This window comes from Sorex fumeus, unplaced genomic scaffold, assembly GCF_029834395.1.
Source record: "Sorex fumeus unplaced genomic scaffold, SorFum_2.1 ptg000038l, whole genome shotgun sequence".
Classification (NCBI taxonomy): domain Eukaryota; kingdom Metazoa; phylum Chordata; class Mammalia; order Eulipotyphla; family Soricidae; genus Sorex; species Sorex fumeus.
The window spans coordinates 10,412,732-10,683,978 of NW_026606095.1; the positions used below are offsets into that span (position 1 = coordinate 10,412,732).

General features: G+C 42.1%; 1 protein-coding gene, 1 non-coding gene and 1 pseudogene across 2 annotated transcripts; 1 reads left to right on the plus strand and 2 right to left on the minus strand.

Moving 5' to 3' along the window:
• Positions 1–34,769: 34,769 nt before the first annotated feature.
• Positions 34,770–34,960, minus strand: LOC130028072 (U2 spliceosomal RNA). The gene has a single exon (XR_008793162.1). It is a non-coding gene; the product is annotated as a U2 spliceosomal RNA (small nuclear RNA).
• A 23,202-nt stretch (positions 34,961–58,162) lies between these two features.
• Positions 58,163–174,526, minus strand: GDA (guanine deaminase). Its single transcript, XM_056118787.1, has 14 exons — positions 174,360–174,526; positions 112,501–112,589; positions 106,879–107,050; positions 100,084–100,171; positions 96,097–96,202; positions 93,875–93,902; positions 91,791–91,898; positions 83,258–83,365; positions 81,163–81,260; positions 78,337–78,404; positions 67,100–67,246; positions 62,755–62,885; positions 60,186–60,213; positions 58,163–59,133 (listed from the first exon to the last, which is right to left on the minus strand). Exons 1-14 carry the CDS (start codon positions 174,480–174,482, stop codon positions 59,063–59,065), a joined length of 1,365 nt encoding a protein of 454 aa, XP_055974762.1. The 5' UTR covers positions 174,483–174,526; the 3' UTR covers positions 58,163–59,062.
• Positions 174,527–201,019: 26,493 nt separating this feature from the next.
• LOC130028020 (spermine synthase-like) lies at positions 201,020–206,164 on the plus strand (annotated as a pseudogene).
• Positions 206,165–271,247: the final 65,083 nt, after the last annotated feature.

Sequence of the window (271,247 nt, forward strand, 5' to 3'; positions counted from 1 at the left end):
TAGAGGTCTGAGCGCCCTTTTTCGCATGCAGCTGTCCAGTTTTGCCAGCACCATTTGTCAAAGAGGATTTCCTTGCTCCACTTTTTATTTCTTGCTCACTTATCAAGGATTAAGATGATTGTATATTAAGGGTGTATGTGTGAGGATATTCAACCCTATTCCATTGGTCTGTGGATCCATCTGTGTTCCAATACTAGGCTGTTTTAATTATTACCCTTTTGCAGTACAGTGTGAGTTTGGGGAGGGTGATGCCTCCCATCTTTCTCCCATCACCAAGAACTGCTTTAGCTATTCATGGGGACTTGTTGTTCCATATGAATTTCAGGAGTGTTCGATCAATTTTTTGAAGAATGTCATGGGTATCCTTATAAGATCGCATTGAATCTGTATAATGCTTTGGGAAGTATTGCCATTTAGACAGTGTTAATTCCCCCAATCTATGAGCAGGGGATATTTTTCCATTTCCTTGTGTCCTCTTTTATTTCTTGAAGTAGTGTTTTGTAGTTTTCTTTGTATAGGTCCTTTACCTCCTTAGTTAAGCTGTTTCTGAGGTACTTGATTTTCTGAGGCAAGATTGTGAACTGAATAGTTTTTTTCATATCACTTTCTTCTCTCTCTCATTATTTGTGTATAGGAAAGTCATGGGCTTTTGGGTATTGATTTTATAGCCTGAGACTTTAATATATAAGTCTATTGTTTCTAGGAGCTTCTTATAGAGGCCTTAGGGTTCTCTAAGTATAGTATCATGTCATCTGCAAATAGTGAGTGCTTGATTTCTTCCTTTCCTATCTGGATGCCCTAAATATCTTTGTCTTGCCTAACTGCTATGGCAAGTACTTCCAGGACAATATTTAATATACAGCAGGACTTCTTTATACACAAACTTTACTTTTTTTCAAAATGTTTCTTCAGCAATTTACTGGAAGGGGACAATGTCACTAATTTTTTTTTCTTTTTGGGTCCCACCCAGTGATGCTCAGAGGTTACTCCTGGTACTGCACTTGGGAATTACTTCTGGTAGAGCACGGGCATATGGAATGCTGGGGATTGAACCCACATATGCCACATATAAAGCAAATGCCCTACCCACTGTACTATCACTCCGGCTTCAATGTCACTAAATTATGATACTGTCTGTACTCTTGGCGTCCAGTGATGTTTAAAGTAAGCTCTCCAATCAGATTAACTAATTTATGGGCAGATAATTAGTACAGGGATTAAGACTCTTACCCATGTTGATACCAGTTTGATCCCAAGCACCACATGTGAATCCCTGAGCACTACCAGGAGTGACCCCTGAGACCTAGGAGTAAAAAGCACTTAACACCATGGATGTGGCCCCCTGAAAATCAAATTAGTGAACTTCAATCTCATTCTCTAACCTTGGACTGGATACAAAGCTTTCTTGAGACTTGGCTTACCTATGTATAAAGTAGGAAGCATTGTATAGAAAATAACTTTACAGTTATGGATAATCATAGCTTATGCATCATAGAATTCTAATAAGCTGTCGCTGTTATACTGTCACTGTTGCTGTCCTCCCGTTGTTCATCGATTTGCTCGAGCGGGCCCAGTAACATCTCGATTTTGAGACTTGTTGTTACTGTGTTTGGCATATCTAATAAGCAGTAATCAAATATACATGTAAAAGATTTATTTTCACACTGTCATTATTACTAGCATTGTCATTTAACATTCTCTCATGTTAAGATTTCTAGGTATTCCTTTGAGAAATTAAATTTATGAAATTTAAACTAAATTAAATATCCCTTGAGGTAGGCGCCACTCTGATAAGAACTTTATAGACAAGGAAATGGTGACATCAGTACCCAAAAGGGCACAGTTTTTCAGCTACACTGCAGAATTTAGATCAGAGCAGTCCAACCTTGCCCAGAACAAGTTCTAAGGCAGTCACGATCAGTTTGTCAACATATTTTATAGATGCTAAATGCATTTCAGTAGGTGGGGTGAGAAATGCAATGCTTTGTAAGAAGTAGTGTTTATTTCAAGTCGTTATAATCTCATTTGGGAAGATAATGAAATAACAAGCCACAGTGCTCAAATGAACAGTGGGATAGAATATGGGTTTGAGAGAAAGAGGCGAGCCTATAGCTGACCAGTGTAGTCAAGGGTCACTTCATAATGCAGAAGGTGCTTAGACTATAGTAGTTGTTAAGTCTTTGTGACCAGATGTTAGGCAGGCAGTGAAAGGTAAGTATTGTGAGAGAAGGAGGAAGAGAATCCACTGCAGACTAAGGGAACCATTTGAAAGAAAGCACCAATGTTGTTTAGCGTTGTAATTCAGAATGATTCTACTGTATTTATTCTCAGCCACATTGAAAGCAAAACCTTTTGTGGAGCACCCTGACCTGTTTAACCCTCAAGGCATCTGGTGATGGTACATTAGGGATAAAGAGAAAGTAGAAGTCAGTAGCCACAGAGTTCCAGCGTACCCAAGTCTGATCAACTCTCCAAGGGCTGAAGGGAACAAGTATCTTGGTTCTAAGCCCTGTTCTCAACAGTTTTAAAAAGTATCATGCTAATCGAAATGAGTCAGAAAGAGAGGGACAGACATAGAAAGATTGCATTCATCTGGGGAACATAAAGTAACAAAACAGGAGACTAACACCCAAGAATAGCAGATAAGTACCAGGAGGTTCGCTCCATGGCTTGAAAGCCAGCCGCACATTCTAGGGGAAAAGGTTTTTCAGATAGAGAAAGGAGCACCAAACAAAGGTGTTGGGAGGATCCTCCCAGGATGGGAGATGCATGCTGAAAGTAGACTATAGACCGAACATGATTGCTACTCAATTCCTCTTTTGCAAACCACAACGCCCAAAATGATAGAGAAAACAAAAGGAAATGCCCTGCCACAGAGGCAGAGTGGGATGTGGGGAGTGGGGGGTGGGAGGGATACTGGGATCAGTGGTGGTGGGAAATGGGCACTGGTGGAGGGATGGGTACTCGATCATTGTATAACTGAAACCCAAGCGCAAAAATTTGTAAGTCTACAACTGTACCTCATGGTGTCTCACTAATAAAAATTTTAAAAAAGTACTTGTACCAGGAGGATTACTCCATGGCTTTGAGCACAGCCACACACGCTAGGGGGAAAGGCAGCTCAGATAGAGAAGGGAGCACCAAATAAAGGGTGTTGGGAGGTTCCTCTCAGGATGGGAACATGCATGATGAGAGTAGACTATAGATCGAACAAGATTGCCACTCAATGTCTCTTTTGCAAACCACAGCACTCAAAAGGAGAAAGATAACAAAAGGGAATGTCCTGACACAGATGTAGGGTGGGATGGGGGGTGGGGGGTGGGAGGAATACTGGGACTGGTGGTTTTGGAGAATGGGCACTGATGGAGGGATGGGTATCCGATCATTGTATAACTGAAACCCAAGCACAAAAATTTGTAAGTCTACAACTGTACCTCATGGTGTTTCACTAATAAAAATTTAAGAAAAAAAAAGTACTTGGGGAAAATAAAAGCTAACCAATGTTTTTCAGTATTTTTAACATAATTGCAACCTGAAAGTATCTAAAATCAATCAGCCGCATGGTACCAACACAAAAAAGAGTAGCTATGTAACTCATTTTATGTTAATCCAATGGTCAAACTAGTACAATAGTTAAAAAAATAGATAGGAGAAAGAAACTCAGCTATGATTCAACGAACATGAAAAATATTTAGTGGTTCATATAAAAACTTGACCTGAAAAAGCCAAACAATAATGACGATAATAAAAAGCCCAGTTTTATTAGTTGACACTGGTGATAGGATTGGTATTAGAAGACTCTATGTCTGAAACTCAATTATGAATCTAAGAATAGACTTGTAAATTACAGTGCCTCAATAAAAAAAGTTAAAGCCTAGATTAGTTTTAGGTAATGCCGGGTGCACAGAACTATGGGAAGCATGTTTTATTTATGTCATAGTATATGCACAAATAGTGGGCTAGCACATGCATGAGTGCACACTGCTGGTTCCTGTCACCAAGACTATTTGAAATAAATTTTCCATGCATTTTACATCATTATAAAATTGGAGAGGACACCAGGATAAAGCAGTGTTAGATTCAAATGCAGGAAAAGGGGATACTGTCTTAGGACACATAATAAGACCATTTTTTTTTAACACCTACAGACTGGTAAAAAATAGAACTATTTCAGGACCACTAACTCAGATGTAAAAAACACTATTTATAATACTTTTTGTATCTTTACTTTGAAATCTAACACTAAATTAATATAGATAGGCATGAATATAAATCTATCATAAAAATAAAAATTCCATATTTACTTCCATTTAAAATAATCAGGAACTGAGAAGTAACCAAAATGCTAATAGAACATCCTTAACTTCTTTCTTTCTCCTTTTTAAACTTCCTTTTTTTTATTGTTGTATTTTAGGGTCACACTCGATGTGCTCAGGGGTTATTCCTGGCTGTTGCTCAGGAATGACCCATGACAGTGCTCAGAGGGTCATGTGTGGTGATGGGAATTGAATTATAAGTTGGCCACTTGTAAGTAGTACCTTCTGTACTGTTTCTCTGGCTCAGTTTCCTCAGTTTTCTTTTTTGTTTGTTTAAGTCACCATGATTTACAATGCTGTCACTGATTGAGTTTTATGCATACAATGTTCCAACACCACACCCTAAACCAGAGTGTTCCCTTGACTCCATTATTCTCTGTGTTCCACCCTTCACCTCACAACCCTGTCAAACATTTTCTTCCACCTCCTTATTCCTACCATGGTAAGTATAATTCTGTAGACCAGTTCACAGATTTTGTTGCTGTGGGCCATTATTCTATTCAACTAGCATGAGACCAAAATCTGGGCCGTAGCATACATTTGGTATTTGATAACTAAGACTGCCACATGACTTCAGAGAAAAATGCTGCATTGACTTTAATTCATTTTCTATGTTTCCTTTTTATCATTGACAAGGCTGCAAAAGTCTTTTCACACAAGTGAGTAGCCAAAAATAGGACCAGTAATTTAATACCCCTGTAACTGAGAGATGGATATTCTTTTTCTGGTGATATACAAATTGAGACAATGATCCCAGTTTATGTTTGGATAAAGACAGAAGGCGACTCAATCAGGTTTGCTTTTTTTACAAGGATTAAGTGTACATGAGCTGACATCTTTCATGAAGGAATTATTAATTACTCAGGAAGATATCTAAAAAAAAAGAAGATATCTTCGTGAGTATCCTCATTTCTCAGGATAATAATGATAAAGTTCAAAGCTAACAACCTTAACTGTTGACTTATCCTGACTCTGAATTTATGTTTGGGTTAATGGTAATTAAGAATCCCTGCAAATGTGGAAGCATTTCTCTATTTTCTTATATGCAGCTATCCCAGGAACCATCTGTTTTTACATGTATCTATCTTGATTTGTCAGTGTAGAAATATTTGTACAACTCCTTGAAGAGATTTTCAAGTTTTTAGGGAAGGCTAAATATATCCACCCTACAAGCTTATGCATCCATTTATCATCCAACAAAGAATCTATCAGTGTCCTTTCACTCAAATTGATCTCATCCCTCAGTTCAGCCAGGCATGAAAGAGCCTTCCTCTTGATGGCACCTCCTTCAAGTGTAGAGAAAGATGACAGTACTGGAGTCCATGCTCTTATTGGTTCTGGAAAGACTCAAATTCTTGACTCAATTATAAGATTTCATTTATGAATGTCAGAGCCAAGGATTTGTCATCATTAGTGCATATTCCCTTGTTTTATTTCTCTATAGACCACAGACAAATGAGATTAGCTCCTGTTTGTTCTTCTCCCATTTGACTTATTTCACCTTACATTATACCTTCCACTACCTCTCAATGATATCCAGTTAGTTTATAGAATTATCTGTTCACACCAACACATTTTCTCCAGTTTAAGTCCTGTGCTTGAAAATACTCAAGAGCACCAAATGCTTGCCTTGCATGTGGGAAACCCTGACTGTTTTCTGGCACTGCCAGTAGTGACCCCTGAACATCAAGTTACAGCAGTAAACCCTGAACACTGCCAGGTGTTATACGAAAACAATATATATATATATATATATATATATATATATATGTAGAAAAGCTGGTTACTCTTGTCAGTTGATTCATCAAGATGAATCACAAGACATCTCAATTTCCTCCTGCCCTCTACAACTTGCTCTTCAGTTGTTCACGTCAACAATTCTCTGAACGATGGTGTCTGAAAGAGATATAGCTTCTATTTCTCGAGTGGCTTGAGGACCCACAGTATTTCAAGTAACAACTAAGATGCAAGACTTCCATAGCTCATCAGTGATAGGAAAAGGTGGCTTTCTTTTTTGGGAGGGGAGTTGCTTTTTGTGGGCTTTTGGAGGGGTATTAAAAAAGTAGCTAAATAAGATGCTTGAAGTAGCAACTTATTAGTCATCATTTCCATTTGGCTTTTTTGACTTTTCCTCTGGCTGTGTCATCATTCAAATAGCCTCCCTGTGGCTTACATTGATTCAAAAGTCTTGCTTTAAAGGCAAACAAAGCAGGCCAGAGAGATAATATAGTGGGTGAAGTGCTTGCCTTGTATGCAGTCAATCTGCCATATATTCCTAAATATCAACATAAAATTTGTTTTCACATTTCCCAGCAGCAGTGTCCCTAGGTTCCCTCCCATCAACACCCACCCCCCACCCCCTGCCTGCCTCTTAGGCAGGCACTTTTCTTCTCTTTTTCTTTCTCTCTCTTCCTCCCTTCCTCCCTCCCCACCCCCCTTTGGGCACCATTGTTTGCAATATTGATACTGAAAGGTTATCAAGAATATCCCTTACCTACTTTTAACCCTCATATCTTGTCCATCATTCCTGCTATATTATTGTTATACTGATCTCTTCTCTATCTTACCTACCCTCAGCCCCACACACACTTGTGATTACTTCCAACCATTGACCCCCTGTTTACCCTGGCCATGGATATTATTCTTCTATATAATATATATGTAATATATTATACTATATATAGCATGGTAGCATGGTCCTCCCGTTGATCATCAATTTGCTCAAGCGGGCCCAGTAACGTCTCCATCATGAGACTTGTTGTTACTGTGTTTGGCACATTGAATACGTCACAGGTAGCTTGCCAGGCTTTGCCCTGTGGGCGAGATACTCTCAGCAGCTTGCCGGGCTCCCCGAGAGGGGCAGAGGAATTGAACCCGGTCGGCTGGGCTGGCTGCATGCAAGGCAAATGCCCTACCACCGTGCTATTACTCTGGTCCATAATATAGATAGATAGATAGATAGATAGATAGATAGATAGATAGATATAGATATCATCGTCACGGTCCTCCCATTGTTCATTGATTTGCTCGAGCGGGCCCAGTAACGTCTCCATCGTGAGACTTGTTGTTACCGTGTTTGGCATATTGAATACGTCACGGGTAGCTTGCCAGGCTTTGCTGTGTGGGCAAGATACTCTCGGTAGCTTGCTGGGCTCTCTGAGGAATCAAACTCGGGTTGGCCATGTTGGCTGCATGCAAGGCAAACACCCTACCCACTGTGCTATTGCTGCAGCCTATATATATATATATATATATATATATATATATATATATATATATACACACATATATATCACAAATAAATGTCATTATATATCTGTCCCTTTCCTTCTGACTCATTTCACTCAGCATGATACTCTCCATGTCCATCCATTTATAGGCAAATTTCATGACTTCACATTTACTGATATCTGCATAGTATTCCATTGTGTAGATGTGTTATAGTTTCTTTATCCATTTGTCTGTTCTTGGGCACTCTTTCAGGTTGTTTCCAGATTCTGGCTACTGTGAATGGTGCTGCAATGAACATAAGAGTGCAGATGGTTTTTCTGCTGTGTGTTTTTGGCCCCCCAGGGTATGTTCTCAGAAGTGGTATTGCTGCATAAAATGGGAGCTCAATTTCTAGTTTTTTGAGAAATGTCCATATTGTTTTCCAAAAAGGCTGGACCAGTCGGCATTCCTACCAACAGTGAAGGAGAGAGTCCTGTTCTCCCCACATCCACGCCAACACTTGTTGCTTTTGTTCTTTTGGATGTGTGCCATAACTAGTGTGTTCAGGGCTTACTCCTGGCTCTGTACTTAGGGATCACTCATGGTAGTTTTGGAGTCTGGGTGGGCATATGAGGTGTTAGGGATCAAACCTGGGTTGGCTGCATGAAAGGCAAATGCCCAATCTATTGTATTCATGTTTCATCTCTTCTTGCTTCTTCCAATCTTGAGGAACACACACTTATTGCAGAGTCATTGCAACTTTTCTTCTAAATATGGTTCTTGTTTGTTTGGTTGGGTTTTGCTTTGCTTTGGAGACACACCTGGGGTTACTTGTAGCTCTGTAATCAGGAATCACTCCTGGTGATGCTCAGAGGACCATGTGGGATGCTGAGGATCAAACCTTATCAGCTGTACTATCTCTGTAGGTAGGGTTTGATCCTCAGCATCCCATATGGTACTGCCTCTTGCAGCTTGTGGGCTAGGCAGTTACTTTGCATACAACCTAATGGGGTTCAATCTCCAGCACCCATATGTCCCCCAAATTTCTGCCAGGAGTGGTCCTGAGCAAGAGCCTGAAGTAACTCCTTGAGCACAGCCATGTGTGAACCCAAGATGAAACTTTTCGGTTTGATTTTTTTACCTCCATTTTGTGGGATTTCAAATTGTACAACATAATGCCATAAGAAATAGCTTAGTTTCAAACCTATCATCCCACAGTACTAACAAAATACACAGGCACAGCAATTTTAAAATGGGCAAGGCACATGCCAAGGTACACAGGGACATGACTCAGGTTTGTTATTAACAAACAAGCTGATGTAATACCTGCCAGCAAAACAATGTATGTGTGCACTCCGTGACTTAGCCTCGTCACCGTGGGCAGTGCTGTCCCATGTCACTCTTTAGCAGGAGCTAGGAGCAATATGCTAAGCTGTTCTATTTGTTTTCATATCAGGAAATTTCTGCAAATCTGCGTTTAGATTAACCACCGAAAACTACTCATGGTTTGCTGTCGCTTTTCACAAGGAACAGTCCCACTCATGGGATGAGGAATCTATGGGTCCAGAGGGGACCCATAGTCCATCTGGAGTCCAGCTTTGCCCTCTCCACCTCAGCATTGAAGCCACACACAGGATTTCTGCAGATCTTGCCCCCAAGTCAGTCTGATGAAGAATAGGATGAATCACTGGTGTGAAACTCCATAGCCATTGGGCAATCTGTGTGGTGTTGTGGAGTTCAGATGGTTGGTTTGGGTGGATCTCTGCCGTCTGCAGAACCGATGCAGTTCAGAGCTTGGATGGAAGGAGATGAGAGAGCTGGAAGGTGGACAGGCAGATATCAGAGCCTGGGGTCCCGTGGCACCATGTCCCAATGGCGACCTCTGGAGTGTGTGTTAAGCCTGGTCCTCTTGGACATTTTATTATCAATGGACATTGGTTATGTATATATCATTTGTTGAGTGATCAGCTTGATTCATCACTTTAAAAAATTTAGTATTGTGCTGGATCTCACACCTATTCAGGCTACACCTAAAGTTTGACAGAAATCCAAAGAAAGAAACCCAAGTATCTGGAGATACCGAGTACCATCTCCCCTTCCCCCAGGACTAGGAATCAATCGTGTAGATGGGGACGCGTGAATGCTGAGTGCATCACAAACCCTGATTCTTCCCATTCTTTCTCTCCTTACTGTTCTTATACTTTCTTGCTTTTGGTGTGCGTTCACCCTCCCACTGACTGGAGGAGTAGAAAATGGTCACCTTCAGGCATCGTGTTAGAAGTCACTAACAGGTACACAAAGAGAAGCCACAGCTCTTCGGTGGGTGGAAGCTGGTGCTAAGGTCTGCTGGGCAAACCTTATAGACACAGTCCTGAGTTTGATTCCTACAATAGATCAAAGTCAGAAGTAGCTCCAAGCACTGCTGGGTGGGGCCCCCAAATTAAAACAAACAAAACAATTACAACCAAAACAAGATTATAGTCACTCAGAATTACAGAAATATGAATCACTTAACCTCACAAATCTCTTGACTGGTGAATGTTCAGCTTTGCCTGACCTGAGAAGCCTGGTTAAGATTTAGAGCTGACTCTCCTCTCCTACAAAGAGCAATTGCTCGCTCCAGTCTGGGTTCCAATCTCTCCCTGTGAAATGGGACAGCAAAGATCACAAGTGGAGGACCTTGTCATGCAACGGTGAGAATCTGATTCTACAGGCGGAGCCCATGTCTGGTTTGACGACCACTTTGTGGGTTGGGCGAGACATAAGGTCTGTATTGTGCCAGGGATCACTGCAGATTCGAAACAGTCCTAGATTTTCCAGAAACTTCCCCGGGTGACCAACGTGGTAAAGAGGCAAGAGATCGACCCCCTTCTAAAGGCTGTGGACTTTCTCCTTCCCACAAAACATAAGTCATCTAGTGAACCCAACTCCTGTTGGGCACTACCCCTCCCACTGGAGCTGCATTTTTGTAAGCTAGAAATAAAAGAATTCAGTTAATAGAATTTAGGTATCGTTTGTACTGGTGATGCTACTTATTGATTTCATTAACCTTTAGACTTTATAAAATTTTTTCCTTAGGAATTTTATTTTTTTAGGAATATTTTGATTTTGTTTTGCTTTTTTTTGGTACCATACCTAATTGTGCTTAGGGATCCCTCCTAGCAGATTTGGGGGACCATATGGGTTTCCAGGGATTGAATCCTGGTTTGACACAGGCAAGGCAAGTGTCTTACCCACTGTGTTATTTCTTTGGCCCCAAGGATTTAGAAATTTACACAAACTTAAAAGAGAAAGAACTGTATCACTGTCCTCATGTTGTTCATTGATTTGCTCAAGCAGGCACCATTCTCACAACAAATTATGAGACTTCGTTGTTACTGTTTTTGGCATATCAAATACGTTACAGGGATTTTTCCAGGCTTTGCCATGCAGGCGAGATACTCTCCGTAACTAGCTGGGCTCTCCGAGAGGGGAGGAGGAATCGAACCTGGGTCAGTGGCATGCAAGGCAAACACCTTACCCACTGTGCTATTGCTCCAGCCCAAAGGAGAAAAAATTTATATTTTTCTAACATCTTAATAACCATAATACATTTCTTGATATGCTGACTCTAGGAATGTTTAAGAAGCAAAGGGGGTATGGTGCCGCCAGCAGGTCAGTGTGTACCTGTAAGGCAAGTGCATCAGCAGCCTGATGGCGCCTTCAGACTTCCAGATAGCCCAAAATTGCTGCTGTGCCTTCAGCCAGACCCCAAAAACTTGGGGCAAAGTTTACCAAGAAAGTAAACGGCCAAAAGTTAGGTATATGGGAGACACACCCACAAACCACCTTCGGGTCAGCTATATAATTGGAGGCAAGGCCTCTCTGGTTCCTGATCGAACTGCTTAATGCCATGATCCAAGATACTCAGAGACAAATCTCGGAACCCAGCGACTTTTGACAGAGATGTGTTCGGTCCCCGCAATGGGTTACTGGCGCTACAGAACCATCAGGGGGGAAAGGATGTTGTCCCTCCACCTACTCCTTCTTGATGACTCGGTGGCCACCATCTTCCAGAGGCCATTACACAGTCAGGTTTGAGCTAGCAGTGACGAGACACATGGGCCTCACAAGATGGGGGTGGAACCGGCTCTTTCCTCCCCACCCCAATGAGACCCAAAGTCACCGACCATGAATGGCCTCTCTGGCTCCTGATCAAGCTGCTTAATGGCCTTGATCCCAGAGACTCAGAAACAAATCTTGAAGCCCAGTGGCTTTTGACAGAATGCATCCGGTCCCCGCAGTAGGTTACCAGCACCGGGCCACCCCAGGGGGGAAAGGGTGCTGTCCCTCAACCTGCTCCCCCTTGGCGACTTGGTGGCCGCCATCCTCCAGAGGTCACTGGATATTCAGGATTGGGCCTGCAGTGATGAGACACATGGGGCCTTGCGGGATGGGGATGGAGCCGGCCCTTTCCTCCCCACCCCAATGAGATCCCAAGTTGCCCACGAACGACCTCTGTCTTTTGAACAAGCTGCTTAATAGCCATGATCCAAGAGACTCAGGAACAAATCTTGGAACCCAGCAGGTTTTGGCAGAAATCCCTCCAGATTTAATTGTTAAAATTTCAGAATTCCAAAATCTCACGGCCACTACTATGGCCACATGACATCATATGTTATTCATAATCAGCAAAGGAAAACAAATTGTCTACTGTTGCCTTTTCGGCAGATCTGAATGTTGGGGTAAAATCCCAAATAATAATGGTGGGTCTGGTATCAAAATATTGAATGTAATCAAACTAGAGAGTAATGTGGAAATCAGCTGCCCCACAGGTAGGGGGACGGTGTGGGATGGGGGGGGGGGTATACTGGGGTTTTGGGTGGTGGAAAATGGGCACTGGTGAAGGGACGGGTGTTTCACTGTATAACCAAGACTTAAAACCGAAAGCTTTGTAACTGCCCTCATGGTGATTCAATAAACAAAATTGTAAAAAAGGGAAAAAAGAAGTGAGGTGGAGTTTATGCCCAATTCAACCAGCCTAATCAATGGCTGGAAAATTTCAATATTCCTACAAAAAAAAAAAAAGAAACAAAGCATCAAACTCAGCTGTTATTCTTATTTTCTAGAGGAAATAAAAAACGTGTCCTTAAAGATGGTGTTGCAATTTGAATACAGGAAATGTGAGTTTGAGTCTCCTTGACTGTGTAACTTTTGAATAAGGTATAACTTTTGAATGAAGTCTGTCTCTGAATCTTAGTTTCTTCATCATAAAATGAAAATAGCAACCGTTGATGGGATTATTGATTGTTTCAATGAGATTCCTGCAAAAATATTATTTATTATTACAAGCTCATTACAAAGCCATTTGTTCTCAAATCTCTAAGAAGAAGATAAGAAGAACTTTCAGGAAAATAGAGAAAATTAAGTAGGAAAATTGATGATGATAAAGACCTTAGAAGAAATCACTCTCAGTATTTAATATCTACCTGTAGAGGATGTTGAATAAATAGACTTATCATGATAGAACTGAATTCTAATAATAATAAATTGGAATATTTTATTTATGAACTTAGAAATATTTTCATATTTATTTCTTGATAAATATGTAAATTCTCTAAGAGTGTTTCTAAGTACAATAAACAAACAAACAAAAATTCGTTTTAACTGTTATCTGTTCTCCACCAAAACAGTAACATCAACACAGCAGATATTTTTATCTGTTTTATTCATAGAAGCATTTTCTGTATCTAAATGCAGTCTCTGACCAAGAGTCAGTGCTCTATAAATATATTTTTTTTTCTTTTTGGGTCACACCTGGCGATGCACAGGGTTTACTCCTGGCTCTGCGCTCAGGAATTACCCCTGGCGGTGCTCAGGGGACCATATGGGATGCTGGGAATTGAACCCGGGTTGGCTGCGTGCAAGGCAAACGCCCTACCTGCTGTGCTATTGCTCCAGCCCCAGCTCTATAAATATTTTTTTTCTTTTTGGGTCACACCCAGCAATGCTCAGGGGTTATTCCTGGCTTTACACTCAGGAATTACTCCTGGCAATGCTTGAGGGACCATATGGGGTGCTGGGGATTGAACCCCGGTCGGCCGCATACAAGGCAAACGCCCTACCCGCTGTGCTATCGCTCTGGCCCCTCCATAAATATTTTTAAATAAATGAGTTAATATGTATAACTAAACTATTGGTAGAGTTTAGAGGTTTGTTTACACTGATAATTTTCTCTAAAGAGAATCATAAAGAAAACTTTCCAATGAAATGTCTTTGTAAGCCCAACTCTTTGATGAAATGATTAAGATTCTCACATGAAAGTTTTGAGTTGACCTTCCACCAGGCTGCAAGCTCAGGTGTTACTTGTTTTAAAAAAAATCTCATACACATGAATGTGAAATTTAAGATGTAATTTTTTAAAAATATTTTTTACCTTCTCACCTGATTAGCTGTACAACAACACAGTGAGTTAAGCCAAAATTTCTCTGTTTAGGACTTGAGAAAATGAGACCTTGAGAAGGGAAGTGATTAATGCCATCATCATTAATACATAGCTCATGAGTTGTTTATCAATGAAAAGGCTTCTGTGTAAAACAAAAACCAAACAATTATTTGGACTAAGTCACAGGATCTCCAACTGAAACGATTTGCTGCTGGCTCAAGAAGCTGAAGTGCTTCTTTTATTCTGCAGAGAAATGTGTTCCCTAAATTTTTGTTGTCTATGGTCTAAGGATCAACCTCATTTCAAATATTTCCTACTTTCAGCATTATGAGCAAATGATCATGGCAATAAAGGCACAAAAATTAAAGTCCATGAACCAAAAGTGAAACACGTTAGTCAGTCGTACCTTGCTTGTGAAGGAACTGTATGTTAAAAGTATGCCCTCTGCTGACAGAGTGTTGACTTGGCTTCTGAAATAGCAAAAATGGAGCAATTACTGCACAATTCTTTCTTGCACACTTCTTTATAAAAAAAGGAGACTTTATTAGCACACTTTACCATTAATATTTTTATACACTAAGATTAACTTTAGTGACACACAATAGAAACTGAGAGAAAAAAATAATGAGAGGTTGGGAATAAGATAACACAAAACTGAGTTAGTAACACTCATAGAGCTTTCCATATAAAAATTCCATCTTCGATCGGGAATTTTTTCACAAATTGTTTGTAAGGACACTCTCAAAACAATTTTTTATTTTCCTCTTGAGGAGTTAGAGAGATATGCACAGGAGGCAGGTAGGGCTCTTGCCTTGCATGTGGCTGACCCTGGTTTGACCACAGTTTGGTCTCCCAAGCGTTCCCAGGGTCACTTTTTTTCTTCTCTCTCTTTTTTTTTTATTGGATCATCGTGAGATACACAGTTACAAAGTTGTTCATGCTTGGGTTTCAATCATACAGTGTTTAAGCACCCTTCCCTTCACCAGCATACACTTCCCATCACTAGTGTCCTCAGTTTCCCTCCCACCACCCCACCCAGAGCTTGCCCCTATGGCAGACACCATTCTTCTCTCTCTCTCTTTCTCTCTCTCTGTCTTTCAGTATTAATCTCATATTTATGTTTTTTATATCCCAGAGTCACTTTTGATCAAAAGCCAGGGTTAGTTCCTGAGAACCACTAGGTACGACCCCCAAAACAATGAATGAATTAAATCTTATTTTCCTCTTGAAATTTTAAAACTAAAGACAGGAACCAAAAGAAATAGCTGAAACATGGAAAAATATCCTAACCCCACTCTTTCTTCTGTGCAGGAATACTCCTACTCACCTTTGAAGACCCAGCTCAAACATCATCTTCTTTTTATGAAACTTATTCATACTTTTAAATAAGGATTAGTCATTTTATTTGCTGCACAATTGTGCAAGAAAAAGGAATAAAATGTACCCAGGTGAGGAAGAAGAAAAACAAGATTGACAGGTGATATGATCTCGTATATAAAAATTCTTAAGGATTACACACACTATTAGAAAAAATTAACTAATTCAACAAGGTTACACAATACAGATTTGATAATCAAAATGCTTCTCTAAATATTAGCAAAGAACACTCTGGAAAACAAATTAAGAAATTCATCCCATTTACAAAACACCAACAAGAGATTTAAATACAAAGAAATAAAAATTAAATATTCATACATTAGAATATATTATTACCAAGGTGGTAATATTTTCCAAATCAATGTACAGAGTAAACATAATCCACATCAAATACTGGGCAGATTTTTTTTTCAAAATATTTTGCATAGATCAACAAATTGATCCTAAAATTCACATAAAAATTGAAGGGACCAAGAATTGACAACATCATTTTGTAAATAAATAACAAGCAGGACTGAAGCTTCCTGATTCAAAACCTACTACAAAGCTACTGTAATGGAGATGGTACTGTCCTAGTCCTAAATGTCACTAGAACAGGATTATGAATCTAGACATATGCCCTCACGTGATAGTCAAATAATTTGATTCAGAACAGTCTCTTGGGGCTGGAGTGATAGTACAGCAGGTAAGGCATTTGCCTTGCATACAGCTGATCCAGGTTCGATCCCTGGCATCTCATAGGGTCTTTCCGTGCACAGTGAAGAGAAATTCCTAAGTACAGAGCCAGGAGTAAACCCCGAACACCACCAAGTGTGATCCAAAAAGACCCTCCCCCCCAAAAAAAATTTAAAAAAACCAAAAACTGTCTCAACACATGGCAGCAGAACAATTGGATTCCCACACGGGAGGAATGAAATTGGACCCTCCCTACCTAACCCCATATACAAATGCAAACTAAAATGGGTCATATGTGAACATGGAAGAGCCAAAACTTTAAGAATAAAACAGAGGGAAACATTTGTGACCTTGAAGTGTTTCTTACTACAAAACCAAGTTCACCAGTCTCGATAGCACAGCGGGTAGGGCGTCTGCCTTGCACGCAGCCAACATGGCCGACCCGAGTTCGATTCCTCCGCCCCTCTCGGAGAGCCCGGCAAGCTACCGAGAGTATTTGATATGCCAGACACAGTAACAACAAAGTCTCCTATGGAGACGTTACTGGGCCCGTTCGAGTAAATCGATGATCAATGGGAGGGCCTTTACTTTACACCAGTCTTAAAAATATAAAATAAATTTGACTTAATCAAAATGTAAGCTTGTATGTTTTAGGACACCATCAAAAGTGGAAAAACAACCTACAGAATGGAAGAAAATATTTGTAGATATTAAAGGACATGTATTTGGACTGTCTCCTAAAGGATTTCTATCTACAATATATCAAGAACACTTATGATCCAACAATAATGAGAAAAATGACCAATTTTAATGAGGAGCAAAGGATTTGACTAGTAGCTCCTTCATATAAAGATCCAGTCAAGATGCATCTGAACTAAGGTCAGTATCATTCGTCATTAAGACCACATGTTAAAACCACAGTGAAATATTGCCTCTTTTTTATCCCTAGGTATGAAGGATGATATTTAACTAACATTAACAAAACAAAATCCTAAGTCTGTAGGAGAATGTGGAGAGGCTGAAACACCCAGACATTGCTGGTGGAATGTAAATGGGACAGTCACCTTAGAAAATCCTCTGACTGGGGCTAAAAATGTTTTGTTCATGGATTCATTAATCACGATCACGATCATCCTGTTGTTCGTCATTTTCCTCAAGCAGGCACCAGTAACGTCTCGTTCTTCCTAGCCCTGAGATTTTAAAAGAGCCATTTCAGTGCTTTTTCAGGATTAGGAGAATGAGACCCATCATTGTTACTGGTATTTGGCATATTGAGTACGACGCGGGAAGTTTGCCAGACTCTGCCGTGTGGGCAGGATACTTTTGGTAGCCTGCCAGGTTCTCCAAAAAATAAGATAATAAGATGTAAGATGTAAGCTTCCGGGAGCTGGGTTTTATAGTCTCTGCGTCTTGGCCGTTGATGGGACCAATCTGGCGCTGGCGGCACCTGGTGGGTGTGACGCCTACCTACTGGAAGATGGGGGGTCTGGGTGGAGAAGGCCCAGTCCCAATCCGAGTAGGCTTGGAGACCTCAGCCCCGGGACCCGCATGCCTGGGTTCCTCTGCCAGTTCTTTCATGCATGAGGCCCGTCTGGACGTGTGGAGAGTGGTCCCAGCATGGCCGTGGCTGGCTCCGGAGGTCCTCAATTCAATTCCTGATTCATCGATATATAATTTAAAACCAACCTTGCCTGAAGGCAGGGAAAATATGTGGTGAGAAATTTGGTAATTTCTCAAGTCACACATTTATACTTGACTAAGAAAAAAAACATTGCCTTAATGATCAAGATAACACAACAGAGTTTTTTGTTGTTAAAAAAATGAAAAAAATTTAGACACTGTGTTTTTATTACATAGTTTTTCCAATAAGTTTTGGTTTTTTTTTTTTTTTTTTTTTTCTTTTTGGGTCACACCCAGCGATGCTCAGGGGTTACTCCTGGCTCATGCACACAGGAATTGCTCCTGGCGGTGCTCGGGGGACCATATGGGATGCTGGGAATCGAACCTGGGTTGGCCATGTTGGCTGTGTGCAAGGCAAATGCACTACCCGCTGTGTTATCGCTCCAGCCCCCCAATAAGTTTTTAAACTTACAATATTCCCACCTCCAGTTCCATCTCCCCGTGTCCCAGTTCCTACATCATGGACCTAAGGGGCTCTCCCATACCCATCTTGACTTCTCAACAAATATGGGTTTGGTTTTTTTTGTGTGTGTGTGTGTATTTTTGGGGGGCGAAGTCACACCCAGCGATCCTCAAGGATTACTTTTGGCTCCGCATTCAGGGATTACTCCTGGTGGTGCCCCAGGAAAATTTATGGGATGCAGGATACAGCCCTACTGGCTGTGCTATCGCTTCAGCCCAACGATACGTTTTTTAAACGTAATTGTAGTTTGGGTCCTATGCTTGCAACAGTATTGGGGCATGTGATTTAGACATACAGAGATCCTTTACCTCTCTACCACGTAAGAGTCCAAGGTTTCTGCCTTGTGTCCCTGTGTTCTCTTCCAGATTGCCACTTCTTGCTTCCCTTTCATTTCTCTCTCGTTTTTGTTTCTGTAATCAAGAGCCAGTGAAACAACAGTTTGGAGTGTTTGGTTAACATCCCCCTTGTTAGCAGTGCCCCCACCCTACCCCCTGTCCCCTTCTCTATCAAGTAGGGCTGACATATTAGTCATAAGCTACCATAGGTGGAGAGTGTGACTGCTGAAACTCAGCCAGAGCGACACCATGGCTGCCTCTTGGCTCCTGGCTTCAAGGAAACCAGTGCTATATTGGAAGACTTAATCAGATGCTGGGGATCGGGAGAGGGGAGGGGGCAGAGACTGAGGTGCTAAGTAAACATCTGGGTGCTTCGATAGCTAGAAAGTCGATGTTCTTACTTCAAACAAGATGAAAACAGCCCCAGAGAATGGTAGGAAGAGATAATATACCCAAATCTCGAAGCTAAGAAGGTCTTTTGCAGATGAAGTCATGAAATTTACATACAAGTAGTACTACATGAAAAGTATCATGCTAAGCGAAATGAGTCAGAAAGAGAGGGATAGACAGAGAAAGACTGCATTCATCTGGGGAACATAAAGTAACAAAATAGGAGACTAACACCCAAGAGTGGACGAGATTAGTACCAAGAGGTATGCTCCATGGTTTGGAGGCCAGCCTCACATGCTAGGGGGAAAGGCAGCTCAGATAGAGAAGGGAGCACCAAATTAAGGGTTCTGGGAAGGTCTGCCCAGGATGGTAGATTAATGCTGAAAGTAGTCTATGGACCGAACATGGATAGCCACCCAATGTCTCTTCTGCAGACCACAGCATCCAAAAGGAGAGAGAGAACAAAAGGGAATGCCCTGCCACAGAGGCAGGGTGGGATGGGGGAATGGGGAGTGGGAGGGATACTGGGATTTGTGGTGGTGGGAAATGGGCACTGGTGGAGGGATGGGTATTTGATCATTGTATAATTGAAACCCAAGCACAAAAATCTGTAAGTCTACAACTGTACCTCATGGTGTCTCACTAATTAAAAAAAAAGGCTGTTTTTTTTTTCAATTTTATTGAATCATCATGAGATATAGTTACAAACTTTCATGTTTGAGTCACAATCACACAATGATCAAACACCCATCCCTCCACCAGTGCACATTCCCCACCACGAATACCCCCAATATGCCCCCACCTTTCCCACCCTCCCATTGCCTCCATGGCAGACAATATTCCCCATATTCTCTCTCTACTTTTGGGCCTTATGGTTTGCAATGCAGATACTGAGAGGTTATCATGCTTGCTCCTTTATCTACTCTCAGCACACATCTCTCACCCCGACCAATTCCTCCCACCATAATTTTCAGTGATCCCTTCTCTATTCCAGCTGCCTTCTCCCCCCCGCCCCCCCCCCCCCCCCCCCCCCCCGCCAGATCATGAGGCAGGCTTCCAGCTATGGAGCAATCTTTTTGGCCCTTGTATCTACTGTCCTTGGGTGTCAGTCTCGTGCTATTTTATACTCCACAAATGAATGCAGTCCTTCTACATCTGTCCCTCTCTTTCTGACCCATTTCACTTAGAAGCTAAGAAGGTCTTAGGTTCCTGAGTCACTGAAGGAATGTGAAAGACGCACAAATGAATCTCGGACCCAAGCATCTTTCTGCAGAGACTTTGCAATAGGCCTTCTCCACTGGGCTGCTCCAGAAGAGGGCAGATCGGGGGGGGGGACAACACCTGCTCTTTAAGAGCTCCGGTGGCCACCATTTTCTAGAAGCCAGTAAGAAGCTCCAGGTAGTGGTGATGGCAAATCCCAAGTGGTGGTGATGGCAAATCCCAAGTCTCGAGGGACAGGGGCGGAGTGGGCTCTTCTCCTTCTCCTCGCCCAGATAGGATTCCGAGATGACGCTACATCCGCCCACCATCTGCATAACCTCCCACGTGACCATGATCCAGAGACACACAAACGAATCTTGGACCCAAGCAACTTGCTGCAGAGATTTCTTCAGACTCTAATTATTAAAATCTTTGAATTCCTAGAGCACACAGCCACACAACATCTTATTGTATTCATAACAAGCAATACAACACACATTGTCTATCATGGCATTTTTGGCAGGTATGAGGGGTGGTAGGACTGGTCTCGAAATATCGAAGGTAACTAGAGAAAGAGCATTTTGCAAATTGTCTGCCACACAGGCAATGGGAGGTGTGGAATGTGAGGGAGGGTTACTGGGGATTTTGGTGGTAGAAAACATGCACTCGTGAAGGGATGGGTGTTTGATGACCGTATGATCGAAGCTCAAACATGAAATTTTACTGTACTTCACAATGAATTAATTAAAAAAAATAAATTTCTTAAAAAAGAATGTGAGAGCAAATGTTTATGACTTTCAGGCAACTAAATGTTGAGCTAGTTGGTAATGCAAACACAGTTACCAAATACAGGCCAAGTCTGAGCCCTGGAAATGCCAGAGAGACAGGGAGCAGGTCCTGACACTGTCCCACAGCTGCTGAGCCCAGTCCACTCCAGATACACTGCTGAAGTCACCTTCCTTCACGGCGTCCATAGGAAGCAACAATGTGGAATGCAGAGCAGAGCTTGGTGCATCCAAAACAGAACAGGAGAGTAAATCACATCATTTTCCTGGTCTGTCTGTGGAGTCTTTTGAAAAAACAACCAACCAACCAACAACAACAGAAAAAACCCAACTCCCCCAAATACCCCAATCTTCTAGGCAAAAAGGCATTTTACTGGATGTTAAAACAAATACCCAGGTAGCACAAAGCAGATACAGTTCTGAACAAAAAGCAGGAAAAAAAGCAACAAGTAATCAGTAGAGTTCTCTGGTCATTCCTCAAAGCACAAGAGCATGAAGAGGATGTCGGGCACCTCTAGTCATCAGAGAGTTTCCTTTTGCCAAGGATGTTGGTTTATTTGTACATGATTGCTTGCTGGACGGGACAAAGTAGGATACTTTAAAATATCACCTGTGTTGATTGAAGCAGCTTTGTTTATCTTCAGAAAGTAGTAAGAGCTGGGGCTGGAGCAATAGCACAGCGGGTAGGGCGTTTGCCTTGTACGCGGCCAACCCAGGTTCGATTCCCAGCATCCCATATGGTCCCCTGAGCACCGCCAGGGATGATTCCTGAGTGCAGAGCCAGGAGTAAGCCCTGTGCATCGCCAGGTGTGACCCAAAAAGAAAAAAAAAAAAGAACAAAAAAGAAAGTAGTAAGAGCTATGCACAGAACTGTCCTCAATAGATAGAAATAAAGCCAAAGAAATCGGCAGAATGCTTTTCCGATTCCAAGCAGAGCAGAAAGAAACAGCCCTCAGTGAGGAACACTGGGGTTCTGTAGATGCTCCGGTGCTTCTCACAGTGACTGTCACTTAGCAGGACCGGCCAGCAGAGGAGGCAGGACCATGAGGCTCTTGGTCTGACCCACATGCAAGGCTAGGAAGGAGGATATAACCACTGCCATAGCTAATCTGAAAGCACTCTCATGCTTTCACGTAACTTGGTGCTCGTCAGAAACTTCCACTTCACATCTGGTTAATCTATTCAGACAGAGAGTGGTCTCCCGCCCTCCCTCAGTAATGAGGCTGGTAATGATGGTAAATCTGCTGTGAAGACGATCTGTCACTGAGCATAAACAAGAGAAAGACTGAGACTCATAATCGCAGTAACGACTAATATTGAACCACCATTTATAGAGCAGACAGTGTTATGCTTTTGCATGCATGGTCTCTTCTAAGCTACTCAACAGCCCTATGAGCTAGATTGTCGTTTCTCTTTTGACCACAGCCTTAAGTACCTCTCACGCTGTGATGTTTGCTCCCAGCAGTGCTTAGGGGAACCATATGGTTCCAGGGATGAAACCCAAGCATGTGAAGCACTGGCTTCAGAACTTTGAGCTGTCTCCTTGTCTTCCTGCTCCCCGTTAGATACTTTTTCTGACTTTTCCCCATTGATAAGAAAATAGACTTTTTTTTTCTTTTTGGGTGGACTGGAGTGATAGCACAGCGGGTTCGATTCCTCCATCCCTCTCAGAGAGCCCAGAAAGCTACCAAGAGTATCCTGCCTGTGTGGCAGAGCCTGGCAAGCTGCCCGTGGTGTATTTGATATGCCAAAAACAGTAAAAACAAGTCTCACAAATGGAGACGTTACTGGTGCCCGCTCGAGCAAATCGATGAACAAAGGGGAGGACAGTGCTACAGTAACAGTGCTTCTTGGGTCACATCCGGCAATGCCCAGAGTTTACTCCTGGCTGTAGACTTAGGAATTACTCCTGGCAGTGCTCGGGGGACCATATGGGATGCTGGGAATCGAACCCAGTTAGGCCCTACCCGCTGTGCTATCGCTCCAGCCTCCCAAAATAGGTTTTGCTTTTTTTTTTTAAATACTCATCTTCTGTGATGACCTTCAAGATATGACTCAGTGGATAAGGCACCCTAGCTGCAAGCACAAAATCAAGTGTAAGTCCTAGTGCCACTCTAAGTGCTGGATCTGACCCTAGAGTCCTGCTGCCTGTGGTTCTGCACAACAAGCAGAACAACAACCAGTGTGTTCACACAACAACCAGTGTGTTCTAACTTCACTACTGGAAGTGCAGCCCCTGGTGAGCACCACACCCCAGCCGCAGTGTGTGTATGCATGTTCAGGCCATCGTGACAACAACCACAGAGGAGGGGGATGGGTGGGTGGGTGGGTGGGGGAACAAAAGCCCGAGTATAGTACAGTGGGTAAATCACCTGCCTTGCATGTGGTTCCTGGCATCCCATATGGTCCCCTGAGCACCTCTAGAGTGAACCTTGAGGGCAGGGCCAGGAGTACCCCCTGAGCACCAGTCGGTGTGGCGCCCAAATCAATTAAAAAAATTTTAAAAAACAGCTACAAATCAAGAAGCCTCCTTGATGTTCTTTTCCTGGAATTTGTACTCGCATGTATTAATTCCCTCATCTCCAATCAGCTGGCCTGGGGGACCAATAGTTTCTGCGGGGAGAGAATCCACTCATGGCTTTCAATGTGGCATCGTAAACCGACACATCCTTTGCTCTGGTCTCTGGAATAACTTGTTTTGAGAAACCTCTCTGCCATGCCGTGAGGACTCTCAAGCAGCCCCGTGGCAAGTGACGACATTTCATGCCAAGAGGCAGCACTCAACTCACCAGCCACAAGGGTGAGTCCTTTGGAAAGAGGATCCTCAGGTCGTGACAAGCTTTTGATTGAGGACATCCTCCAGTGACACCAGGCAATGCTCTTGTGAGAAGCCCACAGCCAGAATTGTCTACCCCACATTTTTTTTTCTTTTTGGGTCACACCCGGCAATGCACAGGGGTTGCTTCTGGCTCATGCACTCAGGAATTACTCCTGGCGGTGCTTGGAGGACCATATGGGATGCTGGGAATTGAATTCGGGTCAGCCACGTGCAAGGCAAATGCCCTACTCGTTGTATTATCGCTCCAGGCCTGCCCCCATACTTTTTCTAAACGCAAACCCTTTGCTTTCAGAATTGACATCAGGACCACCGTGATTGCTTCTGACAATAACCCTGAGAGCATGCCTTATGTTGGCTTTTCCCGTTCCCCTTTTCCCAGCTCCTTCTCTCCTGCTTCCCAGGATTTGCCTTGCAATCAAACACCCACTCCCAAGGCCTTTTCTTAGCTCTTTTCTGTTTTTAGCGAGAATCCATTCATCGCAATGAGCTTGGCTTCTTCACAGATTCAGATGTTCTGTGAAAGTATATTTAGCAAGAAGTTGAAATTCAAGGAACAAGTCCACTCCATCCTATCGAGGTATTTTTTCCTTTCTTTTTTTTTCATTTTGGTCATCAAGAAAATAGATTGAGGAATTCCTGAAAGGCTACAGCACCACCAAAGTTAATGCCCATAGCTCAAAGTGTTCTGCATTCGTCTCCACTGCTGTTAGCGTTCTCAACTCACACTTTGTGGGTTGAGGTAAATAAACTTAAGCCACAGATTGACTTAAAATCTTGAGAGTGACAAAATTTTCCACAATACTTCCAGGGCAACGGCCCTGTCAGCTACTCTAGGCCAGCATGGTCTCCCCAGTGTGCCTAAAGGGAATTTTTATCAGAAATCACAAATCATTAAAGCTTTAATGAAAATGTTCTGACAAGGGACTCTAGCTATTTCTTAGCTCTTTTCTTGGACCCCAATAAAATATTCATTTCACTCTCAGCCAAGTCATGAATATTCTTTTAATATACTCAGTATCCTAGGTTTGATCTTCAAAATATTTCTGAATATTAAGACTTCCAGGAGAAGCTGTGAGAAAATCATATTAAATTATCCATATCTGTCCTGCTTGAAAGCCAGATGGGACTGAACAAAAGGAATGCAAATACTTTCCAACAGACTTTCTCCAAAGACTAGACTCTCAGTCAGTGTGAATCCAGTTATTTGCAATGTTTTCCCATAGAAACAATTATCCCTATGGTGACCAACTCGTTGTAGTTGGCTGAGGACTTTTCCAATTTCAGCACTAAAGCTCCATCACCCAGGAACAGTCCTAGTGAATGGAGACAATTATTTACTCCACTTATGGCTGCTAATGATGTTTTCCCTTTAGTTCAATGTAAGTCTATGAAAATCACAGCACAGCTGCAATTTATTTGGTCCTGATCATTGGCATGTTCTGAATCATGAATGAGCTGAAGTGAGCTGAGATGAGCAGAGGTAAGCAGAGGTGAGCAGAGGTGAGCAGAGGTGAGTTGAGGTGAGCTGAGGTGAGCAGAGGTGAGTTGAGGTGAGTAGAGGTGAGCTGAGGTGAGCAGAGGTGAGCCGAGGTGAGCAGAGGTGAGTTGTAGTGAGCAGAGGTGAGCTGAGGTGAGCAGAGGTGAGTTGAGGTGAGCTGAGGTGAGCAGAGGTGAGTTGAGGTGAGCTGAGGTGAGCAGAGGTGAGTTGAGGTGAGCTGAGGTGAGCTGAGGTGAGCAGAGGTGAGTCGAGGTGAGCAGAGGTGAGCTGAGGTGAGTTGAGGTGAGTTGAGGTGAGCTGAGGTGAGCAGAAGTGAGTTGAGGTGAGCAGAGGTGAGTTGAGGTGAGCTGAGGTGAGCTGAGGTGAGCAGAGGTGAGTCGAGGTGAGCAGAGGTGAGCTGAGGTGAGCAGAGGTGAGTTGAGGTGAGCTGAGGTGAGCAGAGTTGAGTCAAGTTGAGCTGAGGTGAGCTGAGGTGAATTGAGGTGAGCTGAGGTGAGCAGAGTTGAGTCGAGGTGAGCTGAGGTGAGCTGAGGTGAATTGAGGTGAGCTGAGGTGAGCAGAGTTGAGTCGAGGTGAGCTGAGGTGAGCTGAGGTGAGTTGAGGTGAGCTGAGGTGAGCTGAGGTGAGCTGAGGTGAGTTGAGGTGAGCTGAGGTGAGCAGAGGTGAGTTGAGGTGAGCTGAGTTGTTTGTGATTTAGAGACTGAGCAAATGAGAGGCAGGACCAGAAGATGGCAGTGTTGCACCATATGCTTATGGGACAGAGCTAGGTGGGATTGATGAGACAAAGTCTGTCCTGGCAGTAGCCCTGCAGGTAAATGGTGGCACAGGCCACCACTCTGAAGGAAAGAAGGGCATTGGCTAAAGAGATAATGTCACTCAGTGGTCAGGTAAGTGAGGTGTGTCTGATTCAGAGAACTCCAAAGAACAGCTCCAATGTGGGGTTATCTTACATTTGAGTAGCAACTGCGTAGGGGTTGGGTGGAGTGAGGATGAGACAGTTTTATGAAGTATGCAAAGCAGGCCGAGATGAGGTTGCAAAAGATACGTTAATTTGGGAGCTACACAAAGTAAATTAGCGCATAAAAATCTGATGGAGGTATTGAGATAGTATAGTAGGTAAGGTGCTCGCCTTGCATGCAGGTGACTTGAGTTCAATCCCCTACACCCCGTATGGGTCCCAAGGGAGGAAGTGATCCCAAAGCCCAGAGCCAGAAGTAAGCCTTGAGAACCTCCCGCTGTGGCCCAAATATCCAAAAACAAACGAAGAATTGAAAGTTGGTATTGGCAGACTTTGGGCTATCATCAGCTGTCATCTGCCCTAATCACTGTGGAAAGATAAGCTTGCAGGCCAATAAGTACAGCTTGTCTTTGGCCTGTTTGTCGGGCATGTACATACACGTTTCTAGGTGTGCGTGTGGAAACTCCTACTTGTCCTACTGCTGCCTTGCCAGCAACAGCTCCTCTCCCACAGGACCCTCTTTCTTCCCCTCCTCATCCCACTTGTGTTCTGTGTCCTCCCATTTTGTCCCAAGACATGGGTAATGATGTGACATAACACAGGGAGAAAAACTCAGCAGTAAGAGGAAGGAGATGTTTGGAGTTGGGAGGGTAGAAATACTGGTGGATCAGGACTACCGAGCTGTCACAGGAGACGTGGGCAGGAAGAAGGAAATGTGGCAGGTACATCTGATGTGGGGAAAAATATGATACGGTCCTGGGCCAGAAGTGTAATTGTAAAGGAACCCATGAGTCAGAACACGCCTAGACCACAGGGATGAATAGTTTTGGTGTGTGTTTTGTTTTGTTTTGTTTTGTTTGTCTGTTTTGGGGGCCACACCTGGCTTTACTTAGATTAGGGCTTATTCCTGACTCTGTACTCAAAGATCACTCGTGGCAAGCACAGGGGGACATTTGAGTGTCAGGATCAAACATGGGTTGGCCAGAATGGGAGACTTACACCCAAGAGTAGTAGAGATGAGTACCAGGAGGATTGCTCCACAGCTTGGAAGCCGGCCTCACATGCTGGGGGAAAAGACAGCTCAGATAGAGAAGGGACCACCAAGTAAAGGGTGTTTGGGGGGCCCTCTTGGGATGGGAGATGCATGCTGAAAGTAGACTATAGACAGAATAATGGCCACTTAATACCTCTATTGCAAACCACAACACCCAAAACGAATGAGAGAGAGCAAAAGGAAATGCCCTGCCACAGAGGCTGGGTGGGGTGGGATGGGGATAGGGTGGGGTGTAGTGGGAGGGATACTGGTATCATTGGTGGTGGAGAATGAGCACTGGTGGAGAAATGGGTACTTGAACATGGTATGACTAAAATGTAAGCAGGAAAGTTTGCAAATCTGAAACTGTGCCTCATGGTGATTCATCAAAAATTAATTAATTAATTAATTAATTAAAGTGCCCCATCAGCTGTACAATTGCTCTGGCCCCCAAAAGACATGAATATTAGAAGTTTTTCATCTTTATTGACACTATCTCTAAGCAAAATCTCCCTTTTAAAAAATTTGCAGGTGTTCCCCAGCTTTCTTTAAGGGACATCAGCACAATTCCTTCATGCTCTTCCCTCAGGGAGGAGCGCCTGGTGCGGCCCAGCAGCTGCCCCAGATCTCTCTCATGGTGGATTCAGAGTGCTGAGGGCTCCCTTGAAAGTGGCAGGACTCAATGCTGCAGTGTCTGCCCAAGCAGAGGCAGCAAGGCCTGGGCAGATGGTTTCTGTTTCTGACAGTGATTCCATGCCTCAGTTTCACTTTGGATTCTGATAGATCTCTAAAGCTGATTCTCCAGCCTCCCAGAGGTGTTTCATCCCATCTTTACTGAGGTATTATGATGTACAATACCGGTTTTCTGTTTGTATGTTTTAGGGACCACACCTGGCTGTACTCAGGGTTTACTCCTGACTCTGTGCTCAGGAATCAGTCCTGACAACATGATCAAACCTAGATTGACTGCATGCAAGGCAAGCACTCTATATGTCCTACTATTGCTCTAACTCCCATAGGTATGAGTGTTAGAAGTTTTTAATCTTTATTCACACTATCCCCAAGCAAAACAATTAATAATCAATTCATGCTAACTCCGGCATGAAGGTACCAGCAGAGGAACAAAGGCATGCGGGTCCCAGGGCTGAGATCTCCAAGCCTGCTCGGATCGGGGCTGAGCATCCTCCACCCAGATCCTCCATCCTCTAGTAGGCAGGGGTCACACCCACCAACTGACCCCCAGCACCTGCGTAATCCCATCAACGGCCAAGACCCAGAGACTATAAAACCCAGCTCCCGGAAGCAACATCTTATTATCTCATTCTTACTTTGGACAAGCTGGCAGGCTATCGAATGTAACCTGCCCACATGGCAGAGTCTGGCAAACTCCCCGTGGCGTATCCAATATGCCAAATACCAGTAACAATGATGGGTCTCATTCTTCTAACCCTGAAAGAGCCTTGAATATGGTACTTATTAAAATCTCAGGGCTAGGACAAAGGAGACGTTATTGGTGCCTGCTTGAGGCAATCAACGAACAACAGGATGATCGTGATCGTGATCGTGATCATGCTAACTCAGTCTCATCACCACATCTGCCACCAGAGTGCCCACTTCTCTCCATCAATGTCTCTAACACCGTACCCCCCTCCCCAATCAGACTCAATTCTGTGGACGATGAGATATATCATCGCATACCTATGAAAACAGCATATATTTAAAAGTCTGAAAATAACCAGTTTCGAGAGGATGTGGTGAGAAAGGAACTCTAACTCACTGTAGGTGGGACTGTCATCTAGTACAATCTCTCTGGAAAGCAATATGCAGGTTTCATCAAAAAAATAAGATCAGAACTCCCATCTGACTCCCAAGAACATTAATTTGAAAGGACATATGCGCACCCAAGTTCATTGCAGCCCTTAGTACCTTTTTTGTTTTCTTGATAGCTGCCCTTAAGTTACCAAACATCACTTCTTACTGCTTGAAACAATTCTAATCAGTACAAATGCCATGCCTTGCTTTGATGCAGACATTGTATATTCCTGTTTCCAAGTAAACTCAGATCTGTCTATAAGTCTTTAGAACAGGAGTTGTGTTGCTTTTTTTCTCTTAAACATCACTATTTTTCTTAAGGCATATTAATCCTCAAAATGTAGTGAATAACTTTCATCAAAATAAATACTAGGGGCTGGAGCACTAGTATAGCAAGGAGTGTGTTTGCCTTGCATGCAGTTGATCTGGGTTTTATACCGCAGCAACCCATATGGTCCCCCGAGCACCGCCGTGAGTAATTTCTTTCTTTTTTTTAAATTATTTTATTTTATAAAGTAGTTCACAATATTTGATTACATTTAATATTCAAACATCAATTCCACCACCATTGCACCTTCCCAACACCATATTTCAAATGTTTCCATCCCAAACCCCAATCCCTGCCCCAAAGCAGAACTGAAAAAATATATTTTGTATTGTTTGTTATGAAAATCTGCTGAGAATGCTAGAAAAAAGTATCCTTAGAAGAAAGAGTGTGAGGATTGTTGTATTTCACCCAGGGGCCATTAAGTCCTTCTATAAGAGATCAAGAACATGTTGTTAAAGGTTGAGCCTTGGGTGTTTTTGATATGTGTGTGTATATATATATGTATATATATATGTATATGAAAAATAAATGTATATTTCCCTCCAAGATTTGTTGCCTCCTATTTTTTTTTTTGCTTTTTGGGTCACACCTGGTGATACACAGGGGTTACTCCTGGCTCTGCACTCAGGAGTTACTCCTGGCGGTGTTCAGGGGATCATATGGGATGCTGGGAATCAAACCCTGGGTCGGCCGCGTGCAAGGCAAACACCCTCTCTGCTGTGCTATCTCTCCAGCCCCGTGTTGCCTCCTATTTTAAACGCTGTCAAATGTGGTGCAGTAATCCTGGAATATGGGTAGAGTATTTGGTTAGAAGTATCCAGGAATAGATGCACTTGTGGGTGGGGCTTGACCCCAGCCTATGGAGAGCGGCTGTGAGTTTGGCAGCAGCGGAGTTGTGGACGTTTGTAGCTGCCGGAGCTGGGTCCCTTGGGACTGGGAGGGTTCTCACCCACCCCCCTCCCAGACACCCCTGAGTGAAACAGCCTGGTGTGGTATCTGGTGGCATGGTTATGGTGAGCGTCAAGTTGCTCCCTTTCGGGAGAGAAGGATGAGCGAGCTGAGGAGTAATTTCTGAGTGCACAACCAGGAGTAACCCTAAACATCTCCAGGTGTGACCCCAAAATTCCCATCCCTTCCAAGAAATCACTGTCACTGTCACTGTCCTCCCATTGTTCATCGATTTGCTCGAGTGGGCCATGTAACATTGTGAGACTTGTTACTGTGTTTGGCATATCAAATACATCACGGGTAACTTGCCAGGCTCTGCCATGCGGGTGAGATACTCTTGGTAGCTTGCCCGGCTCTCCAAGAGGGGCAGAAGAATCGAACTCGGGTTGGCCATGTCAGTGGCGTGCAAGGCAAACGCTCTACCCGCTGTGCTATCGCTCCAGCTCCAAAAAATAAAATTAAAAAATACTATATTTATAAACTCTTCTCTTGGTTGGAAGAGAAAACGTCCCAAATTAGTAAATGTGCAAGCATTTTTTTGGACCCGAAGAGAGTAATTTTAGAAAAACAAAATAGAGAATTAGTAACACTGAAAACATGAAAACAAACTTCAACAACAAAACTAAAAAGTGTGGGGCTGGAGCAGTAGCACAGCAGGTAGGGAGTTTGCCTTGCACGCAGCCAACCCAGGTTCAATTCGCAGCATCCCGTATGGTCCCCTGAGCACCGCCACGAGTAATTCCTGAGTGCAGAGCCAGGAGTAATCCCTGTACATCGTTGGGTGTGACCCAAAGAGCAAAACGAAAAACCAAAAAAAAACAAACCAAACCAAACCAAACAAAAAACAGACTTAAAAGGGTACCTGTCAAGGTGGCAGCTGGGGGTGGGGGTTGGAGGAATCCCTAGGAACTCTGGAAGAGGGAAGTGGACACTGGTGGTGAAATGAGTAGTGGAACACTGCCTGTCTAAAACTCAGCTAGGAAAAACTTCATAAATCATGGCGCTTGAATAATATTGTCACTGTCACTGTCACTGTCACTGTCCTCTGGTTGTTCATTGATTTGCTTGAGAGGGCCCAGTAACGTCTCCATTGTAAGACTTGTTGTTACTGTGTTTGGCATATGAATATGTCACAGGTAGCTTGCCAGGCTTTGCCGTGAGGGCTGAATACTCTAGGTAGCTTGCTGGGCTCTCCGAGAGGGGCGGAGGAATCGAACCCGGCTCGGCTGGGCCAGCCACGTGCAAGGAAAATGCCCTAGCACTATCTATCACTCCAGCCCTTGAATAATGTTTTAAAAATATTATTTTTAAAAAGAAAAGCAACAGAATTCACACTGTTTCCAATTAGGACCACAGCAAGAAGCCTGAAAAAGTCATTGAACTGGGATGAGTGACATTGTTAATGATTCTGTCGTTAGTCAGGCACTTTGAAATTTTCAGAGACAAATCAAATTTTTTCTTTATTTTTTTGACCCAGAGACAAATCCACTTAATGATCTTCATTCATTTTAGCAATGGATCGGGTCCTGATTGATAGTGAAACATTCGTGTGTTCTGATTTGCATATTTGCTACCACACACTTTTGATAGTGGGTCCCTCAGTCGTACAATGACATTATAGTGTTATGATTGTCAGCCTTGTCTTAGAAAGGGGACACAAGCCACTTTCATGACCAATCGAATTATTTAATAGAAGGGCACCAAGAAATAACAGTTAACCGAGATCATTGAATTTCATTTCCCTGTCCTTTCTCTCTTTCTTTCTTTCTTTCTTTCTTTCTTTCTTTCTTTCTTTCTTTCTTTCTTTCTTTCTTTCCTTCTTTCTTTCTCTCTCTCTCTTTCTCTCTCTTTCTTTCTTTCTTTCTTTCTTTCTTTCTTTCTTTCTTTCTTTCTTTCTTTCTTTCTTTCTTTTCCCTGTAGCTTATTTAGGTTGGGGTTAAGGCTCTTGGTCTTGCCCACCTGTCTGTCCCTCCTTTCTAAGAGAACAGTGTCCAAATCATTGAGTGTACTTCTACATTTCTCTCTTCTGTTAAATTAGTGTGCATATATACATATGACTTCGTAAGTAATAGATGATTTGTGTCATCTCTAATGAAAGGTTTACATGTGGTGAAAAATAATCTACAGAAATTTGTGTCAGTGACAACCCAAAGAAAGACCTTGAAATTTTGGATTTGAGGTTCAAATCCTTGGACATTCACAGCAGTCAATTCCAACACTAAAGAAGCATATAAAGTAGCCCTAGAGATAGCACAGCAGGTAGGAGCTTACCATGCATGAGGCCAACTAAGATTCCTGGCACCCTATAGGGTCTCCAGAGCACCGCCAGGAGTAATTCCTGGGCATAGAATCTCAGGAGTAAGCCCTGAGGATTGTCGGAGCAGCGGCAGCAGCAGTAGCAGGGACAAAATTCAGTAACCTCCTGTCTTCCATGTAATCCTCCCATGTTGCAGAAGCAAGTGTTAACGGTCCATCGGCCAAGGATTGACGGGAGCACAGAGAGAGCATTAACGCATTATATAGAATGCTCGAAGCCACACACTACTGCCTAAAGACTGGAGAAATATGTTGTGTCCAACTACAAGGAACACTGTGTCCAGTCATTTATTTATTTAATTATTATATTTGATTTTATTTTTATTGGACCACTGTGAGAAAGTTACAATACTTTCATGATTAGGTTTCAGTCATACAATGATCGAACACCATCCCTCCACCAGTGTACATTTCCCACCACCAATGTCCCCAGTATCCCTCCCACCCACCCCCACCCCACACTCTACCTTTAAGGTTGGCTCTTTCCTTTTTTTTTTTTTTTTTCAAAAAAAAGCAATAGCACAGCGGGTAGGGCGTTCGCCTTACAAGCGGCCAACATGGCCGACCCGAGTTCGATTCCTCCGCCCCTCTCGGAGAGCCCGGCAAGCTACCGAGAGTGTTCGATATGCCATACACAGTAACAACAAAGTCTCCAATGGAGACGTTACTGGGCCCGCTCGAGCTCGAACAAATTTTTATTAGTGAGACACCATGAGGTACAGTTGTAGACTTACAAATTTTTGTGCTTGGGTTTCAGTTGCACAATGATTGAGTACCCATCCCTCCACCAGTGCCCATTCTCCACCACCACTGGTCCCAGCATCCCTCCCACCTCCATCCCCGCATCTCACCCTGCCTCTATGGCAGGGCATTCCCTTTTGTTCTCTCTCTCCTTTTGGGTGTTGTGGTTTGCAAAAGAGGCAATGGGTGGCAATCATGTTTGGTCTATAGTCTACTTTCAGCACGCTTCTTCCATCCTGGAAGAATCCTCCCAACACCCTTTATTTGGTGCTCTCTTCTCTATCTGACTCCCTTTTCCCTTGGCATGTGTGGTTGGTCTCCAAGCCATGGAGTAAACCTCCTGGTACTTATATCGGCTATTCTTGGGTTTTAGTATTCTATTTTGTTACTTTATGTTCCCCAGATGAATGCAATATTTCTATGTCTGTCCCTCTCTTTCTGACCCATTTTGCTTAGCATGATACTTTCCATGTGTTACCACTTGTCTGTAAATTTCATGACTTCATCTTTTCTAACAGCTGCATAGTACTCCAATGTGTAGATGTACCAAAGTTTCTTTAACCAGTCATCTGTTCTCGGGCACTCAGGTTTTTTCCAGATTGTAGCTATTGTAAAGAGTGCTGCAATGAACAAACAAGAGCAGATGTCACTTCGACTATACTTTTTTGCCGCACTGGGATATATTCCCAGTAGTCATATTGCTCTTTCTTTTTTACTCTCTCTACTTTTGGACATTATGGTTTGCAATACAGATAATGCAGTTGGGAAGAAGAAGGGGCGACTAAGTCAATGATGGTTGGAGGGATGGCTCAGGAGGGAGATGTGTGCTGAAAGTGGACAAAGGTCCACATTCATTTAGCAGTGGGAAGAAAGAAGTTGAGGGGAGACGCCTCCCAACGCCTTTCAATGAGACTGTCCACAGCGCCCTCTGTTGGGAATTTAATATATAACTGTCAAAGGAAGCCCGTAAAGGACAGATGTTTAGCTCAGGCAACAAAATCAGAATTTGAAATTGAAAGACAATACATTGATCGCTGACACAACACCATGCATGTTGCTCTGCCTATGAGTCATCAATTGGAGTGGGAGAAAAAAAATCCAAAATGAAATAAGACACTACCATTTAATTTTTCTCTCAAGAGTCAGCCAGGCAGTTATCTTCATCCCTATACCACTGTTTGGGAGTGTGGTCCTCTGAGATCTGTCGGGCTAGAATATACTCGGTGGTTTGTTTAGATGTGAAGCATCTTAGAGAGGAAATTAATGGAAGCCTGGGTGCAGTGGAAATCTGAGTGTGTCTGTGATCTTAGGTCTTTCATCTCACATATGCTTCCTATGTGGGGATTAGTCTCTCATTGAGAGACTTCTTTAGTCAGACTTTGTTTATTTATTTTTTACTTTTAGTATACGTTTATTATTTGAACTTGTATTATTTCCCAGAGAGGGGGAGACTGTTCCTGGAGGTGCTGTAATACCAGGTCAATGTGTGGAATAAACAGAGCAAGCTCTTATTCCATTTCCTTGTTCTAAAATTTCATTTAGTATACTGTCCTTGGATAGAGGATGTATCACATATTTAACTAAAAAGAACAGATACAATACTTGTTCTTAACCAAAAGGCCAAGAAATTACCTTTGGTCAGACTTTAAAAGATGTGATTTGGGGCTGGAGCGATAGTACAGCGTGTAGGGCATTTGCATTGCACGCAGGTGACCCAGGTTCGATTCCCAGCATCCCATATGGTCCCCTGAGCACCGCCAGGGGTAATTCCCGAGCGCTGAGCCAGGAGTGACCCCCGTGCATTGCCAGTTGTGATCAAATAAATAAATAAAAAAATTCTAAGAGATGTGATTTAGCCAACCTCCCACCTACCCCCAAAACAATAGCTTTTCTCCAAAGATTACAAACGTTAAAAATATATCAATTAAAAATTACTCTGAAATGTTGAGCCTCTAGGAGAGTGTTTGGTAATTAGTTGAGACAAAGATGATCTCAACCTCACAAAAACGATATTTTATTCAACTTTTGAGGGACTTCACTTTTTAAAGCTTATTTTAGGCCTATCATATGATGAAACTGCAGGCAAAATACTCATTAATGCTAATCATATGATTGAGTTTCTTGTTGAAGTCTCAGAAGGAATTCTCTAACTATGTTTGTAATCTTTAATTGCTTTCTTGAAAAGGAAATCATTAGAAATAATATACACTGTTGTTAGTGGTAAAATATTCTAAATATAACTTGCAGCAACTTTTTAATGTTCGAATTAAACACTTAGAAACTATACTTAGTATAGTTTTTGCAAAATGAATGTTGTATAGCTGTGAATGCTGCCTTAAGCTCTTTTGTCAATAAGTTCACTTTATGGCATATCAATAAATTCCATTTACACGGGGGCGGGGGGGGAGTTGTGATTCAGGAATTCCAGAAATCATGTAAGCAGATGAATCTAAACTTCCTCATGATTTAGTCTCCCAAACAGCACAACATGGTTTCTGCTCTATTCTTTTAGTCAAATGAATTATAGTTGCACCACAATTAGATGAGTGTTTGAACGAGGAAGGCTCATGGTTCACTGAGACCCATTCAGAAGACAAGCTTAGATGTCTGTTTTTTTTCTTCCTTTTTCCTCCCTTTGTATGTGGAATTGCAATCTTAATCTTATCACCACCACTTCAAAGGTGCCACTTAATAAATTTAATAACCACATAATAGCAATGCTGTAAAAAGGTTAAATATGCCTGGAATAATCTCTGATAACCGGCAAGGGTCTGCTATGGTTTGGGTGATGTGAGCTTTGGTATATATATATCTGAAAATATGTATATATTCCTATATAGATATTTCAAGTTTGATGATAAGCTCATCAAACTTGAAGATGGCACAAAGTTAGTGGGCATAGAAAATTCTAGATTCAAAGACCAGGCCATGTTAAAATGATGGAGTGACTCCAGCACCACACAATTCATTACGGGGTATAAGAAACATCTAGTTGTTGAATTTAAAACTTTTAAAATAAACATGATGAGATGTATGACTCTATAGAGAATATACCTATATGTATATGTGAGAAAGAATAAAAAGCTTAGGTTTCATTTTCATTTCATTTCATCATCCTGTTATTCGTCGATTGCCTCGAGCAGGCCCCAGTAACGTCTCTTTCATCCTAGCCCTGAGATTATATTCAAGGCTCTTTAGGAGAATGAGACCCATCATTGTTACTGGTATTTGGCATATTGGGTACGCCACGGGGAGTTTGCCAGACTCTGCCGTGTGGGCAGGCTACATTCGGTAGCCTGCAAGTTTGTCCAAAATAGGAATGAGACAATAAGATGTCATAAAAAAAAGTTGTGATAAGATGTCGCACGGCCTTCATGTGTGCGGAGAGTGGTCTCAGCATGGTGGTGGCTAGTCCTGAAGATCTTCGACTGCCGGAGCCCTGGTCGGGGCGGGGAGGAAAGCTCAACCCGCTCCCCTACAAGGGACTCCGGGAAGGAACACCCAGGCGCGGGGGCAGAGACTGCACTGTTCTCGTCCGGGAGCTGGATTTTATAGTCTCTGAGTCTTGGCCATTGATGGGATTACACGGCGCCAGGGGGCCAGGTGGTGGGTGTGACCCCCGCCTACTGGAATTTGGAGGATCTGGGTGGAAGATGCTCGACTCCAATTCGAGTAGGCTTGGAGGTCTCGGCCCCGGAACCCACGTGGCGTTGTCCCTCTGCCGGTACCTTCATGTGTGCGGAGAGTGGTCTCAGCATGGTGGTGGCTGGTCCTGGAGATCTTCGGCTGCTGGAGCCCTGGTCGGGGCGGGGAGGAAAGCTCAACCCGCTCCCCTCCAAGGGGCTCCAGGAAGGAACACCCAGGCGCGGGGGCAGAAGACTGCTTAGGTAGATATTAAAAATCAATATGAAATTTTCCTGTGTTTGGTAGGAAAATGTCTCAGGGGACCTAGTAACTGTGTTGTTTTCAAGTGTGTGAAGACTTTCACATGCAGGTAGGCACCCTTATTTTTGTTACTGATGGGTGTGTGTGGACCAGGTTGAGGGAGTAGAGAAGGTGGTTGCAAGAAATGTGGTTTTATCTGCTTTAGAGATGGTTTCGAACTCAGTAGCTCAAGAATGCATGAGTTTCGGGATCTAGCCTAGAAACTTCAACGCTCTCAGGGCTCACCTAAGGCCGACTATTCACTGTTATCACTGAAGAGATGCAAGCATCAGTACAGGATAATCTTTAAATGTCCTTTAAATCTGAGATCCTGGATTGGATCGATAGCATAGCGGTAGAGCGTTTGCCTTGCGCACAGCCAGCCCGGCCGAGCCGGGTTCGGTTCCTCCGCCCCTCTCGGAGAGGCTGGTAAGCTACCAAGAGTATCTCGCCCGCACGGCAGAGCCTGGCAAGCTACCCATGACGTATTCAATATGCCAAACATAGTAACAACAAGTCTCAAAATGAAGACGTTACTGGGCCCGCTCGAGCAAATCGATGAACAACAGGAGGACAGTGGACAGTGTTTTATTTTTATAAGTTAATTCACAAGATTTGATGACATTTAATATTCAAACACCAATCCCACCACCAATTACACCTTCCCACCCCCCAAAATTTGGCATGTTTCCATCCCAAGCCCCAATCCCTGTCACAAAACACAACCAAAATAGTATATTTTGAATTGTCTGTTATGAAGAACTGCTGAACATGCTTCCAAAAAAGTGTTCATATAGGGAACAGTGTGAAGATTGTTCTGTTTTCGCAGGAGCCATTAAGATGTTCTATAGAATATCACTAACACATTGTTAAAGTTTGGGTGATGTGAGTTTTGGTATAGATATCTGAAAATATGTATATATTCCTATATAGATATTTCCCTCTGTGATTTGTTGCTTCCTATCTGAACCCCATCAAATGTGGTGTGGTAATTATGGAGAATGGGTAGAGAGTATTTTATGATGTGTCGCAGCCACACGGTCCAGGAATATGTTCACTCATATATAAGGCTTGACCCGAGACTGTGGGGAGTGGCCTTGAGCGTGGCAACGGTTGGGTTGTGGAGGTTTTCGGCTGCCAGGGCTGGGTCCCTTGGGGTGGGGAGGGCTCTCACCAGCTCCCCTTTGGGACGCCTCGAGTGAAACAGCCTGGCGCAGAGACTGGTGGCATGGCTATGGGGGCCTCATGTTATGTTCTTTTCTGGGAGAAGTAACCGTGTGATAGGTCAAAGATTTTTTTTGGGGGGGTCATACCCAGCGATGCACAGGGGTTACTTCTGGCAATGTTCAGGGGACCATATGGGATGCTGGGAATCGAACCCGGGTCGGCCACATGCAAGGCAAACGCCCTACCCGCTGTGCTATCGCTCCAGCCCTGGTCCCAGATTTTAAAAATTTAACTCTTATCTTCCTTTTGGGGACCATTATGGAACTATCTTCCCAATTTTCTTGCTAAGAACATCATTTAACTAGCTAATCCTGACAAAGTGCCTGATGCCTGATAATTGGTCGTTAGTTAGCATAATCGAGAGCACGCATTATAGTTTGAATTAGGCTTGTATCCACTGGAATCTTAAGTAAGTACCAAGCTTTCAGCTGTGTGGCCAAATTTCCTACTTGGTCAATATCTAAAGGAGTTTGGGCTAGAGAGAAAATTCAATGGTCTGAGCCATGTGTTGTGTTCTAGGCCCTGTTAGCTTCCTAGTACTGTATGTTCCCACAAGTACCACCAGGCATAGGCCATTCAAAATAAAATAGAAGTAGTTTTTATCACATTATTATTTATTAGACAAAATTTTTCAGTGTTTATGTAAGCAAGTAAAGGCCCTCCCGTTGATCGTCGATTTGCCCGATGCGGGCCCAGTAAAGTCTCCATTGGAGACTTTGTTGTTACTGTGTCTGGCATATCGAATACTCTCGGTAGCTTGCCGGGCTCTCCGAGAGGGGCAGAGGAATCGAACTCAGGTCGGCCATGTTGGCTGCGTGCAAGGCAGACGTCCTACCCGCTGTGCTATCGCTGTGCTATCGTCCAGCGGGTAGGACGTCTGCCTTGCACGCAGCCAACATGGCCGACCTGAGTTCGATTCCTCCGCCCCTCTCGGAGAGCCCGGCAAGCTACCGAGAGTATTCGATATGCCAGACACAGTAACAACAAAGTCTCCAATGGAGACGTTACTGGGCCCGCATCGGGCAAATCGACGATCAATGGGAGGGCCTTTACCTTTACCTTTTACCTATGTAAGCAAGAGCCTGGCAAGCTACCCGTGGTGTACTCGATAAGCCAAAAACAGTAACAATTGATGGTCCTCATTTCCCTGACCCTGAAAGAGCCCCCAATATACCATCGGGCTACACTGCACGTGACAGGGATGAATGGAGACGTTACTGGCACCCGCTCGAGCAAATCGATGAACAACGGGATGATAGTGATAGTGATTGTGATGTCAGCAAGAAAGATTCCTCACTGATGGACAAATCTTTTGCCTTTCATCTTCTAAGAACTAGTGACTCAAGCAAATAATTTTGGATCTTATTATTGTTATTATTATTATTATTGCTTTTTGGGTCACACTGGCGATGCTTGGGGATCTCTCCTGGCTCATGCACTCAGGAATTACTCCTGGCAGTGCTTGGGGGACCATATGAGATGCTGGGAATTGAACCCTGGTCGGCTGTACCTGCTGTACTATCGCTCCAGTCACAAGATTTCATTATTTTTAAAAATGTTTTTCTTGGGGCTAGAGCAATAGCACAATGGGTAGGGCGTTTGCCTTGCACGCGGCCGACCCGGGTTAGATTCCCAGCATCCCATATGGTCCCCTGAGCACCTCCAGGAGTAACTCCTGAGTGCAGAGCCAGGAGTAACCACGGTGCATCGCCAGGTGTGACCCAAAAAGCAAAAAAATAAATAAATAAAATTAAAAAAATTTTTTTGTGAAATTGTATTTATTGAGAACAGAAAATTGAAAAATGCTTGCTTCTGCTAAATATATAAATTTCTTTATTCTTGGCTTATTAGAGAGTCTAGGTTCCATTTAAGAAATTATCACTGGGATCTAGAGAGATAGTACTGTAGGTGAAGTGCTTGCCTTATAGGATTCAATCCCCAGAACTCCATAAGGTCTCCTGAGCACCGGAAGGAGTGATCCCTGACCACAGAGCCATGAGCAAGCACTGAGCACAGTTGGGTGTGGACCAACCCCCCAACCCCAAATAAATTATTATAAATATCCTTGCATTAGGAAAACGTGTCCAATTTTCTGCTAGAGAAAGCTTTTCCAAGTTTTTCTATGGTTTCAGATTGTTTCTATAATCGTATATTCTATTCCTCCGGACGTCAGTGTGAAAATAATTTGTCCTCTTTTCGAGGGCAAGTGTGGTGAGCCCCAAGGGATTCTAGCTAGGCCTGGGGATGTAGTGTGCTCTGCCCTGCTTTGGGGACCAAACAGGGACACCCAACAGCTCTGGGGGAGCCACTAGGGCCATGCCCAGGATGATAGGGGGCCTCCAGGAGGGCCTCCAGGACTGCACCCGGAGATGCTCAGGTGCAAAAGCTGGTCTATCTCTCCAGCCCTTATCTTTTTTCTTTTTGAATATTTTTAAAAAAAATTGAATCACTGTATATTAAAAGCTACAAGGATTCGTGATTCTTAGGCGTGCACTTAGCCAACACCAATGCCTTCACCAGTGTCCACTACCTTCCACCTCTGTCGCCAGTTTCCTCTCACCCCGCCCCTCCCGTGTGTCATTTTGGCACGGAAATTGGCCCTTTTGAAAGGAGAGAGACCTGTCTGTTCAAGCTTTGACCACGAGGTGGCGCACTGGTTAAACATGCTTTCTACTGCATTGCTCCTGTAATCTCACCAAATACTGCCAAAATGTCCATTTTATAGCTTGCACAAAAAAAAAAAAAAGAAAGAAAAAGAAAAAAAAACAGCAAAAAAAGGTTCTAATTCTTTAATGCTATTATGTTTATCCTGGCATGAGGCTCCATGGAATTATGTTTTATTTCAATTGGAGAAAAAGTTTTCTAATTGATGAGAATGAAATCAGATCTGCTTAAAATAAAGATCTCATCAGTAGTCAGTAGAGGTAGGAAAGCCAAACTCCCAGAGATACCCTGGAAGAAGGATGAGACCTTATGTACGCACACCTTCAGGTGTGTTTTCTGAGACCAAGGGCATTTCCGAATATAATCAGACTGTCACTGTCACTGTCCTCCCGTTGTTCATTGATTGGCACCAGTAACGTCTCACAACAAATTGTGAGACTTGTTGTTAATGTTTTTGGCATATTGAATATGTCACAGGTAGCTTGCAGGCTTTGCCATGGGAGCAAGATACTCTCGGTAACTTACTGGGCTCTCCGAGAGGGGCGGAGGAATCCAACCGGGGTCAGCCGCATGCAAGGCAGATGCCCTACCCGCTGTCTATCGCTCCAGCCCATAACCAGACTATAATAACCTATAGTTATCTCACCAAAGTGTTGGCAAGCCACAGGCTGAGAGTCAAATCACATGTTCAAGCTCTTTTGTAAAGCCTTCAAGCTTGGAGTGTTTCCAAAATTTAGAGAATTAATTTAAGTGGGAAAGTTACATGATGTTCAAATATCTGTGTCCATCAAGGAGTTTTTGTAGAGCAATGGATGGTCAGAGTTGGTACATGGTATGTGGCTACTTCTGTGTTGCAAAAACAGAGTTGAATAGTTGTGTTAAATAGTTTTGGGATGCTCTAAGGACTCCACCCATTAGCTTAAAACGCTGATTTATTTGTTTATGTATTTAGTCTTTCCAGAAAAAAAAAGTTTACAGGCACCTGATTTAGTCTATAATCCTTTATTTAAATCTTGCCAGTTGTTCCACAATTGTGGAACACTTATGAAATTTCTTATGCAATTAAGATGATGATGGTCCCATCTCATTAGGCTTTTGTTAAGATGAAATAAACTGATTCAGTGAACCTCTTGGGACCATGTCTGGGACAGAAGCACATACCAGGCGCTAGTATTTTAAACCTCAATCTTTGTTTTAAGTTTCACAGTTTTAAAGGAAAATTTGGAGTGGAAATGGAGAAATTCTGCTTCTCTTCAAAGCAGTGGTAGCCATGGTTGGGATAAAGATATCTGGAGAGCGGAGCCTGGGAAAGCCGGTAACACCCTGCTTCAGAAACATTCATCCTCTCCAGCTTACTGGCACACAGAGGGAAATCTTATAAAGAACACTGATCAATAGTCAGGCCAACTGATTGTCTGATCTAACAAAGGATTGCTTCATTTCATCAATGTTAGATTTTACCTCTGTGCTGCCAAACCGTCAGAATATACCCCTAACTCCCACACCCCCTAACTCCCTGCTGGCAGCTGCCATAATAAACCAGTTGTCTGGTATTATTACAATAGCCAGAATACAGAAACAAACTAAGTGTCTTTGAACTAATGCTTATATATATATATTTTTAAGTTGGGGCACATATACATGCATACACATATATTCACTGAAATACTCAACTACGGAGGAAGATGGAAATTCTGTCCTTTGCAACTACACAGATGAAAACTGAGGTGATTAAACAGAGCAAAGTAAGTCAGAAAGTGAGAGACTCCAGCTGGTTTCACTTATAGGTAGAATAAAAATAACCAGAGTAAACAAACTGGAAAAACACAACAAAAAAGAACTTAGGCTCAGTGATAAACAGAAGTGTTATGGGAAGGGAGGAGGAAGTTGGGTGGAATGGAGTAGATGGGGCTATTTGTATAGAGATGGAACTAGAACCTTGATAAAAAAAAAGACACAAATATTATAAAATTTTGTAATAGTGTAGACCAATGATAAGTCAACTAAATCGGATTTGAATTTTATTTTATTTTATTTATTTTTTTGAGTTTTTAATTTTTATTTTTTTTTGCTTCTTGGGTCACACCCAGCGATGCACAGGGGTTACTCCTCACTCTGCACTCAGGAACTATCCCTGGTGGTGCTCAGGGGACCATATAGGGTGCTGGGAATAGAAGCTGGGTTGGCCGTGTGCAAGGCAAATACCCTACCCTCTGTGCTATCACTCCAGCCCCGAATTTGAATTTTAAAGATCATCTGCTGGGTTGGAGGGTAATATAGCAGATAAGGTACTTGCTATATGGTCCCATATGGACCCCCCAAAACTGCCAGGATTAATTCCTAGTGCAGAGCCAGGAGTAAACCCTGAACACCACTGGGTGTGACACCCCTCCCCGCCCCCCAGAAAAAAAAAGGTAAGATTTGCCTGTTTTGCAGAGTTGTAACTGACTGAGAAAGGAGTGATCGTACAGCAGATGGGATGCTGGCTTTGCATGTAGCCGATCTGGATTCAGTCCCAGATACATCATATGGTCCCCCAAGTCCACCAGGAGTGATCCCTGAGCACAGAGCCAGGGGTAAGCCCTAAACACTGCCAGGTATGTCCAAGAAAGAAAGAAAATGACATTTATTCAATGATTGGGACTTTATTCAACTGTTAGAGTTATACAGCTACCAAAAAAAAAAAAGAAAGGTGTCTTTAAAGAAGATTCAAAGTGATAGATTTCTGGAACTCGTGACAATGGCAAGAAAGTACACACAGGCTCTGGGAGCCTTAACTTACCTCGGGATTACCCAATTTCTCTTCTTCCCTAGGACTCTGTGATCACGTCCTTTACTTCTCCACACAGGTGTACCTTATTCCATTTCTCTCTGCAGGTTGAATCTGCTCACTCACCTGACCCATTGCTGGCTCTGACCAACCAAATGGGAATACATACTCATATATGCCAACCTCTGAATAGGAGAATCACCATGGATTCTGTGCCCTCAGAAGCATCCCTAGGTTTATCTGAGTCCTGTGTCTGAATTCAGGAAGTAATCATTGAATTGGTCCGTCTTGGATGAAGTCCAAATTCTTACCCAGTCTTCCTGCAATGGGAGGGTGGGGGTGGGGAATGAATGTCATCACCACATACTGTGTGGAGAAAATAACTTTCCTTTTGAAGTTTCTGTTCAACTGTGCCTTGGTGCTTCCTGGAGCGAGAACACAATTTACAATATTTTTTTTAACAATTGAAAACTTGGAATTGATTTTAGAAATGTTTGAATCACCAAAAACATCTTAAACATCTTACACAGAATAACTAAAGCCAAAAATTAGGAAAGAGAGAAGTGGTTACAAAGAGTCAGCTTCTATAAAATAACCAATGAGTTTAGAATTAAATAAATTGGACATTTGATTATATTTTGTTCAGGGTCATGGTTATTGGGTTTGTTTGGCGGGGCTGTTTTTTTCTCTCTTATTTTGTATTGTTTTTAAAACTGACAAACATTTATTGAAGCAATAGTAAGGTAACATAATGATAATCTTTTTAGCTTTTTCCTTGTCTTTCTGTATTTTGATTCTGTCATCTAAGAGCTATCAGAAAAACATATACTAGAGAGCCCCAAAAAGACTTGTTTGTGGCTCAAGCATTCACAACTGAACGTCTGCAAGTGTCCCAGGGTCAAAGGGGAAGAGTCTCATCTGGCCTCATGTCTCCAATGGAATCACTGCTTCATACCTCAAGTCATCATTATCTGGTGGGCAACAACTGACCACAAGGGGCCCTGTGGAGTATCACCTTCTAAGCCAATTGCCTGGCATACAACACAGGTAGGTCATCAGTGAGTGAGGGGGTCAGCTTCTATAGTGTCTTTAATTTCTTTGTTTCTTTTTTTTCTTTTTATTAGTGAGGCTGTCACTGTCCTCCCATTGTTCATTGATTTGCTTGAGCGGGCCCAGTAATGTCTCCATTGTGCGACTTCTTGTTACTGTGTTTGGCATATATTTCGATTCCTCCGGCCCTCTCGGAGAGCCCGGCAAGCTACCGAGGGTATCTCGCCTTCACGGCAATGCCTGGCAAGCTACCCGTGACATATTCAATATACCAAACACAGTAACAACAAGTCTCACAATGGAGATGTTACTGGGTCCGCTGGAGCAATCGATGAACAATGGAAGGCACAGTACTACAAAACATTAGTGAGACACCATGAAGTACAGTTGTAGACTTACAAACTTTTGTGTTTGGGTATCAGTTATGCAATGATCAAGTACCCGTCCCTCTACCAGTGCCCATTCTGCACCTCCAATGAACCCAGTTGCCCTCCCAACCCCCCCTACTCCCCCCCCCCCCCGCCCCATCTCTATGGCAGGGCATTCCCTTTTGCTCTCTCTTTCCTTTAGGGTGTTGTGGTTTGCAATAGAGGTATTGAGAGGCCATTGTGTTCAGTCTATAGTCTACTTTCAGCACATGCCTCGCATCCCAAGCAAGTCCTCCAAACACCCTTTACTTGGTGTTCCCTTCTCTATCTGAGCTGCATTTTCCCCCAGCATGTGTTGCCAGCTTCCAAGCCGTGGAGCAAACCTCCGGGTACTTATCTCAACTATTCTTGGGTGTTCATCTCCCATTCTGTTACTTTATATTCCCCAGATGAGTGCAGTCTTTCTATATCTGTCCCTCTCTTTCAGATTCATTTCTATAGCGTCTTTACTTTCTAAAAAAAAAAAAAAGAAAATGAAATAAACCTTGTATATGACCCAGAAACCTCATTCCAAGTATCTATTCCAAGAACATAAAACCATTAATTTAAAAACTTCTGTGTACATCTAAAACTCTTGAGCTTATTCACCAATGTGGTTTGGCGCATGCCTCAGGCAACTGCAAGCAAACGTCCAAGCTCACAAAGCAGTGCAGAGATGCGATCAAGGAAGACCTCAAAGAGAGAAGAGCAGAAGTACTGGTAGATGCGGCAGAAGCCGGGAAAAGTATCCGTAACGCCCGCCTGTCCTTCGCCAACTACAAGACCAAGATGACTGCCCTCCGACGTCCTGATGGATCCATCACATCCTCCAGAATGGCAATGGAGAAGATTATTCATGACTTCTACTCAAATCTCTTCGATAGCCATGTCCACTTGCCGACATACCAAATTCCACAGGATGGATATGTCGTTCCCAACGTTCTCCCTTCCGAAATCCGACACGCCATTTCGTCGGTAAAGAAACAAACAGCACCCGGCCCAGACAAGGTCAGACCTGAACACCTGAAGAACCTGCCGTCAGTACTCATCAATACACTGGCTCGGCTCTTCACTCGCTACCTGTCTGAATGCAAGGTTCCGTCCCAATGGAAAACCAGCAGGACCGTACTACTGTTCAAGAAGGGAGACATCCATGACATTGGCAACTATCGCCCGATCTGCCTATTGTCTGTCATCTACAAGTTGTTGACTCGAGTCATCCTGAATAGGATTGGCAGAACACTAGATGAAGGACAACCATGCGAGCAAGCCGGGTTCCGCAAAGAATTCAGCACCATTGACCATATCCACACGATAACCAAGCTCATTGAGGTTTCTCGGGAGTTCAAGATGCCGCTCTGCTTAACGTTCATTGATTTAAAGAAGGCCTTTGATTCTGTTGAGACGGAAGCGGTCATTGAAGCCCTAGCCAATCAGGGCATTCAAGCCCAATACATCAAGATCCTCCGTGAGCTGTATTGCAGATTCACTACCAGGATCTCACCATTCTACAAAGAAGTGATAGTTGATGCCAAGAGAGGGGTTCGGCAGGGTGATACCATTTCCTCGAAACTCTTCAGTGCCACCCTCAAGAATATCATGCGAGGACTGGAATGGGAAGGAATGGGAGTGAAGATAGATGGTCGGCAACTACACCACCTCCGCTTTGCTGATGACATTGTTTTAATAACACCAAACATCAGCCAAGTGGCACAAATGCTGGCTGACTTTGACCGTGAGTGCGGAAAGGTCGGACTATAGCTGAATCTTACGAAGACAATGTTTATGAGAAACAGCCTCATTCCTGACGCCCCATTCACTCTCAACGGAACGACCATCTCCGAATGCAACAGCTATGTGTACCTAGGTCGAGAGGTCAACATGACAAATGACCTGGCACCTGAGCTGCGCAGGAGGAAGAGAGCAGCTTGGAACGCCTTCAAGAACGTCGAAGAAATAGCTAAGAGGACGAAGAACCTTCGGGTCCGGACACATCTCTTTGATTCCACTGTTCTTCCTGCATTAACATATGCCTCAGAGACCTGGGCCCTACGCAAACAGGATGAGAACGCTATTAGGGTCTCCCAAAGAGGAATTGAAAGAGCTATGCTTGGAATATCACATTTCACTCAAATGAGAGAAAGAATACGGAGTTCCGACCTCCGTCGACGATCAAGAAACAGGGACGCTGTCTCGTTTGCCAAGGTGTCAAAAATCAGATGGGCTGGTCACGTAATGAGATTTAAAGACGACCGCTGGACTAGAGCTGTTACTGACTGGATTCCATGGGATGTCAAAAGACCTCGTGGCCGCCCACCTACTAGATGGTCAGAGTTCTTCATCAAGATCATGAAGGATTGGTTTGAGGCTCTTCATGTTCCTCAAGCAAACAGACTCCATTGGGCTACACTAGCACGCGACAGGGACAAATGGAGATGTTACTGGCGCCCGCTGAAGCAAATTGACAATTAATGGGAAGTCAAGTGATCAAGTGATCTGTGTACATCTATGTTCACTGCTATCACTTGATCACTGAGCCCATCGGTGGTGCTAAGGGAGGTTACAGGACACACTAAAGCCAGATCTGGCCACCAACGATAATGAGGGGAAGGAACATCTTACTGGAGGTGACATAGGGATTGAACACTAGGTGGTGAGATGCAGGAAGTAATTTTTGTATGTTAATACCAAAATCTTCAACGCTATTATAACCTTATTGCCTAAACAATGATAATACAGCAATAAACATTAAAAATAAAATTGTGAAATATGTACGGCTGAATATATTTCTCTGTCACTCATAAAAACAATAGAAATCAAACAAGTACCACAAACAACCTAAACTCCATGGTTTCCCTAGATGCCCGCCCTCTCAAATCACTTCCATGAGATTTCACAGGCTGCATCACATGCCACTGCAATGTGCCAGAACATGTTTATGATGCTGAAGGATTTGTTGTGGTTCTGCAAATTAATCCAGGATACAAAATTTGCCAAGCCTGATTCATCTTTCCTAGTCTTGCCAGGGGAAAGAGACGTGTCCGGGAATTGAAAGAAGTGTTTGCACTTGCTTTTCTCTGAGCTTCCTAATTGATTCTTGGAAATAGCAGAAGCCTCTCTAGCCTCTATCCCTTCATGCACTGCGGTAAAGGTTTCAAACTGCTTTACAAGTACACAGCTACCTTATACTTTTCACCTATATTAGCTCTGAGCGGAATAAACTTCTCCAAGAAAATAAAAAACAAATGCAAAACAGCAAAGCTGTTTAAAGTCTCTCAAGTATTCCAAAAACAGATAAGGGGAGAGGAGAGAGAGAGAGAGAGAGAGAGAGAGAGAGAGAGAGAGAGAGAGAGAGAGAGAGAGAGAGAGAGAGAGGAAAGAGAGACAGGACACAGAGAGGGACAGAGAAACACTTCCACATTTCCTTTGGTTATTCATTTATAAGTTGCAGCTTAATTTAATGACAGTAAAGCAAAAGTCCTATACGGAGAAAACCCAAGAAGAAAAGGACAGAAATTAACTTTGTAGTGAAGCTACAAGTTTCCATTTTCAAGCAAGTATATAATAACTGCACCATCTGGCTATTTAACATCATTTATACTCTTTCGGGACCTTTATTTCTCTTACGTTATTTACTGCTATGTCTTTCAGATATTTTTCTACAAATAGGAGAATCTATTTGTGTTTAATTCCCTAGATTCTGTAGGTACATAATCTAGACAATTCAAGAAATTAAGAGAAACTGCAAAATTCAACGACATTTAATTCAATCAGCTAATCAGTGGCTGAATAAACAGCAGTACTCCTACATAAAAAAAATTCAACGACATTTGTTATTTCCTTTATCACTTTTTTATTTATTTATATTTTGGGGGGGTACACCCAGAACTGCTCCGCTTGTACTCTTGGCTCTGAGCTTAGGGATCACTCCTGGTGAGCTCAGGGGACCATATAGGGTGATGGGGATGGAATCTGGGTTGGCTGCATTGTAAGGCAAATACTATATATATATATGAATATGTATTATATATATGAATATACCACTATACTATCACTCCAGTCCCTATTCCTTTATCACTTTCACCTTGGGAAAATGAGGTTGTTTTATTTTCTGAGTCATCATTATTTCTCAACAACATTTTGACCACAGAGAATGCATTTTTAGTAACTTATATCTATTCCCACCCTAAAATACTCAGCTATTTTAGAAACATGAAAAACATAACTATAAAAAATATTCAGTATAGTTTTATAATGATTCTGTAGGAAGATTTTGTAGCAAACAGGATGAGTCTGAATCAGTAATAAAAAAAGTACACTTTAATGTTGGGTCACTTTAAAGAACAGGCAATGTTTTTCTTTTTTTTAAAAATTTTTTCCCTTTATTTTATTTTATTTTTTTTACAGTTGTAGATTTACAATTCTTTGTGCTTGGGTTTTGATTATACAATGATCAGATACCCATCCCTCCACCAGTGCCCATTTTCCACCACCATGGATAATATCCCCCCACCCCCATTCCCCCATCCCCCCTGTCTCTGTGGCAGGGCAATCCCCTGTGAAGAACAGGCAATGTTTTTCTTATTCACTCCATCCACCCTGCCTTTTCTTTTCAGTTTTTGGGTCACAACCTGTTGCGCTCAGGGCTTTGTGCTCAGAGATCACTCCTGATGGCAATTGGGGGACTATATGTAGGGGTATCAGGGGTCACATCAGAATAGCTGCATGCAACGTGTCTATCTTAACCCCTAGACTCTCTCTGACTTGCTTAATTCATTTAAAAAGATAACTTAAAAAGTCCTATTTTTGTCATCACAGCAATTTATAGAACATCTTTCACTGACGTGAGTTTTTTTTTTTTTTTTTTTTGTGAAACACCATGAGGCACAGTTGTAGGCTTACAAATTTTTGTGCTTGGGTTTCAATTATACAATGATTGAGTACCCATCCCTCCACCAGTGCCCATTTTCCACCACCACTGATCCCAGTATCCCTCCTACCCCATCCCCCAAATCCCACACTGCTTCTGTGGCAGGGCATTCCCTTTTGTTCTCTTTGGGGTGCTGTGGTTTGCAAAAGAGGCATTGAGTGGCAATCCTGTTCAGTCTATAGTCTACTTTCAGCATGCATCTCCCATCCTGGACAGATCCTCCCAACACCCTTTATTTGGTGCTCCCTTCTCTATCTGAGCTGCCCTTTCCTCTAGAATGCTCGACTGGCCACTAAGCTATGGAGTAATCCTCCTGGTGCTGATCTCAGCTATTCTTGGGTATTAATCTCATACTTTGTTACTTTATATCCCCCAGATGAATGCAATCTTTCTATGTCTATCCCTCTCTTTCTGACTCATTTCGATTAGCATGATACTTTCCATGTTGTACCACTTGTATGTAAATTTCATGACTTCATCTTTTCTAACAGCTGCATAGTACTCCATTGTGTAGATGTACCAAAGTTTCTTTAACCAGTCATCTGTTCTCGGGCACTCAGGTTTTTTCCAGACTCTGGCTATTGTAAACAGTGCTGCTCATTGACTTATTTTTTAGAACATAGTTTTATTTTGAGAAATAGGAGAGAATATAAATATGTATTTGCACGCATGCAGATATGCCCACATGCACACACCCACACACACTACACATACACACACACAGAGGATACATATCTCAGGTTCAGATGTGGGTAAATCCCTAAGATGGAGAATCTGCTCCTTATGAAGTTTCAAAACACCGTACTATATCCCTTGCTTTGGCAAGAAACTATTTTATGTCTAACCCTTATTTTACTTAAATCTTGAATGTAGTGCAATAATTAATACGGCAATTAATTAGCTTTTGCAAACCATATGCCACAATGCACAAATTAGGCATACATCAAAGCTGAGTTGTAGGGGGTATGGTGCCGCCAGCAGGTCTATCTGTACCTGTGAGGCAAGTGCATCAGCAGCCTGATGGCTCCATCAGACTTTCAGATACCCCAAAATTGCTGCTATGCCTTTGGCCAGACCCCAAAAACTTGGGGCAAAGTTTACCAAGAAAGTAAATGGCCAAAAGTTAGGTATGTGGGAAACACACCCACAAACCACCTCCGGCTTAGCTATATAATTAGAGGCATGGCCTCTCTGGTTCTTGATTGAACTGCTTAGTGGCCATGATCCCAGAGACTCAGAAGCAAATCTCGAAACCCAGTGGCTCTTGGCAGAAATGCGTCTGGTCCCTGCAGCAGATTACCGGTTCTGGGCCAACCCAGGTGGGAATAGGTTTCGTGCCTTGGCCTGTTCCCCACAGCGGCCCAGTGGCTGCCATCCTTCAGAGGCCACTGGACAGTCAGGTATGGGCCCCCAGTGACGAGACACGCAGGGCCTCATGGGATGGGAATGGAGCCAGTTCTGTCCTCCCCACCCCAACGAGACCCCAAGTCATCGTCCACAAACGGCCTCTCTGGCTCCTGATCAAGCTGCTTAATGGCCTTGATCCCAGAGACTCAGAAACAAATCTTGAAACCCAGCAGCTTTTGGCAGAGATGCGTCCGGACCCTGTAGTAGGTTACTGTCACCGGACCACCCCAGGGGGGAAAGGGTGCTGTTCCTCTGCCTGCTCCCCCTTGGCGGTTCGGTGGCTGTCATCCTCCAGAGGCCATTGGACAGTCAGGTCTGAGCCCTCAGTGACGAAAATTGTTGGGCCTCACAGGATTGGGGTGGAGCTGGTCCTGGTCTCCCCGTCACAATGAGACCCAAGTCATCGCTCACGAATGGCCTCTCTGGCTCTTGATCAAGCTGCTCAATGACCATGATCCCAGAGACTCAGGAGCAAATCTCGAAACCCAGTAGCTTTTGGCAGAAATCCCTCCAGATTTAAGTGTTAAAATTTTGGAATTTCAAAATCATAACATGGCTCTACTGCAGCCATGCGACATCACATGTTATTCATAACCAGCAATAGAACATAAATTGTCTACTGTTGCCTTTTCAGCAGATCTGAGTGTTGGGGTAAAATCTCAAATAATAATGGTGGGTCTGGTGTTGAAATATTGAATGTGATCAAAGTAGAGAGAGAGAGAGAGTTGTGTAAATCAACTGCCCCACAGGTAGGGGGAGGGTGTGGGATAGGGGTATACTGTGGTTTTTGGTGGTGGAGAATGGGCACTGGTGAAGGTACAGGTGTTTCACTGTACGACCAAGACTTAGACCCGAAAGCTTTGTAACTGCTCTCACGGTGATTCAATAAATAAATTTATAAAAAATGAAAAAAATATTTAAGGTGGAGTTCATGCACAATTCAATCAGCTAATCAGTGGCTGAATAAATAGCAGTACTTCTACAAAAAAAAAGCTGAGTTGTACATGTGAAAATTCTCTTCTGTGTGTTTAATCAAGTTGCTCTTTGGGAGGAAGGAAGGTGCTTATTTACTAAGTTGCTTACAATAACATTTCTCAGTTGGCTGCCAACAGTTCTCCAGGATATTCCAAGGGGTCACAGGTGGGCCATTACATGAGACTAGGGGACACACTGGTAGGACCCATAGGAGGAAATCAAGGTAGAGAGCTATGATTGGAAAAAGGTTGAGAAACACTGGTTTCGTCTAGTGATAGTAAGGACCAGAGCAATAATAGAGAAGGAAGGGTGTTTATCTTGCACATGGCTAACCTGGGTTTGACTCTGGCACCCCATATGGTTCCCTGAGCCCATGTCAGGAGGTATCGCTGAGCACAGAGCTACGAATAAACCGTTAGCGCTACCAGATGTGGCCCCCAAACTAACAAAAATTAAAATAATTATAGTGAATTTATAAACCATATCTACTTCTCCCATAGTGTTGTGTCATAAATTAAAAAGTAATGAGCTTAATGGTATTGAAACATCCTTACAGTGCATTTTTCTTTTTTTTTTTTTCAGTGCCAGGGAATGAATCCAGGACCTCATATGTGCAAGGCAAGAATTATAGTCTTTATAGAACATTTTTGTATAGTCAATTGATATAAATTCAATCACTTGCTATAGATTTTGTTACTTTTTGGGTTTTGGTATTTTTTGTTGTTGTTTTGATTTGGGACCACACCCAGCAAAGCTTAGGGGTTACTTCTGCCTATGCACTCATTTCTGGCAATGCTTATGGAGTCATCTGGGTTGCCAAGGGTTGAACTGTTTGGTGGCATGCAAAACAAAGTGCTTAACTAGTTGTACTATCTCTCCAGCCCTTACTAGATATTATTACTATATATTCTTTTAAAAAATAGAAAAATATTCATGTATTTCTGTTCAATCTATATTTACTTTTACAGTGGATTATCACTGTGTCTCCAATATACTCTTAGGTGCCATAGATGTGTTATTTATTTATTTATTGGTTTGGGACCACACCTGGCAGTATTCTGGGCTTACTCCTGCTCTGCACTCAGGAATCATTTCTGGAAGGGCTTGATAAACCATACAGAGTGCCAGAAAATTGAACCTGGGTTGACTGTATGCAAAGCAAATGCTCTACTGGTTGTACTGTCACTCTGGTCCCAGGTTATTTTATTTAGTCCCTGGGATTCTAAGAAAGGTACTCATACCACTTATACTCAAATTCATACCACAGAATGGATCTATGGAGCCTACATATAGGATGTAGAAGATAATGGGAATTATTCCACATTGCTGTTTCCACAAGAGCCATTAGAGGTTTAAGAAACCAATTTGGGAAATTATTAGCAAAGGAAAAAAAATCTAATAGAATAGGACAAAAGAGAACAGAAACTAGCCCAGAACATCACAGCCAGGAAAAATGTCACTTGATGACATTTTTGTTTTAGCTACACATATGGAGGTGCAATCTAATTCTTGGTGTAAAGTACATTTATCATTTGGGGTTGTGGTTTAAAAATATGAAATATTAACCATGCCAAAATTAAAACAAATACCAATTGGATTCTAAAGAAATGCTAAGAAATAACTTCCCTCCCCCCTCTTTTTCCCATTTAATTTTTTTCTATTCATTTACAATAGTATAGAATTTAAGGGGCAGATGAAAAGCTACTTGTAGTGACGATCATAGGATAGGTTGTGGAGCATGGTGACAGACACTGGTGCAGACAAGACCCAACCTTGCAAAGTGGCCCAGAAGCAAAGCCTCACAAGAGGCAAAGTTGGCAAGAACAGGGTGTCAGCCAGCACCAGGTGTTCTGCCTTGAGCCTCACTCAACTTCCTAGTCAAATGAGCCCTAGACACAGAAACTGTCACGTCTGCTTAGCAAGTCATCCTACCACAGCATTTAGCCTTGATTGGGACTGGACCAGGGCAAAGCAGAGTTGGAGAGGTGAAAGGCCAATAATACTAAACTTTCTGTGATTGGACCATCTTCTGAAGTCGAGACCCCTTATAAAATATGTGTGTATTTGGCAATAAGGTGAACAGCCATCCGCTGCTCCCAGAGGGTGTTTCTCTGTTATCCTTTGCCCCACATCTGCCCGGAGTGCACAATGTGTCTGGGCACCATTGGGGGGAAAACTGTTCCCCAACAATGGGTGATATATATTGGTTCATAGCTGTTTTATTGTAGGTTTTTGTGTGTGTGTGTGGTGGGGGGGAGTCATGTTAAAAGAAAGAACTCACAACAAAATAACACGTCTCATTTATTTTTGTCTAAAGCACAAACAAGCTCACTTAGCACAAGAACAATAAGCAAATTACACAAATATTGAGAAAAATGTCCCCGTGGATACATACACATATATTGTTAAGAACACAAGCAGGAATTTAGCAACAGTGTAAAGAGGTTTTTCATAAATAATGTTTTCTTGGGCTGGAGCGATAGCACAGTGGGCAGAGCGTTTGCCTTGCATGCGGCCGGCCAGGCCGAGCCGGGTTCGATTCCTCCACCCCTCTAGGAGAGCCTAGCAAGCTACCGAGAATATCTCGCCCACACGGCAAAGCCTGGCAAGCTTCCCATGGTGTATTCGATATGCCAAACACAGTAACAAGAGGTCTCACAATGGAGATGTTACTGGTGCCTTTTCGATGAACAATGGGAGGACAGTGCTAGAGAGCTACAATGTTTTCTGACTAGTTTTTGAGCTAGGAACTGAACTAGTGAATCAATGACACTGAACAGGTCATTCTAATCACTTGAACACTGTTGGAATGTGAAAGTACTGTAAGGATTTGTGTTTCATTTCATCATTGATCTCTTTGACTTGCAATTCACTGCATTTGGACTAGACCCACAAACTAACCTTCCACTCTATTGCTCACAAAGAGGTGAAACATGCCTGTAGACCGAAACATGCCTGATAGTTTGTAACGGTGTCTGTTCATTTGTGTACTTCTCGCCATGATTTTCCTTTAGAGACTGATGATGTCCAAAATGGTAATTAGAACATCTGAAACTGCAAACGTTTCCTTTAATCAGAAAACAAGGCATAAAACTCTTTTCGATTATTAGAACATTATTTCAAGACATTGCCCCAAACACAATTCTGAATCTATCTTTCATTAATTGGAACACTCATTACACATGTGAATATTTCTGACACCATCAACGTCAAAAATAGACAACGAAAATGTTCAGTAGGCTGCAAAATCATCCAATTCTGGTATCAGCCATATATAATTACAAGGCAGAATTGATCCAGTATGCCTTCCAATTTTCTTTAAAGCCTTCGTGGCATGTGATTCTGAATTGCTAAGATTAAAAAATAGGAAGACACTGGAAGGGACTGAAGATCCAGAATATGTTATACTCTTAGGTTCACTGTTTTCTCTCTGACTCAGCCAGTGATGCCCATGAGAGTACTTAAGGACTCACTGCAAAGAGAGTGAAGTTGGGCTGGGAATATATCTCAGCAATATGTTTGTGTTGTTGCATGTGTGAGATACTGAGCTTATCCTGCTACCACACACACACACACACACACACACACACACAATCAATCAATCAATCAATCAATCAAACCTAACAAGAGTTTTCTACATATTTCCTTTTTCTACCTCTTATAGTTGTCATGGAGGAAAACAAGAGATTCAGAAAGATTTAATGTTCAACACTATCCTAGGAAGATCTCCTTCTGGCATGAATGAAGATCTTTTCAAGATATTCTCTTGGGTCTAAAACTTTTGAGAACTTAGAGGGGGAAGATGTAAAGTTGAGAATCACCAAGGGAGCAGGCTCCTCCACTTCTGTTTGCAATTACTAGGACAGTTTTGTAGATCCTGATATTGTACTTGGTTCCTTTTTGAATGGATTAGCCTACTTTTGTCTTAAAAGGGTTTAAGTGACTGATAGTCAACACTAGTGGATTACACCTTTACCTGTAAAGTGTACCATGAAATACGAGGGAAACATTGTAGAATAGAGCGAGGAATCTGATAGTCATAACTATTTGTCTCTAGGCAGAGAGCAAAATTTTCAAACCTAAAGTGACAAGATTAGCTTGAATACTGCTCTTCACAATTTAAAGTCAAATCACACTAGTCAAAAGCAACATTTTAAAGTGCAGGACATCTAGTCACACGTATAGTTAATACTTGGAATACTTCAAAGAGCATAGGCAACATTCAGTAATATTGCACTTGAAAAGTAAAACAAGTCAGAAGTGTTGCAAGTGGGATCAAAAATACATGTAAACATTTTAACACATCCTATTTTTACTAGAATGATACACAAGTCTTTACATAGTACTAGGGCTTAATGTTTGTCAGATTGGTTATCTATGGTCATTCTTCTGCTTCTGATGCTACACTTACGTTTACATGAAAACATGTTCAACATCAAAATGTATACGCTTAGGGAGGTAAAAGTGTAGGGTCTTTCACTTCTCATCCAAATTCATCATTTAGTGGGGTAGACATTTATTTGGGTTAAGTACCAAATAACCAAGTTCATTTGGCAGAGACTGCGTTCGAGGGCAGAAAAGACTTGCTGACACTACAGAGATATAGGGAGAAATTTGGCAAGGCATCTTTGACAGGGCTCAGAAACTAGAAATCTTGGCAAGACAGACTGGAATCAGCTAAGATTCAACTAAGTTACTTACTCTATCACAATACAAAGACTTAGATGTTGTGTGACCAAATGACCAAAATTTTGCTTAATTTCTAGATGTAGTTTATACTAAGCTAAAAGTTTTTCCAACAAGGGAAAAAGCCTGAAATGAATATGCGAACGATTACTCAATATCCTATGTGGGAATAAAATTTAACAATAAAGGATGGGAATTTGTCTTCTCATTTCTGTAAATATGAAGTCAATGATATTATATGAAATTCTTCACTATCAGGTAATATTAACAAGTCACACCTAAGCCTTAGATCCAAATAATGCCCTACAGTAAAAAATCTGTTTATTTTGTTGCTGGTTTGTAGTATTTGGACTCAAGTGAGGAAAAGAGTAAAGGGTTTAAACAGCATTTACATCACTACTATTTCAGGATGTGTCACAAATTCATAACTTTGTTTTAATTCTTGGTTGTGAGAAGCATACTTATTAGCTGGGAACGTAAAAATATTCTCTGCTTTGTGAATGTTCCTAGATGCCCAGCATAATGATGTTACACTCATATGAACATTAAATATGACCTGTCTATAGTTTCCATCATCCAAAAATTCTAAAATCCTGAAAATTAATAGGCGTTGGAAAGATAATAGGATAAAATCAGAAAATAGAATTATTTCAATATGCAGGGTTTATTTTAAATATTTTTAAAATAAGATTCATCCTTCATTTTAAAATTCTAATAGATCTGAGTATGAAATTTCCAGCAACTTGGGCAAAGTTCTTAGGGAGAAGAGGCCATTACAGTAACACTTTTCCTTCCATACTGGTAGTCCCTGGATGCCCAGTGTTTGCCTCAGTTTCTGAAGATTCCAGTCTACACAACAGTGGGGTAGCATTCATCTGGGTTCTAACAAAACTGAAGCACTACTAATATAGCACAGTTAGGAAGTGAGTTTTTTTTAAGTACACAAAAATACAACTATTTATGCTATGTAGTTATATGAATAATATTCCTAAGAGACTTTAAGTCTTTAATACCCAACTTCTGTCAAACACTTTGAAGCACAGAACTATATTAAGGAAGTATGTGGCATTCAATTTCTGACATTTCATCCCCAAAGAAGGCAAAGTACAACAATAACACAGCTCTAATATGCAAATTCCATTAAGTGCAAACTTTCAGAACACAAGGTTCATCTTGGAACATTTTAAAATTCAGCAAGTTCTCTCCTTTTTTCCTTAATTCTTTTGCTCAGTAGGTAATTTACCAACATAATCTGAAGTGATTTTCCACATTAGTTGACAGTCTGAACTTTTCTTCCCTCATAAAAATATACTCGTTTATTCGTTTTCTGATTTTTTACTATTATTAGATCAAAATATCTAACCTTATAGCAATATCTTTTCTCTCCACATTTTTAAATATGAAATCAATCTTACCTCAATCTATGAGAAACCACCAGAAATGTCCCTTATGTTTGAGCTTAAAGTAAATCTGAATAGCTCAAAAGGGAGAGATTTTGAATCCTCCCAACCAGAGAGTCGATTGTTAGAGCAACTTCCCTCAAATGATTTGTCAAGTGAATACTGTAACTAGACACAGAAAGAGATTGTCACCCCAAGAACAAGGTACTGTTTTTTTGACTTTCGAACTCTGCCTGGGCACAAGAGAAATGCAGAACCACATTATCCCAGGAGAACTTGAAGATGTCCAGGGTTTTACACCGAGCTTGAGAACGGGACCACCTGCTTTCCGCCCACATAAACTTCCTCAATATTACGATCATCTCCTGAAAGAAAAAACGATAAATCATTTATAAAGTGCACTTGTGAGAGTAAGTATTTCAATTACCACTAGCAGGAAAAAAAATTAAAACAAGAAAAACAAAAAGAATGCCCTTTTCTCCTCAGTGTGCTTATAATCTGGACAGAGCGACATAAGCAAGAGAAGTCACTGCATCTAACTTGAAGACTGGGTTCTGAATACTGTATCTAGGCAGAAATTACATAAAATTGGTACTTAATACTGTTCTTTCAGCCCAAGTAAGTGGATTCCCTTTCCAGTATTAATCAAGAAGGAAAAAGTTTTTCTAACACTCCAGAATCATAATCAGAATGGAGAGATGAGAAGAATACAAAAATAAATAAAGAAAGAAAGAAAATGGCCTCTCTCAAGTTACCCAAGACCCTAAACTCTCATACGTCTCCTATAGCTATGGTCTCCTATAGCATTACTGAATAGTAATGCACTAAAGAGTATGTGTAGTGATATGTCACACATATTTGTCACAAACATCACATACCAGGGCAGAGTGGAGGTGAAAGTGTAAGAGTAAGGTACAAAGAACTTCCACCTCACCTTTTCATTATTTTTATTTTAGGATCTATGGCAATAAGTTCTAGAACCTGGACATTTTAAACAATGCCTTTAAGTGTTGTATCATAAACAAGTTTGATCATGGGGAATATTAAAAACAAATCTATGGGCCAGAGAGATAGTACAGTGTCTACAGATAGTACAGCACTGGCTTTGCACACAACAGACCTGGGTTGTTGGATCCCTGACAATGCATGTTGTCCTGTGTTGCACCAAGAGTGATCCCAGAGCACAGCCAGGAATGAACCCACACAGCCAGGGCTTTATAAACAAAATAAGCTATATATACATATATGTGTGTATGTGTGTATGTGTATATATGTATACATATGTATGTATATATATACACAAATGAACAAATGATCACATTTGGGGTTCAACAAATGAATAAATCACTACAAAAATTAAACCAAAGTAAGAGACATAGAAAATCTTTAACTAACATAGAGCAACATATATACTTACCTAGATAGAGGAACTTCTGGATAACAGCCTAAAAAAAAATAAGTGAAAATGAGAATAGTTTGCATTTTTATAAAAGGAAATCCAGAGTCAACAGTGATTAGCAAGCTCAAAAATATATTTCTCAATGGCAAAATCTACTCTTACTCATTAAAAGAAATGGTTTGGGGCTGTAGAGAGAGTTTAAACAGTGGTTAAAGTCCTTGCCACGCACATGGCCCCACCCTGGTTCAGTCCTTGGGTTCAGTCCTTGTCACCAGATACAGTTCCTGGAACACCACCAGAAATGATCCCTGAGCAGAGACTCAGGAGTAGTCTCTTATGGAGTGTAGACTTAAAAAGCAAAACAACAACAACAAAGAGTTTTTGCTTTATAAAAAATACTGATTATTTACAAATTTTTTTTATTGGAAAATTCTCAGTATATAACTATTTATATAAGGTAAAGGCCCTCCCGTTGATCGTCGATTTGCTCGAGCGGGCCCAGTAACGTCTCCATTGGAGACTTTGTTGTTACTGTTTATATAGTTATATAAATAAATTGCTGTCATTTTTGGCCACCCCAAAAGCCTCCGTCCCTCTTGGAGAGCCTGGCAAGCTATCGAGAGTATCCCACCCGCGGGGAAGAGCTTGGCAAGCTACTCGTGGCATATTCAATATGCCAAATACAATAACAACAACGACCTCATTCCCCTGACACTGAAAGAGCCTCCAATACAGCAGCGTTGGGAAGGATGAGTAAGGAGAGGATGCTAAAATCTCAGGGCTGGGATGAATGGAGACGTTACTGGCACCCGCTCGAGCAAATTGATGAACAATGGGAAGACAAGTGATCAAGTGATCATTTAAAATAAATTAATTTATTTAATAAAATAATTCAAACATTCCTAGAGGTATAGAGGGAAAAATAACTATAAGGAGTTCTGAGTTGAGTCCTATTCCCCAGAAATTCAGTCTAATTAAGGTGCAAAAGATGTGTTTAAGTAATATGAAAATAGCAAATGGTACCAATGAAATAATTATACATATTTTTTCGAACTACTTATTATAGTATATTTAGTATTACAACTCTCTCCTGATTTGTTAAATAAATCGAGCAAATATTTTAAAGGAAAAATAAAATGTTATAAAGAACTTTTATTAAAACAACAAAAATCAGTATATTTACTTATTTTTGGTTTTGTTTCGGGACCACACCTGTCAGTGTTCAAGGTTTACTTCTGGTGTCTCCATGCTCAGAGATCGCTGGTTGTTCTCAGGAGATTATATGTGGTACAAGGATTTAAACTCAATCAAGTAGGCCACATGTAAAGAGTACAGCAAGGAGGCCTGCTGTACTATCTCTCCAGTTCCTGAACCAGGATGATCAAAAATGCGAAGTCTAGAAGTCAGAAAGTCCTGTGATTGATTCATAGTTATGAGCATGAGCTCTTAGGTAAATCATTTAGTCTCCTCATTCCATGGCTTGGAGGCCAGCTGCACACTCTAGGGGTAAAGGCAGCTCAGATAGAGAAGGGCGCACCAAATAAAGGGTGCTGGGAAGATCCACCCAGGATGGGAGATGCATGCTGAAAGTAGACTGTAGACCAAACATGATTGCCACTCAATTCCTTTTTTGCAAACCACAGCACCCAAAAGGAGAGAGAGAACAAAAGGGAACGCCCTGTCACAGAGGCAGGGTGGGATTTGGGGATGGGGAGTGGGAGGGATACTGGGATCCGTGGTGGTGGGAAATGGGCACTGGTGGAGAGATGGGTACTCAATCATTGTATAACTGAAACCCAAGCACAAAAATTTGTAAGTCTACAACTGAACCTCATGGCATTTCACTAGTAAAAATTAAAAAAAAAGAAAAAATCATTTAGTCTCCTCTTGTGTCTTACTGCCATTAATTAATAGGGTAATATCAATAGCATCTCCCTCTCATAGTTGTTCTGATTGTTAAACAAACAGGATGTGTATGAATGTGTTTAAGCCCATACTACAAAGCAGAAAGATATTCAGTTGGTTTTATTATGATTTTTCATAGTCAGAATATTCAAATACACAAATGTGCTCAAAATGTAAATATTTACTTAATACCATTATGCTAACATTGCTATCATGGAAATTATGGTTCATAAGTATCTAGTTTGTTTTTTTTTTTTTTTAAGATTCTTCTGCATTCTGTGAAAACATTCAACCTTTTTTTCCTTTAAATTTTATTTAGGCTGGAGACACAGTCCAGTCCAGAGAGCATTTGCCTTGCAGGTGGTCAGCCAAGGTTTGATCCCCTGTGTCCCATTTGATCTGAGGTAACCCCTGAGCATTACCGGGAATGGCTCATAAAAAATAAACAAACAAAATTATATATTTGGGTGGGGGAGTGAATCAAACCAGCAGAGGAAATAACTCCAGTGTTGAACCCAGGGCTGGCTGTATGCAAGGCAAGTTCCTTAGTCCCTGTACTTTCTCCAGTCCCTTTCCTCCCTGTAGTAAATACTATACTATACTATACTATACTATACTATACTATACTATACTATGACTCCTTCAAGAAATAAATACTCTTTGGCTATCTTCTTTTACATACCTCAGAAATATCACCAACAAAATCTCCATAGAACAGGTCAATGGGAGAGTCAGAAGCTTTGGGGTTGATCAGGAGAGCATCAAATTCCTTGCCCACTTCGAAATTTCCAATCTCTTTGTCTAGCCCTAAAGCTATAGAGTGTAATACATGAATAAACAAGTCAGTGTTGTGAACCATCATATCATGCCAATGTCCCAGTTTGCAAGGATATAATCTGCCAACATGTCACTAGAAAAAAATTAGTATCGTTAAGAGTGAAGCAGAAAGCTCTCATTGCAATAGGTCATAGGCTTCTACTTATAGGAAGCACAGCACAGGGAAAGAAAACTCTGAGAATGAAAGAGTTCCCTTTATCACCATGATCATAATTCTAATGGTGAATTTCTATTTCAACTCTGTCAGTGTTCTGCACAGTCCAGCTGGTCTATGATATTTTATTCATTCTTCTAAGAAATATGATGATTGACATCACACTTTTCTTCTTTTTCCATGCAATTTTCCCAACTCCTTTCTGTTGTACAGGGTATAGCACACAAGATCTATTTTTGTGGCAATAAAATGGCCTTCAAATCAAAAATTCATCCATGTGCATATTTGCCAAAGCAGTCATGTCCATCATAAATCCTTTAGCTTAATTACTCAGAATAGAAAGTTTTCAGTTCTGAAAGTAAACAAAGTTGTAACTGCAAAATCCCAATGCTTTCTCAAGAAAACCAATTTCTTTGTAATACTGGAGATTTTTTGGATGCTAGAGAATTGTTTTCTAAAGTTGAGCCTGGGTCAACAATGCCTAGGACTTGATCCACCTTTTAACTAGAATTCATATTGAATAATATTGGGCTTCAAGAAAGAATATTGCTCTTCTTTATGCTTTAGTTTCAAATTATGGGATAGTTTTTCCGACAATGAAAATATTGAACTGAAATTCCTTAAAACCTATAATCTGAGTAAAGTTTACACTGAAATACCAAATGGAAGAATGCATAAAATGAAAGTGAACTATATTATAGCATTATTTATTTGAATCTTTGCATGTGTTTGTTGCATCCTGTTACTATCAAATACAGTCCAATATGAAAACATTTGATCACATAGCTCCGTTAGCATCTGCTACATTTATCCTTCTATATATGGATGGATTTCCAGTGCTCTGGCAAGCTCTTACTTGGAAATACCACTTGTTATTAAAGGTTATTTAAAGGGCAACCCTTTTATTCTCAGAAAAGAAAAAGATATTTTTTTAGCTAAAAATTTCTTATAGAAAAAAAGAGCTGCAAAAATAATTAGAAATGTTAAAAGCAATTAGATGACTTTACTAATCAGGTTGGAAAAGACTGAATGCAAGAGAAAAATGACTGGAAATTTCCTTCTTAACCAAGTCTACTGCTATTTTTGTCTTTGACAAAGAAACATGACAAATACGAGTTTTTAATGACTGTGTCAAAATAAAATTGTGTATGATAGATCAGGATTGATGATACATGCACCTATTTGGGACTCTGAGGACTTGAGGAGTTCAATCACAAACTAATCAAAAAAGACACAATTGCTTTCTGTGAATTTATTTATTTATTTACTTGGTTTGGGGACCACACCTGGCCATGCTCAGAGCTTACTCCGGGCTCTGCACACAGGGACTATTCTTGGTGAACTCAGGGGCCATATAAGCGGTGCCCAGGATTGAACCCAGGTTGGTTGTGTGCACGGCAAATGACCTACCCACTGTACTATTGCTCTGGTCCCCCGTCAGTGAATTTATAAATTCATCTGAATTCAGATTATTGCCAGGTTGCTAAACAATTCAAGTGAACTTCAGGATATTAATTTTTGTTGCCTTCAAAGCAAATATGAGCTCTGTGAAGGTGACTTATGCATATCATGATTTCATTGAGAGTGCATTTAAAGGCTGTGGCAAGCTGGGAAGCTATACTCAGGATCTATTCATCTCATTTCTCTCAGACTCTTGTACAGACACAAGATAAGGAGCAGAAATTCCATACAAGAAAGTTCAGTAGCTCTGAAAACAAATTAAAGCAGAACAAGGTAGAAATGATTCAGTAAGCACCCCAGGCTGTCTTGATCAGACACAGGATCCCGGATGAAGCAACTCACAGAGGGCCTAGAATTAAAAAAAGCACTATTTAAATCCAACTGCTTTGCACCATGAAAATGAGATTGGTATGACAACTTCCTGAGCTCAGACGTCTAAATCACAATGAAGATTGGGATGGGGGAATGTTACGCTCATTAAAGGAATAGCTGATTTGGGCCAGAATAATAGTACAATGAGTAAGGCATTTGCCTTGCATGAGAAGGACCTAGGTTTGATCCCTGGCATCCCTTATGGTCCCCTGAACACCATGAGGAGTGATTCCTTAGTGCAGAGTCAGAACTAATCCCTAAACACAGACAGGTGTGCCCCCCACCATACCAATTAAAAAAAGCTTATTTAAACTTCAGAAAATGAAATAATACTTGGAGAACTCCAAACAAGTGACCTGTAGTTGTTTTTCTTAAAGCATTCTATTTATTTTGGGAGTAGGTGTTTTGGTTTTTTTGGGCTATTCTGTTTAGTACTCAGGGTCTACTTCTGGCTCTGTGCTCAGGGGTCACTCCTGGGGACGTTGGAACCATATGAAAATGTGGATTGAATAAGGGTCAGTCACAGTAGTACTGTTTCTCCAGCACAGTTTTGAAAGATTCTTTAGAAAATTCATCCTGCTTCAGAACATTAAAAAAAATAGCTAACGAAAAATAAAGCTCCTGGAAGAAAGCAACATAGAACTTCCAGAGAGATATGATAGGGTTTAAAGCACTTGTCTTGCATGTGGCTGACCCCAGTTCAGTCCCCAGCACTCATGGCCCCCTGAATACTGTTGGATGTGGTTCCCAAGCAACACTAGAGCTAGAGAAGCACCAGGTTCTCGGGCTGCTTTGCCTCCAAATCACTAAGAGAGATCTCCAAGCTTCCTGGGCACCAGTTGAGAGACCCCCAAATAAATAAATATCTAAAGAATAAACTACACGTGAAAGTAGGAAAAGTTGATGAACAGTATTTGCACATCAATACACTTTGTTTTGTTGTTGTTGTTTGGTTTTCTGTTTTTTTTGTTTTTGGGTTACACCTGGAGATGCTCAGGGGTTACTCCTGGCTTTGCACTCAGGAATCACTACTGGTGGTGCTCAGGAGGCCACATGGGATGCTGGGGCTTTAACCCAGGTCGGCCTCATGCTAGACAGGTAAGTTACCCACTATATTATAGCTCTGGCCCCAACAAAGTATAGCTTTATATATTATTCCCTCTAAGAGGATTTAGGTAATATGGTGTCCTAATGAAAATACATAGTCCAAACTGGGATTTGTGTAGGAAGCTATGAAAGTGAAAGACAACGGGTAAGGATCTTCATTCTCACCTCAGGTTTTCTGTATTCAAGTCATGGCACACTATAGCTTGACAGTTATGTAAGTCTCACCTGGCATATTACTGGTGAAATGAATTAATCCTAATGATTTTGAGAATTTAATAACAACATACATAGAATTCAAAGTGCTTATCACATCATTAGAGCTCGGTGAATCGAATTTTACTACTACTACTGCTATTTGTTTAGGGCTTGGGGGCCATACGTGGTTTAAAGAACTACTTCTGGCTCAGTGTTTAGGGGTCACTCCTGGAGGTCCTTGAGGGACCATCTGCAGTGCTGGACTCTACGCATGTGCCTCAGGCATATTGAGTCATTTCTCTGATCCCTCACTACTACAATTATATTATTATTATTATTATCGTTATTGTTATTATTATCATCATCATACTTGGGGCAAAGGAGATCGTGTTACTCAACTTGATGGAAAACAAACAGATGATTTTAAAGAACTTATATTGGGGGGGTCAGAGTGATAGTACAGCAAGTGAGGTGCTTCCCTTGAACCCCACAGATCTGGATTTGATCCCTGGTACACCATATCATTCCCTGAGATCGACCAGGAGTGATCCCCTGAACACAGAGAAAGGAGTAAGCCCTGAGAACTTCTGGGTGCGACCCCAAAACCAAAAACACAAAACTTGTATTTATATGATCAGTGCAAATATTCATTAAAGCCATTGATATAGTAGGGGTGTTGAACAGTTTTTCTGTCAATAACAATGAACTGCCTGAAACAATTATGCCCTTCCCCTGCCCGAATAGTTACCTTGCTTGCTAAGTTTGGGAAATATTACATCAGATGCAAAAATTATAAATATTGGATGTCTATGTTATTGTGATGCCATTATCACATGCTTTCAGTAACTGTATCCAAGAACACATACATTGCCTAAGAGATAAAAAAAATAATAATCATTACCTTGGCTGCCTCCCAGAGTAGCTAATCTGAAGACTTCTTTGAGGGTGAGACTTTTCTCATTTACCTTATTGATCAAAAGGATATTAGAAACCATCACCGCTCTTCTGATTGCATCAAGCATGGAGTATGAGTAGCCGCCAGCCACATCTATATGAGATAAAAACAAAGTCAAAAGAGTATGTTCAGGAAAAAAAGGATTTGGTATGTAAGTTTCATTTCTATGCTTTGTTTTTTAGTATCAAATATTCCACTTTACAACTACTTAAAAGAACATAGAAAAAAACCAGACTAACATTTAAAGGAATTCAACACCTATGATTAGTACCAAACATATACTTGTATTTATTTATTTTGGGGGGTGGGTCCCACCCAGCGATGCACAGGGGTTACTCCTGGCTTTGCACTCAGGGATTACTCCTGGTGGTGCTCGGGGGACCATATGGGTTGCTGGGAATCAAACTGGGTCAGCTGCGTGCAAGGCAAATGCCATACCTGCTGTGCTATGACTCCAGCCTCTTTTTTTTTCTCAAAATAAGATTTTTCTCTTCCATAAAATCATTTTCCTTTCCCTTTTCTGCCTTTCCTTTTTCTTTTCTCCTTCCTTCCTTCCTTCCTTCCTTCCTTCCTTCCTTCCTTCCTTCCTTCCTTCTTTCTTTCTTTCTTTCTTTTCCTATATTTATTCCTAGTATTGTTGAATGAGTCATCAAAAATTTGGTGACTGAAAAAAGCATAAATTTATTCTCTCAGCACAGTGGCTGCCACTTCAGAGCCTATTGGACAGCCATGTATGTGCCGGCAGTGACGAGGTAACTGCGGCCTAATGAGATGGGAGGTGAAACTGGCCCATCCTTCCTGCCCTGCTGAAAACACGAGTTGCCCCCCATGAGCGGCCATGGGCCCAGAGGCACACAGACCCAATTTGGAACCCAGCAGCTTTTGGCAGAAATCCCTCCAGATTTAATTAAATATCAGAAATCCAAAGTGGTGCAGCCGTGACGTGATATGCTCTTCATAACCAACAACAGAAAACAGATTATTTAACGATGCCCTTTCAGCAAGTCTGACTGTTGGGGGAAAATTCCAAATAAGAATGGTGCATCTTTTGTCGAAATAATGAATGCAATCAAGGTAGAGAGAGAGAGTTAAGTGGAAATCATTTGCCTCACATGAAGGGGAAGGAGAGGGATGGGGGGTATATTGGGGTTCTTAGTGGTAGAAAATGTGTACTGGTGAAGGGATGGGTGTTTGATCGTTGTATGACTGAGACTTAAACCTGAAAGCTTTGTAACTGTTCTCAAGGTGATTCAATAAATAAATAATAATAATAATAATAAATTATTCTCTCACAGTTTGGGAGACCAGAAGTCTGTTATCCAAGTAATGTGAGCGAGAGCCATGGGCACTATAAACACTCTCAAAAATCTTCTCTTCTTTCTTTGCCTGTCGACTTTCTTGCTCTGGCTAATCACTGCCTTCATCTTCAACGGACCTTCCCACTCCCACTTCTGCTCTCCTAGAAGGGCATTCATCACTGGATTTAGGGTCAAGACCCGCATTCCAAATTCACAGGAATAATTTCTGAGTGAGTTCTTTTGGTGGAAAGAGGCACTATTCAATCTGGCACATCTTTCGGATGATTAGTAAAACAAAAGAAAGAAACTTTAATACTTTTGATTTTAGAAACTTTAATACATTTGATTTTGTGGCCACACCAGATGTGCTCAGGCGCTACTCCTGGCTCTGTGTTCAGGGGTCACTCTTGAGAACCAATGACTGAGCTTTCTCTCAATCCCCAGATAGAAGAGTGGAAGAAAATATTTTTTAATTTTTTTTTAAGTTTATTGTGGAAATAAAGAGAGGAAGGAAAGAAACAGATTCAGACATTTTGCTCAAGAGAGAACACTGGCTTCTCCAGAGAGAAAACTCTTTTAGAAACTCTTATGTATAAAAATTGCCTGAATTCTCAGGTACATTGTTAAAAATCTGTCTGCATTGTTGTAACGATCATTTAGATAACATAAAATGAGATTTAAAAGAAGCTTCTAGTTCTGTGCTTGGACTGACTATTCTCTATTCTAATTCATATGAGAATTTGGGGAGATCAAAAAGCCACTCCTTTATATTTTTTCTGGAAAAGCTTTAAAATGAACTCGGTTATTCCAGAAAGTTAGTGAAATAAAAGAACAATGCTAATGTAGACAGTTTTATATTTTGCCAGACATCATGGAATATGAAATAAGATTTTTAATGATTTATAGTACCTAACTATAATTCAATTGAAATATTACTTTTGACAAGAACAAATGTAAAAGTTAATAAAATAGCTTACATAAATAAATTTTAAGTATGTTATCATGCTTTATCAGAGGATGAATATAGTTATTGATAACCAAATTTGGACTGGAAAGATGGAAGAGCAGGTATAGTGTTTGGCTTGCAAACAGCCAACCTGGATTCAATACCTGGCACCAAGTGGTTCCCCCTGAACCCACCAGGAATGATTCCTGAGCACAGAGCCAGAAGTAAGCCCTGAACACCACTTAATATTATCCCAAAACCAAAAAATTAAAATTAAAAAACATACCATACACCAGGGCTCTTTTTCTTGGACATTTTGGGATATATATATATATATATATTTTAGTGCATATGTATGTACATTTAAAAATAATTGCCTATTCAGTGATAATCCTAGATTGATTTTTAGTTTTATGTTCAGTTAGCTCAAGTTTCCTTCGATAAAATTGTATTTTTTAAAAGAAAATGCTTTTCTTTCTTTAACCATAACAGTATTGTAAGAGAATAATTCAGTTCTTTAACAAGTTTAATTCAGTAACCATTCATCAAACATTTATTTTACTATGTCATCAAACTAAGAAAACATATGATTTAAGAAAAATATATATTAAGTTTTGAAATATATTTTTTACTTCTTTATATATTGATAAATCAAATAAAGTGTTAAATGTAAAGAAAGGATAAACACACGATTACTTGAATCTGGGGAGTATCATGCTAGAAAAAATGAGTCAGAGGGATAGATACAAAATGATCTCACTCGATTCCTACGCCCCTCTCGGAGAGCCCGGCAAGCTACCGAGAGTATCTCGCCCGCACGGCAGAGCCTGGCAAGCTCCCCGAGACGTATTCGATATGCCAGACACAGTAACAACAAAGTCTCCAATGGAGACGTTACTGGGCCCGCTCGAGCAAATCGATGATCAACGGGAGGGCCTTACTTACTTACATATGAAGACTATAAAGAAACATAGTAGAGGAACAAAGGGAACAGAAACTGACAACTGGACTTCAGTAGCGGGTTTACCACAGGGAGGGACGAGAGGAGTTGGACAGAATTGTGGAAGACACTGGGACAGTGATGGAGGGAAGGAGGCACTCTAGTGGAGGGCATGGTGAAGGAATATTTTATATATGAGACCCCACCATTTATACTTTTATAGACCATGGTACTAATATATATATAGAGAGAGCAATAGCACAGTGGGTAGGGCGTTCGCCTTACAAGCGGCCAACATGGCTGACCCGAGTTCGATTCCTCCGCCCCTCTCGGAGAGCCCGGCAAGCTACCGAGAGTATTGGATATGCCAGACACAGTAACAACAAAGTCTCCAATGGAGACGTTACTGGGCCTGCTCGAGCAAATCGATGATCAATGGGAGGGCTTTTACTTTACTTTACTTACTATATATATATATATATATATATATATATATATAACAATCACTATAAGATATGGAAATATATAAAAATTGAATTTATATTATAAAATAGTTGTATAAAAATGGGAAAAGAAACAAAACAAAAGCAATGCAGTTAGTATACTCTGAATATGGAATATTAAAATGCTCATAGTCGTACAAATAAGTTGGTGAACTGAAAGAGAAATAATGAACTTCTATAATATACAGACCAGTTTTAAATTGTGGATCAAAGACTTTTTTGCTTTTGTTGACTTTGATGAATTATTCTGCAAGCATGAACAATAATTTACTCAGAAAATAAAAATAACTTAAGCTATCTTAACAATTGCTAAAAAAAATCCAGTTAAATGACATGAATGCTATGTTAACATAAATGAAAACCAAAAGGTAAAAATGATGAAACAGTGGGGAATGGGGAAGAGAGAAGAATGGTGTTTTCTGCCTCAAATTAGAGTTCAGAGCACTGAACTGAGTGAAGATTGTATCAGGATCTTGTTTTTTATTAGTTGACAACACCTCTCGGCTCTGAGAATCAAACTCACTGTGTCTGCTTGTGCTTATGTGAGATGGCAACCTGAAGTCCAAGCTCACAGCACACTCCTCCTGCATGCACTCTAAGCCATTAACTGTGACCCAAAGAGGTTGGGAAACTACAGGATGCATAACCATCCTAGAGGAGAGGGAGGCTCAGATCTTGTCCCATGGAGCTAAGAAACTTGCCATCTCTAGTGGGTAAGGTGGTGTCAGTGTATAGAATCAGACACCTCCAACGCAAAACACTGTCACTGTCACTGTCATCCTGCTGTTCATCAATTTGCTCGAGCGGGCATCAGTAACATCTCACAACAAATTCTGAGATTTGTTGTTACTGTTTTTGGCATATCAAATCCAATTATAAGAAAAGAAGAACAATTAAGTTTTGCTACAACTTGGACTATAGACCGAACATGATGGCCACTTAATACCTCTATTGCAAACCACAACACCCAAAATGAGAGAGAGCGCAAAAGGGAATGCCTTGCCACAGAGGCGGGGTGGGGTGGGGGGGACGGGGTGGGAGTAGTAGGAAGGATTCTGGGACCATTGGTGGCAGAAAATGGGCACTGACGAAGGGATGAGTGCTCGATCATTGTATGACTGAAGCAGAAGCACAAAAGTTTGTAAGCCTATAACTGTACCTCACAATGATTCATTAATAAAAAAATTTTTTTTAAAAATTTTCCTACAACTTGGTTTGAATCAGAGACATCATGTGAAGCCAATAAATCAGAGGAAGAACAAATGTCAGATTATCTCACTCACATGTAGTATATAAAGAAATTAATCCAGGGGATGGAGAGTATTCAATGACAACAAACCTGTGGACATTGGAACAGAACGTAGGCTACCCACTTAGGGGGTGGGAGAGTTTGAAGGTGAGAAAGAACAAGGTGGACTAGAAGTGACAGAGGGACATTGGTGAAGAATCTGATCCTTTGGTGTTGGTGTAGGTGCAGTAATTTTGAACACAACACTGTCCACACTGTCCTCCAGTTGTTCATCGATTTGTTCGAGCGGACCCAGTAATGTCTCCATTGTGAGACTTCTTGTTACTGTGTTTGGCATATTGAATACTCTCGGTAGCTTGCTAGGCTCTCCAAGAGGGGCGGAGGAATCGAACCTGGCTTGGCCGGGCTAGCTGCGCGCAAGGCAACACCCTACCACTGTGCTATCACTCGCTGTGAGTTTGAACACCAAACTCATTAATATAAACACTACTGTAACCATGTTACCTCCAGACCAAAAAAAAAAAAAAATTAAATATTAAGCAGAAAAAAGAAATAGGGAAGGAAGAGCACATACTCCTAGAAATATCCTCAGATGATATCTTTCAAGGTACAAATTGGGCCGAAGATCTAGCCAGCAGGCCAACACAGGGCAACTGCTGCAGCAACACAAAGTACTTCATTTACAATACTCAATGAAACAAAGAAATAAAAATTTATTACGAATAATAGATCCGGTGTAAAATCCAGAGGAAATTTTAATAGTGGAATAATGAAATCAAGCAGCCTTCCTGGAGGAGAGTTTAAAATGACAGCTATAACCAAACTCTCTCTTATTGGGTGTTGTGGTTTGCGAAAGAGGCAATGCCATCCCATTTTTTAAAAAATTAATAACTATAGTATATAGCAAAAGTTCTTGGTCAACTTTTCCTTATCCATTTTTTTTTAAAGAAATAAAAAAGAAAAACCAGTATGCTGCTGCCTTAATATCTGTGACCACATCAGCTATTACTACAAGCTCACTGACTCAAGACTGAAATTGTAACTAAAAAAATCATAATTCCTGCAATTCAAATAAAATGGGAAACAATAACCTACTCTAAAATGTCTCCTCAAAAATACTGACATATCATGTTGTGCTGTTGTATGTCATAAAAAAATTAATTGCTTGGTATAAAATGAACTGAAACTTGAATTATCAAAAAAAATGAAGAAAACCATCCATTTAATAATGTACATTTCCAAAGCTCTTAAATATCAGGAAGATAAAGGCATCAAAGAATGAAAATTAAACTGGTAGGCCCTGTGTGAAAAAAGATTTTATTTTGTTCATTTACACATAGGAATAAAAGAAGTTTCATGGCAGATGCCTAGACATTTGGCCTCATTCACACTGTCAAAGTGAGCAACATTGCATAGGAGAAAAAAACAATTACAATGTACAATGATCAAAAAGAGACCTCTAATTCAACAGCTGCTTGGAATACCCTTCAGCAGACTTAAGACTGCTTGTGGGATTTGTAATCTCATATTGTTAAACACTGCTTAAAAACATAAACAAATTCTTAATCTGACTCAGAGTTCTCATTGCTGGCGTTCGAGCCAACTTGAGCTCACTAAGGCATGGGCAAAAAATTTCTTTTGAGAGACTATTTGTGATCTGTGCTAGTCCTGTGATTTGTTTCCAAGTTTTTGAAAGTGAAAGCATATAAACCCTAACACGAAAAGCTACTCATAAGAATAAAATGGAAATGAAAGATAAGTAAAAGGTAAATAAGGTAAAGGCCCTCCCGTTGATCGTCGATTTGCTCGAGCGGGCCCAGTAACGTCTCCATTGGAGACTTTGTTGTTACTGTGTCTGGCATATCGAATACTCTCGGTAGCTTGCCGGGCTCTCCGAGAGGGGCGGAGGAATCGAACTCGGGTCGGCCATGTTGGCCGCGTGTAAGGCAAACGCCCTACCCGCTGTGCTATCGCTCCAGATAAGTAAGGACTAAAAAACAATTACAATGACATATATTTTATAGCTCAGTTATTTTTTTTCTATTGAATCACTGTCAGATAGTTACAAAGCTTCCATGCTTGTAAGCCATATAAATGATGGAACACCCCCACCCCTCCACCAGTGCACATTTTCTACCAGTCCCAATATCCCCTCCCCTCTATCCCAACACTTCCCCTGCCTCTATGGCAGACAACTTCCGCCATACTCTCTTTGCAATATAGATACTGAGGGCATTATGGTTTGCAATAGAGATACTGAGAGCTATCACATTTGGTCCTGTATCTACTTTCAGCACTGATCTCCCATCTAAACGATCCCTCCAACCATTATTGACTTAGTGATCCCTTCTCTATTCCATCTTCCTTCTCCCCCAGCTCATGAGGCAGCTTTCAACTATGAAGCAATGTTCCTGGCCCTTGTTTCTACTATCCTTGGGTGTCTATCTCATATTATATTTTATATTCCGCAAATGAATGAAGTCATTCTATGTCTGTCCCTCTCTTTCTGACTCATTTCACTTAGCATAATACTCTCCATGACCATCCACTTATAAGCAAGTTTCATGACTTCACCTCTCCTAACAACTGCATAGTATTCCATTGTGCAGATGCATACCAAAGTTTACTTAACCAATTGTCTGTTCTCGGGCACTCAGGTTGTTTCCAGATTCTGGCTATTGTGAACAGTGCTGCAATGTACATGCAGAAATGACTTCTGCACTGCACTGTGCACTGTCCTCCTGTTGTTCATCAATTTGCTCAAGCGGGCCCAGTAATGTCTCCATTTTGAGACTTGTTGTTACTGTGTTTGGCATATTGAATACATCACGTGTAGCTTGCCAGACTTTGCCGTGCAGGCGAAATACTCTCGGTAGCTAGCCGGGCTCTTGGAGAGGGGCAGACGAATCGAACCTGGCTCGGCAGGGCTGGCTGTGCGCAAGGCAAACGCCCTACCGATGTGCTATCGCTCCAGCCTATTGTGTCATTTCCACTGTGCATTTTCTGCATCCTCGATATATGTTCCCAGAAGTGGTGTTGCGAGGTCATATGGAAGCTCAGTTTCCATATGCGGGGTCATATGGAAGCCCAGATTGTTTTCCAAAAAGGCTGGACCAGTCAGTCTTCCCACCACAACGAGAGTCTCTTTCTCCCCACATCCATGCCAGCACTGGTTGCGTATCTTAGTTCTTATACTAGAAACATGGATCATGGATTTCAGGCTAACCTCATTGGAACTCCTTCCATGGCATTATTTTTTTATTTCTTTTTTAATTTAGTCTTTGTGAAATTACAATGCTATTCATGATTGGGTTTCAGACATACAGTGTTTCAACACCAACCCCTTCACCAGTGTCCACTTCCCGTCAACAATGTCCCCACTCTCTTCCCAGCCCCAAATGCTTCCCACTCACCACTCTGCCCCTATGAGAAGAGAGTCTTTTTGAAACATAAGTTTTTGCACTGTGATTTACAGTACTCTTACTGAGGATTTCATGAAAAACACTTTACCGCCTTTCAAATCACCTCTTCCTCCTAGTCAAACATGGCCCTCGACCATCAATGTTGCCCCCTCCCTCTCCTGTCCCCCAGTTTCTCTCAATGGTATGTTTCCTACTGAAGACCAGTTTTCATGTTCTTTGGGCATTTATTATTTCACCATTATGTTTATTTATATCCTGCTGAGACGGCTCATTCTGTTTCCGTTTCTCTCCTGCTAACTTCAGGCAGAATGATACTCTCAAGATCCATCGATGTGGCAGCACACTGCATGATTTTTATCTTTTCTTATAGTTGAGTAGTGGGCTGGAGCGATAGCACAGCGGTAGGGCATTTGCCTTGCACATAGCCAATGTGGCCGACCAAAGTTCAATTCCTCCGCCCCTCTCAGAGAGCCCGGCAAGCTACCGAGAGTATCTCGCTCGCATGGCAGAGCCTGGCAAGCTACCTGTGACGTATTCAATATGCCAAACACAGTAACAACAAAGTCTCCAATGGAGACGTTATTGGGCCCACTCGAGCAAATCGATGAACAACGGGAGGACAGTGACAGTGACATAATTGAGTAGTATTCCATTGTGTATATTCACCATAGTTTCTTTATCCAGTGATTTGTTCTTGGACACTTCCAAGTAGCTAACAGATTTTGGCTACCAATTGTGTATAGGGGCACTGTTTTCTTTTTTCTTTCTGGTATTTGGTTGTTTTATTGGGGCGTGGGAGCACAACCTATGGTGCTCAGAGATTACTCAGAATCTGTATTCAGAAACCATACCTGGCAGTGTTTGGGGATGCTGAGGATCAAAAGCTCGATCAGCAACATGCAAGGCAAACACCCTACCCACTGTACTATTGCTCCAGCCTCTATTTCTGGTTTTGGGGCCACACCCCACGAACGATGCTCAGGGGTAACTCCTGGCTTTACACTAAAGAACTACTCCTGCTGTTTGGGGACCACATCTGATGTCAGGGTGTTGGAAACCAGAATCCAGAATGCTAAAGCCCACAGATGGAATGCTGCCCTCAAGGCAAATCTTCCTAGAAGAATTTCCCCTGAAGCAAGTCCTTTATTTATTTATTTATTTGTTTATTTTTGCTTTTTGGGTTACACCTGGCGAGGCACAGGGGTTACTCCTGGCTTTGCACTCAGGAGTTACTCCTGGCGGTGCTCAGGGAACCATATGGGATGCTGGGAATTGAACCTGGGTCTGCCGTGTGCAAGGCAAACGCCCTACCCACTGTGCTATCTCTCCAGCCCCAGCAAGTCCTTTAGATCAATGTGTTTATATTTATGTTGAACCAACACCCACAGATAAGCAAAAGCCTAATCCAACTAAAAATGTTTGTTTTTCTCCTGATGTTTACTGGTTCTAAGCAATAAATACAGTGAGCTGAGGATAGTCAGGGCTCTCAGTCTGATAGGCTGCTAGCCAGCCCCCACAGACACACCAGCCCTGCCGCCCCCCCCCCCCCATCCCATGTTTCTTTCCTCTTATTTCAGTCTCCTCTTAGTTCTGGTACTGCCTTTGCTTCAGACCTGTTCACTTGAGTCTGGTACTCAGCACCAGGGATTAAACCCAGGTCAGCAGTGTGCAAGGCAAACACCCTACCCACAGCACTATTGTTCTGGCTCCGTGTGGAACTATTTTATTACTGCTTCCAACCTCACTATTTTATTATCTTAAGGTATTGCACTGTAGCACTGTCCTGTCCTCCCATTGCTCATCAATTTGCTCGAGTGGGCACCAGTAACGTCTTCAGTGTGAGACTTGTTGTTACTGTTTTTGGCATAGCAAATACACCATGGGGAGCTTGCCAGGCTTTGCTGTGTGGGTGGGATATTCTCAGTAGCTTGCCAGGAGGAGGAATCGAACCTGGGTCAGCCACGTGCAAGGCAAATGCCCTACCCACTGTGCTATCAGCACTACTTAAGGTATTACTACCAGATAACATATCATTTTTTTTTTTAGCATTGAACTATTACTCCAAACTTAGTTACATTAGAAAGTTATGTGTTTCCCCAGATGGAGCAGTGGAGGGTACAGGTGCAGTCTCCTCTCCTACTCCAGATGAAATCCCAGCAACCAAGAGCTTACACAGGCAAGACACAGATATTCGGATTCCAGAACTAAGTCTCCAAGCCGCATGGCGGAGCAGAGTTGGGCAGTCTCTCCCCGGCTCCCCACCCACTCTTGATACCAGAAGTCAAGTCCATAACCCGCCTCCAGGTGCCATCCTGGCAAATCCACAGCCGGGGTCCAGAAACTCCCAACTGAATCCCAAAATGGATTAGCTCCCTACAGAGATGTCTCTGGAACCCAACCATTGACAATCTTAGAATTCCAGAAGTGTGCGGCTGCTTTTGCGGCTGTACAACCTCTCATAATATTCAAAATAAGCCATGGAAAATAAATGATCTAGCGTCTGCCCCTGGCAGGCAGGCTTGAATGGTGGTGGGAAAATTTGAGCAAAATATAATAACCAAAATTAGAGAGAGAGTATCGTGGAAATTGTCTGCCATAGAGGTAAGGTGAGGACTGGGATTGGGGGCGGGGGGCAGACAATGGGGACATTGGTGGTGGAAAATTTGCACTGGTGGAGGGATAGATGTTCAATCACTGTATGGATGAATCTCAAACATGAAAGCTTTGTAACAGTATCTCATGGTGATTCAATTAAAAAAAAATGAAAAGAAGATTATGTACTTAAGTAGCCATTTTGCCAGAGCTTCAGATGGTTTGCTACTAACCTGTACCCAGCCCGATCTTCACATTATGCTTCAGGACTTCTAGCACATTGAGAAAGCCACTGCTTAGCCTGGAGAGAGAGAGAGAGAGAGAGAGAGAGAGAGAGAGAGAGAGAGAGAGAGAGAGAGAGAGAGAGAGAGAGAGAATCAAAACAAGGAATCCAGGGGGTTCCAACAAAAAAAAATCTCCACTAACAACCCAAATGGTCATGCCACTGAAATGTATTTCCCATCTTATCTGCTCTAATGTTGGTGCAAATATATTAGTCAAGTTAGACCATCTAAGTCCTAGAGTTCAGAAGAGTTCAGAAGGACCATAAAGTAGCTTGAATCTGTGGGTCAAAGTTATTCTAAGGAAGGTACAAAAAAAGCAGGGGTCAAAAAGAAAAGGCAGGGAAAATTAGCAAGGAAAAATTAAGGAATAAAACCTTCAATTAGTTCCAAAGTCTTACCAATCTTAAAATAATTTCTTTAGAGTGTAGAGAAGCAATACAATGGATATAGCTCTTGTCTTGCACATGACCGGCCTGGTTTTCAATCCCCAGCACCCCTCATGGTCTTCCAAGCTCAGTCAGTAGTAATTTCTAAGTGCTGAGCCAGGAGTAACCCTTGAACATCACTGGGTCTGGCCCCCAAATGATAACAACAACAACAATAGCAACAACAACAATAACTTAATCAGTTCATTCTTGTGTGTCAGAAAGTAGAAATAAGACGTTTTCTTTCTTCTGTCTGGAATGTATTACCCTGAATGAGTAGGGACTAACAAAATCAAAGAAAAGGAAATATAACTGCAAAACGGAGTGCAAGATGCCAAGCTCAGAACTGACAGTTCAGATGCTGCCACTGGGCTCCACAACAGTTGCCACAGTTAATTCCTGGGTAGAATTCCTCACCTTGTGACTCTGTGCTTAGCATCAGATATGCTGTGCTGTCTTTCTAAGAGACAAAGGAAAACCAATGCGACTCTGAAGGAAGGCAGAGGTCTTGTCTGATGGAAAATGCATGTAACAATACTTTCCCCGGCCCATTTGTCTGCATGCCTAAACTTCTTTGTTTTTTGGGAAGGAAAATAATCATTTAAACAAAAATATACATAAAGTATAGAGCTTAAGCCTCCCTTTGAAAAGCTGGATCATGCTTAATTTAGATGTGTAACTCACCCAAGAGGTGCTATCTTTCTCCCCTATCTGGTCATTAGACTATAATGAAGGCCACTAAACTCTACATGAATAAGATTGTCAAGTGCGACTACTTTATGCCTGAAAACATGAAGCTTCTAGAACCTCCCAATACCTCAAAAAATATAATACTGTAAATAGTTCCCACATTGTCACTAACATTACAAGTTTTTTTTATTGGCAAAACCCCTAAGACTTCTAACTTTCAGGACTTCCACATTTTTCTCAGGATGGGGTTGGGGGTTCGCTTCAGAGCTGCTATTGCCTACTTTATTCTAATTTGGTTGGTCAGAAGATCCAGAAAATTACGGTTCCTTCAGCCCCACAGTGGTCCTTCACAATATATATGTGTATTAGGGTGTAATCATCCAGCTGCTCTATTAACACACCTCAAAGGGGTTTGCTCACTGAAAGATTAAATTCCAAAAGTCCACAGTGGTAACTTGCTTAATGATGCCCTCTTTACTGTGTATCTTCCCTTCTCTTTCTTTTTTCCCTAAAGGATATTCCAGAGATCACAAACTAAAAAAAATGGCTAGTACAGAAATTCTTATCTCACAAATCTGCTTTGGCAAGAATCCAAAACAAAAGGGAAAAAGATAGTCACAAGATACTACAAATTATAGCACTGTATAGCACTGTCCTCCTGTTGTTCATTGATTTGCTCGAGCAGGCTCCAGTAACGTCTCCATTGTGAGACTTGTTACTGTTTTTGGCATATCGAATACATTATGGGGAGCCTGTCAAGCTCTGCTGTGCAGGCGGGATACTCTCAGTTGCTTGCCAGGCTCTCTGAGAGGGGCGGAGGAATAGAACCCAGGTCGGCCGGGTGCAAGGCAAACGCCCCACTGGCTGTGTTATCGCAGAAGCTAAATAATGTGTGGAATGGTGTGATCGCTACATAACTGATCAACCCCAAGTTGCATGTGTGGGGAAGAAGTTGTGTTCTGAGTCAACTAAAACTGAAAACTTAGAGATTCTTTGCCTAAGTAAGGATTAATAACCGGCATCCAAGTAGCTTCATCCTGGGATCTATGCATTGCCTAAAATTAGATGCAACATTTTTATACCTATGACTTTATTTCTGAAGATACTTCTCATTCACTTACACATTTATGATCTTTCAAAAAGTTATGAACCAGTTATAAATAATGCTTTTGCAATCTGGGTATTCAAAATAGGACAGGTATCTCCTATGTCTCCAGTAGAAAAATGTGGATTGTTGATTTTTGAGTAGCATTGCATCAATTCTTGTTGTTTGTACATTTCCAATAGTTTTCACAAGAAAAAGCAATGGAAAGTCAGTCTCTAAAACACATATTCCAGTGCTTATTTGTATATTCTTAATATCACTCGTTTTGAATCCTTTCTGTTGTGCTGCCCAGTGTGCTATTTTACACAAAAGTTTTAAAAAATTATTGAGATGCCATGGTCTTGAAATGCAAATGAACTTTACAAAATGTACCTTTCTGTATGTGCTTTTTCTTCCCACTACCCCACAGATAAGCATCTGTTTCTCTAGTTCTCATCCCTGCCGAACACAATTACAGGAGAGAGAAACTGGAAGAATGACGTAAAACAAAGGCATACAGTTGTTCACTCATAATGTGAACATTCATAATATGTCACATAAATATTATCTGCTTACGATAAGTTAGAGTTGGGACAATGGGAGATTGATGCTCCTCGTTCTCTGAAGATGTTCAGTTCTTCAGAAGAAAGGTAGCAGCCATGTGCCATCACTGTCTGGAAAGAAGAATGTCTTGCATGGAGTTTACTGATTACATCAGCTTAAATTAAAGCTCATACCCAACACAGTATCATAGATGCAGACAGACAGAAGTTTGACTTGGCTGGTACTATCTTACAGAGTGCATTTATGGATTTTCTCTATCAACCCCCTGTGTATAAGTTACATCTCAAAAAAGACTTATAGGCAGGGGTCAGAGTAAAGGGGGTAAGGCCTTGCATGCCGCTGATCTGGGTTCAATCCCCAACACCCCAAATGATCTCCTGAGCACAGCCAGGAGTGATTCCTGAGTGCAGAGTCAGGAGTGACGACTGAGACTCACTGGATGGGTGACCCAAAAGCCAAAATCCAAAACAAACAAACAAAATACTTGTAGACATATTTTATTAAAAAGTCTCAGCTTATCTGTAAAATTACTATTTTACTCTTTTCGCTTTTAATTTATAAAATAATAAGATTGGTCCAGGGGGTCATCATAAGCTATACAAGCAATTCAAAGACATTCTGATTCCTTCATGTCCACTTTTGAAAATAGTCAAGTTACTTTTCATGGTGAGCAACTGGTTGAATACCAATTGTTCCAATTCTAATCCTTCGTTGGGCAGTAGAAGTTATTGGAGTGATCTTGCATAGAGCTATTTTATTTCTCTCCTTAGTTAAATATAGGTACCAATAAATCATGTAATTAGCATTAACTCATCTATAAAAATTAAATATAACATCAAATTGTATTAAGCTAATATTAACTCACCTATATTTACACTTTAATTATATATTAGAAAATGTAGTAACTAATTAGAAGAATAATATTGATCCATAAATGCAGGCATTGCATACATGATAAAGTTCTTTTAAAATTATTTGCTAGGTGGGGGGGGGGGATGCTGGGACCCATGGGGATGGATGACGGGCACTGGTGGAGGGATGGGCACTTGATCATTGTATAACTGAAACCCAAGCACAAGATTTGTAAGCCTATAACTGTACCTCATGGTTTTTCACTAATAAAAAAAGAAAAAATAAATAAAATAAAATAAAATTATTTGCTCATTAGTACAAAATTTCATCCACATAGCTTTCTCTTTTGGGAGGCATGATTCAATGAACACAGAATTATATTTGAAATAAACTTTTCTCAACTTCTGTCCAGTTAAAACAGACATAAAAATTGAAGATAAAATTTTAATTATATGGAAATGCTTGTAAAGGAGGAGGAAAATTATAGTGTGGCATTCTTGATATTTATGCAGAATATTAGCTTTTAAACTAGTCATATTCATATCTCTATTACATAGTCCCCAAGAATTTGTGTCTCTATAGTTAAATCCAGCACACAGTTTGTATAGTTCACTAAAGGTATACCGCAATGAAGTTTCTCCAAAGATTATAATTCAAATTATTCAATTATAAAAGTAATGCCCTTTAAACGCTTTTGCCTTGATTAAAGATGAAAAGCAAGAAGTCTTTCTACTTTCTCCCATAGAAAAGTCACCTTTAATATTTAGTGTGGGTCTTCTACTAATTTTCATGAAATGCGCACACACTCCACACATATAAAATACCAACAATATTATGTAAACATTTTCCTTTATGAATCTGTATACCTCATTTTTTGTGAATCTTAGATAAAATTCTAATAATGTATGCTCTATAAACTAGTTTTTCACTGACACCAATTTTAAAGTTTTATGTGTAATTAACATTCTTATCTTTTTTTTAAAAAAAGCAAAATTCTTGGAAGTACAGTTACCAATTCAAGTAGATGTATGAAACTTATTGTTTCAATAGATACTGACAAAATGTTCTTGGACAAAATAATATCACTATCCTCATTGAAGCACCTTCAAGACCATTTTAAACTATATACAAATGCAGCACGCAAGTCTGAGTATTCCTCTGGTTTGGAATACATATGTCTCATTGTGACTAAGGTGGAAAAACTTACATTTAGAAACATCAATTTACACAAATTACATCATGTTGCACAATTTACCTTATTTGTCAGAAGATTGTTTTTATCATACACATCTGTGTAGTTTTTATAACTGGGATATAAGTTTTTCACAGCTTCAACTTCATCACGATTTTCACTTATGTGGCTCTAGGAGAAAAATAGTATTAAAATTTTAATTAAAAATACTATTATACATTATACTTCCTCCCCCATCTGTGTGGATGGTTTCTACTTGGCTGTATAAAGACAACAAAGACTGCATATGTTTTATTTAAAAATAATTTTATGTGTATAGAGAAATAGATACACAAGCTATATAAGATACACATGAAAAAGAAATGGCTGTCATGAACAGGTACCGCTCTTACAATGTTTTTAAAATTCTAAGCTATAGCAAGAATTTTTACTTTTATTATTGTAGTCATATACATACAAGACACAAACATTTGGAGGCACACCTGGCAGTACTCGCCTATGCCCAGGAATCACTCCTCCTCACTGGGTCCCAGGGACTATATGGGGGTCCAGGGATTGGGCATGTGTCAGCTATAAGCAAGGCAAGACTTGAGTTCAATTCCTGGCATCCCATATGGTTGTCTGAGCACTGCCAGGATGAATTCTTCAGTGCAGATCCAGGAATAATCAGGAATAATCTGAACATAGCTCGGTATGGCTCCCCAAAGGGAATATATACATTCCCATGTTCATAACATCATTATTTACAATAGCCATGCACATAGAATGGGTATGTCCATCAATGGATGAGTGGATAAATAAGTAATGTGTATACAAGCTAATATTCAGTCACTAAGAAAAAGAAACCTTGACATTTGCAACCACATGGCTAGACCTTGAAGCCATTTGCTAAGTCAAACAAGTCACGGTCACGGTTCTCCCACTGTTCATCGATTTGCTCGAGCGGGCCCAGTAACGTCTCCATTGGAGACTTTGTTGTTACTGTGTCTGGCATATCGAATACTCTCGGTAGCTTGCCAGGCTCCCCGAGAGGGGCGGAGGAATCGAACTCGGGTCGGCCATGTTGGCCCCGTGCAAGGCAAATGCCCTGCCACTGTGCTATTGTTCTCCCAAGGGTCAAACAAGTCAAACAAGTCAGAGAGGAGAGACAAAAATGACTGACCTCGACTATGGGCCTGACTATGGCTGTGCATAAATATTCAACTACAGAGTTGATGATTATTTTTTTTTTAAGTTACCATTTTGGGAAACCAGGAAAACATAGCTGCCCGAGATTTTATCTACTGTACCCTATAGCTGCAAGTTTGATAGGGATACTAAGAAGTGAAATTTCTGGGGAAGGAAGAAACTTTAAAGGGTAATTACCTAGATTTCTGGTAATAGCAATACATCCTACAATTCTTAGGGAAAAAAACTGGATTTTTTTCATCTGTCCTCTGAAATTGAATTTGAAATGTCAATACTCCAGAGAAAACTACTGACCTAAGACTGAAAAGCTTCAAAAGCTGAACCTGTGACTTGTGCTGTCTGCAGGCCTGAAAATGTTGAAAATCACTACCCCAAGAGACGGGAGTCTGGGGTCCGGTGAGAGAATAAAAACAGATATTTTAAGCATTTAAAACAGAGACTCACTTGATTTTGGGGGGGGGGGGATATATGGTGATGCTCAGGGGTTACTCCTGGCTCTGTGCTCAGGAATGACTCCTGGCAGTGCTTGGGGGCCCATATGGGATGCCAGGGATCGAACTTGGGTTGGCCATCTGCAAGTCCTACCAGCTGTACTATCACTCCAGCTCCTCTCCACTTTCTTATGTTCACTGGGAATTAAGGATTTAAAGGAATGAAAAACAAAATCTATGTATGTGAAAACCCAGTCAATGATCCTCCCTCTCACACCAAATGTACTTTCCTTACGCAAAGAAACAGAAAACACTACCACTAATTCCTAACTGCCCCTGAGGTTACTACCATACCCCAGTATGGTAATTCCAGCCAGGCAGGGGTGGAGCAGCAATACCACCCACTTTGGGAAACACTGAATTAAACACGAGGGAAACTGAGATACTTTTCCTACAGATAGAACAAAGAACAAAGTAGAAACTCCATGTAAGTGGCCTCTACATATCACCGGCTTGTGAGTAAACTTGAAATGTTTGCAGTTTTTTTTGTTGTTGTTGTTTTTGTTTTTGCTTTTTGGGTCACACCCGGCGATGCACAGGAGTTACTCCTGGTTCATGCACTCAGGAATTACTCCTGGTGGTGCTCAGGGGACCATATGGGATGCTGGGAATCGAACCTAGGTCAGCTGCATGCAAGGCAAATGCCCTGCCCGCTGTGCTATTGCTCCAGCCCCATGTTTGCAGTTTTTGATACCATAAGAGTGCAAACACTTTTGGGGTGGAGCAATAGCACATAGGGTAGGGTGTTTGCCTTGCACTGAGTCCAACCCGGGTTCCATCCCCAGCATCCCACATTGTCCCCTGAGAACCCTGAGATCACCAGGAGTGATCGCTGAATACAGAGCCAAGACTAAGCCCTGAAAACCCCAAACTGACAAAAAAATAATAATAATAAAAAAATGCAAACATTTAAAACCTCGGGACATTTTAAGAACATCAAGGAAAATATTAAGTATTATATTTCATAACACTGAGTACAGGGCTGGAGGGATAGCACAGCGGTAGGGCGTTTGCCTTGCACTCAGCCAGCCCAGTCGAGCAGGGTTCGATTCCTCCACCCCTCTCGGAGAGCCTGGCAAGCTACCGAGAGTATTCAATATGCCAAACACAGTAACAAGAAGTCTCACAATGGAGACGTTGCTGGGCCCGCTGGAGCAAATCGATGAACAACGGGAGGACTGTGACAATGACAACACTAAGTATTATTTTTAGTAAGAATTAAGTTTACTTTCTGAAGGCAAACTATTCACTGTATAAATTCAAGAAGAGATTTTTTTTCTCTCTCTCTTTGTAATAGATAATTTGAAAACTGGTTGTATCACCAAAGCTTTGACTGTACTATCAGAGAGCATGTAAGTTTGTGTAAGATCATAAATGCTTCAAAAAATTGAGATAAATCTCAGGCCCATAAGGAGAAAACATTCAAATATCTTTTTTTACATAGTCAAGTCTACTATGAAGGCCACAAAGTAGTCCCCTGGCAGGATGAGAAACCACCACAGTTTAAGAACATTGAGGAAAGAGAAATTAACTTGAAAAACACAGATGTTATGGGACTGGAGAGAAGTACAGTGGTTAGAACACTTACTTGCACTCAACTGACCCAGGTTGAACCCTGGCAACCCATATGGTTCCCCTGAGCTCACCAGAAGTAATCCCTGAGGGCGGAGCCAGGAGAAAGCTCTGGGCATCACCAGGCATGGCACAAAAATAACAAATAAATAACACTATCGTTCCAGCTCTGACATATCTGACTCCTGATAGTTCATTGAAAGTCCAATCTAAAATTCCCTAACAATCAATTCTAGTGAAGCTCATTAATGGTCATCTCTGTTATTATGAGATAATAAGATGTCCTGCAGCAGGGCACTTCCGGGAGCTGGGATTTAAAGTCTCTGGGTCTTGGCCGTTGATGGGATTATACAGCGCTGGGGGGCAGTTGGTGGGTGTGACCACCGCCTACTGGAAGATAGAGGATCTGGGTGGAGGATGCTCAGCCCCAATCTGAGCAGGCTTGGAAATCTCAGCCCCGGGACCGGCATGCCTTTGTTCCTCTGCCGACACTTTCATGCGTGTGGAGAGTGGTCTCAGCATGGTTGTGGCTGGTTTCTGAGGTCTTCGGGTCTCTGCCCAGGCTCTGCTCAGGGCGGGGAAGAAAACTCAACCCGCGACATCTTATTATCTCATTCTTGCTTTGACAACCTGGCAGGCTACCAAGTGTAGCCTGCCCACGCGGCAGAGTCTGGCAAACTCCCCGTGGCGTACCCAATATGCCAAATACCAGTAACAATGATGGGTCTCATTCTCCTAACCCTGAAAGAGCCTTGAATGTGGGACTTTTTAGAATCTCAGGGCTAGGACGAAGGAGACATTACTGGTGCCTGCTCGAGGCAATTGATGAACAACAGGATGATCGTGATCGTGATAGTTATCTGTTCTTATTGAAGTTATAAAAAATAACGGGTCAAGTTATTTGTACTAAATTTAATTCTTAAAGATTAATTTTACTGTAACTGGTGACTGGATAAATGGTGAAGAGGAAACTGTGTTTCAGTATTTTTCAGACATTAGATACCATATTCTTAGTTATTTTTGAAGTCTTTTGCTTTTCACTCATGAATTAGAGAATGGATCCTACGTTTTTATAATATCTGGCTATGACTTTCCAAGTACTTATTTCCATTGTTTCTTGTTGACTTGCATTGACTAAGAAATGAGACTGTGGGAACATTTTTTGCAGGTGGGAAGACTGGGTCTAATCTCCAGGACCACTGTGTTCTTGGTGTAACACTGGAAATAACTTCCAAACAAGCAGCCAGGAGTAGCCTCTAAGCACTCTTGGATGTAGTCCTAAAACCAATTTTGGGGGAGGATGTTTATGGGCCACATCCAGTGATGTCAAGAACAGCAGAGATAAGTGCCAGAAAGATTACTCCACAGCTTAGAAGCCAGACTCACATGCTGGAGGAAAAGTCAACTCAGATAGAGAAGGGATCACCAAGTAAAGGATGTTATGAGGGCCCACTTGGGATGGAAGATGCAGACTGAAAGTAGACTATAGATTGAACATGATGGCCACTTGATACTTCTACTGCAAACCACAACACCCAAAAGGAGAGAGAGAACCAAAGGGAATGCCCTGCCACAGAGGTGGGGTGGGTTGGAGGGGACGGGGCGGGGACGGTGAGAGGAACCATTGGTGGTGGAAAATGGACACTGGTGGAGGGATGGGTACTTGACCACTGTATGACTGAAACGCAAGCATGAAAGTTTGTAAGTCTGTAACCACATCCCATGGGGATTCACTAATAATTTTTTATTATAGAATTATTTTAGAATTATATACAATTATAGGTTCGTTATTGTTACTGTTTTTGGAATATCAAATATGCCACGGGCAGCTTGCCAGGCTCTGCCGTGTGGGCAGGATACTCTCAGTAGCTTGCCAATCTCTGAGAGGAACGGAGGGTTTTGGGGCAACCTCTGATCGCTTTTACAGGTTTTTGGTCAGCTGGCTTGTTGTAACGATCAGCACTCTGACAAACACGCACCTGCCTGCATGTCTAGGCAGCACCGGGGACATCTGCAGCCTCAGGTTGATCTCCCTAAGGTTAATGGAGTGCACCCAGAGGTTGTTGAGCAGCTGGTAGAGCAGGAACCCATCACAGAGGGTCTGTGCCAGGAAAATATGTATATATCGAATACATCACGAGTAGCTTGCCAGGCTCTGCCGTGAGGGCGAGATACTCTTGATAGCTGGCCGGGTGCCCCGATGTGTGTGTGTGTGTGTGTGTGTGTGTGTATATATATATATATATATATTTTATATATATTTTCCTCTATGATTTGTTGCCTACTATCTAAACCCCATGCTAATCTTCTCTGTATCGTTCCAATTTTAATATATGTGCTGCCAAAGCGAGCGATAGCACAGCGGTAGGGCGTTTGCCTTGCACGCAGCCAACATGGCCGACCCGAGTTCAATTCCTTCGCCCTTCTTGGAGAGCCCGGCAAGCTACCGAGAGTATCTCGCCTGCACGGCAGAGCCTGGCAAGCTACCCGTGATGTATTCGATATGCCAAACACGGTAACCACAAAGTCTCCATTGGAGACGTTACTGGGTCCTCTGGAGCAAATTGACGAACAACATGAGGACAGTGACAGTGACATCTAAACCCCATCAAATATTATGTAGTCACTTAATCACTTAATCACTTAACTTCCCGTTAGTCGTCGATTTGCTCGAGCGGGTGCCAGTAACGTCTCCATTTGTCCCTGTCGCGTGCTAGTGTAGCCCAATGGCATCTCTTCGCTCCGGGAACATGAATGGCCTCAAACTGATCGTTCATGATCTTGACGAAGAAGTCTGACCATCTAGTCTGACGGTTTTGCCTGACTGATGTTGCTGTTGTCCCAAAATTTCGAACGGGATCGGACCACCGTCTCCTTCGTGCAAAATTCTACTTCACAGAGTAGGGATAAAGGGCTGCAAAGTTCAAAAAGAGAACTCCCAGAATGACCACCAACTGGGAACTCTTTGGTACTATTGCGGCAACATGGGAAGATGCCATTGTTGACAAGATTGATGAGGAATACGATCGACTGGTTCAGCACCTCCATGAATGTGCGAGGAACGCCAAGAGAGAGATAGCCACAAAAAATCGCCAATCTTCGAAATCTCTTGAGCTAATTCGCCAGCGTGGTTTGGCGCATGCCTCAGGCAACTGCAAGCTAACGTCCGAGCTCGCAAAGCAGTGCAGAGATGCGATCAAGGAAGACTTCAAAGAGAGAAGAGCAGAAGTACTGGTAGATGCGGCAGAAGCCGGGAAAAGTATTCGTAACGCCCGCCTGTCCTTCGCCAACTATAAGACCAAGATGACTGCCCTCCGACGTCCTGATGGATCCATCACATCCTCCAGAACGGCAATGGAGAAGATTATCCATGACTTCTACTCAAATCTCTTCGATAGCCATGTCCACTTGCAGACATACCAAATTCCACAGGATGGATATGTCGTTCCCAACGTTCTCCGAAATCCGACATGCCATTTCGTCGGTAAAGAAACAAACAGCACCCGGCCCAGACAAGGTCAGACTTGAACACCTGAAGAACCTGCCGTCAGTACTCATCAATACACTGGCTCGGCTCTTCACACGCTACCTGTCTGAATGCAAGGTTCCGTCCCAATGGAAAACCAGCAGGACCGTACTACTGTTCAAGAAGGGAGACATCCATGACATTGGCAACTATCGCCCGATCTGCCTATTGTCTGTCATCTACAAGTTGTTCACTCGAGTCATCCTAAATAGGATTGGCAGAACACTAGATGAAGGACAACCATGCGAGCAAGCCGGGTTCCGCAAAGGATTCAGCACCATTGACCATATGCACACGATAACCAAGCACATTGAGGTTTCTCGGGAGTTCAAGATGCTGCTCTGTTTAATGTTCATTGATTATGTAGTAATTATGGAAAATGGGTAGGGAGTGTCTTATATGATGTGTCTAGGAATATGTTCACTCATATGTAAAGCTCGGCCTGAGCATGTGGAGAGCGGCCTGGAGCATGGTGGCAGTTGAGTTGTGGAGGTCAGCTGCCAGGGTTGGGTCCCTTGGGGCGCCCAAGTGAAAACAGCCTGGCGTGGATTCTGGTGGCATGGTTATAAGGGCCTCATCTTATGCTCCTTTCTGGGAGAAACAGTCGCAGGTCTCACTCTTAATAATGGATCTCATTCCCCTAACCCTGACCCTGAAAGAACCTCCAATACAGCAGCGTTGGGAAGGATGAGTAAGGAGAGACTGCTAAAATCTCAGGGCTGGGACGAATGGAGACGTTACTGGCACCTGCACCTTCTCGAACAAATCAATGAACAATGGGACGACAGTGATACAGTGATAAAATTATAGAATTATTTTAACTATCACATAAAAATTAGAGCTAAAGAAGCATTGGTTTGCCTTTCTCCTGACTTTCCCTTTCATATATGATAGCCAACTCCCCAAAGCAAAAGTTCTAGTTCACCATGTGATGAAGTTTGAATGGGGAAATGGGTGCTCCCAATTCCCAACTGGAACCCAGCTGGGAGCTCTTTGAAAGTGTTTTACTCCTAAATTGCAACCGCTTGATGACAAAGTAAAATACACTTTTTGTTTTGTTTTGTTTCGGATCTTAAATTAAGAAACTCGGAACGAAAGAGCTTTTTAATGTGTCTTGTAAAGTGGAAATTACGTTCCTCTTGCTTTTCAAATAATAGGTGGCTCTTTCAAAAATGAAGGACTGGGACACTGAGAAAATATCAAACAAAAGAAAAAAAATAGGGGAAAATGCATTAAATGCATCCTGGAGCGCACCATTAACCGGTTGGTTGCTGCTCTTGCTCAGACACTTACAACATCCTTATTTCTCCAAGTCTGACCAAGAAGCACTGTAGCACTGTCCTCCCATTGTTCATTGATTTGCTCGAGCGGGCACCAGTAATGTCTCCATTGTCAGACTTGTTACTGTTTTTGGCATATTGAATACATCATGGGGAGCTTGCCAGGCTCTGCCAAGCAGGCAGGATACTCTTGGTAACTTACCGGGCTCTCCAAGAGGGACGGAGAAATCAAACCTGGGTCAGCCGCGTGTAAGGCAAACACCCTACCCACTGTACTATCATTAATATTAATCACTGTACTATCATATATATTAATCACTCCAGTTGACCAAGAAGATGGAGAAAAATTTGAAACTTAGGTTTATTTCCTGAAAAATTAAAGAACTGGATCTGGGTGGCATCTGTAAGGGGCCTTCATATCCTAATATCCAATACCTGGAGGGGAGCTGTAAAAGAATTGTAGATTACTGCTGAAATTCACTGTACGGAGACATCTGTCAGGTCTGGACAGAATGCAAAACCAGGAGAAAAACACCTACCTGAACATGCAAATCACGGGTCTTTGCTATGTTTCCAAGTTCACTCATCAATGTTTCGGAGCAGGAAAGGGAAAAGCGTGGAGTGACTATAGGCTTCACTCTAGAATACTGAAAATCACAAGACAGGGGATAAGAAACTATGATAGCAAGTATTTCAATTTCCCATCATGTTGTTTTCATTCCAACCATACACATTTCAACCATCCTTCCTGTGCAACTATTCTACAAAACGGTTCTCTTCACAAAGACTGTTACTCATCCTTAAATGGACTGTGATTTTTCTCAAATTCAGCCTTTGTAATTTATAGCTGTATAAGAGAGTGTGAGAATTGCTCCATAAATATAGGAGCTGTTTTACAATGCAATGCCTTGTACCTGAATTACCTGCTGGTAGACTAAATGAGAGAAGACAGTTGTGAAAGAAAAGAATTAAAAAAAGAATCTGCAGCAGAACTTAGGCTGCATGTCCTCTCACAAGATGGCATGTTTTCCTTTGTTGGACAACCCTTCATGATAAGAGTGGGTGAAAATTATGACTTACATGAAAATGGCTCAAGTCAGGGGAAGGAAAGTATATTCTGTAGCAGAAAGTTTGATGGAAGATGATCTTATCCCAAATGATCCTTTCCTCCCTCTTGCCCCCCATCCCAATAACCACATGAGATTTGGGTAAGGCCCAAACTGTATTTTGTTTGTTTGTTTGTTTATGGGTCATACCCCAAGGTGCTCAGGAGCATATTTCTGGCTCTGCTCTCAGGAATCACTCCTGGCACTCTGGGGGTACCACATGGGATGCTGGGGATTGAACCTTGATTGACAAATTTTAAGGCCAGCACCCTACATGCTGCACTATCTCTCCAGCCCCCAAAGGAGTTTTATTTTTTTTTTTTTTTGCTTTTTTGGGTCACAACCGGACATTGCACAGGGGTTACTCCTGGCTCTGCAATCAGGAGTTACTCCTGGCAGTGGTCGGGGAACCATATGGGATGCTGGGAATTGAACCCGGGTCGGCCGCATGCAAGGCAAACGCCTTACCCGCTGTGCTATCACTCCAGCCCCCAAAGGAGAAGTTTTGAAGGAGAAAGTTGGGAAGACTACATGAAAGCCCCTCATCCGTTTTCCATGTAGGAGAGTTGGTACCACAGCCTTCCTGAGAACTGTCTTCCTGCAATCTCCTACGGCAAGGGGCCAAGCAGGAGAGAATTCATCGGAAGGATGGTGAGGAAATGGATCCGTCCATCAAGCTTCATCTGTCTAGCCCAAGATTATACTGATGAAAATGTTCGGATTTCTGGTGGTGTCTCATCATGCCACAAAGATGACCAGGGAAAGGGTCTGACTTGCCAGTGTAAGAGTTTGCACAATCGGGGGCTGGAGAGATAACACAGCAGGTAGGGCGTTTGCCTTGCACGCGGCCGACCCGGGTTCGATTCCCAGCATCCCAAATGGTCCCCTGAGTGCCAGGAGTAACTGCTGAGTGCAGAGCCAGGAGTAACCCCTGTGCATCACCAGGTGTTACCCAAAAAGCAAAAAATAAATAAATAAATAAAGAGTTTGCACAATTGAAGCATAAGGCAGCCTTGGGCTGTAAGTAGAATAGCATTCCTTCCAATTTTCCCAAGACCAGAATGCCACATTCTGGGGATACTCAGTTGAGTGCCTCAGATCACCTGATATGCCACATCTATTTATCGAGGTTGAAGTGCCAAGGCTGGGTGTGATCTATGTTTCAGACAGATCAGGGCCTGTAAGAGGTAAGAGTTGGTGCTAAGGTGGCCTACACACCACCATACACCCTCAAAACCTGTCTGTATCTGTAAATTCATCCCCTCCCTCCCTTGAGACTAGTTCTGCAAAATTAATATCTCTCAGAAGAGAGGGAGGTAAAACCAAGGAGAAAATGAAAAATGCCTGACACTACAGAGCTAATGGGTCCTCTGTGAAAAGAGTTTTAGGTTCTTAGAAAAAAATCCACACAGAGAATAATTCAAACATACACAAACTCATTTTTATCAAACAACTTAACTAATCCTTCAGTTACTGCATAGACAATCTAAACTCAAGGTTTGCACAAGTTTACTTACATTCCTTTGAAGCATTTCTGACACAAATCTGAAATAAAGCAAAAATTGGGAAGTTAAAAGGTTTAGTTTTTTAAATGGTGAAATAAGTTTTTTCAGCTAAGCTTTTGAAAGGGTAAAGCATGATCCTTCCATGTCCCAATTTCCAAGCAAACACTTCCAAAACAGCACACGTTTCACCACCTCTAATTAAAGAATAACAAGTAGCAATTACTCTGCTTTTTCATTTGCAGCCCAAGAGATGGAGTACAAAATCACAGGGAAAGAATTTTATCATCTAACATCAGCTCGGTTAGTCCAGAGTACTCAAGTCAATCCACTAGTTTAAGATCTGTTTAGGATAATTTGAAACTGTTATGCTCTGTAGGTATTAGAGTTGTGGGTTTCTGTGCACCTAGAAGTGTTTTAAAGCCACGTTTTTCTCTTCTCCTAATTTCCATGTATGGAAGTTATTCAGTCACACAAGATCATCATTATATGCATCGGGAGAGTCCTACTGGGCATGAATGTTAGAATAAAGCCGAAGGAATGACCTGGAGGTGGTTGTGAAATGAATTCTGAGGAGAGTGGAGAGCTTAAGAATTATATCTATATGATGGTAGAGCTATAGAGACTATAAAGTCATTCTGAGTGATCTAGCTGCAACTATGAGCTAGCCATAACTCCCTGTCTTCTGGCATTCCTTTGTTCCAGAATAGAATGAGAATCAAAGTTGATCATGAGCATAGACACAGACTCATAAAAAAGTTGTGCAGAAGCACATACATGCTTAGGGAATAGTACGTGCAACCCTCACTCCAGGGCCACGTGGTAATAAGTCTGCCCCCATTTCTGGAAGAATACACAAGGGAGGGAGGCCTGGAATAAATCTAAAAAATTTTCTTCTCTGTCTCTTGGTTATTGTGTGACCATGTAAATGATGGGTCTTCTAGTTATCTCTAGCTGTCCCATTACATTTTTCAGCAATACTCAAGGTATCATGGAAATACCATTAAAGAAACAAACAAACAGAAAAAGCAGTTAGAGGATCAGTAGGATATCTGAATATTATATAAAAAGAATAAAAATGAAGCTCATCCAAGGCAATAGTGTGACCTGCAATCAAAAGAGTAGTTGAAGGTTAAGCCAACATCACTTGAAGCAAATCAAGTATAGAAGTACAGAAGATCTGAGTCTATACTCCAGGACAGCAAGAGGGAAGATAATTTACTTCTTAAAAAGAATCTTTTGGAGTTAGAGAGAGACAGTACAAAAGGAAGGTGTATGTCATGCATCTGGTTGACCACAGTTCAATTCCCAGCCTGAACACAGAGCCAGGAATATTCTATGGGCACTGCTGGATATGAGAGAAGAAGAAGAAGAAAGAAGAAAGAAGAAAGAAGAAAGAAGAAAGAAGAAGAAGAAGAAGAAGAAGAAGAAGAAGAAGAAGAAGAAGAAGAAGAAGAAGAAGAAGAAGAAGAAGAAGAAGAAGAAGAAGACAAAGGAGGACTGGAGTCGTAGTACAGCGGATAGGGTGTTTGCTTGCACACATCACCTCCAGGAGTAATTCCTGAGTGCAAAGTCAGGAGAAACCCAATCCCTGTGCATCACTGGGTGTGACCCAAAAAAGCCAAAAAAAAAAAAAAAGGACAAAGGAACCCTTCATTTAGCAGATGGTTTTACCTAGGATTCCTACCATAAATTCCCAGAGGCTTTAAAATCTAATGTGATAAATACAATGCTTTTTTCCTTTCTCTTTCTTTCTCTTTCCTTCCTTTCTCTCTTTCTCTCTTTCTCCTTTTCTCCCTTTCTCCTTTTCTCCCTTTCTCTTTCTTTCTTTCTTTCTTTCTTTCTTTCTTTCTTTCTTTCTTTCTTTCTTTCTTTCTTTCTTTTTTCTCCCTCCTTCCTTCCTTCCTTCCTTCCTTCCTTCCTTTCTTTCTTTCTTTCTTTCTCTCTTTCTTTCTTTCTTTCTTTCTTTCTTTTCTTGACCACTTGACCATATGGGATGCCGTGGATCAAACCCAGATTGGCTACATGCAAGGTGAATCCCTTCCCCACTGTCCTATTGCTCCAGTCCCAATAATGATTTCTTTTTTAAGAATCAGATCTTTTTCCTCAAATCATGCAAAACCCATGCAGGGACACAGACTTGCACTCCAGGTAAGGCTGAGTGTTACCTGCCCTACATTTCCACACCCTTCAGCTCAGCAGAGGACGTGTCCACAGACAAAACAAAGCAATCCTACCTTTCTGTTTCCTTGACTGATTCCTCGGTGGTCTCCTTGTATTCTGGAATACTGTTGTTCAGATCCATGCAGACTTTGCCCACAAATGCACGCTGCCCAAACTTATCTGTGAGGCACCACAAAAGACATTTAAATCAGGTATCTTTCCCAAACAGTACCTTTCCCGAACCTTTCCCGAAAGACCTTTCAAATAAAAACCAGGATGAAGATGTAAGGATGTAAAAGTCATCAAACTATTTAAGAACAGCAGCAACAATAATGCTCTCCTAAGTTCTGTCAGTAGTGAAGGGTTTTCCATGGATTCTTCATTCTCTGACTTACTCCCAGAATGCTAAATACTAAGTTTTTAAGGTCTAAGACCACTTATAGCAGTATTCTACCTAAAAGAGGGTATTAAAAATATGTCCAATAATGTATATTAAGTGTCTAACACAGAATTTTGAAAAGATACTATTATTCCTTAGGTAAAGGTAAAGGTAAAGGCCCTCCCGTTGATCGTCGATTTGCTCGAGCGGGCCCAGTAACGTCTCCATTGGAGACTTTGTTGTTACTGTGTCTGGCATATCGAATACTCTCGGTAGCTTGCCGGGCTCTCCGAGAGGGGCGGAGGAATCGAACTCGGGTCGGCCATGTTGGCCGCTTGTAAGGCGAACGCCCTACCCGCTGTGCTATCGCTCCAGCCCCTCGCCCGTCACGCAACTATTATTCCTTAATTTTTTTAAATTTTAGGCTCCATGGTTGACAAAATTATTTACTTATAGGGTTTATACAAAAAATATTGAGCACCACATACTCCATCAGAGGGTCCACTTCCCGTCACCATTTTCCCAGTGTCCCCTGTGCCCCGTTGATATCCCCTGTGCTAAGTTTCCCACTGAAGTCCAGTTCTCAGTTTTTGTTCCCTTTCAGCGTTTATTATTCCCCAACTACGATAGCACAGCGGGTAGGGCGTTTGTCTTGCACACAGTCAACCTGGGTTCGATTCCTCTGCCCCTCTCGCAGAGCCCGTAAGCTACCGAGAGTATCCCGCCCACACAGCAAAGCCTGGCAAGCACCCCGTGGCATATTCGATATGCCAAAAACAGTAACAACAAGTCTCACATTGGAGACGTTACTGGTGCCTTCTCAAGCAAATTGATAAACAATGGGAGGACAGGACAGTGCTACAGTGCTACAATCTTTTATAGCCTACATATGAGAGAGATCATTCTGTGTCTGCCCCTTTTCTTCTAAATAACTTCACTCAGCATGATACACTCCAGGTCCGTCCACATAACTGTTACTGCTGTTTTGTTTTGGTTTTCTTTTATTTATTTTAGTTCTTTTTTCCTTTTCTGTCTTTATTTCTGTTTGTTTGTTTGTTCTGGGGCCACATCTGACTGTGCATAAGAGCTTACTGCTGGCTCCGTGTTCAGGTACTCCTGGCAGGGCTCAGCAGACCCAAGCAGGTGCCGAAGGGTTATTATTATTATTATTGTTGTTGTTGTTGTTATTATTTTGCTTTTTTGGTTCACACCCAGCGATGCACAGGGCTGACTCCTGGCTCTGCACTCAGGAATTACTCCTGGCAGTGCTCAGGGGACCATATGGGTTGCTGGAAATCGAACCCGGGTTGGCCGCGTGCAAGGCAAACGCCCTACCCACTGTGCTATCTATCACTCCAGCCCAGGTGTCGAAGATTTAATCCCAGGTTGGCCATGTGGAAGGCAAACTCCTTACTTGATGTACTATCTCTCTGCTCTTAACTGTTACTATTCTTTTTTGGGGGGGTGGGGAGGCAGTTAAGATTGGGCAATACCTAATACTTCTCAGGGATTACTTCTGGCTCTGCAGTCAGGAATTACACCTGGAGGTTCTTGAGAGACCATAATGGAAAGCTGGGGACTGAACCTGGGTCGGTGGCGTGCAAGGCAAACACCCTACTTTCACTCTGACCCCCTACTATTCTTAACTATAGAAATGTCAGTATTGTTTTGGGGGAGCATTCTAGCAGCCCTCGGCTTTAAGCAAAGTCACTGTCACTGTCACTGTCCTCCCATCGTTCATTGGTTTGATGGAGCGGGCCCAGTAATGTCTCCACTGTTACAATTGTTAACTGTGTTTGGCATATCGAATACGTCACGGGTAGCTTGCCAGGATTTGCCGTGCGGGTGAGATGCTCTCGGTAGCTTGCCAGGCTCTCAGAGAGGGGCAGAGGAATCGAACTCGGGTCGACCACATTGGCTGCATGCAAGGCAAATTCCCTACCCACTGTGCTATCGCTCCTGCCCCTTAAGCAAAGTAATCCTCATTAAGACATCAGGGGAATCCTGTTTCAGCTAGAAAGCTGAAGCTACGTGGAACACTGATTGGTTTTTTTAGTGTTTGTTCATTTTGATAATATTTCCACATCTGTCATAAGAGTCTTTCAGAGGTCTCTTTTCCTCTCTCTTTCCCCTATTAAATTCACTTTAATATCTCGTCATTAAATTATTCTTCCTTAAAAAAACTGAAACACATAACTTACTGATTCAAAACCATCTTTGAATCTTTGCTGCACATCCAAATCACTCCAAGATCTAAGGCAACATTTCTCAACTGGAAGTCAGATGGCTCCCAGGGAGCCCCCAGAATAGCTCAGGGACTTCAAGTGAAAATCTGCATTGGTGGGCGGGAGAGGGGTGGGGCGTAGGTGTACATGGCACAAGACTTGAGGTCAACCAGTGGACAGTTGGCACAGGAAGACCACAGGTAGAGAAACACTGGCCTTTTTTGCTTTTGTTTGTTTGTTTGTTTTTGTCATCACTCCCAGCAATGCTCAGGGCTTACTCCTGAAGATGCAGAATAAACTCGGGGTCAGCCACATGCCAGGCAAATGCCTTTTCCCCTGTACTAACTCTTCAGCCCCAAAGCAGCTGATCTGAACTATCCCATCTGTCCAACCTCTTCTTCCATCACATCCACTTCTCCTCCCCTCGACTATTCTGCCTCTGGCTTCCCCAAGTCTCCTCCTGTCCCTAATACCTGTGCCAAGTCCTTTCCGCTAGCTGAAAGGTATTTTCGTCTTTGCCCATTTTATCTTCCCTTTAATGCCTCGTTGAAAGTCCTCTTTCATGAATTTTCTTGATGACCCATTTCTGACTTCTCTCTGTGTCCTCTTGAATAGCAATACTTATTTTCAGAGTCACTCCTCAGGACTTTGGTATAAACTGCTTTGGTCAGGAAGTAGTAATGTCAATTATTTTTACTGAGCACCTATTATGCTCTAGGCACTGTTCTGGAAATCAATGCTGGATTCATTGATCTAAACTCTGTCTAGCTGTGCTTACCTGCTATGTGACTTAAGCACATTACACAACATCTCTGACCTTCAACTTATACACCAGAACATGAAAACATTACTAATCCCAAGGGTGCTTTCAGTTGAACTAAAATAATTCACGTAAAGTGCTTTGAACAGAGCCAAGTACCTAGTAATATCTGCTCAGAAGCAACTAATCAATATCATTGGTTATTGACCAGTCATTCTGTCTGCCTCAAGGACAGAGGCTATTTTCTCTTTCACATGTTACCAACATCTAATACATTTCCCTGAGTTTGGATTACACCCAAGACATGTCTGTTGATTATGAAACAGTTGCCTCAGAATTTACAAACCATCTCCCAAAGTCCTAAATTAATACACAAATCCATATCCGTACACGTCTTTCTGGGAAATCATAAATAAATAATCAGATCACTTCAAATTACAATGGCAAGAAATAGCACGGGTTCGATCCCTGGCACTCCATATGGTCCCCCAGTACCACCAGGAGTGACCTTTGAGTGCAGAGTCAGGAGTAAGCTCTGAGCACCACCGTGTGTAGTGCAAAAGCAGGAGCCAAAAGAGAGAAATCCAACATTCAAATCCTAGCAATTAAAGGGCAGACTGCTCCCAAGAGCTGTTCCCAGGCACGGTCTGCCCATCTTTACTCGATGTTCCTATAAATCCTGCTTTCATCTCCTTACCTGTAATTTCCGCAAGAAGCAGGGATGAGTCAGTGTGAATTGTTCCAAAGTAACAAGCTGTGGTCGTTCCATTCTTTAGTGTTCTCCTCTAAAAATAAATCACAAAAACTCATGAATCGTGTGTGCCCAAAAGAGTCACATGGCAAATACAGATGAAAATAGAATTCTAGTTCTTAATTTTAAAATGCTTTTATTTCAAGTTATGCCATCTTGATAAGAAATACAGCGAGGGTAAATGGCAAATCTATTTATATTCTAAAAGTGTTGGTTGGAGGAGAAGTTGATACTTAAAATTTCCTAAATTCACACAGTTCTGTGTTACATGATTCTTAAAATGTGTTGTTAATTCTTTCATTATTTTTTATGGATTATTTAAGGATAGCCAAACTTAACGGCATCTGGAAGTGAATAAACGGGATTTTTCTATCTATTCCAAAACATTCTCCAAGCGGATTTCTAGTGCAACCTAGCAGATCTATCATATAGAGCTCTCTCCCTTTCTTAGAAAATTCTCACTAAAATAAAAGAGTACAAGGGCCAGTGAAATGGCTCAAAGGGCTGAAGTACATGTACTGCATGTAGGAGGTTCAGTTTTGGTTCCTGGTACTACATCGTCCCCCAAGCATCAAGCTAGGAAACACTATAGCAATACCAGGTATGAGCTGCTCCTCCCAAAAAATTTTTTAAGGGACAAAGAGTGCTGATGCTTGTCTTGCACATAATCAGTCCCTGTTGCCACATATAGTCCCAGAGCACTGCCCAGAGTGATTCCTAAACACAGAACCAGGAGTACATCCTGAGCATCACTGGGCATGGTCCAAAATCCTACCCTCCCCCACTAAATACTATTTTGTTTGTGTGTGTGTGTGTGTGTGTGTGTGTCTGTGTGTTTTAATTTTTATTAGTGAGACGTCATGAGGTACAGTTGTAGACTTACAAATTTTTGTGCTTGGGTTTCAATTATACAATGATCAAATACCCATCCCTCCACCAGTGCCCATTTCCCACCACCACGAATCCCAGTATCCCTCCCAACTCCCATCCCCCCCTTCCAACCCTGTCTCTGTGGCAGGGCATTCCCTTTTGTTCTCTCTCTCCTTATGGGTGCTGTGGTTTGCAAAAGAGGCAATGGGTGGCAATCATGTTTGGTCTATAGTCTACTTTCAGCATGCTTCTCCCATCCTGGGAGGATCCTCCCAACACCATTTATTTGGTGTTCCCTTCTCTATCTGAGCTCCCTTTTCCCCTAGCATGTGTGGTTGGTCTCCAAGTCATGGAATAAAATTCCTGGTACTAATCTCGGCCATTCTTGGGTGTTAGTCTCCTATTTTGTTATTTTATGTTCCCCAGATGAATGCAATCTTTCTATGTCTATCTCTTTCTTTCTGAGTCATTTCGCTTAACCTGATACTTTCCATCTAAATACTATTTTGTCCACAAGAAAAATATAAAAGGGAAGCCTGAGCAGAGAGAAAATTTTACTGTCTTCCTAGAAGACAAAAAATAAAAAAAATAAAATAAAAAAACCCAGGGATTTGGACCTGAAAGCAATTGAGGGGTAAAAAAAAAAAAAAAAAAAAAAAAAGAGAGAGAGAAACAAGCAGTTGTCAACAAGGGAACTGGCTGCAATTCTGTACACAGATCACTAAACCCAGGTGGGATCCTTCTCCTTCTTGTTGTCACCAACTGTGAGGCCCAAAAGTAAGCTCCTCAGCAGCCACAACAAGCTGTAGCTAACATTTAGTCTCAACGAGGCCTCAGTTTCTGTTTCCCTGGATCAAGACTTGCAGTTTCCGGTAGACTCCCAGTTGAGTAACATGCCGAGATAAGGAATTGGGCAATTGGGTCTGGGAGGTCGTGAAGGGTCACTGCATGCTCCTTAGAAACTATTGCTGGGCTGGAGCAATAGCACAGTGGGTAGGGCGTTTGCCTTGCACACAGCCAACGTGGCCAACACAGGTTCGATTCCCAGCATCCCATATGGTCCCCCGAGCACCGCCAGGAGTGATTCCTGAGTGCAGAGCCAGGAGTAACCCCTGAGCATTGCCGGGTGTGACCCCAAAAGCAAAAAAAAAAAAAACTATTGCTAACCATTGCCTAATTGCAGACCACCAATATAATAGGGCCGATGCTAAAAATAGACCAGTACATAAATTGCCTCTTAGCTCTGACCCTTATATAAACTGCTTGTGATTTGGAGTCGGGGTCCTTGTCAAGACTCCACTGCATTGAATGAGATGTGGACCCTAGCTCGAGCTAGCGCTGGCTTGGGCCAGTAATAAAGTTCCTTGGCTTCTGCATTATCCTGTGTGGACTTGGTCTCTCTGCAATTGGGAAACTCGGGGACAACACAATAAACCCTAACCTGTTCCTTGCAGAAGAGATCAAATTTTTGTCAAAACCAGGTGACACTGAGAGGGTACAAGTCCTGAAAGACAAGGCAAGGCATAGGTGGAAGAGGGTTAAAGGTTAAATGAAAACTTGCCTGAAGGGGTCCCAGAGTGATAGCACAGTGGGTAGGGCGTTTGCCTTGTATGCAGCTGTCCTGGGTTCAATCCCTGGCATCCCGTAAGGTCCACCCCTGCATCACCAGGAGTAATTCCCGAGTGCAGAGCCAGGAGTGAGCTGATGCTCAGATGTGGCCCAAGAAGTAAAAAAACAAAAAATAAAAAAACAGGGGCTGGAGCAATAGCACAGTGTGTAGGGTGTTTGCCTTACACGCGGCCAACCCGGGTTCAATTCCCGGCATCCCATACGGTCCCCTGAGCATCACCAGGAGTAATTTCTGAGTGCAGAGCCAGGAGGAACCCCTGTGCATTGCCTGGTGTGACCCAAAAAGCAAAAATAAATAAATAAATAAATAAATAAATAAAAACTGGCTAATCACTGTCCACACAATGACATTATAGATCCAAAAGGCTATTAATTACCTTCCCAGTTCATCCCATAATGAAATTCACTATCCCCACCCACCCAGATTTTCCAGTCATGGACCATCACACTTAAATATGAATATAAGCTATTCCAGGTTTAGCAGATGTTGGAAGAAAACTATTATCAAAAGAAGAAAAGGAAGGAAAAACCCCAAAACAAAGGGGGAGGGGAAGAAAGAATATGGAGAAAAATCTTGAACGATAGAGGTTAACTTTATGGTCCGAATGAAATTTAATAAAAGCAAACAAACAAAACCCAGGATTGGTATTCTCAGATAAATAAGATAAATAAGATTACATCCACAAAACAAGAACAGAATGCCATGGAAATCAGAAAACAAGAGCTCTGTAAAAGTAAAAATCTATCACTACACTTGGGAAAAAGAGTCATAGAAGAGATGAGAAGAGAATTTCCCAGGGCGGAAGAATTATCCAGGCTTAAAATAATAGGGCAGAACCTGCTTTGTGTGAGAGAGCAGTGTCCTACTTAGTTTCAGACAATTTGCTTTTTTGAAGAAGCAAATGAGATGCTGGTGATGCCACTTAGTGCCAAAGGTTGAGAGAGTTTGGAAATATGAATTTTATGCCAATATTTTCAAATGCTAAAGCACTTTTGCACATGAAATAACATATGCCTTGCTGCCAGCCAGTTGTTTCAAATTCTCTGAGCCACACTCAAGGAAAAATTCTATCAGAATCACAATCCAGAAAAAAAAAAAAGCTAGAATTATTACAGAGGCACAAATTGAATTCAACCTCCAACAAGTAGGATCTGCTTGGATCTCAGTAGGCTCTAAGCAAACACTTATTAAAAGAGCACTGGTGGAAGGATTAGCCACAAGAGACAGAAAATGAACTGAAATGAGTCCCTTCAGATCAACAGAATTGCTATTTGAACAGTAAGGTGAATTAATGGCTTGCAAAATTGAGCATTGCCATTCTCTGAGGATGGAGCACAAAAGTGAGTACAAAAGAGAAAGAGAGAGAGAGACAGACAGACAGAGAAAGAGAATTTCCTATAATGGAAGAAAAAATGATCTCTTGAGAAAGCACTATACATTAAAGAAAATGATTTTTGGGGGGCTGGAGAGATAGCACAGTGGGTAGGGCGTTTGCCTTGCATGCAGCAGACCCAGGTTCGATTCCCAGCATCCCATATGGTCCCCTGAGCACCGCCAGGAGTGATTTCTGAGTGCAGAGTCAGGAGTAACCCCTGTGCATTGCCGGGTGTGACCCAAAAAGAAAAAAAAAGATTTTTTTAATGTATAAGTGAAATTTTATAAACCCCTAAAGGCCAGTAAATGAGATAAGAGGGAGAATCAGATTGATAATGTCAAGTCAGCGAGCAAAGCACTTCAAGAGTCTGACTCTAGACTATAATCTGCATCGGCAACTCTCAACTGGGGAGTCATACCTGATCTTCGCTGCAAGGCGGCCACTGCACAGGTAGAATCACATAAATGGGGGTTCAGGATAAGATTTGAGGGCCAATTGGTAGGATAGGGGTCACAGGAAGGAAACAAGGTCGGAAGGGGGCTTGGTTGGGAAAAGGTTAAGAGACTCTGGACTGTATAACATATTCATTTCTGAGATTCCCTAGTTTCTTTATTTCAGCTCAGTCTGATTTTTCATTTCATTTTCATTTCATCATCCTGTTATTCGTCGATTGCCTCGAGCAGGCCCCAGTAACGTCTCTTTCATCCTAGCCCTGAGATTATATTCAAGGCTCTTTAGGAGAATGAGACCCACCATTGTTACTGGTATTTGGCATATTTGGTATGCCACAGGGAGTTTGCCAGACTCTGCCCTGTGGGCAGGCTACATTCGATAGCCTGCAAGTTTGTCCAAAGTAGGAATGAGATAATAAGATGTCATAAAAGATGTCCTGATAAGATGTCGCAAGGCCATGACATCTTATCTGATTTACAACTGCAATATCCTGCCAAATTTGTGATATTTAAAGGAGGATAATCTAAATTTGACTTACCAGGATTTTTAGCAAGCAAGAGCTATTTACTAACATATATTTCAATTTGTTAATTTACCTTTGCTTGAAGCTACAGATTGTATCCTGCCCCCACGGCAGAGCCTGGCAAGCTACCGTGGCATATTCGATCTGCCATAAACAGTAACAAGTCTCACCATGGAGACATTACTGGCGCCCGCTGGAGCAAATCGAGGAACAACGGGAAGACAGTGCAGTGCATCTTTGTTTGGGGGAAAGTCACAGACGGGGGATGGGGAGAGTGGGAGGGAAACTGGGGGCATTGGTGGTGGGAAATGTCCACCGGTGAAGGGATGGGTGTTGGACATTATATAACTGAAACCAATCATGAACAACTCTATAACTATATTTCACTGTGATTCAATTAAAAAGATTTAAAAAAGAAAAAAAGAGACTGAGTTTCTTGAAAGAGATGATATATATTCAGAGGCTTCAGTGCTCACAGGACAGACACGGTTCAATGATTAACTAGCTCCATAGCTCCCTCCAGTGGTGGTCATGCTCTTCCAATTCCCACGGAATTGCTATACGGATCCCTCTTTTCTCCCTCCAGGCAAAACTCCTAATACAATGTGATATTATCCCAACTTAATTTGAAATTTTATTTATTTATTTTTGGTTGATGTATTTATTGCATTTATTAGAACAGAACCATAACATCATGTTTCCATTATAAACATGTGCTTTCTATGCAGAAGAGTGAAACCTTTATAAAAATTATTAATTATCCCAGTATCACATCCTTTTTAGCCTTGGACAAATAGATATAACCTCTCTGAACTTGTTTTTTCACCCAAAGAAACTCTCAAACTTTGGTGTGTACAACAAATACATGGAGAGAAAATGAAGCATCTGGACTTCCACGCACACTGCAACAGACTGGAGCTGGGGGGACTAGGAATCCTATTTCAAATTTTCCTCGTGTATTAATTTGAAATTTTAATTTCCACGGGTGGTTTTACAAGCAAGCACGAGAGCCCACGCCATGTGTCCATGTGTCGGGCACTATTCTAAGAACCTCACAAATATTAGCTTGTTAAATTATCATAACAATCCTATGAAGTGAGTACTATCATTATCTTTCTTTTCTCTTTTTACAGATGGGGAAAATGAGTCACAAAATTTTCCAAAGCTATTCCATATGGTCCCCAGAGCAGCATTTAGATTGGTAGTGGTAAGAGAATACACATGCTAATTAAACTCACATTTAGGGGGCTGGAGAAAAAATTTGACAGTCTGTGCACATACGTTTAATCTCTGGCACCACAGAAGTTTCCCCAAGTGCTATTAGGGCCTGGCCCTGAGGAAATAGCCCGAAATAGCCCCTGGGCACCACCAGGTATGGCCACAAAGCCAAAAAATCAAGAAGCTCTCCTTATACACTTGCACACAATAAAATAAAACAGAATTAGAAGAAAGAATAATTGGGGCTGGAGCGATAGCACAGCGGGTAGGGTGTTCGCCTTGCATGCAGCCGACCTGGGTTCGATTCCCAGCATCCCATATGGTCCCCTGAGCACCGCCAGGAGTAATTCCTGAGTGCATGAGCCAGGAATAACCTCTGTGCATCGCCGGGTGTGACCCAAAAAGCAAAAAATAAAAAAAGAAGAAGAAAGAATAATGAAAATCCATTAGAGTGACGATTTAAGACTTTGCATTCAAGTTTTGTCTTTGCTCTTAACGAGCTGTGTAGGTAAAGTCACAAACACACTGAACTGTAAAGAAGTGGGAAAAAGTTCTCCACAATTCATTCTAGTCTTAACTTTCTCTGCTTATAAATTTCAATTTGCCCCAAGAAGCAAACATTTCTAAGACAATGGATCATAGTGCACCAATATTCATCAGCAGGATACTTACAACGACTCTTGTGTATACTTCTTCTGCGAAGTCAATGCTCTGAAATCTTTGTTCTGTAGGAAATGTGTACTTGGTTAACCACTCCAAAAGCGGCAGGTCAACATTACAGCCAGCAAAGGAATACTGTGGGGCATGGATGTGTGTATCAACCAGCCCAGGCATGAAGAACTCACTGGAAATTAAGATGAGAGGGAAAAACATTTAATAACATCTTTAGTCATTTTCCATATCTTTAAATCACGTTTTCTCTCAACAATGATTTAATTGTTCACCCCACACAAAGTTAGAGCTGGTGCAATCATACAACTGTAAATCCTCTTATTATTTAGAGACCAGGGAATAAACACGAATGAAGCACTACAGGAGAGTTACATCCTTAAAGTGGGAAGGCTGTCATGACCTTAACCAAGGCTGAAGAAGGACAGCACTGAGGGTCGAAGAGAGGGTTCAAAGGGCTGAACACATGCTCTGTGAGCAGAAAACTTCTGCGTTGGGAATTCTCTCTGTGTCATTTTATTTGTGGGAGGCAGATTTCTAGAACCACAGAGTGCCCGGACTAGAACCCGGAGAAATTCCTGAATACAAAGCAGGGTGAAGCCCCAGGTGTGGCACTAAAACAAACGAACAAAGAAACCAACAGTAGTGCAGAGAAGCAAAGTGATCGTTACACAATAAGTGAGTATAGATCACAACAAGTGAAGCTTTGATTTCATCCTATGAATTTGTTCTCACAAGTGGGGGTTGTAGGACAGAGAAAAAGATGATAAAAGCTTCAAAAAGTCTCAAGCAATGTTGGGGAACTACATAGATCACCAAGAATGACTGAAGATGAGAAACAGAATGGGCTGGAGCGATAGCACAGCGGGTAGGGCGTTTGCCTTGCACCCAGTGGAGCTGGGTTCGATTCCTCCGCCCCGCTCGGAGAGCCTGGCAAGCTACCGAGAATATCTCGCCCGCATGGCAAAGCCTGGCAAGCTACCCATGATGTATTCAATACACCAAACACAGTGACAAGTCTCACAATGTTACTGGCCCGCTAGAGCAAATAAATAGATGAACAACGGAAGGACAGTGATAGAGTGATAGAGAGAAACAGAATGGACACAATTGTAGACTCAATGGCCATCATAAGTGGACTGATTGTTCACTGATGTCTATTAAATGTCAGACCTCACGTCGAGTGTGGTTAAAGAACAGTATCCATCACCACAGCCACCGTCTTGAGTAATTATTAATCTATTTCTATTTTACTTGTGACGTAAGGAGCTTCCACTCAAACTTGACATTAAAAGAATACCTTAGACCACCAGTTCAAGTTACATACTTGAGTGGAAGAAAGCAGCATTGTGGGGAGCTGTGACTATTTTACTTTGGAAAGCTGAGAACTAGAATGGAGAGAACGAGGATGGTGACATCGGGTGATGTGACGGACGGCACATCTCTGTGCTTGCATGGGCGCTGGGTCAAGCATTCTGTCTATGTCATTTCATTTGTGGGAGACAGTTTATTATAGAGGTTAAGGACATATATTTTTATGCTGGAGTGATAGCACAGAGGGTAGGGCGTCTGCCTTGCACGCAGCCAACATGGTCGACCCGAGTTCGATTCCTCCGCCCCTCTCCGAGAGCCTGGCAAGCTACCGAGAGTATCTCGCCCGCATGGCAGTGCCTGGCAAGCTCCCCGTGACGTATTCGATATGCCAGACACAGTAACAACAAAGTCTCCAATGGAGACGTTACTGGGCCCGCTCGTGCAAATCGATGATCAATGGGAGGGCCTTTACTTTACTTTATTTATTTAAATCAGTGATATATACAGTTACAAAATTGAGTTTCAGTCATACAATGTTCCAATACCTCTCTCTCTCTCTCTCTCTCTCTCTCTGTCTCTCTCTCTCTCTTCACCAGTGTACATTTCCCACCACCAATGTCCCCAGTTTCCAGTTTCCCTTCTGTCCCTTTCCCCCTGCCTACCTCTATGCTACCTCTATGGCAGACACTTTACTTCTCTCTCTCTCTCTCTCTCTCTTTTTATTTTTGGGTCACACCCAGCAATGCACAGGGGTTACTCCTGGCTCTACACTCAGGAATTACTCCTGGAGGTGTTCAGGGGAACATATGGGATGCTGGGAATTGAACCCGGGTCGGCTGCATGCAAGGCAAATGCCCTACGCGCTGTGCTATTGCTCCAGCTCCTCCCACTTCTCTCTCTCATTTCTTTTTCTCTTTCCTCTCTTCTTTTTTTTTTAATTTTTATTAGTGAAACACCATGAGGTACAGTTGTAAACTTACAAGTTTTTGTGCTTGGGTTTCAGTTATACAATGATCAAATGCCCATCCCTTCACCAGTGCCCATTATCCACCACCACGTGTCCCAGCATCCCTCCCACCCTGCCTCTGTGGTAGGGCATTCCCCCTTGTTCTCTCTCTCTCTCTCTCTCCTATTGGGTGTTGTGGTCTGCAAAAGAGGCATTGAGTGGCAATCATGTTCGGTCTATAGTCTACTTTCAGCATGCTTCTCCCGTCCTGGGAGGATCCTCCCAACACCTTTTATTTGGTGTTCCCTTCTCTATCTGAGCTCCCTTTTCCCCCAGCACGTGTGGCTGGCCTCCAAGTCATGGAGCAAAATTCCTGGTACTAATCTCGGCCACAACCTTTCCTCTCTTCTTTCCTTTCATTCTTGACTCAGACTTCCTGGCTTTGAATTGAAGATTGAGGTTCCATTGTGAAAGAGAGAGGGTTCTTCAAAATGGTAACCAACCCCCATGACTCACTTTCCCTCTATATAAAATAGAGATAGCAGCAGTACCAGAGATCTGTTGTGAGGACTGACTAAATGTGTGTCAGCTCAGTACCTGGATTGGAAAGGATAATAAAAAGTGAGCAGTAAGGTGTAACGCTCACATTAAACTGATATGCAGTGTAATGATCCTCTTTGCAAAAGAGAAATTGGCAGTTCAGAAATGGAACATTGCTTTTTTATGTAGTTAACAATGGCGCCAAGACTCAGACCCAGGCAATTTACCTTTAGTACTCTAGGTCACTACTCTCTTTGTGTCAGAACAGTTCATTCACTCTGGAAATCAGAAATAGAGTAATCTGTGCAACAAACAAGTGGTGTTAAAATGGGTCTACAATGTGGGAACCGTGTAGAAAAGGAACATAAAATGTGAATTCCTCTCAACTGTAGCCACTGACCTTTGCAGGAGACTTTGGTCTTTGGGACCAAAGGTTTTCTGTCATAAGTGGAATAGTGCTATATCTTCTTCGTGTAGTTAAATTTGTAGTTTGAATTGTTCAGCTAAATATTTCCCAATTACCCATTAAGTTTGAGTAAAGTATGCTAAGCCTGCAGGGAGTTCAGAGAGAAATAAAATGTATTGTTTTTATAAGAGAAATTATAATTATTGAAAACTTAGGGATGAGGAAAGGTGTGTGTGTGTGTGTGTGTGTGTGTGTGTGTGTGTGTGTGTGCATGTGTGTGTGTGTGTGTGTGAGAGAGAGAGAGAGAGAGAGAAAGAGAGAGAGAGAGAGAGTAGGTTTCAAGAGAGATGGAGAATACGAAAGGTTTGGGCCAGAGAGATAGTAGGGTGTTTGCCTTGCTTGCCTTGATGCTGCATGTTCAATTCCCAGAATCCCTCATGGTCCCCTGAGCCTGACAAGTAATCACTGAGCACAGAGCCAGGAGGTAAATCCTGCACACAGCTTGATAGGATTTTTATCAATCAAAACGTAAAATAAATAAAAAGGCTTTTAAGAGAGATCTTGAATACAGTCATGTGTCACTTAATGAAGTCTATAACAAAGCACAGACCATGATGGTCTAAGAGATAATACCATATAGAAAAGGTATGCAGTAGATTATAGCTCAAGTTCCTATAATTACTCTATGACGTTTGATGAAATCTCCCAATGACACAGTACTCAGAACATTACATTGTTGTTAAGTGAAACGTGACCATATTCAATTTAGCAGATTAAGTGCGTTTATTACTCTGTTTCCCAGAAGGATGGGACTTGAGAATATTTTTCCATTGTTTTGGCTTTCTTTGGCATAAAACTATGACATATTGAACCTTAAGTTTAGGAAGATGTCTCTGATGGTGGTACACGTATATTGGGAGACACTTTCAATCTTGCAAGTTTCTGAATAAAAATGTTAGTGAAAAAAAGATGAATACAAGAGAAAAGACTTGAGCTTTTACTTGGAGTTTGAAGAATCAAAGAATAGGAATAAATCAGAAGGTAAATTTTTTGAGTGTGTGAGGCTGAACTTATGACATAAACTACAGAGAACTTAGAGGGAACGTGATTTTTGAAGGAGTGGTGACATCATACTGAGCCTCAAGTCAAAAGTATGACCTTTAAGAGTTGGTGCAAAGAAATAGATTTGAGGGAAATGGAGAGCTGGGAGGGGCCACTGGGATTTTAGTGGAGGATGTGGGCCCTCTGGTGTGTGTCTAGTGGTGTTAGAACAATGTATGCATGAAACTGTCATTAGCAATACTTTAAATTACAGCAGTCAACAAAAAATACTTTTCTATAAAAGTATGGCAGGGCCTGGAGTGATAATACTGCAGGTAGGTTGCTTGCTTTGCATGTGACTGACCTGGGTTCAATCCCCAGCATCCCATATAGTCCTCTAAGATCTATCAGGAGTAATTCTTGAGCCAGGAGTAATCCCTAACCATCACAAGGTGTGGCCCCAAAACAAACAAAAAATATATTTCCATGGGAATGGGGGGTACAGAAGGTTTTTTGGAACACTGGTGGAGGGAGGAAAGCAGGTCCTCTGGGGTGTGAGAATGACGTAGCCATGAAAAGTAGAATTAATTGTATTGCACATCCCAGTACCGTAATGAAAAAATTGTGAAAAGCATTTCTATATTATAGAAGAAATCAGACTATGAAGAGAGTGGACCAATCACAGGAAACAAACACATTTTTGTACACTTAAGAATGTGTTGACAGTAGCTTGGCAGAAGATAAAATCATAGCTCAGACACACTTTTGGAGACAATTCTAAAACCAAGATGTCAGTTAGTGCTATCAAATTCCCCTGCACTCTCCTCCGCCAGACTGCTTACAGACAGTCCAATTATCAATACCCTGCTTAATTATCTCTGTACTTGTTCACATTATGTATTTCTTTAGGCTATAAACCCATTAAAGCAAGGACTTGATAGATCCTTTTCTTCTCCATATTCAAGTCCTTATACATAGAAAACAAATAACAAATGTTTATTTGCTCAAGAAATTAGAGAGAAGTCTCTTGTTATCAAACATTCCTTCAGTTTTCTTTTCTATGTACCTTGTATTTCCTTTAAAAGCCCCCCAAAAAGTTAAATAAAAGTCTCTGTTTCTTGGAATTGAAGCAATAGTATAGCGATTAGGGCATTTGTCTTGCATGTGGCCAACTTGGGTTGATTCCCAGCATCCCATATGATACCCTCAAGCATTGCCTGGAGTAATTCCTGTGTGTAAAGCCAGGAGTAAACCCTGTGCATTGCCGGGTGTGACCAAAAAGGAAAAGAAAAAAAAAAGGCTCCATTTCTCACGTTAGTTTCTTACCATTGGACCTAGTTCATGATGCCCAGAAATATCAAAGAAAGCTGTTACTTACTGGTGGCTCAGTTCTCTTATCTCACATGGCTTGAAGGACCATTCTTTGGCCAGTCTTTCTTGTTGCGACGCTTCTTCTAAAAACACTATCTTTAAAAGAAAGAGCAAAGAATAAAACATTAACAAGTTACTGTAATTTTTTTCATGTTTTCTTTTTATTTATTTATTTTAATTTTATTGAATCACCGTGACATAGTTACAAGCTTTCATGTTTGGGTTACAATCGCACAATGATCAAACACTCATCCCTCCACCAGGGCACATTCCCCACCACCAATATCCCTGGTATAACCCCCCTTTCCCACCCTCCTCTGCCTCCATGGCAGATATGATTCCCCATAATCTCTCTCCACTTTTGGGCATTATGGTTTGCAACACAGACCCTGAGAGGTTATCATGTTTGGTCCTTTATCTACTTTCTGCACACATCTCCCATCCTGACTGATTCCTCCAGCCACCATTTTCTTAGTGATCCCTTCTGTATTCCAGCTGCCTTCTCCCCTTTGCTCATGAGGCAGACTTCCAGCTATGGAGCAGTCTACCTGTCCCATGTATCTACTATCCTTAGGTGTCAGCCTCATGTTATGTTGTTTTATACTCCACAAATGAGTGCAGTCCTTCTATGTCTGTCTCTCTCAAGTTACTGTAATTTGCTCTTACTAAATATCTAAATCTTTTAAAGAAACTGTGCCATAAATTTAATCAATTTTAAAAGGTATCTGGTACTAAATGGGATCAAGTTTAAAGGGAGAAATATAAACTTTGCCTTTAGTAATCCAAAGAAGAAAAGTAAAAATGCATAAATATTCTTTGTTTCTGAAACTCTGTAGTAACCCTCTTTCGCTATTAGTGGGAATTTCACTTGGTTCAGTATTTAAGCAATATGGAGACTTGGAGACTTTTTATTAAAAATAACAACAATAACAACTAATTATAGAGGTTCTACATGACACAGTGATTCAACTTTTTGGCATCTCTCCCAAAAGCACAAAAACATTAATTTAAAAAAGAATTAAAAAGTACATAACAGAACAAACAGAAGAAAATAAGAGATTTTTGAACAGTGTTTTAGAAAGAAGTACAAATTAGTAAGTAAACGTGTTTGTTTTTTTTTTTTAAGGAACATTTTCAAATCAATCATCTCTTTTCATCTCAAGAATTTAGAAAATGAAGAGCATAAGGAGCCTTATTTAAGCAGAAAAAAATAAATAGAAAACTTAAGATTAATTTTTAGATTACAAGAAACTATTCCTTGAAAGCTACAAACTACCAAAACTCACCAAAATAAAATAGATTCCCTTAAGAATCATGGAAAAAAAATTAATGGAGCATTAAGATCACTTTTTAAATAGCCAAATGCAAATTTTAGAACTGAGAATATAGTGTCTGAATTTAAAATTCTCTAAATTTAACAGAATGGAGTTAACCATGAGAGAATCTGTAAACTTGAAAATAGGGTGCTCATTTTCCTCCTCACCGACATTTTATGTTGTTAATATTTCCTAAAAACAATTGTTTATAGGAAGTACACTTTACTGCAGGTAGATAAGCGACTCTGTTTGGCTGTTATGGAAATTCAAGTCTAGAATACGTAGAGTAGAATAGAGATTAAGTTAGCTCATATTACGGGATAATTTAACACTGAATATAATTGCATGTAATAATTGCCCAATGTGTGAATCTTAGCATGGTCCATACTTATGCTATGCTACAAAGACTAGTTTCCAAGGACCTGTATAATTTTTCTTATGACACATTAATAGTGTGATTTTATGGGCTTGTGAATTCTGGAGGTCCATGGAAACAGCTAGGAAACCCTGGATGGGTCTCAATGTCTATGACTGATCTCCCCAGCATGAAGCTAAGAGTAACCACATACTCCACAGGACTATGGAGAAGAGAAAATATGGTCATTTGGGGGGTGAAGCTAGCACAATCTTGGAACTCGCTAAACGTTTGATACTTTGTAGCACAGTAGTGCTGTCCTCTGGTTATTCATCAATTTGCTCAAGGGGGCCCAGAAACGTCTCCATTGTGAGACTTGTTACTGTGTTTGGCATTGTTTTTATCTATTTATTTTTTCCTAAGTACAGAACAGCATGATACCTTCTTTATAAAAACAGATTTTACCTAAGGAAAAGACAAGAAAGAGCAAAGTGTACATTCAGGAAAGAATCCATTTTCATGCGACATTAAAGGTTTCATGGACCTAGAACATCAGGAAAGGAAACTTGGTAGATGTACAGGAACCTTCTCCAGCCCTTTTGTTTTCCAAATGAGGATCTCAGAACCTATTACAGAAACAACTCTAAGTGTTCCTTTACTTGAAACGGCAACAGTTTAGGATGAGCAATAATGAGAATGTCAGGAATATTAAAACCAAAAGCAGATGAGTAATGACTGTCAGCTAAAAAAAAAAAAATCCCCACAAGATAGAGGCTTCAAACACCAGATGGCAAATTTAGGCAAGAGGCTTGTTGCTATGGAGCAGAGTAATTTGCTACCGGGGCCTTTGTAAAATCACTCGGCCATCCAGCAAAACATGTGTGTGTGTGTATAGCACAGTACACTACAGAAAAGCCACTCAGGTACTGAATGGATGATTAAATCTCATTTTGTAAATTATACTTCGGATAAAATAGTGCATGATTTCTGAAGCTTTTGGACAGAGATGGAAACTGACGTTTAGTTCTAGTCATAGGATACAGATAAACGGAAAAGAAAGATGAAGTACAATTGCTTTTAAAAAACAACCATGAGTCCGTGAAGGCAGAATTCAACAAATTTATGTTACACAGGCACCAAAAGGTAGCTGGATGGGCTTCACTGTTCACATCTGATATTATAGTTTCATAGATGAAAAAGCAGACCAGATGCACTCATTTTCCAGCAACCCAGGACAAGCCAGGAGAATCTAATGCATTTGACCCATCTTTCCAGATTCTTCTAAACCATTCTTACTGCTGCTAATAGTATAAGCCCACAATCGGGTAACTTCACACACACACGGCCCTGTAATAGATATGTTAGATTTTCTGGAGTGATAGCATAGTGGGTAGGGCGTTTGCCTTGCACACGGCTGATCCGGGTTCAATTCCTCCACTCCTCTTGGAGAGCCCAGCAAGCTACCGAGAGTATCCTGGCCACAAAGCCTGGCAAGCTCCTTGTGGCATATTGCTCAAGCGGGCCCAGTAACATCTCCATTGGAGACTTTGTTGTTACTGTGTCTGGCATATCGAATACTCTCGGTAGCTTGCCGGGCTCTCCGAGAGGGGCGGAGGAATCGAACTCGGGTGGGCCATGTTGGCCGCTTGTAAGGCGAACGCCCTACCCGCTGTGCTATCGCTCCAGCCCGTGGCATATTAGATATGCCAAAAACAGTAACAAGTCTCACAATGGAGACATTACTGGTGCCCTCTCAAGCAAATCGATGAACAACGGGAAGACAGTGCGACAGTGCTACAGGTTTCCTTTATCATAATCATCTCTGTTGTATTCCTGAATTCTGTTATTATAGAGGAAAAGAAATTATAGACAATACACAAAGAATTGGTGTGGCTGTGTTCCAATTAAATTTTATAAAAAAACCAAGTTTGTAGTTAATATAATTTTAGTTTATCATAAAATATTATTTTGTGCCCAATATTTAAAACCATACAAACTCTACTGACTTTCTAGCCATAGAAAATCAGGTAGTCAGCTGGATCTTACCTGTATGCCATCATTTTCTAGCAAGAGATGCTCCTTACAAATGCACGCAGATTCTAATTGTATGATTTAAAAACTATCTTAGTGATTACACTATGATTTCCTATAAGCTATTTTTAATTTAAGATTGGTTTTCAACTGGTAGTAACTTTTAAGTTTTCTTAACTTTAGGATCTGATATAACGCTTTTTAAAAAGTCTATATCCCAGTTGCCCATTTGTTGACAATAGAAAGACCAGTCCATGGTAGAAAGCTTAGCCACAAGTGTGAGTGAGTGAGTGAGTGAGTGAGTGTGTCTGTGTCTGTGTGTGTGTGTGTGTGTGTGTGTGTGTGTGTGTGTGTGTGTGTTGGAGGCTGGTGGTATGTGGTGACAAAGTGCAGCTAGGACAGAGAAGAGACTACTATGACAATGATAGTTAGAATGATTATTCTGTAAAATAACTGAATGCTAAAAGGGAATAAAGTGATCTACATGATACCATTTCAATAACAGAATTGCAAACCATAGTGCCTAGAAGGAAAATAAGAAAAAGGAGAGAGAGAAGAAAAGTGTCTGCCAAAGAGGCAGGTTGAGAGAATGGACAGGAGGGAAACTGAAGACATTGGTGGTGGAAAATGTATGCTGGTGAAAGAATGGGTGTTGGAATAGCCTATGACAGAAACCCAATCATGAACAACTTTGTAACTGTCTATCTCACAGTGATTCAATTTTTTAAAAAATGGAAAAAACCTCTATTTTTCTGTAGAAAAAAAATTTTTTGACAGAATAAAAAGTAACCAGTAATCCTTTTGATTTTTTCAAAAGGCATCATTAAGATTCACTGGCATTTAATAACTCTTTTACTCAAAAGATTAAGCAGTATATTCTAAAATGATAAGGTATCTAATAACAACATTTAAACATACTTACTGTATTTCAGATAAAAAGGTAAAGACCCTCCCGTTGATCGTCGATTTGCTCGAGCGGGCCCAGTAACGTCTCCATTGGAGACTTTGTTGTTACTGTGTCTGGCATCTCGAATACTCTCGGTAGCTTGCCGGGCTCTCCGAGAGGGGCGGAGGAATCGAACTCGGGTCGGCCATGTTGGCCGCTTGTAAGGCGAACGCCCTACCCGCTGTGCTATCGCTCCAGCCCGTATTTCAGATATACTGCTTAAAAATTTTAGATGAATTAACTCATTTAAATAAAGCTCAGAATAACCCTAGGAGACAGGCACAATCACTAGCCCATTTTCAGAGATGAGAAAAGAGAGGCACAAGTGTTGAAGGTACCTGCATAAGATTACACAACTGGGAGGTAGTGAATCTAGACTTCAACCAGGGCCACTCTCGAGACTGAAGCCTATTCAAGGCTATCTTGTATATTTTTAGTAGTCTTCCATACCAAAATAAATAAAATAGATCTCCCTTTTCTTTTTCCATTATAAACTATTTTGGTGACTTTAAAAACTTCTCTTGAATTCTAGACCATTAGGCCTGTTGGGGCCGGGAATTTGGAGACCACTGGGTTTGATACAGGCAGGTAGGCAGGAAAAGGCCCTTAGCAATCAAATTTAGGTCAACAAATCTTCTGGGAAGGAAAATTTTGAGACTGATACACCTTGTGGATATGGAAAACAAAGACCTGATAAGACCATGGCAGACCCTGAGGAGGTTGGATCCCTCCCCATGAAGTTCCTCAAACTCTCAGACCTCTCCCTTAATCTGATTAAAATGTAATCCAGCTCTGAGAAGACTCCAGAACTTCCGGATCAAGACAACCTGAGAAGAGCCTATAAAAGACACCTTGAATAAAGGAAGGGTACACATATGCTCCCAAGCCCATGTGTTGCTTGCACACACCCGAGCACAGGTGTCACCTGCATCTCCCCTCTTGAGGTGAGTACTTCATGCTTTCGCGTCCAATGCTGGGATGTGTCTAGGGGCTCTTTCTCTGCCCTTGGAAAAGCCTGTGTTCTCTCTTGAGTGCATTACTCTCTCTACTCTCTCTCTACTCTCTCTCTCTCTCAGACACACACACACACATACACACACACACACACACACACACACACACACACACACACTCTTTCACTCTCTCCCCCTCCACACCTTCAAAAACCCTCCAAATAAAATCTATTTTACTTTGCTATTTGTCTACTCCTGAAATTCCTTCCTGCAAGCGAGACAAGAACCCAGTAACCTTGGGTCCTGGGTGGGAGAGCTTCTCCCAGAGTCACTGGGAGAAAGTGACTGTCTCCTTCCCACTCCACATGAGCCACCCGTGGGGCCCACTGACATCACTTACACAGCACAAAGCACTCACTTCAGTCTCTTCAGTTATCTTTCCAGCTCCAACAATAACTTCAAACGGAACTATATTTGATGTGGGCTGGAGCAATAGCACAGCGTTAAGGTGTTTGCCTTGCACGCAGCCGACTCGGCCGAGCAGGGTTCGATTCCTCTGCCCCTCTAGGAGAGCCCGGCAAGCTACCGACTGAGAGTATCTCGCCCTCACGGCAAAGCCTGGCAAGCTTGTGACATATTCAATATGCTAAAAGCAGTACAAGTTTCACAATTTGTTGTGAGACATTACTGGTGCCCGCTCGAGCAAATGGATGAACAACGGAAGGACAGTGCTACAGTGCTACATTTGCGTATGTAAGTAAACTTTAAGGAATAGCAAATATAAAACAAATATAAATATAAAAAGTATATAAAAATGTTAACAGAACAATGGCTCCCTAGAGCAGAAAGGGGAGAAAATGGGATGGGGAGACCACCCAGGGTTCAAAGATAAGGAACTGGGGTTCATCATGTCTTTATTCCTTATAGCTTAGACACATGAATACTTTTCACCCTTAAAATAAGCAAAAACAAATTCTCTGCTCCAAATAATAACTGGGTTTTTTTCAATATCAGATTTCATGTCCTATAAAATGTCCTACAAATGTTACATGGCAGAGTCTGGCAAACTCCCCGTGGCATATTCAATATGCCAAAAACCAGTAACAATGATGGGTCTCATTCTCCTGACCCTGAAAGAGCCTCAAATGTGGCACTTTCTAAAATCTCAGGGCTAGGACGAAGGAAACGTTACTGGTGCCTGCTCGGGGAAATCGATGAACAAGAAGATGACAGTGATACAGTGACAGTGACAAAATGTTCACTTCGACAACCTAAGAGGTGTCCAAATGATCAAGAAGAAAACCCACAATAGGAATGGGGGCAAGGAGAAAACGGAAGGACCCAGGTCTAATGCTTATAACGCCTCTGAATCAGTAATTCAGATTTAAAATGAGACCCAAAGAAGAAGCCTATTTCCCCCTGGCCAGCTTCTGTGAGCAATCCCAGTTTTGACTACTCCCATCCCACATTTTTTTACTTCCTGCAAATTCCTGGCTCTTTTTAAGAAACAGGGAGTCAACAGTTGTAGTTCAGAAAGTTCTGCCGCAGAGTTTAGGTTCACATGAAGGCTATGATAATGGACAACACCTAAGGCAATGGCCAGACAAGGATCTGTTGGATTCTTGCATTCTCTCTAACACTCTAGTCAATTGGTAAGAAATGCAAAGAGCTCAGTTGTCATCAAAAGGGTCTGCACAACAAAACCTATCTTCACTCACCTGCATTCTTTGTAACACAAAGATGGTGTTCTAGAAAAGAAACCCACAAAAAGAGCCATAGTTAACTTAGTCCTATACTAAGTTCCTCCCCCACGAGGGGAGTATTCTTTTTTCTTTCTCTTCTATTTTCCAATAAACTTTCTGCTTTCCAACTCTAAGTCTGGAAATTAAACTCTAAGTTGAAGTCATTCTTGAAAATATTGAGTAATAAAGATCACCACTGCCATCACCACTCCTGCATCAAGATCATACATGTTCCTTGTTTTTATAAGAAATGAGAGCCAGAAAGAGTACAGTGGGTTGGGTGATTTCCTTTCACATGGTTGACTCAGGCTTGATCTCAGCATCTCATATGGTCTCCTAAGCACCGCCAGGAATGACTCCCAAGTGCAGAGCCAAGAGTAACCTCTAAACACTGCCAGGTGTATCCCAACCCATCCACCTTCCCAAAAAAAGATGTCAGTAATGTGCTAAGTAACTTTTACGTATTCCTGATAGTTCCTGAAGGCTGTTGTTATACAAATCATCTTTAAAAATAAGAATACTTTGATGCCTTACCAATTTATAGAATAAGGAAATTACTTAGATGTGTCAAATTCACCAGTGAATCAAATTTAAAAAATTGTTTAATGAAATGATTTTTTAAAAAATTACCACAAATATCAAGACAAAGCTAAGTATCACATTTGAATCCATTCAAGAGGCAACTAATTTCTGTCCCGACCTCATGAAAGACATCTTCAGAAATGAAAATTCTGCAAATGGTCAACTGAGAATGATTTTAGGAAAAGGGGTCAGACTTTCTTCTGCAAAGTGAAAGGTGATATAAACTATCTCAAAGTTTATCTCAGTATATTGAATCAGTACATAGTTATGGATAGAAAAATGCAATCAAGCATGAGGGTGCTGACTGGCAAGACTTACTGTTTGGCTGTATATATATGGGCGGTGGTACAGGGATTTGACTCACACCTAATGGTGCTCAAGATTCACTCTTGGTGATGCTGCTCAGGGAACCATTTGCAGTGCAAGGGATCAAACCAAGGTTGGCTTCATGCAAATCAAGTGCTTTAAGTTCTGGTGCTTTTTATTTTTTTATTATTATTTTATTTAAACACTGATTTACAAAGCTGTTCATAATACAATAATCCAATACCAGTTCCACCATCAATGTGCCCTTCCCTCCACCAATTCCCTTAGCTGTACACTCACCCCTCGAGCCTACTCCTTGGTAGGCACTAATTAATTTACTTTATATTGCTTATTAAAACATATATCTGGGGGCCAGAGTGATAGCACAGCGGATAGGGTGTTTGCCTTGCACGCGGCCGACCTGGGTTCAATCCCCGGCATCCCATATGGTCCCCCAAGCACTGCCAGGAGTAATTCCTGAGTGCAGAGCCAGGAATAACCCTTGAGCATCGCTGGGTGTGACCCAAAAAGCAAAAAAAAAAAAACACCATATATCTAGTTAATGATGCTGCTAAAGTCATGGTCTGAGTACTGAGTTGTTAGGTGTGAGTTGACCTTCTATGTTATTGTTTTCACTCATTGATCTTAGTGGGCTTCTGCTCAATTTTCCCATCTAATTTTCTTGTTTCCTCTGGGCCGGGAGTTCTGTGAAGTTTGCAGTGTTCTGTAGTTGCATATGTGACTGTTAGCTTCAGGGGCTTTGCAACTGAGTTATTCAACTACAGGTATCTCTGACTTTTCTGAGATCATTCTTGAAGCTGGGCCATTTCTGAAGCAGCAGGAAAAGCTGGCTTGGGTGGATGGAGGGTGGATGGAGTACTGGTGCAGAGATCTTGGCCTAGTGACTGCAGGGCCTTCCTGGGACAATTCAGCTGCTACCATCTCTCTCTCATTTTTGATTGTTTAGGGAACACATTTGGATGTGCTCAGGGCTTACTCTTGGTTCTGTACCAAGGGAATGCCTCCTGGCAGTGCTCAGGTTTGGGGATTGGAAAACAAACCCAGCTTGGCCTTGTGCAAGGCAAATATCTTACCTGTTAATACTATCCAATGATCCCTGTTTGGGTCATTCTTTAAAATACATATAATATACCTCGGGAAAGCTATGATAAGTTGAACTGAGTTTCCTCCAAAGTCAGTTGTTAAATTACTAAGCTTTCAGGTTATTACTTTATTCACAGATAGGATATTCAGAGCGATAGCACAGCGGGTAGGGTGTTTGCCTTACAAGCGGCCAACATGGCCGACCCGAGTTCGATTCCTCCGCCCCTCTCGGAGAGCCCGGCAAGCTACCGAGAGTATTCGATATGCCAGACACAGTAACAACAAAGTCTCCAATGGAGACGTTACTGGGCCCGCTCGAGCAAATCGACGATCAAAGGGAGGGCCTTTATTTATTTATTTTATTTAATCAAATGAAACCAGTAAGTGTGACTCTAATACAATATGATCGATGTACTTATGAATAAAAGAAATTTGGGTTCAGACACATATATGGGGAGTTTATATATGCAGAAACATCATTAGTGAGGCCTCCAGAACATTCTTCCTTTGGGACCTTATTAAAGAACTAGCTCTCTCTGCACCTGATTTCTAACTCCAGTTTCTCCAGAACTGGGAAATAAATTTTATTGTTGAGGATAATACCTAGTGTGGTTGCTTAGTTATTAGTACAAGCAAATCCATGCACCACCATACAGGAAGTAGGATATGAAGGTGGGCAAAACAGGGCTGGAGTGATAGCACAGCGGGTAGGGCATTTGACTTGCACGCAGCCAACCCGGGTTGGATTCCCAGCATCCAATATGGTCCACCGAGCACTGCCAGGAGTAATACCTGAGTGCATGAACCAGGAGTAACCCCTATGCATCGCTAGGTGTGACCCAAAAAGAAAAAAAGAGAGGGCAAAAAATCTACAAGGGAAAACATAGAAAGTATTTTAAAGGAGATGTAAAACCCTCCATGAACTATAAACATCTTCCATAAATAAGGAATTATTGGTGGTGTTAATTTCTGACACAGTAATCATAGTGCAATTTCAAGAGGCAACCCTTGACATGGTGAGCTTAGATTTCAGAAAGGTATCTATCTGATGCCTCCTCTAAGCTAACTTTAGTGGACAGACTTGAAAAATGCAGGCTGGATCCCAGCACAGCTGGAAACATGCATATCTGACTGAATTGAATGTTCCCACTCAGAGGACTGATTAATAAGATGAGAGACGCTGAGTGGAGAGAGCTCCAGGCATTACTGATCTTTGTCCCAGCTGAGTTCTTAATGGGCTAGATGTGAAAAGGATAATGATCAGAAAGGGACAGACTGTTCCCTAAATGGTTCAATCAAGTACCTTTTTTTTTTTTTTAGAAAGAGCCACAGGCTAAGACTAACAAGATGAAACTTAACAGGAATAGAAGCAAAATTTGACATTTTAGAAAAAATTATTCGCCAATATAAACAATTATACTGGTACTATTATATAAAATAATAGATAAATAAAAGAAAGAAAACAACAAATGTGCAAGACAACGGTATTTAAAACTTCCCACATCTCTAGATTTTTTTTAATTTAAATCTCATTGGAATTTATTTTTGATGGTGCATGGTAAAGAGATCTTTTTGTTTTCCCAATAAAAAATCAATAATTCATAGCTAGTTCTTGACTAATCTGTCATTCCCTATGACTGAATCATTATTCTTACTCCATTATCATATCATGCCAGTAACTTTATAATAATGGTTAAGGTATTCCAAGTTACTACTCATTGTCACTGTCACTGTCCTCCTGTTGTTCATCAATTTACTTGAGCGGGCCCAGTAATGTTTCCATTGTGACACTTGTTACTGTGTTTGGCATATTGAATACGTCACGGGTAGCTTGCCAGGCTTTGCCGTGCAGGTAAGATACTCTCGGTAGCTTGCCAGGCTCTCTGAGGGGGCGGAGGAATCGAACTCGGGTTGGCCATGTCGGCCGCATGCAAAGCAAACACCCTGCCCACTGTGCTATCGCTCCAGTCCACTACTCACTATACCACTAAAAAAATAGTTTCTCAATTATCTCTTTTAAATTAGAATTTAACGATTTCATACCAGGGCCATAGGAATAGTACAGCTTACAATTATAGTAATATTATTATTATACATTATAGTAGGGTGCCTACCTTACACTCAGCTGCCAGGGTTCAATCCCTGGCATATGGTGCCCCAAGCCCACCAGGAATGATTCTTGAGTGCAGTGCCAAAAGTGAGACCTGAGCACCACAGTATACGGCCGCAAACAAAGCAAACCAAAGCTGTCATACCTAGATTACCTATCCCTGTACTTGCACCAGAGAACAAATCATAAAATATGTAATTGTGATAGAAATTACCGTAAATTCAGAAAGAATTAGCATCCTTAAATACTTGTTCTTCTTTACAAATATCCTTCCTCACCATTTACTCAAGTGTTTTTAACATTATTTAGTAAAGCCTTATCTGTTTTCTTCATATGGTTTTTTAAATTTAATAAATTGTTTTATAATTCTTTCAAAAAAGATATATGAGATTTGATAAAAGCAAGGATCTTGAGCTAAAGATATGCAGTGTGGAATAGTTGTCCATAATTAAGGTCAAGTTTATCAAAATAATAGTCTTTGCATATTTTTGAGACACCATGAATTTTTAAAAATTCTCCACCATCTGGTTCAAATATCATTGCCCCTAATGCATTAATTATAAATCACTTTAATTTGAATGGAGGAGGGGGCCAAACCCAGCAGTGCTCAGGGTTTACTCCAGGCTCTGTGTTCAGGGATCACTCCTGGTGGTGCTCCTGGGACCATATATGGTGCCACGGATCAAATTCAGGTTGATCTTGTGCAAGGCTAGTACTTTATCCTCTATTCTCTTTCGCTGGCTCAAAATTCCTTTTTTTTTAAAAAAAAAAGACTATTTATTCTATTAGTTTTGTGGTCACTCCTCGTGCTGTACTCCCAGATGTGCTTGAGAGTGAGTCAGTTCAAGGATTTGAAGCAAAGGCGGCCATGTGAGAGGCAAGCACCCTAAACCCAATGTGACTATTTAAATAAATATTGGGGAACTGAAAAGAGAACGCAGTGCGTAAGGCACTTTCCTTGCATACAACCAATCCTGGCACCACATATGGTCCCCTGGAGATGTCAAGATTGACCCCTGAGCACAGAGCCGGGAATAATCCCTAAATATCACTTAGTGTGGGCCCCCCCCCAAAATAAATTCAAAGTTGGTTTCTTTTAAAAATTGTTTTCAATTTTTTGTTTCCGAATCACTGTGAATTGTAAGTTGCAAACTTATTTATAATTTAGTTTCAGGCATACAATGTTCCAACACTAATCCTTTTGATGTAGGCCGGTAGACCAGGAAAGGTCCTTGGCAATGAAACTTAGGACAACAAAGCTTCTGGGAAGGAAAATTTTTTTTAAATTTTTTTTTTGCATTATACACTTCTATTTTATTTATTTTTAATGTAGGAGTACTGCTATTTATTCAGCCATTGATTAAGCTGATACACCTCTATTTTAGATGGTTTTCATTGAAGCTGTTCTGGCTCAGGAAGGGGGGGGAGGGGTGATGGTGGGTGTGGTAGCTCACTGCCAAAGGGAGGTAGAAAACCCGGATTTACTGGGATTTACCGCCTGACTTCCTGAGGGAGAAGCTCCTAATTCCTGTTGAAAGTTCTCATGCCCTATGTTCTCACATGGTTTCTTACTGCCAGATGCAGACAGAAGTTCATGATCCACACACTTACTGGGAAGGAAAAGTTTAAGGCTGATCCACCTTGTGGATCACTGTCACTGTCCTTCCATTGTTCATCAATTTGCAAGAGCGGGCCCAGTAACATTGTGAGACTTGTTGTTACTCTGTTTGGCATATCAAATATGCCATGGGGAGCTTGCCAGGCTCTGCTGTGCGGGTGAGATACTCTCAGTAGCTTGCCAGGTTCTCCGAGAGGGGCGGAGGAATCGAACTCAGGTCAGCCAGGTTGGCCGCATGCAAAGCAAACGCCCTACCTGCTGTGCTATCCTAAGGATACAGAAAACAACCCCATAAGACCATCAACTATCTGTAGACCCTGAGGAGGTTGGACCCCTCCCCATGAAGTTCCTCTCCTCGAAAATCCTCGAACCTCTCCTTCAATCCAATAAACTTCAGCGATTCAGCCCGGAGAAGATTCCAGATCAAGACAACCCAAGAAGAGCCTACTAAAGCCATTTTGAACAAAGGAAGGGCACTCATATGTTGCCTGAGCCATTGTGCTGCTTGCGCCCGTATGACTGAGTACATGTGGTGCCTGAGCACATGTGTCACTCCTCTTGAGATGTGTGTTTTCATGCTTTCCTATCTAATGCTGGGGTCTGTGTAGGGACTCTCTTTGCCCTTGGAGAAGCCCGTGTTCTCTTGAGCATGTCTCTCTTACTCTCTACTCTCTCCCACTTTTCTCTTCCTCTTTCCCTTCAAAATTCCTCCAAATAAAATCTGTTTTACTGGGACAGGAGAGATAGCACAGCGGGTAGGGCGTTTGCCTTGCACGCGGCCGACCCAGGTTCAATTCCCAGCATCCCATATGATCCCCTGAGCACTGCCAGGAGTAACTCTTGAGTGCAGAGCCAGGAGTAGTAACCCCTGTGCATCGCTGGGCGTGACCCAAAAAACAAAACAAAACAAAAAAGAAATCTGTTTTACTTCCCTGCTTGTCTACTCCTGAAATTCTTTTCTGTGAGTGAGTCAAGAACCCTTAAAACCCTGGGTAAGGCCTGGGATTGGTTTCTCCTTTCCTACAAAGAGCAAATCCTCTCTCCGACCTGAGTCCGTGGCTCCCTGAGAAGTCAGGTAGCAGGGATCTACTTCCGTGCCGAGAAGACCAAGAGGATTTCAGGTGTGGCCTAACGGCCACCTTGTGGGGCTGGCAGGACTCAGGCCCATGCCAAGCAGGGGCTCATCGCAGACTTTACACGCTAGTCTTTCCAGTATGTCCCGGGTGGCAGAGGAGGAGTAGGAGAAGGTAACTGTTCTCTCCTCCTGACTCACGTGAACCACCGGTGGGGTCCACCGACATCAATAGTACAGTAAGGCCCTTAACTCACATGCAGCTGACTCTAATTCAATTCCCAGCACCCCTTTATAGACCCCTGAGCACCATTCTTTTTTTGTTTTTGTTTTTTGGTCCTGGATAACTAGTCTGAGGGAAACCTCCAGCCATGCTCTGAGAATGCTTAAGAAACCCTGGAGGAGGGCTCACCTCGGTGGGAAGAACAAGGAACTCTAAGTCGCACTGACAGTCAATGTACATGGAAACCAAACTAGACTGTGGATCCTTCGACCCCAGTCGAGTCTTCAGATGGATGACAGTCCTGACAACAGTTAGTTCTACAAAAGTCCTGGAGGTCCTTGGCCTAAGCCACTCTGCTAAACTCTTCCTGCATCTCTGGCCCACAGAGATGGGAACAGATCATAAGTTCTCATGTTTGGGGTTCCGTTGTTATGTTGCTTGCAATGGTGATAAATATGATCCCTTATTAGCTGAACACTGAGATACACTGCAGTCTTTAAGAAGATAGCTCTGGCACTGGAGAGAGTGATATAGGCAGATAGGAAAGGGGCCCCCTACATCATGGCGATAAATTTTTGGGAAGTAATCAAGCCACCAGTCCTGGGTCTGACCCACCTTGTGGATACAGAAAGCAAGACCTGATAAGATCTTATCTAGCAGCAGACCCTGAGGAGATTGTATCCCTCCCCACAGAAAGGGCCTTGAAGGAAATTACTTGAGAACCTTCAATTCCTTCCTTTAATCCAATTAACTCTCAGCTACTGCGGACAAGAGAAGACTGGACCTATCCTCCAAGAGAGATCATCAGGAGCTAAGGTCAAGAAAAGGAGTTTCGAGAATAGGCACTGGTGGAAGGATGGGTACTGGATCATTGTATAACTGAAACCCAAGCACAAAAATTTGTAAGTCTACAACTGTACCTCATGGTGTTTCACTAATAAAAATTTAAAAAAAAAGAAAAGGAGTTTTGGGCGGGAGCAGTAGTACAATGGGTAGGGCATCTGCCTTGCATACAGCTGACCTAGGTTCAATCCCCAGCATCCTATATGGTCCTTTGAGCACTAACAGGAGTAATTCCTGAGCACAGAGCCAGGAGTAACCCTTGAGCATCTTCGGGTGTGATCCCCAAATCAAAATAAATAAATAAATAAATAAATAAATAAATAAGAAAAGGAGTTTCCAAGAAAGCCACTCCCAATTCTACCCACTTAGCAACAACCCTAACAATGACTCTTCACGATCTCAATCATGCCGTTGTTCGTCTAGTCGTCGATTGCCTTGAGCAGGCACCAGTAACGTCTCCTTTGTCTCCTTCATCCTAGCCCTGAGATTTTAGAAAGTGCCACCTTCGAGGCTTTTTCAGGGTTAGGAGAATGAGACCCATCATTGTTACTGGTATTTGGCATATTGAGTACTCCACGGGGAGTTTGCCAGACTCTGCTGTGTGGGCAGGTTACATTTGGTAGCCTGCCAGGTTGTCCAGTCCTGAGTCTTATCTAGCTAGAAAGCCCCACTCTGGGGGTGGGACATGCTTGGAAAAATTCTATAAAATCAACCCTGACAAAGAGAGGGCGTGCACACACTGCCTGAGCCATGCATGTACTGCTTGTGTCCATGTGGCACCAAAGTACATCTCCCCTCTTGAGATGTGTATCTTCTATCTAATGCTGAGGTGTGTATAGGAGCTCTCTCCATCCTTGGAGAAGCCCGCATTCTCTCTTGAGGGTTACTTTCTCTCTCTCTCTCTCTCTCTCTTGCTTTCCCTCCTTCCTCACCTTTAAAACCCTCCAAATCTGTTGTCTACTACTAAAGTTCTTTTCTGCAGGGAAAGACGAGATCCTGGTAACCCTGGGTAAGATCTAGGACTGACATTTCCTTTTCTGCAAAGAGCAATTCTCATCCCAACTTGAGTCCCTGGCTCCCCGAGAAATCAAGTGGTGGTGATCAAGAAGACCAAGCTGACCTCAGGTGTGACCTGACAGCTGGTGAGGCTCTGGCCCGGGCTGAGCAGGGGCTCATCGCAGACTTGATCAGTCCTAGTCTTCCCAGCTGGGTCTCAGGGTGGCAGAGTGGATTGGGAGAAAGTGGTAGTCTCTCTCCTCCCTGCATCACATAAACCACCCATGGGGACCCACAGACATCAGTAGGACAGCAGGAGAGATAGGACAGAAGGTGCCAATCTTGCACTCGGCTGACCAGGCATTTCTTATGGTCCATTGAGCAGTGAGCACAGAGACAGGAGTAAGTCCTGAGCACAGTTGGGCGTGATGTGAACCAAAAAAAAAAAAAGAAAAAGAAACTGCTCAGACTACTTTAATTCTTCCTAGTTCCTTTTTCGTGTGTGTGTGTGTTTGTGTGTGTGTGTGTGTTTTGTTTTTTGTGCCATACCAGACAGTGTTCAGGGTTACTCCTGGCTCCACAGTCAAGGGTCACTCCTGGTGGGGCACAGGGAACCATATGGGATGCTGGAGATCAAACCCATGTGTCTGCATGCAAGGCAAGCACCTATCAACTGCACCTTCATCCCTAGTTTTCTTTTTAATAGGTTCAAAACATAAGTTTTGAAGGTTATTTCCTATCACCGAAGAATAAAGTTATTCAACAGTATACTATTGTAAAAATAGAAAGACGTTAATGTAAATATAATTTCTACCATTCTGGCTTATTATCAAATCACCCCACATTCAAATGTGCAAAATATAAAAATAACGTGGGCTGGGACCTTCCACACATCCTACACAAAGAAGCCACTTCTTTCACTGGTGACACCATCTGCTAATTCAAACTAGGAAGTCCAGCCTAGACTTTGAAAAAAAAAAACCCTCCAAATCCATGTAGCTAACATTTTTCTTGATATCTCATTTCCTTGCTATCTTTCATTTCACAAGGTACTAGAAAGTCAACATGTCCAAAATAGTGTGTCCAGCAGTTCCTTTCTAAGTCTTGATTGATTCTTATAATTCTTCTCTATCACTCTCTCTTTGTCTGTCTGTATCTCTCTCTCTGTCCTCTCAAATTTCCAATGGACTTCCCACTACTGTAGCACTGTCCTCCCGTTGTTCATCAATTTACTCGAGCGGGTGCCAGTAACGTCTCCATTGTGAGACTTGTTACTGTTTTTGGCATATCGAATATGCCACAGGGAGCTTGCCAGGCTCTGCCATGTGGGCGGGATACTCTCGGTAGCTTGCTGGGCTCTCTGAGAGGGACAGAGGAATTGAACCCAGGTCGGCCGCATGCAAGGCCAACGCCCTACCCACTGTGCTATCGGGACTTCCCACTACATTTAGTGAAATGGTAAAATTAGAGCCAGAACCTCTGAATGGCTCATTCTAGAAGCTGGCCTGGCCAAAGATGAATGTGTCATAAGCCACAAAGGGAGCAAGTCTGATCAGGTTGGTTGAACAGGAACAAGGTCACAGAAACATGTCTGTTTGGAACTTAAAACAAAGTAAATTATGTTCATCATGTACCAATTATTATATACACTAGCAATCCTTGTGTACGTTTAATGGAAAATGTTTCCCCTAGAGGCAGCCTAGCCTAAAACAAGAGTATAAAAGCTCTTTGTAAACTGTATTTGAGGCTAGATCCTTCTTGGCAATCACCAGTTCAAGTTCTTATGTGTAAATAAACTGGGACCCACCTGCTAAAATCTCTCCAAGTGCCAATATGTTTCTTGGCCAGATTTCTGTAAAAAAACTTCCTTCTGTGGGTCATTCCTGTGGTCAGAAGATCTTGGGGGCTGTGGTCCCAACTTACCCTTTAGTTTTCCCATTTCAAACCAAACCATGTCTTGACAGGCCCTTCTTGCTCTCTCTGTTCCTCCAAACTGATCCCATTCCAGACTCAACAGACACACTATTATGCCCGCAACTGGGCCTTTACTCTTCATGAAACAACTCTACTTTTCCACTCGCCCAGTTGATCCAACTCATCTTTTCCTATTTCGATTTAGCTGTCCTTCCTTAGGAATTCTTTCTTGAATAGCTCAACTGCCTCACCCCTGTTCTAGTTCATGCCTTCTATCCCATATTAATGACTCTCAAAGCATCAGGTACCTTTTCCTACTAAAAAAATGCAACATTTGGGGCTGGAGCATCAGTACATCAGAAAGGGTGTAACCTCACATGCACCATAGTCCACCAGAGTTCTCTCCCTGGCATTCCAGATGGACCCCTGAGCATTGCCAAGGGTGATTTCTGAGTGTAGAGCCAGGACTAATTCCTGAGTATTACCAGATGTGGCCCCCAAACCAAGCCTTTCCCTGCGAAAACAAACAAATAAACAAACAAACAAACCAACCAAACATTTTCTTAAATGTACAAAATCTGAAACCAGGCTGTCTGACTTCAGTTATTTCTGGTTATATGAATTTGGACTTACTTAAATACTCCTATGCCTATTTTCTCATATATGAAGGGCAGATAATAATTATGAATATGTAATATAGATTAAATAAGTCATTCAAGATGTACTAGGATGATGTTAATTAGTGGCATCACAGGCACTATATAAATTTGAGCAACTGCTTAATTACATTTGTAATTTCAAATATACTCATAATTATTATTTTATTTATGTATATCTTTATCATTAATATGGCAAATCCACAAGGATATAAAGGTCTATTTTTACTAACTCTCATACTATAAAGCCATGATTGCAAGATAATTTGGGAGGAAAGCTTAGGAGTAACAAATATGCCTTAGAACACTGTGGCTAACTCTTAAACTACACGAAAGGGTTGTCCAAGTGAAGACAAGTGTCAATGCAGAAGAAAGCAGAGAGAAAAGAAAAATGGAAGTTAAGGAAGGATTCACATAATATGTTGTAGTTGACTGGATTTGCAAGGAACAATTGATAAAGAGATAGATTTATAACAGCTATATATAATATACAGATATGTTTATAAGATATAATATTTATAAAATTATACATAACCTGAGTGATAGCACAGTGGTAGAGTGTTCACATTGTGCGTGCCCGGCCCAGCCGATCCGGGTTCGATTTCTCCACCCCTCTTGGAGAGCCCAGCAAGCTACTGATGGTATCTCGCCTGCATGGCAGAGCCTGGAAAGCTCCCCATGGTGTATTCGATATGCCAAACACAGTAACAACAAGTCTCACAATGGAGACGTGACTGGGCCCACTCAACAAATTGATGAACAATGGGAGGACAGCGCTACAGTGCTACATAGCAGATATATATTAACACTAAGCCTTTGAATTAAAATCAAGATAAAAGAAAAGAACTACAAAAACTAAATGAGGTATTTTGGAGTCATGGAAGAGAAATGTGAGGGTCAGTACTTGCAGATAGAGATAGAGAGAGAGAGAGAGGAGAAAGTGAGAGAAGAGAAAGAGAAAGAGTGAGCGAGCCAGAGAGAATGAGTGAGGAGCCAGAGAGAGAAAGAAAGAGAGCAAGAGAGAGGAGAAAGAAAGAGAGAAGAAAGAGAGTATGAGCGAGCCAGAGAAAGAGAGCAAGAGAGAGAGGAGAAAGAGAAAAAGAGAGTGAGTCAGAGAGAGAGAGAGAGAGAAAGTGAGAGAGAGGAGAGAGAGGATAGGAGAGAGAGAGAGAGAGAGAAAGAGAGAGCAAGCAAGAGAGAGACAGACACACAGTCAGGCAGACAGACAACACTATTCAGTAGCAGGTGTGCACTGAAGCTGAGGAGTGGCCGGGTCTGGAAGCAGAAATTACAGTCTCCTTGTAGAGGTAAAAGTGCACCCAGTGTGAGAGGCCAACATGTCTGGGGAAGAGAAGATGACTGAGAAGGGCCTGTGCAGAAAGTTTGGGGTTCATGATTGATTTATGGATCTAACAAAGTGAGTAAAGACAACAAAGAGGTAGCAAAGAGGCAGATAAAAAGAGAGAGGACTAAAAAAGTTATACAAAGTTGGAATTCACTGCACCCACTTGGAGGATGGTGTTGGAGATTTGAACTTGAGCACCTAATGTCTGGTTTTATCTCTTCAGTTCTAGCAACCTGTTTGATCTTGCTTCTTCTAAATCAGGTGTCCTTTAGGCTGCACTGTTACCATCCACTGCCAAAAGCAATGAGGTGGTCTGAATAATAGTCAATTGTAGCACAGTCCAAATCCCAGATTCAGGAGATACTGCATGAAATGGCAAAAGAAAGTTTGCAGATATGTCTACATTTTGATATGTATATGGGCAGATTATTCCAGATTGCCAGGGCAGGCTCCCAATATAAACACAGTGTCTTTACTAGGAGGGAGAGGACAATTTACTACGAGTAAGAAGGCAAAGTGAACACTGAAGGAAAAGGTTAGCTATTTCTGGGAGTAACTAAGAACCAGGATACAAGGGAGAGGACCCTAGAAAGTGTGGGGGGGGGGGCAGGGGGAAAGGACAGACGAATTCTCCTGGCACTTGCAGAAAGAGTGGGACCCTGTCAGCGCCCTGATTTTAGCCAGGTAAAATTGACTGGGGTGTGGGGGAAGTGGAGGGTGATGGGGAGGAACCTGGGGACATTGGTTCTGGGAAATGTACACTGGTGGAGGGATGGGTGGAACACCATATGACTTAAATCTAATCATCTGCAGCTTTGTAAAGGACTATCTTACAGAGATTCACTGTCACTGTCACTGTCCTCCCATTTGTTGTTCATCAGATTGCTCGAGCGGGCACCAGTAATGTCTCCATTGTGAGACTCATTGTTACTGTGTTTGGCATATTGAATAGCTTGCCAGGCTTTGCCGTACGGGCAAGCTACTGAGAGTATCTTGCTCTCCGAGAGGGGCAGAGGAATCGAACCTGGGTCGGCCGGGTTGGCCACATGCAAGGCAAATGCCCTACTGCTGTGCTATCGCTCTAGCCCACAGAGATTCAATTAAAAAAAAAAAAGAATGCCTGGGGAAACTATAATCTTAATAAGATGCCGCTCTGTTTAACGTTCATTGATTTAAAGAAGGCCTTTGATTCTGTTGAGACGGAAGCGGTCATGGAAGCCCTAGCCAATCAGGGCGTACAAACTCAATACATCAGGATCCTTCGTGAGCTCGATTGCGGATTCACTACCAAGATCTCACCATTCTACAAAGAAGTAATCATTCATATCAAGAGAGGGGTTCGGCAGGGTGATACCATTTCACCAAAACTCTTCAGTGCCACCCTCGAGAACATCATGCGACGACTGGAATGGGAAAACATGGGAGTGAAGATAGATGGTCGGCAACTACACCACCTCCGCTTTGCTGATGACATCGTTCTAATAACACCAAACATCAACCAAGCGGCACAAATGCTGAACGACTTTGACCGTGAATGTGGAAAGGTCGGACTACAGCTGAATCTCACGAAGACAATGTTTATGAGAAACAGCCTTGTTCCTGACGCTCCATTCGCTCTCAATGGAACCACCATCTCCGAATGCAACAGTTATATATACCTAGTTCAAGAAATCAACATGATGAATGACCTGGCACCTGAGTTGCGCAGGAGGAAGAGAGCGGCTTGGAATGCCTTCAAGAGCATTGAAGAAATAACTAAAAGGACAAAGAACCTCCAGCTACGAGCACATCTCTTTGATTCCACTGTTCTTCCTGCGTTAACATATGCCTCAGAGACCTGGACCCTATGAAAACGGGATGAGAACGCTATTCGGGTCTCTCAAAGAGGAATCGAAAGAACTATGCTTGGAATATCACGATTCACTCAAATGAGAGATAGAATCCGGAGTTCTGATCTTCGTCAACGCTCAAGAATCAGGGACGCTGTCTCATTTGCCAAGACATCAAAAATCAGATGGGCTGGACACGTAATGAGGTTTACAGACAACCGCTGGACTAGAGCCATTACTGATTGGATTCCACGGGACATCAAAAGATCACGTGGACGCCCACCTATAAGATGGTCAGACTTCTTCGTCAAGACCCTAAATGATCGGTTTGAGGCTCTACATGTTCCTAAAACGAACAGATACCATTGGGCTACGCTAGCACGCAACCGGGATGAATGGAGACGTTACTGGCACCCGCTCGAATAAATCGATGAATAACGGGGATTAAGTGATTAAGTGATTCTCTTCACCCCATTTGGTCATGGGCACAGCTACATGAAACAACAGATTATTGTCTTCCTGGGGGTTTAGAGCTAGGGACGTAGCTCTCAGAGCTAGAGAGTATATTCTGTAATTCACTGTTTTTCCAATCATAATCTGGTCTTTATTGTTTGTTTTTGTTTTGGGACCACACCCAGTAGAATTCAGGGCTTACTCTTGGCTCTGTGCTCATGGATCACTCCAGGAAGACTCGTGGGACCATCTGCGGTCCCAGGGATCAAAACCAGGTTGGCCACGTGCAGGGCAAATGCCCTAGTTACTATGCTGTCTCTCCTACCCCAATCATACATGGTGAAATGGAAAACTTCTTTGTTTACATTTATTTTTGTTACCCAAATTACAAAGCTTTCTCAATTTCCTCTGAAGAAACAAATATTTACAATTCCTAATTTTAGTGGATTGCACTAGTCTTTATTTTTCAATTAATTCAGTGTCATATAAGGCATTTAATGAGAATGGAAAGGCAATGTTTTTAGTCCTGATTATTTCTACATACAGAAATCCAAGACTTTATGCCCATAATCTGGAAGGTTGTTTCATTAAGTCACATCACGGCCTTTATTCCAAGATTTGGCTTACGAAGCCTAGTCACAAAGCCAATGTGAACAAGAAATTATGGTAGCTATCTAGAAAGAATGGAATCAGAGAAGCCAAATTATGCTTCTAACACTGAGATTGAGATTCTGTTTGTTTTTTTAAGTACAAAATTAAGATTAGCTTCTATGGAGATTGAGATTCTATTTTTTAAAAAGTACATTTTAAAAGGACTGGAGCGATAGCACAGTAGGTTAGGCATTTACCTTGCACGCGCTGACCCAGGTTCGATTCCTCCATCCCTCTCGGAGAGCCCAGCAAGCTAATAGTATTCCACTTGCACGGCAGAGCCTGGCAAGCTCCCCGTGGTGTATTCGATATGCCAAAAACAGTAACAACAAGTCTCACAATGGAGACATTACTGGTGCCCGCTTGAGCAAATAGATAAACAATGGGACAACAGTGCTACAGGTCTACACTTAAAAAATAAAATCAAAATCATTACCATAAACTGCTAAATGGGCAGAATACATGCTTTGCTTGTGGAACACCCAGGTTCGATCCCTGCCACCATGTGAACACTGGGAGCAACCTCCAATATCATGGGATATGATCTCAAACCAAAAAATTAAAACAAACCAAGAATCTTGGAGACAGGAGGGAGAACAAAGGAGGGGAGCCTATGCCTTGCATGACTAGGACCCCGAGATTGATCCCCGAGCATCACACAGGCCCACTGCCAACACTGTCAGGGGTGATTCTGGTGGCACCCAGCACCAGCAAGCAGGTCCCAAGAAGTGCCATCACCATGTCGTGTCACCAGTACTTCAAAATGGCACCCGAGCCAAAGATCACCTGGAACTGCTCCTAGACTTTGAGCACCACTGGGGAGGTCCTTATAAAGATAAAGATGGAAAAAAAACTCTAAGTCCAACCAGAAATATCCTCCGTGACTTGACACTCTCTTTCCTTGTTTATGTTCTCTTCCCAGTGGCTCTAAATAGACTTGACATTAGGTTTCACACGACCAACATATTGTGAGCTTCACTGAACTGACTGCTGAGTACAACAAACTCAACCCCTAAAGCTAAGAAAAGGAACTCAAAACAAGCACAGCTACTGGCCTCACAAATTTTTCTGCCACGTGAAGATGCCAGCCTCATTTCGTTTTTCCCATTCCCAAACCAATCTTTACCTGCCTGGCTCAAAAGCTCTGACATGTAACAACTTATTAGTGTTGCTGCTGAAAGACTGATTAAGAATAAGTTAATTGGTGATCTTGGAAAGGACATGGCGTGCTTTGAACTGCTTTTAAAGGTTCACTGACAAATTGACAACATGCCTTAGGATGTTTTAGGTTTTGTTTTGTTAGCAAGTCAAAAACAAAAATGTCAAAAGAAAACACACTGTTTTGCAGCAGAGACTGGTGTCTATACCCGAAGGCTTTCCATGTACCCCAGAACATTTTATACCAGGAAAACATTTTATTTCTTGCATAGCAGTGCTACTAAACATGTAGCCAGTAAACCACATCATCTGAATTTAAATTCTAACTCTACCATGTCACCATTATGTGAACTTGAAACTCTCTCAGACACATTATTTCCTTATCTGCAAAAGGGAGACATAATGGTTTTTAATTTACTGAGTTGTAATGATTAAGTTGATATCTGTAAAAGACCCAATCAGTACTTAGCATGTAAAAAGTATTATCTGTGGCCTGAGATCATGCCCAGTGGACTGAGCACATGTTTTACTTTTCTTCTCAGGGGGAGGGGGTGATGGGTGGAGGGGGGATTGGTTTGAAGGTCACACCTGGAGGTACTCTGGGCTCACTACTGGCTCTGAGCTCATAGACCACAACTGGCCTTGATGGACCAAATAGGATGCTAGGGATCTAACCCAGGTTGACCACATACAAGGCAAATGCCCTGTCTACTGTACTCTTGTTTGGACCCCTGAGCACATGCAGTTCATGGAAGAAACTGAGGTTCAATTTCCAGAATGGACATGATTGCCCCGAGTACTGCCAGCAGTGACTCTCAGCACTGGATCAGAAATAACCCCTGAGCACTGCCAGGTGTGGCCCAAGAATGAGCAAACAGAAAAGTACTATATTTGTTCTTGCCTTCATTAGAATAATCATTTTCTCTCTGATCCATTTCTCAAATATTTACTGAGCATATTCTATCAACAGGAGATGTGCACTGCCCTGAGGACAGAATGTGGGCAAGACATCTCCCAGCCTTCAAGGAGCTTTGACAGTGGCAATGCCAGAAAAGGAAATTGCTTTGTTCATAGAAAATATTTATTCGTGTTGAAAACTCCTCAAGAACACTATGAGATTTTATTAAAAACCTAATGGTGGGCTGGAATTCAGGGAGAGCCACTATTCCAGGTTCTATTCCCAGCACCACATCTTGTTCCTAGGGCACTGCCAGGACTGATCCCTGAACACAGACCCAAGAAATAAGCCCTGAGCACCACTGGTGTGACTCCCCAAACAAACAAAAATATACCAAACAGTTTGTGAGAGTGACTGCAAATCCAACAAAGACTAGAAATTGTGCATGGGTGCTAATGCTAACAGAGCAGCTAATTGAGATGGACCAGTGTGCATACCAACGGTGACTTTGGCATACCTCTATAAAACACACACCTCAATAAAATTATAAATATCCTCCAGATATATCCGTGAAGTCCTGCCAAGAGCCTGTGCAAGCCAAGGACCTGTAACAGTTTGCATGCCGATCAAAGCATTGCATGCAAGACAGAGAGAAGGAACGCCATGAATTAGCAGAAAGTTACTTCCAATAGTACCATCCAGCCTTACTTTTTTGTCGAATTTAGCATTGCACCATTTCAATGGAAAACAATAGAAGGCAAAACACATATACCCAGTGAACTGCTAAAGATTCAGATCAGTATAGGAACAATAATTCTTGCCCTCAAGAGTTTGTTCTCTGGACAAGAAGATAAATTTGCATGCATACGACTAAGATACTTGGTGTCACGTTTCTAAATGTCAAAGTGACAGTGCAGAGTGAATTAGGAAACTCAAGAGAAGGGAGAAAAGAGTGAGAACGAAAATAATCAAGATGTTTTCAGAAGAGGTAATAGATAAAGCATCTAGAGGAAAAGAGAGAAGCAAAGGCATTCAGATTGTAGATAAAAGACAGGACCTCGAAGACATTTACAAATGTAATTTCATTTTCTTTCCATGTGTTTTGTTCAGTTTTCTTACTTGTTCTAATTGTTCAGTAACTCAGCATTTATGAAGCATTTATTCCTTTATTGATTACATGCATCATTTTCCTTTTCCCCATTTTAACTGGCATAAATCTAGCATAAGTCTTCTTGGAAGATGGAAAGAAAAAAAATAATGATTTGATAGGTTTCCATTCATACACAATAAAGGTTATCATTTTCTTTCTTTCTTTTTTTTTAAGGGCAAATGCACTTATTTATTAGAGTTGATGACAGATCCTGAAAGTTTTTACAATGTTCTTTATGGTCTTGTAAATATCCGGAAATCTCAGGCTTTCAATAAAGAATTATATGCCATGCTAGAAAGGAAAAGATGTAACATCTCAATGTATTTTTTTCAAAGGATAAAAATTAAGTGTTTTTATTGTATGGGTTTCTCAAAATTAATAATTTAGATACTTTTTTTGAACACATAACATTTTGAAAGTTCCAATAGAAACAGTTTAGCACAAAAGTAACAGCAAAAAAATTTCTATAATCAAGGATGCAACCAAAATTTAACTCTGAAATGTTTTCTGCTTTAATACATAATTTTCTTTTCCACCTTGAACTCTAGCAAGTGTGCAAAACGTTCAAAGGAATCACGACCATCCTGTTGTTCTTCAATTGCCTCGAGCAGACACCAGTAACGTCTCCTTCATCCTAACCCTGAGATTTTAAAAAGTGCCATATTCAAGGCTCTTTCAGGGTTAGGAGAATGAGACCCATCATTGTTACTGGTATTTGGCATATTGGGTACACCACGGGGAGTTTGCCAGACTCTGCCGTGTGGGCAGGCTACATTTGGTAGCCTGCCAGGTTGTCCAAAGTAAGAACGAGAAAATGAGACGTCGCACAGCCGAAAATGCGGCTGTGCGCTTCCGGGAGTTAGGTTTTATAATCTTGCATGAAGGTACCAGCAGAGGAACAAAGGCATGTGCGTCCCGGGGCTGAGATCTCCAAGCCTGCTCGGATCGGCGCTGAGCATCCTCCACCCAGATCCTCCATCTTCCAGTAGGCAGGGGTCACACCCACCAACTGCCCCCCAGCGCCATGTAATCAAAGGAATCAAAGAACAAATTATGTCTTCCTCTCAAAAGCAAATTGAGAGGTGTGTAAATTATTGCTGGTGTGCAACCAAGAACATCAACCTTCTGTGAATAAAACAGGCTTCAGACACTGCATGCACCAAAGACCAAAAGACCAAAGACCCAGGGCAAAACAGGTAGAACAAAGGGGTTACCAGGGAGGAATTCTGCCAGCCGAAAGCTTTCCTTTCTGTCCTTCACAAGAGTCTGTTTGCCCACAATAAGATACCATCTCCCACCTCAGAGACTGGCCCACATCCAAAAGAACAAAAGCAACCGATGCTGGTGTGGATGTGGTGAGAAAGGGACTCTCCTTCACTCTTGGTGGGAATGCCGACTGGTTCAGCCCTTTTGGAAAACAGTATGGACAACGCTCAAAAAATTAGAAATTGAGATCCCATTTGACCCAGCAATACCACTCCTGGGAAAATATCCCAGAGAGGCAAAAATGTATAGTCGAAGTGACATCTGCACTTGTTTCTTCATTGCAGCACTCTTTACAATAGCCAGAAACTGGAAAAAACCTGAGTGCCCGAGAACAGATGACTGGTTAAAGAAACTTTGGTACATCTACACAATGGAGTACTATGTAGCTCTTAGAAAAGATGAAGTCATGAAATTTACATACAAGTGGCACCACATGGAAAGTATCATGCTAAGTGAAATGAGTTAGAAAAGAGAGGGATAGACATAAAAAGATGGCATTCATCTGGGGGACATAAAGTAACAAAATAGGAGATTAATACCCAAGAATAGCCAAGATCAGTGCCAGGAGGATTACTCCATGGCTTAGAGGCCAGCTGGGCATTCTAGGGGAAAGGGCAGCTCAGATAGAGAAGGGAGCACCAAATAAAGGGTGTTTGGAGTATCCTCCCAGGAGGGGAGATGCATGTTGAAAGTAGACTATGGACCGAACATGATTGCCATTCAATGCCTCTTTTGCAGACCACAACACCCAAAAGGAGAGAGAGAACAAAAGGGAATGCCCTGCCACAGAGGCAGGGTAGGATGGGGAAGATGGGGGTGGGAGGGATACTGGGACTTATGGTGGTGGAAAATGGGCACTGGTGGAGGGATGGGTACTCGATCATTGTATAATCGAAACCCAAGCACAAAAATTTGTAAGTCTACAACTGTACCTCATGGTGTTTCACTAATAAAAATTATAAAAAAAAAAAAGTCTGTTTGCAACGAGACAGGACTCTTGATTCCACTCAGCACTCCAAAATTTAAAGATTTTCCATCCATTATGCTGGCATGACATTCAATTTTACCCAAGAGATTTAGATTAGATCCCTTTCCTGCATTTGTAAAAGGAGAATCCTCAAGCTCCACCACAGCTGCAGTCACAGCATCTGTAGATGAGAGAGCACCAGCCTGTCGCTTTTCAATTGCCTTCTGACAAGCTCGTTTGCACACGTTTATACTCCTTGGCTTTGGATTCAGAATGATAACCTGCACCTGCATGCAGCAACACAAAGCCCCCTGACTTCTCTTTACGTGACTGGTTTGCTTCCAAGTCCTTGGCTGTTATTTTCACAGTGGAAACCTGAGATGATCTGGATGGCAGCCCTTCTCCAGAACTCATCCCCTTCTCCCTGGTCATTCTCCAAGATTACCATCTTCTATTGGGAAAAGAGCACACTTCCATCCAAAAGTAACTACAAGAGGAATTACCCCGCGTCAGCCCGGAGCCCCATCATTTTCTTTCTTAATGTCAGTCATTTACATGTTGTTTCCTCAGCTGGCTGGAGCGATAGAACAGCAATACAACAGGGTAGGGCATTTGTCTTTCAGGAAGCTGATCTGGGTCCGATTCTTCCATCCCGCTCTGAGAGCCCCGCAAGCTACCGAGAGTAACCCGCCCACACAACAGAGTCTGGCCAGCTTCCGTGGCGTATTCAATATGCCAAAAACAAAAACAACAAGTCTCACAATGGAGACATTCCTGGTGCCCACTGGAGCAAATCGATGAATAGTGGGAGGACAGTCATACAACATGCAAAGAGAATATGGGGGGGGGGGAATGGAATGCTCTCAATTCCCTTAGAAAAGACAAAAGTCCAATAAGGCTTCCTTAGAACCCAGCTGCATTTTTGAACTCAGAAAACATTTGCTCCTAGTCTCTTACCTGGTTTGGTTTGGTTTAATTTAAAAATAATCTCAACCTTGCATAGAAATAATGCCTTACCAGTTTTTGATTTTGACATTAAAATAAAACATTTTTAGTGGTGTGTATTATTATATATATACAGGTGTATTCTGGGTATATACATTATAAGTCAGCAACTTCATATACTATACTACGTACTCCACTACAAGTCTACTTATTTCATCTCAACCGAAAGAAAAACTTTACTGTCAGTCTACAACTTAAAATGAAAACAACGGAATGCCAAGGTTTCCAGATATTAAATTATGTTTCTGAAATAAGGAAGTAAGATGATTAACAAGACAGCTGCAGCTAATGCTAAGTTCTGACATATATGTTTGTCAATGCTTTGGCATCCACTCAAAATAAATATTTGCAATTGGGCAATGACAAAAAGCTTACACAATTTTTTTTCCACCGGAGCAAACACTCATATAAAAGATCTCAAATAACATAAGAGCTACAGGAATAAAATATACGTCAGTTATTTGTATTTTGTTACTATTAAAGGTGTTTTTTTCTCATATGACATATTAAAACATTGCACATTTAATCAATAGTGTGTCTGCGATGTAATCAATAGGTTCATTTCTTATCCACTCCAAAATCCAAACCGAGCTGATTCCCACCAAAATAAGTCTTCTAAGGTAAACAATCAAATCAGGTTATGAAGTAAACCAAACTATTTCTACGAATCCCCTATTTCTACTTTTCAGTAACATCCATTCTAGTCTCTTCATCTTGAAGTCCCCCTGACCCTTGGCATCTCTGGCATTATCCTACCATTTTCCTCTGACCTTTGGATTGCCCTTTTCATCATACTCATCTTTTCAACTCCAAATTCAATCACTGAGGTTCATCTACTTCCTGTTTTCTTCTCAGTGTTTTTATACCTCCTATCTAAACGTTTCCTCTGTGTTCCAGGCCTACACCTACCTGACATATTTCCTCGTGGACGTCACAAGGGCACCCTCACTTTACTCAACGTGACCAAAACAGACCTTTAAAATTTCTCCTCTTTAGTATTACTCTATAGCTTAGAGGCCAGCCGGGCATTCTAGGGGAAAGGGCAGCTCAGATAGAGAAGGGAGCACCAAATAAAGGGTGTTTGGAAGATCCTTCCAGGATGGGAGATGCATGTTGAAAGTAGATTATGGACTGAACATGATTGCCACTCAATGCCTCTTTTGCAGACCACAACACTCAATAAGAAAGGGAGAGAACAAAAGGGAATGTCCTGACACAGAGGCAGGGTGGGATGGGGGGATGGGGGGTGGGAGGGGTACTGGGATCCATGGTGGTGGGAAATGGGCACTGGTGGAGGGATGGGTACTTGATCATTGTATAATCGAAACCCAAGCACAAAAATTTGTAAGTCTACAACTGTACCTCATGGTGTTTCACTAATAAAAATTTAACAAAAAAACAAATAAATAAATAAAATAAAATAAAACACAAAATGTAAAAAAAAAATAAAAATAAAATAAAATCTCTCCTCTTTGCCTGAGGCTCTTTCTCTATTTTCTAACAGTAAAGATGGCCACCCTACTCAGCCAGTTACAGAAGCCCTGAACCCAGGGGAAGCTAATCCCCCCTCCCTGCATAGTCAACCACCTATCAAATATAGATTTTTGCCTCTTGTCTCACAGATCTATGCCCTTATATCCAGTTCTACCACCACCTACCAGTCTCTTGTTGGGTTTACCACAATTGCTTTCCAAGTCATCTCTTCTAGCAATTTCCTTTGTCTTCTCAAGACTGTTTTCAATTTACTGTTTCTGTTTATATATCTGACAATGTAAATTTGATTTCTCTTTCTCTCACTGGTCCACCTTACTGGCATTCCATTGTTCTTGGGTAAAGGGCAAAGCCTGTAAGGACCATGAGGCCACTGTTTATTTGTGCCCTTATATATTTCCACCATCCCTTCCTCCACCCCCACTATATTTAGTTCCTAGTTCCTCCTTCTCCTGGGCCTGTCATCGAGCCTTTCCTTCTCCTTACTTCTGCCTAGTATTCTTCGATTGAACATTCGATACTCAGTTCAAATGCCAATTTCTTATAATTCCTGAAGCAGTTCCTCAAAATAAGCCAAGTCATTTCATTTTGAATGTCCATGGCACTCTATATTTTCATTTTTAAAATGTATTTATTTACCCACTGATTATTGAGTGAGTACAAATATAGCAGAAATTTTTATATTTTTTGCTATGCTGTCTTGTAGTCCTCTATTTGTTCTTCATCTGCCATTACCAGCTCATGAGCTTACAGACCCACAAAGAGCTATTGAGTCCTCATGATCCTACGGCTTGAAAAGTTCATGTATCTCCACTGAGATAAGGACCTGGGACTAGGTATCTTCGTGTTTTACACATCAAATAAAAGGTGAGCACTTTACATGAGACCACTACACACAGAGAAGGAAAAATGAACACTGAGGTAAAAACTACAAAGGGAAAAAAATACTACCCCATTATATGGGAGGTATTAAAAATGTACCATTTGTACTGCATCATCAAACATATTATCTACAATCAGTAGAGAATATTAACTCTTTCTTCGGTATTCTACTAGGAGTATCAGTGAATCAAAGAGTCATGTGTAAGGAATATATCAGACCATTCTATTCATTCCTTCCTTCAGAAATGACTATTTATAGAATAACAATTGATTTGTCTTTTTTCCCTTGCCACAAGGAGCTTAGGTGTATCAGGTTACACCCATCACAGTGCTCCTGAGTCACTTCCTTTGTTTATCTGTAACCATTTCTCTATGCTCTCTTCCCCAACCACTTAATCAACTTTTCCCCTAATCAGACTCTGTTAATTTGTAAGATCCTTCTAGGACACTGAAATTGTATTGTAAGTTAATATTGCCTTTCTCCTCTCCTTATGTCTTATGAATAGTTTACTTTAAAACAATGTCCTTTTTTGTATAGATACAGAAAGACAGTTAATATTATGCTTTTGTAACTTGGGATTTAATTGGCTTTGAATATTATTCACTCCTGGGCATCTGCTTTCTCGACTTAAGCCTCAGTCGCCCTTAGTTCCTAGTACCCCAAAAGCAGGGTCCCGTCAAGGGACTGAATGGACCCAGGGCAAGCTGTGAGCTACCCTGGCATCGAAATGGGCCAAGCCAAAGTGCCACGAGTCTTAACTATAAGTTAAGAGCTTGATCATGGACAGATGCTGTCATGATCCAAAAGTAACGGCGAGACTAGGACCCTGCTAGAGATAGGAAAGACTAATCTGGCCTGAGCACTGAAGTCTGAGATTGAGATGGCCCTAGGAGAGCAATTCTATAAGCTTAATGTATCTCTTACTGTGTCCATACAAAAATGATTAATATTATGAATGCTTACATGTTTGTTGGACAAGGAGAGGAGAAACACACCCAGGGGATTCTGTTCTAAGGTGGGTCGTCCTGCTGAGAACGTATCTGTCCTAGAAGTACCCCTTGAGGGAAAGAACTTTACCCCTATGGGTTGTGACCACACCTATGTGTAAGCCCCAATCTCTCATGCTTTGGGATTTAACTAGACTATAAGAGTGGCCTGGGGGATCCAGATCCAGATTCCAGAGAGAGAAGGAGAATGAAGAGGGAGGAGGAGGAGAATGAAGCAGCATGGGGGAAGAAGAAGCAGGAGGAGAATCAGAGGAGAATGGAGATGGGAATGGAATAAAATGCAACTGACACCAACCAGCCTGGCCCTCATTTCCTTCCTTCGCCTGCTCATCGCCTGCCCATCGCCATCGACGTCCCTAGGGTGGGGGAAACGGCATGAGACTACCGAACGCGGGCGGTGGGAGAGATAGACCGTTGCTGTACTTTTGTGTTTACACAACTATTGAATGCCATTTTTTTTGTCAAAGTACTAAGTAATGCTCTGTAAGGATCACGAGATGGATAATAAATCATTGTTTATGGAGGGATTACCATGTTCCAGGGCTTAAAGCTGTAAGTGGCAATTTAGAAGAAACATTTCAAGTAAATTACCATTTTATGAAGATATGAACACTTTTTAAAAAAATCATAATATAAAGCCAAAGAGATTAAGGAGGGCTATTTAATTTACATTATTTCAAATTCTTAACAGAGTCCAAGTTAAAGGCATTTGAGAACTTTATGAGGGCTCAGAGTTCCAAATAAAACCTTCTCTTCCAGGGTTCTTAATTATTCAGTAGAACATGAAACTAATTACAGGTCCCACTAGCCAAATTTCGTTGTACCAGGCATCCAGATTAGAAACACCCAGAGTTCTTATTCAAACAATTGGTTATTTAGAAGATATTTTTAGTGAGTTGTACATTTTGTCGACTCCTAAAATGAACTTTTCCAACCTGGAAAAAAAATCTTATGGTTAAAAAAAAAAGTGCCATTTATCCTAAATATTCATCTCAGTGTTAACCAGTTTCAAGAAGTTGTCATTATGAATGTGGAACACCAGAGTCAGAAACGGGACACTCTGGATCCAGAGATTAGTCCTGTCCGGGAACAGTATCACCGATACTGTCATTGAGGAAATGACATTTAAACTGACCGATGAAGGGTGTATTCATGCAGCAGAGAGAAGGTGAAGACACAAAATTGTAATGGTAACTTGGTCAATCAGACAACAAGAACACCCGCCCTAGATTTATTTCATAATTAACCAGTAGCACTGTAGAACTGTAGCACTGTCCTCCCGTTGTTAATCAATTTGTTCGAGCGGGCACCAGTAAGTCACCATTATGAGACTTGTTTTTACTGCTTTTGGCATATCGAATATGCCACAGGGAGCTTGCCAGGCTCTGCTGTGTGGGCAGGATACTTAGCTTGCCAGCTTCTCCATAGCTTGCCAGGCTCTTTGAGAGGGACGAAGGAATTGAACCTGGGTTGGCCGCATGTAAGGCAAACGCGTTACCGGCTGTGCTATTGCTCCAGCCCCAATTAAGAAGTAGGGAGTCATATTTGGGGGGGGGGGTAAATAGCCTAAACACAACCTATATACTAATTTATATACCATAACAATAATAACAACCCAATCATACACTGGTCCTGAATGTCTAAATAAAAACCTCTCCAAAGAGGTAACTTAGATAGCCAACAAGCACATGGAAAAAATGTCCATCATCACTGGGCAAGACCCAGCTCATGACTTTGAGCAGAGAAACTGGGTACAGGTGAGGAGACGTAATAGCAAGACTTTAGAACCCAGATGGAAAGGACCTTATGTTGTTGTTCTTGTAACCCCCACTGCCCCGAAGGTGGACGGTATCGGGCCGTGGTTTTAGCACTCTCACATCCATAGAGCCAGCTTGTGGGAGAAGGAAGAGGTACGGAAAGATTGGAAAGCTACTGCTAACCCGACCAACCCACCTGAAACTGAAACTGACTCCATAATGCCTTACTCAGCTACTACTCTGAAGATACTCCTGCTTCGTGTCATCTGGAGCCAAATGGGAATGGCCATCGGCACAGGGACTGACCCGAATCCTCATCAGCCTTATCAGATTACCTGGATACTACGCAGTGGAAAGGTGGGTGCCAAGCTTAACAGTGGCGTACATCCCGTGAGTACTTGGAGGCCAGATTTATATTTCAGCCTATTTAAAATGTTGACGGGGAGTGGACTAGAGGGCTGGAAGGAGGAGGAGGTGAAGACCATGGGGTTTTATACATGCCCCGGACATGAATGGGAAAATTTGGATAGTGGGGGAAAGGGTAGAATATTTTTGTCACGGATGGGCATGCATAACTTCTAATGATGGGTATACAAGATGGCAAGTAACTAGAAAGAATATAATAACCATGCAGTTTGCTGGTTGAGGGATACACTCATATAACCCCAGGTAAGACAGATAAATCTGAGTGTCTGGTTGGACATGGGGGGTAGTGCTATACGCCCGTGGAAGTGACCCTGGGGCATTATTGTCCATTCATCATGTAATAGAGTCAGTAAGAAAAGCATTAGGCCCTAATAAGGTGTTGATATCCAAATTTTTGTGTCTACAAACCTCCCCTTCTTAAGCACCCCTCCTTGAGATGCTTGAATGCCCACTATGAGAACTGAACTATTCCCTACACAAGAGGCCCAAGGAGACCCTCTTTGGACAATGGTGGTCACCACTTACTCTGCTCTCAATGCTACTAATCCCAATGCCCCCTCAGCCTGCTGGCTATGCTATGATGCCCAACCTCCATATTGTGAGGCAGTAAGTAGGATTAAATGGCACCTACAGAATTTCTCCTGATAATGATCCCACGGGCTATAGATGGGGGGACCAAAAAGTTGGGCTGCCCGCGCAATCTGTGTCAAAAGCAGGAATCCACATATGATGACAGATCCCCCAAGGAGCAGAGGAGATCTGCATAATCCAAGGAACAACTAACAAGACAGCCTAGTGGTCTATCCCCATGCAAGGGTGGTGGTGGATGTGTTCTAAGACAGGAGAAACTCCATGTATTAACAACCAGGAGTTTGAACCTACACAAGAGTACTGTGTAATGCTGGGGGAAAAGGAAGCTCCGATAGAGAAGGGACCACCAAGTAAAGGATGCTTGGAGGGCCCACTCGGGAAGGGAGATGCGTGCTAAAAGTAGACTATAGACCAAATATGATGGCCACTTAATACCTGTATTGCAAACCACAACACCCTAAAGGAGGGAGCGAGGGAGAGAGAGAGAGAGAGAGAGAGAGAGAGAGAGAGAGAGAGAGAGAGAGAGAGAGAGAGAAAGGGAATGGGCCTGCCACAGAGGCATAGGGGGAATGGAATGGGGGTGGTGGGAGGGATACTGTGAACATTGGTGGTGGAGAATGGGGCACTGGTGGAGGGATGGGTACTTGATCATTGTGACTGCAACGTAAGCATTGTGACTCACAACGTAAGTTTGTGAGTCTGTAACTGTACCTCACGGTGATTCACTAAAAAAATGATTAAAGAAGAGTACTGTGCAATGGTGTCTATTTTTCCCAGACTCTTATACCACACCAACTTGGCCATGGTTTCTTACTGGCATTCTCCTTTTGGCCAAGTAAAGAGAGAACCTGTCACAGTCACAACATTGGCTACCCTGTTGCGGTTGGGGCTAGCGGGCACAGACACAGGAGTTGCCTTGCTTGTGACTCCATCCACAAACTCTCTGCTTTATAAGCAGCAGTGTATGAAGATATAGCAAGGATAGAGCAGTCTATTACATATCTAGAAAAATCCTTAACCTCCTTGTCAGAAGGAATTTTTGCAAAATCATGGAGGCTTAGACTTGGTGTTTTTACAACAAGGAGGCCTTTGTGTAGGCTCTAGGGGAGGAGTGCTGCTTTTGTGAGGACCATACAGGTGTTGTGCGAAACTCCATGGCCAGGGTTCGAGAAGAGTTAGCCACGCAGAAAAAGGAGAGAGAGCAGTAAGAAAGGTAGTTTGCATCATGGTTCAATAGCCCACTATGGCTTACTACCTTGCTGTCTACGCTGTTGGGTCCCCCTAATAGAGTTTATATTAATTCTGACATTTGGCCCATGACTACTGAACAAGTTGGTGATTTTTGTCAAAAATTGAGTGCATACAGTACTGTTAATGGTTTTGAGACAGCAATACCCATAGATAAATGACCGTGTTTCTGAGGCGATTCCTCAGTTTAGTTTAAAGAAAAGGGGGGGGGGGAATGTGAGGGCGAAACTGTTGTCATGACAGGCTGCAGCTAATATTAAGTCTCAACTAGGCCTCACTTTCTGTTTTCCCAAAACAGGTCTTGCAGTTTCTGGTAAACTCCCTGTTGAGTAATGTACCTAGATAAGAACTAGACAGTTGGATTTGGCCGGTCATGAGGGGTCACAGCCCCCTCCCTGGAAAAACCCCAAATTGTTTATTGATGACCACTGTTGTAATAGGGCAATGCTAAAAATACACCAACATATAAACCGCTTTTTAATTGAACCCGATATAAATTGCTTGTGATTTGGAGTCAGGGTCTTTGTCAAGATTCCACTGCATCGGATGAGACTTGGATCCTAGCTCGAGCTAGCAATAAAGTTTCTTTGCTTTTGCATTGTCATGTGTGGATCTGATTTCTCCACAATTGGGTATCTGAAACTCGGGCACAACACTTAAAAAGCCACAGAGAGGGGGTAGGAAGATAATACAATGGTAGGGAGTTTGCCTTGCATGCAGTCAACATTTGATACCTAGCACACTGTATGCTCCCCTGAGCACTGCCAGGATTCTGAGCACTGTTAGTTGTGGCCCCGAAACAAAAAAAATGAAAAAGAAACTAAAGATGGTCCTGTGGGCTTGGTGTGTAATGACTGCATCCACATCCTCCTTCAGAGAGTTTGCAGCCTGTTTCTGGTACATGGTACCCTTGGGAACCTTGGAGACAGTCCTTACTGAGAGACATTCCCATCTGCTCTCAAGCTCTTCCCAACCTTAGGCTCCAAACAGGCATGCCATGGGGTCTCTGGAAAGTCCCAGGATCTGGTGGTCAGGTGCATCAAGCTTCAGAACAAGGAAAAAGTAACCAAAACTCTATGCCATGCCAAGTTTGATTCCCTGGCTGCCAGAAGATCTCATCTCCAAGAAGTGGGGCTTTACCAAGTTTAATCCGGATGTATTTGACAACAGTGGTCGAAAAAGAGGCTATTTCGGATGGCCATGGGTTCAGATACATCCCTAATCATGAACCTCTGGGTACTTCATTCCTGAGACTACAGAGCAGTTCTACTTACTCCCTACTCCTCACCATTCCCACATCAGCCCACCTCACCCATCCTACTAAATATCATTCCTATTCAAAATACTACTACTACTAATAAACATGAGTTAAACTATTTCTTTTTAAAGAAGCTAGGGTACAGGACTGGAGTGATAGTACAGAGGGTGGGGCATTTGCCTTGCATGTGGCCGACCTGGGTTCGATTCCCAGCATCCCATATGGTCCCCTGAGCACCACCAGGAGTAATTCCTGAGTGCAGAGCTAGGAGGAACCCCTGTGCATCGCTGGGTGTGGTCCCCCAAAAAATTAAAAAAAAAGCTAGGGTACTACAATATGGTTCAGCAATTCTATTGTGGGGGTATCAGTCTGCAAAATACAAAAAAGCATAAGCATAAAAATTGCATTCAACCCCAATGTTCACTGCAACATTATCTACAATAGCTAAAATTTGCAAACAACTGAAGTGTCCATCAATCGATGACTTGATAGAAATGTGCTACATTTATACAAAAGTAAAGGTAAAGGCCCTCCCGTTGATCGTCGATTTGCTCGAGCGGGCCCAGTAACATCTCCATTGGAGACTTTGTTGTTACTGTGTCTGGCATATGGAATACTCTCGGTAGCTTGCCGGGCTCTCCGAGAGGGGCGGAGGAATCGAACTCGGGTGGGCCATGTTGGCCGCTTGTAAGGCGAACGCCCTACCGCTGTGCTATCGCTCCAGCCTGCTACATTTATACAATATCGCTACATTTATACAATAGTAGGCAATTCAGCTATAAAATGAAAATTTGTCAGTCACCAGAAAAATGAGAGGAAATATATGTGAGATTTAGTAAAGGGAAAAATTTGTGAAGCTTATTAAGAAAATTCAAGGAATGTACATGAAGCTAGTAAGACAGAGGAAAAAGGCTAAGCTTGGGATAATCTTACCTGAGTATAATAGAGATTTATAAAACTACTGAAAAGACAAAACTAAGTAAAAAACCAGTGGATACTGGCAATAGAAATAAGATTGCCTGAGGAAAAGGGAGAAAAGGTGACGGTAGAAAGGAAACAAAAATATGGGCCAGAGAATGCAGGGGTGAAGATACAAGCCTTGCATATAGCTGACCCCAGCTGGACCCCTGAAACCACATATATCCGATGTATCACCATGCACACCTCACCTCAATTGGAACCTGACACCATAGGGAGAAACTGTCACTGGACTGTCACTGTCTTCTCATTGTTCATCGATTTTCTCAAGTGGGCCCAGTAACGTCTCCATCATGAGACTTGTTACTGTGTTTGGCATTTTGAATACGTCACGGGTAGTTTGCCAGGCTTTGCTGGGCGGGTGAGATCCTCTCGGTAGCTTGCCAGGCTCTCCGAGAGGGGGGGAGGAATCGAACCCGGGTCAGCCATGTTGGCTGTGTGTAAGCAAATGCCCTACCCACTGTGCTATCGCTCCAGACCTCAGAGGGAGAAAGTAAAACAAAAAATAAATACCTGGGTATCTCAAGAAATTATTGAAATTGAAGAGAAGTTTTCTGACTGCAACAACTTTGTCTTCTTCCCTAAACAAACTGTAACCTGCAAGCAGGAAAAGCACTTAAGATATTATAAGAAATAAACCTGGAGTCAGAGAGATAGGTTGTCTTGCACATGGCTGATCTCCAGTATCTCATATCATCTCCTGAATATTGCCAGGAATGATCTTGGAGTACAGAGCCAGAAGTAAACCCTGAGCACAACCAGGTGTGACCTCAATCTCCCCACCTTCAAGAATGAATGCTTGAATCAAAATATCTTCAGAAATCCTAGAGTAAGGGGGAAGAGAAAGAGGTTCCAATATTTCACTTTCTAATCATTGTGTAACACCTCAAACCCTTCTCTTTAAGTTAGTATATTTTTAAAAACTATATAATCAGCTCCTAAACTGGTATACAATGCATTTCATTATTTTTTTAGCATATTAATCATGAAAAGCATTAAGTAAAAACTATACCAATTAAGTAAATATTGTACCATTTAAGTAAATATTGTAATAGTAAAATTGTTCTGTGTGGAGTATAAGATCAGATAATATACAGATATTTTCACATTCTGAGTGATATAATCTTTTGAGATCTGATGAGATTGGGAGACCTCTTCATAGAAAAATCCACATGTAGACCATTGTACCAATCAAAGGAGCAATGAGGAGAGACAAGGGGCTGGGAATAGTAGATTGTTAACTAAAAAAATTAAAAAGAATCTGAGATCCCTTTTTTTGGGGGGGTCACACCCAGCGATGTACAGGAGTTACTCCTAGTTCATGCACTCAGGAATGACTCCTGGCGGTGCTCAAGGGACCATATGGGATGCTGGGAATTGAACCTAGGTCGGCTGCGTGCAAGGCAAACACCCTGCCCGCTGTGCTATTGCTCCAACCCTGAGATCCCTTTCAATCTATCAGAAACACTTCAAAACAACTTTTATAAAGCCCTTAAATAGTTTTATAAATTTATATTATGAACATTGATTACATTAGGGGAAGAGCCACACTTTTCCTTTGTTGGGGACGTTTGTAGTTGTGGGGAGGAAGAATGTGAATTGGGATCTATGCCAGACTGTGCTTGAGTTTTTGTTTGTTTTGTTTTTTTAAAAAAGTTTTTTTTTTTTTTTTTGTGCGGAGGCATACTTGGCAGTGCTCAGGGCTGACTCCTGGCTCTTTGCTCAGGTATTATTTCTGGTGGGGCTCTGGGGAAAACACGAGATGCTGGTAATTGAGCCCGGGTTGGCATCACACAAGGAAAATACCTTAATATCTCTACAATGTCTTGGACCCTGTATTTGAGTTATACACTGTAACACTGTCCTCCCATTGTTCATCTATTTGCTCGACCGGGCACCAGTAATGTCTCCATTGTGAGACTTGTTGTTACTGCTTTTGGTGTATCAAATATGCCACAGGAAGCTTGCCAGGCTCTGCCCTGCAAGCTGGATACTCTCGGTAGCTTGCCGGGCTCTCCGAGAGGGACGGAGGAATCCAACCCAGGTTGGCTGCGTGCAAGGCAAACACCCTAACTACACCCTGTGCTACCACAATAAGCCATAGCACTTGAGTTATAAGGGTGCTAAACACCAAGGTATGAAAAGAGACTTCTTGACAGGATGGTTTCCAGCAAATAGAGCAGAAGTAAAAAACCAAGAAATTGGTGGCACAGTTTCAACAAGGAAAGAACCAGAAGGTGAGTAACAGCATGTGCTGAACTTCGTTGCAGTGTGAAGATATGGTGACTAACTAGAACTCAAAAGCAAAGCAGGGCAAAATCCAACCTGACAGAGAAGTTTCAGCTCAGGTGCTGGAATGATAAAATCTAGAGAGAATATTAAATGTTAGAGAAGAGACAGATCTGAATTAAAATACCAATTTCATTCTCTCCTGGCTATATGCCACTGAACAGACTACTAATGATTTCTCTGAGCCTTGTGTACCCTAAAATAGTATACACTGATGAAATGCAATACTATATACTTTAATAAGCAAGCCTTTGACTTTCAACGATAAATTCATATTTCACAGCGACTGGAATGTGCTGCTTAATGAGTCCTTGACTCGTCACAGAATTCCATTTTCAGTATATTACATATATCCGATATAGTAAGTATTATAGAGTGATTGAAATCATAAAATGTTGATAGAAGTAGAGTCTTAAAATGGAATATAGGGACTGGAACATTAGCATAGCGGGTAGGGCATTTGCCTTGCACGTGGTCAACCCAGGTTCGATTCCCAGCATCTCATATGAGGTCCCCCAAACACCCTCAGGAGTAATTCCTGAATTCAGAGCTAGGAGTAACCCCTGAGCATCACCAGGGTGATGCTTTTTGGTGATACAAAAAGCAAAAAAAAAAAAGGAATATAATTTTAAGGCAGAATAAATTTAATCAACAATACTAATGACCTATGAATAGCTGTGTTTTATAAGATTAGCAGCTCTCAAAATAAGATCAATTTACACGAAGTACTAGGCACCTTACAAGGCACACACAAATCTGTTGAAGAAAAAGAAACAAAAATTAAGACAAATTATGGTTTCTGTATTTCAGAGACAGCAGGCTAGAAATAATACAAGGACCGTTTTCAAGGGTCTTTGGAACTTTTGTTGGACGTGAAGCTGCAGAAACACTGTACACCAAAAGCATAAATGCTAGCAGTACTGTAACAGGAAGGAAACAAGACCCTAGGGCCAGAGTAATAGTACGGCGGATAGCGTTTGTATTGCAGGCAGGAAACCTGGGTTCCTTCCCTGGCACCTCGTATGGGCCCCAAACCCACCAGGAATGATCCCAGAGCGCAGACCCAGGAGAAACCTCCAGCATCACCAGATATGGCCCAGCCCCAAAAAAACAGAAAAGAAAGGAAATCAATGAATGACAACTTGAGGGAACTGAGACTAACAGACATGGAAGGACTCTTCACTCCTCAAAACCTAACTACACATTCTTCCCCAGTGTACATGGATCACTCGATCACTTGACTTCCTGTTAATCATCAATTTGCTCGAGCGGGCGCCAGTAACGTCTCCATTTGTCCCTGTCGTGTGCTAGTGTAGCCCAATGGCATCTGTTCATTCTAGGAACACAAAGAGCCTCAAACCCATCGTTCAGGATCTTGAAAAAGTCTGACCATCTGGTAGGTGGGCAGCCACGCAGTCTTTTGATGTCCGGTGGAATCCAGTCCGTAATGGCTCTAGTCCAGCAGTCATCTCCAAATTTCATTACGTGTCCAGTTACATTGGCAACTATCGCCCGATCTGCCTATTGTCTGTCATTTACAAGCTGTTCGCTCGAATCATCCTAAATAGGATTGGCAAAACACTAGGTGAAGGACAACCATGCGAGCAAGCCGGGTTCCTCAAAGGATTCAGCACCATCAACCATATCTACACAGTAACCAAGCTCATTGAGGTTTCTCAGGAGTTCAAGATGCCTCTCTGTCTAACGTTCATTGATTTAAAGAAGGCCTTTGATTCTGTTGAGACGGAAGTGGTCATTGAAGCCCTAGCCAATCAGGGCATTCAAGCCCAATACATCAGGATCCTCCATGAGCTGTACTATGGATTCACTACCAGGATCTCACCATTCTACAAAGAAGCATACATGGAACATTCTCCAAAATAAAATTTTAGCCTTCCGTCCTGCTTAAGGAAGCAGGAACCCATGCTCCTAGAGAGGCCTTAGGGGGTGATGCCACCCGAGGGAGGTTGGGGTGCCACATCCCTCCACGTCCACTCCCATGAAAAACTCTCTGAGGAAAGACTTTGGCTCCACCCTAGGTGACAGCAATGCCATGGGTTTCTTTGGTCGGTTGGTTTGTTATTTGGGGTGGGAGTGGGGCACTCCTGAAGTGCTCAGGGGTTTTTGCTGGCTCTACACTCAGGAATTACTGCCGTGCTCTGGGAACCATATGAGATGCTGGGAATTGAACCCAGGTCTCCCATGTGCAAGGCAAGCCCCCTACCTGCTGTCTATCGTGACCTCCCTGGATTCCTGCAGTTCCAGCTCCAGCTGGTCCATGGGCTCTGCCATCTCGACCCTGTTGTGCTCTACTTGAAGGAATTGCAGAGAACGGGGTGAATTTGAAGACTGGTTAGAAGAAAGGAAGTATGGCAGGGATTTTCGATTTGCAATGAAATGTTTTACAATGAATAAGGGAACTATTCCTTGCAAGCCACAGAATATAGTGTTCTCAATTCTGAGAGAGTAATTATGTCATTAAGCAGCTGCCACGATGTTGACTCCTCCCCATGCCCTGACCCTGCTCTACAGATCCGTGGCTAACTCTCCAAGGAGAGGCAGGCCAGGCTGCTACGTTTCTTGGGCACACCAGTGTCCTTGCTGAGATTTCTGGGGTGCCGGTGGTAGAGGAGGTGCTGAGTGTCCGCCCTCCAGAAGTCCTGGCAGTCTCACTCACACGCCACAGGGGTCACCACACCAACAGCCCAACTCTACTACCTCAAAATTAATCTCTGCAGAGACACAAACCTCAAAAATATCAGGTACATCCGTTTTCAGGTTGAAAACTCTGGTGTCTTTCTCAGACTGGAGGCGGGCAGCCTCTTCCAGAACCTCTTCCAGAACCTCTTCCAGAAGCTCTGACAACCACATCCACATCCCATAACCACTGCGTCAACTCATCCATTGGCCTTGCTCTTCAGATCCTTAAGTTTCTAGACTAGTCCATCCCATAAGCAGCCACTCAACACCTCTAATTTCCACAATACTGAAATTAGATGGGAAATTAATACAGAAGCCAACTAAACTCAATAAAAAAAATACCAGAAGACTCAACTAACAAAAGCTTAGGACATCCGCAGACAGGGATTTAAGGACTGTAGGGTGAGATACAACAAATTTCACATATTTTCTTTTACTGAAGTATTTTGATAATTCCATTTGTCATGTAGTTGTAAGAAACAACGTAAAATAAATTATTGTGAGCCTGTTAAGGGAGCAGGCATAGGACGGGCATGTAATTGGGAAAATGGGGGCTATGGTGGAGGGAAGGTCACTCTGGTGGTGGGTTTGGTGTTGGAACATGGAATGCCAATAACAACTGTACTATGAACAACTTTGTAAACCACGAAGCTTAAACAAAGAGTAAATAATAAAATGAAAGGAAACCGAGGAAAAGCTCTAACACTTGGAAACTGGAACAGTATACTTTTAAATCAATATACTTTTTTTAAAATCAATGCAAGATCTTCAACATAATATAGTGAAATAAATCCAACAATTTATCAAAAGGATCATGTCCAAGTCGGAGTCACTCCAGGGTTATAAAATATTCCTGTCTTGGAATCAAGAAACGTAATACACCAAATTAACAAGAGAAAAGATAAAAATCATACCAGTTGGGTCAGGCATAGTTTTTGCCAAGATTCAACACCCATTCATGATTAAAAAAAAACTCAATAAAATAGGAAGAGAAGGATTATATGTCAATATCATAACAGTCATTTACAACAAATCTATAGCCAGTAGTATACTGAATGGTAAAAAACTGAAAGCCTTCTCTATAACATCAACAAGGTAAGGACATCCTTTTCCTCCACTACTATTAGGCATAGTTTTGGAAGTACTCGTCACAGCTATGTGTCAAGAAAAAGAAATCAGAAAAATCTAAATCAGAAATAGAAGTTAAAATATCGCTATTTGCAAGCAGCTTGATAATATATGTAGAGAATTCTAAAGACTCCACTAAAAAGATTCAGAAAAAAATAAACCAATATGTTGGGAAGATCCTCCCAGGATCTGAAAGTAGACTATAGACCAAACATGATTGCCACTCAATGCCTCTTTTGCAAACCACAACACCCAAGGGGAGAGAGAGAACAAAAGGGAATGCCCTGCCACAGAGGCAGGGTGGGATGGGGCAGATGAGGGGTGGGAGGGATAATGGGACTCGTGGTGATGGGACATGGGCACTGGTGGAGGGATGGGTATTTGATCATTGTATAATTGAAACCCAAGCACAAAAATTTGTAAGTCTACAACTGTACCTCATGGTGTCTCACTAATAAAAATTAAAAAAAAAAAATAGACAGAACGTCCTGACCCTGTGCTAGGCTGTCTTCACTGGGCACTTCGGAAGGGGGGGCGGGTTGAGTTTCCCTCCCTGACCCAAGTAGCACCCTGGTAGCCAAAAACCTCCAGGACTCAACCGCAGCCAGGCTCAAGGCCACTCTACCAGCACAGACAAGCCTCACCTACAGGGGAACCTGCAGAAAAACCCAGGTATGCGGGACCCATGACTGAGATCTCTACGCACACTCAAAACGGGACTGGGCCTCCTTTCCACCAGCTCCCCAGTTTTCCAATAGCTTGGTGGTCTCCCCACAAACTGGCCCATGTGCCATATAATCTCATCAACAGCCAAGACCACGGTCATGGTCCTCCCGTTGTTCATCAATTTGTTCGAGCAGGCCCAGTAACGTCTCCATTGTGAGACTTGTTGTTACTGTGTTTGGCATATTGAATATGTCACAGGTAGCTTGCCAGGCTTTGCCGTGCAGGTGAGATACTCTTGGTAGCTTGCCAGGCTCTCCGAGAGGGGCGGAGGAATCGAACCCAGCTCCGCCGGGCTGGCTGTGTGCAAGGCAAACGCCCTACCGCTGTACTATGGCTCCAGCCCTTAGCCAAGACCAAGAGACAATGAAATAAAGCTCCCAGAAGAGCAACATAGAACATCCTGGAGCACACTCTGGCCCACTCTAGCATATATTTGTTTGGTTTTATTATACATGCTTGTAATCTCTTATATAAGGGCTTAGATGTCTCCAGGGTGAAATACAACAATCTTAATACACTTCGCTCTTATGGTGGTGGGAAGGTGCGTGGTGTTGGAATGGGTGTTTGAACATTATTTGTAATGAACTATTGTGAAAACTTTGTAAAAATAAAAGTAAATAAATAATAAATAAACCAATATGGCAAAGAAACAAAAAACAATACAGAAAAAACTGTTGCAGTTATTTTTCTAAATATACAAATTAAGCATTGTCCTCCCATTGTTCATCGATTTGCTCGAGGGGGAACCAGTAACGTCTCCATTGTGAGACTTCTTACTGTTTTTGGCATATTGAATACATTACGGTTAGCTTGCCAGGCTTTTGCGTGTGGGCGCTATGCTTTCGGTACCTTGGCGCGCTCTCTTAGAGGGGTGGAGGAATCGAACTGGGGTCGGCCTGGGTTGGCTGCGCACAAGGCAAGTGCCCTACCCACTGTGCTATTGCTCCATCCCATACAAATTAAGAAGAGAAAGAAATGAAAAAGATAATTTGGGGGCCAGAGCGATAGTACAGTGGGTAGGGTTTTTGATTTGCACATTGTCGACCCAGTTTCAATCCTTGGCATCCCATATCGTTGCCTGAGTACCACCAGGAATAATTTCTGAATGCAGAGTCAACAACACTGAAAGCAACACTGAAATCCAAGCTTCAACCATCAAACTTGAAAATGCGCCTGCCAAGGTGACAGGCTGGGGAGGGGGTGGGGGGACGGGGGGGGGGGGGCAGAGTGTGGGAGCTGGGGAGGAAACCTGGGAAACCAGTGCAGGGAAGAAGAAACTCTGGTGGTGAGATTGGTGCTGAAACATAGTATGCCTAAAATCCAACTATGAATAATTTTTTAAATGATGGCGCTTTATAAAAATGAAAAATATTTTTAAGTGAAATAAACCAGTAACTACAACTGGTCTCATTCAAATACTTGTCAATACCTGGGGGGAAAAAGAGAAAAGAAAGAATGGTTTCAACACAAGCAAAACAGAAAACAAAATGTGTATACTTAAAAAATGTTAAACCTTCCAAAGAAGAGTATTTCTCAATACAAGTAGATTTGTAATAATAAATCTAGTTAGACTCCTTAATGTCCACAAAGCTAGATTACCGATAAGGAAGTGGATCTGTGTTTTACTGACAACACAACAATTGCACTCTGAGCTTTAACCAAGGAAAATGACTCAGTTTCCTGCCTCTTGGTGTGTATTAAAAACTCCCTCAAGAGAGCCATAATACAGCGAGTACGGCATTTGCCTTGCACGCAGCCAAGCCGGGTTCAATTCCCAGCATCCCATATGGTCCCCCAAGCACCACCAGGAGTAATTTCTGATTACAGAGCCAGGAATAACCCCTGTGCATTGCCGGGTGTGACCCAAAAAGCAAAAAAAAAAGAGAGAGAGAGAGAGAAAGAGAGAGAGAGCCACTCTTAGGAGGTGGATCTGAGGACATGTGAGCCCACCATCCCTGTGAATTGGTCTATCTCCAGACCATTTCAGAGCAGCTAAGACTGTATCCCAGGATAAAGCCCCACTGCCCTGCCCAGAGCTTCAGCCCAATCTAATGGTTTTGTCATTCCCCTCACATCCCCGCTTTTTTTCTCACATCTGCCCAAAACAAGATGTTGGAGAGGCAATCCTAGAAAACTCTACCTTGAGTAGAATTTTTGTTACACATTATTCCATAATAAAGAATTTTATTAAAAGAGGAGAAAGAAAACATTTTTAAGAGATAGGAGATGTACATTACAATCATATAACTTAGCACTTCAGTCTCAAGACAGACAGGATTACCATCTCAACAGCTCAGACCAAAAAAACAGTGTGTAGTTGGTGTGTATATAGTAGGAAGGTTTGTGTGATTGCAATTTGTGATGTTCATAAGACAAGACAAAATCACCATGGTGCATTTCCAACACCGCAAGACCCAACAACACATTTTTACAACATATTGCTGCAGAGATGTATAACTGTACAGATTTTTGTAATGTTAAAACCAAACTTGCCTCTCTAACCAATATAGACATTTTACGATAAGCAACTCATGCTTCATTTAAGTATGATTATTTTAAAATCATTTAGAATACCGTACAGTCAAACTAAATTCATTTGAATTTCAAAAAGGCTTCCTTCTGCTTGCACTGCTAGGAAATCTTTTGTTACTTCATCCTGTACCTTGTCTTCCAAGATCACAGTTTCTTGAAACCAACATATTCTAACATAATCAAGCAATATGATTGTAATGTAAATCACACCACATCAGAATAGAAAACCATGTGATTTTTTTCTTTATACCTTAACCACCAACACTTGTTTCTAGTCTTGATATAGGCCATTCTTCTGGAGGTTATGGGGAGACTGTGCCATACCCATCTCCACACATAGGAATTACTCCTGGAAGTGCTTGGGGGACCATAAGGGATGTCAGGGATTGAATCTGGGTCATTTGCATGAAAGGCAGACACCCAACCCACTGTATTATCTCTCCAGCCCCTTGAGGCCATTGTTACAGGTTTAGACTTTATTTGCATTTCACTGATAATCAGTGGTGATGAGCAATTGTTTTCATGTGTCTATTTGTCAGTTCTGGTAAAAGTTCTGCTCTATTCAGTTCTATTTATTTTTCATTGGGTTATTTGCTTTTGCTTTTGTTGAGTTGCATGAATTATTTGTATAACTTGCATTTTAACCCCTGGCAGATGTTGTACAAAATGTGTTTCTCGTTCTTCACGATGTCTTGTTGTTTTTATATAGTCTCCTTTGCTGCAAGGAGATAAAACGAGATAAGAGAGAGCCCCATGAGATAAAAGAAATATTACACACCCCTGTTACATGTGACACAATCTTTTTTTTTTATTTATTTATTTATTGAATCACTGTGGGAAAGGTTACAAAGCTTTCAGGTTTATGTCTCAGTCATGCAAATATCAAACACATTTCCCTTTACCAATACTTATTTTTTACCATGAAGAACCCCAATAAACCCCACCCCCCACCCCTCCCCGTCCCTGTGAGGCAGATGAATTCTAGTTAACACTCGATCTGCTTTGATTAGATTCATTGTTTCAATAAAAGATTCACCACTATTATTTAGAGTTTACCCCCCCCCCCCCAAATCAGACATGCTGAAAAAGCATTGTGAAGTGATTTGCTTTCTACAGCTGGGTTCAAGAATTAAATGTTGGTTTTGGATTTCTTCTATTTTACCTATTGACCCTGGAAGTATTTCTACTGAAAGTCAGATAGTTAAGAAATTGGTTTCTGTGTTCTGGAGTCGTGGCCGTGCTGGAGAGCCGCTCGCGGGGGGCAACCGGTGGCCTCCGTAGGGCGTGAAGGGCGGAGCGAAACGCCCCCCTTCCCATGAGGTTTTAGTCGCCCCCACACTCCCGGCTCATACCTGCTGTCCACAAGGCTCCCAAGTGGCCTCCATCTTTCTTTCCAGAGAGGAGAGGGCGAATGGGGCAACACCCTTTCCCCTCCGGCAGACTTGATGGGCTGGATCAACGCATAGTCCATTCACTTTTCTGCTCCAAGCTGCTGGGTTCTGCATTAAGTCCTTGTGCTTCAGGGGCCATGGCCGTGCTGGAGAGCCGCTCGCGGGGGGCGACTGGTGACCTCGGTAGGGCGTGAAGGATGGACCGGAACGCCCCCCGACCCATGAGGTTTTAGTCGCCCCCACTCCCCCGGCTCATACCTGCTGTCCACAAGGCTCCCATGTGGCCGCCATCTTTCTTTCCAGAGGGAGGAGGGCGGAAGCGAGCAACACCCTTTCCCCTCTGGGCAGAAATGATTGCCTGGATTAACGCATAGTCCTTTCACTTTTCTGCTCTAAGCTGCTGGGTTCTGCATTAGGTCATTGTGCTTCTGGGGCTGTGGCCGTGCTGGAGAGCCGCTCGTGGGGGCAACTGGTGGCCTCGGTAGGGCGTGAAGGGCGGACCGGTGACACAATCTTTTTAAACATACAATGTTCAACATACAATCTCTATCTAGGAGAAATGCCCATCTTAACCCAGCATCAAGAATAAACATGATCCTCTTGCACAACTGCTTAGAATACAGGTACAGCCAGTTAGATACCATGTCCCTTTTCCAGTTAGCACTTAGAAAAGTTAGAGGCCAATATGACAGATAATTCCGGATGCACTGGAGATCTACTTGCCAGTTGTTGGTGTTGATTTGTCAAGCATTGAGTCTTCTCAACTTAAATATGCAAAAGTATCATCTTTGGCCTATGCCCTCTAGTCTTAAATTCTTTCTACAGGAAGGAAACTGATTGGATTCTTCTCTTAAGAAAGGATATTCACCTGTTCTTTATTTCCCACATAATCAGATCAATGCCTATTAGGTGAGTGATATGCTATAGGCTTGAAAGGAATACTGTGCAGCATCTAGCATCTGCCAGAAACTTCCGGGCCAGTCAGTCATGTGCCACAGCTACTGGCCCCAAGGAGACAATGGCCCAAAATCTGGAAGAGGACAGAATCCAATCAGACCCAATGATGGTGTTGTACAATATCAAATAACAAGTCAAAATCTATTTTTAAATAATCTGGAAGAGAACAAGATTTCCACTCAATGTCTCTTTTGCAAACCACAGCACTCGAAAGGAGAGAGAGAACAAAAGGGAATGCCCTGCCACAGAGGCAGGGTGGGATGAGGGGATAGGGGGTGGGAGGGATACTGGGATCCGTGGTAGTGGAGAATGGGCACTGGTGGAGGGATGGGTATTCGATCACTCTATAACTGAAACCCAAGCACAAAAATTTCTAAGTCTACAACTTACAAATGTACGTTGTACCTCATGGTGTTTCACTAATAAAAATTTAAGGAAAAAAAAATCTTAAAAAAAAAACTGGAAGAGGACAGAATCCAGTCAGACCCAATGATGCTGTTGTACTATATCAAATAACAAGTCAAAATCTGTTTTTAAAAAATCTTTCTGGGGAAGAGGACACTTGTACACAATTAATGAAAATGTAAACCGCTGCACGTGTCTATGGAAATCAATATGGAGATGATCAAAAAAGTCAAAATAAAATTAACATATCTTCTAGTGATTCCACTTTAAAGTTATTAGTTCCACTGATAAAAATATATGTACACATATACCCATAGAAAACACTAATTAGAAAAATATTTTTCATATGTTCATAAGCAGTAGTATTTATAATTGCCAAGACAATTGTAACCTAAATCCCCACCCACAAACAGCTAGATAGAAATGTGGCTTATTCACTCAATAACATGCTACTCAGCTACAGAGCAAAAGAATAAATCCCGCCTTCTTTTTCCTTTTTTGAGCCACACCTAGCGATGCTCAGGAATTATTCCTAGCAGTGCCTGGGGATCACATAGGATGCTGGGGGTAACCCTGACCGGTTGCATGCTGTCCTATTGCTGTGGACCCAAATCCTGCCTTTAGTAGCATGGATAGGACATGAGGTGATTACGCTAAGTTTCATTCATTTCATCATCATCCTGTTAATCGTCGATTGCCTCGAGCAGGCCCCAGTAACGTCTCTTTCATCCTAGCCCTGAGATTATATTCACGGCTCTTTAGGAGAATGAGACCCATCATTGTTACTGGTATTTGGCATATTTGGTAGGCCACGGGGAGTTTGTCAGACTCTGCCCTGTGGGATTACGCTAAGTAAAACAAAGCAAATAGAAAAACAAATATTGGTTTGTTTCATTTTAATATGGAATATAAATAAAACTAACAAAATATAACAAAAAAAATTCCTAGACTTTGAGAAAAAAAAGGTTGAAAGAAAGTAAGATAATGAGAGAAACAGCAAGGGGCATCAAGTTGATAGAAGTGAATGATAACTGGAACTTTGGCAGGGATTCACTGTAATACATAAGCATACTGAGATATGCAACCATACGTGTGTGTGTGTGTGTGTGTGTGTGTGTGCTAAGTTTTTTTTTTTGTTGTTGTTGTTGTTGTTGTTTAGAACCATAACTGGTGGTACTCAGGTCAGGGCTTATTCCTGACAGTGCTTGGGGCCTCTCCGTGGTGAGACCAGGAATCAAATCTTGGAGTCACCCTTTGGTTAAGATAGCTTTTTTTTTTCTTTTTCTTTTTGGGTCACACCCGGAGATGCACAGGGGTTACTCCTGGCTCTGTACTCAGGAATCACTCCTGGCGGTGCTCAGGGGACCATATGGGATGCTGGGAATCGAACCTGGGTTGGCCGCATGGAAGGCAACGCCCTACCCGCTGTGCTATCTCTCCAGCCCCAAGATAGCTTTTTATTGAATGAAATTTACTTGGAAACACATGAGGGGAGACAAAGAGAGAAAGAAAGAAAGAACATGGGCTTATCCAGAGTAGGAAATGCAGAGAGAGAGAGAGAGAGAGAGAGAGAGAGAGAGAGAGAGAGAGATGCTCAAGGGAGAACATGGGCTTGAAAGAACAAGCCTGTAGCCATACTCTTGAAAATTTTGTAGTATGGTCAATTGATTAATAATAAAGGCCTGAGACCATCAGGGTTAGATCCCTGACCTATCTCTGCATGCCCCCAAACACCACTGGGGTGGCTGGGTATCCCCAGCAACACAGGGCTCATGCAGCGTGGTTTCCTTGAGCCCTTGTATTGAACCACTTGCAGAATAGGGATTTAAATACGCCATAGTCTGACTCCAGAAGACATACTTAACTCTTGAGAAAACACTGATTTGTGAACATTTGCAAGGTTTTATAAGAGAAAACTTGTTCCAACTATAAGTCAATGACCATAGAAGCCATCGGGAAGGAGGCATGAGAAGCAGACCTTAGAAGGAAAAGCAATATTTCACTGTAATTGTGGGAAAGGGGTGTGAAAAAGGATTTTTTTTTTCAGACTGGGAAGTTGACAGAAAGAAAGTGGAGGTGAAAAAGGACATGAGATGCTGGAAAACTAAAAAATGAATGGAGATTCCTTGATTCATGTGTACATCATGACGTAAGCCAATCATAACAACACCAACTCCCATTTGACTGAGAGAAGAATAGAGCAGATAGAAGTAATAGAAAACCAGACTGGGGACAAATAATATCAGACCTACGAAGTCTTCAAGAGGTTTCTGACCTTTCAGGCGAAAGTCTCAGATGGCTGCAGAAGAGCTCAAAGCTACCCATGCTCTGAGAAAACTACCACCAGATATGTGTCAGAAATAATAGAACAAGGGGGCGGGGGGCAGAGCAAAAGCACATCCAATAGTACATGCAAGTAGAGGGCTTGCCTGACATGCAGCCAACCTGGGTTTGATTCCTGGAACCCTCTATATTCCTCTGAAACCAAAAAGATTGGTTCTCCCATCCTCCCCCAAAAGAAATAATAGAATGGGACCAAGAAGATGGTGCAGAGATTAAGGCACTTGCCTAGCACACAGTTGACCTAGCTTTGTTCCCTGGTACCTTATATGGTCCCCTGTGACCTGCAAAGGAATAATCCTGAGCACAGAGCCAGGAGTAAGTCCTGAGCTTTGTTGGGTGTATCCCCACAAAAAACAAACAAATGATAGAATGATGGCAAGAAAGCTAATAGAAGTTCATTTTCTTTTTCAATTTTTATTGAAGCATTGTGATTTACAATAGTTAGTGATAGAGCTTCATGCATACTCTGGTAATGTCACACTCCCCAGCAGAGTGACAGCTTCCCTCCACCGATGACCCAAGGATCACTCCCATCCACCACCGGTTCCACCGCCCCCAACACACACACACCTCTGGGTAAAATCGGATCTGCAGACCAATTCTCAGGTACTGTTACCTTTAGGCATTTGTTATTGTCTTACTAAGTTTCTTTATACACCACATTAGAAAGCAATCATTTTATATCTGTCCCTCTTTTGCTGACTGACTATATTCAGCATAATACCCTCTGACTTTATCCACAGATTTGCTCCTGGAAGCGACCTCTTGTAGTCTAGTTCTTCTCGGAGAACCCAGCAAGCTACCGAGAGTATCCTGCCCGTACGGCAGAGCCTGGCAAACTCCCGTGGCATATTCGATATGCCAAGAACAATAACAATGATGTGTCTCATTCTCCTGACCCTGAAAGAGCCTCCAATGTGGCACCATTGGTAAGGACCAGTAAGGAGAGGCTGCTAAGATCTCAGGGCTAGGACGAATGCAGACGTTACTGGTGCCCGCTTGAGTAAATCGATGAATAAAGGGATGACAGTAATACAGTGAACTTCATCCACAGAGTGGCAAACTGCATGATTTCATGATTTTCCCTCTTTTGGGGTGGCAGGGGCTGAATATGGCAGGGCCTGTTGGGGACACCCTCAGGCTTATTCCAAGTGGAATTTAGGAGACCATAAGAAAGCCCCCTAACCTATGTATTATTTCTCAGGCCATTTATTTCTTATTTTCTTTTCACTGACTAGCATTCAGATAGATAGATAGATAGATAGATCTATATATATGTGCGAGGCAAAAGCCCTACCCATTGTTCTATCTCTCCAGCTCTACACCACAATTCCTAAATCCACTCCTCTGTTCTTGGACACAGGTAGTTTCCAGAACTTACCTGTTGTGAATAGAACGACAATGAACACAGAAACACAGATGTCTTTTTGAAACAGTGTTCTTGGACCTTTCTGGTAGATGCTGGAAATGGAACCAATGCCTTTAAGAGTCAGTTCTTAATTCTTTGAAAAATAACCAGATTATTTTCCCAAAAAGGTTGAACCAGTCAACAGACCCACCAACAGTGGGTGAGGGCTGCCTTTATCCACATCCCTGTCAGTAATTTGTTATTGATGTGCAACAGTCACTTTGGCGTGAGCTGATTCTTCAGTGCTAGTTTGATTTGCATTGTTTCATAGCTGAGTATACAAGTACCACAACCAGGTATGTGCATGTGGTGAACACCACGGTTATAAATATTGGAGCACCATTGTCAGGCATGTGTACAACCTCTGGCCATCACAACAAAAACATCATCAACAACAATGAAAGAAAGGGATAAAGAAAGGGATGGGGTAGGAGGGAAGACTGACACAGAAGCACTAAGATTTGTGATTCAGATTGTAAGGCTTTCTGGATAAACAAGATCATGGTACAGTTTTAAATGAAATACAACTTTTACTCCTCTCAGCTCTTGAGAATTAAAGAGAACTGATTCTCCTTTGCAACGGGGCTATTTTAACCCTTTTCTGCATGGTCAGGTCTTCTGTCTCTGATATGTAGCTCAATTTTGCTTCCTTCATTAAGACTTTTCTGACACTAGTCAACTGGTGTCCAACCATACAAATGAATATAATTACATGCATTTTTCTAAGCCTACCTTCAAATCAAGTTGGGTTGATCTACCAGTTTTGTCCACCTCTCTCCAGTCCCATTTTCTAATAACTAACGGTATTTATTAAACATGTGTAAGACATTATGTATGCCCTTTATTCATTCATTGAGTCTGCTGTAAAAATGTTTTTCTTTTTAATTCCTGAAATAGACTATAACAGTTCTATATTTTTATACCTGAGGAAACTTGGAAATATAAATGTTAAGTTATTTGATCAGATCCACATAGGTAAAACATGACAGAGGTATAATAGCAGCTCATGCAACTACCAGGCTACAGGACTTCTCTCTTCCAAGTCACATCATATGTTACCTAAACTACCGCAATACACTATCTAACTTCCATTCCGCACTAAACTCATCATCCATTGCATTCTTTACAGAAGTGCAAATGATCTTCAAAACATGCAAAATTTAATCATGACACAATTCCTCCCTTTATTCCCAATACCTTCCGTGATATGCTTGCCAGTTTGCCTCTCCTGTCTTCCTTTGTGTTATCCTTTACTGGGAACTTTGGACTCATCCACCTTGACTCAGTCCTTCCTGTGCTGTCTACCTAAAAGATTCTTCCTGATCTTCAATCATGCCTTCGTTTATTAACTTCTACTCATCCTTCAGATAAAAATTTCAAACTTGAGAAAACTTTCTCTGTATACCAGACAGTTTGAATTTTGATAGGTTCCAAAGGTTTCTGTCCAATCTTCCCTAACTTTATCAACTTTTTGAAAGTGAGGTTAAGACTTCATATTTGCTTATCAATGGATTTCCATCAATGAGCAAAGTTTTAGTCCAAAAGTCAGTTCCCATTTGTTATATGTACAAGCAGTCTTAGCTCCCTGGTGAAAGTGCAGATTGTCTGAGTTAGAGATAATATCTCAGGGACATATAGTACATGTATATTAGAGAGGCAACCTGTTATAATAAAAAAGAGAATACAGGCTTTTATCATATTAATCCAAAATCCAGCTATACTACTGTGTCTAAATGCATATTCATATCTCAAGACACAACTCAAAGTTTAATTTTCCCATCCATAGGAAGACTTCTGAACTTTGAGAAGACTAGAAGAAATACTTAAAATAATATGCCAGTGAAGCTGCCAGCAAATGTTCCTTTGTCTGCAGGTACATCCCTGTGTTCCACTGGGTCAATGACATGAGCAGAGCTGAAGTATGGAGATCCCATAAACACACACATACACCCTTCCCACACAATTCAACCTGGTCCATGTCTTTCTTCACTTCTTAGTTAGAAAGGGTGACACCAATTAGGAATATGCAACAGTGCTGCAGCAAGCAACAGGTTAAGAATTTGCCAGCAGCGGAAGGATGTAAAGGGGCAGAATACCCATGGTATCTGCCAAGTACCTACTAAGCGCTGGGTAATTTCAAAAAATAAATTACAAAAGGGCCGCGGTGCTCTATCTCTTACTACCTGCGTTCGGTGCTCTCACATTGCTTCACCCACCCTGGGGAGGCCGATGGCAATGGGTGGATGAAGAAGGAAATGAGGGCCAGGCTGGTTGGTGTCAATTGTAGTTTATTCCATTCCCATCTCCATTCTCCGCTGAATCTCCCTCTGCTTCTGCCTCTCCCGATCCTCCTCATCCTTCTCTTGGGTCCTGCTCCTTCATATTCCCCTTCCTGCTTCTGCTTCCCTTCTAATTCAGTCTCCTTCTGGCTCCCCCAGCCCCTTCTTACCTACCGCCTAGTTAAATCCCAAAGCATGAGGGGTTGGGGCTTACACATAGGTGTGGTCACAATCAAGAGGTGAAGTACTTTCAGCATGCTTTATTTGGTGCTCCCTTCTCTATCTGAGCTTCCTTTTCCCCTAGCACGTGTGGTTGGCCTCCAAGTCATGGAGCATGCTGAAAGTAGACTATAGACCAAACATGATTGCCACTCAATGCCTCTTGCAAACCACAGGACCCAAAAGGAGAGAGAGAGAGAGAACAAAAGGGAATGCCCTGCCACAGAGGCAGGGTGGGATGGGGGAGTGGGGGTGGGAGGGATTCTGGGACCCGTGGTGGTGGAGGATGGTGCTGGTGGAGGAATGGGTACTCGATCATTGTATAACTGAAACCCAAGCACAAAAATTTGTAAGTCTATGACTGTACCTCATGGTGTTTCACTAATAAAAAAGAAAAAAAGAAAAAAAAAGAGGTGAAGTACTTCCCTCAGGGGAAGCTTCTTCTAGGACAGATTGTCATCCAGCAGGACAACCCACCCAAGAGCGGAATCCCATGGGTGTGTTTCTCCTCTCCTTGTCCAACAAACATATAAACAGTCATAATATTAATCATTCTGTATGGATTCAGTAAGAGATACATGAAGCTTATAGGATTGCTCTCCTGGTGCCATCTCACTAAAGATCTCAGATTACAGTGCTCAGGTCAGATTAGTCTTTTCTAACCCTAGCATGGTCCTAATCTTGTCATTACTTTTTGGATCATGACAGCATTTGTCCATGATCAAGTTCTTAACCTACAGTTACGTATTGTGGCGCTTTGGCCTGGCCTATTTCAATGCCAGCGTGGCTCACAGCTTGCCCTAGGTCCATTCAGTCTCTCGTTGAGACCCTGTTTTGGGGTACTAGGAACTAAGGGCAACTGAGACTTAAGTCAAGAAAACATATGCCTGGGAGTGATTATTATTCAGGGTCAATTAACTCCCAAGTTACAAAAGCATCATATTAACTGTCTTCCTTTGTCTACACAAAAAGAACATTGTTTTAAAGTCGACTATGCAAAAGACATAAGGAGAGAAAGGCAACGTAAAACTTACAATACAAGTTCAGTGTCCTTTGAAGGATCTGACCATACAAGTTGACAGAGTCTGGAGTCTGATTAGGGGGGAAACGGTGATAGACTGGTTGGGGAAGAGAGCACAGAGAAGTTACAGATAAGCACAGAGGAATGGGAGTGACTCAGGAGCACTGTGATGGGTGTAACCCGATAAATCTAAACCTACAGGTAGCAATCGAGAAAGGACAAACCAATGTTATCCTACAAAGTGCCATGAATTTTCATACATTAACTCATTTAATACTTGGTAAAAGGCATTGTGATTTTACAAATAAAGAGATTGCAGCTCTGAGGGTCTTGTCCATGGTCTCAGAAGGGGGAAAAGTGGAAAACAGATTTGCTGTTTTATTTCTTTTTGCAGTGCCAGAAATCAAAGCCAGGGCCTCAAGTCTGCAAGTAAAATTGCTCTGCTACTTGGTCATCACCCCAGCTTGGTGCCCAGGTTTGAATCCAGATCTCTGTTTATCAAGAACTTGTGTTGCCACACCAAGACCCCAGCTTTTATGTGATTCTTCTGCTCAATCTTGCTTCCTGGTAACTGTGCACTGACAGCCCCAGTGCCTTTTTATACCTCTTTATAGTCAACCTGACCTTGTAGTGTGTGGGAAGAATCAGGCAATGCAGTGATTTCTGAGTAAACAGAGTTTCAGGGTTAATTAAATGTCTACAGATGAGCTCTACCTACTGGAAACTAGCTTTAAAAAAGAAAATGACAGGCTACTGAAGTAGAAACACCATCTTTGAATTCAAAATGCCCAATACTAAAATGGTGACTGATGAGCATTTTGAATTTTGAATTCTCTTGAATTGAGGAATTATACCATTATGATTCTCTGGGTTGAAATGAAATCACATGCAATGAAGAATGTTTTCTAGAAAAGAAGGGTTGGTAGGAGAAAAAGACCCGGGCTTGAGACAGAGAACTGCTCCCTGACACCTTACACAATTGACTCCATTAAAATCCTCTTAAGAGTGCTCACCAAAAGTCTGTGTAATCCACAGTGATCTATTTTCCAGTCTCCTGGGATCTTTGTTGGAACCCTGCTTCTTGGAGACCACTCCAAGTCTATGAACTGATGTTCTGGAGGATGATATCAAAGAACGAGCTTTTTACCAAGAAACCCTAGATTTTTCTGATGGACTCCAAGAGTCTAGAATAGCTTTAATTCTATATAAATGTACAGATCATGAAGATTCACCACATAATTTTGCTTAGAACCACATAAATTTATAAATAAAATATTTAGTCCTACAACCTCAAATGGGTAGCATTTCCACATGGGAAAATCAAGTGTTGATATTTCATAAATACACGTGTGACACATATAATATGTATGTAATATACATGGACTCCCTTTCCATAGTGAGGAATCAATTACCTTGCGCCAAAGAGGAGGGCAATGAACGGTTATAAATTCACAGATTAGAGGGTTTTATACTATAAATTCAGCCATTTGATTATATTCGACTCCTTGTTAATTTTATCTTGGGGCAGAGGGTGGGAGAGAGGGTGTTTGCTAAATTTGTAACTTCAGTGCACTCCTTCATTAGGAATAGACACCCTGATTCAACTACTAATTGCACATTCAGGATACTCTTAGTCTTCCTCTGTAAAACTCCAGGAAAGGTAATTTGTTTCGGGGCAAATGACTTCCTTTTCTTATTCCTGGTTAAAGCCAGCCTTCAAACATATTCTCTTTCCTGTTATGCTGCTCATTACAATTCCAGATATGGAATTAATTTTTTGGAAAGGAATCCTAAGAGTTGGAACACTACTAGTGATGAGGCAAACACCTCTTCTCTTCCCTTCAGGTTCAGCAATCTCTGCTCCTGTGCTGCAGACTGGTCCCAAGCTTATGGGCTCCCTGAAAACTGAGGGTAAGGTACACAGAACAATGATTCATCAGCTCCAGGGTTTACTGGAGTCTCCCTATTGGAGGGAGCTCTGAGAGTTGAATCACCTAGGAAACACAACAGCAGGCTCCCTGAATATGCACAGAGGAGAGATTTTATTTTTTTTTAAGCACCATAAGAAAATAAGGTTTAGTTATCCCCAAATGTGAGAGTCACGATTCACAACTGTCACTGCCCAGGAAGCTTCTTTAGCCAGGAATAGTATCGTCAAGCCAACAAGTCACAAATCTGTGTACTTTTTTGGATAACCAGAGTGGTAGCTGGGGAGACGCTAAAAAAGAATATCCCATCTCCATCTTTATGTTTTTCTTCTAAAAATGGAAAGGCTTTCACTTCTTAAACTGATGAGACTGCCGTGGCTAGTTATCCGCGGTGTGTATGGAGCAGGAAATAGAGAAGGGAGCCAGGTATCCATGTCGTTTGGTTACTTTGGTAACCAAAAAAATCTGACTTTGGGAAAAGGAAAGGTAGAAGCTATAGGCATAGAAGACATTTTGCACCTTAAAATGGAACGGCTTGCTTGGATGCAAATCGTGAAGGGTGTGTGTGTGTGTGTGTGTGTGTGTGTGTGTGTGTGTGTGTGTGTAAGGGGCATAATTTCTCTCGGACTGATCTTGCTAGGATTAGAACTTGGCTGGTCTGAATCCTTAGCCTCTTGCCCCGATAGAATGATGGGATGAATGAAATCCAGTGCTTTTTTTCTGATTCTATGCACGAAAGAGCTAAACAACGCTGATCCGATGGCCCCTCTTGGGTGATTTCTTTCTCCTACATTTCAATGGACATCATTTAAATGTAGGACATCAACGTTTAAATGATGATTTAATCAACACTGACTTTTACAACCTGAATAAAATGTCATAGAATCCTAGGACACGAACTGATGAGATCTCTAAGTCAACAGTTTCAATTGCCAATTTTTAATTCCAATAAAATCTGTTTAAAAAAATTTTTTAAAATAAAATAAAAAAAATAAAGGTAACGGAGCCTCTAGACGGTGACAGGCTACGGAGATGAATGAATGAAGCAAGGTCCTATTTCAGAAACAATTTCTGCAGACCGGGGCCAGGGGCGCCACCGGGGAGGGGACCGGGACCCCAGCATCCTTGGACACAGGTGCAAGCCAGTCGGAGACGGGTGGGATGTGCGCACTCACTCCTCCCAGGGCGGGCTCCTAGGAACACTTTCCTCCGGGGCCAGCCCACGAACCCGGCGCCCGGCTTCTCCTCCCGGGTCCCCCCAGCACCACCGAGCACTCGAGTTCCACGCCCCGGGCCGCCGCCGCGACGATCCCCTGCAGCCCAGCGCAGCCCCCTCGCTGGGCACCTGCGCGCGGCGCTTCCAAAGCTGCCCTACCCGTCGGGGGGCGCGGGCCACCCCGAGCCCCGCTTACCGTGCCGCTGTCGCTCACGCCCAGGAGGTGGTCTCGCAGCACCTCCATGGGGCAGGTCCAGGTGGAGTGGACGAAGGTCCCTCGGAAGACGTGCGCCAGGGGCGGCATGCGGGCGGCGCACATCGCGGCGGGGCTGCGGGGCTGGGGCGCGCGGGGCACGGGCGACTGCGGCGACGGCGGCGGCGTTGGCTGGCACCGGCTCGGGCCTTCTTGCCCCCGCGTCCCCGGGGAGATCGCCTGCCCCCTGCAGGCCGCGCCCAGGGGCTGGCTCCCTGCCTCCGAGATGCCAATAGGATTTTTTTCCTCCCGGGAGTTGGCGCCGCGCGCCCGCGGGGTGTGGTCTCTCTCTCCTCCCCTGCCTGGCGCCGGTGTTAACTCTTTGGGTTTCTCCCAATCGCGGTTCTTTGAACCCGTGCACGTGGAGCCCACCGGGCCAGGGGCCGGGGGTTCGTTGAAGCCAAGAGCTGGCAGGTTTAGGATTCCAGAGCTTGCACCTGTAGCTGCTTTGACTTTCCTCCCCCGACTCCCCCTCCAACTCTGCTACCTTTATTAGGTTGGCGTAACTTGGAGTTGCACTTGGCTTGCTTTCTCTGCCCTTTAAACTTTTTATTATTATTTTTTGTTTGTTTGTTTGTTTTTTGGGTCACACCCGGCGATGCACAGGAGTTAGTCCTGCTTCATGCATGCACTAGGGAATTACTCCTGGCGGTGCTCGGGGGACCATATGGGATGCTGGGAATCGAACCTAGGTTGACTGCGTGCAAGGCAAACGCCCTACCCGCTGTGCTATTGCTCCAGCCCACCCTCCCCTTTTTTTCTTTTTGGGTCACACACGGTGATGCACAAGGGTTACTCCTGGTTCATGCACTCAGGAGTTACTCCTGGCGGTGCTCAGGGAACCATATGGGATGCTGGGAATCGAACCCAGGTCGGCTGCATGCAAGGCAAATGCCCAACCAGCTGTGCTATTGCTCCAGCCACTGCCCTTTAAACTCTTGAGGGCCACTGGTGGCCAAAATGCTGGAGCTCTGCAGCCGGTAGCACCTTCATGTCTGCGCTGGCACCAGATCAGGAACCTGTGAAAGGTTACTAGGGCTGCCTGCCTTATCGACCGGTTTCGTTTTCAGCTTGTGTGGCTGCAGATGTTGTCCTGTACATTAGCTGTGGGGTCTGAGAGCACATCTTACAGAAAGACTGACCTACTTGCCACGGGAGGCTAATAATCCCCTAAAACAACTCTCTCTTTACCTTTAAGCGCAACTTTTATTGTTGTTGTTGTTGTTATTGTTTTTTGCTTTTTGGGGTTACACCCGGCAATGCACAGGGTTTCTTCTGGCTTTGCACTGAGGAATCACTACTGGTGATGCTCGGAGGACCATATGGGATGCTGGGAAGCAAACCCCGGGTTGGCCGCGTGCAAGGCAAACGCCCTACCCGCTGTGCTATTGCTGTGCTAGGCATAGTATTTTGACTCCTGTGTCCACTCATAAATATTTTCAATGTAAATTTGCTCATCCTCAAAAAAAGTAACTCTCCCAGATTTATTTCCAGTTGTACTGTCACTGTCCTCCCGCTGCTCATCGATTTGCTCGAGCGGGCCCAGTAACATTGTGAGACTTGTTACCGTGTTTGGCATATGGTGCTGGCAGGATACTCTCGGTAGCTTGGCGGGCTCTCTGAGAGGGGCGAAGGAATCGAACTCAGGTCGGCCGTGTGCAAGGCAAACACCTTACCCACTGTGCTATCGCTCCAGTTGTACTAGGAGAGAAAATTCAGACCTCCGTCCTCTTGGCTAGAGGTGGTGAAGCTTGGTGAAGCGAGCTCAGAGCTAAGATCAGTGCATCGTAGGTCCCAGCAACCTCACTGTGCTTGTCTTTGAACATGGAATTTGGACTGGGTGGTTGGTTCGTTTCCTTTGCTAGATTGGCAAGGTCTTTTATTGAGTTCTTCCAGGAAAAGCATCAGAAAAGCGTACTTCCACTTTCAAGGCCTTTGTGCCAGCAGCTCCTCCTGCTCAGAATGTTCCTTGCCTCTGAGGGAAGCACTTCAGAACCCTCCACTAACAAGCTAGTGACGTTCAGCCCAAAGTCCCGAGCTTCTGCGTCATCCTCCTGATTCCTCTTATTTCTGCCACTTGATTGAGAAGATTCATCCCCATTTATTTCATTGTTTAACATTTCCAATAATGTTTACATATACACACACTAATAGAAGCACAACCCCCCCCAAACACACACACACACACACACACACACACACACACTAGAGATCTTACTCCCAAGACTGTGCCTGTTGGTTCATTGATTCTTATTGAACGAATGAATGAATGGGGTTTCAGGGGCAGAGCAATTACTTTGAATAAATATCTCTTGGGACTCCTGCGTAATGAGTCAGGATTTCATTGCTCTGGGTAAGCAGACTTTATCTGAGCTGCTGCTTTTATGACACAGGACTAGATTATAGAAATGATTTATTGCTTCCTCAGTCCCTTCACGGCCCCTGTGTGAATGTTTAAGGAGACCCACTCATTCCAATCTTATAGGAGGGTTTCCTAGTTTGAGCACTGAGAGTCTTAGGATGGAAACTCTTCAGTTTCAGGCACATCAAGTTTGCTGGCCACTCGCCATTGACTCTGGTACCAGAGCACTGGATCTGCATCTTGTTGACCTTCTTCATTTCTCGGGTTCTGCAAATGGAACTCCCTCCTTAAACCCCAACAGTCATTACACAGATGTCCTGTTAACCTACACCTGCATACACACAAATCTAAGAAAGTGGATTTTATTTTTGTTGTGGTTTAGGCAATATGGTTTCAATAGTGTTAACTTTGATGGCTTTGTTGTAACAAAGTCACTCCCCTCCACCACCACCCCTGGGTCACTCACCTCTCCTGCTCTCTTTATCCCGTAACCCTTTCCCCTACTGCTTGGCAATTTCAGTTTTGTAATAAAAAACCAAAGGTTTTGCCTCATTCAATACGGCCTATTCCATATTTTTTTTCTCCATGTACCACAAATAAGTAAGATCATAGGGTATTTGTCTTCCATCTTATTTCGCTTAATGTGGCTTTCTCTAGTTCCATCCAAGTTAAGTGAACTTCAAAGCTTATCTCTTTTCACAGCTGTGTAATATTCTATTAGGTAGTATGTATGTATGTATGTACCACATCTCCTTTACCCATATATCTGCCATTGGACATTTGGGCTGTTTCCATATTCTAGATATTGTACTAAGTGCTGTAATGAATGTATGGGTGCATAGATCTTTCCAAAATAATGTTTTTGCCTCAGGTAAGAGGGTCATGTGGAAATACTATTCTTACTTTTTGATAAGTCCCCATCCTGTTACCCATAAAGTCTAAACCAGACAGCATTCCCACAGGCAGAATGGCTCATATTTTAAAATAGAAGTTAATTAAGAAATCTCCAAAATATGTATTGGTTCCCTAACACAGATGCAGTTAATATTATTTTAAAACATCTGTTATTTTAAAACAAAGCAACCAAAATTTACAAAACTTAAAAATAACTTAGCAAATTAGACTATAAAACCTAACTAGAATATTAGGCAACTGTTAAAGTAGGAGACATATGCAATTTAAGAATTTTATCTAACAATTTTAGTGACATCTATGCTATATTTAAATCAACAAAAGCCAATAAATATATAGATTAGCATTGAAAAAATGAACCAAACAATAGATACCATTCTGTTGAGGCAATGGAATCGTTAAGCAGTTTTGTTTCCATATTTATTGGCATTGTCACAAGTGGCATATGGGATGACTAATCATTGTGTAGCTTTAAACAAAATCCATGTGTTTAAACAGAAAATAAATGGTCATAGATCTCCAGGTGACAAGATATTAGCACTCTTAAGGTAAGACTAGCTCTTCTGAAAAGTCTACACTTCCATATTCCTAGCCAAGCTGTAGGAACCTAGTTTTGAATTTATTATGCTCAGTTCAGCATACTCAAGGGCCTTGGTTCCTAGCTGCTTAATCTACTGTTCATATTTACACAGTCACGATCACGATCATGATCATCCTGTTGTTCGTCGATTGCCTCGAGCAGGCACCAGTAACGTCTCCTTCTTTCCTAGCCCTGAGATTTTAAAAGAGCCATTTCAATGCTCTTTCAGGATTAGGAGAATGAGACCCATCATTGTTACTGGTATTTGGCATATTGAGTATGACATGGAAGTTTGCCAGACTCTGCCATGCGGGCAGGATATTTTTGGTGCCTGCCAGGTTCTCCAAAGGAAAAAATGTGCGCAAATGTGGCCGCGTGCTTCCGGGAGCTGATTTTTATAGTCTCTGCATCTTGGCCATTGATGAGACCAACCTGGCGCTGGCGGCAGCTGGTGGGTGTGACACCTACCTACTGGAAGATGAGGGGGGTCTGGGTGGAGAAGGCCCAGTCCCAATCCGAGTAGGCTTGGAGACCTCAGCCCCGGGACCTGCATGCCTGGGTTCCTCTGCCAGTTCTTTCATGCATGAGGCCTGTCCGGACGTGTGGAGAGTGGTCCCTGCATGGCCGTGGCTGGCTCCGGAGGTCCTCAGCTGCTGCGGCTCTGCTCGGGGCAGGGAGTGGGGAGAGAAACTCAACCCTCCCCCCTCCAAGGGGCCCCGGTGAGGACAGCCAGGCGCAGGGGCAGGAAACTCTCATTTACACAGTAATTCCTTTAAATTTCTGTTTCTAGAGAGATAGTATAGGGGTTAAGGTACATGATTCCCCAAGCACTTCTGGGTATGGCTCCTGGGTATGACCCCCCACATCCCACATGGGTGGCTCAAGTAACCCCTGGTACGACAGAGCTTGACGAGCACCATACCCACAGGCTCTTACTTTGAACTGCCAGTCAGTAGACAAAGAGTTGCCAGAAAAATCCTGGGATCTCCTGAGCACCACTTGGAAGATGAAAGAAAATAAGATGAATTGCTGATTTTCTTGCAGCTTTGATTCCCATCCTTGAAATCTCAGAAAATGTTCTCAAGATGACTGAAGTTTGGAGGAAGACATACGAAGTTCTTACATTCAACTTTTAAACAGCTTCAGCACATCTATAGCAGCTCACAGTGAACACAATTATTCAGACCAAAGGATAATATCCAACAAGTGGCATTATTATGTGTCTAAAGTATCAAGGACGAAATAGTAGTTCCTATTCTTCAGCACTTTCTATATCCTAGTGTTGAAGCTGGAATTCCTTTTTTTTTTTTTTTTTTGCTTTTTGGATCACACCTGGCGATGCACAGGAGTTACTTCTGGTTGATGCACTCAGAAATTACTCCTGGCGGTGCTTGGGGGACCATATGGGATGCTGGGAATCAAACCTAGGTCGGCTGCGTGCAAAGCAAACGCCCTACCCACTGTGCTATGGCTCCAGCCCCCGAAGCTGGAATTCTTATTCCCTGTCCATTCTCTGATATTTATTCTATTCTCTGGTGTAACTGTTCTTCATCAGAGATCCTCACTGACTCTTGCATTTCTAAAGGAAATCCAGCAATGATGTGCACATTGAGTGCATATTCCCACTTACCACTTATTTTCTAAGTGACTTTCCTCCATGTGGGTACTTCCTTAAGCTCTAGATGCTTCTTTGGCCTCTTCCTTTATTTACACATGTCCGGTGCATCTGCTTTGATTATGATCATATCTTTGCCTGAATTGCCTTATGCCACCTTACTCTGTGTCTACCTCATTTGCCTAGCTACTCTCTCCAGTTAAACCCTTCAGCTTAACTTTACCCACATCCTTATCAAAGAAATCTTTTTCTGTCCCTCTGGGTGTGTCTCTCCATCTCTGTCTCTCTCTCTCTGTCTCTGTCTGTTTCTCTCTCTCTCTCTCTCTCTCTCTCTCTCTCTCTCTGTGGTGTCTTTTAATACAATGTGTGGCCAATAGTAAGTGATCTTCCTAGAATTATATAATTGTTGAATTTCAAGAGATGGTTCCATAATCAATACACTAACAAAAATAAAATACAAAAATATGTATTAACGGGGAGCAATTCATTGGGAATAAACACTAATAAAAACTTGACTTTATTTTTTTAATTTTTACTATGGTTTATTATATAGATTTTGAAGCATCAAAAAAGTTGAAAGGCATAATTTCTTAATATCACAATTTCCCCTATTACAGATTGGTAGATAGAGATATTATAGGTAGAAGAATATAGTTTAGACCCCTAGCCGGCCATTCCTACCTGCAAGACAGAATTTGACTGTTTAAAAAGACTTTCTTTTACTTTCATATTTTGAACCTCACAACAACCGTATAAGGGTAGCAATTCTCTGTCCATTGGGAAATCTGAGACTGGGGGCAGTGTCTAGGAGGGACTTTTTTTTTTTTTTTTTAGACATTAGTTCCCACACAGTCTCATTACAGAAGACTTGGAAACAGTTTTCATTCAATTTTGCTATGACTCACTTGGTCACTGCATTGTGGATTGTCATTTACAACTTTCACATTGTGCATATTTCCCCAATGCTTGCCTGTGGACACAAATTTACCACAAGAATAATAGACCTCAGAGAAGAGCAATACAGCGAGCATAGGTCAGTAACGTGATACAGTGAAACAGACAAGGGTTCCTGTAGCACAGAGGACAGGCAGGTTAAATGAGAAACCACTTTCCTCTCCGATGCGGGAGAGTTGTCACTGCACAAAGAAATGAATGCCAGCATATTTTATTTATTCTTTTTGTGTAGCTAAATCCATCAGTTTCCATGGTGCTCCACATTCACCATGGAAACTCTGACAAGCTCGTTATGCTTTAGGGGGGAGAAATAAAGAAAAACCAAAAATCTGAGATGGGATAAATGAATTCCTTTTAAAACTGTGCTCTTCTGAGTAGGAAGCCTTGATGGACAGGAAATCATAATGATCTCAATTTTTTAGTTCTTAAGTAAGAAGACAGGTTTGCCCGCCCATAAAATAAGCAGCTTTTAGTCACCCCTAACCCCAGATTTTTTTTTTTTATCTGTGTAGCAGGGTAGTTGTGTCTGTTATTATTTCATTTCTGCATCTACTGGCAATAGAGAGATGGTTCAGTCCTCGCTGGGCCAATTTTTATGATCAATCTGGTGATGCTTGCTGTATCTTTTTTTCCTTTGTTCATTCAACAAATATTGGTTGGAGGTTTGTATTATGATAGGCACTACGCTACGCTGAGCACAGAAGATAAGACAATGAAACAATATTGCCCTATCCATGTGCAAATACTGCTAGTCCTCAATTCTCAGAACCTCGGGCATGAATAGCTTCTATATCAGTGCCATGAGATTTTTCTAGCACGACTGGCATTTATGCTTCATATCAAATTTTAAGTAATATGAATACAATTTTTTTCCCCTCCTGTTGATCGTCGATTTGCTCGAGCGGGCCCAGTAACGTCTCCATTGGAGACTTTATTGTTACTGTGTTTGGCATATCGAATACTCTCAGTAGCTTGCCGGGCTCTCCGAGAGGGGCGGAGGAATCGAACTCGGGTCGGCCATGTTGGCCGCTTGTAAGGCGAACGCCCTACCGCTGTGCTATCACTCCAGCCCCATTGATAACAATGTAGAGGTAAAATTTACTTAATATTATTTGTTTTAACGTAGCTATCCTGCTATTTTTGATATATGTTACTTTCAAGATTTGAACTTCAAAAAGAAAGATGCTCATAACTCACTAACCAGATATATCATGACTATTAGCGACCTTTCTAAAGACTTTCCTTAGGAAAGTTTATAGTAAAGGAAAGTTTGAACCTAGAGGCTTACAGGGGGAATAAAGTAAGCTAGAGTAGAGCTATTTTGGCTTTGTAGAACAGCAATTAATTTTGTAGAAATTTGAAAAAAATAAGCATATATTTTATCTGAAATTTAATGATGAAGAGAAGACTTCAAAGAGGTTTGAGTTTCACCTTTAATTTGGTTTTATGTCAGGTAGGTGGAGGAAAAAAAATACTAGTTGAAAAATTTCTTCCCTGAAAGAAACTTTCCCTCACTTACTCATGCTGTGGTTCTTTAAAATCAGCTAAAGCCTTATCAGAAATCATTTATGCCACTTTCTCAGTCTGACAGCTTAGAACAAGTACTTTTGTGTTATTTGCTTTTTGGGTCACACCTGGCAATGCACAAGGGTTACTCCTAGCTTTGAACTCAGGAATTACTCCTGGTGGTGCTCAGGGGACCATATAGGATGCTGGGAATCGAACCCAGGTTGGCCACGTGCAAGGCAAGCACCCTACCCGCTGTGCTATGGCTCTAGTCCTAGAACAAGTACTTTTTAAATTATCATTAGTGAAACACCAAGAGGTACAGTTGTAGACTTACAAATTTTCGTGCTTGGGTTCCAGTTGTACAATGATCGAGTACCCATCCCTCCACCAGTGCCCATTCTCAACCACCAATGATCCCAGTATCCATCCCACCCACCCCCACTCAATCCCCCCATACCCTGACTCTGTGGCAGGGCATTCCCTTTTGCTCTCTCTTTCCTTTAGGGTGTTGTAGTTTGCAATAGAGGTATTGAGTAGCCATCGTGTTTGGTCTACAGTCTACTCTCAGCACCCATCTCGCATACCGAGTGAGTCCTCCAAACATCCTTTACTTGGTGTTCCCTTCCCTCTCTGAGTTGCCTTTTTCTCCAGCATGTCTGCTGGTGTTCAAGCCGTGGAGCAGACCTCCTGGTACTTATCTCTACTATTCTTAGGTGTTCGACTCCCATTCTGTTCCTTTATATTCCTCAGATGAGTGCAGTCTTTCTATGTCTATCCCTCTCTCTCTGGCTCATTTCACTTAGCAAGGTACTTTCCATGTAGAACCACTTGTATGTAAATTTCATGACTTCATCTTTTCTAACAGCTGCATAGTACTCCATTGTGTAGACGTACCAAAGTTTCTTTAACCAGTCATCTGTTCACTGGCACTAGGTTTTTTTCCAGATTTTCACTATTGTGAACAGTGCAGCAATGAACATAAAAGTGCAGATGTCATTTCGACTATACATTTTTGCCTCTCCAGGATATATTCTCAGGATTAGAATTGTTGGGTCAAATGGGAGCTCAATTTCTGATTTTTTGAGAATCGTCCATACTTTTTTCCAAAAGGCCTGAGCCAGTCAGCATTCCCAACAGCAGTGAAGGAGGGTCCCTTTCTCGCCACATCCGCACCAGCACCGCTTGCTTTTGTTTTTTTGGATGTGGGCCAGCCTCTGTGGTGTGAGATGATATCTCATTGTTGTTTTGATCTGCATCTCCTTGATGATTAATGATGTAGAGCATTTTCTCATGTGCCTTTTTGCCATTCGGATTTCTTCTTTTAGAAAGTTTATGTTCATTTCATTGCCCCATTTTTTGATGGGGTTGGATGTTTTCTTCTTGTGGAGTTCAACCAGTGCTTTTTATATCCTTGATATCAACCCCTTGTCAGATGGGTATTAGGCGATTATCCGTTCCCATTCTGTAGACTGTCTTTGTATATTGGTCACTGTTTCTTTTGAGGTACAGAAGCTTCTTAGTTTAAAATAGTCCCATTTGTCTATCTCTGTTTTGACTTGCTTGGCCAGTGTCATGTCATCTTTGAAGATACCATTAGCTTCAATGTCGTGGGGGGTTTTGCCAACCTTGTCTTCAATGTACCTTATGGATTCCGGTCTGATGTTGAGGTCTTTAATCCATTTTGATTTTACTTTTGTACATGGTGTTAGGTAGAGATCTGAACCCACTTTTTTGCATGTAGCTATCCAGTTTTTCCAGCACAATTTGTTAAAGAGGCTTTCCTTGATCCACTTCACATATCTTGCTCCCTTATCAAAGATTATATGATCATATATTTGGGGGGAGGTGTCAGTATGTTCAACCCCGTTCCATTGGCCTATGGCTCTGCTTTAGAATAAGTACCTTTGACCAAATAAAATTTGCCTCTATTTCTGCCCTAATACACACTATGAATATATAACGCTTAATTCAAGTGATGAGAAGTAAAAAGATTAATATCTATATTTTTTTTAGTTTTTAGGGACACCCACACACAGCACTACTCAGGCTTTACTCCTGGCTCCATATACCGGGATCATTCCTGACAGTGTTCCAGGGTCATATGTGGTGCCAGGACTGAACCCACACACACATGGCAATAGTCATACAACTGGGCTCTCTGACCTGCTCTATTAGTTTTTATAGCAGTTCAGTCCCTACCAGTGATACTCTGAGAAAGCTAGTCAAGCTCTTCTGGCTTTGGTTTTAACATTTGTAAAATAAAGATCACATAGTATTAGTGGTTTTGCACTTCTTCACTCCTAATGACTCATGTTCTTATTTCTCCTATTTTGACCTTCAGTTTTGATATAGCTTCCAAGAAGACAAGACGGGTGCTCAAAATAATTTGTTGTTGAATAAACCTTTTCTTTGCTTTTCAGTAGACACAAAAGTAAGTACCAATCAGAATTTCTGATCAACATGAACAGCCTGGTATTACTGTGAACTAATACAATTCTCGCCTGCACGGCAAAGCCTGGCAAGCTACCCGTGATGTATTTGATATGCCAAACACAGTAACAACAAGTCTCACGATGGAGACGTTACTGGGCCCACTCGAGCAAATCAATGAACAATAGGAGGACAGTGCTACAGTGCTAATATAATTTAAAACCAAATGAAGATATAATGTTTTATTTAACCCATGCAATTAATGTTAAGTTGGACAAATTCTTTTAAGCAACATTGTGAAATGTTAGAAATAACATAAGAAGTATGATTTCAAATTTTTTGAATGGTGGTCAGATAATACAGTGGTAGGGCATTTGCTTTGCATGTGGCCAACCTAAGTTCGATCTTTGGCACCCATATGGTCCTTTGAGCTTTCCAACCTCCCTGAGCACAGAGCCAAGAGTAAGCCCTGAGCACAATTATGTGTGCTCAAACCCCCTTTTCCCTAAATAAATAATTGTGTTGAATGATCCTCCAAAATGGGGACCAAAAGATAGCTCAAAGGATTAGAGTACATGCTTTATGTGTGGATTCGTAATTTAAAATTCGGGCTCATCATTTTTCCCAGAACACCAGCTGAAGTGACCCTTAAGCACTATACTGGAAGACGGACCCCCAAAAAACTCATCCTAAGAGCTTTGAGTTTCAATGCTAATAAACAAAGAGTAGTAAAGGTGTTGTAATAAGCACCAAAGTAATAATTATTGGCATTTTCTCACATGTTCTGGGAAATTAGTTTTCAATTTTTCTGCACAATTTAGAACAATGTGCTTTAAGCGATAGCACAACAGTAGGGTGTTTGCCTTGCCCACAGCCAGCCCTGCCGAGCTGGGTTCAATTCCTCCATCCCTCTTGGAGAGCCCGGCAAGCTACCGAGAGTATCTCGCCCTCACGGCAGAGCCTGGCAAGCTACCCGTGATGTGTTTGATATGCCAAACACAGTAACAACAAGTCTCAAAATGGAGACATTACTGGGCCCGCTCAAGCAAATCGATGAACAATGGGAGGGTGCTTTATGCATAGCCGTGTGCCACAATGACAACTGAGAAAATAGAATAATATAAATCCTATTTAAGTACCAGTTTATGAATGACAGCAAAAGACTGGTTGTCCTGCTCGATATAAATTTGCAGACCAAGAGGTAATAGTTGACAGTGATTCCAAATTTGGGAAGACACTGGAGCCAGCTAATGTATGATAAAATAACCAATACTCAGAACTGCTGTGTGTATAGTAATTCATACTAAACATATCTCTACTCTAGCTGAAAATCAAATAGTGCCATTCTAGAAAAATCACACAACTAAATACCCTCTAACAAGGTATATATTTCACATCAAAGTTAAAAAATAACCTACAAAATAATTATATTCTTAAAGACAAAATAGTCCTGAGACACTCTTATTATATTAGCTATATAATAATAAGAAAGTAGTATAATAACAGATAGTAACTTCAATCTTATGTAGAAAACTCTAAGGAATATAAAATTTCCTTCCTCTGTTATATTTCTAAAGAGATCATTTTTAATAATATGCATAAATCAAGGGACTTGCCACTTGAGGGAAATACTGTAATATATAATATACATATTATACTGTGTATAATATGTATACATATACATATTATACATATTATACTGTGGGGCTGGAGCGATAGCACAGCGGGTAGGGCGTCTGCCTTGCACGCAACCAACATGGCCGACCCGAGTTCAATTCCTCCGCCCCTCTCGTAGAGCCCGGCAAGCTACCGAGAGTATTCGATATGCCAGACACAGTAACAACAAAGTCTCCAATGGAGACGTTACTGGGCCCGCTTGAGCAAATCAACAATCAACGGGAGGGCCTTTACCTTTTACCTTTATTATACTGTAATAGGGATAGCACAGCGGTAGGGCGTTTGCCTTGCACGCAGCCAACATGGCCAACCCGAGTTCGATTCCTCCGCCCCTCTCGGAGAGCCCGGCAAGCTACCGAGAGTATCTCGCCCGCACGGCAGAGCCTGGCAAGCTCCCCGTGATGCGTTCGATGTGCCAAACACAGTAACAACGTCTCCAATGGAGACGTTACTGGGCCCGCTCGAGCAAATTGATGAACAACGGGAGGACAGTGACAGTGATGTAATATAAAAGTCACTACTATATTTGTGATGAAAATCTAGCATCAATGGGGTCGAAGAGTATATAAGATGTAATTTTTTTTTTGGCTTTTTTGGGTCACACCCGGCAATGCATAGGGATTACTCCTGGCTCTGCACTCAGGAATTACTCCTGGCAGTGCTCAGGGGACCATATCGGATGCCGGGGATCAAACCCAGGTCGGCTGCGTGCAAGGCAAACGCCCTACCCACTGTGCTATCACTCCAGCCCCTCTAAGATGTAATTTTTATTGCAACTTTTCTAAGTTTGATTTTTCTTTTTAGAATTATTTTGCAATGGTGCAATGGTTCCATAAATATTAGATGAATTAATGTTATATTATACACACAGAGCCCTAAATCAGACATACTCCTCCCCTCCACTAAATTATTTTTGTACATAAATATAAGTACTATACAATGTATGTATATCTGACAAGGTGTAGATGACTAATTGATGTTAATGCACCTCTTCTCTGCTCTTACCTAGATCATTCCACCCCCACATCACTCCCTTCAATGTATAGTGTTCCCCAGGACAGGTGCGGTAAGGTTTGGAATTATGTCAACCTGAGATAAAATTTCAACTTCACTTTCAATAATTTTTTAACATCTCTGAGACTCAGTTGTCCTAGATTTCTTTAAATGAGATTCCCAGAGATGATGTGAGATTTGAATAATACTTAGCATTTAATATAATATGTAGTAAATCTTCAACAAACTTTGTCTTCATTGCTACATTTCCTCTGTAGTAGTCTGGTTGGTATCACACTTTAAAAAAGATATCTGGACAATATTTCAGTCCCCCAGAAACAGAAAGCTCAGCCTTCAAAGCCAAAACCCAAGGCCTATACTTACAACCTTTAATTTTAGCACATTTAGACTGTTACACCAGGACAAGGAAGGGAATAGAACTAAACAAAGAGAAACAAACATAATGAGAAGACAGATAATTCTCCCTAACAGAGGGATTCAACCCTACCAAGGATAAAGAAACAGTGGTACATCTATACAATGGAAAAAATACTATGCAGATATTAGGATGCAGATATTAGGAAAAATAAAGTCATGAAATTTGCTTATACATGGATGAACATGGAGCATCACTTATATCATGCTAAGAGAAATGAGTGAGAGAAAAGGGACATACATAGAATGATCACACTCATTTGTGGGATATAAAAATATATATAGGATGAATATATAGTACAAATAATACCCAAAGAGAATAGAAATGAGGACCAGGAGGACTGGTCCATGGTCCACAAGAGGTGGTGGGGTGGGGAGGGGCAGCAGTTAGGACAGAAAAGGGACCACTATGACAATGATAGTTGGGAATGATCACTCTAGACAAGAACTGAGTGCTGAAAGGAGGGAAAGTGATATACGTTATGCCCTTTCAATGACAATATTGCAAACCACAGCATCTAAAAGGAAAAAGGGAGGGGGAACAGAGAAAGAGAAGGAGGTAAAGAGAGAGAAAGAGAGAGAGAGAGAGAGAGAGAGAGAGAATGTCTGCCATCGAGGCAGGCTGGGGGAGTGGGGGAGAGTACAGGGGGAAATTGGGAAATTGGTGGTGGGAATTATATATTGCTGAAGGGATGGGTATGACTGAAACCCAATCATGAACAACTTAGCAACTGTATCTCATGGTGATTCATTTCTTTTTTAAAAAGAAAATCCTACTAATGAAGCAGAATTAAGCAAACAATCTAAAGAATGGACTTTTGAGCATTAGTCATCATGATACTCAATTTCAACAAATATAAGGGCAAAATCATAAATCCAAGAATTAAAAATGCAATAGTTGAATTTATACACACGCACACGCGTGTAGATACACACACACACACACACACACACACACACACACACTTACCTGAGAGCATCAGAAGCAGGATGGAAGAAGATAGGGTAGAAAAATCCAAAAAGGTCAGCAAAAAGAAGCATTATAAAAGTGAAGGTAGTATACAAGGTTTAAAGAACATCATCAGGGACTGGAGCAATAGCACAGCGGGTAGGGCATTTGCCTTGCGTACAGCCAACCCAGGTTCGATTCCCAGCATCCCATATGGTCCCCCGAGCACTGCCAGGAGTAATACCTGACTGCATGAACTAGGAGTAACCCCTGTGCATCGCCGGGTGTGACCCAAAAAGCAAAAATAAATAAATAAATAAATAAATAAATAAATATTTTAAAAAATAAAGAACATCATCAATAGGAACATTTACATTGCAGAGGATTAAGAAGAAAATGAGGGTCAGAGAGATAGTACAGAAAGTAAGCCTTGCATGTGGCCAACCCAGTTCAATCCCTGGCACTACCAGAAGTGATCCCTGAGTGCAAAGCCAGGAATAAGCCCTGAGCATTACCCAAAAACGAACAAAAATGTCTTGGATGTTATACCTAAAAATCATAAAATATAAAAGAAGAAAACATAGGCAATAAATACATTACATTGGGGCTGGAGTGATAGCACAGCGGGTAAGGCATTTGCCTTGCACGCGGCTGACCTGGGTTCGATTCCCAGCATCCCATATGGTTCCCCGAGTACCACTGGGAGTAATTTCTGAGTGCATAAGCCAAGAGTAACCCCTGTGTATTGTCAGCTGTGATCCGCAAAGCATTGTAGCACTGTAGCACTGTCCTCCCACTGTTCACCAATTCGCTCAAGCGGGCACCAGTAGTATCTCCATTGTGAGACTTGTTGTTACTATTTTTGACATGTCGAATACACCACTGGGAGCTTGCTAGGCTCTGCTGTGTGGGCGGGACTCTCTCAGTAGCTTTTTGGGCTCTCTGAGAGGGATGGAGGAATTGAGCCCTGGTCGGCTGCGTGCAAGGCAAACATCCTACCTGCTGTGCTATCGCTCCAGCGCAAACCAAAAAGAAAAAAAAAAATTACATGATACTGACTTTACTCATATCTTTATCTAGTAAACTTAATTTAAATTTAATTAGATGTCTTTATCAGTAAATTTAAGTAGCAATTAAGTTCAATTTAAGTAGCAAAGATATAAAATGTAACTAGATCAAATGGCAAAGCTTCTTCACAGCAAAGAAAACCATATTAAAACAAAAATAGACCTGACCGTCTCTACTATCTTCTCAACCTGCCTCCTCCACATCTCCTAAACCTCTGCTTGCTCTTCCAAATCCTCAGGTGAGGTTAATGTTGCAGCTAGCATACTGGGCCTTTTTCAATATGTATCAGATTCCCCACCTTTCCAGTTGAATCCCAGCAGCCACTGCACCTGATCCCCCCACCCCCGTCCCTTTCCATCTTCTCAACCAGCCCCCTCCACATCACCTAAATTGCACAAGGATATATGCAGCCAAGCAACAGCTGCAAAAGGGTTAGTCACAAAGACTTCACCCTCAGTGCAGTAAAAGTACAGCAAACACAAATGGGAAGCCCAGTGAGTGAAAATAACAACATAGGAAAACTCTACCAGTACCAACCAGTTTTTTGCACTCACAGAGAATGATTTTAGTGGCATTAAACATCCATACTCAGATGTTTAATGAACTCAAAGAAATGATGGCACAGAAAAAAAAAAAGGGGGAGTGAAACACAAAGTTGGCAAAGCATAAGAAAATGTGAGTTGAAATAAGAACACTAACAATCAGAAGAATATATATTTAAAAAATACTGTAGAGAGTTTGCTCCATTTCTTTGAAGAATGTCATGGGTATTGTTATAGGGATCACATTGAATCTGTACAATGCTTTGGGGAGTATTGCCATTTTGACAATGTGAATTCTCCCGATCCATGAGCAGGGGATATTTTTCCAATTTCTCGTGTCCTCTTTTATTTTCTGAAGTAGCATTTTGTAGTTCTCTTTGTACAGGTCTTTTACGTCCTTAGTTAAGCTGATTCCTAGGCACTTGATTTCCTGGGGCACAATTGTGAATGAGATTTTTTTTCATGTCACTTTCTTCTCTCTAACTATTTGCATATAGGAAAGCCATGGACTTTTGGGTATTGATTTTATAGCCTGCAACTTTACTATACAAGTCTTGTTTCTAGGAGTTCCATCCTATTGAGTGAATGAAAGAAGAAGAAAGAAAGACATAGTGTGATCTACTTATCTGTGGGATATAGAATATTGGATGAGGAAATGCAGTAAATGGTGGATGCTTAGATATCCTTGATCCCAGCATTTAGAGAGGACACACGCAGAGAAGGAAATTAATCAAGGGGGAAAAAGAAAACTGAAAGTGATGGGTGAACAGGCGCCAGGGCTATAGTTATACAAGTGATATGAGGGAAAGTATAGTCAGATATACACAGCACAGATTTAACAGAACTGAAAACATGAGATCTAAGCGGGAACTACTGAAACTTTGTAATGTGCCTGTTGAGTTGACAGACAGGGGTAGAGTGGAGGTCAGGATGGAAGGAAACTTGGGCGTACTGGTGGAGGGGAGTTGCATTGCTGGAGGAATTGTTGTGGAATTGTTGTATACCTAAACACAACAATCAGTAGCTTTGTAAATCATGGCTCTTTAATAAAATTTTAAAAGTTGATAAATAAAAAAAATACTGTAGAGGTTCTGAGCACCAATAACAACATCTGAGGAAAAAACCAAGCTCCAAGTGAGACACAGGAAGCCTCTAGAGAACCACAAAAGATGGAAAATAATTTGAAAGGAAATGAACAACACATCAGTGAACATGAGGTCGGGAGGGAGAAGGTTAGAACTATCAACTGAAGAGAAACTACAGCAGGTAGGGCTTTTCCCTTGCATGTGGCATACCTGGGTTCAAACCCCAGCACCCCATTATGTCCCATGAGTAAGCCGTGAGCACCACCGGGTGTGCTTAAAAAACACAAACAGCAACAACAATAACAAAAAGGACATTTGGAGTCCCCGAAGAACAGGAAAACAAATGCAATGAAGACTCACAAGCTAAAAAGTAAAAAAAATCAAAGAGGGGCTGGAGAAATAGTACAAGACAAACAGGGCTAGGATGTTTGGCTTGTGTGTAACCAACCTGGGTTTGGTCCCAAGCATCCCATGTGGTTACCTGAACACTACCAGGAGTAAATCTTGAATGCAGAGCCAGGAGTTACCCCTGAGCATTCCTGTGTGTAGTCCAGAACCAAAAACAGAATAATAGATAAGAATTTTCCAGAGTTGGGGCTGGAGAGATAATAATATCTTATTATCTTATTATCTCATTCCTACTTTGGACAAACTGGCAGGCTACCGAATGTAACCTGCCCACACGGCAGAGTCTGGCAAACTCCCCGTGGCGTACCCAATATGCCAAATACCAATAACAATGATGGGTCTCATTCTCCTAACCCTGAAAAAGCCTTGAATATGGCACTTCTTTAAAAATCTCAGGGCTAGGACAAAGAAGACATTACTGGGGCCTGCTCGAGATAATCAACGAACAACAGGATGGTCGTGATCGTGATCGGGGCTGGAGAGATAGCACAGCGGGTAGGGCGTTTGCCTTGCACACGGCCAACCCGGGTTCCATTCCCAGCATCCCATATGGTCCCCTGAGCACTACCAGGAGTAATTCCTCAGTGCAGAGCCAGGAGGAACCCCTGTGCATCGGGTGTGATCCAAAAAGAAAAAAAAAATAAGAAAAAAAAAAGAATTTTCCAGAGTTGAGGAGAGCCCACATCAAGATACAAAAAGCCAGAAGAGTTGCATATCCTGCCTGCTCCCATGTGCTGCTTGTGCCCACATGGCCCAGCACATGTGGTGTCTGAGCACATGGGGTACCCGCATCTCTCCTCTTGAGATGTGTACTTTCATATTTTCATATCTCACACTGGGTTATGTATGGGGGCGTTTCTCTACCTTTGGAGAATCCCACACTCTCTTGAGTCATTACTCACTACTCCCTCCCACTTTTTTCTCCCTCCTCCCCTTCAAAACCCTCCAAATAAAGTCTGTTCTATTTCAACAAAACAAAACAAAGGAAAACAAAAAGCCAGCAGGGTCCTGTGGAAGTAAACACAAATATAAAAAGCCTAAGACATATTCTAATCAGTGTGACAAAAGTCATAGACGGAGACAGAATATTGAAGGCAGCAAGATCATAAAGAAACTTACAAACAACAGAAAAAATCTGTAAGAACCATAGCAGATCTATCAAACAAGTCACTTGAACCAGAATAAAATGGTGGGCTATAGCAAAACAGAAAAAAAAAGAGAGAAAAAAATACTTAATGGAATTAACAACTTCCCAAGAATTTCTATTCAGCTAGATTATCATTCAGATATGAAGGAATGACACAGCGTTTCATGGGCAGGCTTTGGAAATTGTATAGCTCTGAAATCAGTTTTGCAAGAAGTATTAAAGGAGCAAGAAGCATTTCTTTCAAAGACAAGACAGACTTCTCAGCACTTGACCATTGAACGTGACACTCATTGAAGCTTAATGGTCGCTCTGTACAAGATTTAAAAAGGTGTATATGTCCTTAGCTTTCTGAGGGATTTTGTACTTTTTCAATAATGAATTTTCATTTATATTGAAAGCTCTATATCTATGCAGGTGATATTTTACATCTATAGAGATTTTTATTACAGCATTTCTACTTACTAGTGCAGATACATAAGCATGATCTATAATGTAATATTTCTGAAAATAAAGTCAACGTGTCACTTTTACGATCAAACACACCTTTATGCTCTTATAGGTCTATTCAGATTTTCCATTACATTTTTCTTCATTCTCCTCTCCTCATTTTTACTAAATTGTGTATTTGTAGTGTTTAACTATTTAATATAAAATTTTAAATTCACACAAAATTTTTTCTAATTATTACTTTTTAAAATGTATAAATTTATCAAAATTTTTAAATTATCAATATGTTATTGATTTATAATTTTGTGGATTTCTGGAATTTAGCTTTATCTATTTGTGTGTAGATGTTTCCACCTCCACAACAAATAAACTAAAAAATAGGTCTCTTTTATATATGGGATATAAAGAATCATAGTCAGGAAACAATGAATAGCCAAAGTCATCAGAACTGGCAATTTCGCTTATAGAATTGAGCTTCCATGGGAGAAGATGGTAGCTGAGAGTGTCCCTTGGTAGAGGGAATTGGGATCTCTGGTGATGGTTGTGTTGTTAGGACTATGTATGCATGAAAAATATAATTAACAATATTGTAAATCCCTGTACTTCAAGAAAATGACAAAAAAAGAAATAAAGCAGAAAATATTCGCACATTTTATATGTGACAAAGGGTTAATATCCAGGACCCATAAATAAGACACAAGATTCAACATCAACAATAGCAACAAAAAAAATGGGAATAAAAGCTGAACAGGGGATACATATGCTGCCTGAGCCAAGAGCTACCTGTGCCCATGTGTTGCTGCTGAGTACGTGCTATCTGAGTACATGTGTCAGCCACATCTCTCCTCCTGCGATGTGTTCTTTCATACTTTCACTTGTAATGCTGGGATGTGTACTGGGACTTCCTCTCCACTCTGGAGAAAGCCTTGTTCTCTCTTGACCATGTTATGCTCTCTGTCTGTCTGTCTCTCTCCCTCTCTCTCTCCATTTCCCTCTCCCTCTCTCCCATTCTCTCTATCTCTCCCCTCTTTCTCTGTCTCTGTCTCTGTCTCTGTCTCTGTCTCTCTCTCTCTCTCTCCACCCCCCGCCTTCCTCAGGAGGTTTACTCCATGGCTTGGAGGCCAGCAACACATGCTAGGGGAAAAGGCAGCTCTGATAGAGAAGGGAGCACCAAATAAACGGTGTTGGGAGGATCCATCCAAGATGGGAGAAGTATGCTGAAAGTAGACTATAGACCGAACATGATTGCCACTCAATCCCTCTTTTGCAAACCACAGAACCCAAAAGGAGAGAGAGAACAGAGGGGATGAGGGGGGGAGGGGAGGGATACTGGGATCCGTGGTGGTGGGAAATGGGCACTGGTGGAGGGACGGGTATTTGATCATTGTATAACTGAAACCCAAGCACAAAAATTTGTAAGTCTACAGCTGTACCTCATGGTGTTTCACTAATAAAAAAAAATTTCCAAATACAATAGCACAGTGGGTAAGGCGCTTGTCTTGCATGCAGCCGGCCAGGTAACCCCAGTATGATTCCTCTGCCCCTCTCAGAGAGACCGGCAGGCTACCGAGAGTATCGCGCCCTCACAGCAAAGCCTGACAAACTAACTGTGACGTATTCGATATGCCAAAAAACAGTAACAAGTCTCACAATGGAGATGTTACTGGTGCCCGCTAGAGCAAATCAATGAACGGGAGGACAGTGCTATACTTAAAAAAAAAAAAGCTGAACAGACCCCTCACCAAAGAAAACCTACAGATGGCTAATAGGCACATGAAAAAAATTATATTACTTATCAGTAAATGTAAATCAAATATACAATGAGATATCCACTTATACCTGTGAGACTGACCATATCAAAAAGATCCAAAAACTACAAGTGCTGGTAGTGTGGAGACCAGTCCATTATCTACAGAAAACAGCATAAAATTTCTCAAAATGTTAAAAGTAAAATCTACCATATGACCTAACAATTCCACTCTTAGATATCGATTCAATCACGATCATCCTGTTGTTCATTGATTGCCTCAAGCAGGCACCAGTAACGTCTCCTTCGTCCTAGCCCTGAAATTTTAAAAAGTGCCATATTCAAGGCTCTTTCAGGGTTAGGAGAATGAGACCCATCATTGTTACTGGTATTTGGCATATTGGGAATGCCACAGGGAGTTTTCCAGACTCTGCCATGTGGGCAGGTTACATTCAGTAGCCTGCCAGGTTGTCCAAAGTAAGAATGAGATAATAAGATGTCTGGGAGCTGGGTTTTCTAGTCTCTGGGTCTTGGCCGTTGATGGGATTACCTGGCACCAGGGGCAGTTGGTGGGTGTGACCCCTGCCTACTGGAGTTTGGAGGATCTGGGTGGAGGATGCTCAGTCCCAATCCGAGCAGGCTTGGAGATCTCAGCCCTGGGACCCACATGCCTGTGTTCCTCTGCCGGTTCCTTCATGCGTGTGGAGAGTGGTCTCAGCATGGTGGTGGCTGGTTCTGGAGGTCTTCGGCTGCCGGGGCTCTGCTCAGGGCAGGGAGGGAAACTCAACCTGTCCCCCTCCAAGGGGCCCCGGCAAGGACAGCCAGGCGCGGGGGCAGAAGACTGTGCTGTTCTCTTCCGGGAGCTGGGTGTTTTCCGGGACTAACAATTCCACTCTTAGATATCGATTCATAAAACACAATAACACTAAACCAAAAAGAGACATATGCCTTATTATAGTGAAGTTATAAGAGCCAAGAAAGAGAAACAATCCAAGTGCCCAAGACAGATGATTGATGAAGAAGCGTTGCACATATACAATAAAATAAGGGGGGAGGGGCGCCATGTTGGAATCATGTCATTTGCAACAACACAGATAGAACCGGTGGGGATCTGCTATGCAAAATAATTCAGAAGGAACAACAAAGACAATGGAAACAGATCCTTGGATTCTGAGAATACAGAACTCAGGTTACCAGAGCAGTGATTCGCAAGGGAATCTGGTCAACTGGGATATTGGTTCCTTAGCAGTGGGCATGGAATGCTAACATACTATTGAATGTATGAAGCTATGCCCCTAAGTATGTAGAGCCAGCGAGTTAGCTCAGTCAACTGGAGCACGTGCTTCGCATGCAGGAAACCTGGGTTCTAGCTCAGGCACCTCATAGTCCACCAAGCCAATCAAAAGTAGCTCAGAGGTGCCACTGAGTGTGACCAAATACTGCCTCCTCCCCCACACCCATGGAGCAGAGAATAGTCAACATTACCTCAATACAAATAGATAATTGGAACCAAAACTTCTGCAATACTTTAAGAAAATAATTGAGCTTCAGAAATGTAGTGATCTGTAGAATAACTGCCTTGCTTGTGTGAGGCCCTGGGCTGAATCCCGCTCCAGCCCCCTGAAAAAAGATATAATGAACACTGAATATATTGAAACCTATCTTATATGAACAGGATGTTTATGAATGCAGAAAAATTTATATCTTAAACTGTGCCATCAGCAAACAGTTATGTTCTTTATACACACTGGACTTTCAGACCTTCATTAGCCTGTTACTAGTATCAGGCTACAAATGTCTGTATCTCCTCTACAAACGTCATCGACTTTCTAAGCTTATATAAAGGCTTTACATTGTCCTTGATGATGATCACTTTCTCTGTTTTTAATCTAATGTGCTGCCTATTTCACAGCTTTACACCATTACAAACTTGTATAATTGCTATTTTTATTACTTATCACTTGATTTTATTGCTGACTAAGATGGAAAACACAGGGGAAGCCTATATTACCCAGGACTATAGCTCTGTTTTAGGGAATATAGCTATAGATATGTAGATATATAGAGATATAGATTTACTCAGGACCAGAGACATAGCTCAAAAGGACAGAGCACATGCCTTGAACGCAGAAGGCCCAGATACGCTCCTATACAAATGTAATTGTTTAGCAAGTGTTAACTTCTCACTGCAGTGCTTTCTCCATAGCCTTATTGGTTTTAGTAAAAATGATCAGAGGATTCCAAGGTTGTCATTCATTCTTCCAAACGTTTGCAATGTCTGGTGTCTGCAGTGTCTGGCCGAGGATAGTCTCAGAGCACCACCAACTGTGAGTGAGCCCCAAGCAGAGAGAACTGGAGTCGCACCTAAGCCCCATCAGATGTGGCCCTCCAAACAAAACAAACAAGCAATAGCTGCCTTCCAAGCGGTTGACCCGGGTTCGATTCCCGGCCAACGCACCAAGGGCGGAGGAGCAGATAGCACAGCGGTAGGGCGTTTGCCTTGCACACAGCCAACATGGCCGGCCCGAGTTCGATTCCTCCGCCCCTCTCGGAGAGCCCGGCAAGCTACCGAGAGTATCTCGCCCGCACGGCAGAGCCTGGCAAGCTCCTCGTGACGTATTCGATATGCCAGACACAGTAACAACAAAGTCTCCAATGGAGACGTTACTGGGCCCGCTCGAGCAAATCGACGATCAACGGGAGGGCCTTTACTTTTACTTTTACTTTACTGTGGCTATCAATGCAGAAAAACGTCTTTAAACTGAGCAGGAATCCTGCATTTAGCTAACAGTTTCCCTACGCTGTTGACTATTGTGGTTCTAAGCGAAGTTTTGTGCAACAAGGAAATAGTCAAAACAGCGACAAGAGGCAAATTATTTCGAATGGGCAGATGCTATCTTCATCAACCATATTCAAAACCACAGATACAACTCCCAAATCTCTTTTCAACCTTTTTCTGACCTCAGTCCCCTTTCCATTTTGTTTCCATCTTGTGCCTTTCTGTCCTACTAGTGGCCCACTAGGCTCAGTTGTGGCCTCCCATCTACATGTTTTTCACCTCTATTGCCCTTGGGATATCCTGGGGTCCTACAAGGGATCATACAAGCCCTCCCTAAACTGCAGCAGGATTCCTACCAGGCAAAACAATAAAGCAGAGACTCCTCTACTTCCAGATATACTCCAAACGTATGCTTCTATTTTGCGTTATTTTATTTGAGGAGCTACATCTGGCTGTGTTTGGAAGCAATTTCCAGCTTGCTGCTCATGGATCATGCAATGCCAGGGTGGAACTAGGGCTTCTGCATGCAAAACACGCATCCCAGCTCTTGGAGTCATCTCCTTAGCAACCTATTTCACATGAATTTATTCAGTTCTATATAATTTTTTACACATAACTTTCCCAATAAATCTTCAGGAAGGATTTTTGCTTGTTTACGTACCCATAATAGCTAAGAGTTTTCCAAAAAAAAAAAAAGCGTGGTTCATGGACAGTCTTCAGAAATATGAATTTGGGCCTCACGGTCATCCAGGGAGGTAGGAAGGGCAGGAATAGTCCTTTGTATTTTAGAGAAGGAAGTGAAGTGAAAAGATTAAATGTCAGGTCTAAGATCATAATGTTTCTTAAAACTCTTTAGACATTTAACATCTAAGTGAAGGCTCCTTTCTTTATCCTAGCTGGTCTTTGACTTGAGCTGACTGTTTTAGGCAAAACCTTATAAGTTTTAGGCAAAACCTTGTAACCTTGTAAGTATATGGTCATGAGTTCAAACTCCTGGGTTCTAAAGAAGGAAGGAAGGAAGGAAGGAAGGAAGGAAGGAAGGAAGGAAGGAAGGAAGGAAGGGAGGGAGGGAGGGAGGGAGGGAGGGAGAAAGGAAAGGGAGGAAGGAAGGAAGGAAGGAAGGAAGGAAGGAAGGAAGGAAGGAAGGAAGGAGGAGCATTTGATTTGCATGGGTAAGCTTCAAACTTGACCTCTGAAAGTACAAAAAAGAAAAAGACAAAAACTTCAGTTTGTCTTTATTTTCTGAACCTTTTCCATGTTTTATTTTTTTTTTGTGATTTTTCTGCTTACATTATTCAGCAGTTTTCATACTTTGGATAAGAATTTAGAAAAAAATCTTATTCTTATGCAGTAAATAAGACATACCAGTTCAATTAATTGTGCAGTCCAAAGGACCAGAAGACTAAACTCTGCATGAACATTATGACAGCACACTCCTGTGATAGCTGAGATTTCAACATAATCAGTTTGGTGATTGACTTTAATCTGCACAGCAAGCTCACCAGGCTCTTATCTTGAACCTTGAACTAAAGCAGTATTACACTGTGCAGGGTAACTGGCACCCATTCATAAAATTACATGGTGTTTTACTATAGTGAAATTTCTGGCATTGTTTGGGAAAATATTCCTAGGAAATCATTTTGTGGAAAAACAATTATAAGCAGAGTGAACATCTATTCTCTCCGTGGGAAATCAAATTGGATTTCAAACTTCATGGGGTTTAAAAACAATTATATCCAGGGACTAATTTTCATGTGGTATAAGGTCCCTTGATGAATTTTAAATCAAGTATTCCCAATGTGGTATTCTTAAAGAACAATGTTCATACAAGAGATGTGATGTCCCAGAGTTATCAACTTGCTTTTCAAATCTCTTGGGAAAATTGAGTTGTACTAAATTTAGTCATGAGAATTCTTTGAGTGCTTATAAACTCGGGGTTAGAAGCTGGTTTCATTGAAGACATGCATGTTGAGAGCACCATTTTCCAAGCTGCAAGCAAGTTACAATAAAACTCCTGATCTATCAATTAAAAAAATACAATAAATGGGGCTGGAGCGATAGCACAGTAGGTAGGGCGTTTGCCTTGCATGTGGCGGACCTGGGTTCGATTCCCAGAATCCCATATAGTCCCCTGCGCACCACCAGGAGTAGTTCCTGAGTGCTTGAGCAAGGAGTAACCACTGTGCATCACCAGGTGTGACCCCAAAAAGCAAAGCACAGCGGGTAGGGCGTTCGCCTTACACGCGGCCAACATGGCCGACCCGAGTTCGATTCCTCCACCCTTCTCGGAGAGCCCGGCAAGCTACCGAGAGTATTCGATATGCCAGACACAGTAACAACAAAGTCTCCAATGGAGACGTTACTGGGCCCGCTCAAGCAAATCGACGATCAACGGGAGGGCCTTTACCTTTTTACCAAAAAATATAATAATAAAATAAAATAAAATTATACAATAAAAGGATGTTCAAGAAGGAATAATTTCTGTAAAATAATTAATTGCTGGAGATCATAAATCAGCAAATCGTACAGATTGAGGCCAGAAAGGAGAAATCTCAATTTTATTGCTGAAAAAAAAATCCCTTCTAGTTTCTGAGAATGATGGTTTTCTGAATTTTGTTATTACACTGGATTCTTCCATTCCTTGCTCTATTACATGTTACCCTTAGCAATGTTAGATCCTATCTCATAGTCAAGTATAACTATACAGAACTGCCTTGCATGGCGCAATCTTCTAAGCCAGAGTTACAACGTGATCATCTACATCAAAGATAATAATTTTCTGATTGGGCTTTGAGTAAAAGAACTCCAGGAACTAAAATTACTTAGGCTTAGTTGAACTCTCAAAGACCTGGAGTTCCTTGGTGTGTCTGGATGATTGGGTCCCAATGGGAGATGTTTGGAGTATGATTTTTGATACAAATATATTGACTTGGTGATCTTCACAGCAACATTGCAATGATAACCATGAAAGAAGATTGCTATACCTGTCATTCACTATCAAGTCAGGTAAAAGAAAAGAGTCAACTGCATTCTTTCCCCTCTCCATTAAGTAACATTGTCTCTCAGCAACTCTGCTCACTTAGTATGAGTCAATCATTCTCTCACCTTCTCTCAGGTTTCTGCCAGGATATTCTTATATCCTGTACTGTGGGAGAGTGCTCTCATATTGGCAAACTCTTGTATCCAAATCTGTCTTCCACCCACCTTGGCTGGGTATGCCCAGAATGAAGATTCAAACATATTCTGGTCTTGGCTAGTCTTGAAATTAGATGTCAGGAAGTATAGGTCTTTTCTTACCTTAGCAATCCTAGCAACTTCTTGATAAAGTTGTTTTGTACCTTAACCCTAGTTATTGCTCTGATGGTCAAAATAGAGATGCAGAGATCATGAAGAGTTCAGAGAAGCCTTTAAATAAGATCCAAGCACGGTATGCTGGGGTATATTTGTATATGGTGTGTAATTTCTTTTATTTTGCCCTCAATAGAGAGGAAGATTAAAGCACTTATGCGGGATCAGAAGGTTCAGTGAGTCCATCTTCCTGGAGAGAAGAGGGACAATCAACAAGCCTTGTGACAGGGATCCACTTTTCCTAACCTTGGCATAACAGACCCACCTCAGCCACTCTTTCAATTCAATCTTGACTTTGGTTCTCATATTCAAATTCCTCCACCTCCAATTTAGAAGATGAGAGCAAGGGCCAGAGAGAGCTCAGTGAGCCTACTGTTATCTCGTGGTGAATTTGGATGGCCTTCCTTTATTATATATCCCAGGTCATAGATCACCCTTCTTAGCCACTCCCAAGAGAATTATGTTCTATCTAATTATTATCACCAGGGCTTATAAACCTTTAGGTAAAATATGTAATACAGTTACTGATTACAAAAAGGTCTCCTCTCAAGGGGTGCGGCTGCATTAGGCAGGGATCATGTGTTGTTCTTCTCCGTGTCCTCTGTGTTAAATCACAGTCCTAAGTATGGAAGATCAGTAAATATAGGATGGAACAGAGTAAGGCTTCTGTCTCCCAAACATTTGTCCATTGACCAGATTTTTTAGGTCTTGGTGTCATCATCTTCCCATGGCTCTTCTTGCCTCAGATACTTGATGTGTCTTTTGCATTACCCAAAACTGATGTGTTTGGATTTATAAAGTAAATATTTGCTAAATTCCCTGGCCCCAATCGAGCTAGGCAGTCCCAGGAAGTTTCAGACATGGAGATGTCCTGGTCATCCTTGGTGTACCCCATGACCTTTCATCCTTGTTCCACTTAAGTCCCCTTGCTTCAGTGAAACTCATCCCTTCCCCCATCACCCTCTTAAATAAAATATACTTATCCTTATTTGGTTTAAGTTGACTGAGTCACAGGAGAAAAAATATGCTATATAAATTGTGCAAACTCCTTTTATTTATTTTTTTTTTTTTGCTTTTTGGGTCACACCCAGTGATGGAGGCTCAGGGATTACTTCCGGCTCTGCACTCAGGAATTACTCCCGGTATTGTTTGAGGAACAATATGGGATGCTGGGGATCGAACTCGGGTCGGCCACGTGCAAGACAAAAGCCCTACCAGCTATATTGTAGCTCCAGCTCCAAATTGTGCAAGCTCTTAGGACCAAGAGTTTAGAAAAGCAAGTAGAGCTCTGGCCTCCCCACTAGCCACTTGTGTTTCTTCAGCTCTACAGACCTCAAGTTCTTGTCTAATGTTTCTTAATTGCCATTTCCTGTGAATCAAAATATCTCCCCAAGTTTTAAGTGCATATATTAGGAATATTTGGTAGGCTTAAATCTCAGGAGAGTATTTGCTTTTTCAAAATGGGTCTTATTCACAGGAAGAAGCCTTTAAATGATTTTGAAGTCATTCCACCACCCAATCTCATGTGACTGCCACCCCTCTCCCCTTCAGTGGGGTCCAGGACCCAGATCAACTTCATGCTCTGTGCTGAAGGCAAGGCAGGTCTAAAAAGATTGCAGTCCTTCTTTAGAGACAAGACATGAAGGAGTCAGGGTCAGTGCACACTTTTCAGAATCACAGCTATTTAGTGGCCGACATAAACAGAAACAGCAGCTTTGCCAATTTCAGAAGTAGCACGCATGGATTGGAAAATACTGGCCCTTCAGAGTTACAGGGGGTGATGCACAAGGCAAAGAAAGAATTCTTGGATGTTTCTTTAAGTTTTTGCTTTTGGGGCCACGCCTAGCAGTGCTCAGGGCTTACTCCTGGCTCTGCACACAAGGGCCACTCCTGGCAGGTGCAGGAGATCATATTGGGTGCCAGGGATGGAAACTTGCAAGGCAAGCAATCTATCCCCTGTACTATCATTTTTTAAAAAAATTTTATTAGTGACTCACCGTGAGGTACAGTTACAGACTTGCAAACTTTCGTGCTTGTGTTTCAGTCATACAATGGTCGAGTACCCATCTCTCCACCAGTGCCCTTTTTTTTTTTATTAGTGAAACACCATGAGGTACAGTTGTAGATTTACAAATTTTTGTGCTTGGGTTTCAATTATACAATGATCAAGTACCCATCCCTCCACCAGTGCCCATTTCCCACCACATGGATCCCAGTATCCCTCCCACACCCATCCCCCCGATCCCACCCTGCCTCTGTGGCAGGGCATTCCCTTTTGTTCTCTCTCTCCTTTTGGGTGTTGTGGTCTGCAAAAGAGGCATTGAGTGGCAATCATGTTAAGTCCATAGTCTACTTTCAACATGCATCTCCCCTCCTGAGAGGATCCTCCAAACACTCTTTATTTGGTGCTCCCTTCTCTATCTGAGCTGCCCTTTCCCCTAGAATGCCCTACTGGCCTCTAAGCCATGGAGTAATCCTCCTGGTACTCAGTGCCCATTTTTCACCATCAATGGTCCCAGCATCCCTCCCACCACCCTTACCCCTTACCTGTGGCAGGGAATTCCGTTTTGCTCTTTCTCCTTTCGGATGTTGTGGTTTGCAGTAGAGGTATTAAGTGGCCATCATGTTCAGTCTATATTCTACTTTCAGCCATCATCTCCCATCCTGAGTGGGCCCTCCTAACACCCTTTACTTGGTGGTCCCTTTGCTATCTGAGCTACCTTTCCCCCAGCATGTGAGGATGGCTTCTAATCTTTGGAGTAATCCTCCTGGTACTTATCTCTACTGTTCTTGGGTGTTAGTCTCCCGTTCTGTTATTTTATATTCTAGAAATGAGTACAATCTTTCTATGTCTGTCCCTCTCTTTCTGACTCATTTCACTTAATGTGATACTTTCCATGTTGATCCACCTATATGCAAATTTCATGACTTCATCTTTTCTAATAGCTGCATAGTATTACACTGTGTAGATATACCAAAGTTTCTTTAGTCAGTCATCTTTTTTCTGGCACTCAGGTTTTTTCCAGATTCTGGCTATTGTAAACAGTGCTGCAATGAACATATAAGTGCATATGTCATTTCTACTATACTTTTTTTTGCATCTCTGGGATATGTTACCAGAAGTGATATTGCTGGGTCAAATGGGAGCTTAATTTCTAATTTTTTTGGAAGCGTCCAAACTGTTTTCCAAAAGGCCTGAGCCAGTCGGCATTCCCACCAGCAGTGAAGGAGGGTCCCTTTCAAGCCACATCCGCACCAGCACTGGTTGCTTTTGTTCTTTTGGATGTGGGCCAGTCTCTGTGGTGTGAGATGATATCTCATTGTTGTTTTGATCTGCATTTCCCTGATGATTAGTGATAAGGATCATTTTTTCATGTGTCTTTTGGTCATTCGGATTTCTTCTTCGAGAAAGTTTCTGTTCATTTCATCGCCCCATTTTTTGATGGGGTTGGATGTTTTATTTTTGTGGAGTTCAACCAGTGCCTTGTAAATCCTTGATATCAACCCCTTATCAGATGGGTATTGGTGGAATATCCTTTCCCATTCTGTAGACCGTCTTTATATTCTGGTCACTGTATCTTTTGAGGTGCAGAAGCTTCTTAGTTTAAGGTAGTCCCATTTGTTTATCTCTGTTTCCACTTGCTTGGCCAATGGAGTGTCACCTTTAAAGATACCTTTAGCTTCAATGTCATGGAGGATTTTGGAGGATTTTGTGAACCTTGTCTTCAATGCCCCTATACTATCATTCTGACCTCAAGGCAAAGAAGAAATTGACAACACTTGGAACACAGCAGAAGAATGAAAGAACTGAATCAGCACTGTATGGGGCAGGTAAAGTGAATATCACTTAGGGTTGGAGGAGGGGCCATAGATAGACTATGGGTCCACTGTGTCTGGCCACCTGTTGAGGGTGACATAGAAAAAGTGGTATATGTAGACCCATATTGTCACTAGTGTTAAAATTCCACATGACAATCCATTTGGAATTTTTTTTTAGGGAAGATGTTAATTTGGCAGAAACTGATTTGGCATACACCAAATCAAGGACAATGGCAAAGAAGATGATACTGCCAAAAATATCCTGGAGACCAGGTCCTGAGAAACAACAAAATTGAAGCCAAAAAATTGTCACTGTGACAGAGACTGACCAAATGGTGATTGATGGATGTAAGAAATCACTGTGAAAACTTTTTACTGGCATATTGGGCCATGTTTTTGGCTTTGTTTTGGGTCATTACTGGTGGAACTAGGAGCTATTCCTAACTCTCAACTTAGGAATGACCCCTGGCAGTGTTCATGGGACCATGGGTGGGAATTCAAAGTAGGAGCATAGCCCAGAAGCTTGAAAGGCAAGTGTCTTACATCCTGTACCATCTCTCCAGCCTCTGTCTTAAACACAATCTTGAAGGAGCTTGTTAACAACTTCTCATGGAAGGCTGTATTCCAATACTAAAAAGCCTGCCAAAAAAGTGAGGGAGTTTGATTATGTGATTAATGATCTCACAGCTGTTCCAATCTCCCTGGCTCCAGAATATTCTCATGGGAATTTCTCAGAATGATTCTTGACCTCTCCCTGAACATTCTTAAAGAAGGTTAGAAATATGAAAGACAGGGAAGCTCTGTGACTTTGACTGAAACCCTATGGAATTATGAAAAACAACTGCTCTTGTATTGTCATATGGAATTCACAATGGAAATCTTGTTTCTGCATTCTGGGAATTATGGGTGTTTCAAACAGTTTGGAAGAAAGGTAAACCTTAAAGATTATAGTCTGAAATCATGTGTGCTGTAGAGTCTTCTTGACATTCATATGCCATCCATGACATAGAAATGACTCAACTCCTCTAGGTTTTGTTGTTTTTATTTTTCTCATTTCTATTAGGCACTATGATTTTAATACTGCTACTTACAGTTTTTGTGCATTGATCGTTCCATGAAGGTATCGGCATAGGAACAAAGGCATGCGGGTTCCGGGGCTGAGATCTCCAAGCCTGCTCAGATCGGGGCTGAGCATCCTCCACCCAGATCCTCCATCTTCCAATAGGCAGGGGTCACACCCACCAGCTGGCCCCCTGGTGCCATGTAATCCCATCAACAGCCAAGACCCAGAGACTATAAAATCCAGCTCCCGGACATCTTATTATCTCATTCTTACTTTGGGCAAACTGGCAGGCTACTGAATGTAACCTGCCCACATGGCAGAGTCTGGCCAACTCCCCGTGGCGTACCCAATATGCCAAATACCAGTAACAATGATGGGTCTCATTCTCCTAACCTTGAAAGAGACTTGAATTTGGCACTTTTTAAAAAAAAATCTCAGGGCTAGGACGAAGGAGACGTTACTGGGGCCTGCTCGAGACAATCGACGAACAACAGGATGGTCGTGATCATGATCATCGTTCCAATACCACAGCCCCACCAGAGTATTCTCTTCCCTCCACCCATTACCCAAAGATATTTACTGTTCACCTTCTCTCCCAAGGCAAGCACAGTTCTAAACACCACGTATCCTATTCTATTGTCTTTGGCCAGACGTAAATATTAGTTTTAGGTATGAAAAAGTGCTCATTATCACATGCTATTAGGGAATGCAAATCAAAACAACAATGAGATATCACACTAGTAAGCATGTCATATAATCCAAAATTAAAACTAGAAATAACTGGTGTGTGCAGGAATGTAGTGAGAAAGGAACCCCCATTCACTATTGGTAGGAACATTGTCTGGTTTAACCTCTGTGAAAAACAGTATGAAGGTATCTCAAAAACAAAAGGATAGATCTCCCTACAACCGTGTGTTACCACTCATTATTATTATTATAAATTCTCAAAAATAGATAAATTATATCTATTTTCATAAGTCAACGTGGCTTTTTTCTTAAAAAAATAAGTCAGCTGTAGGCTGCTAAATTCACTAAACTAAAATGAGATTTTTTTTGTTACCTTTTTTCTATTTGGGTTAATTTGTTTATTTGGGTAGATTTTAAGTTCAATTGTTTGGAGGAGTGAACATCATTGTTTTTATTCTGGAGGAAAGTTCTTAAAAGTGTTTTTCTGGGCAGGAGCAATAATACAGCCTGTTGGGCATTTGTCTTGCATTCTCCAGAGCAGGGTTCCATTCCCAGCATCCCTATGGTCCTTCAGCAGCGTTAAGAGTGATTTATTTTACATACAAGTGGTACTACATGGAAAGTATCATGCTAAGTGAAATGAGTCAGAAAGAGAGGGATAGACATAAAAAGATTGAATTCATCTGGGGGACATAACGTAACAAAATAGGAGATTAATACCCAAGAATAGCCGAGATCAGTACCAGGAGGATTACTCTATGGCTTAGAGGCCAGCCCGGCATTCTAGGGGAAAGGGCAGCTCAGATAGAGAAGGGAGCACCAAACAAAGGGTGTTTGGAGGATCCTCCCAGGATGAGAGATGCATGTTGAAAGTAGACTATAGATGGAACATGATTGCCACTCGATGCCTCTTTTGCAGACCACAACACCCAAAAGGAGAGAGAACAAAAGGGAATGCCCTGCCACAGAGGCAGGGTAGGATGGGGAGGATGGGGGTGGGAGGGATACTGGGACTTATGGTGGTGGAAAATGGGCACTGGTGGAGGGATGGGTACTCGATCATTATATAATCAAAACCCAAGCGCAAAAATTTGTAAGTCTACAACTGTACCTCATGGTGTTTCACTAATATATATATATAGAGAGAGAGAGAGAGACAGAGAGAGACAGAGAGAGACAGAGATTAAGAGAGAGAGAGTGATTTCTGAGTGCAGAGTCAGGAGTAACCTTTGAGTATCATTGAGTAACCTTTGAGTGTGAGGCAAAAAGAAAAAAAGATTTTTTTCCACAAAATTTGACTTAGATATTAAAATTTGGTGCTAATAAGAATTACAAGAGAATAATATGAAATGGTATTGAAAGACGTTTATGTAGATATACTATACTTGATTTGTCTAGCCCCAACAAAACCCCATCTCTCTCTCCACCCCCCCACCCCCCACACACACACACCTCACATGTACAGTTTGTTTTTCTTTTAATGTTTGATTCCCTTAACCTACCGCCTTTATTCTTTCACTGGGAAAGAGTAAACTATTTGACACTTTGTTTCTGAAAGACAAGCACTTCTTTTATTTTTAATTTAATTTTATATTTTATAAATTGTTCACAGTAATTCATTACATTGAATATTCAAACACCAATTCCACCCCTATTGCGCCTTCCCACAGCCATATTTCAAATGTTTCCACCCCAAATCTCAAACTGTGTCCCCCTGAGCAGAACCAAAACAATTTTGTATTGCTTGTTATGAATAATCCGCTAAAAACGATCCAATAAAGTTTCCTTAGAGGAAAGTGTATGAAGATTGTTACATTTCATCCTGGAGCCATTAAACCCTTGTATAAGAGATTACTAATGTGTTTGTTAAACCAATCAAATGTTGTGTGCTACTCTTGGTATATCAGTGGTGTAGAAAATGAGAGGTTGCTCCAGGAATTCTAAAATTTAGAATATGATGATAGAGCAGATTCACTCATGGGTGAGGTCTATGTTGCTCTCTTCCGGGAGCTTTATTTCGGAGTCTCTGGATCTTGGCCATTAATAAGATCATATGGCTCCAGGGGCAGGTTGTGGGTATGACTGCCAAGCTACTGGTAAATCTGAGAGATGCAAGGAGAAGGTCCATTCCTGCTCTGAGTAAGCTTGGAGATTTCAGTCACGGGTCTCACATACCTGTGTTTTTCTGCACATTCACTCATGGGTGAGGCTTGTTCAAGTGTGTGGAGAGTGGCCATGAGCATGGCAGTGAATAGATTCTAGAGGTTTTCAGCTTCTGGGGCTCTGTTGGGATGGGGAGGGAAACTCAACCCACCTTCCTTTGAGTTACCCAGGTGAAGACAACCTGGTTCAGGAGTCTGGAAGTTCTATGTTCCTCTCTTCCTTAGCTTCATTTCTGAAGGACAAGCACTTCTTAATATGAAGACAGAATTCAAATAAGGGCCTGAAGTGTCTGTGCTGTGCTGTTTGAATCTCTCAGAGTCTATCAGTGCAGTGTGCAGGCAGAGATGCCAGGACAGCATTTCTGGTGTCATCCAATAATATTCAGCAAGTGCAAGTCATCTTCGGAACTGTGAATTCCCAGGAGGATAAAATGCTCTCCTCAAATATTTGCCTTAAAAAATATACTTGCACAAAGATTCCACCTGTAACAGCATGTTATTAATCTCTTGTACAAGGTCTTAATGGCTCCAAGGTGAGATGCAACAATCTTCACACAATTTCCTGTAAGAAAATTTGGGGGGGGGATCATTTTTAGCAAATTATTCATAACAAGCAATACAAAGCAAATTATCTAGGGGCATGCTTTGTGGATGGTAGGAATATTCAAAATAATGGTGGTGGGATTGGTGTTGCAATATTGAATGTAATAAATTATGGGAGCAACTTTATAAAAATAAAATAAAACTTTAAAAAATTGCCTTGGTGACTGCCAAGAGTCCTGGTTCCAAGATGATAAAATCAGGGTCTTTATTTATTTTTATTTATAAATTTTTTGTTTTTGCATTTGCTTTGACTTTTGGTTACGGGACATACTCAGTATTGCTCAGCAATCGCTCCTGGAGTTGCCATGAAGACCATATGTGATTCCAGGGATTGAACCAGACCTCTCTCTCTCTCTCTCTCTCTCTCTTTCTCTCTCTCTCTCTCTCTCTCTCTTCTCTCTCTCCATATTTTAAATTTTCTGCACGATCTAGTGGTACAAGGTCACCAATGTCCTTAAGTATTCAACTCTTTCCACCAATCCCTTAACCCTCTGCTTTCAGGTTTCTCAAGGCCCCTAGTTCTCAAGCATTCCTACTTAGTTTCTTATTTCATTAGCAGAGACTGCTTGGGAAAGGCTTATATTTATCATTGTCACTTAAATATCATTTTTTAAAATGAATTTATGTAGAGGTAGGTGAGCACTAAACTTTCTATCTGGGAAACTCTGGGACACCAATAAAACCCGACCCCTTATTAGATCAAAGGCCAGGATATAGGGTCTGAAAAGCATTTGGCAGTAGGTGTTTTGAGTACTGTGTGGGTCCAAATAGCAAATTCTCTTCAGTGACTCCCTAACTTCATCCAATGTTCCAGCATGTTCTTATCTGTACTGTAAGCAGCAGGGTGGTGGATGATGCTATTGGAAGACTAGAGACTCAGCTGGATGATGTCCAAAAGCCTGGAGGCAGAGGGGGGAAACAGTCTCAGTATCCATGACCTGCATGCCATGAGGTGTGAAGCTGTTGGTGGAGACTCCAGGTCTGCTGTGGTCTCTGCTTTGCTCAGGCTTTTGGCCTATTCTATTGGAAACCAGAACCACTTTTTTTTCAATCAAGAGAAAGTTAAAAAAATGGAAGAAATTGGGGCCAGAACCCATAGGATAGCAAGTAAGGAGCTTGCCTTATACGTGGCTGACCTGAGTTTGACTCCAGCATCTTCTGTGATTCCCCAACTCCACCATGAATGAGCCCTGAGTAAGCCCTGAGAACCACCGGGTGTGGTCCCAAAACCAAAATAAAAATATAAAAGTGGAATAACTCTATTCCATCTCTCATTGCTATTAGAAATAGCAGATACCCTAAAATAAACTCCAAAGAGTCCACACTCAATCTAAGAAGGGTATTACTTTGATTATATCGTGGTTCACTATTTTATTTTTATTGCCATATATCACACTCCAAAAATAAGCTAAGTTCCAGGCAAAAAAAAAAAACCCACCAAATTAGGCTCAAGCCTGGCCTATATAAAGATGCTGGCTGCCAGCCTGTCTCACAAGACTTCTAAGAGGGTTTAGAACTGGTGTGGAAACTGGTAAAGGACTCCCACGGGTAGTTGTCAAAATGCAAATGCAAATAACTAAGGCCACTCTACTTCCATCGGCAAATGTTTTTCATGATATTTTGTATAGATGAAAATAAATAATAGCAGCTCTCTTCCTTTCTTGTGGCAAAGATAATAGATATGAAGTGCCAGGCATATGGTGAATGCTCAAACATGATAATCATTTAAATTTTTGTCATGATTGCTATAAAAATCAGCAGACTGTGAATGTGAAGCTAATTTTTTTTTAGAAGGGTGGCAAGTAAACCCTGCATAAAAACTGCCATCCTTCCACATTCTGCCACTTCCAAAGTTGTTTGTTGGGTATTTTACAGATTTGACTTTCAGGCCACACATGGCAGTGCTCAAAGCTACTACTCCTAGTTTTGTGCCCAGGGGCGAGGGGGTGGGGGGATGTTCCAAGTGGTGCTTGGAAAACCCTGTAGTGTCGGGGATTGAACCCAGATCTTCTGCATGCAAAGCCTAAGCTCCTGGGGCCATTTCTCCGGCCCCCGTGTAAGGGAACTCTTGAACCTCTTGTGTGAGAGAACATAGATCAATGCATTAGCCCAATTGGCATTTTCCAGTTACTTAGGTATAGGGACAGCTTTGTAAATTCATCAAGGATAATATGGCAGAAATAAGCAGGTACAACAGTTACTATAAGACTTTTTCTTGTTAAATTATTTCTCTGACACTTGTTCTGATGCAAAATTATTTTTCATTTATCATAAAATTCTTCTCTTTTGGAACATAGGTAACATGACCAAATTCCTGCCTACAGATTTTCAAATCTGCTTTCCAGAACAGAAAATTTGGATGTCTTTGGCTCAAGTGAAACAACTGAGTAATACAGTGGATGGAATTGCATCAACGTCCTCTCTGATAAATGGTTTACAGTCTCAGATACTTGTGAACAAGGGCAGATATACCAATAGTAAAAGATAAATGATGAATAAAAGGAAATAACCTTTTTTTTTGAGTCCAAGGCTATCATCAGATAATGGGGGATAACTAGCACCTTCACTTTGCGTAGATCAGTGCCCTACACATTTCACTGGGCCCTCAGTGACCACACAACTTAATAAGTAAGAAAATATGCAATAACTAAACCTACACATATTGTAGATTCTCCCAGGAAACACATACTTTCATATACTTTTTTCCTTTTCAGAAAGTGTGTTTTCCCCCATCAATAACCCTAAATTTCAAAACTGTTCTTTATTCAACCAGATTTGAATGTTTATTTAAAAAATAAGGAGTAGGGACAGACAGAGTGGTCTCAGCATGGTGGTGGCTGGTTCTGGAGATCTTCGGCTGCCGGGGCTCTGCTCGAGATGGGGAGGGAAACTCAACCCGCTCCCCTCCAAGGGGCCCCGGCGAGGACAGCCAGGCACGGGGGCAGGAGACTCTGCACTGTTCTCTTCCGGGAACTGGGTTTTATAGTCTCTGGGTCTTGGCCATTGACGGGGTTACACAGCGTCGGGGGGGGGGGGCGGGAAGTTGGTGGGTGTGACCCCCACCTACTGGAAGATGGAGGATCTGGGTGGAGGATGCTTGTCCCTGATCCGAGCAGGCTTGAAGATCTCCTGCCCCCGTGTCTGGCAGTCTTCTCCGGGGCCCCTTGGAGGGGGGTGGGTTGAGGTTCCCTCTCTGCCCCGAGCAGAGCCCCGGCAGCCGAAGACCTCCAGAACCAGCCACAACCATGCTGAGACCACTCTCCACACTCATGAAGGTACCAGCAGAGGAACAAAGGCATGCGGGTCCCGGGGCTGAGATCTCCAAGCCTGCTCAGATCAGGGCTGAGCATCCTTGACCCAGATCTTTCATCTTCCAGTAGGCGGGGGTCTCACCCACCAACTGCCCGCCCTCCTGTCCCAGCACCGTGTAATCCCATCAACAGCCAAGACCCAGAGACTAAAAAACCCAGCTCCCGGAAGCACTGGGCCGCATTTGCGGCCGCGTGACATCTTATTATCTCATTCTTACTTTGGACAATAGGGCAGGCTACCGAATGTAACCTGCCCACACAGCAGAGTCTGGCCAACTCCCCGTGGCATACCCAATATGCCAAATACCAGTAACAATGGCGGGTTTCATTCTCCTAACCCTGAAAGAGCCTTGAGTGGCACTTTTTCGAATCTCAGGGCTAGGACGAAGGAGACGTTACTGGTGCCTGCTCGAGGCAATCGACGAACAACAGGATGATCGTGATTGTGATCGTGAGGGCCAGAGAGTTAGCTTACTGGGTTGAGCATTATCCCCAGCACCTTATGGTCACTGGAGCACTACCAGGAGCACCCCAAGTAGAGAGCCAAGAACAACCCCAAACACTCAAGAACCAATAGGTGTGGCCCGAAAACAATAATGAGCTGAGAGAAGTCTTCAGTAACCCCAGTTTTGTGCATTCTCCACCCACCCCAAAGTTATATTTTCTGTTTACCAGATCATTTGATTTGTTTCTCATGATGATATGGTTTATTGAAAAAAATCAAAATAACCCACTGTTTCTCAATAGTCTATAATATCATTCAGGTGCTTGAAAATGTTATTTCACTTAGAGTTTTAAAAAACTGCTGCAGATCTCAAAGAAAAGTAATGCTGTTGCTGGTAATTATTGATATGACTCAGGCATCCTATTGATACGCATGCTTACACAGCTCTTTAAATAGTACTGGCAGAGAAAGAGAAGCAGCCAAGCAGATTTTAAAAACATTAAGTTGTTGTTCTTGTTTATGAGATGCACACAACTGAAGTCAAACTTCAGTACAATAGATTAAAATTTGAGGGTCAGAATTAAAGAACATGGTTCCACTATTTAAAAGGAAGTCTGTGATTTTTTTTTGTTCATGATAATATCATTTGAAAAGCTGTATCTTTGAATAACAGCCCACAATCTGTACCAAAAAAAATAGTATTAATCGTTTCTTTATGCTTAGTTGGTTGGCAAGTGTATGTAGTTATCAAGCCATCTTTACCAAAATAAAATAATGCCATTTGATTAGGTGTAATCAAAAGACATTATTTCCTTTTCCTTCAGAGCCCACAGTTGAACATAATAGTACCTATTTGTTCCTGCATTGAAAAAAATACAGATAAAGTACAAAAGAGACAAATAGATGTATTTTCATCACAGTGAAAGTTTGCAATTTGATTTTTGTTTATTTCCAACATTTTTTTGAAGCAGATGCACATATCATGGTTTACTATTTTTCCCCCCTTCCCTTAGTTGCTGTTGTTCTTTCAATGACTGGAGTCTGCACACTCTTAGACACAGTGCTCACTGGGGGTTATACATGTTTGCTGTAGTGCTTGGCACATACTTGGCTCTGGTGGTTCAGATAGCACATGCTCCATAGGGCTACCAAGGGTTCGAGACAGCAGAGCCACTGGGACAGTCTTGGCACATGTGGACATCACCAGGGATCAAACTCATGGCCTCATGCTGGTGAAATCTGAAGCCCATATCCCCATGCCTATGTATATTTCTGACTCCCCAAATTGTGTACATTTACTTGATACTGTGTATTTATGATATAGCCAATGTTACTAATTAGTCTTCTGCAATTTTTACTAGCTGAATGTACTAACATTTACCATATCAATCCTTATTGGTGAATTTTTATTTTTACTGAAGTTATAAATCACAAGCTACCCGTGATGTATCCGATATGCCAAACACAGTAACAACAAGTCTCATGATGGAGACATTACTAGGCCCACTCGAGCAAATTGATGAACAACGGGAGGACCGTGACCGTGATAAATCACAATAAAAAACATCTTTTTTTTAGTTTAGTTGGGCTTCCTAGGGTCTTTTATTTTACTTTTTTTTTATTCAACTCTTATCTATTTCATAGGCATTCCTAGAATATATATGTCAGCTTAGAAAGGCTATTCATATTTTTAAATTTTTATGTTTGCTTTTGGGCTGGAGCGATAGCACAGCGGGGCAGGGGGGGCATTTGCCTTGCATGCAGCCAACATGGCAGACCCGAGTTTGATTCCTCTGCCCCTCTCGGAGAGCCCAACAAGTTGCCGAGAGTATCTCGCCCGCATGGCAAAGTCTGGCAAGCTACCCGTGTCGTATTCGATATGCCTAACAGAGTAACAAGTCTTGCAATGTTACTGGGCCTGCTCGAGCAAATCGATGAACAACGGGAGGACAGTGACAGTGACAGTGATGCTTGCTTTTAAAGATACCTGTTTATTGATTTAACAGCTATTTAGTGACCATTCAATGAACAGATACATATTTATTGGATCCTGGGATGTATGACTCTTTAGCTGAGTTCTTGCCTTACATATGTAAGGCCCAGTATTTGGTTCTAGTACCAAACAAAAAAATATTTGTTCATTGTAGGCAGTGATCTATAGCAGGAATACTTGGAACAAATATCCCTACATGTGCCACTGATCCACATACCCAGGTCCCCGAATTTATATTCTTGATGCTTTTATCTCGTAATATATGAGAAAAATTATTCAGTCAATATTCTGTGCAGAAGACCTCTAGAATCAATTTGGGATACTAAAGATTAATGGATGATTAATAACAGCAATTTTCCCTTCTCTTTAATGTTTCTAGAACCAAGTTTCGTTTCATTTCCGATTGTTCCTCAAAGGCCAAGGGAACGGTATAGACTAACCTATTGTATTTACTCCCAACCTTTTGTGGAAGTTATTGGTCCATGTTTCAACACAGTTTTTGCCAATAGTTGAGGGAGATGTACGTGGGTTGACCTCAGGAAAATTTTCTCACTTTTACAAAGGAATAAAACACAAAAGGACTGCCTTTTCTCACACTGTCAAAGTGAATTGCTGATGTCTATTTATTTTCCTTTGTGGGTAGTGATAGCCACACCCATTTGTGCTCAGAGTTTCCTCTTGGCTCTGAGCTCAGTGATCACTCCTGTCAGTGCTCAGGGGACCATATGTGAGTGGTGAAGGGGTGTCTATGTGCAAGACAGTCATCCTACCTGCAGTACTATCTCTCTGACTCCAGCATATGATGTCTAGAATGACAGTTACCTTCAAAAATCAAAGCTGCCCAGTTGAAGATGGCTGAGCAAGAAATATTGCGGAGAGACTCTGGAGTTTGGCGATCCCTGAGCCACTGAGAAGTCACCCTTGCAGTGAACACTTCCTTCCTTCCTGCGGACTTTTAATTGCTTAAGACTTTTCTCTTGAGTTTCCTTTTACTTGTGTCTAGAATATCCTGGCTGATACTTTTAAGTTTGAAATTACAGTGCAACCTTCAGACCCTCACTTCATCTCTCCGAGTTTACTTTATTCATTCCGATGACGAGACACAAAGAGCTAGACAGTGATAGCTCTCTATATCTAAATTATTTTATAACAGTGAAGCCATTTTAACATTAAAAAAATTTTTTTAGGGGCTGGAGAGATAGCACAGTGGGTAGGGTGTTTGCCTTGCACGCGGCCAACCCGGGTTCAATTCCCAGCATTCCATATGGTCCCCTGAGCACTGCCAGGGGTGATTCCTGAGTGCAGAGCCAGGAGTAATCCCTGTGCATCGCCAGGTGTGACCCAAAAAGCAAAAAAAAAAATTTTTAGAGACATACTCAGAAAAAAAAATGCTTGGGTTTGAATTAATTAAATCATTTTTAAAAGCCAGTGTTCTGAAGCTAGAGAAATAATACAGAAGCAAAGGGGTTTACTTTGTATGCATCCGACTTGGGGAAGAAGGGTCCGTTTTTGCAACCCTTCGCCCCATATGGTCCTGGAGCACCAATACAAATGATCCATGAGCACTGAACTAGGAGCAAGCCCTGAGCACTCCAGAGTATGGCTCCCTCAAACAATTCCCTGTGTTTGCTGTTGTTGTTGTAGTTGTTGTTATATGTTCTATTGTTTTTTTTTCTAATTTCTTAATGGAGTAAAAAAATTCTTCTAGAAACTGAGAAATGGGGTCAGGTAGGACTCCTAAGAAGTGCTCAGAAGGCCCAGATCCCCCCACCACCACCCCACACCACCCACTGAGCAATTCTCAGACAATCAGGACTGCAGTTCAATATAGTGACGCAAAGCTGCTCAGGCCCTGCTATGCCTGGAATCACTTGTTTACCACCAGTGCTCACAGGCCTCAGAGGCTGCACCCAATATTGTGGTACCAAAAACTAGTACCTAGGTATAGCATAGACTAGGCAGGCACCCTAACCACTGTACTACCTCCCAGTCCCAAGGATTTATTTGATAAGTCAGAAAGACATAAACTAAACCGTGGTAGAAATAAAATTTTGATTCCCTGTAAGAGTTCTGGAAAATTGGAAGTTATAGATGTGAGGAAGAGAGAACCCCCCTAGAGGTGTAGAACGTTTAGACAGTAGTGGATTATAGGTTGATTTCAGAAACGAAACAGGTGAAACATTCTAGGCACATTAACAGCATGGTCAGAGGTAAGAGCTCTCCAGGCTGAGTGGAATGAGCATTTAATTCCAAGTGATGCTTCCTAAAAGCTGGGTTTATGGCCCTTGAGATTGTATATTTCTTCTGAGAGGTTTGGGGTCACTCACAGAGGTGCTCAGTGTTGGGAATTAAACCTGAATTTCCTACATGCAAAGCGTGTCATCTGCCTATTGAGCTATCTCCTCGAGCCCAAAATTTGTAGTATCCTTAAAAGCAAAAGTTAGCAATCTCAGTGAACAACAATGCACAGTTCCAACATATTTAAGCAGATTTAGATGAATCTTGCTTAGAAATATTTAGATCAAACTACTTCTATTCCCTAGATGCAAAAGAACCCCACATGGATACTCCTCCTGGTATATTAAACTATAAATCAGAGTTTTTATTAATTCTGGTACTTCCTTTATAACTAAACCAAGTTTATAACTCATGCAGTTGAAAAAGCTTGTGTTCAAAAAGGCCTTGTGAGATACTTGAGTAGGTTCTGTTGAGTTGACATTTTAGTAAAAGATCAGACTAGGTCAACTCATTTCCTCTTAATCCAGTTTCACATTGTAACTTATTCACAATAGAAAAGAAATCTTAACATTATTGGATTGAAACTAATCAGAGACTTAGTCACAGACATTTGTCCTAGCTGGAACAGGCAATAATTTAAAGGGAGTTTCTGTAGACATGGAGGCATGAAAGAAAGCTTAAATAAAAGAATAAACAGTCCCCAGAATGATGTGAAGCCCTGGGAGCTCTTTTCCATCTGGAACATTCAGCTTTTCATTTATTTGAGGGACACAAGGCACTCTTTCTGGACTGAAGGAATAATCATGTATAATTTCTCATGGACAGCATAAGCATCCTAGGGCTTCGTTGCCTTAAGAGGTCCCAGTGAAAAACCACTGGCATTACTGAAAGGCCTCCCATAAAGAGTAGGCTATTAGGGAGTAGCAGGGGAGTACTTTCCTTTCGAACATGTGTTTAAAGCTATTACAATGCCCAGAGCTGGTTAACTGTGGGCACTTGAACTTGGCCTCAAAGAGACAGAAAAGGAAGTCAAGCTGAGCCACAATCACTCTGGTCACTCTGGCAACTAACTCTCAGAGTTGGCTTTCAGCGCTGTTTTCACTCCCTAATCACCCCAAGCCAAAACACAGAGGGCTGTTCTATTATTTCAAAAGGTAAAGGTAAAGGTAAAGGCCCTCCCGTTGATCGTCGATTTGCTCGAGCGGGCCCAGTAACGTCTCCATCGGAGACTTTGTTGTTACTGTGTCTGGCATATCGAATACTCTCGGTAGCTTGCCGGGCTCTCCGAGAGGGGCGGAGGAATCGAACTCAGGTCGGCTATGTTGGCCGCTTGTAAGGCGAACGCCCTACCGCTGTGCTATCGCTCCAGCCACTGGGCCCGCTCGAGCAAATCAAATTATTTCAAATTTCTCAAATATATGTAAGTTCATCCAACTCTCGTGTATCCTCAAATTAACTGGGAATGTTGGACAGCCAGTGAGTGGTCCAACCAAGACTTTGGCGTGCAAAGGTCTATCAGCCTAAATGCGATTTCAATGCTAGAAAGCTCAATATCTTGGATACGTGATTTAATCTTTTCACTCAGCCTTTGTTTCCTCTAGTTTACAACACCGACAAGAATGTGATGTTTTGGGGTTTTTGGTTCTTGTTCTTTGCTTTTTGAGATTAAACACAGAAATAGCAAAGAGCCATGGACTGAGCACACTACTTGAAAGCAAGAGGCCCAGGGATGATCCCCAATACTGCACGGTCCCTTAAGCACTGCTCTGTGTTGGTGCTAGGGGTAGTACTGAGTATTGTGGGTGTAGTCCAACATCCCTCTCAAAAAACATTTTTTTAAAAAAATTTTGCTTTCCCCTACATTTCTCCCTCATCAATTTCCTTCTTCACTTCTTTCACGATCCTTCCAGTTCCCTCCTCTTTCTCCAAATAAACTTGATCTGTTTAGTCCAATTCTTTAACCAATTGCTGTACAGCTTGGCCTCAGGCATCACCAGAGAGGGGTTTTGTGTTGAATAAATGTAGTATCTTGGTTTAGTGGTTTCCTAGTGTTGTCTTAAAAATTAATAGTCAATTGTTTTTGTTTTGTTTGGGGGCAGGGGGACATCCAGTTGTACTGAAGGCTTGCTCCTGGCTCTGCACTCAGGTATCACTCCTGGCGGTGCTCAAGGGAAAACATAGGAGATTGTAAGGGAAAAAACCGAGGTTGGTCAAGTGCAAGGAAAGGGCCTTCCCTACCTGCTGAGTATATGACTATTGCTCTGGCCCCTAAGAGTCCATTTTAAATCATACTATTTACTTGAGTAAAGGTACAACTCTCATAACTGAGTTTCTACCCTTGAGAAACTCTTCCTTCTTAATGGATCTCTGTCTTTCCAGGCTGAAGGGATAGTATTGGCACTTTGGCACTTCTCTGGTCAAAGCAGCTGTTGGTAACTTCTTTATATCCTCAACTTCAGAGACGTTTTGCACATGTCACTCAATAATAGAGACTTATTTCCCTACACACACACACACACTCACAAACACACACACACACCAGGGAGCTTTTACATGATCCTCTAAAAGAGAGAAAAATTGATGTAGAAAAGATTTGCTCCATCTACCTCACCTCTCAGGTTATCTCTAGGGAGAAAGAAACAGGACTTACAAGCAAAAGTAAAGCATTTTGATAACAGATATTCCAGTATTTCACTGTGTAATCATCACACACCATTTTTTTTAGTCCCCAAATAGTGTTATAACCTTTCATTGCCTAATTACAGACAGTTTAGTAAAACAATTCTTAAGTAACTTTGGCACAATTCTTTGTGTTTTTTAAGCATAGTCACACCACGCTCAAAAAAACAAGTCACAAAATCTGTTATGATAATGCAGTGAAAAAATGCATCCACAATAGCACTAGATGAAAAGTTGATACTTAAAGGAAAGGAGCACATCCCCAGTGTCTACACGACACAGAGTGTCATCTGGAAAGTTACAGAGCAGGAAGAGCAGCAAGCAGCTTTCCCATGAAGAAAGCTGGCCACTGTGTCTGTGCTGAAGAACTGCATACGATGGGCAGTAGCAATGGACTTCAGGAATGATTAAAAAACAAAAACAAGATTCAGCCAAAGAGAAGGACAACATGGAGGGCGGGACCCGCAGATCCCGAAGGAAAAAAAAAAAAAACAGGTTCCAAAAAGAGCCGAGATCATCGGGAAGCCCCAGATGGGGTAGGTTTCGCATCCCGCCTCCCCCAGATGGAACCCTGGTGACCAGAAGCCTCTACAACCACAGCTCGAGTATGCAGGAACTAGGACTTTTCCTCAAAACCGCGCGGCCGCGCGACATCTCTATACATACAAAGTGATCCATATATACAAAGTAAACCACCCAACGTTTCTCTCTGAAAATCATAGTTAAGTTTGGAGCATGGCCACAGCCCCAGAAACACAAGGACTTAATGCAAAACCCAGCAGCTTGGAGCAGAAAAGTGAATGGGCTATGCGTTAATCCAGGCCATCATGACTGTCCAGAGGGGAAAGGGTGTTGCCCCATTCGCCCTCTCCTCTCTGGAAAGAAAGATGGCGGCCACATGGGAGCCTTGTGGACAGCAGGCATGAGCCGGGGGAGTGGGGGCGACTAAAACCTCATGGGAAGGGGGGCGTTCCGGTCCGTCCTTCACACCCTACCGAGGTCACCAGTTGCCCCACACGAGTGGCTCTCCAGCACGGCCACAGCCCCAGAAGCACAAGGACTTAATGCAGAACCCAGCAGCTTGGAGCAGAAAAGTGAACGAACTATGCGTTAATCCAGGCCATCAAGTCTGCCAGAGGGGAAAGGGGGTTGCCCCATTCGCCCTCTCTTCTCTGGAAAGAAGGATGGCAGCCGCATGGGAGCCTTGTGGACAGCAGGTATGAACCGGGGGTGTGGGGACGACTAAAACCTCATGGGAAGGGGGGCGTTCCGGTCCGTCCTTCACGCCCTACCGAGGTCACCAGTTGCCCCCCGCGAGCGGTTCTCCAGCACGGCCACGGCCCCAGAAGCACAAGGACTTAATGCAGAACCCAGCAGCTTGGAGCAGAAAAGTGAATGGACTATGCGTTAATCCAGGCCATCATGGCTGCCCGGAGGGGAAAGGGTGTTGGTCCCTTCCACCCTCCTCCCTCTGGAAAGAAAGATGGCGGCCACATGGGAGCCTTGTGGACAGCAGGTATGAGCCGGGGCTGTCAGGGCAACTAAAACCTCATGGGAAGGGGGGCGTTCCGGTCCGTCCTTCACGCCCTACCGAGGTCACCAGTTGCCCCCCACGAGCGGTTCTCCAGCACGGCCACAGCCCCAGAAGCACAAGGACTTAATGCAGAACCCGGCAGCTTGGAGCAGAAAAGTGAACGGACTATGCGTTAATCCAGGCCATCAAGTCTGTCGGAGGGGAAAGGGTGTTGCCCCATTCGCCCTCTCTTCTCTGGAAAGAAAGATGGCGGCTGCATGGGAGCCTTGTGGACAGCAGGTATGAGCCGGGGGAGTGGGGGCGACTAAAACCTCATGGGAAGGGGGACGTTCAGGTCCGTCCTTCACGTCCTACTGAGGTCACCAGTTGCCCCCCGCGAGCGGCACTCCAGCACGGCCACGGCCCCAGAAACACAAGGACTTAATGCAGAACCCGACAGCTTGGAGCAGAAAAGTGAACGGACTATGCGTTGATCCAGGCCATCAGGTCTGTCCGGAGGGGAAAGGGTGTTGCCCCATTCGCCCTCTCCTCTCTGGAAAGAAAGATGGCAGCCACACGGGAGCCTTGTGGACAGCAGGTATGAGCCGGGGGTGTGGGGGCGACTAAAACCTCATGGGAAGGGGGGCGTTTCGGTCCGCCCTTCACGCCCTATCGAGGTCACCAGTTGCCCCCCTATGAGCGGCTCTCCAGCACGGCCACAGCCCCAGAAGCACAAGGACTTAATGCAGAACCCAGCAGCTTGGAGCAGAAAAGTGAAAGGACTATGCGTTAATCCAGGCCATCATGTCTGCCCAGAGGGGAAAGGGTGTTGGTCCCTTCCGCCCTCCTCCCTCTGGAAAGAAAGATGGCGGCCACATGGGAGCCTTGTGGACAGCAGGTATGAGCCGGGGATGTGGGGGCGACTAAAACCTCATGGGAAGGGGGGCGTTCCGGTCCGTCCTTCACGCCCTACCGAGGTCACCAGTTGCCCCCCGCGAGCGGCTCTCCAGCACGGCCACAGCCCCAGAAGCACAAGGACTTAATGCAGAACCCGGCAGCTTGGAGCAGAAAAGTGAATGGACTATGCGTTAATCCAGGCCATCAGGTCTGTCCAGAGGGGAAAGGGTGTTGCCCCAGTCGCCTTCTCTCTGGAAAGAAAGATGGCGGCCGCATGGGAGCCTTGTGGACAGCAGGTATGAGCCGGGGTAGTGGGGGCGACTAAAACCTCATGGGAAGGGGGGCGTTTCGGTCCGCCCTTCACGCCCTATCGAGGCCACCAGTTGCCCCTCACTAGCGGCTCTCCAGCACGGCCACGTCTCCAGTGCACAGAAACCAATTTCTTAACTATCTGACTTTCAGTAGAAATACTTCCAGGTTCAATAAGTAAAATAGCAGAAATCCAAAACCATCATTTAATTCTTGAACCCAGCTGTAGAAAGCAAATCACTTCACAATGCTTTTTCAGCATGTCTGATTTGGGGGGGGGGGGGTAAACTCTAAATAATAGTGGTGAATCTTTTATTGAAACAATGAATCTAATCAAAGCAGATAGAGTGTTAACTAGAATTCATCTGCCCCACAGGGACTGGGAGGGGTGGGGGTGGGGTTTTATTGGGGTTCTTCATGGTAAAAAATAAGTTTTGGTAAAGGGAAATGTGTTTGATATTTGCATGACTGAGACCTAAACCTGAAAGCTTTGTAACCTTTCCCACGGTGATTCAATAAAGAAATAAAAAAAAAATAAAAAAATAAAAAAAAAAACCCAAAACAAAAAACAAGAACTAGTGTGGACTTATTCCTGAGTTCATAAAATTGCTTAAATATTGTGAGGATATTTAAAGCCTGTGAAGATCTTTTTTTTTAATGTTTCTGTCATTTGGTTGACAACACCCATCAACTGATGAGGGTTGGGGACATTCCGAGTAACTGCAGTCTGAAAGTTCAGGAGATTTACCGTGGTTTCTATTTTCTGCATTGTTGTCCTATTTATAGGTAGATTTTTTCCATTCCTAAATTTAAAAGTCTCCCCAAAGAAATCATGTATTAATTGATGCAATTATAGATTTTGAGTACCTCAATAGAATTTCTTCTTTTCCCTGAAAAGAATAGAATTTCTTCTTTTCCCTGAAAAGGGAAATACTCATTTTTTTATTAGAAACTATGGGGCATGGGTGACTATGTTCAGAAAGATGTTGTGGAAAAAAGGAAAAATACTAGAAGTTTCTTTTTGATGAGAGGCTTTGAAAGTTTGTTAGATCACAGATTGTTTTGAAAAGTTGAAGCCACCACTGACCAAGCAAGTGGAAACAAACATAAACAAATGGGACTGCATCAAACTAAGAAGCTTCTGCTCTTCTAAAGAAACAGTGACCAAAATACAGAGAGATCCCACAGAATAGGAAAGAATATTTACCCAATACTCATCTGATAAAGGATTAATATCCAGGATATACAAGACACTAGTAGAATTATATAAGAAAGAAACCTCCAGCCCATCAAAAAAATGGGGAGAAGAAATGAACAGAAGCTTCCTCAAAAAAAAATACAAATGGCCAAAAGACACATGAAAAAATGCTCCACACCATTAGTCATCAGGGAGACGCAAATCAAAACAACAATGAGATATCATCTCACACCACAGAGACTGGCAAACATTCAAAAGAACAAAAGCAACTGGTGTTGGTGCAGATGTGGGGAAAAAGGGTCGTTCTTTCACTGTTGGTGGGAATGCCAACTGGTCCAGCCTATTTGGAAAACAATATGGACAGTCCTTCAAAAACTAGAAATTGAGCTTCCATGTGACCCCGCAATGCCACTTCTGGACATATATCTCAATGCTGCAAAAAAGCACAGTAGAAGTGACATCTGTACCTATATGTTCATTGCAGTACTGTTCACAATCGCCAAAATCTGGAAATAATCCAAGTGCCCGAGAACAGACAACTGGTTAAAAAAACTTTGGTGCATCTACACAATGGAATGCTATGCAGCTGTTAGGAGAGAGAAAGTCATGAAATTTGCTTATAAGTGGATAAACATGGAGAGTATCATGCTATCTGAAATCAATCAGAAAGAGAGGGACAGATATAGAAGGACTGCACTCATTTGTGGAGTATAAAATAACATAACAAGAGACCGACACCCAAGGAAAGGAGATATAAGGGTCAGGAAGATAGCTCCATAGTTGGAAGCCTGCCTCATGAGCAGGGGGAGAAGGCAGCTTGAATAGAGTAGGAATCACTAAGAAAATGATGGTGGGAGGAACCAGTCTGGATGGGAGATGTTTGCCAAAAGTAGATAAAGGACCAAACATGATAACCTCTCAGTATCTGCATTACAAACCATAATGCCCCAAAGTAGAGAGAGAGTATGGGGAATATCATCTGCCATGGAGGCAGTGGTAGGTGGGAAAGGTGGGGGTATACTGGGGATATTGGTGGTGGGGAATGTGCACTTGTGAAAGGATGGGTGCTTGATCATTACGTGATTGTAACTAAAACACGAAAGCTTGTAACTATATCTCATGGTGATCAATAAAATTTAAAAAAATAAACAAAAGCTGAGGCCACTCAGCATAACTGTAAAGAAAGCCCATTTGTGTGAGGGCATTTGAAGTCCACCCATTTTCTTCAACCTTGAACGCAGTGAGATCTTGTCAGGAGCTCTTGTCAGAGGTTTCTAAGCTTCTTATATTTCTCCAGTTCCCTAAGGGGCTGAAGTGTGAGGCTGGTGAGAGAGAGCACATGAATTTGACTCACTGGGAATGAGCATGATGGGCATTCCCAGCTCATTCCTAGTGAATATTATGGGCATTCCCAGTTCGTTTCCAGACCAGGACAGGATTGAAGTGCAGGTGAATTCGAGACTACCGAATCAACTCTCCAACTAGGTGTCTTGCTGACACAGTTAATATTTTCCTATCACGTTGTGTCCAACAGAAAGTCTCCTCTGCCAAGGCAAGTAATCCCCATCCTACAGGATTGTAAAGAAAAACTGATACTTTGCACTCACGGAAGAGTCCCAACCACAGCCACCTAAACAATAGACAGGTCATCAAACTCTGTGAACGTTTTCTCCCATTTCCTTCCCATTTCAGCCACATGTCCTTCCCATTTCCACCCGATAGGTGCAATCTGACATTATAAAACCTGACTTCCTTTTATACCTACCTAAGCTCAGGTTAAGCGCAACAGCCAGCGTTACAAAACTATTAAGAGGCAAAACACATAGCATGGTGTTGTGATTAAATGCTCGTGTCTCCCCACCCCAAATTTCTATCCTGAAGTCCTCGGCTCCTGCTATTCAAATCCATCGGCTATATATTGAACTGAGGTAATTAGGGGGGGGGACTTTGGGAGGGAACATAGGTTTATTTCTTTCTTTCTTTTTTATTGAATCAGCATTTACAGTTTTCAGGACTGAGTTTCTGTCATACAATGATCAAACACCCATCCCTCTACCAGTGCACATTTTCCACCACCAATGTCCCCAGTATCTCTTCCGCCATCTCCACTCCATCCCGCCCCCTGCCTCTGTGGCAGGCACTGGGAATGTAGGTTTAGATAAGTCATGAGAGGGCTTCCATGAAAGGATGACTGTCCATGTAGGAAAAAGAGGAGACGATAGAAGTTTTGCTCTCTGCTTTTCGAGCACACAACAATAAGGGGAAGGTCTGCAAGTTAGAAAAAGGGACCTCCCTGGGGGGGATGGGAGGTGGGAGGGATACTGGGATCCGTGGTGGTGGGAAATGGGTACTGGTGGAGAGATGGGTATTTGATCATTGTGTAATTAAAACCCAAGCACAAAAATGTGTAAGTCTACAACTGTACCTCATGATGTCTCACTAATAAAAATTTTTAAAAAATTTTAAAAAAAGGGACCTCCCTAGAACTCAGCCAGGATGAACTCTCATCCTGCATTTTCCATTCTCCAGAATGATGAGAGTTGAATTGTTATTATTATTATTATTATTATTATTTTCTTTTGGGGTCACACCTGGTGATGCTCAGGGATTACTCCTGGCTCTGCATTCAAGAATTATTCATTGCAGTGCTCAGGGGACCAGGGATTTGAACCCGGGTAGGCATTGTGCAAAGCAAACGCCCTACTCACTGTGCTATCGCTCCAGTCCTAATTTGTTACTTAAGGCAATGTTTTTCAACCTTTTTCTGATCATGACCCTTTCCAATTTTGCTTCATTTCTGTGACTTTCCTGTCCTCAAAGTATCATGCAATGCTGGTACTGGAACAAAGGCAGAACTGCAGACCAATGGAACAGGGTTGAATACACTGACATCTCCCCTCAATCATATGATCATCTAATCTTTGATAAAGGTGCAAGTAATGTGAAGTGGAGTAAGGAAAGCCTCTTTAATAAATTATGTTGGCATCATTGGACGGCTACATGCAAAAAAATAGGCTCAGAACTCTGCCTAACACCATGTACAAAAGTAAGATCAAAATGGATTAAAGACCTCAACATCAGACCAGAAACCATAAGGTACATTGAAAATAAAATTGGCAAAACCCTCCATGATATTGAAGCTAATGGTATCTTCAAAGATGCCACGCCACTGGCCAAGCAAGTGAAAACAGAGATAGATAAATGGGACTATCTTAAACTAAGAAGCTTCTGCACCTCCAAAGAAACAGTGACCAAAATACAAAGACAGTCTACAGAATGGGAAAGGATATTCGCGGAATACACATCTGACAAGGGGTTGATATCCAGGATATACAAAATACTGGTTAAACTCCACAAGAAGAAAACATCCAATCCCATCCAAAAATGGGGCAATGAAATGAACAGAAACTTTCTCAAAGAAGAAATCCGAATGGCAAAAAAGCACATGAGAAAATGCTCTACATCATTAATCATCAGAGAGATGCAGATCAAAACCACAATGAGATACCATCTCACACCTCAGAGACTGGCCCACATTCAAAAGAACAAAAGCAACCAATGCTGGCGTGGATGTGGCGAGAAAGGGACACTCCTTCACTGTTGGTGGGAATGTCCACTGGTTCAGCCCTTCTGGACAACAGTATGGACGATTCTCAAAAAATTAGAAATTGAGCTCCCATTTGACCCAGCAATACCACTCCTGGGAATATATCCCAGAGAAGCAAAAATGTATAGTCGAAGTGACATCTGCACTTGTTTGTTCATTGCAGCACTGTTTACAATAGCCAGAAACTGGAAGAAACCTGAATGCCCACGAACAGATGACTGGTTAAAGAAACTTTGGTACATCTACACAATGGAGTACTATGTAGCTCTTAGAAAAGATGAAGTCATGAAATTTACATACAAGTGGTACAATATGGAAAGTATCATGCTAAGCGAAATAAGTCAGAAAGAGAGGGATAGACATAGAAAGATTGCATTCATCTGGGGGATATAAAGTAACAAAGTATGAGATTAATACCCAAGAATAGCTGAGATCAGCACCAGGAGGATTACTCCATAACTTAGAGGCCAGCCGGGTATCCTAGAGGAAAGGGCAGTTCAGATAGAGAAGGGAGCACCAAATAAAGGATGTTTGGAGGATCCTCCCAGGAGGGGAGATGCATGTCGAAAGTAGACTATGGACTGAACATGTTTGCCACTCAATGCCTCTTTTGCAGACCACAACACCCAAACGGAGAGAGAGAACACAGGGGATTGTCCTGCCACAGAGGCAGGGGGGGATGGGGGGATGGGGGTGGGAGGGATATTATCCATGGTGGTGAAAAACGGGCACTGGTGGAGGGATGGGTATCTGATCATTGTATAATTGAAACCCAAGCACAAAAAAAATTGTAAATCTACAACTGTAAAAAATAAATAAATTTAAAAAAAATTAAAAAAAAAATAGATGGATGAAAAAAAAAAGTATCATGCAATGCTCCCCCCCCCCCCACCTATGTGATTTTCCCCTGTAGTCCCCTTGGAATATTTTGAAGCCCACAGCAGCCATATGGCCCCCAGTTAAGAACCACTACTTAATGTGATCCAGACAATGATACCTTTTTTATGGCAGCTAAGCTAAGCTACTCACAGGAAGGCTAACCCTGTGTTTTTCACCTTTATATTCTGGCATTCCAACTAAAATATAAACAGAATACTTTGTAATCTTCATCCCAAGTGTCACCCCCAAATTATGCAGGTTAATAAGAGCTCAACATAAAGTCTCCGAAGTGATTTCAATGAAATAAGGCTGGCATTTGAAATACAGTGAAATGTACTAACATTGGGGCAAAAAAAGAAAAATGTCTTTTTACTTAATTGTTAAAATCCCACCATACATATTCTGCCCACATAATTCTCAACTAATAATAGCCTGTTTCACTCTGTGTCAGCAGAGAATTCAGAATGCTGTAATTCACATGTGTGTTATTTTGTTGCACATGCCCACAAACTATAATTAGCAGATAGCTTCTTCAAACATCAAGTCAAACATTTTTGAGAGCATTTTTTCCCCTCTTGCAGAAAATTCAAGAGCAAACAGCTTGAGTGAAAAAAAAATTTTTTTTATAAAGAACAAGAAAACAAATGCTGTTCAATTTTATATCACGATTTAATTTTGAATCTATCATGTTTGCCATTCTTTTTAAAAATCAAGACAAATAGGCATCAATTGAAGCAAAGATGAAAGAAACTCATTACAGTACAAACATTAAGAAAATACATGGAAAAAAATGACAGCAAAGGAGTAACACATAAAAAAAAAAGAGAGAATTAAGAAGAAGCTCTTGCACTAAAGTTGGGAACATTATTATTCACCTTGGTGGGAATAGATTCATTCTCGCTAAAGATAGAGGGGCCATGACCACCTAGGCTAAAAGTACTGAGTCTACCCCACACAATACACTGCTTTGTGGTGTCTAAGCAGATTGAAACACATATGTAAGTTAGAAATATGCCTATAAGAAGAGCAAATCTTCAAACATGAATAAACTACTTTTATCCCTATAACAATAAAAATACCACTGCACAGAAAAATATTCAAATTAGGTATAGATAGATGGTTTCATCTGTGTCTTTGTAAATGCAAGACAGTACTATCTGAAATAACACATACTCCAGAGGTCTTCTCTGACTTGAGTCAAAGCATCATCTATTACTTAAACAACCTTGAATATGTACTAGTGAGATTTCACCAAAATGTTAAATGTGATCAAAGTATAGAGGGAGTGATTTGGAAATCATCTGCCCCACAGGGAGGGGGAGGGTGTGGGATGGGGGTATACTGGGGTTTTTGGTGGTGGAGAATGGGCACTGGTGAAGGTACGGGTGTTTCATTGTATGATCAAGACTTAAACCCGAAAGCTTTGTAACTGCTCTCACGGTGATTCAATAAATAAAATTATGAAAAATGGGAAAAAAGTAAGGTGGAGTTCATGCAAAATTCAATCAGCCTAATAAGTGGCTGAATAAATAGTAGTACTCCTACATAAATATATACATATATATATACATATATATGCCTCTGGGCAGAAGTGATAGTATAGAGGTTAATGCACTTGTCTTGTAAGTGGTAGTGCTTATCTTGCAGGTAGCCAACCCCTTTCAATATCTAGAAAAGCTTGCTCCTCCCCAAGACCCAGTCCCTGAATACTGTAGGGTTATGCATTCAAATTCCCCTCTTCTCCAAAAAAAATTTTAAAAGAGTATGCCTAGGTCTTTTCAGAATTTGCTTTGGGGACTTCTTGAGGAAATTTAGGAAACTCTGTAAATAGGAACTACCAAAGATAATTAAGTGAATACCACTGGAGCAATATTTGGCCAAAGGAAGAGAAGATTTCATGTATAAATACTCCAATTTACAGCCTCTTATATCCAAATCTAGGAGTCAGAGAAATAGTACAAGGTTAAGGCACTTGCCTTACATGTGATCAAAGCTGGTTTAATCCCTGGATCCCATATGTTTCCCCAGGCACTTCCTGGAGTGATCCCTGAGCACAGATCCAGGAGTAAACCTTGATGTTGCTCACGGCCCCGTCCCAATCAATAGAAGTATAAATGGAATGGGCAAGTCTAAGAACCATTGTGTATGCTAATTTTTTTAGCTGTAGCAACACATATAACACAAATTGATCATTGTAACCATTGTAAAGGCACAACTCAACAGCATTGAGTGCATTTGAAGTGTTATGCAGTACTAGTAATTACAGAAATTTTTTCCATCACCCCAAGATGAATTCTGTTTATAACCTCAAAACCTTCCAATTTTCCCCTTTCTTCAGTTCCCAAAAGCCTCTATTCTTTGTGTCTCTATAAATTGGTTTAGTCTAGACACCCCGAGAAAGAGGCATAACTAATATTTGTCCTTTGTGTCTGGTTTTATTTCACAAAGCATAATGCTTTCAAGGTTCAACCATTTTGTAGCATGTATACGAATTTCATTCCCTTTTCAACTCTGAAAATGTGTGCTTATTTTTTAGTGCAATGTTATGTTGACATATAATAGAGCATATGTTTAAAGTATACAATATACACTTACATATTGCAGTATGATTACCACTGTGCTGTTAGCTAACATCCCCATCACATCACATAATTTGTCAGCCTTTCCTTTTTGTCGTGAGAACATTTCAGATCTAGTCCCTTAGCAACTTCTAAGTTTAGTATTCAATTGTGTAGATGAACCACACTTCATTTATCCATTCATCTGCTGATGGGCATTAGTGTTTCCTCCTTTTGGCTATTGTGAATGATGCTATTTGTATGCTAAATCTGTTTGTGTTCCTGATATTCATTGGTGGGGACAGCGGTGGAACATATCTGTGAATAGAAATGCTGGTCGTGTGGTTATTTTACCTTGAACTTCTTCAGTAGCCTCAAACTCGACATGTGACATTGCTCTTGGTGAAACTTCAGAATCCTGATAATGTGCTCTTATATTAGCTCTTCCCTGGTCCCTGTCACTCAACACAAAATATGTGTGCTGAATTTCTGCAAGAAATCCTAGTTATCAATGGCTGAGATTAGTACTAGGAATTTTGCTCCATAACTTGAAGGCCAGCACACGTGCTAGGTGAAAAGGAAGCTCAGATAGAGAAGAGAGCACCAAATAAAGGGTGTTGTGAGGACCCTCCCAGGGTGGGAGAAGCATGCTAAAAGTAGTCTATAGACCAAACATGATTGCCACTCAATGTCTCTCTTGCAAAACACAGTACCCAAAAGAAGAGAAAGAGAACAAGGGGGAATGTCCTGCCACAGAGGCAGGGTGGGATGGGGGGGGGGGAATGGGAGGTGGGAGGGATGCTGGGACCCGTGGTGGGGGTGGGAGGATGGGCATTGGTGGAGGGATGGGTACTTGGTCATTGTATAACTGAAACCCAAGCACAAAAATTTATAAGTCTATAACTGTACCTCATGGTGTTTCACTAATAAAAAAATAAAAATTAAAAAAAAAAGAAATCCTAGTTATCTCATCATCTCAATAACAATAGGGTGAATGGAATGGGAAAGGAGAGGGACTACAAATAAAACAGGTTTGAATAAGAAGATTGCTCAGGACTTAGAACACATGATTTCAATGCATGATCCTCCAAACACCACCAGAGGTATGTTTTCTCTCTGTCTCTGTCTGTCGCTTTGTCTCTCTGCCTCTGTCTCTCTGTTTCTCTGTCTCTCTGTCTCTCTGTTCACACACACACACACACACACATCCTTTATATCATTTTCCCTAGACAAGTTCTGTGGATTTCACACACACACACACACACACACACACACACACACACACTATATATATATATATATATATATATATATATATATATATATTAAGGTAAAGGCCCTCCCGTTGATCATCGATTTGCTCGAGCGGGCCCAGTAACGTCTCCATTGGAGACTTTGTTGTTACTGTGTTTGGCATATCGAATACATCACGGGGAGCTTGCCAGGCTCTGCCGTGCGGGCGAGATCCTCTTGGTAGCTTGCCGGGCTCTCCGAGAGGGGCGGAGGAATCGAACTCGGGCCGGCCATGTTGGTTGCGTGCAAGGCAAACACCCTACCGCTGTGCTATCGCTCCAGCCTATATATATATATATATATATATATATATATATATATATGTATATATTTTTCATTTCATTTCATTTCATCATCCTGTTAATCGTCGATTGCCTCGAGCAGGCCCCAGTAACGTCTCTTTCATCCTAGCCCTGAGATTATATTCAGGGCTCTTTAGGAGAATGAGACCCATCATTGTTACTGGTATTTGGCATATTGGGTACGCCACGGGGAGTTTGCCAGACTCTGCACTGTGGGCAGGCTACATTCGACAGCCTGCAAGTTTGTCCAAAGTAGGAATGAGATAATAAGATGTCATAAAAAGATGTCCTGATAAGATGTTGCACTGGTTCCGGTAGCTGGATTTTATAGTCTCTGAGTCTTGGCCGTTGATGGGATTACATGGCACCAGGGGGCCAGGTGGTGGGTGTGACCCCCGCCTACTGGAATTTGGAGGATCTGGGTGGAGGATGCTCGACTCCAATCCGAGTAGGCTGGAGATCTCGGCCCTGGAACCCGCGTGGATTTGTCCCTCTGCCAGTACCTTCATGTGTGCGGAGAGTGGTCTCAGCATGGTGGTGGCTGGTCCTGGAGGTCTCCGGCTGCCGTAGCCCTGGCCGGGGCGGGGAGGGAAACTCAACCCGCTCCCTTCCAAGGGACTCCGGGAAGGAACACCGAGGCGCGGGGGCAGAGACTGCACTGCTCTCGTCCGGGATCTGGATTTTATAGTCTCTGAGTCTTGGCCGCTGATGGGATTACACGGCGCCAGGGGGCCAGGTGGTGGGTGTGACCCCCGCCTACTGGAATTTGGAGGATCTGGGTGGAAGATGCTCGACTCCAATTCGAGTAGGCTTGGAGGTCTCGGCCCCGGAACCCGCGTGGCTTTGTCCCTCTGCCAGTACCTTCAGGTGTGCGGAGAGTGGTCTCAGCATGGTGGTGGCTGGTCCTGGAGGTCTCCGGCTGCCGTAGCCCTGGCCGGGGCGGGGAGGAAAGCTCAACCCGCTCCCCTCCAAGGGACTCCGGGAAGGAACACCGAGGCGCGGGGGCAGAGACTGCACTGCTCTCGTCCGGGATCTGGATTTTATAGTCTCTGAGTCTTGGCCGCTGATGGGATTACACGGCGCCAGGGGGCCAGGTGGTGGGTGTGACCCCCGCCTACTGGAATTTGGAGGATCTGGGTGGAAGATGCTCGACTCCAATTCGAGTAGGCTTGGAGGTCTCGGCCCCGGAATCCGCGTGGCTTTGTCCCTCTGCCAGTACCTTCAGGTGTGCGGAGAGTGGTCTCAGCATGGTGGTGGCTGGTCCTGGAGGTCTCCGGCTGCCGTAGCCCTGGCCGGGGCGGGGAGGAAAGCTCAACCCGCTCCCCTCCAAGGGACTCCGGGAAGGAACACCGAGGCGTGGGGGCAGAGACTGCATAAAATGCATATATACAGTAAGATACAGTAAGATACAAAAATCCTATTGGAAATCTCCACCTGGACACTAAAATTAGCATTCAGTGCAACCACTTCAAACTTACTCTGTTTTTAAATTTACTGTTTCTCCTGATTTTCATAGTCCATAATGTAAACCAAAGATCTACCTCTTAGTTTATGTGCCCATATTCCAAATTTAAATCAACCTATTCCTACTCTTCTCAACAAAAAACCTGGTTGTTTCCTTCCCCTGGAACATTTCCATTCCAGCAGAATGACCAAGAGGGCCTTAGGGCCGAGATAAATGTGCATCACTTCAAAAATCTAGAAAAAGTTAATCAGGTCAGTTTCCTAAGAGAAGATTCAGATACTAGAAAAACATTAGAATATACCAAAGATCAGAGGATGAACCCAAAATTTAGAGAATGGAAGGTCAAATCAGAAAAAAAATCATTTGGTAAAAAAGACCTCAGTGATTTCTGTGGGCTCCACAGGTGATTTATGTGAAGCAGGGAGGAGAAAGATGGTCACTTTCTCCCCATCCGCCTCTGCCACCCGGGACCCAGGGTTCTTTTCTCGTCATACAGAAAGAAATTTCAGGAGAAGACGAGCAGTGAAATTACACAGTTTTTATTTGGAAGTTTTGAAGGGAAGGAGGGAGAGAAAGTGAGAGAGAGTAGAGAGTAACCTACAAGAAAGGGAGCCCCGGGCTTCTCCAAGGTTGGAGAGAGCCCCTATACATATCCCAGCATTAGACATGAAAACACAAAAGTACACATCTCAAGAGGGGAGATGAGGGCACATATGCCCGTGCTTCCTTTGTTCAAGGTGACCTTTATAAGGTTTCTCCAACCTGCCTCCATGTAGGGCTTCTACCCAGGTAAAAGTCTGTTGCTTGGGAGGTTACCAAGGGGATTGGTAGTGGTGATGGTCTTCTTTGAAATTCCTTTCCTGACTTTTATTTATTTCTGCAGGAGCTTTTGTTGGAGGGGATTGGTCAGGTGTCAAAGGAACAGCTTTGGAGTTTCTGGTTAATCTCTCTCTGGTCCTTAATTGGTCTCTATTTCTTCTGCTATCATCCCTGTAGACATCCAGCCTCCACAGGGTCTGTCACAGACTAACGGACTGGTGCTAGTTAGTTCTCCATGAGGTCAGGGCTATTGCTTCCCAGGAGATTTACTGCATTGCCTTGGGAAGGGGCCTATCCTATCTGCTTGCCTACATCACCAGGAGGTAAGGCTAGGCTTTGATTATGCTAGAGAGAAGCTAAGAGGAGAGTAGGCAGGGCAAGAGGTGGGGATGCTTAGTGGGATAAAGCCGCTCTGAAGTCCCACTGAAGTCTAGGGTCCTCTGAAGTGTGACACTCTCCACAAAGGAGCACCAGGGGCAGGGTCTGAGAGTAGCAGCTGGGTCAGTCAGGTAGGGAGTGTTCTGTAGAAAACTGAAATAATAGGGATTACAGAAGCAATTTACCTTTTATTATCACCATGAGTCAGCAGATCTAAACAATGCCAATGGTAAAACACTCTTCCCTGGAAAAAAAAGTCTCTGGTTGCTCTAAGACAAGGTTGTAAATAGAAATTCTGGTCCCAGCAGATAGCACAAAGAACTGAGCATGTGCTTTGCACTGCAGGGTCCCCTGAGCATTGCCAGGACGGACCCACAAGCAAAAAATCAGGAGTAGCCCCAGGGCACCATCAGTGTGGGCTCCCACAAAGAGCTGGGGAGTTAGAACAGGGGTTAAGGAACTTGCTTTGCTCGTGGCCAAGAGTAATATATCTTGTGTAAAGTCAAAAGGCTGGAGCGATAGCACAGCGGGTAGGGTGTTTGCCTTACAAGCGGCCAAAATGGCCGACCCGAGTTCGATTCCTCCGCCCCTCTCGGAGAGCCCGGCAAGATACCGAGAGTATTCGATATGCCAGACACAGTAACAACAAAGTCTCCAGTGGAGACGTTACTGGGCCCGCTCGAGCAAATCGACGATCAACGGGAGGGCCTTTACCTTTACCTTTAAAGTCAAAAGGTAATCTCGGGCCGCTTCCCTCACCCTGGGGAGGTCGATGGTGATGGGCAGGTGAAGGATGAAATGAAGGACAGACTGGTTGGTGTCAATTGGTTGCAGTTTATTCCATTCCCATTTCTATTCTCTGATTCTCCTTCTGCTTCTTCCTCCCCCATGTTACTTCATTCTCTTTCTGGAACCCACTTCATTCTCCTTCCTCCTCTCTCATTCTTCCTCTGGCTCTGAATTCTCCAGCCCCCTCTTACCACCTGGTTAAGTCCCAAAACATTAGGGGTTGGGGCTTACACACAGGTGTGGTCACAATCAATAGGGGTAAAGTTCTTTTCCCTCAGGGAAAGCTTCTTCTAGGACAGATTCTCATTCAGCAGGATGACCCACCCTAGAGCAGAATCCCGAAACATGGGTGTGCTTCTCCTCTCCTTGTCCAACAAACATATAAACATTCATAATATTAATCATTTTGCATGAACACAGTAAACGATACATGAAGCTTATAGAACTGCTCTCCTAGGGCCATCTCAATCTCAGACGACAGTGCTCAGGTCAGATTAGTCTTTCCCATCCCTAGCAGGGTCCTAATCTCATCTTTCCTTTTGGATCATGACAGCATCTGTCCATGACCATGCTCTCAACTTATAGTTGAGTATCGTGGCGCTTTGGCCTGGCCCATTTTGATGCCAGGGTAGCTCATAGCTTGCCCTGGGTCCATTCAGTCCCTCATCAGGACCCTGCTTTTGGGATGCTAGGAACTAAGGGAAACTGAGGTTTAAGTCAAGAAAGCAGATACCAAAAAGTGAATAATATTTGAAGCCAATTAAATCCCAAGTTACAAAAGCATAATATTAACTGTCTTCCTGTGTCTATACGAAAAGGACATTGCTTTAAAGCAAACTATTCAAAAGACGTAAAGAGAGGAGAAAGGTAATATTAACTTCCAATACAAGTTCAGTGTCCTAGAAGAATCTGAACTTAAAAATTAACCAAATCTAATTAAGGCGAAAAGCTGATTAACTGGTTGGGGAGGAGAGCATAGAGAAGAGGTTACAGACAAACAAAGGAATAGGAGTGGGCACTGTGATGGGTGTGATTCAATAAACCTAAGCTCCTTGTAGCAAGGGATAAAAGATAAACCAAAGTTAGGCCTAAAATATTTAGAGCTATATTCCAACAATATCTCTTACTATGTTCATACAAAATGACATTGCTAGAAATATTATGTCACTGTCACTGTCACTGTCCTCCTGTTGTTCATCGATTTGCTCGAGCGGGTCCAGTAATGTCTCCATTGTGACAATTGTTACTGTATTTGGTATATTGGATACGTCATGGGCAGCTTGTCAGGCTTTGCTGTGAGGGTGAAATACTCTCGATAGCTTGCCCGGCTCTCCGAGAGGGGCGGAGGACTCGAACTTGGGTCGGCCATGTTGGCTGCTTGCAAGGCAAATGCCCTACACACTATGCTATCGCTCCTGCCCAGAAATATTATAAGAAGCAAATTTACTATATGTATGTATGTAAGTACCTGCAAGCCCTAAGTACCTGCAGATGTGAACAGTCAATAAGAAGCAGTAGATCCGAAATGAAATTTTCATTTCCTGCCCAAGACATAATACATAGTCTAATTCGTACCTTGTTTTGCAGGATCGACTTTGTTGAGGCAATAAATATTTCAATTATTTTGTAGGAAGGAATAATAAGAAACTTAGATACCCCACTCTTATTTTTGCTAAAGTTTTACCTTCAGACTAGCCAAGACTAAAATCTGTTACAAGTTATATTTTAGAAAGAAATCCACAGAAAACACATCATATGATTTATCTTCAGATCTGATTTTTCTGTTTGTACCCAAACCCATCTCCTTTTTAGAAGATGTGTTTTATTCTTCGTCCCTCACTCCCTACTTTTTCCTTCTTTTTTTCTTCTCTTTCCTTTACTTCCTTCCCTGCCTCCCTCCCTCTCTTCCTCCCTTCCTTCTCTTTCCTGTTCCCTTCCTTTTCCCTTTGTCATTGTTGTTGAAGCTATTATTTCAATGACCAGGGGTCCCACATCTAGCTGTGATGCTCACATTTTCCACCTCCTGTTTTTCAAGAAAAAAAGGAGTTTCAAAGGACTGAAGAAATAGTATAAAGGGTAGGGCTCTTGCCTTGCACAGAGTTAACCTGGGCTTGATCCTTAACATCCCTGAGCACCTGAACATCACAGGATGTGGCAGAAGAAGAAGAAGAAGAAGAAGAAGAAGAAGAAGAAGAAGAAGAAGGAGGAGGAGGAGGAGGAGGAGGAGGAGGAGGAGGAGGAGGAGGAGGAGGAGGAGGAGGAGGAGGAGGAGGAGGAGGAGGAGGAGGAGGAGGAGGAGGAAGAGGAGGAGGAGGAGGAAGAGGAGGAGGAGGAGGAGGAGGAGGAGAGGGAGGAGGAGGAAGAGGAAGAGGAAGAGGAGGAGGAGGAAGAGTTTTAGGTGTTGCCTCCCTCCTATTACCACCAATTCACTTCCTCTGTATAGACATTCCCTGAATCAAAGGAACAGAAAGTTGCTCTGAGTCTAGCTCCTGTTTCCCTTCCACTCTGGATTGAAATAAAAGTATTTTCCTTCTGCAGAATTGACCTGACATGGTTTAGTCTCCTGATACACCTAAGTCCTTCAAAGGTCTCAGTTCAACAATGTGTAGTTTCATAGTTGAATGGTAAATTTGTCTAATTCTTTACACGGTTTTCTCTACTTTCATGTGTTTGAAATGTCTTAAAATAAAAATAAATAAATAAATCTTGGAACATTGATGTCTTTAAGGGAATGGAATGGAAGTCAGTTGGAAGAATCACAGAATTTCATAAGATTCTCTTTTTACTAAAATTTTCACCTCAAATATTAACTTTTTTAAAAAATTTTATTAGTGAGACACCGGAAGACCTCCAGGACCAGCCACCACCATGCCGAGACCACTCTCCGCACACATGAAGGTACTGGCAGAGGGACAAAGCCACGCGGGTTCCGGGGCCGAGATCTCCAAGCCTACTCGGATTTGGGCCGAGCATCCTCCACCCAGATCCTCCAAATTCCAGTAGTCGGGGGTCACACCCACCACCTGGCTCCCGGAACTGCGCGGCCGCGGACATCTTATCAAGACATCTTTTTATGACATCTTCTTATCTCATTCCTACTTTGGACAAACTTGCAGGCTATGGAATGTAGGCTGCCCACAGGGCAGAGTCTAGCAAACTCCCCGTGGCGTACCAAATATGCCAAATACCAGTAACAATGATGGGTCTCATTCTCCTAAAGAGCCTTGAATATAATCTCAGGGCTAGGATGAAAGAGACGTTACTGGGGCCTGCTCGAGGCAATCGACGAATAACAGGATGATGAATGAATGAATGAATGAATGAAGTGAGACACCATGAGGTACAGTTGTAGACTTACAAATTTTTGTGCTTGGGTTTCAGTTATACAATGATCAAATGCCCATCCCTCCACCAGTGCCCATTTCCCACCACCACAGATCCCAGTATCCCTCCCACCCCCCATCCCAACCCCCCCATCCCACCCTGCCTCTGTGGCAGGGCATTCCCTTTTGTTCTCTCTCTCCTATTGGGTATTGTGGTTTGCAAAAGAGGCAGCTTTGGGGTGAACATTTCCTTTGAGGCAGGATGGGGTTCAGGGGACCCAAAGGTCTCTCCCTGCAATTTGAGGATGTGGCGCCACATAAGATGGGCAGTTATTTTTGTTGTTTAGTTTGTTTGGGGGGGCACATCTAGCGGTGCTCAGGTTTTACTACTGCTCTGTGCTCAAGGAGCACTCCTGGCGGTGCTTAGGGACCCATGTATGATGCCAGGGATCAAATCAAGGTTGGCTACATGCAAAGTAAGTACCTTACCTGTTGTATTATAATTATGGCTCAGAAGAACAGTTCATATACACCTTGGTCTATAACAATTTTATCACAGGGACAGACATGAAACAGTCACTCAATATATGTTTACTGAATGACAATAACTACTTGATTATCAGTAGTAACTACTATTACTCTGATAATTTATCTATTTTTTGATGAATTTAGATGGTAATGGTTTTCATCATTCATTTAGCAAATAGATTAGTCCCTGACAATCTTCCTATGAGCATAACTAGGTATTTTACAAATTAAATGCCCTATTAAAGAATTCCAGCACTGAGGCCTTTTGTAATTATTATGATAAAAATTTATTATATGTATCATTGGTTTTATAATTGATGTATAGCTGTACGCGAAAGAGATGATTTTGCTTGTGGGTAGAAAGTCTTAAAAGGTGCTCACTCTGTCTGTACTTGAGATGACCTTCCCCATTCTAAGCTAAGAAAATGCCCATTTTAGGAAATTTCCTGTACCCATACTGATAAGATGTCATCATGTGCAGACACCCCCATATCGCTTGAGCATAAAGCAAAATGAGGATGACTTTGCAATAATGTCTATGAAAACAGGCTGTTGGACCCCTGAGCTTTGCCTGAGGCTTCAGGTGCTTGCCTAGCCTAGACCCACTGGCCTGATCAACCAGTGTAATAAAGACTTCTTGTCCTTCTGCCATAGCGTGCTTGAAGCCAACTCCCATTACAACATAATAATAATGTATCAAGTCAGCCATTACTAGATTTCTCACATTGGTTCTTCTTTCTTCAGAAAAAAAACCCAGAATCTTGCCATTCTCTTTTCACAGTTTTGAGGTTTGGGTCAAATTCTAAGTGAGTTTTCTGCTACTAAGTCACTGAATTTTAGCACTGTCTAGTACATGATAGTTAGTGGGAAGTAAGAAAATCCAGCCAGAACCAGAAAGAAAAAATTATGTGGGAGCTTATCGCTAAACGCAAAATAATAACCTATGAATGTATTTCTAAAATTTTTGAAAAATATTATTATGCCTCTATCAAAGCATATGCATCCTACTCAGCATTCAGACTGGGCTGATAGGCATGTACAATAGGAGCCTCACAACCTAAATTTAGAAGAACGTTTTAATATGGGACAAATGATTTTCATTTCCATCTACCGAACGATAAATTTTATGGACATAGAGCAGTTGTGAAAGAAAAAAGAGTTCTCCGAAGAAACATTATGAAGGGGAGTTGTTAAGGGACATTCACAGAAGCCTCAGGTGGAATTGCAGAATGCTCAAAGTAGCAAACCATTATTGAATATCTATGACTTTGAGATATTCAAGTCCTCGGAAGATCACACATGATGTAAAAGATCTTGGCTTCCTCTTTCCAAGACACTCTTGGCCACATAATTGTTATTATTATAGAAGACATCTGCTTGTAGATGATGACTGAGAAATGGAAGAAGCATATAGCATAAATCTGCCTCCAACTCTCTACTCTGCCAGCCATTACTCGACCATGTGGGTGGTAGTTTGGGAGCTGTCCCAGATTTCAGGAAGATAGAGAGAACTGTCAGCTAAAAATGGCGACGAGGGGATACATTTAATTACCCTTTAATTTATCTAAGTTTTCTGCTAAAGTCGCCAATAGATACTCTAAACATCAAACAGAAATATGGTAATGAAGAAATGAAGGAATCTTTGCTAAATGATTGTAAAGATGAGACCATGAGAAAAAGACCAGAACCCCAGGTTTTGTGGATGATCTGAAAATTATATAAAAGGAAGACCTCAGAAAACTCTAGAACCATTATTGCAATCATGGGTGCTGGGGGTGATAACAGGCCATTGGCTACTTGTAAAGGGCATATGGGGGGGGGGGGGGGAGGACATGTAAAAATGCACAACATTCCAGAGGCAAAGGAATAAGGATCTTAGGATCTTTCCAAATATTTCACACTGAACATGGACTGTTGAAAAATAGCAGAGTGTGCCATAGCTCTCTGCAGATGAAGAAGACAGTCAGTCAATGACGGTGGCTGATGCTGGCTTGGTTAGCCCGGGACTTCAAATTCATAACCTCTAGAGAACTGAACTACAAATAGAGGACAAATTCTGAGCTCTCCTTTAAAATTCAGCCATTCACTTTCTTTGCACATGGCCGACCCAGGTTCAATCCCTAGGACCCCATATGGTCCCCTGAGGAATACCAGGAGTGACTCCTGAGCACAGAACCGGGAGTTAGCTCTGAGAACAGCCAAGTGTGGACCAAAACTCAAGGAAAAACTGGAAAAGTTTAATTTTTTATATGGCCTACTCATGACTAAATTTTAAGATTATATATATATACATATATATTATATTATATAGCACTGTCCTTCCATCGTTCATTGATTTTCTCAAGCAGGCCCAGTAACATCTCCATTTTGAGACTTGTTGTTACTGTGTTTGGCATATCAAATACGTCATGGGTAGCTTGCTGGGCTTTGCCGTGCAGGCGAGATACTCTCGGTAGCTTGCCGGGCTCTCCGAGGGGGGGGAGGAATCGAAACTGGCTCGGCCGGGTCAGCCACATGCAAGGCAAATGCCCTACCACTGTGCTATCGCTCCAGCCCGTATATATTATATATAAAACATATATATGGAGTTGTTGGAGTAATTCAAGGAGGTATACAAAAAAACATGTGAATAAACATAAATGACAAGGGGGAAATTAAATTTATTAAGTAATGTTATTTAAATTATGTTAAAGTCACCTAAATTTTTGGGTAAATTCAAATCCTCAGTCTTTCTTGCTTGCATATTTTTCTTCTATTAACTACCCAAGATCATTGTCTCCAAAAATATTTGTGATTTTACTACTTTCTCTTTTTATCTTTTATTAGTTTTTCAACATGTTTTGATGTGGTCACATGCTTAAATATTAATGGTCATAAAATAATTGTACCCACCCCTATTAAAAATATCATTAACACTTTTGTCCTTGAAATTTAATTTGTTTACTAGTGTTAATTTGCCTAATATTATTAGAAAAAACTTGTTTTCTCTCAGCATATGCTTGTTACATCCTTTTTTACTTAACTTTCAAACTTCTTATATAACCTTTTTATTTTATAAAAATTCCTGATAAGCACCCACAATGTTACCTAATGTGAATATGTTTGTTTTCAAAAGTGAAAAAAAAATCAGCCATTAAATAAACAATAATAACAGAGAAAAATAGCATTGAAATAGACACACACACACATAAACACACACACAAAAGGAAGGGCCCAATCTGAATGATAATCAGAGAAATAAAATAAAATAATCTTATGTAAAGTTCAGGAAATTCCCTGATTATTTGGAGTGGATTTTGCCTATTGGAAACCAGAATTATCAAAGGACAGAATTTGATATCAGAAAAGACTGTGGCACTGAATAATCTTCTTCAGTCATTTTGTTTTCTTTCATTTTGGGGGCACACCCAGGGATGCTCCTGATTCTGCACTCAGGAATCACTCCTGGCGGTGCTCGGGAGACTATATGGGATGCCAGGGATTGAACCAGGTGAGAGGCGTGCAAGGCAAGAGCTTTACCTGCTGTACTATATTTCTTTCCGATCCCTGACTGATCTCTTTGTTTGCAGTGCCAGGGAATCACCTCAGGGTCTCATAAATTTAAGGCAAGAACTCGACTGCTGAACCAAGCTTCAGCCCCAGAAAAAAACTATGAAAGTAGAAACTTTCATGGAAAGTATCATGAAATGATAAGTGAAATGAATCAGAAAGAGAGGGATAGACATAGAAAGATTGCATTCATCTGGGGAACATAAAGAAACAAAATCGGAGACTTAACATCCAAGAGTGGCCGGGATTAGTACCAGTATGTTTGCTCCACGGCTTGGAGACCAACCACACATGCTAGGGGAAAAGGGAGCTCAGATAGAGAAGGGTGCACCAAATAAACAGTGTTGGGAGGATCCTCCCAGGATGGGAGAAGCATGCTGAAAGTAGACTATAGACCAAACATGATTGCCACTCAATGCCTTTTTTGCAAACCACAACACCCAAGAGGAGAGAGATAACAAAAGGGAATGCCCTGACATAGAGGCAGGGTAGGATGGGGGGATGGGAGGGGTTGGGATACTGAGATCCGTGGTGGTGGGAAATGGGCACTGGTGGAGGGATGGATATTTGATCATTGTATAATTGAAACCCAAGCACAAAAATTTGTAAGTCTACAACTGTACCTTATGGTGTCTCACTAATAAAAATTAAAAAAAAAAGAAAATAGAAACTTTTATATGAAGTATCAAGCACATCAATGAATGAGAATCTAAGCTATTCTTCCAAACGTTGAAAAAATAAATATAAATCACTTGATCACTTGACATCCCATTACACATCGATTTGCTCGAGCGAGCTCCAGTAACATCTCCATTTGTCCCTGTCGCGTGCTAGTGTAGCCCAGTGGCATCTGCTTTCTCCAGGAACATAAACAGCCTCAAACTGATCATTCAGAGTCTTGACAAATAAGTCTGACCATCTCATGGGAGGCCAAGTGATCTTTTGAAGTCCCACAGAATCCAGTCGGAAATGGCTCTAGTTCAGCGGTTGTCTCCAAAACGCATTACGTGTCCAGCCCATCTGATTGTTGACGCCCTGGCAAACGAGACAGCATCCCTGATTCTCTATCAATGACAGAGATTGGAATTCCAGATTCCTTCTCTCACTTGAGTGAAGCATGATACTCCAAGCATAGCTCTTTCGATTTTTTTGGGAGACCCAAATAGCGTTCTCATTCTGTTTTCATAGGGCCCAGGTCTCTGAGGCATATGTTAATGCAGGAAGAATGATGGAGTTGAAGAGAAGTGCCCAGAGCCGGAGGTTCTTCATCCTGTTAACTATTTCTTCGATGCTCTTGAAGGCATTCCAAGCCGCTCTCTTCCTCCTGCACAACTCAGGTGCCAGGTCATTTGTTATGTTGAGTTCTCAACCTAGGTACACATAACTGTTGCATTCAGAGATGGTCGTTCCATTGAGAGCAAATGGAGCATCAGGAACGAGGCTGTTTCTCATAAACATTGTCTTTGTGAGATTCAGCTATTGAGACCTTTCCACACTCACGATCAAAGTCGGCCAGCATTTGTGCCGCTTGGCTAATGTTTGGTGTTATTAGAACGATGCCATCAGCAAACCGGAGGTGGGTAGTTGCCAACCATCTATCTTCACTCCCATTCCTTCCCATTCCAGTCATTGCATATGTTCTCCAGGGTGGCACTGAAGAGTTTTGGTGAAATGGTATCACCCTGCAGAACCCCTCTCTTGACATGGATGGTCACTTCCTATAGAATGGTGAGATCCTGGTAGTGAATCAGTAATACAGCTCATGGAGGATTCTGATGTATTGAGTTTGAATGCCCTATTTGTCTAGGACTTCAATGACTGCCTCCACTACCTCCAATACTCAGCAGCCACCACACTCCAGGCCGCTTTCCGGATCCTCGGGCCAAGCCTCACACATGAGTGAAGCCCCACAAAACCAGGTAATTGGAATTTTGTGACCTTGGACTCCAGGCTCAACAAGACCTGGAAACAGAGATCCTCTGCCTGCTCCCACCAATCTCTGGCAACCCAGGGGTCACACCCAAAAGCCCCACCCTCCCAGTACCAGATAAATACCTCATTAGACAATCTCCACTACCTACATTACCTCCATTACCCAGCCGCTGTCACGCTCCAGAATGATTTCTGGACACATAATAAGACTCTTAATATCCATCTTCCAAGATTACCGCACCATATTTGATGGGGTTCAGATATGGTTTGAACCATGGGAACACCTGCAAGGGTGATTAGAGGCTGTCCTAAAAGCCTCTGTCCCCTTGGAGAGCCCGGCAAGCTACCGAGAGTATCCCGCCCACATGACAGAGCCTGGCAAGCTATCCATGGAGTATTCGATATGACAAAAACAGTAATTAGAATGGGTCTCATTCCCCTGGCCCTGAAAGGGCTCCAAATACAGCAGCATTAAGAAGGATGAGGGGGGTATGGTGCCGCCAGCAGGTCAATCTGTACCTGTGAGGCAAGTGCATCAGCAGCCTGATGGCACCTTCAGACTTCCAGATAGCCCCAAATTGCTGCTTTTCCTTTGGCCAGACCCCAAAAACTTGGGGCAAAGTTTAACAAGAAAGTAAACAGCAAAAATTTAGGTATGTGGGACACACCCATAAACCACCTCCAGCTCAGCTATAAAATTGTAGGCAAGACCTCTCTGGTTCCTAATCAAACTGCTTAATAGCCTTGATCCCAGAGACTCAGAGACAAATCTCAGAACCCAGTGGCTTTTGGCTGAAATGTTTCTGGTACCTGCAATGGGTTACTGGTTCCAGACCACCCCAGGGTGGACAGGGCGTTGTCCCTCTGCCTGCCCCCCCTGGCGGTTCATTAGCCACCATCCTCGAGAGTCCACTGGACTGTCATGTTTGGGCCCACAGTGACAAGACATGTGGGACCTCTTAGGATGGGGTTGGAGCCGGCCCTTTCCTCCCCACCCCAATGAGGCCTCAAGTTGATGCCCACAAATGGCCTCTCTGGCTCCTGATCAAGCTGCTTAATGGCCATGATCACAGAGACTCAGAAACAAATCTTGAAACTCAGCAGCTTTTGACAGACATGCATCTGGTCCCGTCAGTAGGTTACCAGCGCCGGGCCACTCCAGGTTAGAATACATTTCATGTCTTGGCCTGTTCCCCCTGGCGGTCCAGTGGCCACCATCCTTTAGAGGCCACTGGACGGTAAGGTTTGGGTCTGCGGTGACAAGACACGAGGGACCTCATGGGATGGGGGTGGAGTTTTGATCTGCATCTCCCTGATTATTGGTGACAAAGAGCATTTTTTTCATGAGCCTTTTGGTCATTCGAATTTCTTCTTTGAGAAAGTTTCTGTTCATTTCATCGCCCCATTTCTGATGGCGTTAGATGTTTTATTCTTGTAGAGTTCAACCAGTGCCTTTTATATCTTTGATATTAGCCCCTTATCAGAAGGGTATTGCATGAATATCCTTTCCCATTCATTAGGCTGTCTGTGTATCCTCGTCACTTTTTCTTTTGAGGTGCAGTGGCTTCTTAGTTTAAGACAGTCCCATTTGTTTAACTTTGCTTCCACTTGCTTTGTCAGTGGTGTTTCATCTTTGAAGATTCCTTTAGTTTCAATGTCGTGGATGGTTTTACCAACCTTTTCTTCAGTGTACCTTACCGATTCTGGTCTGATGTTGAGATTTTTAATATATTTTGATCTGACTACAAAAGAAATTTTAAAACAAATAAAATAACTTCCTAAATTTGTATGTTATAAAAGAATTTTAAGCTTCATAGAGGCAAAAATAATAGTAGAAAATTTCCCAATTTATTTTTAAAACTTCCACAGTATTGATGCAAATGAGACCAAAATAACAGACACGTACACACATGTGGATAAATTTTATTTTTCCATCCACAGAGATGAAGAAAGCAGAAACAAAGCATCGTAAATGGATGACATACTAAAATCAAATAATAAAACATTGTAACAATGTTTATTTCAGCAATGAAAAAATAAATCACCATTAGAAAATCTATATATGGGAACAATAAAACACCCCCTTGGATAGCTAAAACAATCCTCAGTAAAAAGATGATAGAAATTAACTTCTCCAACTTCAACTGTACTACAAAGCAGTAGTAATTAAAACAGCATGGTATTGGAATAAAAGCAGACCCACAGACCAATGGAATAGTGTTGAACATCCTGGCACACACACTCAAATATATGATCATTTAATCTTTGATTAGGGAACAAGAAATGTGAAGTGGAGCAAGGAAACCCTCTAACAAGTGGTGCTGGGAAAACTGGACAGCTACAAGCAAAAATTTTTTAAAAAGGATTTAGACCTCTATCTAATACCATGCACAAAAGTCAGATCAAAATGGATTAAAGATCTCAACATCAGCCCAAATCCATAAGGTACAGGAAAGAAAATTTAGGCAAAACCCTCCATGACATTGACGCTAAAGGTATCTTTCAAAGATGCCATTTGCCAAACAAATGGAAGCAAATATAAAAAAATGGTACTATCTTATACTAAGAAGCTTCTGCACCTCACAAGAAACAGTGACAAAGATATAAAGACAGCCTATGGAATGGGAAAATTATTCATTCAAAACCCTTCCAATAAGGGCTTAATTTCAAAAATATAAAATATAAACTGGTTGAACATTATAAGAAAAAAAATCTAATCCCATCAAAAAGTAGGGAGAAGAAATGAACAGAAATTTTCTAAGGAGATTCGAATGGCCAAAAGGTACATGAAAAAAATGCTCTTTATCACTAATAATCAGGGATATGCAAATCAAAATGACAATGAAATATCATCTCACACCACAGAGACTGGCACACATCCAAAAGAATAAGAGCAACCAGTGTTGGCGTGGATTTGGGAAGAAAGACTCTCCTTCATTACTGTGGGAATGCTGACTGGTCTAGCCTTTTTGGAAAGCCTTTTGAGGAGTGGACATTCCTCAAAAAACTAGACATGAGCTCCCTTTTGACCCAGCAATACCACTTCTGGGAGCATACCTAGGGGGACCCAGAACACACAGCAGAAATACCAACTGCACTTCTATGTTCATTGAAGCAATCTTCAACATAGCCAGAATCTGGAACCAACCTGTGTGCCCAGGAACAGACAAATGGATAAAGAAACATCTACACATCGAAATACTATGCAACTGTTTGAAAAAAAATAAAGCCATGGAATTTGTCTATAAATGAATGGACTTGGAGAGTATGATGCTGAGTGAAATGAGTCAGAAAGAGAGGGACAGATATAGAACGACTGAATTCATTTGTGATATATAGAAAATATATACAGTAGAAGACATATCCATGGCCAGCAGGGATTAGGAGGACTGGTCAATGGTTGGATCAACCACAAGTGTGTGTGGGGCACAGGGTAGGCATGATAGAGGACCAGGATGACAAGATGACAATCATAGCTGAAAATCATCATGATGGACAAGAACTGAGTGTTAAAAGTAGGTAAAGGGACATAATGGATAACCTTCGTATTTGTATTGCAAACCACAATGCACAAAAGGGGAGATAGAGAAGGGGGAGGGGAGAGAGAGCGAGAGAGAGGGAGAGAGAGAGAAAATTGCCTACCATAGAGGTAGGCTGGAGGTGTGGTGGGCAGTCATAGGAGAGAAATTGGGGACAATGGTGCTAGGAACTGTGTGTGTAAACTCACACAAAGGGGGCTCGGCACCCTCAGCGGCGGTGGCTCTATCTCTCCCGCCGCCCGCATCCGGTAGTCTCACCCTTCTCCCACCCCGGAGAGGTTGATGGCGATGGTCAGGCGGAGGAAGGAACGAGGGCCAAGCTGGTTGGTATTAGTCCTAGTTTATTCTGATTCTCTCCTCATCTGTCTCTGCTCCCTCTCTCCTTCTGTCTCTCTGCTCCCATCTCTCTCTGTTTCTCCTCATCTCTCCTTCTGTCTCTGCCCCCATGCTACTTCATTCTCCTTCTCCATCCCCCTTCATCCTCCTCTCTCTTCTGATCCTCTCTGAACCTCTTCTTCCTTCTGCCCCCAGCCCACTCCTACAGTACAGTTAAATCCTCTCTCCATGAGGAATTGGGGGAACAATTACACATAGGTGCAGTCACAATCAATAGGGGTAGAAATCTTAGCCTCAGGGAAGGCCACTCCTAGGACAGATCCTCTCTCAGCATGAGGACCCACCCTAGAGCAAAATCCCATGGGTGTGCCTCTCCTCTCCTTGTCCCACAAGCATACAAGAATATAATATAAATCATTTTGTATGGATACAGTAAGAAATATCTTAAACTTATAGAATTACTCTCCTAGGGCCATCTTGATCTCAGACTACGGTGCTCAGGCCAGATAGTCTTTCCCACCCCTAGCAGGATCCTAGTCTCGTCTTTACCTTTGGATCATGACAGCATTTGTCCATGATCAAACTCTTAACTTATAGTTAAGAATCGTGGCACTTTGGCCTGGCCCATTTCACTGCCAGGGTAGCTCACTGCTTGCCCTGGGTCCATTCAGTCCCTCGTCGGGACCCTGCTTTTGGGGTGTTGGGAACTAAGGGCAACTGAGGCTTAGGTTGAGAAAGCAGATGCCCAGGAGTGAATAATATTCAAGGCCAATCAAATCCTAAGTTACAAAGCACAATGTTAACGTTCTTTCTGTATCTATACAAAAAGGATATTACTTTAAGGTAAACTGTTCATAAGGCATATGGAGAGGAGAAAGGCAATATTTCATTCATACATATAAAATCATAGATTTCTGGGAAACTGATCTTACAAATTAACAGTCTGATTAAGGGGAAAGCTGATTAACTGGGTGGGAAGGAGAGCATAGGGAAGACTGTTTACAGATAAACACAATGGAAGTGGAAGTGCTTCAGGAGCACTGTGATGGGTGTAACCAGATTGATGGGTGTAACCAGATAAAACCTAAGCTTCTTGTAGAGGGACAAAGCAATGTTACCCAACACTGTGCACTGGTGGAAGGATGAGGAACACTGAAACCTAATCATGAACAGATTTGTAAGGTCTATCTTACAGTTATTCAATATAAAAATCTTTAAAAAAATAAAATCTATATCTATATCTATATCTGTTCCTCACCGGAGCCCCCTTGGAGGGGAGCGGGTTGAGCTTTCCTCCCCACCCCGACCAGGGCTCCGGCAGCCGAAGACCTCCAGGACCAGCCACCACCATGCTGAGACCACTCTCCGCACACATGAAGGTACTGGCAGAGGGACAAATCCACGCGGGTTCCGGGGCCGAGATCTCCAGCCTACTCGGATTGGAGTCAAGCATCCTCCACCCAGATCCTCCAAATTCCAGTAGGCGGGGGTCACACCCACCACCTGGCCCCCTGGCGCCATGTAATCCCATCAACGGCCAAGACTCAGAGACTATAAAATCCAGCTACCGGAACCGTGTGACATCTTATCAGGACATCTTTTTATGACATCTTATTATCTCATTCCTACTTTGGACAAACTTGCAGGCTATGGAATGTAGCCTGCCCACAGGGCAGAGTCTGGCAAACTCCCCTTGGCGTACCCAATATGCCAAATACCAGTAACAATGATGGGTCTCATTCTCCTAAAGAGCCTTGAATATAATCTCAGGGTTAGGATGAAAGAGATGTTACTGGGGCCTGCTCGAGGCAATCGACGAATAACAGGATGATGAAATGAAAAAATGAAATATCTTGTGTCAATACATAAAAAAGGAAAATTATATGATAACTTCAACAGAGTTGATACAAATAAAAACCATTTCAAACTAAGGCTAAGACATTTTCTTCATGTAATTAAAACAAATTAAAAACAGCCATGATCATAGTTAAATGAAACCCAGATATATTGCACTAAACTTTGGATTTTTGTGTTTGCTAGTGTTGGACTGTACCCATGAATTATGCATATAAGGTTTACACTTTACCACTAAGCCATCTCCCAGCTCCTAAAGTTTGGAACATTTGGTGTTATTCTCAGTGTTCTTACTAAAGCAATAAGACCATAAAAATTAAGAGAAGAAATATGACTACAAAAGAGATCCTATTTCACAACAATTAAAATGCTGAATTTCAACCTGGCCCAAGCCCACCTTAAGTCATGCCTCTTACACCTTTCTTCCTTGTGAGACAATAATTTGCAGGTAGAAAACAGCTGTTAAATATGTTTGCTAAATTCTTGTGGTTTCTGTTTAGCATGTTAAGAATTAATTTCTGTAAGTAAGAGTACAGAGTCTAGAGGAAACAATAACATCCACCATTACAGTTGGACTGGAGCGATAGCACAGCGGTAGGGCATTTGCCTTGCACGCAGCCAACATGGCCGACCCGAGTTTGATTCCTCCGCCCCTCTCAGAGAGCCCGGCAAGCTACCAAGAGTATCTCGCCCGCACGGCAGATCCTGGCAAGCTCCCCGTGACGTATTCGATATGCCAAACACAGTAACAACAAAGTCTCCAATGGAGACATTACTGGACCCGCTCGAGCAAATGGATGATCAATGGGAGGGCCTTTACTTACTTACAGTTTAACCATGAATCTTAAATCATGCTAAGGATAATAAGATAAATGTGAGATAAAGGTTCAGATTTATTTTTTACCTTTTGTTCTGGGGTCAGGTTGTCTGTTGCTGGAAGAAAGAGAGAAAAGAACATGATGTGGTGAAAGAGTGACTATTGCATTCATCTGTCCATGCTCTGTTCCTGGAACAGGAAAGGTGAACTTAGGACAACAGAAAGGGCCTTGCTCTTCACCACTCTGAAACTCCAATACCAGTACGTGGTTTTCAGGGAAAGTTGATCCAGAGTATCTACAGTATTTTATCAACTCTAAGTCACTTTCAATTAAAGGAAGATGCTATTCTACTTCCACAAGACAAAAACAGTATTTTGAAATAATGTAAAGGTAAAGGCCCTCCCGTTGATCGTCAATTTTGCTCGAGCGGGCCCAGTAACGTCTCCATTGGAGACTTTGTTGTTACTGTGTTTGGCATATCGAATACTCTCGGTAGCTTGCCGGGCTCTCCGAGAGGGGCGCAGGAATCGAACTTGGGTTGGCCATGTTGGCCGCTTGTAAGGCGAATGCCCTACCGCTGTGCTATTGCTCCAGCCTGCCTTGCATGCAGCCAACATGGCCGACCTGAGTTCGATTCCTCCGCCCCTCTCAGAGAGCCCGGCAAGCTACCGAGAGTATTCGATATGCCAGACACAGTAACAACAAAGTCTCCAATGGAGACGTTACTGGGCCCGCTCGAGCAAATCGATGATCAACGGGAGGGCCTTTTTTTTTTTGAAATAATGTATGCACACCTATGTTCACTGCAGCTCTTAGCATGATAGCCAGGTAGTGGAAGCAGCCCAAATATCCAACAACGGATGAATAAAAAAGTTGTGATAAATGTGCACGATAGAATACTATGCAGACACAAGAAAAATAAAGTCATACAATTTGCAGAAACTTTGAAGGAATTGAGGAGTAGCCGGCTGAGCAAAACAAGTCAGTAGCAAAAAGATAAATGATCTTACTCATTGGCAGAATATGGACTATATCAATCAACAGTAAGCTTTGGAAAGTGGAATACAGCCCTGAGAGTGCTGACTTGGGGTGAGGGAAACGATTAGGCTGATTGGAAGTAATTAGGAAGCAAAGGTGGAGAATCTGGAACACATGGGCAGTGGCCATGGTGGTACAGTCTGTTCCAAAACTGTCAATCAAAAAGTGTGGTGGGGGGCGGGGTAAAGGAGATGAGAGTCAGACCAGGAGTGACATAGGGATGGGGAGAAGGTTCATGAGCACTTTGGTGGCAGTGGCGTGCAATAACTTTGCCCATAACTTGAACACTCTTGGAACCCTATTACCTAAAGTATAATCATAAAAATAGTAAGATGCTTTGAAACCATGATAGGTATCATTCCACTTCAGATAGGACAAAATGTGATTAAAAAGTAATGATGCATGAGTTTGAATTACAGATTCTTCCCTGAGGCACTTCAGCTTGCCCCCATGATGAAAATCATCTTATATCTGCTCTCCTCAGTTTCCGATTTGGCCTGTACAAAGCAGGCCTCCAGGCTCTTCGGCCCACACTTTTCTGAGGGTCAATGATGACAGGTGCAAAAGGAATAGAAACTGATCACAAGCAGTGCACACCAGAATAAACCACAGACTGAGCCAAATAAAGAGCATAAGGAGAAAATAACTGAGCAAAGAAGGACAGGGCCCTCAGACTAATTTAGTCTGTCATATCAATAACTCAGATTGCCAGAAACAATACCTAAATCAGCAAGTGTCCTTTATTATTTTACATTGTAATTTATGTTTCATGTGCATGAATGTACAATGCGTTTTATTCTCGCAGCTAGGCTGTTATTAGGCAAGATTTCAAAGGCCAGTCCCAGGTGATTGAAAAGAAAAGCTGTATACTTAACAGATGATCAGTAAGCTACTTACAGCAGTGGTTGTTCTTACCCAGAAGGCTGGCACAACTCACCACTCTTGACAGATATTGCAATCTCTGTTTTTACTTCTACTTCATTTTTCCCCTTTTTTGTCTTGATATAGAGAAGTTGGCTTCCTCCTGAGAGGGTACTTGAGTTCTGGGTTAAAAATAGCATCGATTATCACCGGGAGGTCCCAGATGGGATACGTGTTGCATCCCGCCTTCTCCAGATGGAACCCCGGTGACCATGAGCCTCTACAAGCATAGCTATGGCATGCGGGAACCAGGACATTTTATCCAAATGGCTTATGCGGCCGCGCGACATCTCCTTATAAACAAAGTGATCAATGGAAAGTAAATCATCCAACGTTTCTCCCTGAAAATCAGGCTTACCTCTTTTGCAAACCACAACACCCAATAGGAGAGAGAGAACTGAGGGGAATGCCCTGCCACAGAGGCAGGGTGGGATGGGGGGATGGGGAGTGAGAGGGATACTGGGATCCATGGTGGTGGGAAATGGGCACTGGTGGAGGGATGGGTATTTGAAATAAATTAATTAATTAATTAAAAATAGCATCGAAAACTCTAGATGTTTTCAATGTTACAGTTTTGTATTTAACAGCCTGTGCAGCTAGTTTTAGGTTACCCCAATATCCTGTGTCTAGACTTCATGACAGTTCTTCACTGACCCTTGGTTCCTCTATGTCCTGTGCACACAGTCCTAGTCTGGTGCTCAATGATTTTATTCCTCAATGTCTCTTGATGTCTAGGAATCTCGATGGCTCACTGATCTGTTGCAGATCTTTGTGGAAATTACTGCTCTGTGTCCCGTTGGCTACAGCTGGCCAAAGCTCAGGGCTTACTTCTGGCTCTGTGCTCAAGGATCACTTCGGGTGGACTCCAGGGACCATCTGCAGTGCCAAGGATTGAACCTGAGTTGGCCATGTGCAAGGCAAATGCCCTACTCACTCTATATTGCTCTGGCACCGTTTGATTTTTCTTGTTTCTCTGGCCACTTTAATGTGAATGAGAACTGCGTTTTTCTGTGATTGACCTTGACACTGGTGAAGGAACAAAGAGAGGCTCCCTTTCGCTTAGCCTTTTGCATTGAATCACTGAAGATGCCTCTAGATTCAATGCCATGAGAGGTTCTGCCCATGTTTTCCTCAATACTATTTATGGATTCATGCCTGATTCTGAGGTCCTTAAATTATCATGAATTCCTTTATGTAGGGCTGGAGTGATAACGCAGCGGGTTTGCCTTGCACGCGTCCGACCCGGATTCGATTCCTCCGTCCCTTTTGGAGAGCCTGGCAAGCTACTGAGAGTATCCCGCCTGCCCGGCAGAGCCTGGCAAGCTCCCCATAGCGTATTCAATATGCCAAAAACAGTAACAACAAGTCTCACAAAGAAGACATTACGGGTGCCCGCTCGAGCAAATCGATGAACAACAGGAGGACAGTGCTACATTACAGTGCAGTGCCTTTTGTACATGGTGAGAGATAGAGAATCTTAGTTTATTTTTTAATATGTAATTGATCGATTTTACCCACACCATTTGCTGAAGAGGCTTTCCTTGCTTGACTTCCTGTTTTTAGCTCCTTTGTCGAAGATTAGCTGACTGTATACTTGAAGATCTGTCTCTGGTCTTGCAATTCTATTCTACTAGTCTGAGAGCCTGTCTCTAGTCCATTTCCACACTATCTTGCCACAAATCACAAATCACAAATCATCCTGTTATTCATCGATTGCCTCGAGCAGGCCCCAGTAACGTCTCCTTCATCCTAGCCCTGAGATTATATTCAAGGCTCTTTAGGAGAATGAGACCCATCATTGTTACTGGTATTTGGCATATTGGGTACACCACGGGGAGTTTGCCAGACTCTGCCGTGTGGGCAGGCTACATTCGGTAACTTGCCAGTTTGTCCAAAGTAGGAATGAGATAATAAAATGTCATAATAAGATGTTGCGCGGCCACAAATGCGGCCGCGCAGTTCCGGGAGCTGGTTTTTATAGTCTCTGAGTCTTGGCCGTTGATGGGATTACACGGCGCCAGGGGGCCAGTTGGTGGGTGTGACCCCCACCTACTGGAATTTGGAGGATCTGGGTGGAGGATGCTCGGCCCAAATCCAAGTAGGCTTGGAGGTCTCGGCCCCAGAACCCGCGTGACTTTGTCCCTCTGCCAGTACCTTCATGTGTGCGGAGAGTGGTCTCAGCATGGTGGTGGCTGGTCCTGGAGGTCTTTGGCTGCCAGAGCCCTGGTCGGGGCGGGGAGGAAAGCTCAAACCGCTGGAGCCATAGCACTGTCTTGCCAAGACATGGAAATCCAAAACATTCATATATACAAACATTGTAATAGTAGAGAGAATGAAAAAACTCCCATTCACAATTGCACCTCAAAAAATCAAGTACCTTTGAAGCAGCTTAACAAGAGAGGTGAAATACTAATATGAGCAAATAATTAAATATTACTAAAAGTCATCGAAGATACAAGGAAATGAAAGCAGAGAACTGGCTCATGGATTAGAAGACTAGCATTGTCAAAATGACAATCCTGCCCAAAGCACTGGGTATGTAGATCCAGTGCAATCCTTATAAAATTGTCCAGGAGATTTTTAAAAAATATAGACCAATTACTGTTGAAATTTGGAGAAATACCGCCCCCTCCCCCCCACAAAGCAATGCTTGGAAGCAAAGATAAACAAATGGGGTTACATTAAATTAAAAAAAAAACTTTGCAACACAAAAGAAGTGTGGGAACAGAAAGGCAAATCATACTGGGAGAAAATATTTTCTCACCACCACCGGATAAAGGGTTAACATCCAAGATATAGAAAGCACTTATAGGGGTCAGAGCGATAGTACAACAGGTAGATCATCTGCCTCGCACGCAGCTGACCTGGGTTCAATCCCCGGCATCCCATATGGTCCCTTGAGCACTGCCAGGAGCAATTCCTGAGTGCAGAAGCAGGAGTCACCCCTGACCATCGTGGGGTGTGACCCAAGCCCCCCAAAAATAAAACGTATAAAACTTTACAACAATAGCAACAATACCACAATCAACGTCATCCAAAAATGGGGGAAAGAGATAAAGTGTAATACCTCAAAAAAAAGATATTTGGGGGGCTAGAGAGATAAAACAGTGGATAGAGTAATTGCCTTATATGAAGCCAACCTGGATTTAATCCCAAGCACCTTATATGGTTCCCCTCGCAAGAGTGATTCCTAAATCCAGAGCCAGCTTGCAGAATGTGGCCCCAAAACAAAACAAAACAAAAATACAGATGGCCAATAGGTGTATACCTGTAACAATGATTTAAAAGACAAATCAAAACAAAATAAACAAAAAAGGGAAGAAATGAAGAAAAAATAGAATTAATATAAATAGAAAGCAGGTGCTGTAAAGATAAAATAAGAAACTAAATGAAGTAGAAAGCAAAGATACAATAAATTAATCAACAAGTCAGTATTTGCATCTTTACAAATATCAATACAGTCAAATAAATCTTGATACAAATATTCAAGGAAATTCAGAATGGAAAAAGCAAACAGTAATTTGAATGACAATTTATTACCAGGAAACCATAAAAATCTAGAGGTCAAAGTGCAGAGGAAGAATAGTTAACCTTGTATTGTACATTGAGTACTTTGAAATACATGTGAGAGTGAAATAATGCTTCGTGGGTCTCTTAAAGTAGTACAAACCAGGACTATGACAGAAAGGGGCAGAAGCAAAGAAACCAAGGTAGTTGTAAAGGATTTTAGACTTTATTTGAAATGGCAACAATATTCTAATCTATAAAGAAATGTGCCTATTTCAATCGCTGCATGAAAGATTTTAAAAATCACATCAATGTATATAATTGTTTATTATTCAATATTCCATGTAGACAATATCAGCAAAGATATAGAAAACCTAGAGTTCTTTCCAAGTGCATCTGGAATATTCACTAAGTATAAAGCAGATCATTTAATGATACACACAACAAATTTGAATAAAAATCAGAGGACTAAGTTTCTCTGGCCATAATGAAAGAAGGGAGACTCACATAACTGGTCAATAGGTTTTAGCAGCGGTCAAAAAAATTTGCTTTTTCAACAAATATGCTTCCATAATTACATATCCATGGGGGAAAATTCATACTTAAGCTTATGTAAAGTTCACTGTTAACTCATGATAAATATAAAGCATGGAACTATATATAATAAAAATATAGAGGGAAAACTTTGTCATTGTTAAAGTTCTGAGACAACAGAAGCATGGTGATTCATAAGAGAAACAAATGCTGGCACGTTGGAATGCATCAAAACTGAAAACTTTTGAGGGCCAGAACAATAATACAGCGGGTAGTGCATTTGTTTTGTACTCAGTCAGTCTGGGTTAGGTCCTCCGTACCCCATATGGACCCTTGAGCCTGCCAGGAATGATCCCTGAGCACAGAGTAAGCCTTGAGTACCACCAGGTATGACTCAAAAACCAAAACAAACAAAAACCTGAAAACTGCTGTTCTCAAAAAAAATAGCTACAAAAATGAAATAAAAATCATAGACCAAGCCAGAGCAATAGTACAGCAGGTAGGGTGCTTGCCTTGCATGTGACCAATGTGGGTTTAAGCCCCAGCATCCCATCCCTTGAGCTCATCCAAGAGTAACTCCTGAGTGCAGAGTCAGAAGTTCTGAGAACCACCATGTGTGACGCCAAATCAAAAACAAGACAAAGACTGGGGAAAAATATTCTTAAATCATGTCTGAGAAAGAACTTGTATTCAGAACATAAAAGGAAATCTCAAAACTTGACAATTAGGGGGTGGCAGGAGCCAATTTGAGGAAATAGGTAGGGGGCTAAAGATCGAATTCACCTTTTTTTTTCTTTTAGAATTGGTCTAACTGGTCTTTTGAGATTTCATACATTTAGAATTTAGATTTTAGAATTCGTTTGTTCTATCGCCTTGGAAATTGCCACGGGTATTCTGGTAGGGATTGTATTGAACTTGTAGACTACGTTAGGTAAAATGGACATTTTAACAATGTTTATTCTTCCAATCCTTGGGCATGGATGTTTTTCCATTTCTTTATGTCTTCTTTCATTTCTTTAGTAAGAAATCACAGTATTTTTAGCGCATACACTTTTTACCTTATTAGGATTATTCCCAGGTAATTTACCTTTTTGATGCAATTATAAATAGTTCTGGTTTGATGTTTACCTCATTTTCAGTCCTTCTTCTCTCCTAAAATAGCTAAGGTTATACATTTCTTCTAAGTAAAACTTTTTAGGTAACTCAAGTGTAATGTGGCAGGTTCTATCATTCCATTCTAATTTCTATTATATATTCTTCGGTACTTAAGATTTTAAAGTCAAAGTAAAAAATTTTAAATACACATTAAATTAGTACTTTGTTTCTGGTTTTAGCCTTAAATTCACTGGTTTAAAAGTTGTATTTTATAGGATATAAAATTTTTTTGAATGTGTCGACTTACTCTATGGCTTATAAACAACAGTCAATTAAAAAAATCGGGGCTGAAGTGATAACACAGCGGGTAGGGCGTATGCCCTACAGGTGGCTGACCAGGGTTCAATTTTCAGCATCCCATATGGTCCCCTGAGGACTGCCAGGAGTAATTCCTGAGTGCAGAGCCAAAAGTAACCCCTGTGCATCCCCGGGTGTGATCCAAAAAGAAAAAAATAGCAATCAATTAAAAAAATTATACAGGCGCATTTGCAAAGAGGCACAGACCCCAATTATCAGCATAAGATTCTAGACTTTTTCCTTTAGACTAATATTGTGAGTTGTGTTCTTCAAACTTTTTGCAACTATTGGGTACCAGAGTTATCCTACAGTGGGTAGGACATTTACCTTGCCTGTGACCAACCCAGGTAAGATCCTCAGCATTCAATATGGTCCCTCAATAATTGCCAGGGGTAATTTCTGAGTTCAGAGAAAGGAGTAAACCCTGAGCACTGCTGGGTGTGTGGCCAAGACCTAAACTTTTTGTATCTATAATACGTATCCTTTTGATTTAACACAGATATGTGAATGTATGTATAATATATGAACATATGTGTATTGAATCTCCCCCATGATTGTATAGCTTCTTGAGTTATATGTAATTACGTACTTGTTTAGTTCAATCAGTTTAATATCAACTACATATCATCTATCTGCTTTATAAATTTGGAGGTAATATTATTAGAAACAAGACACATTCAGGACTATCTAACTGAAATTTAACTTGGTACCATAGTTATTTTATATTAATAAGTTATATAATCCTTTTATATATTAATCCTTTAATACTTTTATCTGTAGTATTATATTTTTCTTTAAATTTTAGTTCATCATACATAATAATGTACCAGATAGAAAATTAATCTAAAAATTAATGACTTTTATCAAATTATCAGCCATTAACTTTTGGAAACTTCCTTTATCATATACTTTTTATAACTTTTTGGTAACATAATTTGGGGCCCACAGTTGCAGTATTCAGGGGTTATTCCTGGCACTGTGCTCAGATGTGACTTTTGGCACTGCTGGAGATTTGAACCAGGATCAAAGCCACTGAGGCTGCATGCAAAGCAATCTCTCCAGCCCTTTGAGAACATTTTTTATGCCGCCTTACATATTCAATCAATCACTAGTCTCTCTGCCACATTTATCATGACTTTGTATTTCTATGTAGCATTCAGTGTTCTTTAGATTTATTTTCCAGGGCTGGAGCGATAGCACAGCGGGTAGGGCGTTTGCCTTACAAGCGGCCAACATGGCTGACCCAAGTTCGATTCCTCCGCCCCTCTCGGAGAGCCTGGCAAGCTACCAAGAGTATTGGATATGCCAGACACAGTAACAACAAAGTCTCCAATGGAGACGTTACTGGGCCCGCTCGAGCAAATCGACGATCAACGGGAGGGCCTTTACCTTTTACCTTTACCACTAATTCTTACTTCAGATTGGATTATCTGCTCTTTAATACTTTCATTGTATTTTTAAAAATTTATTCATTATTTTTTTTTTACAAAGCTGTTCATGATTGGACTATAGTCATGCAGTATTCCAAGACCCATCCCTCCACCAGTGTACATTTCCCAGCACCAGTGTTGCCAGGTTCCCTTCCGTTATCCCCCACAACCCAGCAGCACTTTTCTTCTCTCTCTCCTTTTGAGCACTGGGGTTTGCAATATTGATACTGAAAGTTTACCTAACCCCTGTTTTCCCTGACCTTGGATATTATTCTTCTACTATATCTTCTACTCTCTCTCTCTCTCTCTCTCTCTCTATATATATATATATATATATAAAGGTAAAGGCCCTCCCGTTGATCACCGATTTGCTCGAGCGGGCCCAGTAACGTCTCCATTGGAGACTTTGTTGTTACTGTGTTTGCATTGGAGACTTTGTTGTTACTGTGTTTGGCATATCGAATACGTCATGGGGAGCTTGCCAGGCTCTGCCATGCGGGCGAGATACACTCAGTAGCTTGCCGGGCTCTCCGAGAAGGGCGGAGGAATCGAACTCGACTCTCTCTCTCTCTCTCTCTCTCTCTATATATATATATATATATATATCTTCTACTATATATATATTTTATTTTTATTAGTAAAACACCATGAGGTACAGTTGTAGACTTACAAATTTTTTGGTTTTGTTTTTTATTTATTTATTTATTTATTTATTTATTTTTAGATTTTTATTAGTGAAACACCATGAGGTACAGTTGTAGATTTACAAATTTTTGTGCTTGGGTTTCAGTTAATGATCGAATACCCATCCCTCCACCAGTGCCCATTCTCCACCACCACTGATCCCAGTATCCCTCCCACCCCCCATCCCCCCCATCCAACCCTTCCTCTGTGGCAGAGCATTCCCCTTTGTTCTCTCTCTCCTTTTGGGTGCTGTGGTTTGCAAAGGAGGCATTGAGTGGCAATCATGTTCGGTCTGTAGAAATGCAGTCATTCTTTATCTGTTCCTTTCCTTCTGACTCATTTCATTCAGCATGATACTCTCCAAATCCATCCATTTATAGGCAAGTTTCATGACTTTATTTTTCCTGACAGCTGCACAGTATTCCATTGCGTAGATGATGAATGGATAAAGAAACTATAGCACCATATTTTAAATTGTTTTTATTTCCCCATCTAGGAAGTAAGTCTCATGAGGTACTATTTTTTATAAATGTACTAAACCCAACCACTAGGAAGAGTACCTGTCATATAACAGGTATTAAGCATTTGTTGGGAAATCACTCTGCTTTTGTTTCTGGAAATTCTATTTGCTTTTCCCTCCCATATATTTGCTTTTTCACAGTCTTTTCTTTCTTTTTCAGATATATCTTCCTCTTTTTTGTTTTGTTTTGCTTTGTTTTGTTTTGGTTGGGGGCCAAACATAGCAATGCTCAGGGGCTATTCCTGGCTCTGCACTCAAGAATTATTCCTGGCAATGCTGGGAGACCATATAGGATGCCAGGATTGAACCCAGGTCGGGTGAGCGCAAGGCAAGCGCCCTACCTACTGTACTATCACTTACTTGGTTCCATTATGTCTTCTTTTTATCTTGTTAAGCAAAACATATTTTGTATTCTATATTCAATTATTCAAAATTTGAACATCTTATTCTACTTTTGCTTATAATTTCTACTAATTACCTCTTCATATATTTAAATTTTACGAAAATTTGTGGAAATTCTTTGAAACCCAGAATTAAGAAATCTTCCAAGGAGGATATATTTATTTTGTTAAAGAGACTACTTAATCACTTAATCACTTAACTTCCCGTTAGTCATCAATTTGCTCGAGCAGGTGCCAGTAACGTCTCCATTTGTCCCTGTCGTGTGCTAGTGTAGCCCAATGGCATCTGTTCGCTCTGGGAACATGAAGAGCCTCAAACCGGTCGTTTATGATCTTGACGAAGAAGTCTGACCATCTGGTAGGTGGGCGGCCACGCGGTCTTTTGACATCCCGTGGAATCCAGTCGGTAACAGCGCTAGTCCAGCGGTCATCTTTAAATCTCATTACATGACCAGCCCATCTGATTTTTGACACCTTGGCAAATGAGACAGTGGTCCCTGATTCTTGATCGTTGATGGATGTCAGAACTCCGGATTCTTTCTCTCATTTGAGTGAAACGTGATATTCCAAGCATAGCTCTTTCTATTCTTCTTTGGGAGACCTGAATAGCGTTCTAATCTTGTTTGCGTAGGGCCCAGGTCTCTGAGGCATATGTTAATGCAGGAAGAACAGTGAAATCAAAGAGATGTGCCCGGAGCCGGAGGTTCTTCGTCCTCTTAGCTATTTCTTCGACATTCTTGAAGGCGTTCCAAGCCGCTCTTTGACTCCTGCGCAGCTCGGGTGCCAGGTCATTTGTCATGATGACTTCTCGACCTAGGTACACATAGCTGTTGCATTCGGAGATGGTCATTCTGTTGAGAGCGAATGGGGCATCAGGAACGAGGCTGTTTCTCATAAACATTCTCATAAACATTATCTTCGTAAGATTCAGCTGTAGTCCTACCTTTCCACACTCACGGTCAAAGTCGGCCAGCATTTGTGCCACTTGGCTGATGTTTGGTGTTATTAAAACAATGTCATCAGCAAAGCAGAGGTGGTGCAGTTGCCAACCATCTATCTTCACTCCCATTCCTTCCCATTCCAGTCATCGCACGATGTTCTTGAGGGTGGCACTGAAGAGTTTCGGTGAAATGGTATCACCCTGCCGCACCCCTCTCTTGACATCAATGATCACTTCTTTGCAGAATGGTGAGATCCTGGTAGTGAATCCGCAATACAGCTCACGGAGGATTTGGATGTATTGGGCTTGAATGCCCTGATTGGCTAGGGCTTCAATGACCGCTTCTGTATCAACAGAATCAAAGGCCTTCTTTAAATCAATGAACATTAAACAGAGCGGCATCTTGAACTCCCGAGAACTGTCTGAGTTCATCATGTCGACCAAGACCATCCATGGTAACTCACAGTTCCAGAAGGCAGAATCTAAATGTTGGACATGGGAGTCTCCCAGTGGACGATTCCACAACGAAATAGACCACATCATATTCAATCGACGGTTTTGCCTGACCGATGTCGCTGTTGTCCCAAAATTTCGAACGGGATCGGACCACCGTTTCCTTCATGCAAAATTCTACTTCACAGAGCAGGGAGAAAGGGCTGCAAAGTTCAAAAAGAGAACTCCCAGAACGACCACCAACTGGGAACTCTTTGGCACTATTGCGGCAACATGGGAAGATGCCATTGTTGACAACATTGACGAGGAATACGATCAAATGGTTCAGCACCTCCATGAATGTGCGAGGAATGCCAAGAGAGAAATAGCCACAAAAAAATGCCTGTCTTCGAAAACTCTTGAGCTAGTTTGCCAGCGTGGTTTGGCGCATGCCTCAGGCAACCACAAACTAACGTCCGAGCTCGCAAAGCAGTGCGGAGATGCGATCAAGGAAGTCCTCAAAGAGAGAAGAGCAGAAGTACTGGTAGATGCGGCAGAAGCTGGGAAAAGTATTCGTTACGCCCGCCTGTCCTTCGCTAACTACAAGACCAAGATGACTGACCTCTGATGTCCTGATGGATCCATCACATCCTCCAGAACGGCAATGGAGAAGATTATCCAGGACTTCTACTCAAATCTCTTCGATAGCCATGTCCACTTGCCGACATACCAAATTCCACAGGATGGATATGTCGTTCCCAACGTTCTCCCTTCCGAAATCCGACACGCCATTTCGTCGGTAAAGAAACAAACAGCACCCGGCCCAGACAAGGTCAGACCTGAACACCTGAAGAACCTGCCGTCAGTACTCATCAATACACTGGCTTGGCTCTTCACATGCTACCTGTCTGAATGCAAGGTTCCATCCCAATGGAAAACCAGCAGGACCGTACTACTGTTCAAGAAGGGAAACATCCATGACATTGGCAACTATCGCCCAATCTGCCTATTGTCTGTCATCTACAAGTTGTTCACTCGAGTCATCCTAAATAGGATTGGCAGAACACTAGATGAAGGACAACCATGTGAGAAAGCCGGGTTCTGCAAAGGATTCAGCACCATTGACCATATCCACACGATAACCAAGCTCATTCAAAGAGACTACAGTCTCCTTTAAATTGCAATTTTCAGCTTGTGGTTCTTAGTACAATAAAAACAACACAAATTTGGCCAAATGCATCAGTGAGTTTCTTTCTTTTTTTTTTTTTACCCTCTATCCAGTCCCAGAGTCAACAATGTCCTCAGTTTCAGTGTAGTGAGTTTCTGTCTCTAGTTCTTTACAGCTTCCCTTATTTCTCGATTTATAGAAAGTGGGTTGTAATAAATCAGTCTCCTATTCTGATTCAAGAATTTTGTTTTCCATGTTTCTTGTGCTCCAAAGCTCCAGGTCTCCCATATCCGGTGGCTTTAATACATACAAGGTTCAAGTTTCATTTATTGCACGAGTCTGCTCCGCCTGTCATGGATATCAGAGCTTGGGAGACTTAAACCGCAAAACTATTTTCTCACAGTTTTAGAGGATGTAATTCTAAGATCAACTTTCTGGCAAATTTGGCTTCTGGTGAAAGTCTTCTTCCTGGATTGTGGACGACCAGTTTCTCTCTGTGATCTCATGCATAGTTTCCTGGGTCCTCATTCAACAGGGTTGGGGAGAAAGTTCCACTTTCTCCTGCCTTCTTACTAAGACCAAATTCTATTAGACAAGGGTTCCACATTTATGATCTCATTCATTCACCTTAATTATTCCCAAAATGACCATCTCCAACCACGGTAACACTCAGGGGTAACAGTCAACATATGAGTTGGGGGAAATACATATATTCCATTTCCATTTACCCTGAAATTCTCTTGTTTCTCTTCATGTCATCTCAGTGTTTTCATTTTATTTATTTATTTATTTGCTTTTTGGGTCACACCAGGCGATGCTCAGGGCTTACTCCTGGCTCATGCACTCAGGAGTTACTCCTGTTGGTGCTCTGGGGACCATATGGGATGCTGGGAATCGAACCTGTATCGGCCATCTTGGCTGCGTGCAAGGCAAACACCCTACCCGTTGTGCTATCGCTCCAGCCCCTTAATTTTATTTTAAAGTGTTGATTATTATTTTTTTTTTGCTTTTTGGGTCACACTTGGCGATGCACAGGGGTTCCTCCTGGCTCTGCACTCAGGAGTTACTCCTGTTGGTGCTCTGGGGACCATATGGGATGCTGGGGACCATATGGGATGCTGGGAATCGAACCTGGGTTGGCCGCGTGCAAGGCAAACGCCCAACCCGCTGTGCTATCTCTCCAGCCCAAAAGTGCTGATTATTTTTAAAGTAAAAAAAATTGTTGAACATTTTGTGCATGTGTGTCAGGAAACAAACCTGCAAGGCATTTGATGTTCTTCTGAATCATACCCGTTGTCCCTATTGAGTGTTTTAGATGCCACACAGTAGACGTACGTTTCAGAAACTCCAGCTTTCTATCCATAGAAAAATACATATCTTCTCTATGTATAATCTGGCAATGGGCAAGTCTTTCCAACCATAGAGTGATACTTCAAATAGCATCAAGTTTCTGTTTCAAGCCTGATTTCTCAAGCGAGATTGAAACCAAAGCCAAATGCTATTCAATATCTTTACATAGAAGTTTCTAGAATATTTAAAACTTAATGTATAGAAATAAGAACTCAGACGTTTCCCTACAAATTTGTTCTTCTCCTGATTTTTTATCTCAGTAAATATCCCAAAAAACCGCTCTTGTAGGAAAAAAATAACAAAAGACAAGATGAGACATCAACCTTAATTCATTTTTTCTTTGCCTCCATAGGGAGTTCAAAACGAGCCCAGACCCTTCATCTGTCTATTTTGCTCTACCGCCTTTCATAACACTTTTATCGAAAACAACATCATTTCTTTGCTGACTTTTACAATCACCTCCTAAGCAGGTCTTGAACCCTCTCACCCAAGATACATGAAACAGTTAAGATGATTGTTTCAAAACACAAATTCCATCACCCTAAAGCTCTCTCTCTCTCTCTCTTTTCTTCCCATTATAACTACAATATAAGTCCATAAACCTTTTACTCCACCTGGTAAGGCCTTCCCTGTTGCAGTAACTGTTACCCTCTCTGAGCTCAAGTCATGTAATGTGTCTGCAACACTCAGTGCACGATATACATTTTGGATTTCTATTTCTAAATGTGCTATTTCTAAGTGTTCACCCCACTTAGGTTCTCATTATTACTTTCTATTCCCTCTGCAGACCTGTGATCTTTCCATCACTAAAGTTGTTTTTGTTCTTTTGGAGATATACCATTCTCATGGGTGTGGGGTGATATTTTGTTGTTGTTTTGATTTTGATTTCCCTAGTAAGTGATGATGAGCACTTGTTCATATGCCTATCGGCCATCTGGATGTCTTCTTTTGGGAAATGTCTGCTCATCTGCTCGTCCCACTTTTTGATGTGGTTGTTTGACTTTTTCTGTTGAGCTTTATGGGTACTTTAATCCATCTTGGAAATGAGTACTTTATCAGATGTATGGTGTGCAAACATTTTCTCCCATTCAGCAGGTGCTTTCGAATTTTATCCTTAGTTTATTTCACAGTACAAAAACTTCTTGATGTAATCCCTTTTGTTTATTTTTGCTTTTGTTTTCTTTGTGGAAATAACTCATTAAAGACAACTCTTTAGGGCAATTTCATGGAGAGTTTAATTCATGTTTTTCTTAATGCATTTTATAGATTTGGTCTAAAATTGAGGTCTTTAGTCCATTTTGAAAATTAAATTTTGTCTACTGTGTGGGATAGGGTTTTTCCTTCCTTCCTTCCTTCCTTCCTTCCTTCCTTCCTTCCTTCCTTCCTTCCTTCCTTCCTTCTTTCCTTCCTTCCTTCCTCCCTCCCTCCTTCCCTCCCTCCCTTCCTCCTTCCCTTCTTCCTTCCTTCATTCCTCCCTCCCCCCCTCCCTCTCTCTCTCCCTTCTTTTCTTTATTTCCATCAATTTTCTGCCTCGGCTATCTAGTTTCCCAAGCACCAATTTTTTCTCAAAAAAAATCTTTTCTTGTTCCACATCATGTACCCAGCTCCTTGCTTCACATCATGTACCCAGTTAACTTATGGACAGTTATAAATTAACTTTCCATAGAGACATGGATTTACCTCTGGACTTTCAATTCTATTCCACCAGTTTGCTAGTTTGCTTTTATTTCAGTACTGAATGTGGTCTGAAAATAAAATAAAGAATATATTACTTTGGGCAAAGCGGCAAACCAATGGAACAGGGTTGAATATACTGACATCTCCCCCGAACATATGATCATCTAATCTTTGATAAAGGAACAAGAAATGTGAAATGGAGCAAGGAAAGTCTCTTTAACAAATGGTGCTGGCAAAACTGAATGTCTACATGCAAAAAAGTGGGCTCAGATCTCTGCCTAACACCAGGTACAAAAGTAAGATCAAAATGGATTGAAGACCTCAACATCAGACCAAACTCCATAAGGTACATTGAAGACAAAGTTGGCAAAACCCTCCACAACATTGAAGCTAACAAACGGTATCTTCAAAGATGACATGCCACTGGGCAAGAAAGTGAAAACAGACATAGGAAAATGGGATTATCTTAAATTAAGAAGCTTCTGCACCTCAAAAAAAAAAAAACAATGACCAAAATACAAAGACAGTCTACAGAATGGGAAAGGATATTTGCCCAATACCCATTCTATAAGGGGTTGATATCATCAAGTATATACAAAGTACTGGCTGAACTCCACAACAAGAAAACATCCAACCCCATCAGAAAATGGGGCGACGAAATGAACAGAAACTTTCTAAAAGAATAAATCTGAATGGCAAAAAAGCACATGAGAAAATGCTCTACATCATTAATCATCAGGGAGATTCAGATCAAAACGACAATGAGATATCGTTTCACACCACAGAGACTGGCCCACATCCAAAAGAAGAAAAGCAACCAGTGCTGGTGGGGATGTGGCGAGAAAGGGACCCTCTTTCACTGCTGGTGGGAATGCCGACTGGGTCAGCCCTTTTGGAAAACAGTATGGACGATTCTCAAAATATTAGAAATTGAGGGGCTGGAGCAATAGCACAGCAGGTAGGGTGTTTGCCTGGCACGCAGCCGACCTAGGTTCGATTCCCAGCATCCCATATGGTCCCCAGAGCACTGCCAGGAGCAATTCCTGAGTGCATGAACCAGGGGTAACTTCTGTGCATCACTGGGTGTGACCCAAAAAAGAAAAAAAAATTAGAAATTGAGCTCCCATTTGACCCGGCAATACCACTCCTGGTAATATATCCCAGAGAGGCAAAAAAGTACAGTTGAAATGACATCTGAACTTCTATGTTCATTGCTGCACTGTTCACAATAACCAAAATCTGGAAAAAACCCAAGTGCCCGAGAACAGATGACTGGTTAAAGAAACTTTGGTACATCTACACAGTGGAGTACTACGCAGCTGTTAGAAAAGATGAAGTCATGAAATTTACATACAAGTGGTACTACATGGAAAGTATCATGCTAAGTGAAATGAGTCAGAAAGAGAGGGACAGACACAGAAACATTGCATTCATCTGGGGAACATGAAGTAACAAAATCGGAGACTAGCACCCAAGAATGGCCGAGATTAGTACCAGGAATTTTGGTCCATGGCTTGGAGACCAGCTACACATGCTAGGGGGAAAGGCAGCTCACATAGAGAAGAGAGCACCAAGTAAAGGGTGTTGGGAGGATCCTCCCAGGATGGGAGAAGCATGCTGAAAGCAGACTATAGACCAAACATGATTGTCACCCATTGCCTCTTTTGCAAACCACAACACCCAATAAGAGAGAGAGAACAAAAGGGAATGCCCTGCCACAGAGGCGGGGGGGGGGGGTTTGGGGGGGAGGGATACTGGGAACCGTGGTGGTCAGAAATGGGAACTGGTGGAGGGATGGGTACTCGATCATTGTATAACTGAAATCCAAGCACAAAAATTTGTAAGTCTATAACTGTACCTCATGGTGTTTCACTAATAAAAATTTTTAAAAAGAATCTATTTCTTTGGAAGTATATATAATTTTATGCACTTAATATATATTTGGGATTATATATTTGGGGAAAATAAAATTATATTTCAAAAATTAAATTCCTAGAGCCAGGAGCATAGTGCATATATATATCTTACATGCAGCCCAACCTCAGTTCAATCCCTGGCATCAAGTGGCTCCTCAAATATCAAAAGGTTTAGTGCTTGAGGCCCTGGAGTCCCTGGAGCAGTGCTGGTGTGGCTCTTCCTAGTACCACCAGGATGACCTGTGATCTAAGCACCAAAGATCCCAGGCATTGCCACCTCTTTGGGCCCGAGCATTGAACCACTCACCTGGTTGGTTGAGAATCACTTCAAGTAGCCCCTGGGCCCCCTGAGCACCACTAAGGAACCCCTCCAGAGAATCTAATTATATTCTGAATATAAAAATTTCTGGGGCAGGAGCAACAGTACAGTGGGTAGGGCGTTTGCCTTGCATGCAGCCGACCTGGGTTCAATCCCTGGCATCCCATATGGTCTCCCAGCACTGCCAGGAGTAATTCCTGAGTGTAGGGCCAGGAATGACCCCTGAGCATTGCTGGGTGTGACCCAAAAAGCAAAAAATAATTTTAAAAAATATTCTGTTCTAAAGTGACATGTACATGCCCACATGACTTTGAACAAATATCTGAACAATACCATACCGAACATAATGATTTTAGTCAAATTTAGAGTTCACCAGTTCAGCTACTGAATGACCCAGTCTTATTATACTGGTTTTGGGATAAAGTATATATGTGGAACTTTTACCTATATGTTTGCTTGTATAATTTTCACTGTTTAAACCATTGGGAATCTATCTAGAGCCTCACAGATGAATTAACTTTGTTGGTTTTAGTTATCATGAACATTGTTGCATGCTGTTTTGCCTGTTATTCTTCTTTAAAGAAGTTTAGACATTGGAAAATTCCCACGATTCCTTCTTCCTTAAGACAACTATTTAACGGTCACGGTCCTCCCATTGTTCATCGATTT

Bases quoted from the DNA above. Each gene is read 5' to 3' on its own strand.
- GDA (XM_056118787.1), bottom strand. From the start codon at position 174,482: ATGTGCGCCGCCCGCATGCCGCCCCTGGCGCACGTCTTCCGAGGGACC. The intron at 91,899-93,874 runs GTAAGTAAACTT...TGTGATTTTCAG, and splicing joins CAGAAATGCTTCAAAGGAAT to TATTCTAGAGTGAAGCCTAT. The intron at 83,366-91,790 runs GTAGGTGTTTTT...TTTTTCTCCTAG, and splicing joins CCCGTGATTTGCATGTTCAG to AGCCACATAAGTGAAAATCG.